The sequence below is a fragment of the Salvelinus alpinus genome, chromosome 17 (genome assembly GCF_045679555.1).
Source record: "Salvelinus alpinus chromosome 17, SLU_Salpinus.1, whole genome shotgun sequence".
NCBI lineage: Eukaryota > Metazoa > Chordata > Actinopteri > Salmoniformes > Salmonidae > Salvelinus > Salvelinus alpinus.
This window is the reverse complement of record NC_092102.1, coordinates 2022522-2302481: the sequence shown is the minus strand read 5'-3', so window position 1 is coordinate 2302481 and position 279960 is coordinate 2022522. Positions and strand designations below refer to the sequence as shown.

At 44.1% G+C, this 279960-nt stretch overlaps 1 protein-coding gene and 1 pseudogene across 7 annotated transcripts; both read right to left on the bottom strand.

Annotated features, from left to right (window-relative positions):
* Positions 1 to 5722: 5722 nt before the first annotated feature.
* Positions 5723 to 8216, bottom strand: LOC139543207 (speckle targeted PIP5K1A-regulated poly(A) polymerase-like; annotated as a pseudogene).
* A 41909-nt stretch (positions 8217 to 50125) lies between these two features.
* LOC139541950 (retinoic acid receptor alpha-like) lies at positions 50126 to 271388 on the bottom strand. Of its 7 annotated transcripts, none has more exons than XM_071346878.1 (11): positions 271209 to 271388; positions 204215 to 204325; positions 172468 to 173045; positions 70068 to 70216; positions 62201 to 62342; positions 59582 to 59698; positions 56795 to 56955; positions 53501 to 53677; positions 52895 to 53099; positions 51651 to 51809; positions 50126 to 51332 (listed from the first exon to the last, which is right to left on the bottom strand). In XM_071346878.1, the coding sequence occupies exons 3-11, from the start codon at positions 172610 to 172612 to the stop codon at positions 51130 to 51132; spliced, it is 1458 nt and encodes a 485-aa protein (XP_071202979.1). In that variant the 5' UTR covers positions 172613 to 173045; positions 204215 to 204325; positions 271209 to 271388; the 3' UTR covers positions 50126 to 51129. The 7 variants fall into 7 exon arrangements, with proteins under 7 accessions (XP_071202979.1, XP_071202981.1, XP_071202983.1 ...); XM_071346880.1 differs by lacking the exon at positions 271209 to 271388 and adding an exon at positions 226066 to 226082; XM_071346882.1 differs by lacking the exon at positions 59582 to 59698.
* Between the last annotated feature and the right edge of the window lie 8572 nt (positions 271389 to 279960).

The window sequence follows — 279960 nt, the reverse complement described above, 5'->3', positions numbered from 1 at the left end:
ATGCACCACGGAATGCCTGGACACAGTCCTTGGCCGTGGTATATTGGCCATATATCACAAATCCCCGAGGTGCCTTATTGCTATTATAAACTGGTTATCCAACGTAATTAGAGCAGTTTTGTCATACCTGTGGTATACGGTCTGATCAGCATTCAGGGATCGAACCACCCAGTTTATAATCTCAAATGATTCATGTATGCATGCACGTTATATTTGCCTGCTCCCCGGATCTGCCTTGTTAGCAGCGCATTCATTCACCACTCTGTCCTATGGGAAACTCTGCGTGTCAACAGACATCCCCCCCAAAATAAAATAAAAACCTGACTCTCGGAGAATGAGCGTACAACTGATAAATAGATGCTGAAATTAAGCTAGCTATAATCAAAAAGATGGGCTACTATAAGTTCTCATAACAAAAATACATTTTCTTTACAGAGAGTAGTGAGACAGACAGTGGTGAGACAGGCTGCAATGACTTTTTTTGGCCTGAATTTAAAATTGATTAAATTTAGATGTTGTGTCTACATACACACAATACCCCAAAATGTCAAAGTGGAATGAGGAAATCGGTCAATTGAAATAAATTCATTAGGCCCTAATCTATGGATTTCACATGACTGGGAATACAGATATGCATCTGTTGGTCACAAATACCTTTAAAAAATGGGCCTCACAATGGGCCTCAGGATCTCGACAGTGTTTTTGTGCATTCAAATTGCCATTGATAAAATGCACTTGTGTTCGTTGTCCATAGCTTATGCCTGCACATACAATAACCATGGGGCACTCTGTTCACAACGTTGACATCAGCAAACTGCTCACCCACACGACGCCGGACACGTGGTCTGCGGTTGTGAGGTCGGTTGGACGTTACTGACAAATTCTCTAAAACGATGTCGGAGGCGGCTTATGGTAGAGAAATTAACATTCTGGCAACAGCTCTGGTGGACATTCCTGCAGTCAGCATGCCAATTGCACGCTCACTCAAAACTTGAGACATCTGTGGAATTGTGTTGTGTGACAAAACTGCACATTTTAGAGTGGCCTTTTATTGTCCCCCGCACAAGGTGCACCTGTGTAATGATCATTCCGTTTAATCAGCTTCTTGATATGCCACACCTATGATATGCCACACCTGTCAGTGTATACTGTATACCTTGAAAACTTGATTGCTGTAATGCAAAAAAATTTCGGACTATTATGAACTAATGAAACAAAAGACAGTTTTTGGGTAGAATTATCCTTTAAATATTTGACACACTTTGCCTGATAAGCTGTTGACATTAACAAGCAATTAAACAGAGAAGTATATGAGAGCACCATAAAGCCTCCAAGTGGATTACACATTGATTACTTTGCTTTGGCCATTAACAATCAATAATTGTCTAATATTTTAAAACCTTCCACTTTCAAACAGTCTGCAGACATTGAGAAGCAATTTGTGTTTGTTTTACAAAAGGATCTGTTCCTTAAAAATCAAAGCACAGAAGAGTAAGAATGAGCAGTTAAAAGTCAAAATGCTAAATTATTCAATTTCTTACTCTCTCTCTCTCTCTTACCGTGATTGGCATGTATCTTTCTCTTGCACCCCTCACCTCTTGTCTATGGGATAACAGTAACAGCACATAAGCATATCCTGTTGTCTCTACCTCTCTCTGTTTACCCTGCTCGTAATAAAAGTCAATGACAAGAAACAACAGGTAGAAGACAAACTCATCTCAGGAGATAAACTGACCTCTGTCTCTATAGGTAAACATTCAGAAAGTAATGGCAGATAACAAAAAGGCAAACAGTTTAGGGGTTTTCATGGCTCATCGGGCCCAATAAACTCCCCCAGACAGGTCTCTGGCTAATGTACTCCAAGACAGCGGCAGATACAACTAATTTACAACTCAATTACAACACAGTCAGAACCACATTCTGGCTCAATGCCAACAGAATCTCACTGAGATGGCGCTAGATTTGTGATGTTTCACATCTGTATCAGGCCTTGCCATATTTTGTTACTAACGATGTTGTTGTGCCCATTACTCAATTACAGGTTTAATTGATACAGATGTATGTGCTGATGAACCTCTTTAGCAATAGGGAACATTTTACATTTTCTTTACATAGACACTGAGTGAACAAAACATTAAGGACATCTGCTCCTTCCATGACATAGACTGACCAGGTGAATCCAGGTGAAAGCTAGGATCCCTTATTGATATCACTTGTTAAATCCACTTGAATCAGTGTAAATGAAAGCTTAAAGAAGGATTTTAAGCCCTTTTTTAAATGTAACCTTTATTTAACTAGGTAAGTCAGAACAAATTCTAATTTACAATGACAGCCTACCGAGGAACAGTGGGTAAACTGCTTGTTCAGGGGCAGAACAGCATACTTTTACCTTGTCAGTTTGGGGATTCAATCCAGCAACCTTCCAGTTACTGGCCCAACGCTCTAACCACTAGGCTACCTGCCGCCCCAAAATTGAGACATGGATTGTGTATGTGTGCCATTCGGAGGGTGAATGGGCAAGACACAAGATTTAAGTGCCTTTGAATGGGGTATAGGTGCCAGGCGTACCAGTTTGTGTCAAGAATTGCAACGCTTCTGTGTGGTCCAACACCCAAAGGACATCTAGCCAACTTGACACAACTGTGCGATGCACTGGAGTCAACATGGGCAAGCATCCCTGTGGAACGCTTTCGACACCTTGTAGAGTCCATGCCCCAACAAATTGAGGCTGTTCTGAGGGCAAAAGGGGGGAATGCAACAATATTAGGAAGGTGTTCATAATGTTTGGTATACTCCGTGTATGTTCTCTGTATTTCAGGGAATACTAGTGTGCATGCTTATTATGTGAGAATGCTAGACCAAAATCCTCTATTGTTTGAAAAACCTCTCGCTTTGAAGACTAGACAATATGATTCTGCCCTATTTTGCACTCATTACGTTTACTGCTTCTACAAATAGAAGTGGAGGGAGGAGTAATAAGCACAGACAGAAAATTGGCTTCCTAACATGGATGTCTCCCCAGAGAAATCTATGACTCCTTCCGGTAGTATTGGGAGGTTGTAAAGGGGGAATGATTATGCGTTTTTATTTAGCCTTATCTTCCCGAGTGAGGCGTCCACTAATGTGAGCAGAGTGCTTTCCGGTGATCCAGTCAACCCCGTCTGTTTACGCTGCATACTTCATCGCTGGATAGAAAACGGAGGTTGACGATTGTCTGTTAGTGCAATCATTTATGAACACGTGAACTGCCCTGAAAAGACCCGCTGAGCATCACTCAGAAGCACTATCGAATGACAGTGACCAAACGATGAGATATTTCCCAGGAGGTTTTTCATTTAACGTGGGGGGAAATAACCTTTGAGTCACAACACGTTGGAGAGAATAGGTATAGTCAGAAATGCCCGGCTGTCATTTGTAGCTCATGTGTCCCAAAAGGGTTACTCCTTTTACACACTAAGCCCTCTGTGTGTATACATAATATCACTCCTCATAATGACACCCACGCAAAGTATTAACATCCGTGTTTCGCAGTACATATTGGCAGATATTACTCTTGCTAGCTATGGATGAGACGCGTAGCTTTGATTCCCTCACGAGAGATGTAATTCGTCACCCCCGCAGAGGAACAAAGCCAGTCTGCCTGTAGAAGCAATTAGACTGTTTTTTTTAAATTGAAAACAAATCTGACCAATTAAACCAATAGAAAGCCACCTGATATATCTCTTTATGACCGAACAGACAGCCACAGTCCTAATTTCCATGGTTACCTTTGATTGATTGACTCAAAATCCGTTGAGAGTTGAGACTAAATAGATGATGCCATTGGTCTGAATCCCTAGGTATGAGTGGTGTCTGGGAACAAATTGACACCATGGCTGTATCATGGACACCAATTTAACACAACATGAAATTAGGTTGTTTGCGAGGGGTTCAATATTTTTTAATCAGTCCAGAAGAAATGTCCAAATGAGAGATGGACGCTAGTGTCACAAAAACAACCACTAAATAAGAACGTTAACAAGCACACTCGATCCTGATGGTATTGATTTCTCTGGCTGCGTTTACACAATTTTGATCTTTTTCACTAATTGGTATTTTGACCAATCAGATCATCTGTTAAAAAATATCTGCTGTGATTGGCCAAAAGACCAATTAGTAGAAATATATCAGAATTGGGCTGCGGGTATAAATGCAGCACGTGTAACTGAGACTGATTGGCAATTAGCCTGCATGATGAAATCATTGTGGTAGTCAGAAAATAATATACAAGGATCTACAAAGGCTATTCAGAAAAAAAGGTGGATCTTCCCTGTTTGACTTTACTGGACTGATCATTGAGGTGGACAATAGCAGGTATCAAAGCCCCCATATGGCAAAACTCTTCATTTTTATATAATTTCTTCCAGCCTTGTTATTTTCAGAAATGACTGTGTTCTAGGAAATTTGAGAAACATTTCACAAACAAGCAACGCTTCTGTGAGTCTGATGTAGCTGCCAAGACAGGCTTCAAAGGCTGTCGAAGAATGATGGGGGCAAACTGAATGTCAGTGGCGATAGAACCTTTAACCTTCATTTCATGTACTGGCGGTACATGCTTTAGTACATCATGTTCTGTGGTCTCTTCGGTGATTGCAGGGTTCTAGTAGATGTGTAAAATATACAACTGTCCGTTATCAACTGCTTTTCTTCCACTGGTGAAATTGGGTTCCAAGCCAGCCAGCCATTCATAACAACGATGAAGATTTCATTTAAAAGAAGTTGGATCCAAGAAGCTACCCCGAAAACCTAGCAAGACACACACGACATCAAACACAGACAACGTGACCCCAAACGGAGACGCACACAACGGCTCAAGATTACAAGTCGACTACTATAAATCTTAATAGTCTCAGTGCTTTCGATTTGTCCCAAAGATGAAATGCACAATGTTCATCTGAGCACGGGGTTGTGAGCTATCTCTGTTTCCCTGAGCTATGGCTCCTGGTTCGCTAATAAAGCAGCGTGTCTGCCAGAGTAATTGCAGTCGTTTCCCTCAGTCCTACGAGCGGACTATCTGGACTAGACCAGTAAACACAGGTCCCCTGGCAGCAAGCATACAGACAGAGAGAGCGTGATTCAGACCGGTGTCTACCAGGCTGTTTCAATGGTGGACAGAGGGTCAAATGACACATGCACCATGTCATTCTGACCTGAGTAATATAAACAGGCAAGCCCTCCTGGAGACTTCATGTTGATAGCCTACCATTGTGACTTATGGACATGGGAGCTTCAACAATAGTAAAACATTGGGCATATTCCGTGGCACAAAGCTGCTAAGTCAAACTGCAAAAGTTGGCTTATGAACAAAAAATATCAAAGTTGTCCTATTGCTTGATAAATATTTTGTTTGTTTAATTCCAACTGTTGAGAACGGTTTACAATAGCTTCAGTTAATGGTGGTTGTGGGCAGAGGCAATATCCCCTACTTACATGAATTCCCGTTAAAAAAGAATCATAAGAGGGTCATACTTTAAAACAGAGGTCAAATCAAGCAACTCACTGAAACAATGCAAAGGAGTGCACTTCTGCAGGGCACTTCAAATAAAACGTGCCGGCCCTACTCCAAGATATAAAAATAACTAACTGAACAGCGTGACAGCATACAATCAATGTTTACAATCTTTTTAATTGCTCTATAAATACAAGCTCTTTCATTACAATTCAGAGCTTTCTTGGTCGGGTCGGTTTTCAAAAAGAGACATCAATTTCCTAACGTTTTACCCAACAAAAATCTCTCATATGAAAAAAAAAGTTAGTAATTGTCCAGATTCACCCACTATCTCTTCCACTTTTCGAAAAAGAAAAATGTGATTATCAGAACACACAACAAAACATCTGCCATCTTCTACCCAGTCTTCCCCATCAGTGTGTCAGCCATCTTGGGCAGGAACATTTCTAGGAAGTGAAAGAAGTCCTGGTACAGTCCGGCGCCATCCGCAGAGGGGCGAAACATGATCACGGCCTTGGTGCTCTCTGTGCCGCCCACCACCTGGGCCTGAAGCTGTAACTCCAGTGGCTCCTTGTCCACTATGTACTGGGTCTCCAGCTCCACACTGCTGGAGAGATGGGGCCTGGAGTCAGAAGGGGCCAGAGGGGGCTTGGAGTCCATGTTCATCGCCCCTTTAAACAGCTCCCACCTCACCTCCCGCCGGCCCGCTCACACCCTGTGCCTCTGGACATAGGTCCAGCGTGGAGACCTGGGCTGATTCCCGCTGTAACTGTCCAGCCCTGCAGGGACATGGAGGCATCGCTGCTCTCAGAGGACAGCAGCGCTCTCTTGGCTCCCGGTGTGGCCTTGCTCTGGGGGCTGCAGTCACTGCTTGAGGAGGCACAGCGGTTGGCGTCCTCACCGTGGTTGTTGTTGATTTACAGTATCCATTCCCTCAGTGCTTTCCTGCATGCCTGTGTTAATCAGGGTGCACTAGAGCACTCCCTGAAACAGCCCCTCCACTGCAGAGCACACCCTCTGGAACCAGAGCAGGCGGAAGCCGTCCCCGGGAGAGTGCAGATGGCTGCGGACCGCCTCGGGGAGCGAAGAAGCCTTGAAGGGGATGCTGATGGCTAGTGCCTGCTCCGCCACCCTTGTGGAGGTGAGGATCCTTGTCCCAGGGGGTGAAAAGGCGCACCAGGACCCACACCTTGCCTTTGGTGGACTTGGGCTCGTACTGCAGGCTGCAGCAGTACTTCTCTGCCTCCTGGCACACCCTCTGAAAGCTCCTCTGGCTGCGCTCCGTTAGGTTGCCCGCCACATTGTGGCTCAGCTCGAAGGGGTCCAGCACATTGAAGAGGCCAAGCTTAGGGTCTGAGGTCCTCTCCTGCTCCGTTGCCTCCCCTTCCCGCTTTACCTTGTCTCGGCTAAGAAAGCTGGTGACGGGGAGTGAACAACCCTCCCTGATGGAGCTGACAGAGCTGGCAAAGACAAACTGGGTATAGAAGGAGAAGTCCGACAGCAGGGAACCTACAGAGAAAAACAAAGGAAAGCCTCGAGCTATTGATCAGCCCAAAATGAATAAATGATGTGAAAACAACTGAGGGTGTTATACCGAAGATGTACTTAGAGCCAGTTGGGTAAGATGATAACCTGTAAATAATACATCCAACTTCACCATTACTCCGTAATTGGTATAAAAACAGATTTAATATTGTACCTGCCAATACAACTAAGGTATTTTCATTACTTTCATGAAGAGTGCCTTACTTTTCGTTCTATGTTTTTCTCTCACCCAAATAGCACCTTCAATTCTACTACTGATATCCTGAATTTCTCTCGTAACGCTGACCGTCCTTTTCTTCTGCGTGGTTGGATGTATTTTTCATGCAATTTTTGGTGTAATTTGCCCAGATCCTGGGTGTTCTTGCTGGAGGGCACAGCAATGGGCTCACTGGGGAAAGTGCAGTTCCAGCCTTCAATAACATACTCTTCCTCCTCACCTTAGAGGAATAGAGGAGCACAGTGGAAAAAAAAACATCAATACAAATAATAATTGAATTCACTAGGCACACAACTATACACATCCTCAGGTTAAACCTAGTTTCTGCCATATAGGGGACTGCATGGGTTAATATAGGGTACAACATGGACTACATAAATACAAGTCCTGCACATGCTAAATGGAAATGGCTTGAGAGGAGATGTGTGTTATCAGCATGCGTGTGATATCTGTGTTGAGCTTGGAAGCGGTGCAGACCGGAAGAAGTACATAACAGGCCATGTCCTTCAGCTGGTCCAATGTGGGGAGAACAGGAGGGTCACACTTCTGCAGATAGATCACCAGCAGGGTCAAAGCATAGTTATTCAGCAAGGGTCCCGCACCACTGAGATGACCTATGGGAGAAACACCATAGCGAGAGGACCGTCATTCCAAGCATGTGACACAAAGCAGCATAATACCGTATCGTCTGTTGACAAAAAGGTTCAAGATCGGCAGCAAGGTTCTGCTGCCCCCTACTGAATACAGTTCAAAATGGTATGACATCTAAGATGTTAGTCTACAGGATGCTGTGAAGATCACTCACCAGCCAGCTGCTTCTGTTTGGCCCAGTAGCGGGATGGTGTAGACCAGAGGGCGCAGCCTGGAGTCCAGCCCTGAGCACAGCTGCAGAAAATGGGTGCTCCTCACCGCCAGTCTGATGGGTGGAGGAATAGAGAGCAGGAGGGTCGGTTGGTGGTGACCCATGTTTGTGTTCATACCAGAAATACTAAGAGTTGTTGTTGTCTGACTTTTCTGATCATTATCAAGTTCCTAGGATGTAGGGATAAGGGTCCGTCTGGGCTATACACAGTACAGTAGGCATAGAAGTCGGAAGTTTACATACACTTAGGTTGGAGTCATTAAAACTAGTTTTACAACCACTCCACAAATTTCTTGTTAACAAACTATAGTTTTAGCAAGTCGGTTAGGACAACTACTTTGTGTATGACACAAGTAATTTTTCCAACAATTGTTTACAGACAGATTATTTCACCTATAATTCACTGTATCACAATTCCAGTGGGTCAGAAGTTTACATACACTGTGCCTTTAAACGGCTTGGAAGATTCCAGAAAATTATGTCATGGCTTTAGAAGCTTCTGATAGGCTAATTGACATCATTTGAGTCCATTGGAGGTGTACCTGTAGATGTATTCCAAGGCCTACCTTCAAACTCAGTGCCTCTTTGCTTGACATCATGGGAAAATCAGAATAAATCAGCCAAGACCTCAGAAAAAAACCACGAAGCCGTCATTCTGCTCAGGAAGGAGATGTGTTCTGTCTCCTAGAGATGAACATACTTTGGTGTGAAAATTGCAAATCAATCCCAGAACAACAGCAAAGGACAGGTACAGCTTCCTTTTTAGTCACCATGGATGTGGAGTGTCTATACACCACCATTGAACATCAACAAGGATTGGCAGCTATGCACCATTTCTTGAGTACCCAGCCTGAGACTGAGATGCCTCCTACAGAATTCATTGTCTCACTGACTGAATGGACTCTTAATCATAACATCTTTATCTTTCAGGACCGTATTTTTAAACAAGTCAAAGGATGTGCCATGGGAGCTTGCTACAGCCCTTCCTACGCTGGTTTGTACTTGGGTAAATGGGAAAATGACTTCATTTTGGATCCTTCTAATAACCATTTCTTTGACCGGATTATATGGTGGGGACGCTATATTGATGTTTGCCTGTTTTGGTCCGACTCAGAAGATGAACTTATTTCCTTCCACCAATACCTTAACAGCATTAACCCTAACATCAAACTAACTATGGAGTACAGCAAGGATAACATAATTTTTTGGGACCTCGACATCAGTAAAAATGACAAAGATGCCTTGTTGTTTGCACACATCAATCTTTAGGAAGCCTACAGATGGGAATACCATTCTGAGGGCAGACAGCTTTCACCTCAAAAGGCTAAAAGAGAACATTCCATACGGCCAATTCCAAAGAGTCCGCAGAATTTGTTATCAGGAAACAGACTACAGTGTCAAATCTGCTAAATTGGAGAATCGCTTCTTGAATCGGGGCTACAGCGTTCAGGTCGTGAAAGATGCAGGTATAAGGGCTGGATTACGTGATAGAGAGAACTTGTTGCGAAAGGGAGTGCCTCGTGATACATCAGAGAGTGTATTTTGTTACAAAATACAGCACTGAAGCAGAGAACATTAAAATAATAATGAAAAGTAATTGGGGAATTATCCAAAGTGATACGCTACTACGCCAAGTCTTCACTGAGCCACCAGTCATAAGCTTTAAGAGATGTCCTACCCTAAATGACAAATTAGTCCACAGCTATCTTCCTGGTGACTCTCAAAAAACTTGGCTTGACCACAAACCCAGGGGCTCTTTTAAATGTAACCAGTGAAACCATTGCAGAAATATTGCACAGAAAAAGTATTTTGTTAACACAGCTTCTAAAATGGAGTATTACGTCAAGCATTTCATTAACTGCAAAACCACTCATGTCATCTATAGATTGGAATTTCCACAGTGCAAGGTGTTCTACAAGGTGTTCCAGGCAATGAAGACCTGTCAGACTTTTTAAAACTTTGTTTCTATTGAACATGCCATACAAATAAAGGCATTTTAATTAATTATATGAAGAGTGCCTTGGTCCTCCTTTCTTTTTGACAACAGCCTTGTTTCCTCCAGCACCTTGTGAAGATGCTGGAGGAAACAGGTACAAAACTATCTATATCCACAGTAAAATGAGTCCTATATTGATATAACCTGAAAGGCTGCTCAGCAAGGAAGAAGCCACTGCTCCAAAACCACATAAAAAAGCCAGTCTACAGTTTGCAACTGCAAATTGGGACAAAGATTATACTTTTTGTAGAAATGTCCTCTGGTCTGATGAAACAAAAATAGAACTGTTTGGCCATAATGACCATCGTTATGTTTGGAGGAAAAAGGGGGAGGCTTGCATGCTGAAGAACACCATCCCAACCGTGAAGCACGGGGGTGGCAGCATCATTTTGTGGGGGTGCTTTGCTGCAGGAGGGACTGGTGCACTTCACAAAATAGATGGCAACATGAGGAAGGAACATTATGTGGATATATTGAAGCAACATCTCAAGACATCAGACAGGAAGTTAAAGCTTGGTCACAAATGGGTCTTCCAAATGGACAATGACCTCAAGCATACTTCCAAAGTTGTGGCAAAATGGCTTAAGGACAACAAAGTGAAGGTATTGGAGTGGCCATAACAAAGCCCTGACCTCTATCCTACAGAAAATTTGTGGGCAGAACTGAAAAAGTGTGTGCGAGCAAGGAGGCCTACAAACCTGACTCGGTTACACCAGCTCTGTCAGGAGGAATGGGCCAAAATTCACCCAATTTATTGTAGGAAGCTTGTGGAAGGCTACCTGGCATGTTTGACCCAAGTTAAACAATTTAAAACTTCTGACCCACTGCGAATGTGATGATAGAAATAAAAGCTGAAATAAATCATTATTATTCTGACATTTCACATTCTGAAAATAAAGTGGTGATCCTAACTGACCCAAGACAGGGAATTTTTACTAGGATTAAATGTCAGGAATTGTGAAAAACTGAGTTTAAATGTATTTGGCTAAGGTGTATGTAAACTGTATTTCATATGTCTTTGTTGTTGTAGGAAGACACCTCATAGCGGGTAACATCAGGGTTGCCCTTGTGTCTTATCATGAACGGGGTATGAAAAGGAGGTCCTCAGCCCTGGTGACGGAGGCTGCTGCAGCTACAGGACTACCTGTGTCTGTAGTTAAGGTATGAAATTGAGGGAAGGGGTGGGTGGGGGGTGGAATTAGGGACATGTGACTACAGGGTTGGTGGATTTTGTGGGGTTAGTGGCAAGAGGGATTGGGGGACAAATTGATTTTGTGGAAAGTGGGGAAAGAAATAGGCTGTGTTCTGATACCCTGCATCCAGAAGTGTTCACACTTTAATTTCACCTCATGCATTTAAAAGCATTGGATTGGTGCAAGCATAATGGGGAGACATTCCACCACAGCACAAGACCACTGAACTACCCCAGGCCAAGCGTTTTCTTTCCTAACCCCCTGTACTATTAGAATATTGTCAAATAAAGAAGAAACAATCCACCACCTAAAACAGGATCAAGTCATGTTTAATTACAGTACTGTAAACTGCATTTTATCAACACAGAAGTTATACAGTGTTATGCTCGAATGTTTTTAGTTGAGTTACATCTAACGACAATGCTTTCCTTTCAAATGACAGAAATGGATTGGTAACTATGGGCGTTCACTTAATACTTCCTGCAACGCCCGGCGCCGCAAAGCTGCTGGTTATTAGAACAGTGTGTCTGCCTGTAACTTGTTTTGCTCAGAGATGCTGAAGGGAAACGGTATGTATTCTCAGATAAATATTTATTCCAACATAAAAAAAAATTAATCCTACGTTCTGCTGTGAAATGTTGAGAGTTGCTCAATAATTTAATCTCTCCATTCCAAAATGTTTTTTGTTTTTTTCCCGATTCACTACTACTAGAAAAAAATTATACATTTTAATTTGGCGGACGCCTTTTACGACACTCAAGGACATTTTGCATTAAATTGTAGGTCTACATAAAATGAAGTGCGATACATAAAGTCATAAAATCAAGTGCATCAATCAACAGCAATGTACATTCTGAACAATCTAAAATCAAAGGACGATGCAAAATAGGACAGATAAAAAGAGGGAGGGGTTGGGAAGAGGATACAAACCTGGTTTAGGGTAAGGGTTTGGTTTAAGGTGGTAGGCTACCCGGTTTGGTTTAGTTGATCTCGTGTGGATTCTGGCAGCAGAGTTCAGAACCAGTTGGAGTCAATTGATGACGTTGGTGGGGATCTGGTGAGGAGAGTGTGACAGTAGTCTAGTCAGGCAAGTTACGAAGGCATCTGGTGAGGAGAGTGTTACACTAGTCTAATCAGGAAGTAACCAAGGCGTCTGGTGAGGAGAGTGTTACACTAGTCTAATCAGGAAGTAACCAAGGCGTCTGGTGAGGAGAGTGTGACAGTAGTCTAATCAGGAAGTAACAAAGGCATTTGGTGAGGAGAGTGTTACAGTAGTCTAGTCAGGAAGTAACCAAGGCATCTGGTGAGGAGAGTGTTACACTAGTCTAATCAGGAAGAAACCAAGGCATCTGGTGAGGAGAGTGTTACAGTAGTCTAATAAGGAAGTAACCAAGGCATCTGGTAAAGAGAGTGTTACACGAGTCTAGTCAGGAAGTAACCAAGACATCTGGTGAGGAGAGTGTTACAGTAGGTTAGTCAGGAAGTAACCAAGGCATCTGGTGGAGAGAATGTTACAGTAGTCTAGTCAGGAAGTAACCAAGGCATCTGGTAAAGAGAATGTTACAGTAGTTTAGTCAGGAAGTAACCAAGGCATCTGATGAGGAGAGTGTTACAGTAGTCTAGTCAGGAAGTAACCAAGGCATCTGGTAAAGAGAATGTTACAGTAGTTTAGTCAGGAAGTAACCAAGGCATCTGATGAGGAGAGTGTTACAGTAGTCTAATCAGGAAGTAACGAAGGCATCTGGTGAGGAGAGTGTGACAGTAGTCTAGTCAGGAAGTAAAAAAGGCATCTGGTGAGGAGAGTGTTACACTAGTCTAGTCAGGAAGTAACCAAGGCATCTAGTAAAGAGTGTTACAGTAGTCTAGTCAGGAAGTAACCAAGGCATCTGGTGACGAGAGTGTTACAGTAGTCTAGTCAGGAAGTAACCAAGGCATCTGGTAAAGAGAGTGTTACAGTAGTCTAGTCAAGAAGTAACCAAGTCATCTGGTGAGGAGAGTGTTACAGTAGTCTAGTCAAGAAGTAACCAAGTCATCTGGTGAGGAGAGTGTTACAGTAGTCTAATCAGGAAGTAACCAAGGCATCTGGTGAGGAGAGTGTTACACTCGTCGAGTCAGGAAGTAACCAAGGCATCTGGTGACGAGAGTGTTACACTAGTCTAGTCAGGAAGTAACCAAGGCACCTGGTGGGGAGAGTGTTACAGAGTCGAGTCAGGACGTAACCAAGGCATCTGGTGAGGAGAGTGTTTCACTAGTCTAATCAGGAAGTAACCAAGGCATCTGGTGAGGAGAGTGTGACAGTAGTCTAGTCAGGCAAGTAACGAAGGCATCTGGTGAGGAGAGTGTTACACTAGTCTAATCAGGAAGTAACCAAGGCGTCTGGTGAGGAGAGTGTCACACTAGTCTAATCAGGAAGTAACCAAGGCGTCTGGTGAGGAGAGTGTGACAGTAGTCTAATCAGGAAGTAACAAAGGCATTTGGTGAGGAGAGTGTTACAGTAGTCTAGTCAGGAAGTAACCAAGGCATCTGGTGAGGAGAGTGTTACACTTGTCGAGTCAGGAAGTAACCAAGGCACCTGGTGAGGAGAGTGTCACACTAGTCTAATCAGGAAGTAACCAAGGCGTCTGGTGAGGAGAGTGTCACACTAGTCTAATCAGGAAGTAACCAAGGCGTCTGGTGAGGAGAGTGTCACACTAGTCTAATCAGGAAGTAACCAAGGCGTCTGGTGAGGAGAGTGTCACACTAGTCTAATCAGGAAGTAACCAAGGCGTCTGGTGAGGAGAGTGTGACAGTAGTCTAATAAGGAAGTAACCAAGGCATCTGGTAAAGAGAGTGTTACATGAGTCTAATCAGGAAGAAACCAAGGCATCTGATGAGGAGAGTCTTACACTAGTCTAGTCAGGAAGTAACCAAGGCATCTGGTGAGGAGAGTGTTACACGAGTCTAATCAGGAAGAAACCAAGGCATCTGGTGAGGAGAGTCTTACACTAGTCTAGTCAGGAAGTAACCAAGGCATCTGGTGGAGAGAATGTTACAGTAGTCTCGTCAGGAAGTAACCAAGGCATCTGGTAAAGAGAATGTTACAGTAGTTTAGTCAGGAAGTAACCAAGGCATCTGATGAGGAGAGTGTTACAGTAGTTTAGTCAGGAAGTAACCAAGGCATCTGGTGATGAGACTGTTACAGTAGTCTAATCAGGAAGTAACCAAGGCATCTGGTGATGAGAGTGTTACACTAGTCTAATCAGGAAGTAACGAAGGCATCTGGTGAGGAGAGTGTGACAGTAGTCTAATCAGGAAGTAAAAAAGGCATCTGGTGAGGAGAGTGTTACGGTAGTCTAGTCAAGAAGTAACCAAGCCATCTGGTGAGGAGAGTGTTACACTAGTCTAATCAGGAAGTAACCAAGGCATCTGGTGAGGAGAGTGTTACACTAGTCTAATCAGGAAGTAACCAAGGCATCTGGTGAGGAGATTTTTACACTAGTCTAATCAGGAAGTAACCAAGGCATCCGGTGAGGAGAGTGTGACAGTAGTCTAATCAGGAAGTAACCAAGGCATATGGTGATGAGAGTGTTACACTAGTCTCGTCAGGAAGTAACCAAGGCATCTGGTGACGAGAGTGTTACACTAGTCTAGTCAGAAAGTAACCAAGGCATCTGGTGAGGAGAGTGTTACAGTAGTCTAATCAGGAAGTAACCAAGGCATCTGGTGAGGAGAGTGTTACACTAGTCTAGTCAGAAAGTAACCAAGGCATCTGGTGAGGAGAGTGTGACAGTAGTCTAGTCAGGAAGTAACCAAGGCATCTGGTGAGGAGAGTGTTACAGTAGTCTAGTCAGGAAGTAACCAAGGCATCTTGTGAGGAGAGTGTTACAGTAGTCTAATCAGGAAGTAACCAAGGCATCTGGTGAGGAGAGTGTTACACTGGTCTAATCAGGAAGTAACCAAGGCATCTGGTAAAGAGTGTTACAGTAGTTTTGTCAGGAAGTAACCAAGGCATCTGGTAAAGAGAGTGTTACAGTAGTCTAATCAGGAAGTAACCAAGGCATCTGGTGAGGAGAGTGTTACACTAGTCTAGTCAGAAAGTAACCAAGGCATCTTGTGAGGAGAGTGTTACACTAGTCTAGTCAGGAAGTAACCAAGGCATCTGGTGAGGAGAGTGTTACATTAGTCTAATCAGGAAGTAACCAAGGCATCTGGTGAGGAGAGTGTTAAACTAGTCTAATCAGGAAGTAACCAAGGCATCTGGTGAGGAGAGTGTTACAGTAGTCTAATCAGGAAGTAACCAAGGCATCTGGTGAGGAGAGTGTTACAGTAGTCTAATCACGAAGTAACCAAGGCATCTGGTGAGGGGAGTTACACTAGTCTAGTCAGGATGTAACCAAGGCATCTGGTAAAGAGTGTTACAGTAGTTTTGTCAGGAAGTAACCAAGGCATCTGGTGAGGAGAGTGTTTCTCTAGTCAAGAAGTAACCAAGGCATCTGGTGAGGAGAGTGTTTCTCTAGTCAAGAAGTAACCAAGGCATCTGATGAGGAGAGTCTTACACTAGTCTAGTCAGGAAGTAACCAAGGCATATGGTGGAGAGTGTTACACTAGTCTAGTCAGGAAGTAACAAAGGCATCAAGTGAGGAGAGTTATACACTAGTCTAATCAGGAAGAAACCAAGGCATCTGGTGAGGAGAGTGTGACAGTAGTCTAATCAGGAAGTAACCAAGGCATCTGGTGAGGGAAGTTACACTAGTCTAATCAGGAAGTAACCAAGGCATCTGGTGAGGAGAGTGTTACACTAGTCTAATCAGGAAGTAACCAAGGCATCTGGTGAGGAGAGATTGTTACACTAGTCTAATCAGGAAGTAACCAAGTCATCTGGTGAGGAGAGAGTGTTACACTAGTCTAATCAGAAAGTAACCAAGGCATCTGGTGAGGAGAGTGTTACACTAGTCTAGTCAGAAAGTAACCAAGGCATCTTGTGAGGAGAGTGTTACACTAGTCTAGTCAGAAAGTAACCAAGGCATCTGGTGAGGAGAGTGTTACACTAGTCTAATCAGAAAGTAACCAAGGCATCTGGTGAGGAGAGTTACACTAGTCTAGTCAGAAAGTGACCAAGGCATCTTGTGACGGCCCTGAATTTTCCTGAACCATCTCAGTGCTTCTCCTTCCAATAGGGCGCTTCCCCTTTCATTCCTAATTAAATAGCCAGCATCAGCTGCGCAAAAGTGGGGTTGTGATTGAGACGTGAATGAGGATGTGTTCAACCCTCAGTTCCTAAAGCTTCGCTATTCCGTTTGTTTTGTTGCCTTAATGTGTGTTTTGTAGCCTTATAGCGAGTTTACCCAGGATTTGATCCACTCTTTGCGTCTGTGGACTACACCTCTCCGTTGTTCTTCGTGGCCTTTTCTCCGCTGGAGATCTGTTTGGCGGATTGGATTGTCTGACTGACCACAACCTTTTTGTACACTGTATTTCATTTGTTTTGGGGTGATGTGTACTGTGATTTATGTAGTTAGTTGTGAGGACGTATTAGTCTTTGATACTCTTTATAGTTGTGTTGTAAAATAAGTGTTATTTTGAGTGTTTGATTAATACTGGGTTTACACTACGGACAACCATTGCGTGACTAAGGTCACTTGTATCCCTGAACTTCTTTACCGGGCTGGACTCTTTTTATGCCTGAGGTACAGGACATTTCTGGAGGAACAAGAGCTCATTATTTGTTATATTGTTATGTGTGTGTGATCATTTATGTTGTTAATACAACCACGCAAAATAATACACTTGTTTTTGATGTTCTTTCCAATGTTTTAAGGGTTTATGAAAAGTGTATTTCCATCCTGACTTTTACATAAGTCCTTTGTTCCTTTGAATTGGTGTGACTTGACGGACCAGATGGGACTCATTCCCTCCCAAAGCAAAAGGAGAAACCAATGTTTTCTCTGTTAGGCACAACCTACCTGGCACCCCTATAAATAACCTCAAGTCAAAACCGTTACAATCTGGTGAGGAGAGTGTTACACTAGTCTAGTCAGGAAGTAACCAAGGCACCTGGTGGGGAGAGTGTTACAGTAGTCGAGTCAGGAAGTAACCAAGGCATCTGGTGAGGAGAGTGTTACACTAGTCTAGTCAGGAAGTAACCAAGGCACCTGGTGGGGAGAGTGTTACACTAGTCTAATCAGGAAGTAACCAAGGCATCTGGTAAAGAGAGTGTTACAGTAGTCTAATAAGGAAGTAACCAAGGCATCTGGTGAGGAGAGTGTTACACTAGTCTAGTCAGGAAGTAACCAAGGCATCTGGTGAGGAGATTGTTACACTAGTCTAATCAGGAAGTAACCAAGGCATCTGGTGAGGAGAGTGTGACAGTAGTCTAATCAGGAAGTAACCAAGGCATCTGGTGAGGAGAGTGTGACAGTAGTCTAAGCAGGAAGTAACCAAGGCATCTGGTGAGGAGAGTGTGACAGTAGTCTAATCAGGAAGTAACCAAGGTATCTGGTGAGGAGAGTGTTTCACTAGTCTAGTCAAGAAGTAACCAAGGCATCTGGTGAGGAGAGTCTTACACTAGTCTAGTCAGGAAGTAACAAAGGCATCAAGTGAGGAGAGTGTTACACTAATCTAGCAAGGAAGTAACCAAGGCATCTGGTAAAGAGAGTGTTACAGTAGCCTAGTCAGGAAGTAACCAAGGCATCTGGTAAAGAGAGTGTTACAGTAGCCTAGTCAGGAAGTAACAAGGCATCTGGCGAGGAGAGTGTTGCACTAATCTAGTCAGGAAGTAACCAAGGCATCTGGCGAGGAGAGTGTTGCACTAATCTAGTCAGGAAGTAACCAAGGCATCTGGTGAGGAGAGTGTTACACTAGTCTAATCAGGAAGTAACCAAGGCATCTGGTGAGGAGAGTGTTACTGTAGTCTAGTCAGGAAGTAACCAAGGTATCTGGTGAGGAGAGTGTTTCTCTAGTCAAGAAGTAACCAAGGCATCTGATGAGGAGAGTCTTACACTAGTCTAGTCAGGAAGTAACCAAGGCATATGGTGGAGAGTGTTACACTAGTCTAGTCAGGAAGTAACAAAGGCATCAAGTGAGGAGAGTTATACACTAGTCTAATCAGGAAGAAACCAAGGCATCTGGTGAGGAGAGTGTTACAGTAGTTTTGTCAGGAAGTAACCAAGGCATCTGGTGAGGAGAGTGTTACAGTAGTCTAATCAGGAAGTAACCAAGGCATCTGGTGAGGAGAGTGTTACTGTAGTCTAGTCAGCAAGTAACCAAGGCATCTGGTGAGGAGAGTGTTACAGTAGTCTAATCAGGAAGTAACTAAGGCATCTGGTGAGGAGAGTGTTACAGTAGTTTTGTCAGGAAGTAACCAAGGTATCTGGTGAGGAGAGTGTTACACTAGTCTAATCAGGAAGTAACCAAGGCATCTGGTGAGGAGAGTGTTACAGTAGTTTTGTCAGGAAGTAACCAAGGCATCTGGTGAGGAGAGTGCTACAGTAGTTTTGTCAGGAAGTAACCAAGGCATCTGGTGAGGAGATTGTTACACTAGTCTAATCAGGAAGTAACCAAGGCGTCTGGTGAGGAGAGTGTTACACTAGTCTAATCAGGAAGTAACCAAGGCGTCTGGTGAGGAGAGTGTGACAGTAGTCTAATCAGGAAGTAACAAAGGCATTTGGTGAGGAGAGTGTTACAGTAGTCTAGTCAGGAAGTAACCAAGGCATCTGGTGAGGAGAGTGTTACAGTAGTCTAATAAGGAAGTAACCAAGGCATCTGGTAAAGAGAGTGTTACACGAGTCTAGTCAGGAAGTAACCAAGACATCTGGTGAGGAGAGTGTTACAGTAGGTTAGTCAGGAAGTAACCAAGGCATCTGGTGGAGAGAATGTTACAGTAGTCTAGTCAGGAAGTAACCAAGGCATCTGGTAAAGAGAATGTTACAGTAGTTTAGTCAGGAAGTAACCAAGGCATCTGATGAGGAGAGTGTTACAGTAGTCTAGTCAGGAAGTAACCAAGGCATCTGGTAAAGAGAATGTTACAGTAGTTAGGTCAGGAAGTAACCAAGGCATCTGGTGATGAGAGTGTTACAGTAGTCTAATCAGGAAGTAACGAAGGCATCTGGTGAGGAGAGTGTGACAGTAGTCTAGTCAGGAAGTAAAAAAGGCATCTGGTGAGGAGAGTGTTACACTAGTCTAGTCAGGAAGTAACCAAGGCATCTAGTAAAGAGTGTTACAGTAGTCTAGTCAGGAAGTAACCAAGGCATCTGGTGAGGAGAGTGTTACGGTAGTCTAATCAAGAAGTAACCAAGGCATCTGGTGAGGAGAGTGTTACAGTAGTCTAGTCAGGAAGTAACCAAGGCATCTGGTGAGGAGAGTGTTACACTAGTCTAGTCAGGAAGTAACCAAGGCATCTGGTAAAGAGAATGTTACAGTAGTTTAGTCAGGAAGTAACCAAGGCATCTGATGAGGAGAGTGTTACAGTAGTCTAGTCAGGAAGTAACCAAGGCATCTGGTAAAGAGAATGTTACAGTAGTTAGGTCAGGAAGTAACCAAGGCATCTGGTGATGAGAGTGTTACAGTAGTCTAATCAGGAAGTAACGAAGGCATCTGGTGAGGAGAGTGTGACAGTAGTCTAGTCAGGAAGTAAAAAAGGCATCTGGTGAGGAGAGTGTTACACTAGTCTAGTCAGGAAGTAACCAAGGCATCTAGTAAAGAGTGTTACAGTAGTCTAGTCAGGAAGTAACCAAGGCATCTGGTGAGGAGAGTGTTACGGTAGTCTAATCAAGAAGTAACCAAGGCATCTGGTGAGGAGAGTGTTACAGTAGTCTAGTCAGGAAGTAACCAAGGCATCTGGTGAGGAGAGTGTTACACTAGTCTAGTCAGGAAGTAACCAAGGCATCTGGTGAGGAGAGTGTTACACTAGTCTAATCAGGAAGTAACCAAGGCATCTGGTGACGAGGGTGTTACAGTAGTCTAGTCAGGAAGTAACCAAGGCATCTGGTAAAGAGAGTGTTACAGTAGTCTAGTCAAGAAGTAACCAAGTCATCTGGTGAGGAGAGTGTTACAGTAGTCTAATCAGGAAGTAACCAAGGCATCTGGTGAGGAGAGTGTTACACTCGTCGAGTCAGGAAGTAACCAAGGCATCTGGTGACGAGAGTGTTACACTAGTCTAGTCAGGAAGTAACCAAGGCACCTGGTGGGGAGAGTGTTACAGAGTCGAGTCAGGACGTAACCAAGGCATCTGGTGAGGAGAGTGTTTCACTAGTCTAATCAGGAAGTAACCAAGGCATCTGGTGAGGAGAGTGTGACAGTAGTCTAGTCAGGCAAGTAACGAAGGCATCTGGTGAGGAGAGTGTTACACTAGTCTAATCAGGAAGTAACCAAGGCGTCTGGTGAGGAGAGTGTCACACTAGTCTAATCAGGAAGTAACCAAGGCGTCTGGTGAGGAGAGTGTTACACTAGTCTAATCAGGAAGTAACCAAGGCGTCTGGTGAGGAGAGTGTCACACTAGTCTAATCAGGAAGTAACCAAGGCGTCTGGTGAGGAGAGTGTCACACTAGTCTAATCAGGAAGTAACCAAGGCGTCTGGTGAGGAGAGTGTCACACTAGTCTAATCAGGAAGTAACCAAGGCGTCTGGTGAGGAGAGTGTGACAGTAGTCTAATCAGGAAGTAACAAAGGCATTTGGTGAGGAGAGTGTTACAGTAGTCTAGTCAGGAAGTAACCAAGGCATCTGGTGAGGAGAGTGTTACACTTGTCGAGTCAGGAAGTAACCAAGGCACCTGGTGAGGAGAGTGTTACACTAGTCTAATCAGGAAGAAACCAAGGCATCTGGTGAGGAGAGTCTTACACTAGTCTAGTCAGGAAGTAACCAAGGCATCTGGTGGAGAGAATGTTACAGTAGTCTCGTCAGGAAGTAACCAAGGCATCTGGTAAAGAGAATGTTACAGTAGTTTAGTCAGGAAGTAACCAAGGCATCTGATGAGGAGAGTGTTACAGTAGTTTAGTCAGGAAGTAACCAAGGCATCTGGTGATGAGACTGTTACAGTAGTCTAATCAGGAAGTAACCAAGGCATCTGGTGATGAGAGTGTTACACTAGTCTAATCAGGAAGTAACGAAGGCATCTGGTGAGGAGAGTGTGACAGTAGTCTAGTCAGGAAGTAAAAAAGGCATCTGGTGAGGAGAGTGTTACGGTAGTCTAGTCAAGAAGTAACCAAGCCATCTGGTGAGGAGAGTGTTACACTAGTCTAATCAGGAAGTAACCAAGGCATCTGGTGAGGAGAGTGTTACACTAGTCTAATCAGGAAGTAACCAAGGCATCTGGTGAGGAGAGTGTTACACTAGTCTAGTCAGGAAGTAACCAAGGCATCTGGTGAGGAGAGTGTTACACTAGTCTAATCAGGAAGTAACCAAGGCGTCTGGTGAGGAGAGTGTCACACTAGTCTAATCAGGAAGTAACCAAGGCGTCTGGTGAGGAGAGTGTGACAGTAGTCTAATCAGGAAGTAACAAAGGCATTTGGTGAGGAGAGTGTTACAGTAGTCTAGTCAGGAAGTAACCAAGGCATCTGGTGAGGAGAGTGTTACACTTGTCGAGTCAGGAAGTAACCAAGGCACCTGGTGAGGAGAGTGTTACACTAGTCTAATCAGGAAGTAACCAAGGCGTCTGGTGAGGAGAGTGTCACACTAGTCTAATCAGGAAGTAACCAAGGCGTCTGGTGAGGAGAGTGTCACACTAGTCTAATCAGGAAGTAACCAAGGCGTCTGGTGAGGAGAGTGTCACACTAGTCTAATCAGGAAGTAACCAAGGCGTCTGGTGAGGAGAGTGTGACAGTAGTCTAATCAGGAAGTAACAAAGGCATTTGGTGAGGAGAGTGTTACAGTAGTCTAGTCAGGAAGTAACCAAGGCACCTGGTGAGGAGAGTGTTACACTAGTCTAATCAGGAAGAAACCAAGGCATCTGGTGAGGAGAGTCTTACACTAGTCTAGTCAGGAAGTAACCAAGGCATCTGGTGGAGAGAATGTTACAGTAGTCTCGTCAGGAAGTAACCAAGGCATCTGGTAAAGAGAATGTTACAGTAGTTTAGTCAGGAAGTAACCAAGGCATCTGATGAGGAGAGTGTTACAGTAGTCTAATCAGGAAGTAACCAAGGCGTCTGGTGAGGAGAGTGTCACACTAGTCTAATCAGGAAGTAACCAAGGCGTCTGGTGAGGAGAGTGTCACACTAGTCTAATCAGGAAGTAACCAAGGCGTCTGGTGAGGAGAGTGTCACACTAGTCTAATCAGGAAGTAACCAAGGCGTCTGGTGAGGAGAGTGTGACAGTAGTCTAATCAGGAAGTAACAAAGGCATTTGGTGAGGAGAGTGTTACAGTAGTCTAGTCAGGAAGTAACCAAGGCATCTGGTGAGGAGAGTGTTACACTTGTCGAGTCAGGAAGTAACCAAGGCACCTGGTGAGGAGAGTGTTACACTAGTCTAATCAGGAAGAAACCAAGGCATCTGGTGAGGAGAGTCTTACACTAGTCTAGTCAGGAAGTAACCAAGGCATCTGGTGGAGAGAATGTTACAGTAGTCTCGTCAGGAAGTAACCAAGGCATCTGGTAAAGAGAATGTTACAGTAGTTTAGTCAGGAAGTAACCAAGGCATCTGATGAGGAGAGTGTTACAGTAGTTTAGTCAGGAAGTAACCAAGGCATCTGGTGATGAGACTGTTACAGTAGTCTAATCAGGAAGTAACCAAGGCATCTGGTGATGAGAGTGTTACACTAGTCTAATCAGGAAGTAACGAAGGCATCTGGTGAGGAGAGTGTGACAGTAGTCTAGTCAGGAAGTAAAAAAGGCATCTGGTGAGGAGAGTGTTACGGTAGTCTAGTCAAGAAGTAACCAAGCCATCTGGTGAGGAGAGTGTTACACTAGTCTAATCAGGAAGTAACCAAGGCATCTGGTGAGGAGAGTGTTACACTAGTCTAATCAGGAAGTAACCAAGGCATCTGGTGAGGAGAGTGTTACACTAGTCTAGTCAGGAAGTATCCAAGGCATCTGGTGAGGAGAGTGTTACACTAGTCTAATCAGGAAGTAACCAAGGCATCCGGTGAGGAGAGTGTGACAGTAGTCTAATCAGGAAGTAACCAAGGCATATGGTGATGAGAGTGTTACACTAGTCTCGTCAGGAAGTAACCAAGGCATCTGGTGACGAGAGTGTTACACTAGTCTAGTCAGAAAGTAACCAAGGCATCTGGTGAGGAGAGTGTTACAGTAGTCTAATCAGGAAGTAACCAAGGCATCTGGTGAGGAGAGTGTTACACTAGTCTAGTCAGAAAGTAACCAAGGCATCTGGTGAGGAGAGTGTGACAGTAGTCTAGTCAGGAAGTAACCAAGGCATCTGGTGAGGAGAGTGTTACACTAGTCTAGTCAGGAAGTAACCAAGGCATCTGGTGAGGAGAGTGTTACAGTAGTCTAATCAGGAAGTAACCAAGGCATCTGGTGAGGAGAGTGTTACACTGGTCTAATCAGGAAGTAACCAAGGCATCTGGTAAAGAGTGTTACAGTAGTTTTGTCAGGAAGTAACCAAGGCATCTGGTAAAGAGAGTGTTACAGTAGTCTAATCAGGAAGTAACCAAGGCATCTGGTGAGGAGAGTGTTACACTAGTCTAGTCAGAAAGTAACCAAGGCATCTTGTGAGGAGAGTGTTACACTAGTCTAGTCAGGAAGTAACCAAGGCATCTGGTGAGGAGAGTGTTACAGTAGTCTAATCAGGAAGTAACCAAGGCATCTGGTGAGGAGAGTGTTAAACTAGTCTAATCAGGAAGTAACCAAGGCATCTGGTGAGGAGAGTGTTACAGTAGTCTAATCAGGAAGTAACCAAGGCATCTGGTGAGGAGAGTGTTACAGTAGTCTAATCAGGAAGTAACCAAGGCATCTGGTGAGGAGAGTGTTACAGTAGTCTAGTCAGGAAGTAACCAAGGCATCTGGTGAGGAGAGTGTGACAGTAGTCTAATCAGGAAGTAACCAAGGCATCTGGTGAGGGGAGTTACACTAGTCTAATCAGGAAGTAACCAAGGCATCTGGTGAGGAGAGTGTTAGGGTAGTCTAGTCAGGATGTAACCAAGGCATCTGGTAAAGAGTGTTACAGTAGTTTTGTCAGGAAGTAACCAAGGCATCTGGTGAGGAGAGTGTTTCTCTAGTCAAGAAGTAACCAAGGCATCTGATGAGGAGAGTCTTACACTAGTCTAGTCAGGAAGTAACCAAGGCATATGGTGGAGAGTGTTACACTAGTCTAGTCAGGAAGTAACAAAGGCATCAAGTGAGGAGAGTTATACACTAGTCTAATCAGGAAGAAACCAAGGCATCTGGTGAGGAGAGTGTGACAGTAGTCTAATCAGGAAGTAACCAAGGCATCTGGTGAGGGGAGTTACACTAGTCTAATCAGGAAGTAACCAAGGCATCTGGTGAGGAGAGTGTTACACTAGTCTAATCAGGAAGTAACCAAGGCATCTGGTGAGGAGAGATTGTTACACTAGTCTAATCAGGAAGTAACCAAGTCATCTGGTGAGGAGAGAGTGTTACACTAGTCTAATCAGAAAGTAACCAAGGCATCTGGTGAGGAGAGTGTTACACTAGTCTAGTCAGAAAGTAACCAAGGCATCTTGTGAGGAGAGTGTTACACTAGTCTAGTCAGAAAGTAACCAAGGCATCTTGTGAGGAGAGTGTTACACTAGTCTAGTCAGAAAGTAACCAAGGCATCTGGTGAGGAGAGTGTTACACTAGTCTAATCAGAAAGTAACCAAGGCATCTGGTGAGGAGAGTGTTACACTAGTCTAATCAGGAAGTAACCAAGGCATCTGGTGAGGAGAGTGTTACAGTAGTTTTGTCAGGAAGTAACCAAGGCATCTGGTGAGGAGAGTGTTACAGTAGTCTAATCAGGAAGTAACCAAGGCATCTGGTGAGGAGAGTGTTACAGTAGTTTTGTCAGGAAGTAACCAAGGTATCTGGTGAGGAGAGTGTTACACTAGTCTAATCAGGAAGTAACCAAGGCGTCTGGTGAGGAGAGTGTGACAGTAGTCTAATAAGGAAGTAACCAAGGCATCTGATGAGGAGAGTGTTACAGTAGTTTAGTCAGGAAGTAACCAAGGCATCTGGTGATGAGACTGTTACAGTAGTCTAATCAGGAAGTAACCAAGGCATCTGGTGATGAGAGTGTTACACTAGTCTAATCAGGAAGTAACGAAGGCATCTGGTGAGGAGAGTGTGACAGTAGTCTAATCAGGAAGTAAAAAAGGCATCTGGTGAGGAGAGTGTTACGGTAGTCTAGTCAAGAAGTAACCAAGCCATCTGGTGAGGAGAGTGTTACACTAGTCTAATCAGGAAGTAACCAAGGCATCTGGTGAGGAGAGTGTTACACTAGTCTAATCAGGAAGTAACCAAGGCATCTGGTGAGGAGATTTTTACACTAGTCTAATCAGGAAGTAACCAAGGCATCCGGTGAGGAGAGTGTGACAGTAGTCTAATCAGGAAGTAACCAAGGCATATGGTGATGAGAGTGTTACACTAGTCTCGTCAGGAAGTAACCAAGGCATCTGGTGACGAGAGTGTTACACTAGTCTAGTCAGAAAGTAACCAAGGCATCTGGTGAGGAGAGTGTTACAGTAGTCTAATCAGGAAGTAACCAAGGCATCTGGTGAGGAGAGTGTTACACTAGTCTAGTCAGAAAGTAACCAAGGCATCTGGTGAGGAGAGTGTGACAGTAGTCCAGTCAGGAAGTAACCAAGGCATCTGGTGAGGAGAGTGTTACAGTAGTCTAGTCAGGAAGTAACCAAGGCATCTTGTGAGGAGAGTGTTACAGTAGTCTAATCAGGAAGTAACCAAGGCATCTGGTGAGGAGAGTGTTACACTGGTCTAATCAGGAAGTAACCAAGGCATCTGGTAAAGAGTGTTACAGTAGTTTTGTCAGGAAGTAACCAAGGCATCTGGTAAAGAGAGTGTTACAGTAGTCTAATCAGGAAGTAACCAAGGCATCTGGTGAGGAGAGTGTTACACTAGTCTAGTCAGAAAGTAACCAAGGCATCTTGTGAGGAGAGTGTTACACTAGTCTAGTCAGGAAGTAACCAAGGCATCTGGTGAGGAGAGTGTTACATTAGTCTAATCAGGAAGTAACCAAGGCATCTGGTGAGGAGAGTGTTAAACTAGTCTAATCAGGAAGTAACCAAGGCATCTGGCGAGGAGAGTGTTACAGTAGTCTAATCAGGAAGTAACCAAGGCATCTGGTGAGGAGAGTGTTACAGTAGTCTAATCACGAAGTAACCAAGGCATCTGGTGAGGGGAGTTACACTAGTCTAGTCAGGATGTAACCAAGGCATCTGGTAAAGAGTGTTACAGTAGTTTTGTCAGGAAGTAACCAAGGCATCTGGTGAGGAGAGTGTTTCTCTAGTCAAGAAGTAACCAAGGCATCTGATGAGGAGAGTCTTACACTAGTCTAGTCAGGAAGTAACCAAGGCATATGGTGGAGAGTGTTACACTAGTCTAGTCAGGAAGTAACAAAGGCATCAAGTGAGGAGAGTTATACACTAGTCTAATCAGGAAGAAACCAAGGCATCTGGTGAGGAGAGTGTGACAGTAGTCTAATCAGGAAGTAACCAAGGCATCTGGTGAGGGGAGTTACACTAGTCTAATCAGGAAGTAACCAAGGCATCTGGTGAGGAGAGTGTTACACTAGTCTAATCAGGAAGTAACCAAGGCATCTGGTGAGGAGAGATTGTTACACTAGTCTAATCAGGAAGTAACCAAGTCATCTGGTGAGGAGAGAGTGTTACACTAGTCTAATCAGAAAGTAACCAAGGCATCTGGTGAGGAGAGTGTTACACTAGTCTAGTCAGAAAGTAACCAAGGCATCTTGTGAGGAGAGTGTTACACTAGTCTAGTCAGAAAGTAACCAAGGCATCTGGTGAGGAGAGTGTTACACTAGTCTAATCAGAAAGTAACCAAGGCATCTGGTGAGGAGAGTTACACTAGTCTAGTCAGAAAGTGACCAAGGCATCTTGTGACGGCCCTGAATTTTCCTGAACCATCTCAGTGCTTCTCCTTCCAATAGGGCGCTTCCCCTTTCATTCCTAATTAAATAGCCAGCATCAGCTGCGCAAAAGTGGGGTTGTGATTGAGACGTGAATGAGGATGTGTTCAACCCTCAGTTCCTAAAGCTTCGCTATTCCGTTTGTTTTGTTGCCTTAATGTGTGTTTTGTAGCCTTATAGCGAGTTTACCCAGGATTTGATCCACTCTTTGCGTCTGTGGACTACACCTCTCCGTTGTTCTTCGTGGCCTTTTCTCCGCTGGAGATCTGTTTGGCGGATTGGATTGTCTGACTGACCACAACCTTTTTGTACACTGTATTTCATTTGTTTTGGGGTGATGTGTACTGTGATTTATGTAGTTAGTTGTGAGGACGTATTAGTCTTTGATACTCTTTATAGTTGTGTTGTAAAATAAGTGTTATTTTGAGTGTTTGATTAATACTGGGTTTACACTACGGACAACCATTGCGTGACTAAGGTCACTTGTATCCCTGAACTTCTTTACCGGGCTGGACTCTTTTTATGCCTGAGGTACAGGACATTTCTGGAGGAACAAGAGCTCATTATTTGTTATATTGTTATGTGTGTGTGATCATTTATGTTGTTAATACAACCACGCAAAATAATACACTTGTTTTTGATGTTCTTTCCAATGTTTTAAGGGTTTATGAAAAGTGTATTTCCATCCTGACTTTTACATAAGTCCTTTGTTCCTTTGAATTGGTGTGACTTGACGGACCAGATGGGACTCATTCCCTCCCAAAGCAAAAGGAGAAACCAATGTTTTCTCTGTTAGGCACAACCTACCTGGCACCCCTATAAATAACCTCAAGTCAAAACCGTTACAATCTGGTGAGGAGAGTGTTACACTAGTCTAGTCAGGAAGTAACCAAGGCACCTGGTGGGGAGAGTGTTACAGTAGTCGAGTCAGGAAGTAACCAAGGCATCTGGTGAGGAGAGTGTTACACTAGTCTAGTCAGGAAGTAACCAAGGCACCTGGTGGGGAGAGTGTTACACTAGTCTAATCAGGAAGTAACCAAGGCATCTGGTAAAGAGAGTGTTACAGTAGTCTAATAAGGAAGTAACCAAGGCATCTGGTGAGGAGAGTGTTACACTAGTCTAGTCAGGAAGTAACCAAGGCATCTGGTGAGGAGATTGTTACACTAGTCTAATCAGGAAGTAACCAAGGCATCTGGTGAGGAGAGTGTGACAGTAGTCTAAGCAGGAAGTAACCAAGGCATCTGGTGAGGAGAGTGTGACAGTAGTCTAATCAGGAAGTAACCAAGGTATCTGGTGAGGAGAGTGTTTCACTAGTCTAGTCAAGAAGTAACCAAGGCATCTGGTGAGGAGAGTCTTACACTAGTCTAGTCAGGAAGTAACAAAGGCATCAAGTGAGGAGAGTGTTACACTAATCTAGCAAGGAAGTAACCAAGGCATCTGGTAAAGAGAGTGTTACAGTAGCCTAGTCAGGAAGTAACCAAGGCATCTGGTAAAGAGAGTGTTACAGTAGCCTAGTCAGGAAGTAACAAGGCATCTGGCGAGGAGAGTGTTGCACTAATCTAGTCAGGAAGTAACCAAGGCATCTGGTGAGGAGAGTGTTACACTAGTCTAATCAGGAAGTAACCAAGGTATCTGGTGAGGAGAGTGTTTCTCTAGTCAAGAAGTAACCAAGGCATCTGATGAGGAGAGTCTTACACTAGTCTAGTCAGACAGTAACCAAGGCATATGGTGGAGAGTGTTACACTAGTCTAGTCAGGAAGTAACCAAGGCATCTGGCGAGGAGAGTGTTGCACTAATCTAGTCAGGAAGTAACCAAGGCATCTGGTGAGGAGAGTGTGACAGTAGTCTAATCAGGAAGTAACCAAGGCATCTGGTGAGGGGAGTTACACTAGTCTAATCAGGAAGTAACCAAGGCATCTGGTGAGGAGAGTGTTAGGGTAGTCTAGTCAGGATGTAACCAAGGCATCTGGTAAAGAGTGTTACAGTAGTTTTGTCAGGAAGTAACCAAGGCATCTGGTGAGGAGAGTGTTTCTCTAGTCAAGAAGTAACCAAGGCATCTGATGAGGAGAGTCTTACACTAGTCTAGTCAGGAAGTAACCAAGGCATATGGTGGAGAGTGTTACACTAGTCTAGTCAGGAAGTAACAAAGGCATCAAGTGAGGAGAGTTATACACTAGTCTAATCAGGAAGAAACCAAGGCATCTGGTGAGGAGAGTGTGACAGTAGTCTAATCAGGAAGTAACCAAGGCATCTGGTGAGGGGAGTTACACTAGTCTAATCAGGAAGTAACCAAGGCATCTGGTGAGGAGAGTGTTACACTAGTCTAATCAGGAAGTAACCAAGGCATCTGGTGAGGAGAGATTGTTACACTAGTCTAATCAGGAAGTAACCAAGTCATCTGGTGAGGAGAGAGTGTTACACTAGTCTAATCAGAAAGTAACCAAGGCATCTGGTGAGGAGAGTGTTACACTAGTCTAGTCAGAAAGTAACCAAGGCATCTTGTGAGGAGAGTGTTACACTAGTCTAGTCAGAAAGTAACCAAGGCATCTTGTGAGGAGAGTGTTACACTAGTCTAGTCAGAAAGTAACCAAGGCATCTGGTGAGGAGAGTGTTACACTAGTCTAATCAGAAAGTAACCAAGGCATCTGGTGAGGAGAGTGTTACACTAGTCTAATCAGGAAGTAACCAAGGCATCTGGTGAGGAGAGTGTTACAGTAGTTTTGTCAGGAAGTAACCAAGGCATCTGGTGAGGAGAGTGTTACAGTAGTCTAATCAGGAAGTAACCAAGGCATCTGGTGAGGAGAGTGTTACAGTAGTTTTGTCAGGAAGTAACCAAGGTATCTGGTGAGGAGAGTGTTACACTAGTCTAATCAGGAAGTAACCAAGGCGTCTGGTGAGGAGAGTGTGACAGTAGTCTAATAAGGAAGTAACCAAGGCATCTGATGAGGAGAGTGTTACAGTAGTTTAGTCAGGAAGTAACCAAGGCATCTGGTGATGAGACTGTTACAGTAGTCTAATCAGGAAGTAACCAAGGCATCTGGTGATGAGAGTGTTACACTAGTCTAATCAGGAAGTAACGAAGGCATCTGGTGAGGAGAGTGTGACAGTAGTCTAATCAGGAAGTAAAAAAGGCATCTGGTGAGGAGAGTGTTACGGTAGTCTAGTCAAGAAGTAACCAAGCCATCTGGTGAGGAGAGTGTTACACTAGTCTAATCAGGAAGTAACCAAGGCATCTGGTGAGGAGAGTGTTACACTAGTCTAATCAGGAAGTAACCAAGGCATCTGGTGAGGAGATTTTTACACTAGTCTAATCAGGAAGTAACCAAGGCATCCGGTGAGGAGAGTGTGACAGTAGTCTAATCAGGAAGTAACCAAGGCATATGGTGATGAGAGTGTTACACTAGTCTCGTCAGGAAGTAACCAAGGCATCTGGTGACGAGAGTGTTACACTAGTCTAGTCAGAAAGTAACCAAGGCATCTGGTGAGGAGAGTGTTACAGTAGTCTAATCAGGAAGTAACCAAGGCATCTGGTGAGGAGAGTGTTACACTAGTCTAGTCAGAAAGTAACCAAGGCATCTGGTGAGGAGAGTGTGACAGTAGTCTAGTCAGGAAGTAACCAAGGCATCTGGTGAGGAGAGTGTTACAGTAGTCTAGTCAGGAAGTAACCAAGGCATCTTGTGAGGAGAGTGTTACAGTAGTCTAATCAGGAAGTAACCAAGGCATCTGGTGAGGAGAGTGTTACACTGGTCTAATCAGGAAGTAACCAAGGCATCTGGTAAAGAGTGTTACAGTAGTTTTGTCAGGAAGTAACCAAGGCATCTGGTAAAGAGAGTGTTACAGTAGTCTAATCAGGAAGTAACCAAGGCATCTGGTGAGGAGAGTGTTACACTAGTCTAGTCAGAAAGTAACCAAGGCATCTTGTGAGGAGAGTGTTACACTAGTCTAGTCAGGAAGTAACCAAGGCATCTGGTGAGGAGAGTGTTACATTAGTCTAATCAGGAAGTAACCAAGGCATCTGGTGAGGAGAGTGTTAAACTAGTCTAATCAGGAAGTAACCAAGGCATCTGGCGAGGAGAGTGTTACAGTAGTCTAATCAGGAAGTAACCAAGGCATCTGGTGAGGAGAGTGTTACAGTAGTCTAATCACGAAGTAACCAAGGCATCTGGTGAGGGGAGTTACACTAGTCTAGTCAGGATGTAACCAAGGCATCTGGTAAAGAGTGTTACAGTAGTTTTGTCAGGAAGTAACCAAGGCATCTGGTGAGGAGAGTGTTTCTCTAGTCAAGAAGTAACCAAGGCATCTGATGAGGAGAGTCTTACACTAGTCTAGTCAGGAAGTAACCAAGGCATATGGTGGAGAGTGTTACACTAGTCTAGTCAGGAAGTAACAAAGGCATCAAGTGAGGAGAGTTATACACTAGTCTAATCAGGAAGAAACCAAGGCATCTGGTGAGGAGAGTGTGACAGTAGTCTAATCAGGAAGTAACCAAGGCATCTGGTGAGGGGAGTTACACTAGTCTAATCAGGAAGTAACCAAGGCATCTGGTGAGGAGAGTGTTACACTAGTCTAATCAGGAAGTAACCAAGGCATCTGGTGAGGAGAGATTGTTACACTAGTCTAATCAGGAAGTAACCAAGTCATCTGGTGAGGAGAGAGTGTTACACTAGTCTAATCAGAAAGTAACCAAGGCATCTGGTGAGGAGAGTGTTACACTAGTCTAGTCAGAAAGTAACCAAGGCATCTTGTGAGGAGAGTGTTACACTAGTCTAGTCAGAAAGTAACCAAGGCATCTGGTGAGGAGAGTGTTACACTAGTCTAATCAGAAAGTAACCAAGGCATCTGGTGAGGAGAGTTACACTAGTCTAGTCAGAAAGTGACCAAGGCATCTTGTGACGGCCCTGAATTTTCCTGAACCATCTCAGTGCTTCTCCTTCCAATAGGGCGCTTCCCCTTTCATTCCTAATTAAATAGCCAGCATCAGCTGCGCAAAAGTGGGGTTGTGATTGAGACGTGAATGAGGATGTGTTCAACCCTCAGTTCCTAAAGCTTCGCTATTCCGTTTGTTTTGTTGCCTTAATGTGTGTTTTGTAGCCTTATAGCGAGTTTACCCAGGATTTGATCCACTCTTTGCGTCTGTGGACTACACCTCTCCGTTGTTCTTCGTGGCCTTTTCTCCGCTGGAGATCTGTTTGGCGGATTGGATTGTCTGACTGACCACAACCTTTTTGTACACTGTATTTCATTTGTTTTGGGGTGATGTGTACTGTGATTTATGTAGTTAGTTGTGAGGACGTATTAGTCTTTGATACTCTTTATAGTTGTGTTGTAAAATAAGTGTTATTTTGAGTGTTTGATTAATACTGGGTTTACACTACGGACAACCATTGCGTGACTAAGGTCACTTGTATCCCTGAACTTCTTTACCGGGCTGGACTCTTTTTATGCCTGAGGTACAGGACATTTCTGGAGGAACAAGAGCTCATTATTTGTTATATTGTTATGTGTGTGTGATCATTTATGTTGTTAATACAACCACGCAAAATAATACACTTGTTTTTGATGTTCTTTCCAATGTTTTAAGGGTTTATGAAAAGTGTATTTCCATCCTGACTTTTACATAAGTCCTTTGTTCCTTTGAATTGGTGTGACTTGACGGACCAGATGGGACTCATTCCCTCCCAAAGCAAAAGGAGAAACCAATGTTTTCTCTGTTAGGCACAACCTACCTGGCACCCCTATAAATAACCTCAAGTCAAAACCGTTACAATCTGGTGAGGAGAGTGTTACACTAGTCTAGTCAGGAAGTAACCAAGGCACCTGGTGGGGAGAGTGTTACAGTAGTCGAGTCAGGAAGTAACCAAGGCATCTGGTGAGGAGAGTGTTACACTAGTCTAGTCAGGAAGTAACCAAGGCACCTGGTGGGGAGAGTGTTACACTAGTCTAATCAGGAAGTAACCAAGGCATCTGGTAAAGAGAGTGTTACAGTAGTCTAATAAGGAAGTAACCAAGGCATCTGGTGAGGAGAGTGTTACACTAGTCTAGTCAGGAAGTAACCAAGGCATCTGGTGAGGAGATTGTTACACTAGTCTAATCAGGAAGTAACCAAGGCATCTGGTGAGGAGAGTGTGACAGTAGTCTAAGCAGGAAGTAACCAAGGCATCTGGTGAGGAGAGTGTGACAGTAGTCTAATCAGGAAGTAACCAAGGTATCTGGTGAGGAGAGTGTTTCACTAGTCTAGTCAAGAAGTAACCAAGGCATCTGGTGAGGAGAGTCTTACACTAGTCTAGTCAGGAAGTAACAAAGGCATCAAGTGAGGAGAGTGTTACACTAATCTAGCAAGGAAGTAACCAAGGCATCTGGTAAAGAGAGTGTTACAGTAGCCTAGTCAGGAAGTAACCAAGGCATCTGGTAAAGAGAGTGTTACAGTAGCCTAGTCAGGAAGTAACAAGGCATCTGGCGAGGAGAGTGTTGCACTAATCTAGTCAGGAAGTAACCAAGGCATCTGGTGAGGAGAGTGTTACACTAGTCTAATCAGGAAGTAACCAAGGTATCTGGTGAGGAGAGTGTTTCTCTAGTCAAGAAGTAACCAAGGCATCTGATGAGGAGAGTCTTACACTAGTCTAGTCAGACAGTAACCAAGGCATATGGTGGAGAGTGTTACACTAGTCTAGTCAGGAAGTAACCAAGGCATCTGGCGAGGAGAGTGTTGCACTAATCTAGTCAGGAAGAAACCAAGGCATCTGGTGAGGAGAGTGTTACAGTAGTTTTGTCAGGAAGTAACCAAGGCATCTGGTGAGGAGAGTGTTACAGTAGTCTAATCAGGAAGTAACCAAGGCATCTGGTGAGGAGAGTGTTACTGTAGTCTAGTCAGCAAGTAACCAAGGCATCTGGTGAGGAGAGTGTTACAGTAGTCTAATCAGGAAGTAACTAAGGCATCTGGTGAGGAGAGTGTTACAGTAGTTTTGTCAGGAAGTAACCAAGGTATCTGGTGAGGAGAGTGTTACACTAGTCTAATCAGGAAGTAACCAAGGCATCTGGTGAGGAGAGTGTTACAGTAGTTTTGTCAGGAAGTAACCAAGGCATCTGGTGAGGAGAGTGCTACAGTAGTTTTGTCAGGAAGTAACGAAGGCATCTGGTGAGGAGAGTGTTACACTAGTCTAATCAGGAAGTAACCAAGGCGTCTGGTGAGGAGAGTGTTACACTAGTCTAATCAGGAAGTAACCAAGGCGTCTGGTGAGGAGAGTGTGACAGTAGTCTAATCAGGAAGTAACAAAGGCATTTGGTGAGGAGAGTGTTACAGTAGTCTAGTCAGGAAGTAACCAAGGCATCTGGTGAGGAGAGTGTTACACTAGTCTAATCAGGAAGAAACCAAGGCATCTGGTGAGGAGAGTGTTACAGTAGTCTAATAAGGAAGTAACCAAGGCATCTGGTAAAGAGAGTGTTACACGAGTCTAGTCAGGAAGTAACCAAGACATCTGGTGAGGAGAGTGTTACAGTAGGTTAGTCAGGAAGTAACCAAGGCATCTGGTGGAGAGAATGTTACAGTAGTCTAGTCAGGAAGTAACCAAGGCATCTGATGAGGAGAGTGTTACAGTAGTCTAGTCAGGAAGTAACCAAGGCATCTGGTAAAGAGAATGTTACAGTAGTTTAGTCAGGAAGTAACCAAGGCATCTGGTGATGAGAGTGTTACAGTAGTCTAATCAGGAAGTAACGAAGGCATCTGGTGAGGAGAGTGTGACAGTAGTCTAGTCAGGAAGTAAAAAAGGCATCTGGTGAGGAGAGTGTTACACTAGTCTAGTCAGGAAGTAACCAAGGCATCTAGTAAAGAGTGTTACAGTAGTCTAGTCAGGAAGTAACCAAGGCATCTGGTGAGGAGAGTGTTACGGTAGTCTAATCAAGAAGTAACCAAGGCATCTGGTGAGGAGAGTGTTACAGTAGTCTAGTCAGGAAGTAACCAAGGCATCTGGTGAGGAGAGTTTTACAGTAGTCTAGTCAGGAAGTAACCAAGGCATCTGGTAAAGAGAGTGTTACAGTAGTCTAGTCAAGAAGTAACCAAGTCATCTGGTGAGGAGAGTGTTACAGTAGTCTAATCAGGAAGTAACCAAGGCATCTGGTGACGAGAGTGTTACACTAGTCTAGTCAGGAAGTAACCAAGGCACCTGGTGGGGAGAGTGTTACAGAGTCGAGTCAGGACGTAACCAAGGCATCTGGTGAGGAGAGTGTTTCACTAGTCTAATCAGGAAGTAACCAAGGCATCTGGTGAGGAGAGTGTGACAGTAGTCTAGTCAGGCAAGTAACGAAGGCATCTGGTGAGGAGAGTGTTACACTAGTCTAATCAGGAAGTAACCAAGGCGTCTGGTGAGGAGAGTGTCACACTAGTCTAATCAGGAAGTAACCAAGGCGTCTGGTGAGGAGAGTGTGACAGTAGTCTAATCAGGAAGTAACAAAGGCATTTGGTGAGGAGAGTGTTACAGTAGTCTAGTCAGGAAGTAACCAAGGCATCTGGTGAGGAGAGTGTTACACTTGTCGAGTCAGGAAGTAACCAAGGCACCTGGTGAGGAGAGTGTTACACTAGTCTAATCAGGAAGTAACCAAGGCGTCTGGTGAGGAGAGTGTCACACTAGTCTAATCAGGAAGTAACCAAGGCGTCTGGTGAGGAGAGTGTCACACTAGTCTAATCAGGAAGTAACCAAGGCGTCTGGTGAGGAGAGTGTGACAGTAGTCTAATCAGGAAGTAACAAAGGCATTTGGTGAGGAGAGTGTTACAGTAGTCTAGTCAGGAAGTAACCAAGGCATCTGGTGAGGAGAGTGTTACACTTGTCGAGTCAGGAAGTAACCAAGGCACCTGGTGAGGAGAGTGTTACACTAGTCTAATCAGGAAGAAACCAAGGCATCTGGTGAGGAGAGTCTTACACTAGTCTAGTCAGGAAGTAACCAAGGCATCTGGTGGAGAGAATGTTACAGTAGTCTCGTCAGGAAGTAACCAAGGCATCTGGTAAAGAGAATGTTACAGTAGTTTAGTCAGGAAGTAACCAAGGCATCTGATGAGGAGAGTGTTACAGTAGTTTAGTCAGGAAGTAACCAAGGCATCTGGTGATGAGACTGTTACAGTAGTCTAATCAGGAAGTAACCAAGGCATCTGGTGATGAGAGTGTTACACTAGTCTAATCAGGAAGTAACGAAGGCATCTGGTGAGGAGAGTGTGACAGTAGTCTAGTCAGGAAGTAAAAAAGGCATCTGGTGAGGAGAGTGTTACGGTAGTCTAGTCAAGAAGTAACCAAGCCATCTGGTGAGGAGAGTGTTACACTAGTCTAATCAGGAAGTAACCAAGGCATCTGGTGAGGAGAGTGTTACACTAGTCTAGTCAGGAAGTATCCAAGGCATCTGGTGAGGAGAGTGTTACACTAGTCTAGTCAGGACGTAACCAAGGCATCTGGTGAGGAGATTTTTACACTAGTCTAATCAGGAAGTAACCAAGGCATCCGGTGAGGAGAGTGTGACAGTAGTCTAATCAGGAAGTAACCAAGGCATATGGTGATGAGAGTGTTACACTAGTCTCGTCAGGAAGTAACCAAGGCATCTGGTGACGAGAGTGTTACACTAGTCTAGTCAGGAAGTAACCAAGGCATCTGGTGACGAGAGTGTTACACTAGTCTAGTCAGAAAGTAACCAAGGCATCTGGTGAGGAGAGTGTTACAGTAGTCTAGTCAGGAAGTAACCAAGGCATCTGGTGAGGAGAGTGTTACACTAGTCTAGTCAGGAAGTAACCAAGGCATCTGGTGAGGAGAGTGTTACAGTAGTCTAATCAGGAAGTAACCAAGGCATCTGGTGAGGAGAGTGTTACACTGGTCTAATCAGGAAGTAACCAAGGCATCTGGTAAAGAGTGTTACAGTAGTTTTGTCAGGAAGTAACCAAGGCATCTGGTAAAGAGAGTGTTACAGTAGTCTAATCAGGAAGTAACCAAGGCATCTGGTGAGGAGAGTGTTACACTAGTCTAGTCAGAAAGTAACCAAGGCATCTTGTGAGGAGAGTGTTACACTAGTCTAGTCAGGAAGTAACCAAGGCATCTGGTGAGGAGAGTGTTACAGTAGTTTTGTCAGGAAGTAACCAAGGCATCTGGTGAGGAGAGTGTTACAGTAGTCTAATCAGGAAGTAACCAAGGCATCTGGTGAGGAGAGTGTTACTGTAGTCTAGTCAGCAAGTAACCAAGGCATCTGGTGAGGAGAGTGTTACAGTAGTCTAATCAGGAAGTAACTAAGGCATCTGGTGAGGAGAGTGTTACAGTAGTTTTGTCAGGAAGTAACCAAGGTATCTGGTGAGGAGAGTGTTACACTAGTCTAATCAGGAAGTAACCAAGGCATCTGGTGAGGAGAGTGTTACAGTAGTTTTGTCAGGAAGTAACCAAGGCATCTGGTGAGGAGAGTGCTACAGTAGTTTTGTCAGGAAGTAACCAAGGCATCTGGTGAGGAGATTGTTACACTAGTCTAATCAGGAAGTATCCAAGGCATCTGGTGAGGAGAGTGTTACTGTAGTCTAGTCAGGAAGTAACCAAGGTATCTGGTGAGGAGAGTGTTACAGTAGTCTAATCAGGAAGTAACTAAGGCATCTGGTGAGGAGAGTGTTACAGTAGTCTAATCAAGAAGTAACCAAGGCATCTGGTAAAGAGTGTTACAGTAGTTTTGTCAGGAAGTAACCAAGGCATCTGGTGAGGAGAGTGTTTCTCTAGTCTAGTCAGGAAGTAACCAAGGCATATGGTGGAGAGTGTTACACTAGTCTAGTCAGGAAGTAACAAAGGCATCAAGTGAGGAGAGTTATACACTAGTCTAATCAGGAAGTAACCAAGGCATCTGGTGAGGGGAGTTACACTAGTCTAATCAGGAAGTAACCAAGGCATCTGGTGAGGAGAGTGTTACACTAGTCTAATCAGGAAGTAACCAAGGCATCTGGTGAGGAGAGTGTTACAGTAGTTTTGTCAGGAAGTAACCAAGGCATCTGGTGAGGAGAGTGCTACAGTAGTTTTGTCAGGAAGTAACCAAGGCATCTGGTGAGGAGATTGTTACACTAGTCTAATCAGGAAGCAACCAAGGCATCTGGTGAGGAGAGTGTTACTGTAGTCTAGTCAGGAAGTAACCAAGGTATCTGGTGAGGAGAGTGTTACAGTAGTCTAATCAGGAAGTAACTAAGGCATCTGGTGAGGAGAGTGTTACAGTAGTCTAATCAAGAAGTAACCAAGGCATCTGGTAAAGAGTGTTACAGTAGTTTTGTCAGGAAGTAACCAAGGCATCTGGTGAGGAGAGTGTTTCTCTAGTCTAGTCAGGAAGTAACCAAGGCATATGGTGGAGAGTGTTACACTAGTCTAGTCAGGAAGTAACAAAGGCATCAAGTGAGGAGAGTTATACACTAGTCTAATCAGGAAGTAACCAAGGCATCTGGTGAGGGGAGTTACACTAGTCTAATCAGGAAGTAACCAAGGCATCTGGTGAGGAGAGTGTTACACTAGTCTAATCAGGAAGTAACCAAGGCATCTGGTGAGGAGAGTGTTACAGTAGTTTTGTCAGGAAGTAACCAAGGCATCTGGTGAGGAGAGTGCTACAGTAGTTTTGTCAGGAAGTAACCAAGGCATCTGGTGAGGAGATTGTTACACTAGTCTAATCAGGAAGCAACCAAGGCATCTGGTGAGGAGAGTGTTACTGTAGTCTAGTCAGGAAGTAACCAAGGTATCTGGTGAGGAGAGTGTTACAGTAGTCTAATCAGGAAGTAACTAAGGCATCTGGTGAGGAGAGTGTTACAGTAGTCTAATCAAGAAGTAACCAAGGCATCTGGTGAGGAGAGTGTTACAGTAGTTTTGTCAGGAAGTAACCAAGGCATCTGGTGAGGAGAGTGTTTCTCTAGTCAAGAAGTAACCAAGGCATCTGATGAGGAGAGTCTTACACTAGTCTAGTCAGGAAGTAACCAAGGCATATGGTGGAGAGTGTTTCTCTAGTCAAGAAGTAACCAAGGCATCTGATGAGGAGAGTCTTACACTAGTCTAGTCAGGAAGTAACCAAGGCATATGGTGGAGAGTGTTACACTAGTCTAGTCAGGAAGTAACAAAGGCATCAAGTGAGGAGAGTTATACACTAGTCTAATCAGGAAGAAACCAAGGCATCTGGTGAGGAGAGTGTGACAGTAGTCTAATCAGGAAGTAACCAAGGCATCTGGTGAGGGGAGTTACACTAGTCTAATCAGGAAGTAACCAAGGCATCTGGTGAGGAGAGTGTTACGGTTAGATTGTGAAAAATATAGAAAATACAAAAGCGTTTAAATTATGTGTCCTCAAATAGTATGTAATCTAAAGAATCTCACATTAGCTGGTAGAACTGACTCAATGAAATTAACCATAGAGGTCTTATAACTTGTACAGGTATTTTTTGGGGGGCTCATGTCTTTTTAAATTCATATAGCCTAGGGGCTATGAAGCTTCTTATCTGTCATGTTTGGAGTTGTGTTGCTCTGTTATGCGGACACTTTTTCTTTACAGTTGAGTTGCCCTGGTCATGTCAGTGTTCAGTAACTTTAATAAAGAGCCACTGCCACTAAAAAACAACTTCTCATTTAGAAAACAGCCTATGTGGCATTGATATGAGTCAAACATTTATTATACTCTCAAATTGACTACAAAGTGTAAATAGGATCATTTTGGTCATAAAATCAGTCTCGTCCAAAACTGAGTTTTGTGAGACTTGTGGTCGCGACTGCATCACAACATAAATGAAGGTTGGTTTTTTTCAGTCTTGCCCACAGCTGGCAGCACACAAGTAATCATCAACTAACCCTATGGGGCTAGTTAGGGACCATCGGTAAATTACGCAATTAATATGGGACAATATGTTGAATTTCCAATAACTTAAAAACCTCAAACCAATTATAAATTGTAGAAATTCATATACAAATATTGACAGCATTTAATGAGACAACTAAAACATGTGCAACATGAAAATATTGTCCCATTTATATTGTGTAATTTGTTGACGGTCCCTAACTAGCCCAGGCTATCCAGGGTCAAAGTCAGGTCGCACATCAGCCAGCTGAAGCTAATTGGCAAAATTATTTGTCTAACCCTTCCCACCACACGTCAAACCACACCCCGAAATCAAACTCACGTTTCAATTCAGTCATGGGCCCTAGCATATCTTAATGAACCAAATCTAAAACGAGGCCAAATCAGGAAGTCACCCTTTAAAACATACTAATGACATGTTGTACCTCTACCTTGCTACCTGGCAGATGAGCCAAGCAGGAGAACAGATGAGAACAGCAGGCCAGTTGAGCACTTAGAACAGCAGCAACTAGTAGGGGAGAGGATGATTTAGGCAACACAGACACAGGCCCAAAACAAGTTAACAAATTCTTCGGGATCGGTGTCCCGTCCACGGGACGGTTGAGCTAATGTAGGATAATGCAATTAGCATGAGGTTGTAAGTGACAAGAACATTTCCCAGGACATAGACATATCTGATATTGTCAGGAAGCTTAAATTCTTGTTAATCTAACTGCACTGTCCAATTTACAGTAGCTAGTACAGTGAAAGAATACCATGCTATTGTTTGAGGAGAGTGCATCATTTTGAACATGAAAAGTTATTAATAAACATATTAGGCACATTTGGGCAGTCTTAATACAACATTTTTTACAGAAATGCAATGGTTCATTGAATCAGTCAAAAACGTTGCGCATACACTGCTGCAATCTAGTGGACAAAATCTAAATTGCACCTGGGCTGGAATAATACAATATGGCCTGTCTCTTGCATTTCAAAGATGATGGTACAAAAAAAATACAAAATAACTGTTGGTTTTGTCTTTGTATTATCTTTTACCAGATCTATTCTGTTATATTCTCCTACATTCCTTTCACATTTCCACTAAGTTCAAAGTTTTTCCTTTCAAATGGTACCAAGAATATGCATTTCCTTGCTTCAGGGCCTGAGCTACAGGCAGTTAGATTTGGGTATGTCATTTTAGGTGAAAATTGCAAAAAAAATCAAAAACGAAAGAGACACAAGACACATAGACAGCAACAGAAGAATAGGTGGAGAAAGACACACCAGACAAGACAGAAACAGCAACAGAAGAGGAGAGACACATCAGACAAGACAGAGATAGCAACAGAAGAGGAGAGACACATTGGACAAGACAGAGACAGCAACAGAAGAATAGGTGATGGAGAAAGACACACCAGACAAGACAGAAACAGCAACAGAAGAGGAGAGACACATCAGACAAGACAGAGATAGCAACAGAAGAGGAGAGACACATCAGACAAGACAGAGACAGCAACAGAAGAATAAGAACCAACACCATCATCCCAGAAACCCTAGACCCACTCCAATTTGCATACCGCACCAACAGATCCACAGATGATACAATCTCTATTGCACTCCACACTGCCCTTTCCCACCTGGACAAAAGGAACACCTATGTGAGAGTGCTATTCATTGACTACAGCTCAGAGTTCAACACCATAGTGCCCTCAAAGCTCATAACTAAGGACCCTGGGACTAAACACCTCCCTCTGCAACTGGATCCTGGACTTCTTGATGGGCCGCCCACAGGTGGTAAGGGTAGATAACAACACATCTGCCACGCTGATCCTCAACACGGGGGCCCCTCAGGGGTGCGTGCTCAGTCCCCTCCTGTACTCCCTGTTCACACATGACTGCACGACCAGGCACGACCAGGCACGACTCCAACACCATCATTAAGTTTGCTGATGACACAACACCGTAGGCCTGATCACGGACAACGATGAGACAGCCTATAGGGAGGAGGTCAGAGATCTGACCGTGTGGTGCAAGGACAACAACCTTTCCCTCAACGTGATCAAGACAAAGGAGATGATTGTGGACTACAGGAAAAGGAGGACCGAGCACACCCCATTCTTATCGACGGGGCTGTAGTGGAGCAGGTTGAGAGCTTCAAGTTCCTTGGCGTCCAAATCACCAACAAACTAACATGGTCCAAGCACACCAAGACAGTAGTGAAGAGGGCACGACAAAACCTACTCCCCCTCAGGAGACTAAAAAGATTTGGCAGGGGTCCTCAGATCCTCAAAAGGTTTTACAGCTGCACCATCGAGAGCATCCTGACGGGTTGCATCACTGCCTGGTATGGCAACTACTCGGCCTCCGACCGCAAGGTACTACAGAGGGTAGTGCGTACGGCCCAGTACATCACCGGGGCCAAGCTTCCTGCCATCCAGGACCTCTATAACAGGCGGTGTCAGAAAAGGGCCCAGAAAATTGTCAAGGACACCAGCCACCCTAGTCATAGACTGTTCTCTCTGCTACCGCACGACAAGCGGTACCGGAGCGCCAAGTATATCCCCCCCCCCCCGAGCTGCTGCTACTGTTATTATCTATGCATAGCCACTTTAATAACTCTACCTACATGTACGTAATTACCTCAATTACCTCGACACGGTGCCCCCGCACATTGACACATTGACTCTGTACTGGTACCCCCTGTATATTGCCCCGCTATTGTTATTTACTGCTGCTCATTCATTTTTTTTGTTATTCTTATCTCTTACTTTTTATTTTTGGGGTATTTTCTTAAAACTGCATTGTTGGTTAAGGGCTTGTAAGGAAGCTTTTCACTTGAAGGAAGAACAGAACAGGCCACCTACATAAGAGGAATACCTATGTGAGAATGTTGTCTATTGACTACTGCTCAGTGTTCAACAACATTGTCCCCTCCAAGCTTATCACAACTTAGGACCCTGGGACTGAACACCTGCCTCTGCAACTGGATCCTTGACTTCCTGACCGACCCCAGGTGGCGAGGGCAGGCTACATCACCTCCGCCACGCTGACCCTCAACACAGGGGCTCCACAGTGGAGTGTGCTTAGTCCCCTCTTGTACTCCCTGTTCACCCACGACTGGGTTGCCACGCACAACTCCAACACCATCATCAAGTTTGCTGACGACGCAGCGGTGGTAGGCCTGATCACTGGCGACAATGAGACAGCCGACAGGGAGTTAATGACCTGGCAGTGTTGGGCCGGGTCCACAACCTCTGGAGCGGGTCGAGAGCTTCAAGTTTCTTCGTGTCCAAATCACTAAGAACTTAAAATGGTCCGCGACAGTGCCTCTTCCCCCTCAGGAGGTTGAAAAGGTTCTACAGCTGCATCACTGCTTGGTATGGCAATAGCACCGCCCTCGATCGCATGGTGCTACAGAGGGTGGTGCGGACAGCCCAGTACATCACTGGGGGCCGTGCGCCCTGCCATCCAGGACCTCTATATCAGGCGGTGTGAAAGGAGGACTCCAGCCACCCAAGCCATAGACTGTTCTCTCTTCTTCCGCACGACGAGATGAACCGGTGCATCAAGTCTGACACCAACAGGCTCCTGAACAGCCTCTATCCCAATGCCATAAGACTGCTAAATAGCTAACTAAATGGCTACAGGGACTATCTGAGTTGACCCTTGTATTTTTGCACTGTCTCTATGCACATTCACAGGGCCCTACACACATACGCACACTCCAACAGACATACAAACACTCACTCTATCATTTGCTCACACACACATAACATGCACACACATTTATACTAACTCTACAGAAACACACTCACATACAATCACCATATACACTGCTGCTACCCTGTTTATCATATATCCTGATGCCTAGCCACCTTACCCCTATAAATACACTATATATACAAAAGTATGTGGACACCCCTTCAAATTAGTGGATTTGGCTATTTCAGCCACACCCGTTGCTGACAGGTGTATAAAATTGAGCACAATCACATTTATTTATAAAGCCCTTTTTTCATCAGCCGATGTCACAAAGTGCTATACAGAAACCCAGCCTAAAACCCCAAACAGCAAGCAATGCAGATGTAGAACCACAGTGGCTAGGAAAAACTCACTAGAAAGGCAGGAACCTAGGACGAAACCTAGAGGAACCAGGTTATAACAGTACATGGCCAAGATGTTCAAACGTTCATAGATGACCAGCAAGGTCAAATAATAATAATCACAGTGGTTGTAGAGGATGCAACAGGTCTGCACCTCAGGAGTAAATGTCAGTTGGCTTTTCATAGCCGAGCATTCAGAGACAGCAGGTGCGGTAGAGAGAGAGAGAGAGTCGAAAACAGCAGGTCCGGGACAAGGCACACAGCCATGCAATCTCCATAAACAAACATTGGCAGAAGAATGGCCTTACTGAAGAGCTCAGTGACTTTAGACGTGGCACCGTCATAGAATGCCACCTTTCCAACAAGTCAGTCTGTCAAATTTCTGCCTGCTAGAGCTGTTGCCCCGGTCAACAGTAAGTGCTGTTATTTTAATGTGGAAACGTTTAGGAGCAACAATGGCTCAGCCGCGAAGTGGTAGGCCACACAAGCTCACAGAACGGGACCGCCGTGTGCTGAAGCGCATAGTGCATAAAAATCGTCTGTCCTCGGCCTCAACACTCACAACCGAGTTCCAAACTGCCACGGGAAGCAACGTCAGCACAATAACTCTTCGTCGGGAGCTTCATGAAATGGGTTTCCATTCGCCGAGCAGCCACACACATGCCTAAGATCACCATGCGCAATGCCAAGCGTCAGCTGGAGTGGTGTAAAGCTCGCCGCCATTGGACTCTGGAGCAGTGGAAGCGCGTTCTCCGGAGTGATGAATCACGCTTCACCATCTGGCAGTCTGACGGACGAATCTGGGTTTGGTGGATGCTAGGAGAATGCTACCTGCCCCAATGTATAGTGCCAACGGTAAAGTTTGGTGGAGGAGGAATAATGGTCTGGGGCTGTTTTTCATGTTTTGGGCGAGGCCCCTTAGTTCCAGTGAAGGGAAATCTTAACACTACAGCATACAATGACATTCTAGACGTTTCTGTGCTTCCAACTTTGTGGGAACAGTTTGGGGAAGGCCCTTTCCTGTTTCAGCATGACAATGCCCCTGTGCACAATGCGAGGTTCATACAGAAATGGTTTGTCGTGATCTGTGTGGAAGAACTTGACTGGCCTGCACAGAGCCCTGACCTCAACCCCATCGAAAACCTTTTGGATATATTGGAACGCCCACTGCGAGCCAAGCCTAATCGCCCAACATCAGTGTCCGACCTCACTAATGCTTGTGGCTGAATGGAAGCAAGTCCCCGCAGCAATGTTCCAACATCTAGTGGAAAGCCTTTTATAGCAGCAAAGGGAGGACCAACTCCATATTAATGCCCATGATTTTTGAACGAGTGTCCACATACACTACATGACCAAAGGTATCTACCTCTATCGATACAGTATCCCTGCACATTGTAAATCTGATACTGGAACTAACCCTATATAGTATGCTTACTTACTTTATCGGGTTCTTCTTATTAGTTTTTTTTGTTCTACCTTGTTATTTTTAGTATTACATTGTTATTGATCACTGCATTGTTGGGGTTAGAGCTTGCAAGAAAGGCATTTCACTGTACTTGTGCATGTGACCTTAAAGCTTGAAACTTCAGCCAGATGACCACAGAACAATTATGTTTACTTCAATATCATGGTCATTCTATCAATATTTGCGCATTAAGGCATTTCCACCGCTATTTCTGGCATAATTCATTTTACAGACACAAAAAGATCTCACCATGTCGATCAGTGTCTGTTTCGACACTTCCTGTTTCCATCCCACCTATCGTGATTTTTTTAAATGACTTTACTCGCATAAAACTATGGATGAAAACATGGTTAGAGAGTCAGTTATATTATTAGCCTAACTAATACCTAGCCTACTATTCATTCCAACATTGGATATCTTACATTAGTCTGCAAATGCAATGATAAATGCATGCAATACTTTATCATTTGTTGCTTCCCTTAACTTGACACTCACGTGCAGCCTATGCTATGGGATAATGTTGACTGCCAAAGGGCCTGCTTGCTACTCTGTCAGAAGAACTCAGTAGCCTTCATTGGTGGTTGAGGGCTTAACGTTTGTATGGTCCTTGTAATGCCCCTTGCGTGCCCAGGTGCTGGGCACCTGGTCCCGTGTGGCTCAGTTGGTAGAGCATGGCGCTTGCAACGCCAGGGTTGTGGGTTCATTCCCCACGGGGGGACCAGGATGAATATATATGAACTTTCCAATTTGTAAGTCGCTCTGGATAAGAGCGTCTGCTAAATGACTTAAATGTAAATGTGCCCCAGTATTTGCTCGTTTAGGTTCTTAAACAGTTTCCATTGCAAGACGTAATGAATACACCCGCGATAACCACTGCTCCAATAAGGGTCAACCCTTTTGGAGGGGATGTTAACAGGCCTACTTACAGGCAAGGGGTGCTACACTATCCCCTCCATTCAGGAGAGCGTGCCCACACTTCACTATATCAAGTCCCTCACGGTGCGAGCCTCTCCGATGGCCCCAAGGCACCATCCCACCTCTGCCACCAGTGTAGCGATTATTGCGAACGACTAGTGAAACGCCCCTTGCTGGTCTCGAACCCAGGTATCCCAGCTCATAGGCAGACCATATAACCACTGAAATGATTGTCAATAAATGGTAGCAGTTGCCGCTATGACTACATGTCTGGTAAGTAATGCAGGTCAAGTACAATACTGTGGTGCAGAAGACTCCTCTAGATGGCAGTATAAGACTATTTGACTCATTTCTTTATGTCTGAAATCAAATGGATATTTAATCAAACACTGCTACAGACACAAAGAAACAAACACTGCAATTATTAAATGCCGATTTTATTTTGTTTTAAGTCGCCTGGATAAATCTTGACAAATTGCAACATATTCCAGACTTTTCAAATCGAGAGGAGTCTGTTGCTATTCCCGATTTGCTGCCGAGGGAGACGTGCGATGTTGTGGACAGGTGTGGTCCTCCTGATTGAGGAAGAGAAGTAGCTTTGACTGTACAAAAATAAAGAAAATACAAAATAAACACATTTATGATTCCTAGAGACTCCATATTGACATCCTCTTCATAGCTCTTGCTGTTCAGACCAGTCTCTCTGCAAAGTCCCGGTCTAGCGGGTTAAAGAGTGATTGTAGGGTTGTAGAACTCAGGGGCTCAGTAGCAGGGGTTTGTGTGTGTCAGTGTGTGCGACAGGAGGCGGGGTGCAGCACAGTGGAAATTCTTACAAAGAGACATCGGTGTGTGTTTGTGTACAGTGATGAATGTTTGAGCGAGCTGCATGTGAGAATCAAAAACTAGCCTCAGCGGGCATGGTTTGGCTTCTACGAAGAATCACAACAGGTTCGTATTCATGTGTGCACACCAGGGGGTGGGGGGGAATTAGTGTTTCTCACTGTACAAGTTCAGGTACTCTCCCTGAAATTGCTTCCTGAACACAACTGAAATTGTAACTAAGTAACATGTTCGCTGCAAACACTTTTTGAACTGTTTTAGTCCATTTTCTTTTGTATGATGCCTAATGAATACAATCCAGGTCCTGGCATATACAGTGCATTCGGAAAGTACAGACCCCTTCACATTGTTACGTTACAGCCATATTCTAAAATTGGTTAAATACAACATTTCCTCGTCAATCTACACACAATAGCCCATAATAACAAAGCGAAAACAGGTTTAATTTTTGTTGTAAATGTACTAAAAATTAAAAACTGATACATTATTCAAGTATTCAGATCCTTTGCTATGAGACTCAAAATTGAGCTCAGGTGCATCCTGTTTCCATTGATCATCCTTGAGATGTTTCTACAACTTGGTGTCCACCTGTGCTAAATTCAATTGATTGGACATGATTTTGAAAAGGGACACTCCTGTCTATATAAGGTCCCACAGTTGACAGTGCATGTCAGAGCAAAAACCAAGCCATGATGTTGAAGGAATTGTCCATAGAGCGCCGAGACAGGATTGTGTCGAGGCACAGATCTAGGGAAGGGTACCAAACAATGTCTGCAGCATTGAAGGTCCCCCAAGAACACAGTGGCCTCCATCATTCTTAAATGGAAGAAGTTGAGGCACCAAGACTTGTCCTAGAGCTGGCCGCCTGACCAAACTGAGCAATCGGGGGAGAATGGCCTTGGTCAGGGAGGTGACCAAGAAGCCGATGGTCACTCTGACAGAGCTCCAGAGTTCCTCTGTGGAGATGGGAGAACCAGAAGGACAACCATCTCTGCAGCATTCCAGCAATCAAGCCTTTATGGTAGAGTGGCCAGACAGAAGCCACTCCTCAGTAAAAGGCACATGACAGCCCGCTTGGAGTTTGCCAAAAGGCACCTAAAGGACTCTCAGACCATGAGAAACAAGATTCTGTGGTCTGATGAAACCAAGATTGAGCTATTTGGCCTGAATGCCAAGCAACACGTCTGGAGGAAACCTGGCACCATGGTGGTGGCAGCATCATGCTGTGGGGATGTTTTCAGCGGCAGGGACTGGGAGACTAGTCAGGATTGAGGGAAAGATGAACGGAGCAAAGTACAGAGAGATCCTTGACAAACCTGCTCCAGAGCACTCAGGACCTGACTGGGGTGAAGGTTTACATTCCAGCAGGACAACAACCCTAAGCACACAGACAAGACAACGCAGGAGTGGCTTCGGAACAAGTCTCTGAATATCCTTGAGTGGCCCAGCCAGAGCCCGGACTTGAACCCGATCGAACATCTCTGGAAAGACCTGAAAATAGCTGTACAGCGACACTCCCCATCCAACCTGACAGAGCTTGAGAGGATCTGCAGACAAGAATGGGAGAAACTCCACAAATACAGGTGTGCCAAGCTTGTAGACTCAAGGCTGTAATTGCTGCCAAAGGTGCTTCAACAAAGTACTGAGTACTTTGGGTCTGAATACTGAAGTATATACACTTTTTGTTGCAAAAATGTCTATAAACCTGTTTTTTCTTTATCATTATGGGGTATTGTCTGTAGATTGATTAAGGAAAACATTATTTAATCCATTTTAGAATAAGGCTGTAAAGTAACAAAATGTGGAAAAAGTGAAAGTGAATACTTACCGGTTGCACTATAGTTGCAAAAGCATAGCCAACAAGGGTAACTTTAGTCAACTTCTTTCACCATCAACAGGGAACACTAGATTACTCCCCAAACCACATATCATTTTGAAGCTTCTTATACTAATCACTTCTTGGAAATGCAGTGTACTGTACTCCTTCCTTCACATTGTAATCCATTTGTGCCTAGTCTCTGTGCCTTGCTGGACGAACCCAGCACCTGGATCTCAACCCTCCAACTCCAAACCTTGCCTGGTTACCCATCCACATCGTTCCAGCCAAATAACATTTCTTCTCCACAACGAGTCTGGATTCCCCCCCCCCCCCCCCCCGTGAACACATTGACTCTTTTGATTGGTCCCAGAAACAGATTGGTTGGGTCAGAGCCAGCCTACATGAAGACGTTGTCAACTTTGATTAGTTAGATTTGTTAGAGACCCTCCAATCGCGAATGAATTTGTTTTGTACAATGCCCCTCATTTTGAAGTCACACAAACAACTTCTAGGATGGTAGTTTAAGACTCAATGTATGTAGTGATTGATAAAGCAGCAGACATAAATTCTGGGTGAGTAACTAGGCAATCTCCAAACCCCCTTTGTTCAGCTACAAATCCTCATACAGCCTCAATATGAGTGCCATGGTTTTCTATTCTTTTCTATTCATGGAAATCTGTTGTAATTTAAGGAGTGAGAATGAACTAAATTGTGGCTGCTGTATGTCAGAATCATAGTGATAAATATGGACCTGTCCCTCATTTAAGGGGATGAATTTCCTTCAGTAAAAAGTGCTCAAAATGTTTTTTCTTTCTTTCTTGAAACAGAAATCTATGAACAAAACACGAAAGGTATTCATTTTTTTAGTTTAAAAAAAAATCAGGTTAAGGCTAAACTTTTCAGTTTAAAGAAATGAATACAGCTTATATACATGAACTCAAAGGCAACTTAAAATAAAGAATCTTCATTAATCTGATATCTTGAAGGACCTGTGACCATAACATACAACCAAGTTCATACAATCATTTTTTTTCTTCCATTCTCATTGCGGCAACAACAAAGAGGAAAAACAAACCCGACCCGGAATAGTGTGCGACATTTCTCGGAACTCTTTTCTGTGCATGTCTATGTCGTGTCTGTGAATTGAAAAAGCTATTTCAACTTCTTGACTTTTGTTAATTAGAACATTGGGTATGTGATAAAACAATGGAACAGTTCTCATTTGATACTCTCATGAGTATGAAACGATTAAAACAGTGGAGGAACATAAGAGCATTTAAATCAACAACAATTATAACCTTCTCTAACCTGTTATTCCATCATGTACAAGTCAATCACAATAGTTCCTTACTTTTCTATATATATTTATATATCTTTTGTACGAAATCTGTTTTTTCCAAGTTGGAAAAGTAGAAAGACCCAGTCTTTTTGTGTGGTCTTCTTTGACAAGTCCATGCCTGCTTTCCTCCTCTGAGAAACGCAAAAAAAAGTGTCTGGTGTTAGTCTCGCTGCTTGTCCTGTCCGTTTGTCTGTCCCCATTTCCCGCCAGCCTCCCTGAGTGGACCAGTGTTCACAACTCGGACGGCTCCTTCCTGTTCCTGCCCTCAGTCTTTCAGGTAGAGGTGGGGAGAGAGGGGCGTGGGGGAGATGTCAGCAGTGTTCCAGTATGGTCATTCGGAGAAATCCCGCCGCCACCTTTTCGCCATTTTCCAGACAGCGTCTTTGAGGGGGAGGAGCAGGAGAGGGTGTGTCACGCGGGGGGGAGGAACACTTAAGAGCACGCCGGTCTCTGTGTCCAGCGAGGACACCCCCAAACCCACAGGGAGATTGAAGTGAATGAGGAAAAGGGAGGGCTTGCTACGGCGACTGTGTGGTGGGGCTGGGGCTGCTTTGGGCGGAGCTGGGGGACAGGCTGGGGCTGCAGCTGCCCGGGGGGGCTCCGCTGGTCCGGGTGCCCGCGGCCCCGCTCTCCAGACCCTCAGAGTTCTCCAGCATCTCCTGGATGAGAGGGGGCATGGAGCCCGGGATCTCCATCTTCAGGGTGATGACACGCTCAGCTCCTGAGGAAGGGTGGGGGGGACAGAGGAAGGCATCGATTAGGTAGGCGGACCAATATACGGTGTTAGTCTGTTGTCGTCATTCAACCCCTTTATGAATTAGTCACATTTGACTTGGATCTACATTACATTTGCAATGACAGTATAGATCATGTAGACCTTCTACAATCCTTTACGGACAGTTTAAACGTTCACGGACGTTGCAAAGTAAGTACCTTAATTGCGATACATAGTATACAATATAACATAAGGCTAATTGACACAGAAGTATATGGCTGATCCACAGCTGTGTGTAGGTCGACGTCTCGGACTGCCTCTCACCTTTGGCGCTAATGCTCCTCAGGTCGGTGATCTTCATCAGCATCTTGGGGAACATGTGCGGTTTGTGAGGCCTCCTCTTCCTCACGTAGATCTTCAGCGCCTCCAGTAGGGGCTCCTGTAGTACGTCCACCTTGTCTGCCTGCTCCAGGTCCTGCCGATCTACACACAGCCAAACACAATTACCGGGGTGTGTTCAGTCAGGTGGAATGTGATAAAACAGAGCTCACACCAGGCTGTATTCTACAATGCGGTTCATCAGATTAGCTACACCTCCTGAACTATCTCCAGGTAGGTCAATACTGAGAATGTCTAAGTACACATTGTAAAATTTTTACTATCAACCCTTAGTCTACAAATTTCCACGGCCCTGTGGGAAATTGAATCATCCGCCGTATCTGCGTTGAAAGGTGGCAGAGATGGAGCGGTGTCTGTCAGACCACGGGGAAATCCCCCAAATCGGTATTCTCGTGAAAACGTCTGTAGCGTCCGAACGGTTTGGCCTACACACTAATATGACCCCTCTGTGGAAAGCTGAGACTCACACATTAGGACACCCACAGGCTCACAAGACTCGTCTGCAGGTCCCCCGGGACCAGTTTAAAAAAAAATGGAGATAGTTTAGTGCCTGAAATAAGGGGATGAATACATGTCATAGTTTCCTGATCTTTCTTATACCTCTCAGATATAGGACAGACACTTCAGAACAAACTTTCTTTAGATGTATTTTTTGGACCATCTATTGTTCCACGTAGTGAATCTGTTATTCAATGTGGTTCTATTGGATAATAGCAGTAATGCCAAATTCAATGTTTCATCAAATAATGATAATAATCCTATATTTCTTTGATACCTTAAGGGGTCTTAAAATTCTAAATCAAATAGATAAATGATCCTTGGTATGACCATCTTAAAACAATTCCATATGTTAGCTTGGAACCCCCTCGGCTTAGACTCTAGAGGTTTAACCACTAAATGGTTCTCAAGATACAGCACTAGTCTACATTCCTAGTTTTGGGCCTGTCCAATGTGTGAATGCTGGAATACGATAGTGTTAGTGGCCTATAATGAGAAGAGATGTGACCAGACCTATTTGTTTAAGACAGCGGCACCTTCACAGCCAATTGAAGATGAGGCAGATGAACCACTACCCTACCTGGACACAATGTCATTATCAGCTTCAATCACTGTGTATGGGTGCGTGTATATATGCAGTAGTATTGGGTCAGTCCAAACAGCCGCAGTACCTCCACACAGCAGACAGATGGCGCTGAGCAGTCCCGTCTCGGCGTCGTCCATCTCCAGGGGGAGGAGCTGGTTGGCGAAGGCGAACACCAGGTCGGTGAGAGGTCCGAAGCCGGCATTGTGCATCTGCGTCCGGTTTAGCGTCAGGCCATCCGAGAACGTCATGGTGTCCTGCTCCGGCGTGTAGCGCGTGCAGATCCGCAGAATCTGAAGGAGCGGGGCGTAGGATTTGTTGAGCATGTCAACAAATCCAATATGTGGGCCAATCATGCAATAGCACAGGGGATGAATGGATAAGTAGCTGACACGTCAGCAATCGTATGAACAGATGTTATATAATAATAGTGGTCACCACTCACCAATCCTGGGCCTGAACAACTAGATGGTGTGCAGGTTTTTACACCACCCCAGCACTAATACATTAGTTTCAACTAATTAAGGTGATATGGTGTTTTAATGCTGGAACAAACGCCTGTACTCCCCCCTCAGATGGACCAGGACCAGCGTTGGTGAGCGACTCAAACCTGATCCCGAAGAGCGATCTGAGATGGTGTGCAGGATTTTGTTCCAGACCACCATTAGTAGAGCGAACCAAAGGCGGTCCTTACCAGTATGTCCAGACAGGCGGCCTTGAGGAGGGTGATCTGGTCAGCGATGGTGAGCGTGGTGAAGCCAGGAAGCTGCTTGGCGAACTCCACCGTCTTGATGATACACTTGGTGGACAGCTCACTGAACTTGTCCCACAGGTCCACGTCCAGAGCCACACGCCGCTCCGAGCTGTTACTCTGAACGAGAGGGAGAGACGAGTTAGAGGTTGAGTGCTAATAAGTCTTTAGTGGACGAAGTCTTACATTCAAGGCTCCACACAGACATGAATTACAAAACAAATCAAATGCATGTACTCTGGAGATGAGAATGAAAGGTAGCGGCACCAATAAGGTTCTGAAGCAATTCTTAAACAACACTTAGAAGAATCATTCGGTAAACCTTTTACTGCAGTGGGCTAAATCAGGGTCACACAGTGTGTTTCTTTGTAGTCTTAAAATAATACGATGCCTTTGGAAAGTATTCAGACCATTTACCCTTTTCCACATTTTGTTACGTTACAGCCTTATCCTAAAATGGATTAAATAAAAAAATTCCTCATCAATCTACACACAATACCCCATAATGACAAAGTGAAAACAGCTTATCTATTTAAGTATTCAGACCCTTTGCTAAGAGACTCAAAATTGAGCTCAGGTGCATCCCGTTTCCATTGATCATCCTTGAGATGTTTCTACAACTTGATTGGAGTCAAGGCACACACCTGTCTATATAAGGTCCCACAGTTCACAGTGCATGTCAGAGCAAAAACAGATCTGGGGAAGGGTACCAAAAAATGTCTGCAGCATTGACGGTCCCCAAGAACACACGGGCCTCCATCATTCTTAAATGGAAGAAGTTTGGAACCACCAAGACTTGTCCTAGAGCTGGCTGCCCGGCCAAACTGAGCAATCGGGGGAGAAGGGCCTTGGTCAGGTTGGTGATCAAGAAACCGATGGTCACTCTAATGCACCAGTCCCTCCTGCAGCAAAGCATCCCCACATGATGCTGCCACCCCCATGCTTCGCGGTTGGGATGGTGTTCTTCAGCTTGCACGCTTACCCTTTTTTCCTCCAAACATAACGATGGTCATTATGGCCAAACAGTTCTATTTTTGTTTCATCAGACCAGAGGACATTTCTCCAAAAAGTACGATCTTTGTCCACATGTGCAGTTGCAAACCATAGTCTGGCTTTTTTATGGTGGTTTTGGAGCAGTGGCTTCTTCCTTTCTGAGGAGCCTTTCAGGTTATGTCGATATAGGACTCGTTTTACTGTGGATATACATACTTTTGTACCTGTTTACTCCAGCATCTTCACAAGGTCCTTTGCTGTTGTTCTGGGATTGATTTGCACTTTCCGCACCAAAGTACGTTCATCTCTAGGAGACAGAACGCGTCTCCTTCCTGAGCGGTATGACGGCTGAGTGGTCCCATGGTGTTTATACTTGCATACTATTGTTTGTACAGATCAACATGATACCTTCAGGCATTTGGAAATTGCTCCCAAGGATGAACCAGACTTGGAGGTCTACACATTTTTCTGAGGTCTTGGCTGATTTATTTTGATTTCCCAATGATGTCAAGCAAAGAGGCACTGAGTTTGAAGGTAGGCCTTGAAATACATCCACAGGTACACCTCCAATTGACTCAAATGATGTCAATTATCCTATCAGAAGCTTCTAAAGCCATGGCATCATTTTCTGGAATTATCCAAGCTGTTTAAAGGCACAGTCAACTTAGTGTATGTAAACTTCTGACCCACTGGAACTGTGACACAGTGAATTATAAGTGAAATAATCTGTCTGTAAACAATTGTTGGAAAAATGACTTAACAAGAAATTTGTGGAGTGGTTGAAAAACGAGTTTTAATGACTCCAACCTAAGTGTATGTAAACTTCCGACTTCAATTGTATGTAAATGTGATATTTCAGTTTATTTTTTAAAACTTTTGCAAAAAAAAAAAAAAGACACCTGTACCTTGTCAGATATAGAGTTGAAATGTATTCCATTTTGAGTTTGCATGCCAATATTACACTTTATATACACTGCTCAAAAAAAATAAAGGGAACACTTAAACAACACAATGTAACTCCAAGTCAATCACACTTCTGTGAAATCAAACTGTCCACTTAGGAAGCAACACTGATTGACAATACATTTCACATGCTGTTGTGCAAATGGAATAGACAAAAGGTGGAAATTATAGGCAATTAGCAAGACACCCCCAAAAAAGGAGTGATTCTGCAGGTGGTGACCACAGACAACTTCTCAGTTCCTATGCTTCCTGGCTGATGTTTTGGTCACTTTTGAATGCTGGCGGTGCTCTCACTCTAGTGGTAGCATGAAACGGAGTCTACAACCCACACAAGTGGCTCAGGTAGTGCAGTTCATCCAGGATGGCACATCAATGCGAGCTGTGGCAAAAATGTTTGCTGTGTCTGTCAGCGTAGTGTCCAGAGCATGGAGGCGCTACCAGGAGACAGGCCAGTACATCAGGAGACGTGGAGGAGGCCGTAGGAGGGCAACAACCCAGCAGCAGGACCGCTACCTCCGCCTTTGTGCAAGGAGGTGCACTGCCAGAGCCCTGCAAAATGACCTCCAGCAGGCCACAAATGTGCATATGTCAGCATATGGTCTCACACTGGCCTGTCTCCTGGTAGCGCCTCCATGCTCTGGACACTACGCTGACAGACACAGCAAACCTTTTTGCCACAGCTCGCATTGATGTGCCATCCTGGATGAGCTGCACTACCTGAGCCACTTGTGTGGGTTGTAGACTCCGTCTCATGCTACCACTAGAGTGAGAGCACCGCCAGCGTTCAAACGTGACCAAAACATCAGCCAGGAAGCATAGGAACTGAGAAGTGGTCTGTGGTCACCACCTGCAGAATCACTCCTTTTTTGGGGGTGTCTTGCTAATTGCCTATAATTTCCACCTTTTGTCTATTCCATTTGCACAACAGCATGTGAAATTTATTGTCAATCAGTGTTGCTTCCTAAGTGGACAGTTTGATTTCATAGAAGTGTGATTGACTTGGAGTTACATTGTGTTGTTTAAGTGTTCCCTTTATTTGTTTGAGCAGTGTATATCACAGAAGACTGAAATAACAAAACCATTTGACATAGAAAGACTGGATTTTTTTAATGAATCATGAAAAATATTCATAACATTCCACCCATGAGGCCACTAGGTCATTTGACTGCAGGAAAGGGCTACAATATCAAACGACAGATGAGTGAATCCACTGCACTGGTTTGTCTATAAGATTGCACATACACAAACACGCACTCGTTCTCTAAGTATTGTGGTGCTCACCGTGGTGTATTTGCCCAGCTGGCAGAGCGAAGGGAAGGTCTCCTTATGCGCCTTGCTGACCCTATTGATCATCTGCTCCGTCTCAATGCTCAGCACGTAGCTCTCCGGGCACTCCTGCTTCTTCTCATCCTTCTTCTTCTTGTTCCGGTCATTCCTCACCGCTGGAGGGAGAGAGAGAGAAGGAAGAGAAGCAGGGTTTAGATACAGGGCGGATATTTAGGAGTGGAATGTGTAAGTTAAATAAAAAAATTAAAGGTTTTGTTGAAAAGGGGTCTTTACAAACAGTCTAGGAAGGATACTGCATTTCCCGCCTTAACTAGAAAGCAATTCTGATATCAGTGACAGAAAGAATGGAAAGACCATTAGTGAAATTAAACCGTGGGTGAAGCACCCAGGACTTCACTTGCGTTGGGGGAACAAATCGTGGAACAGTACTCAAATTGCGTGGGTATCTAAACCGAAACCAAGAGGGGACTGAGATATAAACAAGAGGTAGCAAAAGGGCAAGAGCAGGAGGTAGTGTAGGTAGGCTAGCTAGCAGGACAGGTACACGACGGAAGAGGATGATTAAGTTGAGGTAGGAGAACGAAAAAGCTGCGAGGGCCACTGTAGCTAAGAAGCTACCACAACACATTCCAGCTCTGATCCCAGCTGGGAGACCATGAGAGGTCAGCGAAGGGGGGAGAGCGATATCACTGAGGAAAAGCCCTGGAATAATCCAAAAAGAAAGCTGGAGAAATGCCATTCCCTCTGCGAATGTAGCTACACTTACTCCCGAAATGACAAACACACCAGCCGTCGCTGTTTTAAGCATTGGAAAGCCATTAGGGTATATCCAGCCCTCTCCGGTCCTTCCCTCCCCCCTCCTCAGGGTGTATAGGTCTGACAGGGGGGTGAAGGGGGGCAGGTTAGGTGATAGATAGGGTTGGCGGATAAGGTTATACGTAATGCTGATAAATTGCTACTGCTTTCATTAGAGGCCCCGGCTAATCTAATAACATAATATGACAAATATCCAGGCAGTAATGGTTTAAAGGGCTTGGCTGAGCCCACACCCCCGCACGCTGCACAACCCCCTCCAGCATTCGCGCTCTCACTCATTCTTTCTTTCTCTTTCTTCCTTGCCGTCACACATTCCTCTCTTGCTCTCGTCTAATCCTCACGAGCTAGCTTGCTCCCCCAGTCTGTGTCGCGCTCTCTCTCTCCAAGCGTCACATGTTATCTGATAGCGCTTCCCTGTGTTTTTGTTTCCCCTCTTCTCTCCTCCCTCTTTCTCCAGTCACCAGCTGTAGCCCCAGTAAGTGGTGTCGTTTCTGTGCAGACCCAGCGGTCCCAGACCTCGACCCAGAGGTTACCCTTACAGATCTTGGATCAGCTTCCCCATGTCCAAATCCTAACCTTAACCATTAAGAGGGGTACACAAAACTGACCATAGATTAGTGTCTGTCTAAGGGGCAACATATGACAGGGGGGACTGGCCCAGGGCCAGCCAGACACGGATTCACCATACAGGGACAACGCTCATTAATCAGTTCGCAGACAGGCCTTCCTCCTTGGATAGCTTCGAGAGAGACAGGGGGGGCTTCAAGTCTAGGAGTCAAACATTACACAACAGCAGAACGTTTGCGTTGCTAAGTAAGCTCACCATCACATCACAAAGACCCAAGGGACTGCAGATGAAATTAGCCTTAAAAAAAGCACTTCTTTACATCTACACAGCTATGCATTGCCAACTGCTATTTGTCCTTACCACGAAGTCCATCCACCTTTAAAAGGAACTGCCAGGTGAGGAGAGCTGAGAATTCTAAGTGATGTGAGAATGTGTGTGCATGTGTGTTCGTGAGAGAGTGTCTCGGGCCCTCCCCTGCTCTCTGTGGCTGTCAAAGTGACTCAGCGGCCCCGTCGCCATTAGGGGTCCGCTGGAGACGTTAAATTAATTCCTAAATAAAAGTAGGGCATCCTTAACGCAGAGACATTACCCGTGCTGACAAATTGGCACCGCAATCATAAGCCGCACAACACAATTTAATGCAGTCATTAAAGAACCATTAGCCGGGACTCGCGATCAGTCATGGAGAATTGCCGCGTGCAATAACTGGCGGGAGATCCATAGCAGGGCTAGCGAGGAGGAGAAATACAACAGCCGTCCGCATTGTTTTGTGTGTGTGTGTGTGTGTGTGTGTTTGTGTGTACACCGTGAATAGTGTCTACGTGAATCCTTTGTTTGATCTACGAGGGATTACGTCTAGCATTCTCAAATGGTATGACCGTGTAGCATAGTCTTGCCCACTGATATGAACCACACACTAGCAGTATCTTCATTGTAGCGAACAGTATTGTATTGTGTGCGGTATGCTAGAAGCAATACACAGACACCCATCAATCGTGGATTTCATAATATAAAAGGCTACGTTTGACAATGTGTCTGCATGAATCTGTATGAATATGTGCACGTGTGTATATGCCTGTGTGTGCGAGAAAGAGAGAGGGGGCCGGCAGACAGACAGATAATTTGAGGGAGGAAAATGAAAACTGCGACAGGTCGTCCGTCACACAGATGAAATTCAATGGAAAGATAAATATGTCAATGTTCCCCTGCCTGCCTCTCCCTCGCCGCTCTGTAGCGGCGGAGCAACGATGAAACGTGTTCTCCCTCCCGCTCCTACCCTCCTCTTCCTCTCATACATGCTGGAGATGCTAGGGCACAGCACGGGAGATGAAAACAGGGGATGAGGGATGGAGGGAAGAGGGGACAGTGGAAGGGGGGTTGGGGGAGTGGCTGCTTACCCGGGGGAGCTGCCCTGTCCGCCCCTGGCCCCCCAGTCTGTCCCCTCCCGGTCTCCAATGGTGGGGGCGGCGGCTGGGGGCCCAACACCATCCCGCCTTTGGAGCTGGAGCGAGGAGCTGAGGCGACAAAGGAGGGGTACAGGTTTACCCCCTTGACAGGGCACAAACTAACTAACACAGGGCTCCCCCTAGCACAGTAAAGTCACCCCCACAACCACACACACCCTACCACAGTAACACGGGGGGAAAAGTTTATGCTGGTAGGATGGGGTCATGTATACTGAAATGGACTATCATATAACCTGAATGTTAATAACCAAATTCAAAACACGACTCAACAAATCCTACAACTTGAATGGGCACATTCTCTGTCGCACACAGACTATATTCTACACACAAATTCACCGGTAGACAATAGACATCATACAAACGGAAAAACATGTAGTACATCTGACTCACTTAGTTAGAAACCAAATACAACCCCCCCCCCTCCCCAACTTCATAACATAAATCAACTCAACATTCTACACGCATACAGTAATCACCAGCAGGTTTGTCAGTTTCAACGGAACGCCTAAGAAAAAAGAAAGGAAAAAAAGTCGACATTGACATTGAAAAAGAGCATTTACCAGCCCTGCCTTTCCTTGACACCACTCGGGCTCTCTCAGGCTTTCCGTGTTAACCCCCATCCCTCTTTCATCCTCTCCCTCTCTCTGCCTTGGCATGGCCACCTGGCACTGGCAGTGATGCCGGAGTTGTCGAGCGGACGCAAGGTCACCGAGATGTCCCCTAACAGAGTGGCCGCTCCTCCCAGCCTCCACGGTGGCTCCCCGCAGGCCCCCAGATGGCCAGATCCTCGCCCCCCCCCCCCCACCACCACCTCTTTCGAAGTAGCACCGCGACACGGCCAAAGTTATCAGCCAGGACACGGGGACACAAATCAACACTACACCCTCACTTACCAGACACTAACATAACCCTCTAGTACAAACACACACAGACACAACGACTAAATAGGAGGGAGTACGGGAGTAAGAGTGAACCTATATGGGCTCTTCTTTAACTTGACATAGAAGTTAGCCCTTAGGGAGATGGACAGAAGAAACATCTGAGTCTGTCTCGGTTGTTTTTTTATTTTTTATTTTTTATTTTTTTTTTTAAATTTTATCCCCTTTTCTCCCCAATTTTCGTGGTATCCAATCGCTAGTAATTACTATCTTGTCTCATCGCTACAACTCCCGTACGGGCTCGGGAGAGACGAAGGTCGAAAGTCATGCGTCCTCCGAAGCACAACCCAACCTAGCCGCACTGCTTCTTAACACAGCGCGCCTCCAACCCGGAAGCCAGCCGCACCAATGTGTCGGAGGAAACACCGTGCACCCGCCCCCTCGGTTAGCGCGCACTGCGCCCGGCCCGCCACAGGAGTCGCTGGAGCGCGATGAGACAAGGATATCCCTACCGGCCAAACCCTCCCTAACCCGGACGACGCTAAGCCAATTGTGCGTCGCCCCACGGACCTCCCGGTCGCGGCCGGCTGCGACAGAGCCTGGGCGCGAACCCAGACTCTGGTGGCGCAGCATAGCACTGCGATGCAGTGCTCTAGACCACTGCGCCACCCGGGAGGCCCCTCGGTTGTTTTTTAACATCAGCCGTGCAGTAGACTATCTCCCCCGTCTGTCCCTGTTGTGGGTGTTTCAGAGCTGCCTGCCGTGATCGTTATAACCATGATTAATGGGCCCGTTCAGAGGTAAGGAGCGCTGAGGATAACTTACTTTGCAGTAAGCCTCAGACAGCCCGCCGCGTGGGGAACTCGCAGAGCATTACAGTGTCATGAAGAGGGTAAATGCCATAGCAGAGAGACGACAGAGAGAGGGATGGAGGAGGGAAAGGGCTGAGAGGGTCTGTGTGTGCTTGCCTGCGTGAGTATATTTGCTATGTATACAGTTTGGACGTGTGTGTGTGTGTGTGTGTGTGTGTGTGTGTGTGTGTGTGTGTGTGTGTGTGGGTAAGCTGAGGTAAGGCCCCTCCGGCCATTGGTCTTCCCTCTCACCTCCACCAATTAGCTTATGTGGTCTGACAGTGTGTGTGTGTGTGTGTGTGTGTGTGTGTGTGTGTGTGTGTGTGTGTGTGTGTGTGTGTTCACACAGCCCCCGGGATGCCCTGATCAGAGGCGAAGCCTGCTCTTTCACTCTCCGCAGGTGCTAACATATTCATCACAGAGGCCCACCAAGCTACCACCATTACTGTGCAAAGCCAAACTGTGTATTGGGCCAGTGCCGCACGCACACGTACACAGTTATGAGGCTTTATGACAGAGAACGATGGGGATCGGAGTACGTGTTGCCTGTTGGCTCAGAGGTTACAGGCTGGAGTGGCTGGTGTAGTGTAGTTCAGTCATATACTATCAATCAGAACTCAATCAAATACATAGACATTTCATCCCAGATGGGACCCAGTCGAACTGTCCCGATCGTCTGTGAATAGTTTGGATGACGTCATGCCCTCTGACTGTAGTGTGGTTGATGGCATGACTGGAAGGGTGTAGTGTATAGTGTACCGAGGTTAGGGTTGGCACTGGCAGGTTGTTGTAGTGTAATATAGTAGTGCACTACTACTCACACTCCTTGGACATGCCCACTTCCAAGCACTTCTGCAGCCGGCAGTACTGGCAGCGGTTCCTGGTGACCTTGTTGATGATGCAGTTCTTCTCCCGGTGACACGTATACACCATGCTCTTCTGGATGCTCCTCCGAAAGAAGCCCTGGAGGACAGAGGGACGGAGAGAGAGAGAGATAGGAGAAGAAAACGAGGGAGCAAGAGAAAAGAGATGGGAAGGAAGGAGAGAGACATTGTCAGTGAGTGTGTGTGTGTGTGTAGATTCAAGAACCTACAGATAACAGTACTGGAGTGTGGCCATATGCTCCACAATTAAAGGCAACGAGCTACCAAACACTAAGCTCTTGAAAGTCCTAGCAATGAGTCATCGGTAGGAGAATAAAATATTAACTCATGTTGCCATCTCATGAGATCACCTTCCTACCTTGGCAATGGAGCATTAGGGACATTGAGAGATGCTTTAAGGATGTTAAGTAAGTCAAAACGGGTTGGGGATACAAAACGCAGAGTCTACTAGCCTCTAGCTACCTATCAATGCCCTACTTTAAATCTTGATATGGCCCGGCAAAAACAATTCTGGGTGGAGGCCAACATCATTACAGAGAGAACATTGGTTTAAAACGTACTCTGAATCTAAAAGGATGAGCGGACATCTGAAACAAAATGAAAGGACAGGAGGGGGGGGGGGGGGTACAAGAAAGCACATCCAAATGGACCCGTCTCTCATTGTGAAGAATAGACACTAGAGTGAAACCTTTGTCTTTTTAAAATTGAATCAAGAATGGATATCGCAATACACAACACTAAACCATGAGTCTCAAAGCTGCAAAACCTAAAAACCATAGCAATACAATGTCGACCATCCGAGGCATCTACCCACTTTGTGTATTCCCAAAGAACGCAATATGGCACAAAGGCAGATACTGTAGAAGATGCCAAGAGGAGATTAGCTCTCTGGTCGACAGATGGCCCATGCACTAAAGACCACAATTTGTCCTTCCTGGATCACCATCTATCCTTCGCTCTCCTGGTCCTCCCCTCCTGAGAAGAGAGATGGGAGGCTGGTGGGACGTGTTTCACGTTTTATTAGGTCGTATGTACAGGACACACATTGTACATACTGTCCAACGAAATGCTTACTTGGAGGTTCCTTCGACAATGCAACAACAATAAGAAATAAAATATAAGAATACAAAACAAAGTACACGACTCAGTAGAATAAACATTTAACCATAAGTATAATATAGGAAGGTATGAATTATAGTGCAATATTTACACATGTATCAGGGAAAGAGGGATTGGTGGGCAAGTGTTTAAATTGTGCAGTATTAGCAATAGTAAATAAGAGTTTGGTAGCAGCAGGTGTGATGTGTGTGTAGCATGACTGTGTGTGTACGTGTATATATGTGTCTATGTGGGTGTGTGCGTGCTAAGGTGCGGCGAGTCAGTTCAGGTGGTCTGTCCAGTTCACGTGTTTAGCAGTCTGATGGCTTGTAGACAGAAACGGTCTGTGAGCCTGACGGTATCAGACCTTATGCTCCGAACCAGTCTGCCCGACGATAAGGAAGTGAACAACTCGTGGCTGGGGTGTGTGGGGTCCTTGATGATGCGGCGGGACTTCCTCAAGCACCGTTTCAAGTAGATGTCCTGGATGGCTGTGAACACGGCCCCAGTGATGTACTGGAGGGCCTTGCGGTCGTAGATGGAGTGATTCCTGTACCAGGCCGTGATGCAACTGGTCAAGACGCTCTCGATGGTGCAGTGGTAGTATTGAGAGGACCCGGGGGTAGCATTTCTTTAGCAGCTTTAGGAAGAAGGGGAGCTGTTGCGCCCTCTTGACATGAGTGGTGGTGTTGTTGGTCCAACTCAAGTCCTCTGTGATTTGGACGCGGAGGGACTTAAAACGTCTGACTCTCTCTACTGCAGTCCCGTTGATGTGGATCCGATGTATACGGACACACCCGGCCTGCACAGCGGAGCAGGGGAAACAGCTCGAGTCGCACAAGATTGAATATAACGTTTCAGATTAAGTTTGGAATGACACATTTTCATATGTACAACATCTAAAGTTCCGCATCACTATACTGAGAACTTTCTGTTAATGGTTTTTTCAGGGCCCCCATACTGCACAACAAGAATGAGGAAGTTATTCACTGTCTGGGGTAAGTTTATCAAAAACAAGTGAAATCACAAAAAAGGTGTCTGGACTCTTCTATAACATACCATTTACATTTAAAAAAGCAAACAGATTTGGTTGTAAAAAAATAACTTCTCCTTTAATGGATTATCACCAAAGAACCGCATGTTATGCAGGTTTGTATGCCGTCCCAGAATAGATGGAAACTGGCTGAGACTCTGTTACCAAGCTCTAATTAGAGATTTTTGGCATGAAAGATATATTTGAACAATGGCTTGTTAGTATTGCATTAAAGCACTAACAAATACCTACAAAAACATGCGTAGCATTAAGACTTGGCCCTGACTACAGAAAATATGTCCATTTTATAGTGAGAGTGAGACTCCATTACTCACATCTAGGCCCTATCTCTAAAACAAATTAGGATCCACAGTCATAACATAAACAAAATACACGACAGGACAACAAGCTACGGCTTCAAAGCCAATCAATAGCCGATATCTAACGACCTGCCAGTGACCCTGGTGTGTCTCCCTGTGATCCGTTGGTGCCCTGACCCTGATGGCCACGGGAGGATTGACCCAGTCCCTTTGACATATAAAAAAGGGGACAACCAATCCCTCCAATACCACGCCTCAGGTGGCCCTGGGGATTGGACCTCTCCTCATGGTTAGCCATTGTCCCTCCCCCGCCCTCCCCATCCCCATTAGGAGTCATTGCTTCCTGGGCGCCTTAAGCCTCTTTTTGTATAAGCGCTAATCCGCCAGACGACAAGAGCCCTCAGCAGGCCTGTCAGCCACCCTGCAGCGTTCTGAGGAGAGGAGCGCGGAGAGATGAAGGGGGGAGGGAGGAATGGAGAGGAAAGGAGGAGATGGGGCAGGAGGGGGGTTAAATATGTATGTGTGTGTGTGTGTGTGGCTTGTACAATCCATTCTGTGTACTGTAGATATGCACCTGATGTATGGGCGGCAGGTAGCCTAGTGGTTAGAGCATTGGGCCAGTAACCGAAAGGTTGGTGAATCGAATCCCTGAGCTGACAAGGTAAAAATCTGTTGTTCCGCCCCCGAACAAGACAGTTAACCCACTGTTCCGTCATTGTAAATACGAATTTGATATTAACCGACTTGCCTAGTTAAACAAAGGTTAAATTAAAAATTAAAAAACTGAATTTCTTGGCTTGCAATGTCTCGGGAACTTCAGTAAAGCAGGCTTGGATATTCGACACGCAAAAGACTGAACACACTCCTATCATTAGCGAAGAGAAAGAGCAGGCGAACCATCTGCGCTGTGATTAACATTTTGTGGGGGGTTTTAAATGTGGGGGATGTGTGTGCGCGCGTTTCTACATTTGTATGCGTATGTGGGTGTGTGTTGTTTATTCTGCTTTTTACTGATCAGTCTATGAAAATACCCTTTTTGTTACTAATTTAACCAGAACCATGCATAATGCACATTCACTAATAATGACCAACTTCTTGTAGCAGCCATAAGAAGTGAACACAGATCTCAAACAAATCAAGCAAAAGCCCGTGTGCTAGTGAGTTGCCAGCTAATCTTTATATTTCAAGATTAGCAAACTTGGATATATTTGCTAGCTAAGAAGGTAGAACAGTTGAATTGTTATCAACACACCGTTCTGTCCGTCTCCAACTGTTTTAACAGCATGCTAGCCTGTCCACTTTGTTCCGATGTTGAAATCAAGTGCCCTACCTTACTTCTCAGAATGTGAAAGAGTTGCCAAATCCTTATATAATTGTGTTTCATGTTTATTGCACATGTATAAAACACAGACTATACAGCTAGTATAATGGTTTTTGTCTAAAATGCTGCTAGCGGTACCGACAAAACTGAACATACATTTCCCAGAATCAATGTTTATTGATAATCCCGTTTTAGTAGCGTCTGCGGTGCGCGCAATTTGAGGGGTTGACACTTAAAAAGGGTTCGCTAGAAATAATGTCTCAATGTGTTTCGGTGTCCATATGACCGATTCTGTTGGACCAATGCTCAAATACAAATAGCGAGTTGAAACCGCTCGTCACAGAGGAAGAAGTGAGCTCTCATCTTTGTTGTGAGTGGCGGGAAGAGGGGCTTGGTGTGTGTGTGTGTGTGTGTATGTAAATGGTGAGATGCACACAGCACAGAAGTAGCGAAAGAGACCAGACCAAAAAGACAACATGAGAACAAGCGGACATAATAACAAATGATTCTCGTGATACTGGCATTTGGAATATCGCGCTAAAACAAATTCAAATGAATTTGATCTAAAAATCGGCCAACCCTACGACAGGCACATTACTAAAGATGTGAATCTTTAACAAGGCCAGCTAAAAAAGACTGCAACATTAGAGAGAGGAGCGATGGCGGGGGCTTAAGATGTTAAGTGTCTTAGCGTCGAAAAAAAAAAGGCTTCATGCTGTGCATCGATGCCTCCGAGACAATAAATGAGGAGAGCGTACACATTTTATGTTAATGTGTTTATATCTGAGGGAACGAGAGAGAGAGAGAAAAAAAAACAGAGACTCCGCTTCAACAACAAACAAATGAGCCGTCTCTAAGTAGTTTGGTCTGACATTATTCCTCACCGCACCCTAGGGTTGGGTTTTGTAGATGGGCTAGTTAAGGAAATGCTAAATTGCTAACCCCTCAACTTACCCCGGTCTCCGATGAGTGGCCGTATATACAGTGCCTTCGGAAAGTATATAGACCCCTTGACTTTTTCCACATTTTGTTACGTTACAGCCTTATTCTAAAATTGATTAAATTGTATTTTTTCCTCATCAATCTACACACAATACCCCATAACGACAAAGAAAAACAGGCTGACATTTTTTCTAATTTATTAAAAATAAAAACTGAAATATCACATTTACATAACTATTCAGACCCTTTATTCAGTAGTTTGTTGAAGCACCTTTGGCACCGATTACAGCATCGAGTCTTCTTGGGTATGACGCTACAAGCTTGGCACACATGTATTTGGGGAGTTTCTCCCATTCTTCTCTGCAGATCCTCTCAAGCTCTGTCAGGTTGGATGGGGAGCGTCGCTGTACAGCTATTTTCACGTCTTTCCAGAGATGTTTGATCGGTTTCAAGTCCAGGCTCTGGCTGGGCCACTCAAGGACATTCAGAGACTTGTTCCGAAGCCACTCCTGCATTGTCTTGGCTGTGTGCTTAGGGTCGTTGTGCTGTTGGAAGGTGAACCTTCACCCCAGTCTGAAGTCCTGAGCGCTCTGGAGCAGGTTTCCATTAAGGATCTCTCTGTACTTTGCTCTGTTCATCTTTGCCTCAATCCTGACTAGTCTCCCAGTCCCTACCGCTGAAAAACATCCCCACAGCATTGATGTTTTCACCACCATGGTGCCAGGTTTCCTCCAGACGGAAGCTTGGCATTTAGACCAAAGAGTTCAATCTTGGTTTCATCAGACCAGAGAATCTTGTTTCTCATGGTCTGAGAGTCTTTAAGTGCCTTTTGGCAAACTGCAATCGGGCTGTCATGTGCCTTTTACTGAGGAGTGGCTTCCGCCTGGCCAACCTCCCATAAAGGCCTGATTGCTGGAGTGCTGCTGAGATGGTCCTTCTGGAAGGTTCTCCCATCTCCACAGAGGAATTCTGGAGCTCTGTCAGAGTGACCATTGGGTTCTTGGTCACCTCCATGACCAAGGCTCTTCTCCCCCTGATTGCTCAGTTTGGCTGGGAGGCCAGCTCTAGGTAAAGTCTTTGTGGTTCTAAACTTCTTCCATATCAGAATGATGGAGGCCACTGTGTTCTTGGGGACCTTCAATGCTGCAGACATTTTTGGTACCCTTCCCCAGATCTGTGCCTCGACACAGTCCTGTCTCGGAGCTCTACCGACAATTCCTTCGACTTCATGGCTTGGTTTTTGCTCTGACATGCACTGTCAACTGTGGGACCTTATATAGACAGGTGTGTGCCTTTCCAAATCATGTCCAATCAATTGAATTTACCACAGGTGGACTCTAATCAAGTTGTAGAAAGATCTGAAGGATGATCAATGGAAACAGGATGCACCTGAGCAAAAAGTCTGAATACTTACGTAAATAAGGTATGTTTTTTTATTTTAAAAAATCCCCCAAAAACTGTTTTCGCTTCGTTATTATGGGCTATTGTGTGTTTAAAAAAATCAATTTTAGAATAAGGCTGTAACATAACAAAATCTGGAAAAAGTCAATGGGTCTGAATACACCTGTTGTATTGAATGATTGAGGATACAAAGCTCACTCGTCTCCTGTTTAGAAGACTAGGAGAGGGGAGGCGAATGCTGAATTCTTCAAAGTTCTGCTCTCCCCAGGACGCCCGGCTGGGGGCGGAGACTAGCAGCTGGCGTTGGGGTAGCTACCACCCGGAAGGGATGTGCACACAAACATGTACGTGTGCACGCACAGCATCCTGAGTCAGTGAGCTTAAGCAGAGCAGGAAAGTGACACGAGCATGGGTGCCAGTTGGTTTCTGATACAGCCCGTGCTTACCCATGCTTTCACACACGCAACCGTAGCCTATTTAAATCAGGGCCTATTATTGGTGAAGTTAAGAGACACATTAAAAGCTATTGAGGACGTGCAACAGGCCCCCCCCCCCCCAAAAGGCAGGTTAAGGCTTTATTTACTTTGTATACATTTCTTTTAGAGGGTAGGTTAAGTTTCAATGAACGCACAGAGGCGAGACCTTGCCTCGCGCTACTGTGTTAAAACAGGACTGTGTGCTCAAGAAACTGTACTCTTTTTTTCCTCCCCTTTCCATCATCTCGACTCGCCTCCTCTCCGGTCCTGTCCTTTCCATCTTCTCCTCCTTTCCTTCTCACCATCTACCTAATCCCCTCATCTCCACCCTGGATGCAACCAGGTTCCCATCCTGCAGCGCCTCTCCCCGTCCCTCCCTCTCTCCAGCCATTCCCCCTACAAGCCAGGTGTTATCTTCCCTGGGCCCAGCCATGTGAGGCAGGCCTAATGGGCACCTGTCACCACCACAGCCAGTCATCCAGCCTCCCTCTCCCTCTGTCTGCCAGTCTCAGGCCATCGCCCTGCCCTCAACCTCCATGCATGGCAGATGAACAGCGAGTCCTCCAGAGCACCACTGCTGACGCAAGCTTTCGCAGGCTTACACAACTCCACGACCCCGTCTTATGAAACGCAGTACTGCAGACAAGGAAGCAGGAGCCAGATACCACTTCAGAGTGCAGAATGCCACCTGGCAGGAACACCCACTCAAGACAATGACTTCATTTGGAGTTGGACAGATACAGCAGCTAGACACTCAAACTGAAGCCACTTAAAGAAACAATTCCTCATATAGTTAATGAGAACTGTATAGTGCAATATTGAAGCATAGCCCAGATGATCTGACAGTCCCATCATGTATAGATATAGGAGGGGTGCCATAAGCGATGACATAAGCAAATGGCCCAGTTCACTCTTTATAGGGCGTCCCCAAATGCACCCCAACCAATCTATGTATATTCTGAACTTCAGATAATGCTGATGCTATGCATAGTATGTGCATGAATTATAGTAGGGCCTTAGGGTGATGGTCTCCTGGGACTGGGTACTACCATTCCAAACCAGGACAAGTGTTATAAATATCAACATGGGCACCCCAATATGCATTGGTCCAGCCCGTTCACAGGAAACCCCTCAGAAGCAACCGACGATTGAACCCTGGATCAAATAGTATAGAACAGAGTGGAATGGATGGCTATGTAAGGGTGCGTCTCACCTTGCAGCCTTCGCAGGCACTGACTCCATAGTGGTATCCTGAGGATTTGTCCTGGCACACGAAGCAGGGCTTGTAGACCCTCGGGGGAGGAGGGGGCGACGGCGGGCTTGGCACTATCTCCTCTGAGCTGGTACTCTGTGTCTCTATCGCTGCGGGAGAGAAAAGAGAGGGAGGCACACACACTCAGTGACAGAGGACAAGGACAATATCCTGGCAGGCTACTTCCGTATCCTGGACAAGAAAGGCTACTCTGGATATCGCCGAGAGTGTCCAAGAGCACTTGGCACAGTGAGTCCGGAGATGCAGAGAAGAGAAAAGCAGGCCATTCTTGTTTACCAGTAACCTTAGTGGTTCCACGTATCAATCAAGACAACGTTAGCAGTGGAGGACACAGATAAGGGTGTCCTGGAATGGTGTCGAGAGAAACTGGCTCACCCATCAGGGAAGGAACAAGACATAATAGTTCTCTCTCTAGGCTGTGTGTGAATGAATGGTGCTTCGAGCGGGGAAGAATGCTCTGCTGGACTGGCGTCCATTACGCTCTGTTGTGTAAGAGTTAAGTGTGGGTGGACGAGGGTGTGCGGGCGGAATGGAGTTCACCGTGTTGTTTTCTCAAGGAGAGAAACGGGAAGGTGACCTAAGCTAAGGTCAAGGTGGACATTGAGAACCAGACACCAAGGCTGTCCACGCGGAGCCGCCCTCCCGACCTTCACTCTCTTTCTCTCTTGCCCTCATCCTCTCTCTCTCCCGCACTTGTATTCTCTCTCCGTCTCTCTGGGGGGAAATAATAAACAAGACTAAAGACAGGAGTCACTCTCGCCCACTTTCTCTTTCTCTTTCCCTCTATCTTTCTCTTGCTCTCATTCCTGGCCCTGAAAACAAACAAGACTTAAGACGGGAGAATTAACTGAGATAATCAGTCGGAATTCCCTTGTTACTTATTCTTGAAATAGATATGAACGAACAGCTGACTGAAGACGGTGCGGCCAGGCATTCGAGTCAGTTTCTGCGGTAACATGGACTCTTAACGTGATCAAACTTTTTTTACTCCTGGCAGAAACAAGCAAGGTGTTTGCAAACGAGTCTTCGGTTACCTAGGCAACACCCGCAAAAATCCAGCAGCGGCACACATAGAATGAAATGAACAGGTTTGGAATCTCTAACCCTGGCAATTTGACTGGTAAACTCATGGATACACTCGCAATGGCTGCCTGGTATTGTGATCCAATAACTTCAATGGTAATGTAGAATGTTCATTCAAATGATGTTAACTGATGTAATGGAAAGTATTTTTTTGTAATGTAAGTTGAGTTGAATAAACAAATCACAACACATATTGATGGGTACACTTCCTGCTTTAATTTCCTTTGCTCCTATGGGTACATTGACCATGGCCACCAGTGGTTTCCAGATTTTCATATCGTCATACCGTCCTTCTCTCATTCTGGGATTTACGGCTTAGTACACAAGGGGATGCTAACGATGAAAAACAAAAATAACCAAATTGCAACGACAGGCGATGCAGCTCATAGTCATACATACAGTGCATTCGGAAAGTATTCAGACCCCTTCCCATTTTAAAAATGTTGTTACATTACAGCCTTATTCTAAAATGGATTAAATAGATTTTCTCATACAACACCATACATACATACATACAATATCCCCATAATGACAAAGCAAAAACAGGTTTTTATAAATGTTTGCAAATTAAAATAAAATAAAGAAATACTTTATTTACATAAGTATTCAGACCTTTTGCTATGAGACTCGAAATTGAGCTCAGGTGCATCCACTTTCCATTGATCATTCTGGAGATGTTTCTACAACTTGGAGTCCACATGTGGTATATTCAATTAATTGGAAATGATTTGGAAAGGCACACACCTGTCTATATATATGCACAGTTGACAGTGCATGTCAGAGCAAAAACCAAGCCATGAGGTCAAAGGAATTGTCCATAGAGCTCTGAGACAGGATTTTGTTGAGGCACAGATCTGGGGAAGGGTACCAAAAAATGTCTGCAGCATTGAAGGTCCCCAAGAACACAGTGGCCTCCATCATTCTTAAATGGAAGAAGTTTGGAACCACCAAGAACCTTCCTAGAGCTGGCCGCCCGGCCAAACTGAGCAATCGGGGGAAAAGGGCCTTCGCCAGGGAGGTGACCAAGAAGCCGATGGTCACTCTGACAGAGCTCCAGAGTTCCTCTGTGGAGATGGGAGAACCAGAAGGACAACCATCTCTGCAGCGACAACCATCTCTGCAGCACTCCAGCAATCAGGCCTTTATGGTAGAATGGCCAGACAGAAGCCACTCCTCAGTAAAAGGCACATGACAGCCCACTTGGAGTTTGCCAAAAGGCACCTAAAGGACTCTCAGACCATGAGAAACAAGATTCTGTGGTCTGATGAAACCAAGAGTGAACTCTTTTGCCTGAATGCCAAGCATCACGTCTGGAGGAAACCTGGCACCATCCCTACGGTGAAGCATGATGGTGACGGTGTACAGACAACTCATCCAAAGGGCTTTGACTTCTCAAACACGGCAGAACGCTTCCCTTACACAATACGATGCCCTGTCACCTTATTAAATGAGTGAATGACTTAGACAAGTAGCAAGTTAGGGGTCACGTCAACGCAGAACTGTTGTTCTGACAGAAATATAATACGGCTCAGAAATCTCATGCAGCGTTTTGTAAACGCAGATCTAACATGCTTCTGCTTGTAATTTCTGCCGGGCATCGGACACATGTTTGAGCACTAGGACTGATGTGTAGCATTTTTCTGGGTGTAGACAGACTACTTTTCTCTGGTAAAATAACTAAGCAAAATATTAGGAAGTGTCGCTGGCTAGTCATTCTATGATAAACATACAAAAATATGATGGTCATGCATCGTTTTTGCAACAACAAAAGAAGTTCACCTCTGTGGATGCCAGCCAATCAGCGTTCCACGTCTGTTCATGAAAACAAAGCTATTTTCTTCTGAATGTGTTGCACTAACGTAAAACTACAGTTGCACGTCCCTGATCACTATATTTAAGCAAATATTTCAATATAAAAGCGACCCATCAATACACAGCTGGGCCCGTCTTCTCCCGTTGTGCCATTTACAAACACGCGACTGTCTCAACTGTTCAGGGGAACTAAACATTATTTACATTATGAAGCTGTAAAGGGTGAAATGAAAAGCGTGCTTTACAGTGGAAAGAAAATGATGTGAACCCTTTGGAATTACCTGGATTCATGCAGAAATTGGTCATAACATTTGATCTGATATTCATTGAAGTCACAACAATAGACAAACAGTCTGATTAAACAGATAACACAACAAAAAAATGTACATTTTCATGTCTTTGTTGAACACACCGTGTAAACGTTCACAGGGGAAAAGGGAAAAGTATGTGAACCCTTGGATTTAATAACTGGTTGACCCTCCTATGGCAGCAATAACCTCAACCAAATGTTTTCTGTAGTTGCGGATCAGACCTGCACAACGGCCAGGAGGAATGTTGGACCATTCCGCTTTACAAAACTGTTTCAGTTCAGCAATATTCTTGGGATGTCTGGTGTGAACCGCTCAAGGTCATGCCACAGCATCTCAAAATCGGGTTGAGGTCAGGACTCTGACTGGGACACTCCAGAAGGCGTATTTTCTTCTGTTGAAGCCATTTGGTTGTTGATTTACTAATGTGTTTCGGGTTGATGTCCTGTTGCATCACCCAACTTCTGTTGAGCTTCAATTGGCGGACAGATAGCCTTACATTCTCCTGCAAAATGTCTTGATAAACTTGGGAATTCATTTTTCCGTCGATGATGGCAAGCTGTCCAGCAAAGCAGCCCCAAACCATGATGCCCCCTCCACCATACTTTGCAGCTGGGATGAGGTTTTGATGTTGGTGTGCTGTGCCTTTTTTCTCTACACATAGTCTTGTGTGTTCCTTCCAAACAACTCAACTTTCATCTGTCCACAGAATATTTTGCCAGTAGCGCTGTGGAACATCCAGGTGCTCTTTTGCGAACTTCAGACGTGCAGGAATGTTTTTTTTTGGACAGCAGTGACTTCTTCCGTGGTGTCCTCCCATGAACGCCATTCTTGTTTAGTATTTTACGTATCGTAGACTCGTCAACAGAGATGTTAGCATGTTCCAGAGATTTCTGTAAGTCTTTATGCTGACACTCTAGGATTCTTCTTAACCTCATTGAGCATTCTGCGCTGTGCTCTTGCAGTCATCTTTGCAGGGCGACCACTCCTAGGGAGAGGAGCAACAGTGCTGAACTTTCTCCATTTATAGACAATTTGTTTTACCGTGGACTGATGAACATCAAGGCTTTCAGAGATACTTTCGTAACCCTTTCCAGCTTTATGAAAGTCAACAATTCTTAATCTTAGGTCTTCTGAGATCTCTTTTGTTCGAGGCATGGTTCACATCAGGCAATGCTTCTAGTGAATAGCTAACAAAAGTGTGAGTGTTTTTTAAATTAGGGCAGCTCTAACAAACATCTCCAATCTCATCTCATTGATTGGACTCCAGGTTAGCTGACTCCAATTAGCTTTTGGAGAAGTCATTAGCCTAGGGGTTCACATACTTTCCCCAACCTACACTGTGAATGTTTAAATGATGTATTCAATATAGATACGAAAAATACAATGATTTGTATGTTAAGTAGTTTAAGCACAGTGTTTTTTTTATTGTTCCGACTTAGATCAAGATCAGATCAAATTTTATGACCAATTTATGCAGAAATCCAGGTAATACCAAAGGGTTCACATACTTTTTTTGGCGACTGTATATCCTAACGCATTGCACAAGTTGACAGCGGGTATTTACTTAAAGAAGCTACAAATATTAAGAATGTATAGAAATAGAAATAAATAGCTTCAACGGTATTGAAAAACCATCCTGTGGTTATTTCCAAATGCCCCGGTATACAGTATACCGCCCAAGCCTAGCCGCCAGTCCACCCACTTAGCCATCATCGACTTGAATGGGGACGACCGTTCTATTCTATGGCAGCACATGCATCAGGAGCGGAGGAGAGGAGAAAATGTGCATCCCACAAATGTTGCTGTTCAAACGGTTATTACGGAGACCGCGGTCATTTCGCCGGCCAATTACCATCACCCCAAATTCAATTGCCACCACAGCCCTAGACACACACAAGCAGACGTGTGTGCCTGCATGCACACACTCCTACGCAGAGACACATACACAATAATCAAGGTAGCGTAAGCACAATTATAACATGTGCTGTGTAATTATTATATTTTATTATGCATGCGTTTTTCTGTGTTAGTGTGTGTATGTGTGTGTGCTCTGCGTCATGATCTCTACCCTCTCCCCTCGTGCGTCAGCTCTGGGAGTAAGGATTGTGACGTCCCGGTGCTGCCCAAAGGCCCGGGCGGCACTCGTGTGTAAATAAGCGATCTATATTTAACACAAAGCTCACAGGTTCACCAGGCCTGCAGTTCAGCTGGCAATGGGACTCCACGTGACGCCGCAGACAGACGCTCTGGATGGAAACACAACCAGACGGCTGGACGCACACACACAGTCCAACACTCCCCTCTCACACTATTTGGCTGGCAGCCACACAAGTGTGTTTGTGTCTTACGCGCACAGGCACACGCTCTTATATCCATCGTCCACTTAAACGCCCTCTGTTGCTCTTTCTCTCACACACAGTCACAGCTTGGGCTCTCCTTTTAGTGCGTCTATGGATATCTCTGCTTGTCGATCCCAGTGGACATGCTCCTGAAAAACACTTGGGCAGAGCATATTCAGTCAACCAAAATAAACCAGGCTGATGCACACCAACATGCACATGCTCACTGCCTGGAGAAACATTTGAGAAATGTTACGCTGAAACCAACCCCAGATTCTCCCATATCAGGAGACAAGCACGCAGAATATCAAAATGCGTTTCAGATCCTGATAGCAATAACGCAGCTGACTGTAAAGACAACACCAATGAAGCGCACATTGCCGGGACCCACAGCAACACTAATCAGACCCAGGATATTAAGACAATCTCACTCCTGTCTCTCACTGAAAACTGGAAGAAAAATGGAGAGACCTCGGTCTTCAACAGACAAACACCATATTGTAACATGTGAGAATAGTTTTCCACTATTACTGATCTATTGATTGACAGTATACGTGGCCTCTTAGTTTAGCATTAGGGGACAAACTGAAGTTTATTTAGCTAGCTAGAGTACAGGGTGGTCTTATTCATTAGTCAACCCTGCTGTACCCATACCTCCCTCATCACACCAGCAATGTTCCACAGTTATTACGAGATCAGTTCTGTGGGCTTCTGCTAAATTCCACACGCACCCTTGCGACTCTCTACAGAATGCCATGCCGAGGTCTTACCCAGTCAAGACAAAACCACACACGGACTCAACGGGGCACTAACTGCACCACCGGAGTATGGAAAACGACCTTTAAAAACCTTCTCATCTCAGGAAAACTTTTTTTTCTCCCATCTCCGGGGGGGGGGGGTCTTGCCTGTGTGTAAAACCAAAACAGCCCGGGAAGCACTTCAAAGCCTATGATAGGCCTGCGCCTTTAAAATACTTTTATAGAGGAAATTAAAGGTGATCTCGCAAATAATCCCTGGGGGACTCCACTTCTGTACATCTATATGTGCCCCCATTGCACTCACTGGTTCTTTTAAAGGCATTTTTAGTGTCATCCGTCAGACATGGAAAACGACCTGTACAGTGACTAGGGTTCAAAGACTAGAGGATGCAGCCAAGATGGAATTACCTGTATGGCCAAAAGCGAGGCTGCACGATGAACGTTTAGCAAGGAGTCTGGTAGGTCGTTAACTATAACGTCTATAGCCCTCCTATAGTAACCAGGCCTGGTCAAGACTGGAGGCAAATTGACAGTTTACTGCAGCCTTACTCACATGGCCCTCCACCGTGGTCCGAGAGCGAGCAGGAAAAACGTGTTGTTACGTATGCCTAACTCTCTGATACACCTTTGTGCTTCATCCTGTAAGCTCATCCAAACGAAAACCAGAGCACCATTTATCATGACTTCCCTGTATTGCTGTGCATACATTCAGTAAACAGTATTAACCATGTTACGTGTTGGTTTACTTCACCCAGAGGACAAGCTTAGAGGAAAGTCGAAATACAGCAAACACGCAAATCTGCATGAATGAAACAGGGTGCGCTATTCGTTTCAACTGATGATGGGGGACAAGAAGAAGCGAGCGAGCTTAAAAGACCTTTCTTTCCGTCAGGACGTGGATCAGGGAACAGGTCACACGCTAGTGAACATAACTTCACCTTTTATCAGCTAGACGGTAATGAATAGCTCAGGGGCAGTTAAGGAGAGACGCACTCAGAGCACCCGCTTTTTCATTTGGGGTGGGATGAAGGGCTGAGGGAGGGAGGGGATGCAATCTTTTGCTTTCATTGCCTTTTGTTATTGTCATCAGTGCTGGCATTAGTCTTTGCTGATGCCATTGGCCCTGGCTGGCAGTCATTACGCTCATGTCAAACAAATTAAACTTAAATAGAGCAATCTTTACGTAACACACCACATTTTCTCTCATTAGCAAAAGCGCATTTGCCGTTTCCCTTCCTCTCGCTCTTCCCTCTACCCTCTCTGATGTGGAGCCATTACAACCCTGCATTATTACCGGGACATCCATCCATATTAAAGCTGTATTAAAGCCTTCATTAGACGTATGTATACAAACACACACAAATGTACAGTACACACGCGCACAAGGGCAACGGCCCTTCAGCCCACACACACTAACTGTCCTAATGGAAAGCACACAAATATTTTGTTGTAGACAAAAAAATCTGGGACAGAAGGACAAGTCTGCGAGGGGACTGGCTACTGTAATGAAACACAATGGCTCAGTTCTGGAGTGCAGAGTGGAACAATGGTGTTCTTGTGGGATGGAGAGGGCTGACTCAGGACGACAGAGCCTGCTGCTACTGCACAGGGCCACGCCAGCTCTACCAAAGCACGGACAATAGAGTACATCTGGGCAGTTGTTACCCAGCACTGATAAGGCTAACTAAGCCTCCGTAGGCACCATGAAAGAGAGGGTACCATTGCAAAACTGTATAAGGGTCTGCTAGACAGAGGATAGGCTTGATCCAATTCCAATCGTCTCGACCTCGTAGCATCTATAAGTGTGTTTACATGCAGGGTAATACTTTGATATTAAACGGATTATGGCAGTAGGCAGAGTATGCAATAGTCATGTAAACACCTCACTCTGCTCGTCTTAAATCGGCGTGAGGTCACAATCAAAGTAAGTGCACGCTGATTAAAACACATGCTTTTGTGTTGAGCAATCTTTAAAATTATTAGGACGCGTAAACAGCTTAAAAATCGACGTTGCAGTGGTGTATTCGACCTGCGCATGTGCTACAGTAGTAGCAGCTGAAGCGAGCCTGCCTCTTTAGCGCGAGTGAAGTGAGTTCGGGAACAACGGAATGTATTGCGTCTTATAAGTAGTTCACATACAAACTGTACATGTCCGAACTCAATCAGATATGCTTACCAAAAATAACATGTTCGCTGTGGTAGGACGTTTATCTTGATTGGCGTTTTTCTGCATTTATCAGAGTGCCATCAGGTAGCTTGATTTCAGTGTGCATGTAAACAGGATTATTAGGGACGTCGGAAAGCATTCAGACTTTATAATAGAACAATGATATTAAATCTGATTATCCACAATAAAATCACATTATTGTGTGCATGTAACCGTACTCTACGACCATGGTACGACAACTCTTTGATTTCTCAGAATTCCCTTTGATGTTCACATTCCCAGACAAACATTCAAAAACAAAGTGTGCGTTGTGTTTTGTCGGCAGCCAAAACATGTTAATGGTTTAACTTAATGTGCTTGCACGGCAGCAACACCCAAAGCACCAGTGATTTAATTAGCTGGAGTGTTAAGGGCCTCATAATGTCTCTCTTCAGATTCACTTTGCATATTTGATGAGTCAACCATTGTGCTCACATTAGACATCTCTTCAGTACTCCGTTACATTGAAGATGAGACATCTCTTCAGTACTCCGTTACATTGAAGATGAGACATCTCTTCAGTACTCCGTTACATTGAAGATGAAACATCTCTTCAGTACTCCGTTACATTGAAGATGAGACATCTCTTCAGTACTCCGTTACATTGAAGATGAGACATCTCTTCAGTACTCCGTTACATTGAAGATGAAACATCTCTTCAGTACTCCGTTACATTGAAGATGAGACATCTCTTCAGTACTCCGTTACATTGAAGATGAGACATCTCTTCAGTACTCCGTTACATTGAAGATGAGACATCTCTTCAGTACTCCGTTACATTGAAGATTAGACATCTCTTCAGTACTCCATTACATTGAAGATTAGACATTTCTTCAGTACTCCGTTACATTGAAGATTAGACCGAACAGCAGGACAAAGGGATGATTCAAAGAGGCATAATCACAAAAAGGTAGGCTATATCAAAAGTTCTGATAATAATCCGAAACTAGCCTGATTACCAGTCAATTAAACTCCTCTGTCATTGGCTAGTGCAGAAACAGAATGGCATCAAGACTATATCTAAAAACATACAGACAACACTACTGGCCCAGTCAAAACTGTTCGCTGCTCTGGCACCCCAATGGTGGAACAAACTCCCTCACGACGCCAGGTCAGCGGAGTCAATCACCACCTTCCGGAGACACCTGAAACCCCACCTCTTTAAGGAATACCTAGGATAGGATAAAGTAATCCTTCTAACCCCCCCCCTAAAAGAGTTAGATGCACTATTGTAAAGTGGTTGTTCCACTGGATATCATAAGGTGAATGCACCAATTTGTAAGTCGCTCTGGATAAGAGCGTCTGCTAAATGACTTAAATGTAATGTAAATGTAATAAAGCTAGGCATGTGTGGCTCAAACTAGGCATCGTTCTTTGGCCTATTCCTGGTCTGTGTAAGGTTCACCTCTGGGTTATAGGCCAGGGAGATTTTATTAACATTATCCCCATGGGTGACTGGGCCCAGCTGTGAAGCATATTAATGAGATTTCAGCGTCATTAGGGGGAACGGTAACTACATTAGCTAACGGGCTGGCGAGGCTAGCAGTCGTCGGGCAGGTTGAGGGGGCATTTGCGGGGTCTTCCAGTGTACTGTCCTTTACCACCAGTCATAGGATTGTGTGTTTTCACTGTGTTTTCTATTAGATTAGACCCCAGACACGCAGAGCAGACGACCGTCGCCAAGAACCATTTGTCTCTCCAGACACTATTCTAGTCCAGACCACCATGCCACACAGACAGTATTAGGGACTCGTTGATGTCCGACCAAGATAATGAACTGAGAACATGATTGAAAACGGATGGAAAGTGTCTCGTCTACAGCAAAGGGGTATCTGGTTCTAGTCAAAAGTACCATAGTTCTCAAGAGTCCAGACAGGCTTCACATTTAGAGACCTTTGATGTGTAGTCAAATATGGTATAGCCCAAGAGGAGAGAAACAGAGGATGATGGATGACAGAAGACACAGTTGTGTTTTTTCTGGTATCGGTGTCAGAAATGTGGGTAAGCAGGGAAGACACACACACACACACACACACACACACACACACACACACACACACACACACACACACACACACACACACACACACACACACACACACACACACACACACACACACACACAGGAGGATGCTTTGTCAGCATTCTAACTTCTGGGGAAAATGGGGCCTTTTCCTACCTCAGAGGGAAATCCTGCCATTCAACAGCACAACTTGAAGCCAGTTCCTGAACAACTACTAGATCAATATCATCAACACACACGGACAGGCAGATGAGACAGAGAAAGAGAGGGTTACCCAGGGGCAAGGGAGCAGAGACAGAGCCTTAAGCCTTTCACATATATTGTCTCTCTCCCCCCTCCTCTGCAGCCCTCTTGCTCACAGTGCATGAATGCATGTGTGCATGCCTGTGTGAGTGGTACACGAGTGTGTGTTAGCATAAATGCATGCTTGTGTGTGTGTCTGTATTACTGTAAGAAAGAGTGAGTGTGACGATTACCACTGCCCCCTGCCTGGTAGTGCAGGGTAAGCACCCCACAAAGCTGCTGCTTGTCTGCGGTGAGTCTGGCTCCCTGTCCATCTCAGCCACATGTGCTCTGGTGACGAGGAGGAGTGATCGGCGCAAAAGTCTCCACCCCCTTCCCAGACCCACAAAGCACAGCCCTACCAACTCCCAGATGCCCCGCCCCATGGCCAGATTGGAAGGAGATTCAAATAAAATAAAAATGGATGGGAGCGTGAGATTTATTATGTCCAGGTAGTGTTAGGAATCTGGGATTCAGAGAAATTAGGTCCTACCACTTGTTGGTCTGGGAGCTATTAGATTGCAATTGGGGGGGAGACTGAGTGGACAGCTTTCAAGTTCTCAGTAATGCAAAGACAATTATAGCAATAACTCTCCAATTTCTATTATAAAGACTAGGGATGTGACAAATGGAAAATGTTTCTTAGTGTTTAAACATTTTTAACAAAACAAAAAAGAAATGATAAAATGTCACGTCAATTCACAATGCAGAATAATGGTCCTATTACATATGTATGACCACTAGGGCCGGGTAATAAAGTTAGATCTACCGCGCTGTCATAAACCCTTGAAAGCGCCTCGGCTACGGCATGTTTGTTTGTATGTAAGGGCACACCACGGCTTTTTAAATGCCAACACAAATTTTTCTGTAGATAATTTCAAAGCGCCAGTGAACGGGTATTATACATGTCTGGAAAGAAATGCGGCTTCTGAAGCGGTACTTAACGTCCATCACTAGGAGTCCAGAACTGTCAATCAAATAATCTCAAGCTGCTTGCACGCAGACCACTCTCTCCTAAAAAAGTACTTTCAAGTTTGTTAAATACCATTGATTTACTAAGACATTTAGTAGAAAGAAAACATCTTCCGCTAGGAATCGACTCCTAAGATTCAGTATTTTTGTAACAGAGGTGACTGATTAGTTGCCGTACTTCCAAGAACACAAACATTTGCATCTTTCATGGCGAGGGACAGAGTGAGTCAGAACAGTGTGCCCATCTATCGGCAAGCAAAAGCTGAATCTCGCAATGATATATTGTATTTCGGGGTGGCAGGTAGCCTAGTGGTTAGAGCGTTGGGCCAGTAACCGAAAGGTTTCTGGATCGAATCCCCAAGCTGACAAGGTAAAAATCTGTCGTTCTGCCCCTGAACGAGTTCCCCGGAAGGCCGTCATTGTAAATAAGAATTTGTTCTTAAACTGACTTGCCTAGTTAAATAAAGGTTAAATAAAAATTCTGAATTTCTTGGCTTGCAATGTGTCGCAACTTCCGTAAAGCAGGCTTGGATATTCGACACACAAAAGACTGAACACACTCCTATCATTAGCGAAGAGAAAGAGCAGGCGAAGCATCTGCACTGTGATTAACATTTTGTGGGGGATAAAAAATAATAAAATAAAAAATTAGGTATTTTTCTTAACTTTAAGGATCTCAATTTCATTTAAACGTTCACACCACTACTCAAGAGCCACAAATTAAGTCAAACACACAGTCAAACCCGGTACGGACCCGTTAAGGGACGAGGGCCCCAGGAGAAGCAGAAGGGTACGGGTAAGAGAGGCCCCATTCTTGCGTGGAAATGGCCAATGGCCATGTTAGTGTAGGGCCCGAACTGGGGCAAACGCGGCAGGCTGCGAATTAGGAGGATCATGTATGCTGTCTTTACACATGGGTGAAGTGGGAGGGGGGGTGTGGCGTGAGCTCTTTTCTCATCTCCCAGGTCTGGTTTGAATCAGCCAATTGTCTAGGACACTCAGACCCAGCTTGTGTTTTCCTTTGTGTTCCCAGTGCCCTTCGCAGGGGCCAAAGATAATTTCTCGTCACTGGCAGGATTGTAATAATGCACAAGGTTTCAGTATCAGCCCATCACTCGGTGGTGCAAAGGCAAACAGAGGAGACTAAACATATGTGGCCAGGCTGGGCTAGGGGGAGAGGACAGAGGAGCAGATGGTAAAGGTGAGGTCGAGAGAGCGAGAGTCAGAGAGATCTTAGCCATACTGAGTTAAGCGTTCATCGGACCTGACGGTACGATAGCCTTGTCTAGTCTAACGCAGAAACCCTTTAGCTGCAATAACAGCTTTTGAATTATTACATAACCATATTTGGATCCGATTCTGAACACAAACAAAACAGTCTACTACAATACATTGACTCAGATTAGAAGGGTTCATGGCTTCGATGTTGCAATGGCCTTGTGTTTAGCACATCTGAGTAACACTTGAGCTGTAAGAACAGCTTTTGAGCTTCAGCGCTCAATTCATGCATGTAGCTAACAGTCTTCTGCAGTCCATTGGCCCAGATTAAAAGAGATCAACAGATAGCCTACTACCCAGTGTGGGCAAACAACTTTCTCTGGCAGATCAGCTGTCTAAAGCTGCTGATTGACACCGGGGTCATGTGTGCTGGCACCTGCCTGGGGTGACTCAAGACATTTGGCACGAGCTGATGGTGGGGGACAACATGACTGAGAGATGGGGCAAAGGGCAGCCGTACCAGGGGATGCCAGGGCGTGAGTGGAGAATTTTGCCCTTCACACATGATGTCGTCCAGTGTTGGTGCAACTTAGGCTCAGTCAGAAACATAGGAAAGCTGGTAGAAGAGCTGTGTGTGTGTGTGTGTGTGTACGTGTTTGTTACTTCCATAATGGCAGGAAAACTATGCGGTCATCTCTCAGATACTGCTATGCTACATCATACAGAACGCCAGTGCTTACTGTTAGCGTTTCGCAACACACTCATCTCATTGCTCTTCCCCCCCCCCCCCCGAGTCTCTATAAGAGCCGTTGAAAACACGCACGTCGCAGTGACACAGGGGTGCATCCCAAATGGCACCCTATTCCCTACATAGTACCCTACTTTTGACCAGAGCCATATGGGCCCTGGTCAAAAAAGTAGGGCAAAAACAAAAGGAATAGGGTGCCATTCACTTGGGATTCAGAAACAGCATCAAAACCTACAGCCGAGTTGACCCACATACCGCCTACCGCAAGGAGCGGAGAGACATGATGATCTGAGCTGGAAGACGGCTTAAGGACCGGGGAACTGTGACATGAAAGGAAAACATTTCAAAAGGTGCCGAATAAAGCCATGAATGCCGGCTTGTTTGTTCTAGAAGGACTGTGTGCGGTGTTGTTAGCACTAATACAGCCTAACTTTTGGCAAATCCCTGCCCTGTACCGCCCCATACCTTGTGACGCACTTCTGCTGTGGACAGCCTAGCCCTAGCCAGCCAGGGTCACGTGACAGTAATCCTACACTAACGACCGTTATGCGCAACCGTGAATTAGGCTGATGTCTTAACAAACCCAGCTTTTAAAAGGAGAACGGTGTCAAAGTGTGAAAGTGCTGCATCAAACATTGAGATGATCCCTCTTTGTAAAGGATGTGTTAACTGGGTGGAATTATGTAAGAGTGTGTGTCTCACGCTCTCTCTCTCTGATGTGCAGCTGCAGACACAAGGCCTGTGCCAGCGGACATGGGGCATGGTGGGGCATCGCATGGTAGTGCTGTCAAGGTCAGGTCTGGAGATGCCTTCAGTGTGTGGCTGGACTGACTCTGTATTCTGCAGTTTGTACTATACAGTACACTAGAAAACAGCAAAACACGTTCCCACTCCAAAGGTCTCAGTCTTCAAAAGCAAACAACAGGGTACAAATATCAGCTATCAACAACGATGAGCGACGCACTTGCTCAATAGTGGTTTTCAAAGACTTTTTAAATCAATAATAGAGAAGAATCTCGACGGATTTACCATGCCACGAAAGGCACGTTTGTGCGCCGACACCCTTCAGTTATTTTGTATATTAACTAGGGCTAATGAACTGCATTAGCCCAACACCACACACGGTGACGGGGTGCTCACGTCTGAGGGCCGACAGAAGTTCAAACATACCTGTGTGTTTGATCTCGCCAGAGGTTATCTGCACACCGATAGGGCCTAATCCATTGTGACAGGCATTTATTCAGCCCTCTGTTCTCAAACGCATATTCAACACTAGAGGAAGTGGACCGTAAATATATGCAGAGGGGGGGGGGGGGCAAGGGGCTATTTGCATTCGAGAGGTGAAGTGGACGTGGAGAGGTAGGGGAGGGTTATGAGGGGATGGGCGAACAAGGGATTGAGAGAAAACAGAGAGAGTCAGTAGCGAAGGAGTGGGTTGCTGAAATCAGGCATTGTAAACTAAAACTCCCCGCCTCGCTCAACCTCTTCTTATTTCTCTCCCTCTGCGTAGAAGACAATAGTATTTTACAGGGGAGAGGATTACCACCATTTGATCTCCGCAACGGTTAATCAACTTAGTAATAATTGATTGGATTTATATAGTGCTTCTCTACCAACTGAGGTAGACAAAGCGCTTTACATAGTGAGGGTGAAACTCACCTCCTCCAGCACCAAAGTGCGGGACTGACCTGGGTGATGCACGGCGACCATTTTTGTGTGCCAGAACGTTCACCACACATCAGCCATCAGGTGGAGAGGTGAGGAGTGATACATTCCAATTAGGAATGAGGGGGAGGATTAGGTGTGTGCGCATGACTGACTGAAGTGTGTATAGCATTGCGACCGGATCATCTCGTTTCCATCTCCGACTTCAGATCGCCGATAATGGCGATCACTTCAAAACACTTGTCAAAGTGATTTTAACCCTAATAACTCCAACTGCTGTCATTCATGTACGTTCTACCTTCATAGATGTCGCAGCTAGATGATGGTTCACATTCCTGTACTGGCCAGTGTTGGACAGCACAGGAAAAAAAATGTAAAGGACAAAAACAGTCCCTACATAAATTACCTCAAGTACAAAGTACAGGCAGTTAACCCACTGTTCCTAGGCCGTCATTGAAAATAAGAATTTGTTCTTAACTGACTTGCCTAGTTAAATAAAGGTAAAATAAAATAAATAAATAAAGGTGCATGTTCAGGCTAAAGGCATGCCCTAATTGCTGTGGTAAATCCAAAAACAACCTACGTGTCTTGAGGAGTGGGTGGTGGGTGTTTTTTTTAAAAAATCTAACCTTTATTTAACTAGGCAAGTCAGTTAAGAACAAATTCTCATTCACAATAATGGCCTACCCCGGCCAAACCGTAACCCGGACGACGCTGGGCCAATCGTGCGCTGCCCTATGGCACTCCCAATGACCGACGGTTGTGATACAGCCTGGAATTGAACCAGGGTCTGTAGTGATGCCTCTAGCACTGAGATGCAGTGCCTTAGACCGCTGCGCCACTCTGGAGCCCCCGTTAGCATGCAGCGGGCAGTCAGGCAGGCGCCAGTGTGTGATCGGGGGCTATAACAGGTTAGTAGGTCACCAGAAGTGGTTAATTAAGAGCCGAGCCTCCTTTAGCGATTAACATCCAATTCTCACTTAACACAGAAACACTACAACAGGGAACAGCTGTTGAGTCATGTTTGTGTGTCCATGGCTAACGACGGGGGTCGGACGGTTGGGACATAGCACTGGCATAGGCTGTCTCACTATACTAAATATGTCAACTGTCTCCCAGAGGACTTTATGGCAAGTTAAAAGCAGCAGCACACGCGGTCGTTTTTTTTAACCAAAACCGTACATGACCGCACAGAACACCAAAAGACGGACAGCACAGACCTAGCAACAGAGCTTTGTTTTGTATGTGAACCCTAGCCACCTAGCTATAGGCTATGTCATCGTGGAGGAGCACAGTAGAGCAGAGTACAGCTGCCCTCAGGTCAGCCTCCTCCTCATTCCCCCTAATGATGACCGGTGACACACATTTGATTCAGCCGTCTGCCTAGCCGAGTCAGGGGGCTCTTTAGCAGCGGATTTGGGCCGAGCTAGGGGAGGACAGACTCATTTGTCTTTAGCACAGGTCGCTAACGTGAAAAAAATGGATACAGTCCCAAACGGCATCCCATTCCCTTAGCCTGACGACTCACACCGAATTCTTCCGCAGCACGGTCGTTCGTGACATACTTTATTTAGTCCGAGACTGTCGTCACTTGAAGCCGTTTGTGGTGGGTGACGAGAAGCACGAGGGGCGTGGCACAAAACAAAGTGATGCGGGATTGTCTCTAACCAATCACAGTATGAAAGCCAGTGACAGATTTTCAAACCGCCACTTTACCCACGTGTGTTCTGGCCCAACCTACCGGCTTCTGGACCAGCCAGACGGACCCGAATGTGTTCGCTTTCAGTGAAGGGTCAGGGAGGTTACTCAGATCCAGACTCACTTCAGAGAGGAAACTAACGTCCGTGGGTGTGGCGTTTGCCCAGAGCAATGAGTCTGGGTAGCCAGACAACTATTCCTGTCTGGGGGGATATAACAGGGATGTTTCCAGAATTTAATGAAGGACGTTAAGCTCTGTCTGTCAGTGTTAATTTTGTTTTTTCCTAGTAGTGTGTGTGTCAGTATGCATGGAACAGACAAGCAATCCCCTCTCTCTGCAGACACTCATTTCCTGCATGGATCCCTGACCTTTCCACAAACAGCCTGAGGGGAGCCATGTAATCATGGCTGTAACACACACACACACACACACACACACACACACACACACACACACACACACACACACACACACACACACACACACACACACACACACACACACACACACACGATTTCCTCTGACATGGCTGGCCACCAGCATGTCCACTGGTACTAGTCAGTGCTACGAGACTATGATATTCCCCTGATCCTCTCTCCCCCTGGCAGCCTCATGTGGAGGCAGTTTGCATGTGTGCGTTTGTGTGTCTGCGTATGTGTGTGTGTGTGTTTAATGGACTGTGTATAGTGTGTGAAGAGTGAACTGGGTGGTAACCTGAGGCTGCAGCCGGCCGCGTAGCGGCTACACCTGAGCATCCAGGACCTTCCCAGTTAACTGTCAATCAAGCTAAGTGGCCCATCCATAACGCAAGCCTCCCCAATGCCTTATTCACAGAGTGGGAGCTTTCCAGAAATCATGGCACAGTAGGAGAGAATGGGATGCAGGCAGTGTAGTATAGGCTAGGTAGAGACACTCATTTCTATGCTAAGCTACAGGATAGGACAGACAACCATTCATACTACATAAATCCTGGTGTAATATAATGAGGATATGGGAGGGGGGGGGGGGGGGGACAATACGAACGTGAGTCTTATGAATACGATTTTCTTTTTTTTAAAGAGCCCTGCCGAGAGGGTTGAGAGACGGGAGCTGACAGGATAGGGCACGAGAGAGGCAGAGGAAGAGAGCAGTTGGCAACAGAGAGGATGGAGGAAAGTCAATGGAGAGAGAGAAACAGAGAGGAAGAGAGAGAGAGAGCGCGAGAGAACGAGAAAACCAGAAAGAAAGAGATAGAAGCGAACATTAAAAAAAGCGATGTAGCGGTGGCTGCGTGCCTTGCCGTCTAGGCGTCAGACCTGAGGGGATAGCGAATGCTAATGCAGCTATTATGCCTCTGCACAGAAGTGCACTGGTCCACCTCCAGCAGAGCGTAGTGGTATCAAGGAGCCTCCGCTGAGTCGACTGGCTGCTTCACAACGAGATCAAACTGACTGACTACAGCCAGGCTCAAAAGTAGGCCATGTCAGGGGAAGAAGCAGGTTGATCAGGCTCCTGAAGAGAGGGCTCTGTGTGGCTGTGCCTAGGGGAGTACAGGCAGGCTTTCCCAGGGGAATCCAGACCCTCTTCTCCATCTATCGGACACTCGGCTGACCATGATTCCATGTGCCTTGTTTTCTCTGTGTTGTACAAAAAGGAGAGGTTAGTTAATAGCGTTCCTCTTGACATGATGAGAGGTACTCCTAGTGGCCTTCAACACAGATAAGGCCTTGCCACCTACTGGACTTGTGGCATCTCTTTCTCTCTTTGGGATTTAGGAGAAAAGTGGAGCATGGACGGACTAGCCTATATTCCTTACCTCGGTCTACCTCTGCACGTGTTAGCCGTGGATGTAGGGCGAGGTGCGAATGACAGTTATGGGGGCTTTAGAGCTGGTCTTACCCTAACCTTTTATCTGTGGCCCAGGGAGTTCCTGTCTCTTGCATCCTGCTGCAGACACCTGGTTGGTCACCTTCGCACCGACAACAACGCAGCAGGATCAGGAAGTTTGCGGGGGGCTAATTGCTGCATTACACCCAATCCATAATTCACACAGAGGATTTCACCACAGAGAGAATTTAGGCAGCCATGCAGACGGCACGCATAGCAACACACCCTTCGGCGACAAGCGACGGCTCAATGACTTCACGTGGGCAGCCAGTCAGCGGCTCTCGCTTCACTCTGCACAGCTATTGTATGCCGGTATCGTCCTCCATTTTGGGGCAACATGTACACGGTTTCCAAATTGTGGAGCAGTTGTCGATGGAAACTGCCCTAATCGGAGGGCTCTTTGTGGGAAGGGTAGAATCAACAGAGTCGCTGCCGGGTCATTAGGATTGTGTGGGGCTTTGGCTCCATATGTCACAGGAGAGAACGTGAAGAGGGTGGGGGAGGGTGGGAAAGGCGGATGAATATAAACATTGGCAACAGTGTAATGCCGCTAAATAGGACGGGCATATAGGTCATTCTGTACCAGACTCAATTTGCCAACGGGCCTGTTTCACAGAAAACTGGTTCCAGGCCAAGTCTCCATCAGTCGAAACATAGAGCCCACAAATAATGAGTCCTTCTAGCAAAGCCTCAGCTCTCACTCTCGTCCTCCCTCGCTCCCTCGCTGTCTCTCAACCCAGTCTCTTGGTTTTGTTCAAAGAAGGAAAAGGGCAAAATACCAGGAGCCAAAAATGACATTAAACCGTGCGACTGCTCCAGAGGGATGAGGGTTTGAAAATGCCAGCTCCAGCAGCCCCTTTTCTCCAAGTGAAACCTCGCCGCTCAGGGTGCTGACAGAGTAATCCATCGCCGTTGGGCATCAGCCGCGTCTGTGCAAAAAGGTTTCACACGTACGGTATGAGGGAATAGAGAACTGCGTCTGTTACGCGGAGGCAGCAGGGACTACACTCCAGTACAGAGAGCAACTAGTCTACGCAGTGTGGTGGCTCGGTCACTACAGTTTCAAATGTGTCACCGACCTCCGTTTAGTCACATCCTCAGGTGGCGAGAAGAGGAAAAAGTAGACTCCTGTAGTAAGAGTGTTTCCTTAACCACTGATATGATCGGTGTTACGCTGTGCAGTACTGCACTCTCTCAGTTCTGGTCTTGATGTGCCCACAAGCATTACTCACTGTGTGAACACAGGTGTGTACGAGCAGAAAAGGACATATTTGTGGATGGGTACACTGTACTTTCCGCACTTTGAGAGGCGATCATTGGGCAACACTTCAGTAATATTGGAACATCGGAGATGGTGTTGCTTAACAGCGAGGTGTTTGTTTGCCTACAACGGAACAGCATAATAGCGAAATAAAAGTCCAAACAGAACCATATCAAAAGCTATTCTCTCCCGTGAGCAACAAATACCTAAATGCCATGTCTCTTTTCTCTGCCCTCCACCTTTTTTAGCCTACGATAAAAAGCTTCCGTCAGGTTCCTGAGAAATCCCCCCTGAAGTAACACAGCCGGACTCCCCACTGCGTAGACGGCACACACGCACATTTCCATTTTCTCCCAGATCTAAGACAACAGCCAGTCGATGAAATAAAAAAAGGTGGCCTAAATGAGGAAGGGACAGTCATAGCCATTTAGATATTTCATATGTCTGTCTGAAACGTCAAAACACTGGGAGCTGTAGGCTAGAAATCCCCGGGGGTGCCGTTTCTCCTCTTTCACTGAACATTGTCTGTCGGAAATGTCTCCAGAGGAGAAATAGCCATCGGTGACTGTATTCCTATCAAGGCCCATAGCCAGAAACTGGACTATGAAGCAGTGAGCTTTAGCCTGGATATTACGCTTCTTCAGGAGATGGGGTATCTCTATATAGCATTACTGCTAACCTACCATAATATCTCCACAACTACTATCACCACTACTAGTGTTGTCACGATACCAACATTTCACTAACGATACTGGTACCAGGCCTAGTATCGCGATACCACGGGGGGGGGGGCTTGGGCGTCCAGTTTGCTCCATCTCCCAGACGCTTGTTCCGGTTTTCTAAACGGTACGTGCTACACAAAAATACCTGTCACTCATATTCACACTTCTACTCAATACAACACATGTAGCATTTAACTTCACAATGTATAATAAAACACTGCATAGAACGGCTGAGATGATCATATTTGCAAAAGCCTACCTGTGATTTGGCTGGAGGAATGGGAGGGAGGTATCTACAATGCATTTGGAAAGTATTCAGACCCCTTGACTTTCCACATTTTGTTACCTTACAGCATTATCCTAAAATGGATTAAATAAAACATTCATCAAGCTACACACAAATATCCCATAATGACAAAGCGGAAAATGTATTAAAAATAAAAAACAGAAATACTTTTACATAAGTATTCAGACCCTTTGCTGGAAATTGAGCTCAGGTGCATCTTGTTTCCATTGATCATCCTTGAGATGTTTCCACAGCTTAATTGGAGTCCATCTGTGGTAAATTCAATTGATTTGGCATACTTTGGAAAGTATATAAGGTCCCACAGTTGACAGTGCATGGCAGAGCAAAAACAAAGCCATGAGGTTGAAGGAATAGCACGTAGAGCTCTAAGACAGGATTGTGTCGAAGCACATATCTGGGGAAGGGTACCAAAACATGTCTGCAGCATTGAAGGTCCCAAAGAACACAGTAGCCTCCATCATTCTTAAATGGAAGAAGTTGAGGCCCCAAGCATGGTGATGGCAGCATTATGCTGTGGGGATGTTTTTCAGCGGCAGGGACTGGGAGACTAGCGAGGATCGAGGGAAAGATGAACGGAGCAAAGTACAGAGAGATCCTTGATGAAAACCTACTCCAGAGCACTCAGGACCTCAGACTGGGGGCGAAGTTTCACCTTCCAACAGGACAATGACCCTAAGCACACAGCCAAGACAACGCAGGACTCTGAATGTCCTTGAGTGGCCCAGCCAGAGCCCAGACTTGAACTCGTTTTGAACATCTCTGGCGAGACCGGAAAATAGCTGCGCAGCGACGCTCCCCATCCAACCTGACAGAGCTTGAGAGGATCTGCAGAGAATAATTTGAGAAACTCCCCAAATACAGGCGTGTCAAGCTTGTACAGTAGCATCATACACAAGACAAGGCTGTAATCACTTCCAATTTATGTAAATGTGACACATTTGCATACATTTCTAAAAACCTCTTTTGATTTGTTATTATGAGATATTGTGTGTTGATTGATGAGGGGGAAAAAAACGTTCATCCATTTTAGAATAAGGCTGTAATGTAACAAATGAAGAACAAGTCAAGGGGTCTGAATATTTTCCGAATGCACTGTACATTCGTCTTCTGCTATCAGAATATGAAGATCGCATTGAAAAGAAGGGTCTAGATGAACAAAAGTCGCTTTGTGGACTGATTGTGTTCAGATCTGGCTGACCACTGCGTGCGGATTCTCCTCAGTCAGGACACAATCAGGCTACCGAAAGAGCATACAGTGGGTGACGTCATCAGCACTCGTCCCACAAGTCTCCAGAAAACGTATGTTTTGGGACAGAGAGACACCTTTTCAGTAGTGATGCACCAATATGACATTTTTGGGCCGATACCAATATCTGATATTTCCTTGCCAAAAAAAACGATACCGATACCCAATATATAAATATTTCAGCGACCTTTTAAGCATTCTAGTACAGTTAAATAGTTAACACACATGGACGCAGCAGTCTACGGCACTGCATCTCAGTGCAAGAGGCGTCACTACAGTCCCTGGTTCGAATCCAGGCTGTATCACATTCTGCCGTGATTGGGAGTCCCATAGGGTGGCACACAATTGGCTCAGCATCGTCCGGGGTAGGCTGTCATTTTAAATAAGAATTTGTACTTAACTGACTTGCCTAGTTAAATAAAGGTTACACACACCAAAAAGCTATTTTGTTGGCATTTACGTATGTCCCCATTACCAGTAAAACATAATCAGAACCTATTTATTTCACTTACTTGCTGTGCTGTTTCGTTGTTCAGTCGTTTCATTCCCAACCAGGATTTCTATGGAACGCGATTGTGTCTTTGCGTGTCAAAGATACTATTTAACATGTCAAATAAGCTTGTTGACCTATCAGGACCTGAATATGATTGCACGTCATATAATAATTTAAAGCATTCATACATTTTTACGTAGTTATTACACATTGATTATACTATCACTCGTATTACATATGTCACAACGATTCATCAATACGTATGCTATGATGCTGGTAAAGTTGTCTCGCGCAACTACAGTGCTGGTCATAAAAAAAAGCTAGCTAGCTCATGGATGCAAACAATGTTCTTCCCCAAAAACATAGCAAAACGACATCTGTTTCAGTAGCTATAGTTAGCTAGCTAACTATATAGCTTGGTGTCATCATCTAAAATAACTAATTTATAAGACAGTTCTTAGTTGATTAATGGTGGTCGGACCATCTTTGTGAAGCTAGCCACAAAAAGGATTAGCCACAATAGTGGACTTTGCGGTTAGCCTTCAAAATAAAAGTATGGCATAATTCTACTATTTGTATTCATTTGCATCACTGTCAATGACATACTTTGATTTTGAAGGCAAACCGCAAATTCCACTATTGTGCCTAATCCTTAATGTGGCTAGCTTCACAACACATAGGCCGAAAATAGCTAACTGCTTATAACGTTAGCTTTGGGCAACAGGGTTAAGTAGCTGACTAGCTATTTATTTTCATGAACTTAAGTTCAATTTCAATAGGCGAACAACTTGACAAGTGGCAACCTAGCTAATACTTACTCACAAGGATTCCTAAATCATTGCTAAGAATAATGAACATGACTGCAGTTTCCACTGGTCATTGTTTTCAGGCTGGTTGTACTGGTGATAGCTAGGTACCAAGCAAAGCTAGCTACCCCAGAAGTTGCGGTAGAAAAAATGCTTTATTACCAACGCGGTATTGTAAACACATCGTTCGTGGCCAGTGTTTGCTGACTTTTTTGTACAGCTTTGACAGTGCTACTGTATCTTTTTTGACACGTAAAGACCCAAACAGCGTTTCATAGTATATATGTCATGAAGTTAATAGCAGTGATGCTACTACTGTGTAACTCCGGTAGGGCAACATCGGAAAAATAGCGCACTTGGTAGTGTTAACCGGTGCTCGACCAGTCAGCGAAAGCCAACATCACCCATGACAGAGAACGATTGATTGTCAAGGGCAATGAATTCCATTATCTTGGCTTTAATGGATTTCGCCTTTGAGTTGTCTCGCTGAAATGTTGTTACTCTTTCAAATAACTGCTTGACTTGTTGACTGCTCGATCCTTGCAGCAGACACTGTGGGCTAGGTTAGGAATGCTGTGTTGCACGTATAGAGCACAATTTTACGTGGCGTCATTACATCATGTACCTTCGTTATATAGGTATACACGTCAGCTTTGACATCGGTTTTGCACATCGGGCGTTAAACTAGACGTCGGCCAATACTGATTCTGTCATTTTCTGTGAATATCGGCAATTCTGATATGTTCACCGATATATCGTGCATCCCTACTTTTCATTATAACGTTGGAGGAAATACATTCCCAGCGTGTGAGAAATGTGTTTGCTGGACTTATGCTAACCCGTTATGCTAACCCAATCCCTTTAGCGTTGCTTGCTAGCTGGCTAGTTAGCTACTGCCATCAGATGTTGTTTTGTTATTAGCATATTTAGCCAATTACACCATTTGTAGAATGCATACTGGCATTTGAATATACCGCGGGAAAAGGGAATCCGGACACGCTGTAGACACAGTAGACATTTAAATGTAGGTGTAGCGTTCGGAATTCCATGATCAGAACTCTATGATCAGAATACTAAAGCTGCGTGAACTGTCAAGTCTAGACACAGCCTTACAAACACAGACAACACTATTGTGACGGCAGAGCAAATAAGGAACCAGCTTCTGTAACCGCAATGAGATCATCTGGGCCACAGAGACTCAATGGCTCGTTTCTTTTTGTGCTCAGGCACGGGTAGGCCCCCTGTTATTAAAACTAGGTCCTGGTGCAGAAAATGAGACGGATACACTTTCATGAGAAGAAATAAAATAGATTGTGTTTATTTGATATGACCTTTATTTTATTTAATGTAAGAGCAGTATACGAACTCCATAATGTAGACTTATTATAAGTTCCTCCTGAGTGCCCATTTTGGCGAGAGATTAAAACTCACTTTGGTGGTAGCAACTCTCTCTGTCGCAGATGCAGGAATACTGCCATTATTTTTAGCGTGCTAACCTTTGCCCCATTTTCTGGGCTATTCGCGGCATTTGGTACGGATGTCCCGCTCTCTAAATAGGAGGGCATTCCATTGTGTGGAGACATACAACCTGAGAAGTACACAGTTGGCTGGCTCTCCGTGTGATGATGTAGCAACATGCAGACTCTCCAGAGGAGGACCAGAGGGCATGGCAATTGGCAGACGCCAGACGGCCATCTTGCTTTGCGTCAAAGGGATAGAGTTTGTGGGGGGGCTTTCACCCTGCTGCAAGTGGAGAGAATTATGCAGTTTCTGATGAAATAAGATTACTTTCCTTGTAATAACTCCATGTACAGGGAGCACATGAACAGGAAAGTAGTGTCAAATAAGAAGAAAAAAATGAGGACAGCCTAAAGACGAATAATTCCAGACCGAGAGGTTCTAGATTACCACCTAGGCAGCATGCTAAAGAATGCAACCATGGAACAGGCGGAAAAAGGGAACAACTTTGGGAATGAGAACACCTGCTAGATGAAATCTGGGGTGATAAATGTCCTCGGTTCGATACCTCAATTAATTTATGCACGTTCTATTATGAGGGGGTGTGGATGAGACACGAAGAGGGTGGCGGGGAGAGAGTTATTGAGAGAGACCGGGAGCTCTTCTCAATTTGCTGTGTAGCCAGCCAAGCGGAGCACATGGCGAACAAACCATCTGCAGAGATAAGTAAAGAAGTGATTACAACAAGCCGGCTCAATTTCTGACAGCCTGACGCTTGGCTGCCTTCATAAACCCAGAATTGATTTAAATAAAGAGGCTATGAATATTTTAAAGTAGAACCACCCTAACCTAAGCCGTTTCAAACCGTCTGTCTGTCTGTCCGTCTGTCTATAGCGGGGGACAGAGGGAGAACGTCATTATCGATAGTGAGATTACTGCCTATAGTCACAATGTCTGCAATTACCAGTCTCCCTTAAGCTCTAGTGAATCGATGACACTGGCTGAATCCTTTCTGTCCGCTTTGCTTTGTTCATCGGAGTGGGCTTTGCAGCGCAACCCACCCTTGTCTGGGGATTTAGCGTCAAACCCAGCTCGCGTACAGTACTCTGACCAATGCCCCTGGCTAATTCTCTCTGCAAACAAGCCGGAGTCTGTTGTTGTATCCAAGGGTGAGGTTGTGAGCATCAACACACAATCTCCGCACAAATATGCTGAATTTCCCTCACGATTGAGGTCGAAAGATTTTTGTATGTGCCGCCCACAGCAAATAAAACCCTTGAAGTCAGCGCTGTTTTTTTGTGTGTACGTGAAACATGTACAGTGCCAAGTGCCAATACTCAAGGTGACGAGCCACACACATTTAGCTCCTTTAAAAAAAATAAACAATAACGCGCGAGTGCGCCACGTGACCCGGATGCCACTGGTAACCTGGTTAAGAGAGGCGTCTGTGTTTGGTAAATTATGCATCGCATTAAAGCGATGACTGCTTTGAAGGTTGACAACAGGGTGCCATTTGAGAAGGCGAGTGATGGCAGGTTGTGAAATGCTGCCTCGCGGCCTTTCCCAGGCATGGCACTGAACTCCTTTCACCCCGCGCCATTACAAACATACCTTGATGACAAAGCAGGTTATTGATGTGCACCTGAAGGTGAAAGCGGGCGTCGTTCTGTGGAACACTGCGCTCTCGGCTTTCAGCCGTCCGGCGGGGCCACTAAATCACTGTCTGTAGGGCTGACGGGAGCAGGCAGACGCACGTGAGACTGTGTCTGCTGCTTACCCTGTTAAAACAGGGGACCTTGCCCAACGCAGGCCTGTCCATCCATCTAGCCTGTCCCATCCGGTTCAAGTCCACACAGTCTCAAGGGAAAAAGACCCTGTCCATAAAAGCACTAAAAGGTACTCGAGGAGTATGGACATGAAAGAGTATGCAGAAAATATATAGGGACATGGCATTGACACAAAGAGCAAATGCTGAGGTTCAAAATGGTAGGGTAGCAAAAGGCCTGCAGTGTTCTAGTGAAAGAACACAAACTCAAGCACATGACCAGTGATTTACAGTAAACTAATATATACTGAACGAAAATATAGACAACATTTTACTAACTTAGAGTTCATAGGAGGAAATCAGTCAATTGAAATAAATTCATTAGGCCCAAATTTAAGGATTTCAGATGACTGGGAATACAGATGTGCATCTGCCGGTCACAGTTACCTTTAAAAAAATAAAAAATAAAGTAGGGGCGTGGATCAGAAATCCAGTCAGTATCTGGTGTGACCACCATTTGCGTCTTGCAGCGCCACACATCTCCTTCGCATAGAGTTGATCAGGCTGTTGATTGTGGAATGTTGTCCCACTCCTTTCAATGGCTGTGCAAAGTTGCTGGATATTGGCGGGTACTGGAACACACTGTCATACATGTCGATCCAGAGTATCCCAAACATGCTCAATGGATGACATGTCTGGTGAGTATGCAAGCCATGGAAAAAACGGGACATTTTCAGCTTCCAGGAATTGTGTACAGATCCTTGCGACATGGGGCTGTGCATTACCATGCTGAAACATGAGGTGATGGTGGCGGATGAATGGGCCTCAGGATCTCGTCACTGTCTCTGTGTGCATTCAAATTGCCTTCGATAAAATGCATGTGTTTGTTGTCCGTAGCTTATGCCTGCCCATACCATAACCCCACTGCTACCATGGGGCACTCTGTTCACCACGTTGACATCAGAAAACCACTCTCCCACACCATGCCATACACATGGTCTGGGGCTGTGAGGCCTGTTGAATGTACGGCCTGATTCTCTAAAACGACATTGGAGGAGGCTTATAGTAGAGAAATTAACATTAAACTGGCAACAGCTCTGGTGGACATTCCTGCAGTCAGCATGCCAATTGCATGCTCCCTCAAAACTTGAGACATCTGTGGCATTGTGTAGTGTGACAAAACTGCACATTTTAGAGTGGCCTTTTGTCCCCAGCACAAGGTGCCCCTGTGTAATGATCATGCTATTTAATCAGCTTCTTGATATGCCACACCTGTCAGCTGGATGGATTATCTTGGCAGAGAAATGCTCACTAACAGGGATGTAAACAAATTAGTGCACAAAAGTTGAGAGAAATAAGCTTTCTGTGCGTATGGGAAATTTCTGGGATCTTTTATTTCAGCTCATGAAATATGGGACCAGCACTTTACATGTTGCGTTCAGAGTATATAGAACATCAGATTCAAAATGCGAATCCATTCTACCACAAGCTTGGTTGGATGACCATTTTTTCACAGTTGTTTTGCTCAGCATCTCTACATTGCAGTGTCACAAAACACCAGCTTTTTGGGGGTTTAGTGGAACTGAACTCTTTTTATGCAACGTTATTTATGAACTCTTTCAAGACCCTGGTGCATGCTGCCAGGTGCAGCTTGTATGTCAGGGGCGGAAACAATATCCATAGCTCATTTGCAAAGCCAACACTGCAATCGTTTGGCAATCGCAGCGTCCAAACAGACCAGCCACAGTTTCCATGCGCTGTAATAACAGCACAAACAATTACAGGGCAGTCTCGCTACGCTGTATGACGCTTTAAGACCTTAGCCCTGGGAGAAACCGCACGGGTTTACACTTCACAAGCAAACTGGAACTCTTCCCCTTAAACTAATTCCCTCTTCACTAGCCCTGCCCAAAATTGCTCCCGCTATTACAGTCCTTAGCGTTGGAAAACAAAAACACCATCTGTTTTTTCTTCTAAATTCCCCCCACTCGGAAAGGACTTAAATACCACGAGTCAGATTAGGCAAGCAGTTAACAACCCCCCTCCAATACAGGCGATTAGAGCCAATATGTCGATATTTGGCAGCTCTGCCTTGATAAAAAAGTCATTCAAGCTCTGCTCCGTGGGCTGGTGTCGGCGCCAAACCCAACAAGCCATATGACAGCCTTAGAGATGGAGTCCAGCCGGAGTACTCTCACAGCGACTGGAGCCTCCCCATGTGTCATCCTTACCCCACCACCAACCTCCCCTCCCCGTGCAGTGTGTGACAGTCACGTGAAAAAGGCCATGCGCATTCCTTCACGCATGAGCCAGTAACTGCTGTAAGGATCCCGACCGCAGCAGCCCTCTTGACAGGAATGGAATCACGTGCATTTTAATCGGCTTGAACCCGTCGATGAGACCTGGCATTGTTCTTCAAACACAATAACAGTTTACTACTGCGGTTGTCGTTCCTTATGATGAACACGACTCGCTGACATGGCTGGATAGAGAGAACACCGCTCACTTGGAGCATGTGAATATATAATACGGTGACTAGTGGCAGCTGATCATGTTTCTTAGGAGGCAGTTTTAGACTGATTTCACTGCAGTGGAAATGTCACTGAATGTACTCAGAGTTGATAGGACTTCTGAAGGGTCATCTGATGAATAATGGAGATAGGTGCACCAGACATTGGACTATCCTAGCCCTCTTCGGTTTAGATATATCCCCACGCAAATAGAAACAGAATCTTGTACTACTATGGCAGTTTTTTTGTTTTTACCTGTGATCCAATAAGCCTCCAAAGCCATGTGATGACACCAAAGTTATGTACACCCCCAGCGACTCCCTCCAACCCCCCTCAGTTTCCCCCATTGGGCACTAAACTTTTTATCGCGTCCAGGCAGTAAGGCAGACCTCTCCGCACTACTCCTATGAGCACAACAACGTGTACCAGAGCTTGGGATCAGAGGTCTTTTCCTGGTTTTCCCCTCAGCTAGCCTTTCGCATATTAGCTCACATGGTTCAAATCAATTCCACTACTAGAGCCGCTCACTGGACCGATACAATAATAGCGTACAGGGTGGAGTCCACAGCTCAGTAAGGGCTTTTGCTGCCTGTGTTGTGTTGTGTTCCCGAGGAGCTATATTGCCTTAACCCTAGTAGAGATGTAACCTCCCAAACAAGACCAGCAGCATGTGAGGAGTTTCTGTCTGTGATTGGTGTCGTTGTCAATATGTTTCTCAATGTCTAATCCCCATCTCTTTCCAAACCTTATGGCTTTTAGTAAACACAGAATCAGGTCAGGCTGGACGGATATTCATATGACAAACCCTGGGGCCCGGGTGCATTTGTCAATACCCTGATGAGAAATACACACGTTCTCATTTACATAGTCCAGATTTACTGAGGAAACGATCCGTTCTCGGGATATGAGAGGCTGTTACGGTCACTCGGCAGTAATCAACAAGCAGACCACTTCTACCATAAAGTCCCAGTGTGCTTTGTCACTAGTGGCACAGCAGGTTACCCCCAGCGGAGGTAGAGAATGGAATGACCCTTCAAATGATACTTTGTTGCCACAATAAAGTGATCTCCATTGCTCCAGATGAAATCTATAGCCAATTCTTTAACGAGGCAAGTCAGTGAAGAACAAACTCTTATTTACAATGACAGCCTAGGAACAGTGGGTTAACTGCCTTGTTCAGCGGCAGAACGACAGATGCTTACCTTGTCAGCTCAGGGATTCGATCTAGCAACGTTACTGGCCCAACGCTCTAACCACTAGGCTACCTGCCGCTCAATAACGCCAGCAGGAAAGTTTGATATGATTACCTTTGGTATGCCTAGATAAAACCTCGTGGTTATTAATCAAAACCCAATGGCTTGGATAACATTGTCTGCTTTATAGGCTACTGTAGGCTACATTGCGATAGCGATACCTTTACATTCTTGCAAAAAGCTGAACGTGGGTTTTAGAAGGCAGGGATCCAAACAAGGGTCAATTAAATGCAAGGTTATGATGTAAGTAATAGAGTAATTACCATTTAATAGGCTACATGAGATATAAACGAGTTATTATTAACCTGATTAAAACGAATGTAATAGGCCTAATAGTATGCTATATGTGGAATAAAATGTCAGCCGTTACAAATGAAAGCGCAATAATTCACTACACTTCAGAGAACAAATATCAGGAATATTTAGCTCAGAAAAACAGTGGCACAGTTGAACGTGAAGGGCTTCCGTGAACTTCGCCAATTAGTGAAATGAAATGAACGAGGCAGTGAAAATGCCACCTACAGTGATTCGAGCCGTTCCAGTGTTGGTTTCTGATGGACGTACTGTAGTGATGGGGCGCTCCGGGCACAAGTCCTTTCTCTGGGATCAAACATCCTCTGCTCTGGTTGTAGTAATCCATCATTAAAAACGGGTTCGGGCTGGGATTCAGTCCCACGACGTCCACACTCTCATACATCGTACGTAGAGCGAAAGCGGGATGATTATTGTCCGGAGAGTGAGAAAAAAAGAACGTCTGCTGTGCGCAACGATTTGGGCACACGAAAATAGGAGCAGCAGACGTGTGGTTTTCAGTTTGCCACCAGTAGACTGTGCAAAAGGGTAAAAACTGCAATAAATTCAAAATAAAGGTTACAAATCCGTTCATAGACACGACACTTGAGGTTTCGGGTCCACTAGTTGTTTAGAGTCAATCCGCTACAAAGCTAAAATAATTGTATGGAATACTCCCCCACACTTAATTTGAACACATCGTTCAAAAGAATAGTCAACGTCATGTCAAAAGTGAGGTTTGGAATGCGCCGAATGATTCGTTTAATCGAAAAGCCGACCGGAATAACTTCATCGGATCAGTTCAATGGCCTTGCTCAAATAGTAAACTAGATCGAAATCTAGATAACATACCCTACAAACTCCAATAATACCTGAAATCACGCCAAGGGGTCCAAGTCCATTTCAATAACACCTCACCCACATCAGAAAAGGCAATAGAGATCAGTTGCTGATCAATCAGAATGAAATTCCGTATTTAGTTCCAACTCGTCCTCTGGGATAAGTACGATTGTCCCATTTGCGCTCTTGATTTATGTGGACTATCAGCCTGCTGTCTGTCCGCCTATCCACTTATTAAGTCTACCGTGCAACACCAATGCACGACTACTTGATTTGCTACATATCTTGCCCTTCTTGTATTTAAAATGACCTGATTCGCACAACACATTCGGTTCTTCTTGTTTGTATTTAGAGAGGAGCCGAATTCGCTCCCACACAAATTGCGTAGCTATCATGTTCTGCAGAATGTGACAAGGCACAGCAGCTGGGATGTGGCTCCACCTACACTCGCTTCTTATTTAACCCTTCGCAGACATCACCAAACAGAGCGGAACATTTGTGAGAGAGGAACGAACACAAGCCCGCTGGCGCCTCGGCCTGCCTCTCTCTATTAGAAAAGTGCGTATTGAATGACATACGTTTATTAAACTCCTTAAATGGACCTTATGTATTTTTAGCGAGCTAATGAACATAATTGATTATTCCATTTGCCTATAACTATTTTCCTAAAAGTTGTCTACCCTCACTCGTCATTTGGGCTCGTCCTTCCAACTAATTTGACTCCTCCGTGTTCTCATCGTTCACTACCCTCCGTTTTTTCCCTCTCCTCTCAGTCGCTGTCTGCTAATTTGCCTAACGCTATTCGGCTGAACTTTTCTTGAACTCAAGGAAGCAGGCAGCCTCACCTCCAAATGACCCACATGCTGACTCGGATTTGCCTCTGCGTTTCTCACCTGACATCATTCAAGGTTTCCAACCTTGTACACCCGATATTACACAATCACACTCCCTAAAGTGCTGCTCAATGAACAAGCGCATATTACTTCTGCTTTCTGCTCAGAGGCTAAGAGTCACAGTCAACCAGACACTGTAACCAATAACGGGCACTTTTTACAACCACAATCAAATATTTAAAGTTGTTTCCAAGTTTCGAATAGTTGAATGACGTTTGCTACATCAAGTTGGTGTGGGTACAACATTGTTGCCAACTTCCTTAAAAGAATACACAACACTAGTTTGTATTCAATTGTTATAACCATGTTGAAACACTATCCATTTCCATCCAAACAATAGATACACTTTATAACTATGATATATATGATATATATATATGATATATGATATAACTATGACTAATAGGAAGAATTCAGAATAAGTTGGAAAAGCAAAAAATGCCCGTCTTCTGTAACCTCTTCAGACATCTATCCAACATATTAGCCCATCACACGATACATTTCTGAAATCCTCAGCATGTTTCCTAATCACACAAAAAAGCTGAAATGTTGATATCATATTCACAGGAGGCATGACACACCCATTTACGTACATCGAGTCAAAACCGTATTTTCAGTTCACATTTGCTAGACTGGGACACCAATATTATAATACTAATTGTACCCCAATGATTATTGACTTCAATTTTGTATGATTAGGAAACATCTGAGGATTTCAGGAATGTATCATGTGTTGGTTGGGCTAGAATGTTGGACAGATGTCTAAATAGGTTACAGAAGATGGAAATGCAACACATGTCCCATTTTGTCTGAATTCACTCAAATAACAGTCCGAATAAAAGCACGAGAAGAAACAAATGAACAAGATATAGTACTGCAAGAACCAGAGCCCTGACTAAAATGTACTGTACAAGGGGTCGCTAATGTAAACAGGATGTAATTTCCTCCATTGGAAAAGCCTATAAGACTGTCCCACTTTAGCTACTCCAAGTTGTCCTACTTTAGCTAGATATGGCTGGTAAAAGCAGGACAAAAGACAATTATAAAATTGAAACATAATATTGCCTTTATTTTGATATTTTGATGCACCAGTCCATAGTATGCACATTTACATCACAGTTTGGCACAGTGCATTATTTATGCAGTTTTATAACCCTAACATCAAAACAGAAAAAAAGCTATGTCACTGATCTTACTGTGTGCTTCGCTTCCTGTTTGAAGCTTGCTCTGTCCCCCCTCTATGATGTCACACCAATGAAGTGACATGATTTTGATCATGTGGTTTTTCTCTGCAAGGGTTTAGTAACAATAGTTTAGATTTTCTCGTCAAACAAAGAAATAAGCACGTCAGGATTAAGCTGTCCCAGGTTATATGATGTCCCGCTCTTTCCGAATTCCCACTACATGTTGTTTCAGGTCTGATACCTTTGTATATCACAGTACAGGGTTTAGCCAGTTCCCCATCCAGGGCTCATTACTGGTAATAATAATAATTATTGGTAATAACCCGCAGTCCCCACGGTTATATCTGCGGAGTGGACAGGTTTAGAGTCACAAAATGTGTGGATGAAGGGTGGTTGGGGTGGCGGGTGGGTTAAATAAAAAGAAAACAATGCATAAAAAAATCCATAAATGTATAATTCTTGTGCAATTCATATCTAAAAGGCAACATTGAGGTTTTTCTTTGATTATTATTAACTGTTAGGCCCTCAAACATAGGCTTATGCACTAACTGTACGCACGCCAAATACACGCCAAATGCAGATGGATTAAATGGAATAGTAACTGAAATCTGGAAACTGACTAGGTCTATAATCTCTCACATAGCCTAATATATCAACTCCTGCAGAATTAAGCATTTCTTGCAGTAATACGTTACACCAAATGTACATTTTGACTCGGGAACAGGAGTGGAGAAATAGGATCGATTTCTTTCAGCATCTTAAGAGAATGAATGAGTGGTTAGGGACCGTCTGTAAAGGTCCTATCTTTATTAGCATCATAAAAGCTGATAGTATTTAAGCCACATAAACTATGCATCCAAGCCGAAACTGAAATCTTATGAGAAACATGTTGGGTCGTTTTCACATTTCAATTCCCTTAAAACCAATCAAACCGATGTCATTTTGGAAATTTAGCATGGAAAATCTTTACATTTATTATTTTGTTATTCCATTAACTCCCCGGTCCATAAATGTCTTTGCTGCGAGAGAGAAACCGAGATGAAAGAGAAATCTTTACAGATGAAGCTAGATTACTAGATTGAAACATTCATTATATTGATGTATGACATTTTATGGTGAGCAACGGTTTATTTCGTTTTCAAGGGCAATAAGTAATGACAGAAGAGCAGCTGCATGTAGGCCTATCTAATTACAGACAAGTTGAATGACAAAGCCTACCAAAATGTTGGAAATGATAGGCAGAAACATAGCCCTATCTAACCAGGCTTTAAAAATAAATTATGCAAAAATCCTTATGCCATCTCTGACTGTACAGCGCATTTTCTATATTTGCAGGTTAGGGTCGGGTGCGGGCCTCAGATTTTTACTTTATCACATTCGGGCCGTTGCGGATGGGTTATTAGCAATTGTGGGCAGGTGAACAAACAGCTGACCCACGCAACACTAATTGGTACATCCCAGCGTCTGGCCTACAGCTGAACCCAATGACAGTATATATGAATGGACAATGCCATTGATCACGTGACACCACTCATTTCCATGTCAAATCAAATGTATTGCTCACGTACACAATTTATCAGATGTGAAGCCAAGGAAGTCTGTTAAGATGGCGTCACGTGGGAGATTTATGTAGACATAACATGCTCAGTTTGAGCTACTCCGGGAAGTGCTGTTGCAGGTTAGCTCAGTGCTGACCCCTCTTATTCAGTATCTCAAGTTGATGGCCGAACAGGGTACTGCAGGCTGCCATTATCATAATAACTTCTTCTGTGTGCAATTTTAAAATAATCAGTTCAAGGACATACATCTGGTCTAATAGAAGCCATTTGTCAGTTTTTTTCACAAAGATTGCCATCTTCCCATTCGCTATAATGGGGGATCCTGTTTTCTGCAAATAATGCCTGCAGTACCACGGTCAGCCTTGAACTTCGTGGCTTCAATGAGAGGGGCAGTCGTTCTCCCAGGCCTGAACCACAGGGCCATGACTGCGCCTGACTGGAAAGGTGTTAGAGGGATTATTGGCATTATCCACAGAGGGGGGTGGCCTGCTCCTCTGACTGTGACTCTTATCTAATGCAGACTGTTTACTTTGACTGATAATGAGTCCGCAGAGAGCCAGCTCTGGGCAGATACCACAGAAGAAATTCCTTCACAGGATTGGCCTCAACGAGTAATGGTGTCAGAAAATGCAAATATGCTCTGCCTGTTTATTTCTCAGATTGGGCCGTGTTTAATTGACCTCTACATCGTGATGGCACAGCCAGAGTGGGAGATAATGGTTGACCTCCAAAGACTTAAAATGGACCAAACACACGCGCACAGTCGTGAAGAAGGCGCGATAGCGTCTCTTCCCCTCTCAGGAGGTTGAAAAGGTTTGGCACGGGCCCTCAAATCCTCAAAAAGTTCTACAGCTGTCCCATTGAGACATTTTGACTGGCTGCATCACCGCTTGGTATGGCAATAGCACCGCCCTCAATCGCATGGCGCTACAGAGGGTGGTGCTCCCCGCCATCCAGGACCTCTATATCAGGCGGCGTGAAAGGAAGGCCCGGAAAATTGTTAAAGGCTCTAGCCACCCAAGCCATAGACTGTTCTCTGCTTCCGCACGGCAAACGGAACCGGTGCATCAAAGTCTGGCAACTGATAAATAGCTAACAAAATAGCTGCACGGATTGAGTTAACCTTGTATCCTCAACCTTTTTTCTCTCAATTGTTGTCTCTATGCACACTCACAGGGCCCTACACACTCACACACACTGCATCATCTGCTCACTCGCACATAACATGCACATACATGTATACTGACTCTACACACGTACACACCACTCACATACAAGCTGCTACTACTCTGTTAATCTTATATCCTGTTGCCTAGTCACCTTACCCCTATACATATCTACCTCCATGACTCCAGTATCCCTGCACAATGTAAATAGGGTATTGGGAACTGACCCTGTATAGTATGCTTGCTTATTGTGTTCTTTATACGTCTTATTTCTCATGTTTCTTTTTCTAGTATTACGTTGTTATTGATTATTGCATTGCTGGGTTTTGAGTTAGCAAGAAAGGCATTTCACTGTGTTTGTGCATGTGACATTAAAACTTGGATTGTTGATCATTTCTTATCATGGAGAGGCAGCATGGGAAAGCTTGAGTAACCAACCCTCTTTTTCAGGCCTTCTGAGGACATGTCACATTGCCGGGACTTGAAAAGAAACAGAAGTCAATGCCAAATAGAGTTCCGTCAAAACATAACTAATCATTCTGAATCTATGCAGGCGCCAGGAGACTTAATGAGTGCCGTTTTTCAGGCTGAGTGAGTGAGTGAGTGAGTGAGTGGAGAGAGAGAGAGAGAGTGAGAGAGAATGCACGCACGCATGACTAAGTCGCTTTGGATAAAAGCGTCTACTAAATGGCATATATTATTATATTGTGTTGCTTGTCAGCTATGTAGCAGATCGCTAATTGCTCTGATACATCCTCTGCTCCCATGGTGCATTGGGCTGTCCTACTCATTGTCTGACCCTATGATATCAAAAGAGGTGCTTATTCCCTTTCGGCATGGGGACATTACATCAGCGTTAGCTGGGAGAATGAGGGCGCTGGCACACTGCCATGTGGTGCCCAGTCATATGTGCCCACTGCCCCTGGCTTTGAAGGACAGGTCTCTGGAGCCAGTGGCTCGTTTGGACATTAGGAAGTGAGCGAGTCGGGATTGTCACACGCAACACTGAGCCAAAGGAGGCAAGCTCGGCTAGTTAGAGGTTAAGTGAATGTGGTCAGTGGCTTCTGGCACAAGTTAGCAGGCGTGTGTGAAGGCAAAGCCGAGGAGGAGGAGCCGGTGCCAGCCTACTCAAATATGCCGGAGACAGAGAATGGCTTCAAAAGCTCCACACTCCTGGCAACACAGAAAGCTACAGAGATTGGACCTGTGTGTGTGTGTGTGTGTATATATTACTCTATTGCATAGCTCAGGCTTCAAAGCGTGGCTACTTAAAGCCTCAACGGCCCACTGATGGAAAGGCCTTGATTAAAGCACCATTCAAGCATTATTGCCTGGCAGAAATGGCCGTTATGTAAGTGCAACATAATAAAGGAATATGAGGGTAACACACAATGCCCTTGATTAAGGAGCGAACTTGGAGGAGAGATTGGATGGGGGATGGAGAGAGGAGAGAAAGGGTTATTTGAGGGAATTCAGAGAGCTTTCAGAGTGAGGCCGGAGAGGAGACCTGCGGCCTGAACCTTGAGGGTGTCAAACTATTTTTACAGCCACTCTCTCCTTGCGCCATCAAGGGTGTTAAGAAGCAGTCAAATGTTGTCCCTCACCATTCCCCCCCATAGGACAGGAGATAGCTAGCTATAGGTCTACAGGTTAGAACAAACAATAGGTCATTGGGCTAACTGCTATAGTGCTGAGAGGGTAAAATAAAAAGGAGTTATTTGGCAAGCAAACCATCGCAAAATCTTGGCTTACAGGCATAGAACCATGCAAGATAAGGAGAACGTTTTTTTTTTGTTGCTAACGTTGGCCACGATTCAGCAACATCTAATCAGCTGTCCCTTGATGCTTGTGTTCTCACACTTTTCAGATTTGTATTACCCCACTTACTTCCTGTAACAATATGTTCTTTATCGGAGGGGACAGACAAAAAAAATAAATACATTCGTCAAAAAGTCATGGAAAAGTCAAGTGTTTTACGGCTAAGTTGGGTAAAAAAAAAAGTGGAGAAGTAGTGCTTTCTATCAGCTAGTCTGCTTCGACAACACTTAACAGGGAGTAGACCCATCTGCTGACAAGATAACGACGGATATGTTTGAGTCAGTCCAGCCCTGCTCGTCTAATTTTGGATTTCCCATCATCTGCTAGTATCCAGATCCCCGTTCTCCACACCCTCCTCCCCCACGCTAGCACATTTGCCAACAGATGGTTAATACCAGCACCCAGACTAGGAGATCAGAGATAGCCGAGGGAAGCCAGCTTTGCAAAGCTTTCCTTCTCTCTTATAATATCTTATGTGCCACCTAATAAGGCCGGCCAGCAGGAGAGACCAACTAGAGAAAGAACTTAAGAGGAAATGGAGGCAAGAAGGTCCAGTAGCTTTGCAACAAAAAACACAAAGGCATAGAGACACAGATAGTGCATACTCGTCTCTATACTCGTCTGTTTTGCAGCAGTTCGTGTGTCCTGCATTTCTCTGCCATTATCCCATGACTGTGCAGCTGGCATCGCTGCATAGCAAACTTCCTCATGTCAGTCTGCCAGTACGCCACTTCACAGTGAGCTGCATGTGTCTGTCTGGCCCAGAAGCCCAGGTGTTTTCACTATACCTGAGATAGCATGGGCGTGGCGACAGTGCTGTTATCACCCTGCTCCCCGACTGCCAGCCATGTGTGTGTTTGTGTGTGTGTTTACACAGCTGGTTTTCCGCAGGCCGTGTGCCCGCCGCGGCCGGCCAAAAACAGCAGCTGCGCCCGCTGACAGTGAGTTGAGGGTGTAAAGGACACGGCTCTCCATGTGAGAACAAGCTGCGGCATCGACGGACATCGCCGCAATTCCACCTCTTCCCCCTTTTTCCTATGGTTCCATCGGACCCAGGGCAGGAGCCTTCTATGGATCCAACATCAGAGAGGTGGCACTCCAAAATGTGTGTTCATGGTGGGTGGGTGGGTGGGTGGGGGTTTCTAAAAGCCTATTATGCGGCTTTTGCAGGGATCTTTATGAAAGCCCCATGTCCACTGTAATGCCCCTCAAATAGCAGATTCTGGCATTTATGGTACAGGCCTATCCCCCCATAAAGGCTTTTATTGTTTGGCCCAGTCTATGGCGGCCGTAACCTGGTTTCTTATTTTACGGGAACCTTCACTAGGACTTCTAGGACATTATTATCTAGGTAGCCATCAAGAAGAAAACCTATCATAGACAAGGCCATTGGGCATATGTGCGACAGTAAATAATTGGAAATAATCCCCCAAATCAAGAGGGATCACCTTGTGGGGTCAACCTAGAAATATAGCCAATAGAATGGGTCATGAATTGGGATTGAGATATTGTCTTATGTTTATACACACAAACGGACACTGTTTCTATCCAGCGCTTAGAGAGAGGAGGGCCAGTCTTAGCTACACTGGACTGGAGCCTTAGTGCTAATCGAGGAGAAGGATGATTAAATCATGACACAGGAAATAGCAGAGGCAGTCAGGGAGAGAGGGAGGAAGAGACGAACCAGGCTTGCTGGCTGGCAGAGAGCCCTGCTCTACCAAGGCCCTACTACCTCATTAGACTTTGATCAGTGAAGCAATTCCAGCTCTTTGTTCATTCCACCCATCCATCTATCTATTGTATTCACCCATCCCGGTCTGGCCTCTACTTCAGAGCATCAGGGAACCTAGAGAGAGAGAGAGCGAGCGAGCGAGACTGACAGACAGAATGAGAAAACAGAGACAGAGCCCTCATCAAAACAGACTTAGCTGGCTTTGATTCTCTCCTCTTCTCTCTAGTCTAGTGTTTCATCTCTAGCTCTCCCCAACAGAGATCTCAGGCCTGCATCACCGGGGCAAACTACCTGCCCTCCAAGACACCTACAGCACCCGATGTCACAGGAAGACCAAAGAGATCATCAAGGACATCAACCAGCCGAGCCACGGTCTGTTCACCCCGCTATCATCCAGAAGGCGAGGTCAGTACAGGTGCATCAAAGCTGGGACAGAGAGACTGAAAAACAGCATCTATCTCAAGGCCATCATCAGACTGTTAAATAGCCGGCTTCCACCCGGTTACTCAACCCTGCTGCCCTATATCCATAGACTTGGAATCACTGGCCACTTTAATAATGGAACACTAGTCACTTTAAAAATGTTTACATACTGCTTTACTCATCTCATATGTGTGTAATGTATTCTATTCTACTGTATTTAACTCAATGCCATTCCGACATTGCTCAATCTAACATTATATATTTCTTAATTCCATTCTTTTAGATGTGTGTATTGTTGTGAATTGTTAGATACTACTGTACTGTTGGCGCTAGGAACCCAAGCATTTCGCTACACCCGCAATTACATCTGCTATATACAGTATGTGTATGTGACCAATAAAATGTGATTTGATTTTGATTTGCCTTGCTACCTGGCAGGTTCTGCCTCAGTCTCAGCTTAGGGCTTCAGGCCCTGTATAAATGCCTTTATTCTCTCTCTCAGAGCCTGGAGTCTGAAGTGAAGTGAAGAGCTGAAGAGGGAGGATTTCCTATCGAGAAGTGCTGGCCGGCGGGGTTCACTTTAAGTGGATTGTCCCTTTCCCCTCGCCTAGGCCTGCGGCATTATGACACCCTCGCCAGTTGACCTCCACTTGAGACGTGCTCAGGGAGGTGGCAGCGGGCGCTTCGCTGGGCATGGCTGATTGTTGAACAGCACAAAGCCGAAGTGTGAGCCGACGGATGGTGGGTGGGCGTCTGGATGGATGCGCAGTGCAGTTAGCGCACAGCCCTGGGCTGTGCACTGCGGGTATCATTAGGAATAATGGTATGTCCCGTTTGTGGTGGTACTGTACAGTGCTTCCCTACCACCCCTTCCACCCACCTAGTCCAGGCCTGTTGTAGGCCTAACCTGGTGAGCCACCCCCAATTGTAAAAATGTGCAGAGCCATTTCAAATGTAAATGGCACATCTAAAATCCCCTGCTTAGCCAGCAGGTTGTGAGGAACAAAAGCCCGCAGCATGACAAACCCCGCAGCATGACAAATGCTGCTACCGCTGCTGCTGTGGTGCTGCTATCAGGGGTGGGGAGGATAGGGTTTAACCCATTGGAGGTGATGGGGTGTGGGGGGAGGTGGTAATGGAATGGATGACTCCATTGCCTCAAACCACATTAAAGAGAAGAGAGGCAACGATGGGGAGTGGTGGTGTAGGGAGGTCAGGCAGGGTGGGGTGGGGGGGGTGCAATCATCAACATTTCAAAAGAATGGGGGCCAGAGAATTCAGATGATAGCGGTGGCTGGGCTCCTCCCACACCCCTCCCTCCCCCTTCCCCTGCCTCAGCAGAAGCCCTGTGGCTGATGATGATACTAGCCCGTCACTGTGTGTGTGTGTAGGGGACAATGAGAGAACAATGTCTCCCCTTCCATCCCTCCTCCACTGGAAGAGAACAGTTAATTGGATGAGAGCTGGACATTTTATCCACAACTCGGTGTGGGTCAACGTCACTGGAGACAACCCTGACAGTGGAAGTGCACGATTAGGGGAGAAGACTTTCATCGAGGGACAGCAGGTAGCCTAGTGGTTAGAGCGTTGGGCTAGTAACCGAAAGGTTGCAAGATCAAATCCCAGAGATGACAAGGTAAAAATCTGTCGTTCTGCCCCTGAACAAGGCAGTTAACCCACTGTTCCTAGGCCGTCATTGTAAATAAGACTTTGTTCTTAACTGACTTGCATAGTTAAATAAAGGATCAAATTAAAATATCTACCATTCTGCTAGCTTCAACAATTGAAGGGCCTTCAGAAGTCCCTCGACTTATCGTTCTATGTGGAACATGCCTATCCTATGTAGCAACGGATTCGATGGAGAGATTCTGTAAAAATATTACAAGGCGTTCTGAATTCCACTCATTTCCTTGCCCTTGACAAATTAAATTACCTAGTTGGTCGCACATTCAAAATCCAAAACTGTCGTGTCGGGCCGAGCTATCAGAATTACATGGCCTTCCCTGGATTTATACAGATGAATATAAACGGATAGGCATGCACAAATAAAACTGTCACTCAAACAGCAATAAAGAGACCAACTCAATAAAGCAGACTAAGTTCCAAAGGGAATCTTTTCCTATGCCAATAGTGCTCGACTAAGTTTCTTTCTGAGAGGTTTCTCCATCTTCAAGACAAGTTCTGATCAATTTACTATTGTCTTGGGAGATGGTTAACGTCTTACCCTTTAAACCGAGACTCTGAATGCTTCCCCAGATTCGCTGACAGTGACAGAGATACATAATCACCATGGAAACCCGAACCATCTGTGTTGCGAAGCAGTAGAGAGAAAGAGAGCTCCAGTCTCTCAATAGTTGGTAAACAGTGCATTACAAAGTGAATGGCCCAGAAGGAGAGATCATTAGCCTTGCGGACCGTTCTATTCTCGGAGTGCGTAGGGGGGTTTGATACAAAAGAGCCTGATAATATTTAACCAGGGGAGATTGATGATCTATCTTCCCCTATCCCCCCTACTTTCACCCCTGGGTCTTCCCCATTGTCATGCCAGCCCCAGCCCCCATTCACTCCTTATTCAATATTTCAGGGCCATTGTTCCACCTTTACATACACCTCGAAACTACATTACTTTTCCCACTCACTCCTCAAAGGAGGGGTTAGCCGAAAAAAACATCATATGTTATAGCGGTGTCAGGGGGTAACAAAACCTGTCTCTACACTCACACACATAAGCATACACGGAGGTTTGCATGCACACACGGACGCCCATACACACTAGCCCCACCAATCCTGACCCGGTGGGTCTCTGCCTGGCTCTTTGGATGAAAGAAGTAGTAATTTATCCGACTCATCCTCGCAGCACCTTCTAAAAACACTCTTTATTCCCCAGCCGCACCTTGCTGACAGCATGATGAACAGTCATGCTCCTTTTCCCCCTGTCCTTTCTCCCTCTGGAGCTTCCCTCACTTCCCATCCCCAGGTCCACTCCTCACAGGAAAATACCAGCTTTTGTGCCCATGCGTGTGACATTGTGTGGAAATGCATTGAAGTATGAGTGTGTCTTGCATGTGTATATCTAAGTGAATGTGTGTTTATCTGTGATCGTAAATTGAAACAAAACGGTGCATGTGTTTGGGGTGTATGTAGCACATGCAAGGGTGTTTCACAGATGAATCTGTTAATGCGGTGGGTGAGAAGAGGAGTGGCAGGGGGAAGCTGAGAGGCCTGGCATGACAGAGCTCATTTGGAGCTAACAGGGCCATCCCTCTTCTCGCTCTCCCCTTTCTTTTTCCACTATCCTCTTTTCTCGCTCTCTCTCGCTCTTTCCTTTCTCTGTCACTTTACCTAATTTTCTACCTCTGTCTCCCTCTGTCTCCGTCTATCCATCCCTCCCTCTCAGCTGGCTGGCAGGGCAGTAGGCTGGCACAGTGCCGGCCTCTGTTCTCATTGAAGCACCCCCAGTTGTGTCTGCCAGCTGGAGGGCCAGGCGGCGTATTATCTGGGGTGTTCCTGAAATGCCCTGCTCGAGCCTCAGCCATTATATGAGCTGGAGAGGTGCCCCGATGGGCTGGTGGGGCGCTATGTGTGTATGTGTGTGTCTCTAGGGGTTTCTGTTAGCCGGTTTTGGGCTGATAAAAAAAAGAGAAAAAAGCAGACAAATAAAAAATTGTCTCTGGCCAATTGTCCGGAAGAAAAACCCTTTGCAAAATAATGCTTTTTTTAGCCTATTCAATTATGGAAATACCAGTCGATGGAAAAACATTTGACCGGTCATGCTTATTGTCGATTGGTTTAATTTGCATAATTTATTGGAATTATATTGGCGCGTGCGTATTTTCGTTGGTCATTATGCATTATGATATTTATTTATCACACGTGCACAGCATACAGATACTACAGCTTGATAGCTGTTGCTATAGTTCCTGTTGGAGTGAAACATTGCACAACAATTCTAAATGCAATCGTGTGTTAAAAACAGTTGATGGACACGATTAAAAAGAGCTACTATTCTCAACTGGCAATTGAAGCGCACTTCCCATTCGCCATTCAAGGTAGGCAGGCTTCAGCGCGTCACACTTTGCAACGTGAGTTGTAGCAGTATGAATATTGAAAATATATAGGCTACTTAATTGTGTGAAACCTCAACGTTTTTACTTCACATTATGAAGCATGTCTTACATTGCTTCAAAGTACCCTAGCCAAAATCCGGACCCAATCATTTTTTATAAAGACCAATACATGCCATTGAAACAAGTAGCTTATTTCTCATGTTCTATTGGATCTTTCTACATTTCTAACAGATATTTTAACAGACATTCGCGCGTAGCCTAGTACCATGTGCGCATTGCTGTGCTTATGTGAATAACATTCTAATCTGTTGCATCAGCCTTATTTCTTTAAAACTTTTTTTTTGATGGACTGGTTCTTTGAATTTGGGATCTATCGTCCCTCAACTGTCCCAGAGTCTTTTTGGAACAGTCTATTTATTTCTTGCACAGAACGACAAGTTGACCAATAGAATAGGTAAACCTTCCTACTATGGGGGATATTAGTGTAACGACCCTGGGTTTATAAGCGCGGAAATCGACTCTGCCGCACGAGCTTGCTTTTGCGGCACAGTCGATACCGCGCCGGACCTCGGGCTCGAAGGTCGAGGGTTCGAGATCTGCTCCCTGCTGTTTCATTACAGTAGATTGACACTACTGATTTTACTGTTTGTTACACGTCTTGTTGGCTGAGTATAAAGTAAAGGAGGACAGTTATTCTAACATCTTCAAAGTGTGCATTGGAATTAGGTCAAATGGGCGCACATTGCATCCTCGAGTTCAAATCAAAACGTATTCGTCACATACGCCAAATACAACAGGTGTAGACCCTACAGTGAAATGCTGAAAACAACAGGTGTAGTCCCTACAGTGAAATGCTTACTTACGAGCCCCTAACCAACAATGCAGTTAAAAAGAAATACAGATAAGAGATAAAAGTAACAAGTAATTAAAGAGCAGCAGTGAAATAACAATAGGGAGACTATATAGAGGGGGTACTGATACAGAGTCAATGTGCAGGGGCACCGGTTATTTGAGGTAGTATGTACCAAAGGTGGGACCAAGTCATTGTTTTACAAGTCGCAAGTCTTAGCACTCAAGTCAAGACAGGCAAGTCCGAGTCAAGTCCTAAACTTTGAGTTTCGAGTCTTAAACAAGTCATAATGTGCTCTTCACCAAATGTAATACCATTTCATATTTTCACGACTAACCGTCCTCTGTGCAGCTTCAAATGTCAAACAAAGTTGGAAATTGTTGCGCCTCCGTCGAATTTTCTTCCCGCATGTTTTGCAAGTTGCAATCCATTTTTGGTTGATACAGCGTCGTCTTTATATCCGAAACTAATCATTTTGGATATCATCTTTCCAAGGGCTCCATCTGAATTCACCCACCGACATTCCTCTGCACTGCCACGCACACCTTTTTCTCAGCTGGCACAATTTGATTGGCTGCTGTCCGATTCAAACTGTAATCCGTTAAGTGAAGAGTTGATGTGCTGCACACTTTTTAATAGCATCATTTTTACCTTTTGACCAAAGTTAAACAATTTAAAGGCAATGCTACCAAATACTAATTGAGTGTATGTAAACTTTTGACCCACTGGGAATGTGATGAAAGAAATAAAAGCTGAAATAAAAATCACTCCACCATTATTCTGACATTTCACCTTCTTAAAATAAAGTGGTGATCCTAACTGACCTAAGACAGGGAATTTTTCCTATGATTAAATGTCAGGAATTGTGAAAAACTGAGTTTAAATTTATTTGGCTAAGGTGTATGTAAACTTCTGACTTCAACTGTACACACAATACCCCATAATGACAACGTGAAAACAGGTTTTTGTCCGTTGAGCTCTTGAGACAGGATAGTATCAAGACACAGATCTGGGGAAGGGTACCAAAACCTTTCTGCAGCATTGAAGGTCCACAAGAACACAGTGGCCTCCATCATTCTTAAATGGAAGAAGTTTGGAACCACCAAGACTCTTCCTAGAGCTGGCCAAACTGAACAATCAGGGGAGAAGGGCCTTGGTCAGGTAGGTGACCAAGGACCCAATGGACTCTCTGACAGAGCTCCTCTGTGGAGATGGGAGAACCTAACAGAAGGACAACCATCTCTGTAGCACTCCACCAAACAGGCTTTTAATGGTAGAGGTGCCAGACAAAAGCCACTTCTCAGTAAAAGGCACATGACAGCCCGCTTGGAGTTTGCCAAAAGGCACTTAAAGGACCTTGAGAAACAAGATTCTCTGGTCTGGTGAAACCAATACTTAACTCTTTGGCCTGAATGCTAAGCGTCACATCCGGGGAAAACCTGGCACCATCTCTACGGTGACACATGGTGGTGGCAGCATAATGCTATGGGGATGTTTTCCGCGGCAGGGACTGGGAGACAAGTCAGGATTGTGGCAAAGATGAATGGAGCAAAGTACAGAGAAATCCATGATGAAAACCTGCTCCAGAATGCTCACAACCTCAGACTGGTGCAAAGGTTCACCTTCCAACAGGACAACGACCCTAAGCACACAGCCAAGAAGACGCAGGAGTGGCTTCAGGACAAGTCTCTCATTGTCCTTGAGTGGCCCAGCCAGAGCCTGGACTTGAACCCGATCGAACATCTCTGAAGAGACCTGAAAACAGCTGTGCAGTAACGCTCCCCATCCAATCTGACAGAGCTTGAGAGGATCTGCAGAGAAGAATGGGAGAAACTCCCCAAATACAGGTATGTCAAGCTTGTAGCGTCTTACCCAAGAAGACTCGAGGCTGTAATCACTGCCAAAGGTGCTTCAACAAAATACTGAGTAAAGGGTCTGAATACTTATGTAAATGTGTTATTTCAGTACATTTTTTTATACATTTGCACACAAAAAACAACTATTTTTGTCTGGTCATTATGGGGTATTGTGTATAGATTGATCGATTTAATACATTTTAGAATAAGGCTGTAATGTAACAAAGTGTGGAAAAAGTCAAGGGGTCTGAATAATTTTTGGAATGCACTGTAAATAAATATATGCTAAATCGATTGAATTATAGTATTCACGAATGCACGACAACTGGTTTAAACACTGACCCATAACCTACTTGGCTGAGGGCCTTGCATTTTCCATCTTCCTCTCTTTTCTTCATCTAGATCATTCATCACTCCCTCCCGCTCTTCATTCAGACTGCATCCTGATCAGCACTGTAATGATGGACATCACTGTAGGAGGAAATAGTGGTACGATTAGAACTATAGCGGTCGTGTTACTGATATGACGGCGGTTCGTGGTACTGTGTCGTGTAGTAGTACGGTGCAGTAGTAGCTGTCATAGAAGTAACAGTTGCTGTGGTAGTAGTAGTTGCCTGGTATTAGTAACCAATCAAGCAGTCATCATATTACTTGCAGTAGTACTCCACTGCGATAGACCACTCACCACACATCAGCGATCACAAAGTGACAGTGGTCGATGGCATGAGTGAACCCCGTACAGTGTACTGTAAAGTGCTTTGAAACCTCGTGGAAAAACCCTGTATAAAATGTCATCCATTATTAGTAGGCCAGTATCCTCAGTAATATTCCTATGTAGTATGCTGATGACAGTTCCGGGCAGCCGGTGGTGTCATGCTCCAGTTGATCCACCCACAGTGTGATGTGATTGGAGGAAGACGGGCTCTCACGGAGTACACGAGTCATCGGGCCAGCCATGCAAGGATAACAGGAGGCAGGCCCCGGCCTGGTGGCCCATATTACTGTTCTGCTGTCAACAGCCCTCACACCCCGCTAGACTACGGCAGGGGAGCACTCCACACTACAGGGACTGTGCTACGCGTTTGATGTTGGTGCTGTGGGGTTGATATATTGGGTGTGTGTGTTGGGGGATAGTGTGTGTGTGTGCGTCCATGAGCACTGCACCGGTGTGTGTGTGCATACGTGTCTTGCTAGTTTGTGTGTGTGTGTAGCGCTCGGTACTGGAGCAGGGATACTGAGTGTGTGACACAGGTGAGGAAATAGCGTGTGAATAATTCATCACGAAGAGAGAGAAAGAGCGGGATAGTAAACAGGGCTGTGCTAGTCACAGGACACCAGCGGCCCGTCCATCCATTCACTGTACACCCCTTTATCTATCGCTCTCTCTTTTTCCATCATTCTCGCCCTCTGCTCTGGGGAGCTCAGATAAAGGATAATGGATTGGCTGACCTTCAGCTGTCCCACATAAAGATTCTCATTAAATAACCTGGTTAGTAGGGAACGAAACACACACAAGTACTGGCACATACACACACAAGCCCTCCCGAACCTTTTTTCTACATTTGTATGTGTGTGTGTTTGCTTGCCCGTGTGTTTATGTACTTAGCCGTTTGTTTGCTCCACACCCAGTGTGATTAACACAGTGAGCCGGTTGGGCACTAGGCATCAGCCAGCCCTGCAGCCTTCCACCCGCCCCAGCCCAGAACCTGTGGGTGTTACTTGCAATCGGAAGTAGAGCCGCCACAGAAAAAATGGCTAATCACTGGCCATAGATACAAACATGCACACACACACAAACAGCAGATTGGGTATGTATGATGAGGCCTGGCAGATGCTACCTACCGCTGACTGAACGGCAGCTGTTTGCTATGTGTGGAGCGCTCGGCCAGCAAGCATTGTTTCAACGTAAATACGCACAGATGCTTACACACACACACACACACACACATACACAATTAAACAGAGAAAAATATGAAAGACACACACCCACTGATAAAAACACACACACAGACACGCAGGCAGACCCCACACAAACCAACAGCAGGATCACAGCATTAGCAGCGTGCACCAACACGACCATTCCAGCAACATGACAACAATGGCGGTCGGGCTGCTGCCAAAAGAGCAGTAGTCTGTCAAAACAGCTGAGTGGTACAACTATAAGCCTGGGGGACTTCAGACTGTTAACAGTCCACACAATATTCTGAGTTATCTGTCACACCCACTAGGCAATGTCGCTTCCATTGGAGGCTGATGAGATGATATTCAGACATTATAAGTGGTTTATAGGCCTTTGTGCTTATGACACGTCTTACATGACATGCTACATAACCCAATGTACCTGTCGGTCTATAAAACTGACCTTAGATGTCCTATTCTGTCAGTCATAGCTATGTCAAGGGTGGGGTGGAAGAGGAGACATCTGTATTCCCCCAGTGCCATCCCTCGTGTCCCTTACGCTAAATGGGAGCCGTCTAGTTCTGTGCACCATACACAGGAAGACACGTCCGATCTCCCGCTCTCACATTCTCTTTTTCTTCCACTCCCTCCAAGGATCCATTCCAGACCATATAATTAACTTAACTGCTTTGCTGTCTGCCGATTCCGTTTTTTGGGCCAGACCAGCTCTGTGTGCTGTCTGCCATGAGGCAGTTCCCATACAGCCTGACTGGGATACTTAGTGGGCTATAAACTCCATCCCCATTAGCTACCCACTGCCTGGAGACTACAGCCTATAGAGAGCTGGCTACTGTGGGACTGGGGATTAGTAACCAGTAGGTCCGGGGGCAAAGGTTACCCAGGAGAGAGAGAGCGCGCGAGATACTTACTACAGTCCACCACAGACCAGACCCACACCAGCCCTTGGCTTCAAGCAGTTACACCAGTTCTAACTCTACGTCAGTAAATTGTGAGAATGACTGCTCGCCCTTATCAGTCTATGCCCCCTGTTGGCTGCTTCCAGTCCAGCTGTTTTGAGGGGTGGAGAAAAGAGGTCCTCTGTACTACAGTACGACTCCTTTTTACACTGAACCAAAATAAAAAACACAACATGCAAAAATTTTACTGAGTTACAGTTCATATAAGGCAATCAGTCAATTGAAATAAATTAGGCTGCTAACTATGGATTTCACCAGACTGGAAATACAGATATGCATGTGTTGGTCACAGATACCTTAATGAAAAGGTAGGGGCGTGGATCAGAAAACCAGTCAGTATCTGGTGTGACCACCATTTGCCTCATTCGGGGCAACATCTCCTTCGCAAAGAGTTGATCAGGCTGTTGATTGTGGTCTGTAGAATGTTGTCCCACTCCTCTTCAATGGCTGTGCAAAGTTGCTGGATATTGGTGGGAACTGGAACACGCTGTCATACATGTCGATCCAGAGCATCCCAAACATGCTCAATGGGTGTCACGTCTGGTGAGTATGCAGGCCATGCCAGAACTGGGACATTTTCAGCTTCCAGGAATTGTGTTCAGATCCTTGCGACATGGGGCTGTGCATTTTCATGCTGAAACATGAAGTGATTGGCTGAGGATGAATGGCACGACAATGGGCCTTAAGATCTCATCATGGTATCACCGAGCATTCAGATTGCCATCGATAAAATGCTATGTGTTTGTTTATGCCTGCCCATATCATAACTCCACCGCCAACATGGGGCACTCCATTCACAACATTGACATCAGCAAACAACTCACCCACACGACGCCATGCACGCTGTCTGGCATCTCCCCGGTACAGTTGAAACCGGGATTCATCCGTGAATAGCACACTTCTCCAGAGTGCTATTGTCCATCAAACGTGAACATTTGCCCACTGAAGTCGGTTACGACGCTGAACTGCAGTCAGGTCAAGACCCTGGTGAGAACGACGAGCATGCAAAAGAGCTCCCTGGGATGGTTTATGACAGTTTGTGCAGAAATTCTTTGGTAGTGCAAACCCACAGTTTCATCGGCTGTCCAAGTGGCTGATCTCTAACGATCCGGCAGGTGAAGAAGCCAGATGTGGAGGTGGTGGGCTGGCGTGGTGGTATCACGTGGTCTGCGCTTGTGAGGCCGGTTGCACTTACTGCCAAATTCTCTAAAACAACAGAGGCCGCCTCCAATTATAGAGTGGCCTTCTTTTGTCCCCAACACAAGGTGCTCCTGTGTAATGATCATACTGTTTAATCAGCTTCTTGATATGCCACACCTGTCAGGTGGATTATCTTGGCAAAGAAGAAATGCTCACTAACAGCGACATAAAAACAGAATTTCTGCACCAAAATTGGAGATAAATAAGCTTCCATCACTAAATTCACTGGGAATACATTACATAGGATGAAGAAAATACTCAGCTGCAGCTCCATACTACAAACATAGAGAACTGATACTGTATACTCTTTGTTGGGGTGGTATTGGCGTGGGGGGGGGGGTCCGTGGGTGGCCTTTCACCATACAGTATCTGTCTAAATCATTGTTAGAAAAAAGATATTAGGTGATATATTATTTGAATATTAAATGAATCCTATAAATTAAAATAGCCAATTTGGGTGAAATCAACTAGCTTAATTTCTGAATTAAAATTATATTTGAACAAAATAATGTTGCAGGAATGCTAATCTTATCTGTTTCTAACAGCAACAATTTTTGAAAAATCTGAGATGGTGGGTGTCGAAATCCTCTTGTTCTTTTTGAGGTGGAACGACCAATGTGTAATTTACCCTCCCAACAGACCCTCCTCCCTCTTCGATAACTGCGTCCAGGCTCTCTCAAAGCAGCACTGCTTTATATTTCTCTCTCAGGGAGGAGAGAGGGAGGAAGGGATGACCATAGCAGTCACACTGAAACAGAGACAGACACAGAGACAGAGAGACAGACACAGAGACAGCTGACTGCCCTGGGATATGGGGAACAATGACCTCCAGTGGCAGACAGCGGCCTGAGTGTAGTAGTAGGTGAATGTGTGTGTGTGTAGACAAGTTACTGGGCCTCCGCTGGGCCCAGTAACTGGTCAACACATGTTATTGTTAGAGTGCCTTTGTCACAACTATGAAACACGGTAATGGCTTCTTTTTACTAAGATAAAAAAAAAAAAAAACATTTTCAAAATACCCCAACCACAAAAACGCACGGTCAGAAAAACGCACGGTCAAACGAAAATAGTAGCCTAAACATCATTATTAGCACAAAGTGTGCTTAATAAATAGTGAAAATCAGCACAAAAGTAATAATGGCATTATAATGAATATAAGTGTCGATAATGACAGCAGTCATAAATAATCAATTATTGTCTGCTCATGCTTACATGGTCTGCGTTTCACGCAACGGCATCAGTTGGATTTCATCGAGCGGTTCTCTCTCGTCCTGACAGTCGACACAAACCTTCGCCACTTTCACTTGCTTTACACACTTCCCGCAAATATGTCACTTAACTTCTCTAGGATAGGGGGCAGCAAATTCACTATTGGATAAATAGCGTGCCCAATTTCAACTTCCTTCTACTCATCCCCAGAATATAAGATATGCATATTATTAGTAGATTTGGATAGAAAACCCTCTAAAACGGTTTGAATCATGTCTGTAAGTATAACAGAACTTATGTGGCAGGCAAAACCAAGGACTAACCATAATTTTTTTATTTATTTTTAAAGTCACTGTCTGTTCAATGAGTTTTCATTGGAATACTGGATTTCTAATCACCCTGTTTTCAGTTCCTACCGCTTCCACTGGATGTCACCACTCTTTGGAAATAGGTTGAGGTTATTTCTTTGTGCAAAGAAGAAGTAAGGCCACCTGGAAACAGTGTAAGGTCATGTGTACTGTTTGAGAGTTGCGCAAGACTAGAAAAGTAGCGTTAGTTTGTTGATCTCCTGTATTGAAAACAGATAGACCCGTCTTCAATTTGATCGATTATTAACGTTTACAAATACCTTAAGTTGTATTACAAAAGTAGTTTGAAATGTTTTGGCAAAGTTTAGAGGTAATTTTTGAGATATTTTGTAGTGACTTTGCGCAAATTGGAAGCTGTTTTTTTCTGGATCAACCGCGCCAAATAAATGGACAATTTGGATATATATGGACGGAATTAATCAAACAAAAGGACCATTTGTGATGTTTATGGGACATATTGGAGTGCCAACAAAAGAATCTCGTCAAAGGTAAGGCATGATTTATATTTTATTTTTGCGTTTTTGTGTCGTGCCTGCAGTGTTGGAATATGCTACACTCTCTTTGTTTACTGCTGTGCTATCATCAGATAATAGCATCTTATGCTTTCGCCGAAAAGCCTTTTTGAAATCTGACATGGTGGCTGGATTCACAACGAGTGTAGCTTTAATTTGGTATCTTACATGTGTGATTTAATGAAAGTTTGATTTTATATACATTTTTTTGAATTTGGCGCTCTACATTTTCCCTGGCTATTGGCCAAGTGGGACGCTACCGTCCCACATATCCCAGAAAGTTAAGAAGTGACACCGGTGTCTTGGGTCAGTTCTTTGTGCATCTGGCACAGTTTCCTCCCCGGGAGCTGTGCGCAATTTGGCTCACGCTCACGTGCAATCATCGCTGCTGCCTTGGACTTCATAAGTCTCTCACGTAGCCTGTATGCTAGACTCGCGGTGAAGTCTCTCCTGGGCAGAACGTTGCTCATGCACTGCTTGAACAACACGAGTGCGTTGATAGTGTAACAGTATAACTTCAGACCGTCTGGCTAGCTAGTTAGCGGTGGTGCGCGCTAATAGCCTTTCAAACGGTGACGTCACTCGCTAACTAGCTAGCCATTTCACATCGGTTACAATAGCAGCCAAGTCAAGCATGTCATAGGACACAGCAACAGGCCGGCTGAGGGTGCCTCTTTTCACAGAGTACGGCTGTGCCATCTGATCCAAAACATCCACACCAACCTATGGAACAGAATAGAGTAGAAAACATTAGGATTATTTTCTCATAGGAAAAACAACACGTGTTATACAGAAGAGCATAATGCATTGCATACATCTTTCTATGGCGATGAATATTGTGTAATATTAACATACCTTTGTTTGGTTGTAGTGTGTAATAGTATCCGGGTTTCTATGTATCGTGTCCCCATTGATGGCAACTGTCGGATGCATGGTGCTCATGACAGAAGCGTTCTTTCTTGCCTTGGTATAGTTGGGGGAGTGTTGTCATGTCATTCTTCAGCGCCATTGTACAACGGCTGCCTTGTTTTGCACAGAGTGAAGTAGCGCCCGTCTCGCTTTGTCCATGGTGCCGACTAGGCTTGTTTTATTTGCAAGCAACTTGTTCGCCAATGACAGTTCAGTGAGGAAATTGTCCCATGGTGACATTTCATCCCCTTGCCAACGTAAGGTTCCACCAACCTCATCACCACATTCTCCAACACTCGCTCACCTGCTGCCCGTTTTCGGAAATGGTGCCGTCTCTTCCTCTCCCCGTTTCATTAGCTGGTGGCGCGGGCACCTGCTCAGATGCGTACCGTTCCCGCTTTTTTTGCGCTTAGACCTAGGTTCAGGCTGAGGCTCAGAATCAGAAGAATAATCAGAGATGTCATGATTCATTTCTTTCCCACAATCGGAGTATTTTCATTCATATCTTGTAGCAGCACTAACGCATGTGCATCCATTTGTCTTGGTCTTCTTGCCATTGCAAATTATGCATGCTCTCACTGTGTACTCCAAGTAGGCCAGAGTAGACTGATAAGACTACTAGGATTCGGTGGACTGATATAGGGCACATACCATTTTGAGATTATAATTAGAATATACTAATACAATAGAATGTCCCACGCTGTTCTTCATTCACAATTGGTGATGACACAATTATGCATTGTCCGCCTCCACTCACACATTCTACCCAATCATACTTAACTTCATTTGGTTATTATGTGTGAAGTTAGTTAAATTCCGTTTCAAGGCAATTATCGGGGTGATTATCAACAGGCCACTGCACCTTCCAATGTTGGGGAAATGAGTGGAGCAGGCCCTACTGTCGGAAGGAGGAGCAAGGGGGGGGGGAACCATCCAAATAATGATCCTCCTACAACTGGCTATAACTCCAGCTCTGTTTGTGATACTATGATTCTAATAGTGGCAGTGCTATATAGACTTATTTAGGAAAAGTCAAGGACCAGAAGTCCTCGCAAGAAGTCAAGAACAAAAATGTCCCACAAGCAAAAAGGCTATTTCTAAAGGGGTTTAGGGTTAGAATTTGTGTTAGAGATAGGGCTTAAAAGGTTTAGGGGTTAGGTTTTGGGGTAAAGGTTACGTTTAGGGAAAATAGGATTTTGAATTGGAATCAATTGTGTATCTCCACAAGGTTAGTAAAACAAGGCTGTGTGTATTTGTGCATGTCCGGTCTACTTTTCACAGACAGCTCTTAAAGTACAGTTGGAGTGGGAGATGGATGAGGAGAGAGAGAGAGAGGGAGTAAGAGATGAGAGAGAGCAAGACAGAGAGAGAAGAAGTAGAGAGATAGGGAGGGGTGACATTGGCATACAGCTGCTAGTGCAGAGAATCAAAGTTGACAGCCAGGCAGCACAGAGCTAAGACAAAATTAGCACAAGTGAACATGCATCATGTGTCAGCTGTGATCTTCATCTTCTCCTCTTTAACTCACACTCGGGGTGGAGACTGGTGCTGGGGCTGGGAACCTATTATGGTCTGTGTGCTCACTGGTGGGGGTTCGGGTTTTGCTGGGAACATTGTATGACTCAGTGGAGGCTCCTCAGGAGGAAGGGGAAGGACAGGACCATTCTCCTCAGTGAAATTCCATAAAAATAATAATTGTGAAACACAAAAAAAGTTCACCTTTTTCAATAACTATACTAAATATATTAATATGTCACAAAATAATTGATTAAAGCACACTGTTTTGCAATCAAGGTCTATAGTAACGTCAACAGCACTCTGGGGTAGCACCATGGTGTAACAGTTTCTGTCCTCCTCTAGGTACATTTACTTCAATTCAAAACCTAGGAGGCTCGTAGGCCTCAACCCCTTCCATAGAACTATATGGTAATTATGACCACTTCCGGAGGATGACCTCCAACCAATCAAAGCTTTTGCAGTATGATCTGACATGTTGTCCATCCAATCAGTTGGTGACATTATTGGATAGAGATTGAAAAAAAAGTGATAGTTGAGCATTTTTTGTTGTTGATATTATTCAATTCAAATTAGTTTCTTCAAATTACAGGAGACAGAGGAGGTAGATAAATAGTTTTCTTGGTTATAGAACTTTGTGTCCAGTTAGTGCAATTTATTTAAATTTGCCTGGCTAACTTCAGTAGCAAGTAGCAGTAGCTAGCTCGCTACCAGCTCGAGTGTTCCGTTTTCGCTGCCAACACTACCGCACATTTTGTTGACCTTTTGCTGAAGAACCCCTTTCATTCTCTGGGGTACATGGAAAATGTGCAAATTAAAAACGAGGGTCGACCTCTGCCTGAGATCACTTTCATGAAGGATGAAAAGGCGAGGGCGTAAAATAGCAATTGGTATCAAAAGTATACCTAAGCCACCTGTATTGCTGGCCTTGTCTGTTTTTTGGAAAGTCTGAGTCTTGGGCGAAAGGGGGGGGGGGGGGGGGCAACAGTGACCTGAAGAATATCGATCTTTTAGCTAAACGCCAAAACAAAAGCAGGGAGCATATAAATGCCCACATCAGATTCAAGCTTCAGGGAAAAAGCTGCATCGATTATGACGAAGGTCTGTGTGTTCAAACTGCGCAACACAGCGAGAAAGTAAGAAGAAACAGGGATGTTCTCAAGCGGCTTATCAACACCGCTGCGTTTTTGGGCAAGAATTTGCTGTTAAAGGACACAACGAGAGGGGAAGTTCCGCTAACAAGTGGAACTACAAGGAGCTTGTAGAGGTAATTGCACATTATGATGCTTCTTTACTTGCTGAACATATGGAACTTTCTACTGTCTTCTCTGGGATGTCGAAATCAATTCAGAATGATTTGATCGCTTCCATCGCATCATCCATTAAAAGTTAAAGAGAGGTTGACGCAGCGCATTTGTTTGGCGCTCAAGTAGGCTTTCCATCTTCCTCTGGTATTTATTTAGCAAAGATGATAACACATAATCACTCCGGACAGACACAAGCAAAAACTCATGACATGAATGTTGCAGCAGCCTAGGCTACACCTAAAACATTAGAAATCTGACATGCTGTATGGGATGAAAACGAGACAATTTTTCAGTCTGATCAACTGTAGTCTGCTAATAAGAGCAGCTGCATACAGCCTATGAGCCCTGTCCATCTGGTCAGGGTAACTAATTGGTAACGTTACGTATTCATAGTCAATTTCTGTGTCAGGAAAAAATGTGAATGTGATCAAATTTGGATTATATTCAAAATTGGGCTTGCTAGGTTGCCTATACGTTTTCAATCCAAAATGATTCCCTGGAATGAATTTATCAACTATAATAGTGACGACAGACGTGAGTACATTCTTTACCAGGCCAAGTTGCATAGGCCTGCATGATGCAAACATGCATAAAGCAAGCTCATCCCTGAGTTCTATTGTCTATCAGTTGTTGTCTGTGTCTGGGTAGAGGAAATCCCCCTCCTAATCTAAATATAATTCATATGAACAAGTATAAGATAGCTGCAGTTTGGCAGGGTTTTCATCTGACTAGGAAAAACTGGTCCTATCATAGACCTTATAAAACTTTTTACAACTAATTAATCACCGTCATACCTTATAGGGTCCAGAGTTTTCCTGGTTAGGTTAAAAGATAAGGAGAACCTCTGGGCCCCAGGGGGTAGAAATTGCCCCACCACTCTGCTTGCAGTTGTCAGTTATCATCAGGTATGTGGATGATCAAGGGTTTATTCAGGAAAGTTTATTGCGATCGTCTGTGTTTGACTGAGTGAATTTTGAGATGTCCGAGTTTAACTTCATGGAGAAACTTGTAATTCAAACCTACGATGGCTCAGCTGTAATGGAATGCATCTGCTATTTGTATTTACAGCTAAGTCACCTGTTCTCTCTCTCTTTCCTCTCCAAGGACTGTGCGTATCCCTATCAATTTTCTCTCATTAATGTATGTAGAGTCAATCACATACACAATCACATTATTACACAATGATTTTACTCCTTGCTTGGAATAACTCAATCTTAGCTGTTTTGTCTGTGTAGAGTGTTGTGTTAATGTTTGTCTTCCCAGTCAAATCCTGTCCTGCACTGGTCAAGCCTCTGAACACCTCAACTCATGCCTCATACCCTCATTCAATCACTGCTGTGATCCCTTCTCAGCACAGTGTAAGTCATCATTCCCATTCCCCATAATATTGTACTATAAATGTCTTTATTAAATGATTTAGGTTAAAATAATTTGTCTTTGATGATTTTTGAAACACACTTTGGTCTCTGTGCATTCGGCACCTTTACCGTGGATCTCCCATCCTCCTCAATTTTTCAAGTCACCAGCCTCCACTGTTATGGCAGTGTTACATGCATATGTGCATGCACACGCTTACACACAAACAGGCGTTAGGGGAGCATCACGTTTGAACACGTGTACCTGTAGTCTGCAACATCCCCTCTTACACTAACCCTATACTGGGGAAATACACAATACATTTAACCCACCATACAGTGCATGCCTTTTTCTACATTTTGTTACTTTACAGCCTTACTATTACATGTATTCATTTATTTTCTCAGCAATCTACACACCACACCCTACAATGACGAAGTGAACAAGTTTTTAGAAATGTTAACAAATTTATAAAAAATGAACTGAAATACCTTATTTACATAGGTATTCAGACCCTTTTCTATGATACTCAAAATTGAGCTCAGGTGCATCATGTTTCCATTGATCATCCTTGAGATGTTTCTACAACTTGATTGGAGTCCACCTGTGGTAAATTAAATTGATTGGACATGATTTGGAAAGGCACACACCTGTCTATATAAGGTCCCACAGTTGACAGTGCATGTCAGAGCAAAAACAAAGCCATGAGGTTGAAGAAATTGTCCATAGAGCTCTGAGACAGGATTGTGTCGAGGCACAGATCTGGGGAAGGGTACCAAAAAATGTCTGCAGCATTGAAGGTCCCCAAGAACACAGTGGCCTCCATCATTCTTAAATGGAACAAGTTTGGAACCACCAAGGCTCTTCCTAGAGTTGGCCTCCCGGCCAAACTGAGCAATCAGGGGAGAAGGGCCTTGGTCAGGGAGTTGACCAAGAACCCGATGGACACTCTGACAGCGCTCCAGAAGTCCTCTGTGGAGATGGGAGAACCTTCCAGAAGGACAACCATCTCTGCAGCACTACACCAATCAGGCCTTTATGGTAGAGTGGCAAGACGGAAGCCACTCCTCAGTAAAAGGCACATGACAGCCCGCTTGGAATTTGCCAAAAGCACTATAAAGGGGAATAGGGTGCCATTTGGAACATATCCATTAGTTCGTGCCTCTCCTCAATGGACTGGTGGTGGTTGTGGGATAAGCGTGCCATGTTTTTTTTTTAAATCAACTCAGCCATCCGCCAACCATTATTCAGTAGGTTGGTGGATTGCAGAACACAGGGAAAAGGAAAGAGGGGGGTCTGATTAAGGGCTTTAGAACAGGGGGATGAAAAGGGAGGTCGGAGAAGAAAGTGCAGGAAAGACTGAGATGTGAGAGATGCAGCACAAAGGAGAGGTAGGGAGGGCCAAAGACATAGGCCCTAGTCCTTACGATCCCGAGAATCACAAATGAAACAGGAGAAGTTAAAAGGAGAAGCAGGAGAAGGAGAAGCTCAAATCCAATACTCAGGGGCTCTATGTTCTGATTCCCGCTGGTTGAGGTCCCCTGTGGTGCCCAGTGTGACCCCCGAGGATGGGTGAAATATGATTGGCCAAGATGTGGGATAAATTATGTGGCGGCAGAGATAGGACCGAGTCCCCTAGTGATTGAAGCGTAATTGTCTGGTGGAGAGGAGAGATTGAAAGAAAGAAGGCCGGCCGCACCGTGATGTAGCACCATCCCGAGGCGAAGCCGGTGTGTGTGTGTGTGTGTGTGTGTGAGTGAGAGTGTAAGCGTCTTGGAGAACGATACTCACACAGTGGAGGCAGAGGTGGGGAACAAAGCACCCCTGCTGACACTCAGTGGGATGACACAGAGAGCTTATAGGCAGGCAGGCGCAGAGAGAGAGACAGAAGAGCGAGGATGAGAAAAAGGGAGGAAGATGAGAGAAAGAAACAGAAGGAACAGATCGAGAGAAAGGTAAGGAGGGAAATTGCAAATTCCCTCTCCCTCTTTCTCTCCTCCCCAATCCACAGAAGGATACCCAGATTTGCCAGGAAGGCCCTGCATGCAACTAAATCAAGCCGGTTAAATCATCAGGTTTTGTTAATGACTCCTTTTACCCTGCTCCCCCCTCCCTCTCTCTTCTCTAAAAGCACTTGCACCCAAGCTCTGTCATCCCTAATTCATCGTCTCAACTGAAAGGGGAGGAGAGAAGGAGGAGGATGAGGAGGAGAGGAGGTCCCCTGGGCCTACTGCTTACTGTGTAAATAATTTCCCAGAGTGCAATCTGACTGCGTTCTGAAATGATGTTGTTCTCCTGCGTCGCTCTGACTTAGGCCCGCTGTGCGCTGCTAGCTAGCATAGCAAGGCTAGGTAAGTGGATGACTGGTGCCATGTGTGCAGCTATGCTCGTTACAGTAGCGAAGGCTATAGGTGGGCAGGTGACCAAGACATTTAGGTGTTCAAAGTCTGCAACGGGCACATTCAACTCCAAACACGATACATCCCATCCTCAGTAAGCCAAACAACTGATCAATGCACGTTGAAAAGGACTGTTGGTTGAAAAACCGTACTGGCACTATGGAACGATATCGCCCTATCAAAGATATCAAGTCCAACCACAACAGCGTTTGGTTAAATCCAGTTTACGCAGCACTCATTCAAAATTACTCAACATATTGTACCGGGACCAACCAAGGTTGCATGTTTCTTATAGAAAGACCAACTTATGTAAAGAAAGCATTGGCTCGGTCCTGTAAATAAGAACTTCAGATATAAGTTTACAGGCTAACCCGCCATTCATACGAGGACAGACATTCTGAAAACAGCTGTAGAACTGTAATTGGGAAAAAGCTCATGCCACAGAATGAGAGACACGATTCCATGCTGTACCTAAAGGAAGGAGAAAAACAACAGGAACTTGCGCACACACGGGCAAATGAGAGGGAAACATTTTTGTACTGAAAATGTGGCAGGGGATATGAATTCCAAGAAAGTATTTTTGTATTACAGAGAGATTTAAAGCCTGACGTCCACATTTACCCAGAGGGAAACATTTAAGGTGATGAACTGTAACAACTGTTTTGGTAACGTAATGGCTTGCATTGCTTGAAACAGAACAGCCTATTTTTCTTTCGCAAAAAGAAAAACTAAATTTTTTCCATCACATTTCTCAGAATGTTTTCTTGCAAGAACAAGGAATAATCCAGCTCAGCTATAGTCACTGCGTGTCTCTCGGAAACCTAATTGGCGACTTAATAATAATAAGTAATAGTAATAATCTGAAAGAACGTGTTGTGTTTCCCTCAATCAGCTGAATGTGGCGCTTAGTTCATAGAAGTGGTTACGTGAGTAACCTTATTAGCGGTTGGGACAAATGGGAGTGGTGAAAGTGGTTTCTAGCAGACTGAGCCCATCCCTGAAAGCGAAAACTCCGGAACGTGTACATGTGTTATGTTTCCACCTACCTCACAAGCTGTGCAGGACTCGTTAGACGGGACAGCGATGAATCTGCACAGAACAGGTGAAGGAAATGAATTCATTCTCCACAAACGATCACACATAAGATTGTTTTGATGATCATTGACCTTTCACCTTTCTGGTGCATTTCAATCACTCCACAGCATACTTCCTTCTAGGGGCGTAACGGTTGACCAAACCCACGGTTGCGGTTTTGTGGCCACGGTTCAGTTTCAGTACAGTGGGAAAATGAAATGCCAACAGTTACTGTAGTTAAATCTGTATTTTATGTTTTATATAAAGAAAAAACTAAGTTTGTGTACTCCTGATTCCATATGTGATCATGAGTCATATAATGTTCGATGGAGAGCACAATCAGTAAAACCAACACTTTTGTATTTCCTTCAATGAAAAACACACGATTACTCAAAACTAAAATAAAACGCGTGCGAAATCAATATGTAAACATGGGTCAGACATTGTATGGCTAGAAAAATATGCACACTTGCGTGACTCTCATAAAGGGGGCGTGTCTGTAGCAAAGTACTTCTAATTTCCCACTCCGGGGTAATGTGATGGGCTGTCGCTGTTAAAAAGGGCAGCTATTTCTCAATGCCAGAAACACATACAATAGTAAATGTAGAGCACCCCAAGAAAACATTCCCAAATTACAAACTCTTAAATCCATTTTTATAATACTGTAATATTGCTCTAGAAGTTGGGTTTGAGGTTCTCCAAATCAGCTCCAACTTTGGAAACAATCCCAAACAGCCCCTCGGTCAACGTCACACAGTGAGGAAATAAAAATCCATGCTCACCCTTCATATCAGTGCTTCATGTACTCATGGGGGGGGGGGAACATGTGGGATAGTAGTATGGAGCTAGCTAGGAATTGCATTTTTATTCATCAAGATGGCCAAGCTTTGTGTGGTAGCAGGGTGTAGCTACATTTACTATGCAAATATAAGTATGCCTCAATGGCCATGCATAAGAAAAACGTAGAAAAAAAGTTTAATACATTTGTGCGAATGAGGCGGGGGAAAATTGGGCATCTACTCGTCAATCTGCAGGGCACATTTTATCCTTGAGAACTTTCATAGCTATTAACAAAGGAGGGCTTCAGCAAAACGTTGGTTTTCAAAGCGGATACTGTCCCTACCAACAAAGTGGCATATAAAGTATCAAACAGGCAGCAGCACCAGCAGAGACCGAATTAGCAGGGCTTCACCGAGTAAGTAAAAGAGCTAGCTTACTACCTCCTATGCTAACGTTAGCTAGCTATAGAGCTACTGAATTTAGCTAACGTTTTCCATCTAAATAATACTGATTAATGTTAAAGTAACTAAATTAACATGACTGCCAGCTGTTGGTAGCTAACTGCTGGTGCTGTCATACTATAGATAGTGCAAGCCTATGGGAAAAAAGTAGTTTTGGTCACGATGGAGGTCCAAGTTGCTGTATAGAGTCCTGTGGCTGGGGCCAAAACTGTGTGTGGATGGTGGGCTAAATCGCTTCGGCCATGTATTCGATCGTGGATCTGGTGGCATTTCAAAGGTTTTCTTTAGAGGGGTGGATTTTGGATTTTCTCAATGGGAACGTTTTTTTTCTGGAGCTTCATCCACACACAGACGTTTTTTTTCTGGAGCTTCATCCACACACAGACAGAAAGAGACCAAGTGCAGACAGCCAACGGCTCCCAAAACACCACTTGTGCTGTGGATGGCTTGTTGGATGGTGTCTGTGGTGCCAGGGGAGTTTTCTATAGAGCCTGCCTGTGGGCTAAATTGAAAAGTGACCCTTTGGCCATGGATCTGATCGTGGATCTGGTGTCATTTTGGAGAGGTCCCGGACACAGGCTTTCGTTGGAGTGGTGGATTGTGGATTTTATGTAATGGGGAAGTAACATTTTGATCTTAGGATCAATGTTGCCATAGTTGCTTTTTGTTGAAGCGGCATCAGCTAACGTTTGCTTGCTACAGCTAGCTATCCTCTTCCTCCGTTTCTGAATTAATTTGTTGCCGTTTCTTTCTAGCTGGCAAAGTAAGTGAGCTAGATTTTGTTTGTGTACTGCCATATGTCAATAACATAGCAGTGTGTCACTGGTATGGGCTAGTAAATATCCTAAAGCTAACTCGCTAGACAGTGATCGCCGCAAGCTAAAACCTGGGAGCGAGGGACGAGATAATTCACTTCGTTTCATCTGCTAATTAAATGTTTAATCTGGCTTGATAAATTCAAATATGTTTTTCCACATGTAATTGATCAAATTAGATTTTTATTCTATAAAGATTGTAATTGTGTAAATATGTTTTATATTTTATGAAAAATCCTCACAGCGGTTTTCCATACTTAAATGGGAAGTACAACTTTGAACAACGGCTTACCATGTACAGTAGGCTCACCGTGTTTGTAATCAAAATTACGATCTTGCGTTCGGGCCTTTCCGGCAATCTTCGTGGCTTTCATATACAGGGAACATAAATTGTACACTTGTAAACTTACAAAATAATTGGAAAAGTTAGAACCCCATGTATATTAGTTAATATACAGTACAGCACAAACTACATAAATATTTGACAGGGTCCATTATCTGCTACCTGGACTTTACGTAGCTTTCTGTAACCCTGGAGGTCCATCCATCTGTAGTGCGCACAAAACAACGTCGACTTTAGCTTGCTTATATATAGAGCAAATACTACCGGTTTACTGAAATGGGTGCATGAGGGCAAAATTCGTAACGTTGCTTGAGCACTTTTACGATGTGCTTAAACCCCCTATTCTTCTCAACCACCAAGAATGGGTGCATATCCGCAGCGATAAAACATACCTATCGCTATTGTAATTTCTTTGGCCTGGTCATTCAGCTGCGAAGGGCTGCTTGAATGCAGAGGGGAGACAAAGTTGTGTTTTTTGTTGTTGCGCGTTTCAGTCTTGCTCCGGTGGTAGGAATACTGGGGTGACATTGGTTTAAATGTGCCAACATGTTTGAGGTGACGGCAGCTGCGTAAACTATTCTAGTTGAGCAGTGGCGACATACTTTCTCTGTCCATCGCTGTTGTAATCTACTGGGAAGTGAAAATCTTCCCAAACTGGAGATTTAAGCGATGGAGAATCCTCCTGGTTTATCGACCCCACAAGCCGCGATTGTACAGAACTAGTTCATGGATGCGCCTCACAAAAGGACAGTTTGAATTTTGATTACAACGTGTGCAAACGCTCTAGTTGTTTTAACGGAATAGCCCAAAAATGTTTGGGTTTTTTTCATCTCAGATTTACTCAAGAGACATACAATGCAGCATAGGCATAGCCTATAGGCCTAGTGTTTATATGTATATTTGTTTTTATGTATTCATTCGGGTTCACAGTGTGGACCAAACTGAGGTCCCTGTACCGAACGGTTCGGTACGAATATGTGTACCGGTACACCCCTACTTCCTTCAGATTTGCCATTACCCGATTTGACATTTTCTGAAACGTTGGTAAATTAGCTTTTACTGTTTAAAGAAATGATGATCATGGCATTGGGCTGTTCAATGACAGATTCCAAACAAATACATGTCTATCACTGATGGTTTAATTTCAGAGAGACAATCTGTACTGTACAAATGATACATTTGACATCAATATTTAAGTGTTTTAAAAAATGAATCAATACAGTAATATGAGATACAGTGGGGCAAAAAAGTATTTAGTCAGCCACCAATTGTGCATGTTCTCCCACTTAAAAAGATGAGAGGCCTGTAATTTTCATCATAGGTACACTTCAACTATGACAGATAAAATGAGAAAAAGAATCCAGAAAATCACATTGTAGAATTTATTTGCAAATTATGGTGGAAAATAAGTATTTGGTCAATAACAAAAGTTTATCTCAATACTTTGTTATATACCCTTTGTTGGCAATGACAGAGGTCAAACATTTTCTGTAAGTCTCCACAAGGTTTTCACACACTGTTGCTGGTATTTTGGCCCATTCCTCCATGCAGATCTCCTCTAGAGCAGTGATGTTTTGGGGCTGTTGCTGGGCAACACGGACTTTCAACTCCCTCCCAAAGATTTTCTATGGGGTTGAGATCTGGAGACTGGCTAGACCACTCCAGGACCTTGAAATGCTTCTTACGAAGCCACTCCTTCGTTGCCCGGGCGGTGTGTTTGGGATCATTGTCATGCTGAAAGACCCAGCCACGTTTCATCTTCAATGCCCTTGCTGATGGAAGGAGGTTTTCACTCAAAATCTCATGATACATGGCCCCATTCATTATTCCTTTACACGGATCAGTCGTCCTGGTCCCTTTGCAGAAAAACAGCCCCAAAGCATGATGTTTCCGCCCCCATGCTTCACAGTAGGTATGGTGTTCTTTGGATGCAACTCAGCATTCTTTGTCCTCCAAACACGACGAGTTGAGTTTTTACTAAAAAGTTATTTTGGTTTCATCTGACCATATGACATTCTCCCAATCTTCTTCTGGATCATCCAAATGCTCTCTAGCAAACTTCAGACGGGCCTGGACATGTACTGGCTTTAGCAGGGGGACACGTCTGGCACTGCAGGATTTGAGTCCCTGGCGGCATAGTGTGCTACTGATGGTAGGCTTTGTTACTTTGGTCCCAGCTCTCTGCAGGTCATTCACTAGGTCCCCCCATGTGGTTCTGGGATTTTTGCTCACCGTTCTTGTGATCATTTTGACCCCACGGGGTGAGGTCTTGCGTGGAGCCCAAGATCGAGGGAGATTATCAGTGGTCTTGTATGTCTTCCATTTCCTAATAATTGCTCCCACAGTTGATTTCTTCAAACAAAGCTTCTTACCTATTGCAGATTCAGTCTTCCCAGCCTGGTGCAGGTCTACAATTTTGTTTCTGGTGTCCTTTGACAGCTCTTTGGTCTTGGCCATAGTGGAGTTTGGAGTGTGACTGTTTGAGGTTGTGGACAGGTGTCTTTTATACTGATAACAAGTTCAAACAGGTGCCATTAATACAGGTAACGAGTGGAGGACAGAGGAGCCTCTTAAAGAAGAAGTTACAGGTCTGTGAGAGCCAGAAATCTTGCTTGTTTGTAGGTGACCGAATACTTATTTTCCACCATAATTTGCAAATAAATTCATAAAAAATCCTACAATGTGATTTTCTGGATTTTTTTTTCTCATTTTGTCTGTCATAGTTGAAGTGTACCTATGATGAAAATTACAGGCCTCTCTCATCTTTTTAAGTGGGAGAACTTGCACAATTGGTGGCTGACTAAATACTTTTTTGCCCCACTGTATACCGTGCATTCATTCAAACCCCATCCCTTTTTCCACATTTTTACGTTACAGCTTTCCACATCAACACAATACCCCATAATGACAAAGTGAAAGCAGGTTTTTCGAAATTTTTGCAAATGTATAAAACAAAAAATAAATACCTTATTTACAGCTTCAAGCCAGAAGCTGTAAATCGCAGCCAAAAGGTGCTTCAACAAAGTACTGAGTAAAGGATCTGAATACTTATGTAAATGTGACATTGCCATTTTTATTTTATTTATTTTAAATGTGCTAAATTTCTAAAAACCTGTTTTTGCTTTGTCATTATGGGGATGTGTGTGTAGCTTAATGAGGAAACAAAACAATTAAATACATTTTTGAATAAGGCTGTAACGTAACAAAATGTGGATAAAGTCAAGGTATCTGAATACTTTGGTGGATTTATTCATATCCATAATTATGTATTTCTGTGTAGTACAGATAAGGGACCCATAATGAAATAATGTTACCAGGTGTAAATCATTGCTGACACCCCATTCTCTCTACAGACATCGTGGAATCTCGGAGCAGACACTTAACAGTGGTCATATAAAAAGCTGAGATTTTAAAGAAATTCTGTTACCAAACTTTGCATCGGCACAATTCTTCCAGTGAATGTATTTTTGTAAATTGTTACGTTTTCCTTGTGCACGGAGTTGTATGATTTGTTAAAACTTTGAAATCAATGGTTTTTCTTTGGTATACATTTTAAAGTGTTACTGTGGAATTGCCCAATGCAAGGCATATACAGTTGAAGTCGGAAGTTTACATACACCTTAGCCAAATACATCAACTCAGTTTTTCACAATTCCTGACATTTAATCCTAGTAAAAATTCCGTCTTAGGTCAGTTAGGACAACCACTTTATTTTAAGAAGGTGAAATGTCAGAATAATAGTGGAGAGAATGATTTATTTCAGCTTTTATTTCTTTCATCACAATCCCAGTGGTTCAGAAGTTTACATACACTCAATTAGTATTTGGTAGCATTGCCTTTAAATTGTTTAACTTGGGTCAAACATTTCAGGTAGCCTTCCACAAGTTGGGTGAATTTTGGCCCATTCCTCCTGACAGAGCTGGTGTAACTGAGTCAGGTTTGTAGGCCTCCTTACTCGTACACACACTTTTTCAGTTCTGTCCACATATTTGAGGTCAGGACTTTGTGATGGCTTTGGAAGTATGCTTGGGGTCATTGTCCATTTGGAAGACCCATTTGCGACCAAGCTTTAACTTCCTGACTGATGTCTTGAGATGTTGCTTCAATATATCCACATACTTTTCCTCCCTCATAACACCCCCGTGCTTCACGGTTGGGATGGTGTTCTTCAGCTTGCAAGCCTCCCCCTTTTTCCTCCAAACATAATGGTCATTATGGCCAAACGGTTCAATTTTTGTTTCATCAGACCAGAGGACATTTCTCTAAAAAGTACAATCTTTGTCCCCATGTGCAGTTGCAAACCGTAGTCTGGCTTTTTTATGGCGGTTTTGGAGCAGTGGCTTCTTCCTTGCTGAGCGGCCTTTCAGGTTATGTCGATATAGGACTCGTTTTACTGTGGATATATACTTATGTACCTGTTTCCTCCAGCATCTTCACAAGATCCTTTGCTGTTGTTCTGGGATTGATTTGCACTTTCCGCACCAAAGTACGTTCATCTCTAGGAGACAGAACACGTCTTCTTCCTGAGCGGTATGACGGCTGCGTGGTCCCATGGTGTTTATACTTGCGTACTATTGTTTGTACAGATAAACGTGGTACCTTCAGGCATTTGGAAATTGCTCCCAAGGATGAATCAGACTTGTGGAGGTCTACAATTGTTCTTCTGAGGTCTTGGCTGATTTCTTTTGATTTTCCCATGATGTCAAGCAAAGAGGCACTGAGTTAGAAGGTAGGCCTTGAAATACATCCACAGGTACACCTCCAATTGACTCAAATGATGTCAATTAGCCTATCAGAAGCTTCTAAGGCCATGACATTTTCTGGAATTTTCTAAGCTGTTTAAAACTGGAATTGTAATACAGTGAATTATAAGTGAAATAATCTGTCTGTAAACAATTGTTGGGATGCATGCACAACGTAGATGTCCTAGCCGACTTGCCAAAACTATAGTTTATTAACAAGAAATGTGTGGAGTGGTTGAAAAACGAGTTTTAATGACTCCAACCTAAGTGTATGTAAACTTCCGACTTCAACTGTAAATAAATGAACACATTTTTCTCTCCACGTTGTATTATTTGGATAGTAAACTGGACAGCATGTCCTGACAAGATATCTACTATTGGAGATAAAATTGTTGAGTGTTATCATACATAAAGTACTGAAATGGATTTGTATCACCTAAATGTTAGCTGGGGGATAGAGACAAAAATGGACAATTGAGTCGCTCTTCTTCTCTACCTCCCCCCTTCCCTCTCCCTTGCCTACCTCTCACCTTTCCTTCACTTCCCCCCCACCCCCCCCTCTCTCACTATCTCTACTGAGTGATAAAGACTGTCTGTTGACCCTAAATCCAGAGGGAGGTCTGACAGATGTCCCAATAAAGCAGCCCAGAGGAAGTGAGATAACGCTCCAGGAAAAGGAGACATCAAAATGCACGCACACATGTACGACCACAGACACACCCGGAGACAGACACAAGTCCACAAACAACCCCTAACTGATTCTCTCTCGCGCTCTTTCTCCGTCTCTCTGGCTCACACTCTCAGTCTCTTGCTCCAATTATTGCTCTCTCCCTCCCTCTTTGGTCGCTCCCTCTAGTCTAGTGAGTGACAGGGAAGAAGCTACATCCAGTGCAGTTATACAGTACAGGCGGGCTGTTAGATGTTAGACCAGACACAGATCTCCCTGAAAAAGACTGATCCCCACTAATCCAGCCTCATCCATCATACTCCACACACTAATACCACTGATTACATGCAGACACGTCACAAATAGCCCCCTAATCCCTATATAGTGCACAACTTTGGCAATTATCTTGAACATATAATAGGGAATAGGGATTCATTTGGGACACAGGCTCTGTCTCAAGTCTAGCAAAAAGAGAGAGGGTGTGTGTGTTCGTGTGCGCGTATGCATGACTTTAAATGAATCTATCCATCCCCGCCAATAATGAAGGAATTACATACTAAAGAGGGATAGAAAGTGCGGGATAGAGAGAGACGAAGAGCAGAGCGCTACAGGTCTTCTGAGTCATACTATGCTTGGGCCCTCTTAAGTAGAATCAAACCTGGTAGCAATTTGGGGTCTCCTGGTAAACCAGGCAAGGGAAGGAAATGTCTATTTGGTTTGTGGTTTCATTTTTCAATCAAATAAATCAGGACCTTACAGAAAATAAATTCCCTATTTTAATGGTCCCTCCAGCGTTTGAAGTCCTCAAGAAACTGAGCGCTTTGAAGTTAAAGGCTTCTCTGTGTGTGTCTCTCCGCGCATATATGCGCGTGTGTGTGTGTGTGTCTACATAATGTGTGTGTATAGAAGTGGGCATCTACTCCCTTAATATGCCCAGCTTGCCAGCTGAGCTGCAACCCTGTGTGAATGCATGTCTTACTGCTGTGCATTCATCCCCTAACATCTGGAACAGGGCCAGAAGGGTAGGATGACTAAGACAGCAGGTTAGACAAATCTAATTTCTCACATACGCCAAATATAACTGGTGTAGAGTAAAATTAAAATTTTTTTTTAAAAAAATTAACACAAGAGAAAAATAAAATCCACAAGAATGGAGATACAGTATAGACAGGGAGAACCAAATCACTATGCAGAGGTACGAGGTACTAAATGACACATTTATTCAAATGACAAAACTGCTATCTTACACACCTCTCACTCCTCCTAGTTACAGACAGACCACATTGAAACTGTGTCCAAACACCACTCTATTAAGTGCCCTCCTTTCGACCAGGGCCAACCCTGTTCCTGGAGAGCTACCCTCTTGTAGGTTTTTAGTCCAACCCCAGTTTTAACCCGGCCAGCTAATTGTTAGAATGAGGTGCGCTAGATTAGGGTTGGAGCGAAAACCTACCGGACGGTAGCTCACCAGGTACAGGATTGGAGAGCCCTGATATAGGGAATAGGGAGCCATATGGGACATATCTTGACTGTCAGGATGAATAAAAAAAAACACCACTGTACAATAATATCCCATTACACCATACAGGCCTGTTATTATAGAGTGAAAAAAATATATGACAATGTATTATAACAGTGATAAAGTCCTAATATATCTATAATATTACAATACAGTAGAGTAATGATAATCTCAAAACGAGAAGGTAGTAGACAGACTAGGTGGTGTATGATGGCCATTTAATCAAAACAAGGGCATATTGGGCCCGGTAAACACCGGTAGTATTTCTTTACCATATCTCAGTATCATTTCAATTCCCTCTACCCATCTTTTATGTATTATGAGCGAGAGCCCATTTACCAAGAACAGATGTGGTATGGGACAGATTGAGGGATGGGACGGTCAACTAGATCCAAGACGGAGGAGCCACATGGGTGAAACAAACCCTCTTCCCCCTCTCCAACGGCAAAAAGCTGCTATCAATTAGCGAGATAGATCGATAGATGGAGGGAGACAGTGTGAGGGAAAAGGGGAGAGCAAAAAAGACACTTGGCCCGAGTGGCGCAGAGGTCTAAGGCACTGCAAGAGGCGTCACTGCAGTCCCTGGTTCGAATCCAGGCTGCGATTGGGAGTCCCATAGGGCGGTGCACAATTGGCCCAGCATCGTTCGGGTTTGGCCGTCATTGTTAATAAGAAGTTGTTCTTAACTTCTTTGGGGTAGGGGGCAGTATTTTCACGTCCGGATGAAAAGCATGCCCAGAGTAAACGGCCTGCTACAAAGCCATAAAAGCTAGAATACGCATATTATTCGTATATCTGGATAGAAAACACTCTGAAGTTTCTAAAACTGTTTGAATGATGTCTGTGAGTATAACAGAACTCATACGGCATGCAAAAACCTGAGAAAAAATCCAACCAGGAAGTGGGAAATCTGAGGTTGGTCGATTTTCAACTCAGCTCCTATTGAAGATACAGTGGGATATTGGTAATGTTGCACTTCCTAAGGCTTCTACTAGATGTCAACAGTCTTTTGAACCGTGTCTGATGCGTCTACTGTGAAGTGGGGCCGAATGAGAGTGGATTGAGTAAGGTCTACCATGACCTGAACATGCGCTGACCATGCGCGTTCATGTGAGAGCGAGCTCTGTTCCATAGCACTTCTGAAGACAAAGGAATTCTCAGGTTGGAACATTATTAAAGAATTATGTTAAAAACATCCTAAAGATTGATTCAATACTTCGTTTGTCATGTTTTTACGGACTGTAATATCACTTTAACTTTTCGTCCGTACTTTCCGCTGGACTTGCCCGCGCGTCGTGAGTTTGGAAAGTGTACTGAACGCTAGAACAACAAGGAGGAATTTGGACATAAATGATGGACATTATCGAACAAAACAAACATTTATTGTGGAACTGGGATTCCTGGGAGTGCATTCTGATGAAGATCAAAGGTAAGTGAATGTTTATAATGTTATTTCTGACTTCTGTTGACTGCACAATATGGCGGATATATTTGTGTCTTGATTGGGCTCTGAGAACCGACTCAGATTATTGCATGGTTTGCTTTTTCCGTAAAGCTTTTTGGAAATCTGACACAGCGGTTGCATTAAGGAGAAGTGCATCTAAAATTCCATGCATAACAGTTGTATCTTTTAGCAATGTTTATTATGAGTATTCCTGTAAATTGATGTGGCTCTCTGCAAAATCAAAGGATGTTTTGGAACTTGTGAACGTAACGCGCCAATGTAAACTCAGATTTTTGGATATAAATATGAACTTTACCGAACAAAACATACATGTATTGTGTAACATGAAGTCATCTGATGAAGATCATCAAAGGTTAGTGATTAATTTTATCTATATTTCTGCTTTTTGTGAATCCTCTCTTTGGCTGGAAAAATGGCTGTGTTACTCTGTGAATAGGCACTCACCTAACATAATCGTTTGGTTTGCTTTCGTCGTAAAGCCTTTTTGAAATCGGACACTGTGGCTGGATTTACAACAAGTGTATCTTTAAAATGGTGTAAAATACATGTATGTTTGAGAAATTTTAATTATGGGATTTCTGTTGTTTTAAATTTGGCGCCCTACAGTTTCACTGGCTGTTGAAGAGGTGGGACTCTACCGTCTCACGTTCCCTAGAGAGGTTAACTTACTTGCCTGGTTAAATAAAGGTTAAATTAAAAAATGATTGACCTCGAGATGGAGGATAAAATACAGTTGATAGAGGGAAAAGATAAAGGATTAAATATTTTTGACGTCTCTTCAGATGTAGGCTATATTCACCCTGAGGGAGGGTTATGAATAGTTTGGGCTGTATATCCTATCCCCCAATCAATTAATGGCTTTACTGAACAGAGTCACAGACCTTTAAGGCTCAACCATAGAGCTTCATGTTCACGACCACAGACCCTACATAACGAACAATGTCCTTTGTGATTTCACCGTCTTCGTGACTACAGGAAGACAGGGAGAATGCTAGATTTCTGCGATAAAGACTTAAATTCTCTCCCTAAATGGTATGTTTTGATTCTTTAACTCACTTGCCTAGGCTATACAAGATGTCTGTTTGAGAAAAGCCAGTTGACGCAGAACAGCTGGAGTCTTGTTTCTGCTCTCGTCAAGAACTAATATTTGTCCCCCGACCAAAAGCACTTAATCCGACCCAGACGCAGGCAGACAACCAGCAAAGCCCCTATTTGTGGTGACATTCTCCCAAAACGTGCACACACACACACAGAAATACACACACGACCTCCACACACACACGACCTCCGTGAATGCACTAATTAAAGCAATATCAGCGTAGATCAAACCAGCTGGCCCGTCTAGCACACTGTGTAAACAGCTCAATTATCAAATCGGTTTGAAACAACACGGTTAGAGAAGCACTTCACATCTCCCCTCCCTGCCTGGCCTGGGCACTGCCTCATTACTGATACCCCTATAGGAGAGAGGGAGGAACCTTACAAAAATAGGTAATTAACAGGAGAGGAGAAGGTTAGGAGAGGAGAGGCTTAGGAGAGGAAAGGAGAGGGTTAGGAGAGGAGAGGGTTAGGAGAGGGTTCGGGGAGGCAAAGAGAGGTTTAGGGGAGGAAAGGAGAGGGTTAGGGGAGGAGAGTGTTAGGAGAGGAAAGAAGAGGGTTAATAGAGGAAAGAAGAGGGTTAGGAGAGGAGAGGCTTAAGCCAGGAGAGGCTTAGGATAGGAGAGAGTCGGGAGAGGAGATGAGAGAGTCAGGAGAGGAGATGAGAGAGTCAGGAGAGGAGATGAGAGAGTCAGGAGAGGAGATGAGAGAGTCAGGAGAGGAGATGAGAGAGTCAGGAGAGGAGATGAGAGAGTCAGGAGAGGAGATGAGAGAGTCAGGAGAGGAGATGAGAGAGTCAGGAGAGGAGATGAGTCAAGAGAGGAGAGGAGAGGAAAGGAGAGAAGACAGTTACACCATGCCCAGACCGGATTGCGCCATTGTGCCCAAATTGATTTTGTCCCCGACACCAAACACTATCATGACACACAGGTTGAAATATCAAAAACAAACTCTGAACCAAATATATTAAATTTGGGGACAGGTCGAAAAGCATTAAACATTTTTGGAAATTTTGCCTGGGATATAAATGTTATTTTACCTGAAATGCACAAGGTCCTCTACGCCGACAATTAATCCACACATAAAACAGTCAACCATATCATTTCTAGTCATCTCTCCTCCTTCCAGGCTTTTTCTTCTTTGGACTTTATATGGCATTTGGCATCTCCAGTTAAGACGTAAGTCTACATACACCTTAGCCAAATACATTTAAACTCAGTTTTTCATAATTCCTGACATTTAATCGTAGTAAAGGATTCCTTATCGTAGGTCAGTTAGGATCACCACTTTATTGTAAGTAGAGGTCGACCGATTATGATTTTTCAACGCCGATACCGATTATTGGAGTACCAAAAAAGGCCGATACCGATTAAATCGGCCGATTTTTAAAATGTATTTGTAATAATGACAATTACAACAATACTGAATGAACACATTTGAACTTAATATAATACCTCAATAAAATCAATTTAGCCTCAAATAAATAATGAAACATGTTCAATTTGGTTTAAATAATGCAAAAACAAAGTGTTGGAGAAGAAAGTAAAAGTGCAATATGTGCCATGTAAGAAAGCTAACGTTTAAGTTCCTTCCTCAGAACATGAGAACATATGAAAGCTGGGTGTTCCTTTTAACATGAGTCTTCAATATTCCCAGGTAAGAAGTTTTAGGTTGTAGTTATTATAGGAATTATAGGACTATTTCTCTCTATACCAATTGTATTTCATTAACCTTTGACTATTGGATGTTCTTATAGGCACTTTAGTATTGCCAGTGTAACAGTATAGCTTCCGTCCCTCTCCTCGCTCCTACCTGGGCTCGAACCAGGAACACAACGACAACAGCCACCCTCGAAGCAGCGTTACCCATCGCTCCACAAAAGCCGCGGCAAGGGGAACGACCACTCCAAGTCTCAGAGCGAGTGACGTTTGAAACGCTATTAGCGCGCACCCCGCTAACTAGCTAGCCATTTCACATTGGTTACACCAGCCTCATCTGAGGAGTTGATAGGCTTGAAGTCAAACAGCAGAGCTGCTGGCAAAATGCACGAAAGTGCTGTTTGAATGAATGCTTACGAGCCTGCTGGTGCCTACCATCGCACAGTCAGACTGCTCTATCAAATCAGACTTAATTATAACATAATAACACAGAAATACGAGCCTTAGGTCATTAATATGGTCGAATCCGGAAACTATCATCTCGAAAACAAGACATTTATTCTTTCAGTGAAATACAGAACCGGTCCGTATTTTATCTAACGGGTGGCATCCCTAAGTCTAAATATTCCTGTTACATTGCACAACCTACAATGTTGTCATAATTACGTAAAATTCTGGCAAATTAGGCGGCCCAAACTGTTGCATATACACTGACTCTGCGTGCAATGAACGCAAGAGAAGTGACAATTTCACCTGGTTAATATTGCCTGCTAACCTGGATTTCTTTTAGCTAAATATGCAGGTTTAAAAATATATACTTCTGTGTATTGATTTAAAGAAAGGCATTGATGTTTATGGTTAGGTACACATTGGAGCAACGATACGCACCGCATCGATTATATGCAACGCAGGAAACACTAGATAAACTAGTAATATCATCAACCATGTGTAGTTAATTAGTGATTATGATTGATTGATTTATTTGTTTTTATAAGATACGTTTAATGCTAGCTAGCAACTTACCTTGGCTTACTGCATTTGCGTAACAGGCAGGCTCCTCGTGGAGTGCAATGTAATCAGGTGGTTAGAGCGTTGGACTAGTTAACTGTAAGGTTGCAAGATTGAATCCTCGAGCTGACAAGGTAAAAATCTGTTGTTCTGCCCCTGAACGAGGCAGTTAACCCACCGTTCCTAGGCCGTCATTGAAAATAACAAATGTGTTCTTAACTGACTTGCCTAGTTAAATAAAGATTAAATAAAGATGTAAAAAAAAAAGTTTTTTTTTTTAAAGCATTGCCTTTAAAAATGTTTAACTTGGGTCAAACATTTTGGGTAGCCTTCCACAAGCTTCCCACAATAAGTTGGGTGAATTTTGGCCCATTCCTCCTGACAGAGCTGGTGTAACTGAGTCAGGTTTGTAGGCCTCATTGCTTGCACATGCTTTTTCAGGTCTGCCCACACATTTTATTTAATGTGTTTAACTTTCCTACCTCATAATGCCATCTATTTTGTGAAGTGCACCAGTCCCTATTGCAGCTAGCACCCCCACAACATGATGCCGTGCTTCACGGTTGGGATGGTGTTCTTCAGCTTGCAAGCCTCCCCTTTTTCCTCCAAACATAACGATGGTCATTATGGTCAAACAGTTCTATTTTTGTTTCATCAGACCAGAGGACATTTCTCCAAAAAGTACAATCTTTGTCCCCATGTGCAGCTGCAAACCGTAGTCTGGCTTTATTATGGCGGTTTTGGAGCAGTGACTTCTTCCTTGCTGAGCGGCCTTTCAGGTTATGTCGGTCTGGGATTGATTTGCATTTTTCGCACCAAAGTGCATTCATCTCTAGGAGACAGGATGCGTCTCCTTCCTGAGCAGTATGACGGCTGCGTGGTCCCATGGTGTTTATACTTGCGTACTATTGTTTGTACAGATGAACGTGGTACCTTCAGGCATTTGGAAATTGCTCCCAAGGATGGATCAGACTTGTGGACGTCTACAATTGTTTTTCTGAGGTCTTGGCTGATTTCTTTTGATTTCCCCATGATGTCAAGCAAAGAGACACTGAGTTTGAAGGTAGGCCTAGAAATACATCGACAGGTACACCTCCAATTGACTCAAATGATGTCAATTAGCCTATCAGAAGCTTCTAAAGCCATGACATCATTTCTGGAATTTTCCAAGCTGTTTAAAGGCACAGTCAACTTGGTGTATGTAAACTTCTGACCCACTGGAATTGTGATACAGTGAATTATAAGTTAAATAATCTGTCTGTAAACAATTGTTGGAAAAACTACTTGTGTCACGCACAGAGTAGATGTCCTAACCGACTTGCCAAAACTATAGTTCGTTAAGACATTTGTGTAGTGGTTGAAAAACAAGTTTTAATGACTCCAACCTAAGTGTATGTAAACTTCCGACTTCAACTGTAACTTTCATAGTATTACCACGACCGACCGCAGTTCATCTTTCAATCACCCATGTGGGTATAACCAATGAATATCTGCTTCTATAAACCAATGAGATGGCAGAGGCAGGACTTGCACCACGTTCAGCGTCATAAATAGAACTGACTTCTATTTTAGCGCATGGCAACGCAGACGCTTGTTGGCGCGCACAAGCAGTGTGTGTGCAATGATTGAATAACATGCATGTGTACATTTATTTTGCAAAGCTCGCGCACCCGACACGAGCGGTGTGGTCAGCATGTTAGGAGATTGTGGAACAAGAGGAAGAGGGAGAAAGAGGGAGAGCAAGAGAGATTTGCAGGTAACTGCAGGTAACTGCCCTGTTTCAGAAGCTAACGTTGAATCAGAAATATCCCACCTCCCACCTCATATATCTCTCTGTCGTTGTAATAAGAACTATGGGGCAATTAAGTTTCTGGTGGGTAAACACACCTCTCATATTCAGATGCAGTACAATCAAGATTTTGATAGCAACTAGCAAACACAGTTTTACCTTATGTAAATATCCAATGTGATGGCCCATTATCTGACATCAGAGTGAACGACTAACCTACTTTTGGGACATCCACACCCACTCTAATAGCATTTCACACTGCACGCAGTCCACGTGAGACACATGTCTCCTGATTTTTTGGTCTCGGCCTGGGCTGATTTAAGATGCCTGGAGGGTCTACTGCCACCCTCCTCCAGCTGTTCTGTTCTGTGGGGGTGAGATGGATGATGTGATTGATGAGGAGAAGGTTCCAGGTGAGAGGGGGAGTTCCTGGGTGTATCTCTGCAGGACTGCAGGTATGTGGCGCCTCTCCCTCTGGGTGATTAATCATATAGATCTCCCTATGTTGGAAAAGATAAGATCACCCGCTCTCCTCCGTCCATTTACTTACAGTACGAGGGTGTGTGTGTGTGTGTGTGTGTGTGTGTGTGTGTGTGTGTGTGTGTGTGTGTGTGTCTGTCAGAGCTGGTCCACCAAGGACATGGCCTATTGAGTCACTGGTGCCGGGTCGTGGAGGTGGAAACACAAGCTGGAGCTGAAGGACAACATGGCATTCAGCTAAATACATACAATCACATAGAAGCCTTGATCATTGCAGATCTGTTCTTACACAGCACTGTCAATGTCAACCATTATTTACTGCTGTAAACGTCTGCACAGCGTCTCAGGAAAGGAACTTTGGTGTATCTAATATGTTACCATGTAGGCTAATTGATAAGAACCGTAGCCATAGAATTCAGTAAAAGTGTGTGTGCTCTACTCTAGTGCTGGAGGGCAGTGTTAGCTGGGTTTCTTCTGCAATGGCACTTCATTTATCAATGTTGTTCATTTACCAGGTTCCAAATGACCAATCCCCCAGGTCTAAAACACAAGAGAAACTGCCACTGCTTTTTGTTAATGGGACTGGACTTGAATACCAACAATCAGAGCCTTAAAATCAGAGTCAATATAAGGCTGCCCCAGATAACAAATCACTTAACTTCATTCATCTCTTCAGGGGAACCAGGCTATGAGTGATGAGTTCCTCCAGGTCAAGTGGGATAACATACGAGGTGACAGGTCAAAGTTAACACAGCAAACCCAGTCACATCATCCAGACCCATAGGAATGTACAGTACAGAGGATCAGACAGCGCAGGTTGGGCAAGTCTCAAACGGGTTAAGTGACTCAGCGCTGACAACTGACAGTCCCGTCAGAGAGAGAGAGTGAGAGCGAGATAAGAACAGGCCTGATCAATGAAAAAGAACAGGCCTGATCAACGACGGCAAGGAGACAGCCTACAGGGAGCAGGTCAGAGACTTGGCAGTGTGGTGCCAGGACAACAACCTTTCCTTTAACATCAGTAAGACCAAGGAGCTGATCATGGACTATGGGAAAAAGAGGGAAGAGCACGCCCCCATCCACATCGACGGGGTTGTAGAGGGGCGGGTCGAGAGAACACTAAGGACTTAACCCCCCGAATCCACTCCAATTCGCATACTGCCCCAACAGATCCATGACACAATCTCAATTGCACTCCACACTGCCCTTTCCCACCTGGACAAGAGGAACACCTATGTGAGAAGGCTGTTCATTGACTACAGCGCAGCGTTCAACACCATAGTGCTCTACAAGCTCATCACTAAGCTAAGGACCCTGGGACTGAACACCTCCCTCTGCAACTGGACCCTGACATACTGACAGACCGCCCCCAGTTGGTGAGGGTAGGCAATAACACATCCGCCATGCTGACCCTCAACACAGGGGCCCCTCTGGGGTGTGTGCTTAGCCCCGTCCTGTAGTCTCAGTTCACCCATGACTGCGTGGCCGCACACAACTCCAAAACCATCATTAAGTTTTCCGATATCAAGGCGGTGTTAGGCCTGATCATCGACGATGAGACAGCCTTTAGGGAGGAGGTCAGTGCCAATAAAACAACCTCTCCCTCAACGTCAGCAAGCCTAAGGAGCTGATCGTGGACTACAGGAAATTAATGGCTGAGCACACCCCCCATTCACATCAACGGGGCTGTAGTGGAGCGGGTCGAGAGCTTTAAGTTCCTCGGTGTCCACATCGCTAAGGATGTATCATGGTCCACACACCAGCACAGTCGTGAAGAGGGCACAACGCCTACTCCACCTTAGGAGGCTGAAAAGATTTGGCACGGTCCCTCAGATCCTCAAGAAGTTACACAGCTGCGCCATTAAGAGCATCTTGACTGGCTACATCACCGCTTGGCATGGCAAATGCAAAGCAAAGCACTACAGGGTGGTATGGAGAGCCCAGTACATCACTGGGACAAGCTCCCTGCCATCCAGGACCTCTATATCAGGCGGTGTCAGAGGAAAAATTGCCAAAGACTCCAGCCACTCAAGCCATAGACTGTTAAACTCTGCTACTGTTCGGCAAACGGCATCGGCTCTTGGACCAACAAGCTCTGAAACAGATTCTACACTTAAATCTGCACTGATCATATCTTGCACTGACTCTGCGAACTCACAAGCAAGCATACACACACACACACACACACATATACCTTATATACAGTTGAAGTCGGAAGTTTACATAAATTTAGTTTAAATGTATTGTGAAGGGTTTTCACAATTCCTGACATTTAATCATCGTAAAAATTCCCTGTCTTAGGTCAGTTAGGATCACCACTTTATTTTCAGAATGTGAAATCTCAGAATAATACTGGAGAGAATTATTTATTTCAGCTTTTATTTATTTCATCACATTCCCAGTGGGTCAGAAGTTTACATACACTCAATTAGTATTTGGTAGCATTGCCTTTAAATTGTTTAACTTAGGTCAAACGTTTTGGGTAGTCTTCTCACAATAAGTTGGGTGAATTTTGGCCCATTCCTCCTGACAGAGCTGGTGTAACTGAGTCAGGTTTGTAGGCCTCCTGCTCACACATGCTTTTTCAGTTTTGCCACAAATTTTATATGGGCTTGAGGTCAGGGCTTTGTGATGGCCACTCCAATACCTTGACTTTGTTGTCCTTAAGCCATTTTGCCACAACATTGGATGTATGCTTGGGGTCAAAGTCCATTTGGAAGACCCATTTGCGACCAAGCTTTAACTTCCTGACTGATGTCTTGAGATGTTGCTTCAATATATAACACAATTTTCCTACCTCCTGATGCCATCTATTTTGTGAAGTGCACCAGTCCCCCCGCAGGAAAGCACCCCCACAACATGATGCTGCCACCCCTGTGCTTCACGGTTTGGATGGTGTTCTTCGAATTGCAAGCATCCCCCCTTTTCCTCCAAACATAACGATGGTCATTATGGCCAAACAGTTCTATTTTTGTTTCATCAGACCAGAGGACATTTCTCCCAAAAGTCCGATCTTTGTCCCCATGTGCAGCTGCAAACCGTAGTCTGGCTTCTTTATGGTGGTTTTGGAGCAGTGGCATCTTCCTTGCTGAGCGGCCTTTCAGGTTATGTAAATATAGGACTCGTTTTACTATGGATATAGATAGCTTTTTTTTTACCTGTTTCCTCCAGCATCTTCACAAGGTCCTTTGATCATGTTTTGAGATTGATTTGCACTTTTCGCACCAAAGTACGTTCATCTCTAGGAGACAAAACACGTCTCCTTCCTGAGCAGTATGACGGCTGCGTGGTCCCATGGTGTTTATACTTGCGTACTATTGTTTGTTTAGATGAACGTGGTAACTTCAGGCGTTTGGAAATTGCTCCCAAGGATGAACCAGACTTGTGGAGGTCTACAATTGTTTTTCTGAGGTCTTGGCTGATTTCTAATGATTTTCCCATTGTATCACAATTCCATTGGGTCAGAAGTTTACATACACTAAGTTGACTGTGCCTTTAAACAGCTTGAAAAATTCCAGAAAATTATGTCATGGCTTTAGAAGCTTCTGATAGGCTAATTGACATAATTAGAGTCAATTGGAGGTGTACCTGTGGATGTATTTCAATGCCTACCTTCAAACTCAGTGCCTCTTTGCTTGACATCATGGTAAAATCAAAAGAATTCAGCCAAGACCTCAGAAAAACAATTGTAGACCTCCACAAGTCTGGTTCATTCTTGGGAGCAATTTCCAAACGCCTGAAGGTACCACGTTCATCTAAACAAACAATAGTACGCAAGTATAAACACCATGGGACCACGCAGCCGTCATACTGCTCAGGAAGGAGACGCGTTCTTTCGCCTAGAGATGAACGTACTTTGGTGCGAAAAGTGCAAATCAATCCCAGAACATGATCAAAGGACCTTGTGAAGATGCTGGAGGAAACAGGTAAAGAAAATGACAATGCCACCAGCCATACTGCTCGTTCTGTGCATGATTTCCTGCAAGACAAGAATGTCACTGTTCTGCCATGGCCAGCGAAGAGCCTGGATCTCAATTCCATTGAGCACGTCTGGGACCTGTTGGATCGGAGGGTGAGGGCTAGGGCCATTCCCCCCCAGAAACGTCCGGGAACTTGCAGGTGCCTTGGTGGAAGAGTGGGGTAACGTCTCCCAGCAAGAACTGCAAATCTGGTGCATTCCATGAGGAGATGCACTGCAGTACTTAATACAGTTGGTGGCCACACCAGATACTGACTGTTACTTTTGATTTTGACCCCCTTTGTTCAGGGACACATTATTCAATTTCTGTTAGTCACATGTCTGTGGAACTTGTTCAGTTTATGTCTCAGTTGTTGAATCTTGTTATATTCATACAAATATTTACACATGTTAAGTTTGCTGAAAATAAACAGTTGACAGTGAGAGGACGTTTCTTTTTTTGCTGATAGAGATATATATATCTATATCTCTATGTGCACACACTACATAACACAAACATGCACACACTTTTACACATATGCTACTGTGTTCTTCAGTTACTCTTATTATCTATCCTGATGCTTCGTGACTTTACCCTGCTTTCTTGTACATCTCCAAGTCAAATACCTCAGACCCCTGCACATTGATCTGGTACTCCCTGTATATAGTTCCATTCTTGTGTATTTTATTCCCCGTGTTACTCTTTGAGTCTGCATCATTGAGAAGGGCTCGTAAGGAAGCACTTCACAGTAAAGTCTACACCCGCTGCATTCTGTGCACGTGACAAATCCAAATCAAATTGAGAGTGAGTGAGTGAGTGAGTGAGTGAGAGAGAATATCTGGTTTGTATCCCTCAAGAGGGAGATAGGGGCGTGTCTGGTAGACCTCAGGTCATTCCTGACATCAAATCACTCTACTGATCCCAGGGCGGAGCCTCATCTCTCTAACTAGGCTGCCTAATCAAACAGAGCAGTGGATGTCGTCTGTCAAGGTCTGAGTGCTACAAAGAGAAAGAAAAAAAAAAATGGGCAAATGTTCTGTCATGTATCTACACTGGTGTTTTATCGAGAGAAAGCTAAGAGGGAGGGGTGAGAGTGGGGGGGGGAGAGAAAGCTAAGAGGGAGGGGTGAGAGTGGGGGGGAGAGAAAGCTAAGAGGGAGGGGTGAGAGTGGGGGGGTGGGCGAGAGAGAAAGCAAAGAGGGAGGGGTGAGAGTGGGGGGGAGAAAGCGGGGGGGTGGGAGAGAGAAAGCTAAGAGGGAGGGGTGAGAGTGGGGGGGGAGAGAAAGCTAAGAGGGAGGGGTGAGAGTGGGGGGGAGAAAGCGGGGGGTGGGAGAGAGTGGGGGTGTGGAGAAAGCTAAGAGGGAGGGGTGAGAGTGGGGGGGGGTGGGAGAGAGAGAAAGCTAAGAGGGAGGGGGGGAGAAAGCGGGGGGTGGGAGAGAGAAAGCTAAGAGGGAGGGGTGGGAGAGAGTGGGGGGGTGGAGAAAGCTAAGAGGGAGGGGTGAGAGTGGGGGGGGGTGGGAGAGAGAAAGCTAAGAGGGAGGGGTGAGAGTGGGGGGGGGTGGGAGAGAGAGAAAGCTAAGAGGGAGGGGTGAGAGTGGGGGGTGGGAGAGAGAGAAAGCTAAGAGGGAGGGGTGAGAGTGGGGGGTGGGAGAGAGAGAAAGCTAAGAGGGAGGGGTGAGAGTGGGGGGGGGGAGAAAGCTAAGAGGGAGGCATGAGAGTGGGGGGGGAGAGAAAGCTAAGAGGGAGGCATGAGAGTGGGGGGGGGAGAGAAAGCTAAGAGGGAGGGGTGAGAGTGAGAGTGGGGGAGCGAGAAAGCTAAGAGGGAGGGGTGAGAGTGGGGGAGCGAGAAAGCTTAGAGGGAGGGGTGAAAGTGGGGGGGTGGGAGAGAGAGAAAAGGAAGAGGAAAGCAAGAGGGGAGAGCAAGAGAGTGAAAAGGGAGATCGAGAAGGACAACAGTAGAGGGGTAGGGTGGGAGAGTTTATGAAGGGCTACTCACACCTGTCAGTAATGAATACAGTAATTAATAGGGCTTGTTATCTCTATTGGCTTGTTTCCTTAGCAGCACTAGTGTATGCTGTGACTGTGTTAATGTAAGCTCTAGTGTTATTTTTTGGGAAGTGTGTTTCCATAGCTAGGGTGGATATTGAGGACTTGTGTAGAGCAGAATCAACAACCTCTGCATAATCAAGACAGTTGTTGCCTTATCCTGAGTAGGCTCTGTGTTAACAGTATGAGACTGTGTGTGTGTGTGTGTGTGTGTGTGTGTGTGTGTGTGTGTGTGTGTGTGTGTGTGTGTGTGTGTGTGTAGAGCCCCATTCTCCCTCTCCACTGGCCCCAAATAATCTCAGCACAACAGAGTTTCTTAACCCCGCGGCTCCTTTGTTGGGTTGTTAAAGCACATTACCTGCTAAAAAGGTGTTCCCAACCCATGACAACAAGCACAGGGCCCTCTGCTCGATAATTCAATGACTCTCATCCGACTTCTCCAACTCTCACGCCCCCCCCCCCCCCCCCCTTAGGTAACTGGCCCATATTTCTGTGACTGAATTCAAACAGACTCAATACACACAACGAAGACTCCGATACGGGACCGCACTTTATGCATATTATAACTGAACAAATAGAACATCAAAGGGGGGGGGGAGTGGAGAGTGAGTTGTTGTCTCTCTTTATCCTAGTATCGACTCTGAATAAGGAGAGTTTCTCCAACATCACACGGGGACATTTTGATTTCTGTTTACTCCTCTGCCGCAGAGCTGCCGGCGGCACGGTGGTGTTTTTGTAGCCGTTATGGTCCGACTAGATGTAAGCGCTGCTCTAAATTCACAGGAGAGCGAGTGTGTACTACTGCGTGTCAGTGAGCGTGTCTGTGTGAATGTGGGTAATCAGGGTGTGGGGGCCTCGGAAAATTGAGCCGTCCACCAGATTATCAGAAGACAGCTCTTTGGAATGTAGGGTCCTCATTTGCGTAAGCGGACACAAAAAGAGGCCTACAGAAAAAATAAAGAGAGAGGGAGAACAGGGAGAGAGAGGGAGAACAGGGAGAGAGAGGGAGAACAGGGAGAGAGAGAGAGAGAGAGGGAGAACAGGGAGAGAGAGGGAGAACAGGGAGAGAGAGGGAGAACAGGGAGAGAGAGGGAGAGAGAGGGAGAACAGGGAGAGAGAGGGAGAACAGGGAGAGAGAGGGAGAACAGGGAGAAAGAGGGAGAGAGAGGGAGAAAGAGGGAGAACAGGGAGAAAGAGGGAGAACAGGGAGAGAGAGGGAGAACAGGGAGAGAGAGGGAGAGAGGGAGAACAGGGAGAGAGAAAGAGCCGGTGACACTTGCCAAGCCAAGGGATGAGAGATAATGCTCTGGCTAGGATAAAGGGATTTGGCCCCTGGTTCCCTCAAAGCAAATGGAAATCATGTGAAATTAGTAAATAAGTGGAATAATGGAGTGTAATTACAGCACTGTGGAGGGGGAGAGATAGTCAGGAGGAAGAGGGAGGGAATGACACTGAGGCCTGCAGGTTCTCCTGTGGAAGCCCTGTTGACTGAGCGGCTGGTGGTTGGCAGCTCTCACCAAAAACACCATGCCCTGCCAAAGCCTGTGTGCACTACCCCGGGCGCCCTCTTCTGCCGCCTCTGCACAGGGGGCCCGTCTCCCTCGCTCACTCATTCACCGTCTCGCCCTCCCCTCTGTGTTGTATCAGCCTCCTGCTAAAGAACTGACGTCACACACATCCAGAGCAGAGTCGCCTTGGAGCTGTCAGTGGCAATAGTGCCAGCTAGGCTCCAGGGCTAACAGCTCAGAGGACATTACACTGGCCTGGGATCTGATGACCAGACAGAAACACATCAGACTGGTGGTGCTGTTGACATCACTGTGATAACTGGCCACCGGGAGCCATTTTGTTGCAACAGAATAAACAAACTTTACAAAGGAAAGGTTAAGGCTACAACATGATTCGTTGTTCAAGCATCTCTATATATTTTATTCAAACTCAACTGTCATTCAATGACAGATAGAGAACGCTGAACAAAAAGCTTCTGTGGGGAAAACGTGGCGTATCTAACTTAAAAATGAAAGTCATCACAACATACATCTTAGCCCTACTGCTCTTCGACTATTCACGCTACAGTTAATTACCAACTGTTAATTAGTCATTAGGGCTAAATGATGGAGAGCCAGCATGGGGAGACGTGTTTTACATGGCGTGTTTAATAAGCATGCGTCCTCGAAATCATAGTATTGGCAGTGCTTAAATGCGTTTCCAATAATGACCTGATCTCCTGAGAGGTTCTCTCTCTCGTACACGCACGCGTGTGTGTGTGTGTGTGTTAGAGAGGGCCTGAGTATTGAGAACAGTGAGTGCTGTAGGCAGTGTGTGTGTGTGTGTGTGTGTGTGTGTGTGTGTGTGTGTGTGTGTGTGTGTGTGTGTGTGTGTGTGTGTGTTAGAGAGGGCCTTAGTATTGAGAACATTGAGTGCTGTAGGCAGTGTGTGGCCGATGCTCGGGTTACAAACACAGTCTTTCATGTGTGTGTGTGTGTGTGTGTGTGTGTGTGTGTGTGTGTGTGTGTGTGTGTGTGTGTGTGTGTGTGTGTGTGTTAGAGAGGGCCAGAGTATTGAGAACAGCGAGTGCTCTAGGCAGTGTGGCGCTATGCTCAGGTTACCAACACACAAGACAGTCTTTCATGTGTGTGCGGTACAGGTACAAGGCCAATGTCTGGAGTCAACCTGTCCATTCCAGCCTGCTACTGTGGCTTGCCTTCAACGTATATATGGACAGACTAGTAAACTAACTCTGTTTGTCCACTTTCTGTTTACCTACAAATTCAAAGTTTGACAGGCTGCTTCAGCCCTCAGCAACGGAAGGACAGGAGGGAGGATGGAGTTTCTGCTTTGGCTTGTGAGGGGGCCCTCTTCCCACCTACATTGCGCCCCCCCAGAGTGCCGTGGACCACCAGGGAAGACACACGCCACCTGTTTGACCAGGCCACCGCACTCACCACACACATTGCCATATCCATATTTAGACAGACAAGAAATTCCACCTTGTACCGTTTAAAATATTGCCGAGGTCGCCGACATTGACACACATACACACTGAACAGGGGTCCTGATGTTTCCGGCCTCTGAAAAAATGGTTTCATATCACCCCCCACTCACTCACTCTGAAAAAGACATAATACAATGCCAATTTGCCGCTCGTAAAGTCAAAATCTGCAGCACACATTGGCCGGGCGAGGGTTGGAATTCCCCACCAAGCAAGGACTAAAGTATGACAGTGAGTTCTATGGAGGCTATAATAACAACATCAGTAGCCAATAATTATGTAATTAGTCTACCATAATACTAGAGCAAGCGTAACATTACATTTGCTAGGAATGATCAGTAGCCTAGCCGCTAGCCTAGTTTCCAATACCCTAGCAGCATAAATGCTAAAGGCTAAATGATCTCCCTACAGACAGAAGGGATGGATTAGGTAAGGGCTTAGTTCCAGGGTTGGTTTCCTTTACCTCATCAGAAAATAATTGGCAAAGACACACCTCTGGAAGTTAGGTAAGGTTGCGCTGGGCTGTGTTAGCCGAGCACGGATGGATTAACCCTTCTGCTCTGTTTGGCCCAAATAATTGGCCTGCGGGGGCTGAACTGGAGAACAGCTTTGTCTGAACCAGGTCACTGCTCTCTGGCCGGCCACTCAGCCCGAAAGCACCTGGAACACTGACTAGGCTGACCATTTGAAACCATTCAAATACTTCAAGCGTTTGCTCTAGCCTGCCTGAAGTGCCAGATGGGCTGACTTTGCAGTTTTGGGACTATTCTATTGGTCCATTAAACCAGGCAAGCTCAAATCAAGCACAGACAAAGTCTTTGAAATGATTACAAATAGTATTTTAACCCAGGTCTGCTAGGGGGTGCGAGTATGATTTATCTAAAAATAGTGAAATGACAGTTGAATGATCACACAGTATCATATTTCACTCAACTGAGTTGGTCATGGAATCAACTGATGTTGGAATCAATCTTGACAATGTAAAGAAGTAAACAAGAGTGACAGTTGAAATGGATGATAATAATATGTCATCCTATTATGAATTATTTTATAAGTGATTTAGTTTGTCCTGAATTGTCCAGCCAAACCCCAAAACAGCCTGGGGCCGGGGAGTCAGCGATACACGATGTTGCTAAGGGGAAAACGTTTGCTACACACAAACAAATAACTTGGCAGCCATGCGCCGTGCCGACACCAGTGCTATTGCTAGCAGTAACAGAATGTTCACTATATTTCTGGCCACAGATCTGCTAAAGAATTATCAAGGCTGAACGATACAAATCGTTTCCCTAAAACTTCTGCCAGTTGTGTGTTTAGCCTCCATTTGGAACTCTGCAGTGTTGTAATCCATAAACCCCCCCCCTAAAAAGGGTTGGATGCCCTCCAATGCTGAATTCTTATATTCTAAGCTCCAAACAAACGCTCTCCAGCATTTTTGTTGTTGAGTGAATTGAGTGGCTGGAGCTTAACTGTGTTTGGGTTTCATGAGACTGTGTGTGTGTGTGTGTGTGTGTGTGTGTGTGTGTTTGGGTTTCATGAGACTGCGTGTGTGTGTGTGTGTTTGGGTTTCATGAGACTGCGTGTGTGTGTGTGTGTGTGTGTGTGTGTGTGTGTGTGTGTGTGTGTGTGTGTGTGTGTGTGTGTCAGGGAGAGAGATGGGGTGATGGTCAGAGAGAGAAACTCTGAGAGCGTGCAAGACTTTATGGACAGCAAGATGGATTGGTGTTGGTAGTGAGTTCATGGAAAGAAAAGAGGAAGGCTCTGTGTGTGTGCGCTGTATACCCCGGTATGGCACAGGGACGGTATATAAGGTATGAACATCTGGATGACGCTGAACCCTAGTCCAAGCAACCATTTAAAACAACACTGTAGGCCTATTAGAACAAATCAAATGTATGACATATACAAATAAATCACTATGGAAAATCAAGGCTATTTTGAAAATGTGCAATGTCAGTGGTGGTGTGAGTGGTTATTTCAACTAGAATCATGGGTGATTGAGCCTTGGACAAGAGAAAAATATTGTAGAAAGCTGACTATAAATCTCATTCTATATGTTCTTTAGCTTTTTTCGTCCACATTTTGTTAGGTTTTCGCCTCATCAATCTATACACAACACCCCATAATGACAGAGCAAAAACTGTTTTAGACATTTTAGCTAATTTATTAAAAATAAAAAAACTGATATCACATTTACATACAGTACCAGTCAAAAGTGTGAACACCTACTCATTCCAGAGTTTCTTTATTATGAATAATTTCTACATTGTGGAATAATAGTGAATACATAACCAATGTAGTAACCAAAAAAAGTGTTAAACAAATCAAATATATTTTATATTTGAGATTCTTGGGGCGGCAGTGGTTAGAGCGTTGGGCCAGTAACTGAAAGGTTGGTGGATCGAATCCCCGAGCTGACAAGGTAAAAATCTGTCTTTACACCCCTGAACAAGACAGTTAACCCACTGATCCTAGGCCGTCATTGTAAATAAGCATTTGTTCTTAACTGACTTGCCTAGTTAAATAAAGGTTAAATAAAATACAAATCCTTCAAACTATCCACCCTTTGCCTTTATTACAGCTTTGCAAACTCTCGGCATTCTCTCAACCAGCTTCATGAGGTAGTCACCTGTAATCCATTTCAATTAACAGGTGTACCTTGTCAAAAGATAATTTGTGGAAGTTCTTTCCTTCTTAATGCATTTGAGCCAATCAGTTGTGACAAGGTAGGGTTGGTATACAGAAGATAGCCCTATTTGGTAAAAGACCAAATCCATATTATGGCAAGAACAGCTCAAACAAGCAAAGAGAAACGACAGTCCATCATTACTTTAAGACATGAAGGTCAGTCAATCCGGAACATTACAAGAACTTTTATCATTTCTTCAAGTGCAGTCGCAAAAACCATCAAGCCCTATGATGAAACTGGCTCTCATGACGACCACCACCGGAAAGGAAGACCCAGAGTTACCTCTGCTGCAGAGGATAAGTTCATTAGAGTTACCAGCCTCAGAAATTGCAGCCCAAATAAATGCGTCAGAGTTCAAGTAACAGACATCTCAACATCAGAAGAGACTGAATCAGGCCTTCATGGTCAAATTGCTGCAAAGAAACCACTACAAAAGGACACCAATAATAAGAAGAGACTTTCTTGGGCCAAGAAACACGTGCAATGGACATTAGACCGGTGGAAATCTGTCCTTTGGTCTGATGAGTCCAAATTTGAGATGTTTTGTTCCAACCTCAGTATCTTTTTGAGACGCAGAGTAGGTGAACGGATGATCTCCGCATGTGTGGTTCCGTGAAGCATTGAGGAGGTGAGATGGTCTAAGGGTGGTCTGGGGGTGGTTTGCTGGTGATTTAATTTTAATTCAAGGCACACTTAACCAGAATGGTTACCACAGCATTCTGCAGCAATACGCCATCCCATCTGGTTTGCGCTTAGTGGGACTATCATTTGTTTTTCCAATAGGACAATGACCCAACACACCTCCAGGCTGTGTAAGGGCTATTTGAACAAGAAGGAGAGTGATGGAGTGCTGCATTAGATGACTTGGCCTCCACAATCCCCCGACCTCAACCAAATTGAGATGATTTGGGATGAGTTGGACCGCAGAGAAGGAAAAGCAGGAAAAGGAAAAGCAGCCAACAAGTGCTCAGCATATGTGGGAACTCCTTCAAGACTTTTGGAAAAGCATTCCAGATGAACCTGGTTGAGAGAATGCCAAGAAGTCTCTGAATGTCCTTGAGTGGCTCTGGCTGGGCCACTCAAGGACAATCAGAGACTTGTCCCGAAGGCACTCCTGCGTTATCTTGGCTGTGTGCAAAGGGTCATTGTCCTTTTGGAAGGTAAACCTTCGTCCCAGTCTGGAGGTCCGGAGTGCTCTTGAGCAGGTTATCAAAAAAAATTATAATAATGTTACTGGTCACATACACATGTTTAGCAGATGTTATTGAGGGTGTAGCAAAATGCTTGTGCTACTACTGCACTGTTGGAGCTAGGATGTAAAACAATACACACAAATCTAAAAGTAAAATAATGGAATGAAGAAATATATAAATATTAGATTGAGCAATGTCTGAGTGGCATTGACTAAAATACAGTGGAATAGAATACAGCATATACATAAGAGATGAATAATGCAAAATATGTAAACATTACTAGTGACTAGTGTTCCATTATTACAGGGATTTCAAGTCTATGTATATAGGGCAGCAGCCTCTGATGTTCTAGTGATGGCTATTTAACTGTCTGATGGCCTTAAGATACATGTTTGACCTTACTGTGACATCGGGTGTTGTAGGTGTCCTGGAAGGCAGGTAGTTTGCGCCCGGTGATGCGTTGGGCAGACCGCACCACCCTCTGGAAAGTCCTGCGGTTGCGGCCGGTGCAGTTGCCATACCAGACGGCGATACAGCCCGACAGGATGCTCTCAATTGTGAAACGGTAAAAGTTTGAGGGTTTTTGGGGTAATGCCAAATTGCTGTTACACCTTCTCCACCACACTCTGTGGGTGGATCATTTCAGATCGTCAGTGATGTGTACGCCAAGGGATTTGAAGCTTTCAACCTTCTCCACTGCGGTCAAGGATCTCGCTGTACTTTGCTCCGTTCATCTTTCCCCTCGATCCTGAATCCTGATCCCAGTCTCTACCGCTGAAAAACATCCCCACAGCATGATGCTGCCATCACCATGCTCCGCCCTAGGGATGGTGCCAGGTTTCCTCCAGACGTGAGGCTTAGCATTCAGGCAAAATAGTTCAATCTTGGTTTCATCAGACCAGAGAATCTTGTTTCTCATGGTCTGAGAGTCCCTCAGGTGCCTTTTGGAAAACTCCAAGCGGGCTGTCATGTGCCGTTTTTCTGAGGAGTGGCTTCCGTCTGGCCACTACCATAAAAGCCTGATTCTTGGAGTGCTGCAGAGATGGTTGTCCTGCTGGAAGGTTCTCCCATCTCCACAGAGGAACTCTGGAGCTCTGTAAATGTGACCATCAGATTCTTGGTCACCTCCCAGACCAAGGCCCTTCTCCCCCGATTGCTCAGTTTGGCCGTGCGGCCAGCTCTAGAATGAGTGTTGGCGGTTCCAAACTTCTTCCATTTCAGAATGATGGAGGCCACTGTGTTCTTGGGGACCTTCAATACTGCAGACATTTTTTGGTATCCCTCCCCAGATCTGTGCTTCGATACAATCCTGTCTCTGAGGTCTACGGAAAATTCCTTCGACATCATTGCTTGGTTTTTGCGTTGACATGCACTGTCAACTGTGGGACCTTATATAGACAGGTGTGTGCCTTTCCAAATCATGTCCAATCAATTGAATTTACCACAGGTGGACTCCAATTAAGTTGTAGAAACATTTCAAGGATGATCAATGGAAACAGGATGCAACTGAGCTCAATTTCGAGTCTGATAGCAAAGGGTCTGAATACTTATGTAAATAAGGCATCTGTTTTTATTTAATACATTAGCAAACATTCTTAAAAAACTGTTTTCACTTAGTCATTATAGTGCATTGTGTGTAGATTGATGAGGAAACAAATTCATTTCATCCAATTTAGAATAAGGCTGTGACGTAACAAAATGTGGAAAAAGTCATGGGGTCTGAATACTTTCCAAATGCACGGTATCCTCCAAACACCGGCTTCGAGGGCATTATCACTTTTATACAACGAGTTAACAACATATTAAATAATGATTGTCAAATGTTCCATTGTCATACTGACTGGCTGGCAATGTTCTTCTCTTGCTTGCTAGCTAGGCAACTACGGCTAACTTACAGTCACGTCAAACAGTGCAGCCAGAATAACAGCAGTAGCTGCATTTGCCTCGTTTAAGCTGTTTTCTAGTGACATTTATTTGGATACATCCATAACAATGAGCTAATGATGAGCGATTTTGCCTGGCGTAGAAAATGAGCTCTCTCGTCCTGACACTGTTAACCAATAACCCAGCTAACAGTCACTTCAAACTGAAGCTGGAAAGACAGCAAACTAGCTACATGTCATTTCACATGTTTTCTATAGACATTTCTTTGTATATATCCATAACAATTATGCCAGCTGATTCATGATTTCAGACACCTTCATTACTATGGGACAGCTGGAGATCGAATATCAATATTGAAACAACGTTGCAAATGCCCGGAGAGACAGACCGCAACGTTTATACAAATCTCTGCTGTTGAAAACTAAATGTTAATCTAAAAGAAAAGTGAGACTTTTTTTATTACGGTTCTTACTGGATGATGTTAATAAATGTTTACTGTAATTTGAACTACTGTGGGGTTTCGGGACTCGTTATCAATAAACCACGTATATCACACATGACAACTTATCAGCCTAGTGATCGCAACATGTTTCATTTCCAAGGGCTTTCTGAATAAGCTCAACTGAAATGCACCACTTGTGCATGATGCGCATCATTACTCTGGTCTATCAATCCATTCCAAATCATTATACATGACACGGGGGCGGCATATGTTGAACTTGCCTAGGGCGGCAGCAGAACTGCTAGGACCGGGCCTGACGAACACAATTTGTCTAATTTACTGCGTTTCCCGGCGGCCCTTGGCCTGCTCAAAGGGAAGTCAAAACAGTCCAAGTCCTTGGAGCAGCTTGCGATGCGCATCAGCCTCGTTGCTTTGTCCTCAAGACTGTGCGATCTTGAGGCCATCTTTAATTGCACACTAGAAACGGGGATAATCAACACATTTTCCGCCAATTTTACCCAGTCGTGGATACACTTCGCTGAAGTCTTTTGCGTGAGTAAAAATACAAACACACCACTGACACTAATTTCCAAGTAGCTTGAGGATTTCTGAGCCTGTAAAGTATCTTTTCCTTTGAAGTTGGAGCACATGGACTGGTATTTCCATCATTGAATAAAAATGATTATTCTGCACTGGGAAACAGAAACCCTGGTATGTGATAGCTCTACCAATACCAACACTCATTATCAAGGCTAGAGTGAATTATTCTCTCGTGTGACGTTTTAGGACTTTACTTACATGTTTTAATAAGACGAGAATATTTCATGGGTACCGAGTGTACACCTTAAGCACATGTGTGTTCCAAATATGCCCATCTCGATTTTTTGGACATTTCTTATGCATAAATGAAAACATGAAAATAAAACTTCACTAAATAATGATGATTGTTAGTCCTGGAGGTCTTTCCTAATTCCCAGTTATATTAAAGCTATGGGGGTTTCTATGGCAGAGTTTACTCACAGGCCAAGACTCTGATACACAGGTGCACGCACATGCATTTGAACAGACACGCACTTCAAAGCCATAGAGCAGATTTGAACCACACACACACAAAATATTAACTTGAGTCCCTATACAACATGTAATTTAAGAAAGTATGTAAAAATGACCATTGTTTAACCAACATTAGCCTATTCCTCTTGCGTGTCTCTAGAGCCAGGTACACTGGAACATGTCTAGCTACAGCAGGCCTCTGTATAATTCATGGAGACAGTTTAAATCAAAGTTGTATGACTTCATATTTTGATGAGTCACACACAGAGCAATGGCGTGAGAAACCTTGACAATGCCTTCACGTAACCACCAATTGAAAATGTGTTTTTCATGCTAGCAGTCGTGCCTGCATGTCACAGTCTCACAGCAGCAACATAACTTGGTGAACGACAACACGATAATAGATCAGCTTACATTTTTAAATGCATTTTGTTTTATTTGACTGTTAAATGAACCTTGCATTGTTATACATAAGTGTCAAATTTACAAAAATGGCATCTATCTCAGGAGGGCTTAAATCAGGGGTGTCAAACATACGGCCCGCGGGCCGGAACCGGCCCCCAAGGAGGTTCGATCAGGCCCGCAGGATAATTTGAAAGTGGAAAAAATGCATAAAAGACATGGAATTAATATTTTTAATTCGCTGCAATTCATGGATTATCCGCTAAGGGGCGCACTCTTTCCATCAGAGTAGAAGACAAGCCGCATCACTGAGACAGACTGAAAACAGCAGACGGTATCAATGCGCCATCTGCTGCTTGTTACGACGTTGTTAATACCTTGGTCTCTACCTCTCCGCTACACCCTCATTAGCCAAAATGTCGTTATCCAAACGGAGAAAAGTAGATAAGGAGTGTAGAATCTTCAAAGAAAAATGGACCACGTCCTATTTATTTACAGAGATGCACGGAAAACCTTCGTGCTTGGTGTGTTTGCAACAAGTTTCGGTATTGAAGGAATATAATATTCGAAGCCACTACGAGACTCATCACAGCGAAAAATATGACGGCTTGCAAGGACAACTGAGAAGAGATAAGATTAACGAATTGCTGGCGGGTCTGAGGAAACAGCAGTCAACTTTCATCCAGAGCCGAGAAGTCAGTGAAGCAGCGGTAAAAGCCAGCTACCTAATTGCTAGCGAAATAGCATTAGCATCGAAGCCGTATTCCGACGGTGACTTTGTTAAACGATGCATGATGAAGGCGGCTGAACTTGTATGTCCCGAGAAGCGACAAGCTTTTGCCAATATTAGCCTGACGAGGAATACTATAGCAGAGAGGATTTCGGAACTATCGGCAGATTTAGACAGTCAATTGAAACAGAGAGTCAAGTCATTTATTGCATTTTCCGTGGCAATTGACGAGAGCACTGACATCACAGACGTGGCCCAACTGGCCATATTTATTCGAGGAGTTGATGAGACATTGACTGTTACTGAAGAGTTTCTTGAGTTGGTGCCAATGATGGACACCACAACAGCCGAGGACATTTTCGGCTCTGTCGTTGCTGCATTGGACAGAGTTGGAGTGGACTGGTCCCGCGCTGTCAGCCTGGCTACAGACGGCGCGCCATCCATGGTCGGAAAGAAAGCAGGTGTCGCGACAAAGTTCAAAGACAAAGTACAAGCCCTTAATGGAGGAGATCGTTTCTGGACATTTCACTGTATTTTGCACCAGGAGGCATTGTGTTGCAAGTCGCTGAAAATGGACCACGTCATGGAGGTGGTTGTTCGCACTGTAAATTTCATCCGGTCCAGAGGTCTGAACCATCGTCAGTTTGACAAACTTCTCAGCGACAGCAACATTACCCACAGCCTGCCATACCACACTGAAGTGAGATGGTTAAGCCGAGGCGCTGTGCTGAGGCATTTCTTTGATCTACGAGAGGAAATCGGACAGTTCATGGAGAAAAAAGGAAAACCGGTGTTGGAATTACAATCTCAGGAATGGCTACGGGACCTTGCATTCTTGGTTGATATTACTGAACACTTGAACAATCTGAACAAAATGTTGCAAGGCCGCAAAAAAGTTGTCACACAGTTTTCTGACAACATACATGCATTTAAGTTGAAGCTGACTTTGTGGGAGATGCAACTGGCAAATGGCAACCCTGCTCATTTCCCCTGTCTGAGAGATGTGTGTGTGACCAGACCTGATGCGGACATGAAACGGTACAAAGACAAAATTGCAGGACTACTGCGGGAGTTTGAGAAACGTTTTCAGGTATTTGGTGAACTTGAGACAGAATTTTCAGTTTTTCGCTCACCTTTCACAGTTAAAGCTTCTGATCTGCCGGTCGAAATTCAGCTAGAGATAATTGATTTGCAGTGTGATGCAGATTTGAAGGGCAAATTTGCCTCTGTAGGTCTGGACAGATTTTATCAGTATCTACTACCAGGGTACCCCAAATTAACAGCCCTGGCTGCTAAAATTTTGTGCATGTTTGGGACAACCTACCTTTGTGAACAAATTTTCTCAGTGATGAATATCAATAAAACAAAAATGCGTTCAAGGCTCACAAACAAGCACTTAAATGACATTCTGAAAGTGACAGCTAGTCAGGACATGACACCTGGTGTTGATGCACTTGTACAGGCCAAAAGATGCCAAGTTTCAGGAACAAATACAAGTCCAGACTAGACTAACACCTTTAAAATGCTGCCTTAGATACTGTTTGCATTGAAAGAATACAGCTCTGTGAAGATGAATCCTTACTGTGGTGATTTAAAAAATGTGCACTTTAATGTTAGTCAGCAGCTTCAAAACAAAAGTTGTGTGATGGAATTCTACTGTTCATACAACTCCATAAATTTTCAGTATGTATTGTATGTGTATGTATGTTTCATGTATGAAGTTTACAGATTTACAGGACAGGCGAACACTTTCTTCATTACACATTTAAAATCACTCTCCTTAGTTTGTAAGGTGTACGCAGGGATTACATTTAGATTTTATATGCGTATGTGTAAGTGGTTTAAAAATTCCTTTCTTTAAAAGTCTCATTTAATCTTAAAGTGCATTACTATATTTTTCAGTACCAATTAAAGTTTTGTGCCTTTGTACAATCAGTGGGATCAGTTGCAATGCATATTTGTGAATGATAAAAGTAAATTGCACATTTGTCTAAGGAAATATGAGGTGTTTCATGAAATGTTTTGTAAAAGGATAGTTCATTAAATTTCAATATTTTCCTAATGTTCTTGTGCTTCTTTACACCAAAACAAAGGAAAGACATGATATTTTGGTTATTTATAGCAGAGTATGGTATAATTTTAATGGTCCGGCCCACTTGACATCTCCCTAGGCCGTATGTGGCCCACGATGCGAAATGAGTTTGACACCCCTGGCTTAAATGGTACAGTACCACAAAAAGCACTCCCTCTATACAGAATGTAAATTACAACAAAGCAATATTGTTCAATGTTATCAATAATACCTTTGCATAATATTGTAGTCTATAGTGTATATTTTTCCACCAAACCATTGGATTCGAAATATTTTAATGGGTAGACTTGCTTTTATCTTCACTATAAATCATTGTTTTTCCAATTAAGCCCAATATTCTCCTATTATGCCCGCTTTTCATTGAAACCCATGGCGTTTGTGTGTCGATTTCCCTAATATTCACTGAACATGAGCATAACTGTTTTTAGTTCAGATTTAAGTTGATTAAAAACACACAAAAACTACAGTTATGCATATTTGGCATCTAGCCATGGTGCCTTTACCAAGATTAGAAACAATTAGAAACCTATGTACTCTCTCCAAGACGTTTGGAGTGGACAGGTAGTCGCTGATGCAGAGAAGAATAAGATCAGGGTTGAGGGATAGAAGACCTACAAGTGGTGGATAAAAATGCAAACAAAGGAGGGACAAGAAGATGATTATTGGGTGAAGACTCCATTGTCATATTGTCGTCTTACATTCATCCAAGTGATTATGTTTTTTGGTCCACCACCTATACCTTTTTAATACACAGTAGAGGGAGATTTGAGAATATCTTCAGACAGGATTTAGGACGAAAAGGAACTCATTTAAAAGAATAGCAGTACAGCAAATGTGAAATCAGCTTTCAGATAATTAATTGAAAGTTGTGTGTGTTATTTTCTTTGTTGCATGGCTTCTTATCCACAGAGGGCCAATGTGGGTTAAGGTTTGTGTTCTAACTAAGCAATAACACACCTGATTCAACTAATCATGTCTTGATTAAAGTGTATGACTGGTTGAAATCGGGAGTGTACTGTTCTCTGTGATCTCTGTGGATACGATTGGACACTCCCCTAATATGAGTTCTAATATGAGTTCTACTTTCATAATGAATAGTAATGATCCGTTTATTTTAATAACTTTAAGGGAGATTAATATAATTTTACATAAGAAATGTCCGCTTGTACATTTGAAAATGAATTAAACTAGATTATATAAGAGGTGGTCTTATTGGGAACACAATTTCCACCTGAATGACGTGCCCAAAGTAAACTGCCTGTTGCTCAGGCCCTGAAGCCAGGATATGCATATAATTGGTACCATTGGAAAGAAACACTTTGAATTTTGTAGAAAAAATAATGTAGGACAATATAAAAGTCTAGATATGGTAGGAGAAAATCCAAAGAAAAGCCACGAAGACAGGACGCATCTGCTAAAAATCGGTTTTCTATTGAACATACTTCTTTCCGTAAGAAATATTATAGTTTGATTACATTTTAGGGTATCTGAGGAGTCAATAGAAACGTATTTTGACTTGTTGAAACAAAGTTTAGGGGTAGATTTTCAGATTCCTTTTTCTGCAAGTTGAACGAGTGGATTACTCAAATCGATGGCACCAACTATACAGACTTTTTGGGATATAAAGAAGGATTTTATCTAACAAAACGACACTACATGGTATAGCTGGGACCCTTTGGATGACAAATCAGAGGAAGATTTTCAAAAAGTAAGTGAATATTTAATCACTATTTGTGAATTTATGAAACTTGTGCCAGGGGAAGAATATTTTGATGTGTGGCGCCGTCCTCAAACAATCGCATGGCATGTTTTCGCTGTAATAGCTACTGTAAAATTGGACAGTGCATTTAAGCTTTCAACCGATATAAGACCCTTATGGGTATCTAAATGTTTAGTATCCATAATTTATTATTATTTATTTGAATTGCGCCCCCTCCAGTTTCACCGGAAGTTGTTCCGCTAGTGGTATGTATTATCAGGATTTTAATCAAATATGTGTACGTCTTTTTAAAAACAGGTTATAAGTAAAGTCATAACTTCACATGAGAATCTTTCATTTTATATACACTTTTCTTGAAATTAGGGCAGCATACTTCGATTTTGGGCTTAATTTGTACACATACACTATACAATATCAGTTCTCTGTATGACAAGTAGTATGGAGCTGCGGCTCGGAGTATATTTTCTTCATACTATGTAATGCATTCAATGAATTTGGTGATGTTTTTTCCCCTGTTCAGAGAAATTAGTCATTGAAGTTTAGGTTTATGTCCCATCCAACATCCTGATATTACCAGGTTCTGACCACTAGACGGTGCTGTTCCTGCCATTAGGCTTAATTTCTCAGACATCAAATTATATTTCAACAAAATAATGTTGCAGGAATACTAAGCTTAACAGTTTCTAACTACAGAAACAATTTCAGAACAATCTGAGATGGTGGGTGTCATGGCTTGATGAAATGATCCAGAAACTATTGTGTCAATGAGAGAGTGTACGTGTTTGTGTGTGTGCATGAGTGAGAGTGAGTGAGTGAGTAGGAAGCGGTGGTCAGTGTCCCAGGAAGTGTTTGTGCGGCTTAAGTGAAGGAACCCCGCCACCCCTCTCGTTAAAACACTGGGAGAGAGTCCTGACAGACACATGCGCCACACACACACACACACACACACACACACAAAAGGCCACAAGAGATAGCGATGCAGTGTCCACACACACACACTGTACCACTACCATTCGAATGTTACTTATTCAAATTGAATACAGATACAACTCAAATGAGGAATAGGATGAGAAGCATGTCCCAGTCTTTCAGGGCTCAATGCGGAAGTGGACATGACTGACTGCTAATCACAGTTCCTCCTCTTGCTAATCCCATTGAACACCATGCTAATACGACCAGATGGAAAGTCAATACACTGACCCCGAGCAACCTGGCTGACTACGTCTCTCATAACAATATGTAGTCATTTTACATAGGCTAGATAAGGTTGGCTTTAGTGGCTTGTCCATTTCGAGATGTCAGGTTGATTACCCTGTCCTCTTGTCCTGTGTGATCTAAGACGTTTTCATGGTGTGTGTGTGTGTGTGTGTGTGTGTGTGTGTGTGTGTGTGTGTGTGTGTGTGTGTGTGTGTGTGTGTGTGTGTGTGTGTGTGTGTGTTAGAGAGGGCCTGAGTATTGAGGACGGTGAGTGCTGTAGGCAGTGCGGCGCTATGCTCGGGTTACAAACACAGTCTTTCATGTGGGACTGGTCTAAAACAGGCCAAGATGAAAGCTCACTCCCCCGCACAATAAAATCTCAGCATCTGTTGATTTCCTGTCTCTCCAACATCCGATCCTCAATAACCAAAAGATAGCCAAGCTAAATAGTTTGATGCAAAATATGCCAACAACTGCGGGACACAGGTAACATTGCAATTATATCATTCCATTCCCGCCATCAGCCTCTACGGATGATCAGACAGCATGGCACAGCAACATTTTCTCTGCTAATGAAGACAACTTTTTCTGAGGAGCAGACACCACTCGGAGCTCAGTGTTATTCCTCTTACCTCGAACATTCCAAAAAAGACAAAGCCGGAAGTGTGGTGTATCCAAGATGCCCGCACAACCAAAATCTCAAAGCCTTCAGTGCCAGATTGTTTCTGCAATGTTTGGCATGGCAATGACAAAGGAGTTGGCTATACCAAAAAAAACTGGCTAATATTCTGAGGCAAGCCAGACAACAGCACAGTCAAAACAAATGCACTTTAGCAAGCACCAACACCACACCACACAGTCAATTGAAACAGCAGAGAGAAGGTTAAGGAAGTACGGTAGGTGTACTTACTGGCTGACGAGGGCGTGCTGTAGCTACTCAGGGGCAGGCCGGGGGGAGAGAGCCCCCCCAGCATGTGGGGGAAGAAGTAGGAGTAGTGGGGCATGGGGAAGCCGTTGAGATGGGGGCCCGGGACCGGGTTGCCCTTCCCAGCCATTTTGGCTCAATCCACCGCCACCGATGACGACACCCAAAACACTATACTGTGGGCAATACAGGGCTCAGAATGGTGTCAGTGTGGGTTATGGAGTGGCTTTAGCCCCCATATGGGCGACAGACATGCGTGGTATTCCAGTGGCGTTGTGACTGGAGAAATGCCCTCTGAATCAGGCAACTGGAGTTATAGTATTCCCCAAAATGTCCGCCTGTTTGTTACCTCCTTTGACTGATGGCGAGGAGAGGTGCAGGATAGTGGTTATGAAGGAGGTTTTGACCCTTCACAGTCAGGGTATAGTAGGTCTTCCACTGTGGAGTCGGTTCCAGAGATGGGGAATACGTAGAGACATGGTGACTATGAAATAGTCCTCTCTGGTATAGCTCTAACTCGTTCAGTGTCTCGACTCTCTTTTTGATTGTCCTTCAATCTTCACCTAGAGAGAAAGATAATTAAAAATGTTGAATCCCCTCTGGGACAATATATACACCACAAACACACTTTGAAAAAAACATGACATGTCAGCCCTGGCATCTATACCCTCCTGCAAAAGAAGCTGTGGTTAAAAGGTCAACTGCAACACACACCATCCCAGCGAGAGAGAGAGAGGAGCGAGAGAGATAATTATATAAAGAAAACATATATTTTCCCTCTATTTAAAAGCTCGGGGAAAAACATGCATCTACGTGACTCTAATGACTGGAAATGTCTAGTCTGAAATGGTAAAAAACACCCATTTCAGGGGAATGATCTTAAGGAGCATTAAAATCCATGAACAGCATGCAATGGGTATGTGATAGCTCGACCAATACACACAGTCATTACCAAGGCTGGAGTGAAAACCCTGGGGGAATGTTACTGAGACATAAATGAAGCAAAAGAAAAAACTTTGCTAATTATGACTGTTGTTAGTCCCCGAGGTCTTTCACAAACAAACACAAACACACACACATTCAAAGCCATAGAGCAGGTGCGCACACACACTCTTCACTTGAGTCCGTATACATCACGTAATGTAAGAATGAATATCCAATGTTACCAACATTAGACAAACAGAATACAATACACTCAATTCTAGCCCATTTTTAGGCGTCTCTCTAGCTACAGCCTAGTACACTGGAACATTGTCTTGCTCCAGCAGGCCTCTGTATAATTCATGGAGACCGTTTGATCAAATTTTTATATACATGACTTCATTTTTTTGACCGTAATGATCTCGTTATGAGTCAGGGGTCTTAACACAAACAGGGCAACGGCGTAAGAAACCTTGACAACGGGGGGGACACAACCACCTAAGGAAGACGGATATGTGGCGTTTGGTAAAAAAGGATTGCTCAAGCGAGCATTACACATGAATCAAGCAAGGAGGAAAATTGTTTTTTTGTTGTTGAAAATGTTAGGAAATTAAATTGTATTTGTCACATGCTTCATAAACAACAGGTGTAGACTAACAGTGAAATGCTTACTTAAACTTCTTGTCAATAGGGGGGGCGCTGTTTTCACTTTGGAAAAAATCATGCCCAAATTAAACTGCCTCGTACTCTATTCTAGATCGTACAATATGCATATTATTATTACTATTGGATAGAAAACAGTCAAGTTTTTAAAACTGTTTGAATTATATCTGTGAGTAAAACAGAACTCATTTTGCAGCAAACTTCCATACAGGAAGTGAAAAATCTGAAAACGATGCTCTGTTCCAGGGCCTGCCTATTCAATTGCCTAATATTTATCGATATGCATGCACTTCATACGCCTTCCACTAGATGTCAACAGGCAGTGGAAGGTGGAATGGGGTGTCTAGCTTGATCTGAGGCCGAACAAGAGCTTTTGGAGTGACAGGTCTGGAAATTTCTTTGTCTTCTCTGGCGCGCGAAGTACATCGACATTGGCTTCTGAAAAGCGTTCGGTATACACGGCGGATATCTCCGGCTCCGTTTTTATTTGATACATATTAGAAAAACATCATAAAGTAGGTTTTTTCAACCGAGTTTCATCAGTTTATTCAACGTTTTATCCTCGACCTAGGACTCCTTGTACAAGATTCTGATGGAAGCTCAACAAAAGTAAGAACAATTTATGATGTTATTTCGTATTTCTGGGGAAAATGTTGATTCCTCTTCTCTGCCATTTTGGCGGGCGCAATAACGCATGCTGTTTGTTATGGTAAAGTTATTTTTTTAAATCTAACACGGCGGTTGCATTAAGAACCAGTGTATCTTTCATTTGCCATTAAACAAGTATTTTTATGTAAAGTTTATGATGAGTTCTTTGGTCAGATTAGGTGAGTGTCCAAAATAGCTCCGGACATTCTGGTGAATCGATGCTACATATTCACAACGTATAACCAAGGGTTGCAGCTCTCAATATGCACATTTTTTCGAACAAAACATAAGTATATTGTATAACCTGATGTTATAAGACTGTCATCTGATGAAGTTGGTCAAGGTTAGCGATTAATTTTATATATTTTGCTGGTTTTTGCGAATGCTATCTATGCGGTGAATAAATGCGGTTGTGTGTTTGATGTAAAATGTAAAACATTTTAAAAATCGGAAATGATGGCTGGATTCACAAGATGTTTATCTTTCATTTGCTGTATCGGACTTGTGATTTCATGATATTTATATGCTATTATTTACTTGTGGCGCTATGCTAGGCTATGCTAGTCAGCTTTGAGGAGGATGAGGATGAGGATGCTCCCGGATCCGGGATGGGTGTTAAGTAAAGGTTAAGGGCCCTTACCAACAACGTAGAGAGAAAGAGAATAGAGAAATAGAAAATTAAACATGTAATAATAAATACACAATGAGTAACGATAACATGGCTATATACACAGGGTACCAGTACCAAGTCGATGTGCAGGGGTGCAAGGTAATTGAGGTAGATATTAGAGGTCGACCGATTAATCGGAATGGCCGATTAATTAGGGCAATTTCAAGTTTATAACAATTGGTAATCGGCATTTTTGGACACCGATTATGGCCGATTACATTGCACTCCACGAGGAGACTGCGTGGCAGGCTGACTACCTGTTATGCGAGTGCAGCAAGGAGCCAAGGTAAGGTGCTAGCTAGCATTAAACGTATCTTATAAAAAACAATCAATCTTAACATAATCACTAGTTAACTACACATGGTTGATGACATTACTAGTTTATCTAGCTTGTCCTGCATTGCATATTCATTTATCATCGAATCACAGCCTACTTCGCCAAACGGGTGATGATTTAACAAGCGCATTCGCGAAAAAAGCACTGTTGTTGCACCAATGTGTACCTAATCATAAACATCAATGCCTTTCTTAAAATCAATACACAAGTATATATAAATAAACCTTTCACAACCAGAAGACCCACTTATAATTACATTTCATCAAAATAGTTTAACCTACTTTTTTTGCAATAGTCACTGACCTGGCGTTCAAGTCGGTCTATGAAAATGCCCTTTTTTGTTACTAATTTAACCAGAACCATGCACAATGCACATTCACTAATAATGACCAACTTCTTGTAGCAGCCATAAGAAGTGAACACAGATCTCAAACAAATCAAGCAAAAGCCTGTGTGCTAGTGAGTTGCCAGCTAATCTTATTTCAAGATATTTCAAGATTAGCAAACTTGGATATATTTGCTAGCTAAGAAGGTAGAACAGTTGAATTGTTATCAACACACCGTTCTGTCCGTCTCCAACTGTTTTAACAGCATGCTAGCCTGTCCACTTTGTTCCGATGTTGAAATCAAGTGCCCTACCTTATTTCTCAGAATGATTCCTTATATAATTGTGTTTTAGGCTTATTGCACATTTAGAAAACACAGACTAGACAGCTAGTATAACGTTCTTTGGCCAAAATGCTGCTAGCGGTACATGGTACTGCAATGGCGCATGCGACAAACTAAGAATTCATTTTACAGAATCAAATGTTTATTGATTCGAGATAGAGAGAGTGTGTGTGTACACAGGATTTTGGCAATGAGGCCCTTTATCCATTTCCCCAGAGTCAGATGAACTCTTGGATAACATTTGTATGTCTCGGTGTCCAGTATGAAGGAAGTTCATGGTAGTTTCGCAAACCAATGAGAACTAGCGTTAGCGCAACGGCTGGAAGTCTGTCTCGCAGACATGGTCTATATGGGGCCCTGGTGTGTCCGTCTCTCCATCAGGCTGAGAGCATGGCTTTATAGGCTCTGATCCGTCTATTAGCTGCCTTATCTTTTATTGATCGGGGCCAAAGTGCTCTCCAAATCACCCTGTAATATGGCTGGGCAGCCGGATATACAAGGATACCACAAACACAAGCGGATACATTTACATTTACATTTAAGTCATTTAGCAGACGCTCTTATCCAGAGCGACTTACAAATTGGTGCATTCACCTTATGATATCCAGTGGAACAACCACTTTACAATAGTGCATCTAACTCTTTTAAGGGGGGGGGGGGTTAGAAGGATTACTTTATCCTATCCTAGGTATTCCTTAAAGAGGTGGGGTTTCAGGTGTCTCCGGAAGGTGGTGATTGACTCCGCTGACCTGGCGTCGTGAGGGAGTTTGTTCCACCATTGGGGTGCCAGAGCAGCGAACAGTTTTGACTGGGCTGAGCGGGAACTGTACTTCCTCAGAGGTAGGGAGGCGAGCAGGCCAGAGGTGGATGAACGCAGTGCCCTTGTTTGGGTGTAGGGCCTGATCAGAGCCTGAAGGTACGGAGGTGCCGTTCCCCTCACAGCTCCGTAGGCAAGCACCATGGTCTTGTAGCGGATGCGAGCTTCAACTGGAAGCCAGTGGAGAGAGCGGAGGAGCGGGGTGACCTTAGTTCTTCCAGAAGCTCTGTGCTGGATAGACACACACAGGACACACTGATATAGTGACAAACAAAAAGGAGGACACTGCACAAGGGCTGTATTTGCATTAGCTAAAGAGCTTTAACGAGCATCTTTAAAAAGCCTAAGAGTGCTGGTCTCTTTTTTTATTTCACTTTTAAAAACCTCCCTACCACCCACCTGTAAAACTGTTGTTTTGAGCCATATTAAGAGGACGTAGGCTTCATAATAGCCAAGGTTCAGTTACGTATCGGTCTGTTTCACATGTAAAAGCAAATCATATAACCATGATATGTGTAGGCTCACACAAACAAACACACAATCATGAAAATGCATTAACATCCCCTATAATACATTGACTGAAAAACCATACAGGACTGCATATTTAGATGAAAATTGGCAAATTGCTATGTGGTCTATCACAAAGCCATCTGGCACGTATGTCACCTCAGCTGGCCATTTTGAAACATAAGTTACGTGACCTTACAACAGACCCCTTGTACGGAAATACAGATGGACTGGAAATCCATATTGCGCTGCATATTTAGATACAGTAGCTTAGGCTATTGGTTGTGTATCAACAATGTGCTAACTGAGGCCAGAATAAAAGATTGCAGGCTGAAAATTGGTCTATTGCCAATGTATTCAATTACCAAGCCATCTGGCATGTACATAATATAATTAAATACAAATTTAGCAGACTCTAATCGAAAACAACTTAGTCATGTGTGCATACAGTTTTTACATAACACCCACTATACTGGTGTTGTAAGAGCCATGTTCCACCAACTGAGCTACAGACGACCACGTCACCTAAGCCGGCCATTTTGAAACACAAGCTACTTGACCTTTAAAACAGTCTCATTGTACAGAGAACAGATCTCACATCTAGCTTATCTCACTGCATTCGAGAGATCTCCTTCTCTGTATGTTAAGTCATGGAAACCTGGGAGAGAGATTGGTCTACAATTCACTTAAAGGTGACTGAATGTATTGTAGGTCACACAAGGTAACATAAGGTATTAGTGTTGCACAGTATACAGAAACGTCGGTACTTTTTCCGATACAAAAAAAAAGTAACTGTTTGGTACTGAATTTGTTATATCTCCGATACTTTAATTTTAATTTGTTTAATTTCGTACTTTTTACCCCTTGGCTATCACAAAATTGGTTTGAAAAATTGGTAGTTAGTCTTGTCCCATCACTGCAACTCCCATATGGACTCAGGAGAGGCGAGGGTCGAGAGCCATGAGTCCTCCGAAACACAAGCCTGCCAAGCTGCACTGCTTCTTGACACAGTGCTCGCTTATCCCGGAAGCCAGCCGCACCAATGTGTCAGAGGGAACACCGTACAACTGGCGACTGAAGTCAGCGTGCATGTGCCCGGCCCGCCACAGGAGTCGCTAGAGCGCGATGGGACAAGGACATCCCGGTTGGCCAAACCCTCCCCTAACCCGGACGACGCTGGGCCAATTGTGCGCCGCCTCATGGTTCTCCAGGTCGCGGCCAGCTGCGACAGCCTGGGATCAAACCCAGGTCTGTAGTGACGCCTCAAGCCCTGCGATGCAGTGCCTTAGACCGCTGCGACACTCGGGAGATGTTTGGTACTTCTGTCAAATGTGTCTCACGTGATTGAGAGGACCAATTCTGTGTCAGCGCAGCACCTTTATAGCATGAAGAGCAATGTGCCTGCTCCACTTCATTGCTAGAGCTGTCTGGGCGGCATTGGCTCCCCACTCATGCTGCACAGAAGTTTACACACTTGAATAATGCAACACGGTATGTAGAAATGTTGAAACTGTTTATTACTGTTCGCAAAACAATGTCCATACAGGCCAGAACACTTTTGTGCAAGATGATACCGGTAGCTTCCAAGTTTGTAGGTTAACTTTCCTTGCTAGCTTGCAGTTGATTTCCCTACCCTAGTACATTGTTTGTGATAATATGCTAAACATAAAGCAAAATATGCCGATTTCAAAGCAGATTGTCACCGAAAACTTGATTAATTCACTTAGACTCCCTAGCCACCAAAAACTCCTTCGACTCCTGTCTGGTTTCCTCTAGATTCCATAGCCGAAGTCAGATTCCACAGCCACATTCTGAATCGTGAATGACATCATTCATTTCTTTGAGAAAGCACACACTTTTATAAAAAAAGAGATTGCTTCTAGTATGCAAACGCTGTTTATCAGTACAATAAAATATGTGTTCTAGCAGTTGCCAATAAAATAAGTGTTAAATGGAAGGGATTGTTTGTCATTTGTAGCCCCTTGAAATCAGCTAAAACAAGCTCAATAACAATGCATGCACACACTGCTTATGAATAATATGCATTCATCTACATTGTGAATAGACCTAGTCTACATCTTGATTTACCCAGTTTATCAATATGGATTTACAAATCAAATAAATTACCATTTTGTTGTTACCAAAGTTTTACTTATCTTCATCCAACAATAGACAAACAGTCTGCTTAAACTAATAACACAAACAATTCTACATGTCCATGTCTTTATTGAACAGACTGTGTAAACATTTACAGTGTAGGCTGCAAAACGTATGTGAACTCTTGGATTTAATAACTGGTTGACCATCTTTGGCAGCTAAAACCTCAAAGTTTTCTGTAGTTGCGGATCAGACATGCACAATGTTGGACCGTTCCTCTTTACATAACTGTTTCAGTTCAGCAATATTCTTGGGATGTCTGGTGTGAACCACTCTCGAGGTCATGCCACAGCATCTCAAATCGGGTTGAGGTCAGGACTCTGACTGAGCCCTCCAGAAAGGAGTATTTTCTTCTATTGAAGATATTTTGATGTTGATTTACTTCTGTGTTTTTGGTCGTTGTCCTGTTGCGTCACCAAACTTCTGTTGAGCTTCAAATTGGCAGACAGATAGCCTTACATTCTGCAAAATGTCTTGATAAACTTGGGAATTCATTTTTCCGTCGATGATAGCAAGCTGTCCAGGCCCTGTGGCAGCAAAGCAGCCCCAAAACAACTCAACTTTAGTTTAATCCGTCCACAGAATATTTTGCCAGGAGCGCTGTGGAACATCCAGATGCTCTTTTGCGAACTTAAGACGTTCAGTAATGATCTTTTTGGACATCAGTGGCTTTTTCCGTGGTGTCCTCCCATGAACACCATTCTTGTTTAGTGTTTTTTACATATCGTAGACTCATCAACAGAGATGTTAGCATGTTCCAGAGATTTCTGTAAGGCTTTAGTTGACACTCTAGGATTCTTCTTAACCTCATTGAGTATTCTGCGCTGTGCTCTTGCAGTCATCTTTGAAGGATGGCCACTCCTAGGGAGAGTAGCAACAGTGCTGAACTTTCTCCATTTATAGACAACTTGTCTTACTGTGGACTGATGAACATCAAGGCTTTCAGAGATACTTTTGTAACCATTTCCAGCTTTATGCAACTCAACAATTCTTAATCTTAGGTCTTCTGAGATCTCTTTTGTTTGAGGCATGGTTCACATCAGGCAATTCTTCTTGTGAATAGCAAACTAAAATGTTGCTATTCACAAGAAGCACGTGTTTTTATAGGGCAGGGCAGCTCTAACCAACATCTCCAATCTCGTCTCATTGATTGGACTCCAGGTTAGCTGACTCCTGACTCCAATTAGCTTTTGGAGAAATCATTAGCCCAGGGGTTCACATACTTTTTCCAACCTACAATGTGAATGGTTAAATGAACTATTCAATATAGACAAGAAAAACACAATCATGTGTGTGTCATTAGTTTAATCACACGGTGTTTGCCTATTGTTGTGACTTAGATGAAGATCAGATCAAATGTTATGACCAATTTATGCAGAAATCCAGGTAATTCCAAAGGGTTCAAATACTTTGCCACTGTAGGCCTACACACACACACACACACACACACACACACCTTCCCCCAACCCTTATCTCCCAGTTTACCATCTATAACCCAACCACAGCAAGCCCATTCTCCTCCCAGTCCCACATGTGATCTATGTGTTATATGATAGGGAAGACATAGAAAGTAAGTGCTATGGAGGATGGAGCCCTACAGTACTATTATACTGTACAGTGCTGAACATCCTTGTGCTTTCAGGCTGCAGAGCGATCAAACGGACAGCTAACCGTGGAATAAAAACATACACACATTTGTCTAAAGTTGAGGGAGCGTGCAATTGGCATGCTGACTAAAGGAATGTCCACCAGAGCTGTTGCCAGAGAATTTAATGTCAATTTTTCTACCATAAGCCGCATCCGTTGTTTTAGATAATTTTGCAGTACGTCCATCCGGCCTCACAACCGCAGACCACATGTAACCACGCAAGCTCAGGAACTCCACATCCATCTTCCTCACCTGAGGCATTGTCTGAGACCAGCCGCCCAGACAGCTGACGAAACAGAAGTATTTCTGTCTTTAATAAAGCCCTTCTGTGGGGAAAAACTTATTCTGATTGGATGGGTCTGGCTCCCCAGCGGGTGGGCCTATGCCCTCCGAGGCCCACCATGGCTGCGCCCCTGCCCAGTCATGTGAAATCCATAGATTAGGGCCTAATGAACTCATTTCAATTGAATGATTTTATTATAATGAACTGTAACTCAGTAACAACTTAACTTCTCTAGGATAGGGGGCAGCATTTTCACGTTTGGATGAAAAGCGTACCCAGAGTAAACTGCCTCCTACTCAGTCCCTAATATTATTATTGGATAGAAAACTCTGAAGTTTCTAAAACTGTTTGAATCATGTCTGTGACTATAACATAACTTATTTGGCAGGCAAAACCCTGAGGACAAACCATTCAGATTTCTTTTTTTTTAGGTCACTCTTTTCAATGGGGTTTCATTGGGAATCCAGATTTCTTAGGGACCTTCCTGCAGTTCCTATCGCTTCCACTGGATGTCAACAGTCTTTAGAAATTGGTTGAGGTTTTCTCTTTGAGAAATGAAATGAAGAAATAGAAATGTTCAGAATGAGGCTCCAGTGAAGTGTACTGTTTGTTAGAGGCGCGTGACCAGAAAGCATGCTACACATTGTTTTCCTCCGGTATTGAACACAGATCATCCCGTCTTCAATTTTATCGATTAATGACGTTAAAAAATACCTAAAGTTGTATTACAAAAGTAGTTTGAAATGTTTGGACAAAGCTTACAGGTAACTTTTGAGATATTTTGTAGTCAATGTTGTGCAAGTTGGAACCGGTGTTTTTCTGGATCAAACGCGCCAAATAAATTGACATTTTGGATATATATCGATGGAATTAATCGAACAAAAGGACCATTTGTGATGTTTATGGGACATATTGGAGTGCCAACAGAAGAAGCTCGTCAAAGGTAAGGCATGAATTATATCTTTATTTCTGTGTTTTGTGTCGCGCCGGGAGGGTTGAAATATGATGGTCTGTGTTTGTTTGCTTGGTTGCTATCCTCAGATAATAGCATTGTTTGCTTTCGCCGTAAAGCATTTTTGAAATCTGACACGTTGGCTGGATTCACAACAAGTGTAGCTTTAATTTGGTATATTGAATGTGTGATTTCATGAAAGTTAAATTTTTATAGTAATTTATTTGAATTTGGCGCTCTGCATTTTCACTGGATGTTGGCCAGGTGGGACGCTACCGTCCCACATATTCCAGAGAGGTTAAGGTCCATTTTCTCAAAAGTGGGGTGACAAATATCACCTTTCAAAGCAGAATAACTTTCCTATTGTTCCTCAACTGCAGTGTATGATATACAATTTTCTAGCTCAGAGTCTCTACTTTTATTAAATATAAAAAACACATGGTGAAATCCCTGAACAGTTTCCTTCCTCTCCGGCAAATGAGTTAGGAACAACGTCTGCATCTTTGTAGTGACGGCGTATTGATACACCATCCAAAATGTAATTAAATGTAATTAATTTCACCATGCTCAAAGGGATATTCAATGTCTGCTTTTACATTTTTTTAACCCAGCTACCAATAGTTGTCCTTCTTTGCGAGGCATTTGAATACCTCCCTGGTCTTTGTGGTTTAATCTGTGTTTGAAAATTCACTGCTCAACTGAGGGAACTTACAGTTAATTGTATATGTGGGGTACAGAGATGAGGTAGTCATAAAAAAAGATGTTGAACACTATTATTGCATACAGAGTGAGTCCATGCATCTTATTATGTGACTTAATATGGAGTTGGTCCCCCATTTGCTGCTATAACAGCCTCCACTCTTCTGGAAAGGCTTTCCACTAGATGTCAGAACGGGGACTTGCTTCCATTCAGCCACAAGAGCTTTATTGAGATCGGGCACTGATGTTGGGTGATTTAAGCCTGGCTCGCAGCAGGCGTTCCAATTCATCCCAAAGGTGTTCGATGGGGTTGAGGTCATGGCTCTGTTTAGGCCAGTCAAGTTCTTCCACACCGATCTCGACAAACCATTGCTGTATGGACCTCGCTTTGTGCACGGGGGCATTGCCATGCTGAAACAGGAAAGGGCCTTCCCCACCTAACAAACATTATGGGTCACTCCTTGTTCTTGTGCTCCACTGACATGGCTGAGCAGGGGAGTGCGTGTGTGTGTGTGCGTGTGTGTAGAGAACGCAGGTCGGAGGATATGGTATGTAGTAGCAGGAGCCAGTGACTAATAGGATCTGACAGCCGATGATGAATTAATAATCGAACTGATCTTTCCAACTGATCTGTCGATAGCACCTGCTAAATTCAGGGCGTGGCGTCAAAGTTGAGAAAACTAGCAAAACTTTTGTAGTTCAATGGCTAACATATCTTTCAAAAACGGCGCAGTAGAAAGGACTGTCAACACGTACTGATAGATACTGTCGTTATAGACCGAAGCATGCTACATGGCAGACCAATCCAAACTCATCTCCTGGCATGTCCAGCCCATCCATTATCTCAGCCAATCATGTCTAGCAGGAAGGTTCCTGACTTTTTCCATGGCTAAACCAACTAGGTTCGTAATTTAACAATTTTATTCGTATTTATGGATGGAATACAAGTTTGTTAAGGCATATGAAATGTTACGTTCCAGAAGGCATCTGCCCAAACACGCACTTTGATTTTTTTTAAATGGTTTACGTTCAAATGCCGCTCCTATGAAGTAGTGACGTGCGACATAAGCCTAGTTTCCTGAAACAGGTCGCATATTTTCAAGCATAGGGGTGGCTATATCATGTTATGAGTATGCTAGTCATCGACAAGGACTAGTGAGTTTTTTGGGATAAAAATAAATGGAATAGAGCTAAGCAATGGCGAAATCTTAGAAAACCTGGTTCCATCTGCTTTCCAACAGACACTGGGAAACAAATTCACCTGTCAGCAGGACAATAACCTAAAACACAAGGTCAAATATACACTGGAATTGACAACATTGAATGTTCCTGAGTGGCCTAGTTACAGTTTGACTTAAATTGGCTTGAAAATCTATGGCAAGACTTGAAAATGGCTATCTAGCAATGATCAACAACCAACTTGACAGAGTGTGAAGAAGTTTCAAAAGAGAAATGTGCAAATATTGTACAATATTGTGCAAAGCTCTTAGAAACTTAACCATAAAGACTCGCAGCTGTAATCGCGGCCAATGGTGATTCTAACATCGATTGACTCAGGGTTGTGAATACTTACAGGTCCAGTCAAAAGTTTGGACACACCTACTTTTTGACGAGCTCATGAAAAAATCCTCATAACAACAACAACGTTGAATGAGCAATAGATTAAAATAAAATTGTATTAAAGTTAACAATTACATTTTTTGTTGTAGAGTAATTTTTGGTCTAACAATTTGCAAGTTAAGGTTAACTTGGTTAAAATAAGGTTAAAATACAAATACGTTTTTAAACAACTTCAAAATGTATGTTGAAGTTTGTCCTCCAAGTTCTATGAATTTGTGAGCGATAACATTTTTCAAAACCCTTGCCTCATCAGGTGAGGCAGCCAAATGTGTTGTTTTTCAGATTAAACTATTTTGTTTTAGTTTATTGGGGAATGATCAGTAGTTCTAAGCGCATGAGGCATATACCGCATGGGTAATATTCTCCAAGAATCAATAGGTTTACATTATATCTGAAAAGCACATGTCCAGAAAATCTTTGCACCAATCACGGATTGTGACTTTAGAATACAAAACACAATGTACACTGAGTGCACACAACATGAACACCTTCCTAATATTGAGTTGCATGTCATGGAAAGGGCAGGTGTTCATTTTTGTACACTCAGTGTATAAGGTAGGGTGACCAAGCCTCTTTCAACCCTTCCGCCCTTTTCCTAAAATATTATGCCTGATGTCACAAGTCATTCAACTTGGTTTAGGGTTCAACAACAATCCCTAACTGTCTAGGGATGTCCATATGAAAGTGGCAGTGGTGGGATTTGATCCAGGGCCGCCATGTATTAGATTAGAAGGTAAAAATGTAGCTCTATGGAAGAGCATGCATGTAGAGTACCAGTCAAAAGTTTGGACACCATCATCATTCCAGGGTTTTTCTTTATTTTTACTATTTTCTACATTGTAGAATAGGTAAGACATCAAAACAATTAATTCATCCATATGAATTCATATAGCAACCAAAAATAGTATTAAACAAATCAAAATATATTTTATATTTGAGATTCTTCAAAGTAGCCACCCTTTACCTTGATGACAGCTTTGCACACTCTTGGCATTCTCTCAACCAGCTTCATGGGGTAGACACCTGGAATGCATTCCAATTAACCGGTGTGCCTTGTTAAAAGTTAACTTGTGGAATTTCTTTCCTTCTTAATGCGCTTGAGCCAATCAGTTGTGATGTGACAAGGTAGGGATGGTATATAAAAGAAAGGAATGGTTGTGGTATACAGAAGATGGCCCTATTTGGTAAAAGACCAAGTCCATATTATGGCAAGAACAGCTCAAATAAGCAACGACAGTCCATCATTACTTTAAGACATGAAGATCAGTCAATCCGTAAAATGTCAAGAACTTAACGTTTCTTCAAGTGCAGCCGCAAAAAATATCAAGCCCTATGATGAAAGTGCTCTCATGAGGACCGCCACAGGAAGACCCAGAGTTACCTCTGCTGCCGAGGATAAGTTTATTAGAGTTACGAGCCGAAATTGCAGCCCAAATAAATGCGTCAGAGTTCAAGTAACAGACACATCTCAACATCAATTGTTCAGAGGAGACTGCGTGACTCAGGCCTTCATGGTCAAATTGCTGCAAAGAAACCACTACAAAAGGACACCAATAAGAAGAGACTTGCTTGGGCCAAGAAACACGAGCAATGGACATTAGACCGGTGGAAATCTGTCCGTTGGTCTGATGAGTCCAAATTTGAGATTTTTTTTCCAACCTCCGTGTCTTTTTGAGATGCAGGGTAGGTGAACAGATGATCTCTGCATGCGTGGTTCCCACCGTGAAGCATTGAGGAGGTGAGATGGTCTGGGGGTGCTTTGCTGGTGACTTATTTAGAATTCAAGGCACACTTAACCAGCATGGTTACCACAGCATTCTGCAGCAATACGCCATCCCATCTGGTTTGCGCTTAGTGGGTATCATTTGTTTTTCCAACAGGACAATGACCCAACACACCTCCAGGCTGTGTAAGTGCTATTTGAACAAGGAGGAGAGTGATGGAGTGCTGCATCAGATGAACTGGCCTCCACAATCACCCGACCTCAACCCAATTGAGATGATTTGGGTGGAGTTGGACCGCAGAGAAGGAAAAGCAGCCAACAAGCGCTCAGCATGTGGGAACTCCTTCAAGACTGTTGGAAAAGCATTCCAGGTGAAGCTGGTTGAGAGAATGCCAAGAGTGTGCAAAGCTGTCATCAAGGCAAAGGGTGTCTACTTTGAAGAATCTAAAATATATTTGCTTTGTTTAACACTTATGTAATTTCATAGTTTTGATGTCTTCAGTATTATTCTACAATGTAGAAAATAGTAAAAAATAAAGAAAAACCCTTGAATGAGAAGGTGTCTAAACGTTTGACTGGTACTGTATGTAAATTAGATAGCAGTATTTGATTTTCAATACATTTGCAAAATTTCTAAAAACATGGTTTTTACTTGGTCATTATGGGGTATTGTGTTAGAGAAAAAAGAACATGAATCCATTTTGAATTCAGGCTGTAACGTAACAAATTATGGAATAAGTCAAGGGGTGTGAATACTTTCTGAAGGCACTGTGTACAACCTGGCTGTGTGTAACACACCTCAGTTACACACAGGTGTGTGGTCTAAAGAAAATAGAGTCATGATAACTGTCCTTCCCTGTCCTTCACGATGACTGTCAGCTCAGGCACAGTGGCAGGTGAGGGCAAATCTCAGCTCTGCACACTGACTGAATCAACTGCTCTATATAAAAGATACAGTGCAGTGAATATGGCTTGGCAGTTGGCACAAATAGTCCGGCGCGGCTCCGGCAGCAGCACGATGCACTGAAACATTTATGAGGAGAGGGCTGTGTGGGTGGACGCAGGAGAAGGCATATACGTAACGGGTGCTTGTGCGCGCATGCTCACAGACACAGTGCGTGTGCAGCAGCCAGTACACTATGCGTGGAAAGTCATGTCCACAATTACAGTGCACATTTGGCATGTCATGGCAGCATCCCCCAGGACAGCGTTACAGAACATTACCGTACATTATGGGGTCACATAACTTCACTGTACAGTAGCTGAAAGAGCTTGGCTAAGGAGGATGGAAAGCCACAGGAACAGGGGGGGCTAGGGCTGAATGGACTCCACTTGTTAGCAGATAAGGCAGACTGTGACATTTCTGCCTCCCATTAAAAAGGTCAAGCTTTAATTATCTCAAATGCCAACAAGCATGCACCTGCAAAAACAGGCCCAGGGATGATCTGTGTGTGTGCTTGTGGTGGTGGTCCTCCTATCCTAGCCCTGCCGTACCACACACACACACACACAGCTGCACCGACAGATCTACGGCCAACGCATGCACACACACCCAAGTGTGCCATCAGACTAAGCATCTTGCCACCAACCACTCAGCATCACTGACCTACAGTGATTCTTAGAATCACACCAGCATACTAAGAACCACAAAGCTGTATTAAAAGAATCACATGATTGACATCAGAGCAACGTCAGACTCCAATGGCCTCGAGTGAAGAGAACACACCAGCAGTAGACGGAGGCAGCCCAACAGGCTTATGAAATCAAATATGGGTCAGTTGTGCTCTACATACAGCGTTGTTTCTGCCCCATCATCATCGTTGTTTCATTTATCAACCTTCGCATCTTTCGAATTAACGGTCATCGAGTAACTGAAGTTCTGGCAACAGCAGACGAGCTGACAAAGGGCTATTTCCTGTGTAAAATGCACACAACATTACATGCAAATTTGACATTGTGTTAAAGTGTGGTGTTTAGAAAGAAACACATTGCATGAGACATTTGGAAACACGCACATCCAGTAAAAACATGCACAAAACGCACACACGGATACACAATCAAATCGTACACACACACAGCCGTAAACGCAGCACCATATCTACTCTGCGAGAGTCAAAAGGGCCATAGGTCATCAGTTTGCGCCTGTGCCATGGCGTCGGGCTCCTTGTGTCCAGGTTTTTCTCCGGCATCATTTCTGCCTTTCTCTGTGAGAAAACATGCACGGCTGGCCCCGCTGTTTACACAGCTGGTCGCATGGAAAGGATCGCTTCATTTGAAATATGAACAGAGCAGAGAGGTGAGAGGGAGCAAGAAGAAAAAAGGGGGGGGAGGAAATAGAGCCAAGTAGAGATAAAGTAGAGAGATGGAGAGAGAGAGTATGGAGACAGAGCTAAAGGCTAAATGTAGAGAGAGTTTATGAGGGGACAGCAGCATGTGAGAGAAGGAGAGAGAGAGAGTTATGATGGGACAGCAGCATGTGAGAGAAGGAGAGAGAGAGTTGAGGGGACAGCAGCGTGTGAGAGAAGGAGAGAGAGAGTTTATGATGGGACAGCAGCATGTGAGAGAAGGAGAGAGAGTTTATGAGGGGACAGCAGCGTGTAAGAGAAGGAGAGAGAGAGTTTATGATGGGACAGCAGCATGTGAGAGAAGGAGAGAGAGTTTATGAGGGGACAGCAGCGTGTAAGAGAAGGAGAGAGAGAGTTTATGAGGGGACAGCAGCATGTGAGAGAAGGAGAGAGAGTTTATGAGGGGACAGCAGCGTGTAAGAGAAGGAGAGAGAGAGTTTATGATGGGACAGCAGCATGTGAGAGAAGGAGAGAGAGTTTATGAGGGGACAGCAGCGTGTAAGAGAAGGAGAGAGAGAGTTTATGAGGGGACAGCAGCGTGTGAGAGAAGGAGAGAGAGAGTTTATGAGGGGACAGCAGCGTGTGAGAGAAGGAGAGAGAGAGAGTTATGATGGGACAGCAGCATGTGAGAGAAGGAGAGAGAGTTTATGAGGGGACAGCAGCGTGTAAGAGAAGGAGAGAGAGAGTTTATGAGGGGACAGCAGCGTGTGAGAGAAGGAGAGAGAGTTTATGAGGGGACAGCAGCGTGTGAGAGAAGGAGAGAGAGAGTTTATGAGGGGACAGCAGCGTGTGAGAGAAGGAGAGAGAGTTTATGAGGGGACAGCAGCGTGTGAGAGAAGGAGAGAGAGAGTTTATGAGGGGACAGCAGCGTGTGAGAGAAGGAGAGAGAGAGTTTATGAGGGGACAGCAGCGTGTGAGAGAAGGAGAGAGAGAGTTTATGAGGGGACAGCAGCGTGTAAGAGAAGGAGAGAGAGAGTTTATGAGGGGACAGCAGCGTGTGAGAGAAGGAGAGAGAGAGTTTATGAGGGGACAGCAGCGTGTGAGAGAAGGAGAGAGAGAGTTTATGAGGGGACAGCAGCGTGTGAGAGGAGAGAGAGCGTTTATGAGGGGACAGCAGCGTGTGAGAGGAGAGAGAGAGTTTATGAGGGGACAGCAGCGTGTGAGAGAAGGAGAGAGAGAAAAAAAAGAGAAACACACTGAGGTTTCCTCCTGGTGTGTGAGTCGTGCTCTTGTGGTCTGGTGTTGCCTTTATTATTCTTCCCCCACAATCAGTCAGTTCCATACAGACAGGTCTTCGAAAGCTTACTGACCTCGTGTCCTTTCCTTCACGACCACTAGCCTAACCTGACAAGAGATGACTGAACACAATCCGAGCTCACCTTTATCTATCAGTGTTTACACTGGCGGGCTCTGCATTTTCTTGGTCTGGTCACGTGGTTAGAGAAAACTCCAGGCTTGAATCATGAAGGAAAGGAGACAAGGCAACGTGAAAGGAAAGGAAAAAGAGGAAAGGCAGCTTTGTCCAGAGTTTTGGAACGGTGCCAGTCTCTGAACGTCCCTTTGTGATCTCCATGTTTTTTTGAGAGGAAACAGTCATTTCTCCCTGCTTGCCTTAAGAGTCGAGTCAGCTGTGAAGAACTCAACAGCACACCAGCAACTGCGCAGACAAGCCTAAACAGAAGGCCTAACTACACTTAAAAATGTCAACCGTCTCCAATTTCTGTATCACAAGGTTGTGCAATGGAGTGGAGTAACCCTTCTGGGAATTGCAGAGGCTAGTTGTAAGAGCAAGACCCTAACATACCATTCATTTGACCCTTCACAGTCTCTCTGGCATCGTTATTGTGGAGCTTTGGCTCTGATGGCTGGGAACAATAAGGACTGTTTATTAAAGAAGGGGAAGGGGAGCAGAGGGATCCGCATGTGTGTATGTGTGTGTGTGTGTTCTCGTTCATCTCCACACACAGAGACAGCAGTCTTCCAGCCATCTATCACTTCCAGGAAGAGAACAGCTCTCCACAGCAGGGCTTCCAGTCCTCGTCACTGAGCAGGAGGCCCACTCATAATAGGGTCCATATTGCAGAACACAACCCCAGCCCCTTCAGCTAGACACAACACTTCCCTCCCACCCCCACACACCTCAAAAGAGACGGCTGCTTCGGCTCTATGCCTTCACTGTGTGTGTGTGTGTGTGTGTGTGTGTGTGTGTCTACTTGTGCGTACTGACCCAAACCAGTGCCTCGCTAAACAGGGTGACAAGTGCTGCCACAGTGTTACCAGCCTGCTGTGTTTCAGCGTTGCCGTAGTTGTTTTTATTGCCGGGCAAAAAAAAGAAAAACACGTCCAGCTTGCCAAGCTAAATGTCACGAGGGCCTATTACGGAGGGCCTATTTTAGAAGCTTGTTTACTGGGCCACTAGCATCTTGGAGTGGATTCAGGTCCAGAGCAATTATAGTGAATTCAATTATAGGACGGATCAAGTGGACGAGGAGTGTGGTCTCGGCGTGTGTGCCTGTGTGTGTTTATGTCAAGGGGGCAAGCAGGCTGGCAGACAAGTCGAAAGGTTGCACAAGGTGTTCATTTGTCTGTGTGTGTCCCAACATCTTCCCCATTGCCTTGTTAGACTATGGCTTCATTTAGTGGGTGCCACAGGAACCTCCAGAAATGAAGGAATACATTCATATTACTAATCTCCAGTCTTTCTGCAGCTCCGACATCTCATGTCGCTCCCCACTGTCATTCTATTGTATCTAATGGCTAACTGCTGTATGTCCCTACTCCCTATCCAGGGGTATTGGATCTATGAACTTCCATGGCTTTTCGCCAGTGTGGCGGTAGGCTAGGCTACATGGCATTTGGGCCATGTCAGCACAGCCTGGAGCAGTATGTGTGTGGCCTGGTCTGACCCTGGTGTAGTATGGGGGAATGGAATGCCACAGGGCCAGGGGTTTGTGGGTCAGGGCTGAGGGAGGCTGCAGCTTGGCAATGACATACCATTACCTCACTCTGTCAGTCACATTGGACACACTTGCATGAGCTCATAGCCACACAAACAGACATACTGTCCAGTTGAAACTCTGACTGTACACTGGAAGTCACACACAAAATAATGAAAGCTGTATATTTACATGAGTCATTTAGCAGACGCTCCTATCCTGATTGACTTACAGTAGTGAGTAGATGCATTTTAATACCCCCCCCCCCACCGTTTCCCCGTGGGAATCGAACCCACAACCCTGGCATTTCAAGTGCCATGCTCTGCCACACACACACACACACTAGAGGGTGGAAGGGTAAACCTTCCATAGACCTTTACTGACAAGTTACCTCTAGAGTGACACTAGCTAAGCCACTGTAAAGCACCTCCATCCCTCATTCACATTTAAACACAGCTCCAAAGCCACACTCTTCTGTTACAGCATTTCACAGCCTCAAAAACAGCCTAAACCACCTACAGAGAATAAAACATAATATGCAATAAAAACTCATCATCTCAGTATCACATCCGGTATGGAGGGATTAAATATGAAGCAAATTCCTCCCCGAAGTCGTAAAAGTCAAGTAAAAAAAAAAAAGTAAAAAAAAATGAGGGCTATATACTGCCAGCCTATCCATTAGCGGTGTTAGACTGTAGCGGTGTTAGACTGTAGGCTCACAAAGCTGGGAGCTAGCTGAGAATCTCCCACTTATTAGGGGTTCAACAGTGGCACCGAATTGCACGAGACATGATACGCATCTATGGAGAAAGGTCTACCCCGAACATTTTCCAGACTAGTACCTAAAACAACATGGCCGTTATTGACTAGCGTTCACGTGAGCGTGGTCTGGCATTTACATGCATATCCAGTGCACTCGGGAAAGTAATCAGACCTGGACTTTTCCCACATTTTGTTACGTTAGAGTTTTTCTAAAATGTATTAAATTCATGTTTTTCCTCATCAATCTACACACAATACCCCATAATGACAAATACATTTATAGAAATGTTAGCACATTTATTAAAAATAAAAACAGAAATACCTTATTTACATAAGTATTCAGACCCTTTGCTAAGAGACTCGAAATTGAGCTCGGGTGCATCCTGTTTCCATTGATCATCCTTGAGATGTTTCTACAACTTGACTGGAGTCCACCTGTGGTAACTTCAATTGATTGAACATGAGCTGGAGGAACACATCTCTATCTAAGGTCCCACAGTTGACAGTGCATGTCAGAGCAAGAAACCAAGCCACGAGATCAAAGGAATTGTCCTTAGTGCTTTAAGACAGGATTGTGTCGAGCCATAGATCTGGGGAAGGATACCAAAACATTTCTGCAGCATTGAAGGTCCCCAAGAACACAGTGGCCTCCATCATTCCTATATGGAAGCAGTTTGGAACCACCAAGACTCTTCCTAGACCTGGCCGTCCGGCAAAACTGAGCAATCGGGGGAGAAGGGCCTTGGTCAGGGAGGTGACAAAAACCTGACGGTCAATCTGACAGAGCTCCTCTGTGGTGATGGGAGAACCTCCTAGAAGGACAACCATCTCTGCAGCACCACCAACGATTCCAGCCCCCGTCCTGGGTCCAGGCCTACCAAGGTGTGCACACCCTACACAACAGAGGTCATCATCCACTGCTTATTTCAGAAATACGTGAGAGAATGATTTTTTATGGAATATCTACAGAGGCCCATTATCAGCAACCATCACTCCTGTGTTCCAATGGCATGTTGTGTTAGCTATTCCAAGTTAATCATTTTTAAAAAGGCTAATTGATCATTAGAAAACCCTTTTGCAATTATGTCAGCACTGCTAAAAACTGTTGTTCGGATTAAAGAAGCAATAAAACTGGCCTTCTTTCGACTAGTTGAGTATCTGGAGCATCCGCATTTCTACAACACCGTGTACTACTCCCTTCACAGCACAGCGCAAACTGGCTCTAACCAGAATAGAAAGAGTGGGAGGCCCGGTGCACAACTGAGCATGAGGACAAGTACATCTTCAGTTTCTTGGCAATTTCTCACATGGAATAGTCTTCTTCACACCACTCTAGCTCTATCCCCTTTCACTGCAGATGTTTACGTGTGACATAGGCGGGTGTGGTGGTGCAAAAAAAAATGCTACAGATGCAACAAAAAGATATCACTAGTTAAAATTGACATTTTAAAATGGGGCTTTTTTTATTATGCTAATTAGATTTCCACCGGGTGCAGACATCAACCTTAGGGGGTTAAAATACTGACCTATAGTGTACGCTAAAAAAAAAGTGGGAAATAATTTATTATACTAATATAATTGATCAGAAAAAAGAAAGATTTTTTCTCCCTCGGAGGTAGGGGTCAAAAATGTTTGACACGCCTGTTTTCAATACCTTAACCATGCGAAGATAACAGCACTGAGCCTTTTTCTACAATGTTTTATGAGTTGGAGAACACATTGGGAGGGATCCTTGACCATTCCTCCATACAGAATCCTTCCAGATCCTTGATATCCTTCATCTGCGCTTATGGACTGCGCTCTTCAATTCAAATTACAGGAGACAGATTGCCATTGCAAAATGTTGATTTTGAGGCCAATTAACCATTTCTGGATTTTGATGAGTGCTTGGGGTTATTGTCTTGCTGGAAGATCCACTTGTGGCCAATTGTCAGCCTCCAGGCAGAGGCAACCAGGTTTTAGGTTAAAATGTCCTGGTACTGGGCAAAGTTCATGATGCCATTGACCTTAAGGGCCCCAGGACCAGTGGAAGCAAAATAGCCCCATAACGTCAAAGATCCACCACCATATTTTACAGTAGGTATGGGGTTATTTTCTGCTTATGTGTTTTTAGGGGTGTCAATAATTGAGCCCTACCTTAGAGATCTTTTTTTATTACTTGTTAAACAAAATCGCTTTCTCTGAACAATTGTATTAGTATGAAATAATACTTTGAGCATACAATATAGCGCAGTATTTTGTTTATTTTATAGTCATTTTTGCTCAGCTTTATCAAGGGTGTCAATCATTTTGGAACCCACTGTATGTATATAACGACATGTTTGATGTTTTATGTACAAGATGTATATTTGTATCGACTACACCTAAGATAGAATTTAATTCATTTAAAGTCCTCTTCTATTCCACCAAATTAAATTCCATTTCCATTCATTCAAAATTGCAATTCTGTATCCTGTTTACGTCTTAAATTCAAATTCAATAATTGAAATTAAATTAGGAATTCTTAATTCAATTCTGAATGAAGCCCAACCCAGATGTGTCCATGTGCGCTGTGTGTGTGTGTGTGTGTGTGCGCACGCTGTGGGGACCCTCCCTCTAGTTGGCCACATCTTTAGCCTGTGCACCTAAGAGGTGAAAAGTAACTGATTGGAGTGGTTCTACGAGCCTTTTCCTCTGTCCTCGGGGGTTTACTAGATGACTATTGATTGGTGAATTGATTGATTGATATATCTTGGAGACAGTGAGTCAACAACATCATCACTCTTTATATCGAAGAGGGGAGGCTTTTTTCTTTCTCCGTAGGGCTTGCAAGCAACATGATTGCTGATGGTTGTTAGACACATACAGGCCTACAGTGCGCGCATGCTCACACCCACACAATCAGTTTTAAAGCAGATTTCCTGCGATTCTACATATTCTGCCATGGAACCAAGAGAACATTTTGCCGTTTTAAAGCTAAGTCCCTCCAATTCTATGCATTTTGCCATGGCTAATGCTGTGCTTTTTGTTTCTCAAACATAATATTTTGCGCAAACATAACAAAATATATACTGCTATATTCATTATTTTGGGAATTCAATTCTCCCCAACTATCTATCTTTTATTTTGGTGAATATTAATTTTCAAATATTACATTAAACAAAAATATATCCATTATCTTTTCTACATTATCTTTCCAAGTCCATTATTTTTTCTACATAGTTGGTATCTGATTTTACTCGTTTAAGTTTACACTGAAAGCGGAATTCCATCCCGAAAATGATTTACTGAAAATGTATTAATTACTGTTTGGATATAGGCGACCCGCAAAAAAAAAAAAAAAAAAATGACTGCCCACTCAAGGATTTCAATGCAGAAATATCCCTGTATACGACATTAAAAGGCAAGCCTACATGATGGCATACAGTAAGACAATACCACAATGAGGAGCTTACTAGATAGAAGTGTTACATCAGTGGATGCTGCTGAGGGGAGGACGGCTCATAATAAATGGCTTGAACGGAACAAATGGATACCATTCCATTTATTCCGCTCCAGCCATTACCACGAGCCCGTCCTCCTCAATTAAGGTGCCACCAACCTCCTGTGTGTTACATACACAATTTTATGCACCCAGGCCAAAGGAATGTGGCTTCTACTGTACTGAATGAAGCAGTTGTGTAAAATATTGACGAAATGCAACTCCGTGCACTTTATATTGTTGTCCAATTCTTTCTGTTGTTTCTATCGAACTGTATGAGGTCTGACTTGTCTTGAAACCTCAGCGAATCAGAACAATGAAAGAAGTCACCATCTACAGTTGCACACACACACACGAAGAGGTCCCACGCCGGGGAGCCTTGTTAACAGTTTCCACTCTCCACTGCGCTCAGTCACACTGAGCCTCTCTCACACAGAGCGAGACAGAGCGACAGAGAGCGAGACAGAGAAAGAAGCAAAGGACTGAGGGAGGCAGAGATCGAAAAAGAGGAATTTGGAGAAAGATTTGGGAAGACTTTCTTCAAGCTTTCATGCACACATTGCTCAGAGTTATTCAGAAGCTAAGACAGCCCCCATCAGAGAGGAAAGGGGGAAGAATACAAAAGAGAGATAGGCTGACAGGTAGAGGGAAAGATGTCAGTCCCCGAGAAGCCAATCAAAAGGGAAAACAGCCAAACGTGTACCCAGTACCCACCGTAGCGGACAGGCATACAGACAGACACATGCTACTACACCGTTACAAAGTAAACCAGCTAAATGAAATCCCCAATATTAAGCTGCTACATGAACTGAAATTACTACTGATCTCCTAAACGAGGGCAAACAAGTCAAGCAGAATGAAGATATGCGGCACCTACAACTAAAAAAAGTTCAGGTCACAGATATCTCTCCATCTCAGGACCTCTAATAGCGGATATCGTAGCGGGTCTTTTCTAGCATAAACCTTCAACCGAGCCAGGAGATTGTATTAGCCTCGTGACTCCTCTCCTTTACCGTGTGTGTTAGCATGCATGTCGGTCTGCTCTGTGATTCTGCACGCGTGTCCCTCTTCCTCCACTCAGAGAGGAATGAAGTGATGGTGACACACCTATCCTCCTCCTTTCTCCACTCAGCACAGCCACCACCAACTGTACTAGGATTAGAGCACTCCATCAGAGAGCTTGCAACTTCTCAGATATCAGATGGCTCCAAACTGCAGCCTGGAGCTCTTCATCTCATCTGGGACTGGAATATCAGTTCCTCCCACAACTGGATGAAGGGAAGGGGCCATCTAGGAGTAAAGCATCACTCACCTGCTCTGATGACCATGTGTGTTATTGTAAGTGAGGCCATCTAGAAGACTAAAACTACTCAAGTTAGAAACATTCGGTGCAAAAATTGGTTAACAGCAGGGGTTGGAACAGGTTCAAGGAACAGAACCGTATTTAAATTTTTTAAGGAACAGAATCAAAACCGGGAACAAAAGTGAACTATACTGTTCCGGAACAGAACCATTACTTTAAAAGCATGGGAGCCAGTTTATAACGTTATTTTACATTCCGGGATTATAATGGTTTTGTCACACAAAAAAACACAATGTGCCTATTCAAAGCCCTTAGTCACTAAGAAACTTATTCCGGTGTCTGCCTGCCAGCCGAATATGTTTACCACTATGTGTGCATGTATAGACTACCTGCCCCTCCCCACCATAGTCTACTACGGACGTTACAAGCGTGATTCAGAATAGGGAGAGATATTTTTAATTTGAGAAGAATGGATTAACTTTTCAACGCTAGTTAAGGACAATATAGTTATCACATTTCACATTGAATGAATGGACTACAAAAAAGGTAAGACGTGTTTTTATTGTAATTCTGGTGCCATTCTGCAAACACATAAGCTTGTTAGCTAGCTAGTTTTGGTCCTACGTTAAGCCAACTCTCTGAAGTTCAAATACATTCAAAGTCAATTCGTAGGTATAATTCTGTGGGCCTAATTCAGATAATGAATGTCATCACAAGATGGCCAGCGCTTCAAGCCAAGCCTCCTCCACCCTCTCTCCCCATCCGCAAAATTTCAGTCACATCTCACACCCTACACTTGTCTGTCCAATGCATGTATGCATGTCCAATGCACGCTTCACAGCAAGCTGCTCCATCTGCACTGATTGGTGAAGTAATTTAAATTTCAAGCTAAATGTTTTAAAAAGTTTGATGTTTCAAAAGGAACGATATAAACAGCTGCTTTTTGAGGGGTTTGAACCAGTTTTGCTGGTCGGAACATTTGAACGAAACGAAGGAGAAAAAAAATATGGTTTTGTTCAGAATGAAATGATTGGAAAATAATTTTGGTTCCAAACCATGGTTAAAAGATAAATGATTTTGGGGATTTTCCTGATCACTTACTCTAGTTGAATGTTTTTCCTCTATGGGGTGCAAAGTTAAATGAACTAGCCTAAAAATTACACATGCTATTTCATCTGGTCTTCCTAAGACGACGTAGGCCTACTAAACATGGACGAAAGGCATTTACCAATATAGACAGAGGTGAAGAACACAACCTTAGTGGGTTGTTTTGCAGTGCTTGTGAGTAGATTACAACAGAGATCAAATGAATAGGCAAGCATGGGCACATATGTTTCCAGTCATTTCTCATGGCATATGGATGGGACGATGACAGAGTGAGAGAGAGCAAAGACAGAAAAGTGCGAGAGAGGAGAAACGAGCGAGAGAAGAGAGTGAAAGCAGGAGAAATGAGGCAGAGAGAACAGTAAAACAAAGAATCATTCCTAAAATTAAACAGTTTGGACAGCTCCCTGAGATGAAAAAAAAAAAAAAGGTACAAAGCGCGATGGTGATCAAATACAGTACTGACCTCATTTCTATCTGGCGGAGACAGGAAGGAAGCGGAAAAAAAGATCCAAATGTGACATTTGAGAGGAATCTGAAAAATCGGGGAAGACAATGTATTCTGCCATAACGAATAAGAATCGTGTCAGTGTGGGGGGTTAGGCAACGACAACAACATGGGCTTAGATTTCATGTCCTGAATAAAAGTGTGTGTGAGAGTGTCTCGCTCTCAGATCATGAGGCCTGCTACCTCACACGTCAACGCAGTGTCCTCACACACAACTATTATACTGCAAAGCTTTTTAAAAAAGGGCTCCTATTTGAGAATGAGTGACCAGAACATTGTTTGCAATCACTACTGCCGAGTTCTATTTCTTCCCCTTACTTTTGGGGGTTTGGGAGGGGTATTTTTTAGCAACCTACTGACAAAACTATTCTCATACATGCATTATGTTGGCGCAAAGATGTCAGAGGAAGACGGTAACGCACAACTTCAAGACGAGCGTTTTCGGGGAGGTAAACAGGTTGACCCCCCAATGTCATTTTGAACACTTTTGACACCAGCGAGCGACTCCCCATTAGCGCCTTGGCTGAGGCTCCCCCTTCCTCCGCCACCACCCGACCCCGGGGGAACATTCACCAATATAATAATGTATAGTATGGCTGAGGGAGAAAAAACCAACAACATCCAAAGCAAGTGAGGAATCCTTCATCTGTGTCCATTAGATGCACATCCCTCTAGTAATATATAGTCCAATGCATCTTTCACTCCATATTTTATGATGCATATCCTCAACAGAGCCAAAAAGGTAGGATAAAAGAAATTGAAGAAGGGGGGGGGGTTTATTTTCAATGCATGGTCAATAAAGTTCTTCAATTCTAAGCAACAACGCTCCCCGGGACATTGCTCCATTCCACCCGAGCCGGGCAGACTTGTTGGACCGCTAAGAACTTGGCGTCAAAGCCAGAACAGCTTTGCTCAGAGTGGGCCTTGGAGGAAGCTGAATTAGTGGTATGATCTTTGCCCAAAATGCATTTAACTGCCATTTCAGAATACTGAGCAAGCAGTGTGTGTGTGTGTGTGTGTGTGTGTGTGTGTGTGTGTGTGTGTGTGTGTGTGTGTGTGTGTGTGTGTGTGTGTGTGCACAGTGTGTCGGGAGCCAGCCACAGACTTGCCGGAGTAATCAACAGCTCTCCAGCGGCCAAGATCAACTTCACAGGCAGTCGCCACTCATTTACGAGGCCGTGTCGCCCGCTGTCCGGGCGAGCAATTATTAGTGTTTGTTATTGTCATACTATTTACACTGTTGCCTGAAAATATTTGTTCTTCTCGGCAACGCCAAACACTGTTCATTGATTGGGTGGTGCTTGGAAACTACTGTAGTGTGATATTAACTGTACTGTTGGTCATATTTGCTCAGGATATTGCAGAAGGATATGGCCGTTGTGCAATGTCTCGAGTTAGGAAATTGTCTTCTTAGGGGGCCCCGGTCTTGAGGGCAGGGTGCAGGAAGAGAGTGGGCAGATCCCTGGAGCATTTTGTGATGTGTGTGTGTGTGTGTGTGTGTGTGTGTGTGTGTGTGTGTGTGTGTGTGTGTGTGTGTGTGTGTGTGTGTGTGTGTGTGTGTATACTACCCATTTGTTCACTCTGTACTCCAGAGTTCTTTGTAGGAAAGACAACTACCCTTCTATACACTGAGCATACAAAACACGCTCTTTCCATGACATAGACTGACAAGGTGAAAGCTATGATCCCTTATTGATGTCACTTGTTAAATCCACTTCAATCAGTGTAGATGAAGGGGAGGAGACAGGTTAAAGAAGGATTTTTAAGCCTGGAGATAATTGAGACATGGATTGTGTGTGTGTATGTGCTCTGGCACCCCAATGGTGGAACAAACTCCCCCACGACGCCAGGTCAGCGGAGTCAATCACCACCTTCCGGAAACACCTGAAACACCACCTCTTTAAGGAATACCTAGGATAGGATAAAGTAATCCTTCTAACCCCCCCCCCCCCCCCCCTTAAAAGAGTTAGATGCACTATTGTAAAGTGGTTGTTCCACTGGATATCATAAGGTGAATGCACCAACTTGTAAGTCGCTCTGGATAAGAGCGTCTGCTAAATGACTTAAATGTAAATGTAAATGTACCATTCAGAGGATGCTGCTGGGTTTTCCACGCGCAACAGTTTCCCGTGTGTATCAAGAATGGTCCACCACCCAAAGAAAGCCAGTCAACTTGACACAACTGTGAGAAGCATTGGAGTCCTGGTTAAAATAAGGATATAAATGGAATCCTGCTTTTTCTTTTTTTCTTACTAGGACTGTGAGCCACACTACCACCTCAAGAGAAAATACTAATTCACTTATTAATCAGATCTGTGCATAGCTCAACGTGGCAGTGGTGAAGAGGGGTGAGGGGGACCCACAGTGCTGCTTAAAAACATTTGTATACATTGTATACATGTGTTCAGTTGTATTGAGAGGCAGTGAAGACGGCGCTATTTTCCCTGGGCCCCTCCCTCTCCCTCAAGCAGGACGGTCGGAGCTACAGCCAAGCTGAAAGTGATTCCAGAGAGGGAGGGGAGAGATGGTGGGAGTGAAAGAACGAGAGGGAGCCCAGCCATCAGCCCGTGGTTATGGATGAATCTGTCCTGAGGGCCCTGCCCCCACACCCCTCCCCTGTCCCCCTCATCCCCCAACCCATCTGCCCCAGCCCCCACACATCTCCACACAGAGACTGATATAGTACTAAAAAAGAGAGGGAAAGAGGGGGATATATAAAGAGAGAGGGAGAGATACTCTAGTCAGGAATGGAGTAGGTGAGGGAGAGCGGGGGGGTAGAGGGAGATTGATCTCAAACTAAATGGGGAAAAAAAGAGGGGAGAAAAAGGGAAGAAAGAGATCGACAGGCAGCGACTGGGAAAGGACGCCTTTTCCCACTCCATTTGCACAAAACTTTCATTACCACCAATTTAGGCAGGGAGCCATATCTGTGCTGCCATTATGGTTGGCCCACATAAATCAGTCTAATCTTCCTCGCAGGCCCTTAAATTACACCTCCGAGTTGGTTATTAAAATTTGTCACCCGTCTCACAACACCCGGCGCGGCTGGATATTGGACAGGGGCCCCAGACAAATCTGTTTCAGGGATGGAGAGAGAAAGAGGGAGGCCTAGTCTACCAGCCAGCCCATACCGCCACACCTAACAGGCAGGTAACGGGAAGAGAAAAATCTGCCGGCTCAGACTGAGCAAATCAAAGTAGCAGGAGGGAAGCCTATCATCTGGTTTGATTTATACACTCCTGTAGATCTGGTTCAGACTTGCTCACAACTCTCTCCCTCACGTACCTATATATAGAGCACTCCCCCCCCCCCCCCCAATTCCCAATTCCATTACCATCAACCCCTCCCCCCCCCAACACTCAATCAAACCCACGCCCAGATAAGATGCATGATGAATGGCCTAATTGAAGGGAGCGCTGGGTAATGTTGCGTCGCTCAGGTTTGGAGGCGAGAGCCGAGGGTGATTAGCCTGTAGGATTTATTGTTATTGCTGCATTATTAAATAATACAGACACGTCTGGGTGGGTTACCACTGGCAGACACAGAGCCCTGTAGGTGGAGGGACTGGCAAGCTCATACATCAGACGTTTTTCCTATGGATTTCATCGAAATCTTGTAGTCCCACACAGGCAACGGTAGGACACTTGCACTTTAAATGTGTCCGAAAAGAAATACAGTGATCTATAATTCATGCCCATGAGATTTCGGCTTTACCCGCTCCTACCCCCCCTCCCGGCTCAGAGAAATGTAGAATATTGTTTTTCCTCGCGTGGAGTCGGCCTCGACAAAATCAAACGGGGCCGAGGAAAATCCCTGTTGAACTGTGTTCGGAAGGAAATGGGATGATAACACAAAATACTCAAGTCAGAACAGTCTTTCACATGTCAAAGCTTTCGGGCCTCAACAGGAGGGGGGCGAGATCTAGGGGTTGGAACCAGGACTGATTTGCTCACGAGAAGAAAATAAAGACATTTCTCTGTAACCGCAATTACTATGTGATGTGAGTTTAATTAAAGAGGAGATATGTCAACCACGACTGAATTCTCAGTGGTAGATGCTTCTGATCATCTTCATTTTAGGCTGTAAATGCTTGTTCTAGTGGTCTAAGTTGATCCTAAATGGGCCACTACTTGTGGCACATGAGGAAGTGATTCCAATTACGCGGAAGCCGAAATGGGATGTACTGGTATTTTATAACGCAGATCTTCTAGCATAGATGGTGATACACACAGGTCCCGTTAAAGAGTTTACACTTTGACGAAACACCCAAAGGATGTCGAAAATGAAATCTACCTGCGTAGGGTTGTCACAATACAGTACTGCGATACTACAATAGCTGACTTTCCTTGGCAAAAAGGAAAAACAAAAGCAGACTATAACATACCGTCTGAAAAATGTGCTATAGCTTGGAAAATAAAAGTGACTCTGGGTGACAACACAAGGCTGTTTGTTTCCAACATAAGGACTGTTTTCCCTCAGGGTTTCCCTCAGGAAATGTAGTCCGCTTCATGTTTTGTTTCCTTGCCACGATACCTTTGAGTGTACTGGTATCGCGACAACCCCACTGCATACCATTTCCCAGTACAAGCTGCGACCATGTGCATCGCACGCAATCAGCAGGAGAGAGAAAAAAAAGCAAAAAAAAAGCCTCGCCACAGAGTTTACATTTCAAACAAAGAACAGACATTTACAGGGAAATGTACCTGTGCCATTCCACCTCAAACACTCCACAGCGATAGCGCAACTTCCTCCCCAAATGAACACACGGCTGTGCATTTACACACACTCCAATGAGCGTGTGACAGCCCACTACCACATAAATTATAGGGAAGGAGTAAGTAAGCATGTCCACACACACACACGCAGCAATCAAAAACTCACCACAAGTGAACATTACATAGGGTGTAACTCGGTCTACCGTTCGGACACAGTGCAGTGTACTGGAGAAGGAGTAATACAGTAGGCTGTAGATGTGAGTGAGCGAGAGTGCGTGTGCCTACCGGTGCTCTCCTCCTCTAATGGCAGTGCTCAGCCTGATGGAGTGGTCTGCTCGCCGGCCAACTATGCTTCCGGGTGGATGCTGGATGGCAGGCGGCATCGATATCCCTCCTCTGTCAGAGAGAAAGAGGGAAGAGCGAGAGAGAGAGACAGGAGAGAAGGGAAAATCAAGAGAGCGAGCAAAAAGAAGTAAAAAAAAAAATGAGGGATAGAGGAAGGGAAGTAAAGTAGGAAAGAGAAAGAGAAAGCAAGAGACCGAGAGAGGGACAGAAAGTGGGAGAAAAGGAAAATAACATTAGCTCTAATTAAGTTTATTAGCTGTATCAGTCTGGGAGCCTTTTTAACCCCACCTCTCCTACCCCTAGGCACCCAGACCTCTTTGCCACCCCCCCCACAAATGACAGCCAATTGGGACTGGCTCAGCTGGGAGGGTCAGTCATGACGGGAACACATTACAGCGTCCTCACTCACTATACTACATCTAATTGGGTTTCCTAATGGTCACTCACATTGACAAATGTGGCTACTGTAACGACGTTAGGAGGCGGTGCTTTAAATTCATAGATCGGAGTGGAACGCAGGTTGAGAGACCTACAATGCGTTACCAGTCAACGAATGAAGTTTTGTTGTGCAACTACATATGCGTTGTATTCATTAGGGAAACAAGTGTTTAATTTGTACAAGTTCAGGTTGTCACTCCCTGTTTTAGTCCATTTTCTTCCGTTTGGTACGAATGAATATGACCATGGAGTCATGGCTTCAGCCATGTTGTAAAAGCAGTCTTTAATACCGGGAGAGGAGATTCAGTCCCCCGTGTATTGTGTTGTGCCTCCGGGGACAAGCCGGTCCTCCAAAACAAGTGACAGATATGGGATGGAGTGAGAGAGAGAGGGGAAATGTTGATGGGTGGAAAACGGGATAAGTTAAATGTTTCATCCCTCCCCTGCAGTCCTTCCCTCCAGTCTGAAGGCAAACTGAGCTACTAATGTTCAATATGTCTGGCGAGGAGGGCCTGACTGAGTGTCTGGCACAAGAATGTATACGAGTGTGTGTGTGTGTGTGTGTGTGTATGAGTAAATGTATCTTACTACAGTTTGTCTATCTGTGTGTGTGTGTGTTTTGTTTGCTTGTGTATGACATGCAAACATATGGGTATATGAGTGTACAGAGTGATTGACCAGTGTGTCTGTGCGAGTGCGCTTGTGTGTGAGATCGACTGATGCGTCTGTACGTACGTGTGTGTGTGATAGCCATGATGGCCTACCCTTTCTCTATCATATCCAGCTATCATATCCCGCCAGACAGACAGGTCCCACTGACCGAGCTGGATAATGAGATTCATTATGATTAACATGCCAAAAAGAGCCTGATGCAGAACAAAGACACGCATAGAGCAGGAGGGATGTGCGTGTGTACACTGAGCACATATGGGTGAGGTAATTGAGAAAAATGGAGTGTGTTTGCCAATGTGTGCCTGTGAGAGCTTCCACTGTTTCAGATGTCAGTCTTTTTCCCCCTCCCTCCCTCCCGAGCTGGCTGCTTCTGCCTCTAGGGGTGCATGCTGTGAGTCATTTTTTTGTTTGCAACCAGAAGGCATTTTTTTGATTCTGCTTTTGTAAAAGCAACCGATTTGAAAGACTTAAAGTGCGATGCATGTGCTACAGCTAACGCCGATCAGCCCAACAGACAGAGCAAAAGGTGATGTTCCTACTGCATCTCAAATGAAGACGGACTGGTAGCCCAGTAGAACGTGTCAGAACTGGAGAGCGATTAGTTCAATGTCATCAGTTAGAGGGTTTTGTTTGTTTGTTAGCTGAGAACTGAGGCAGCTGTTAAAACACACTGTAGACACTGCTTTATTACAACCTTTTGCTCTGGGAATGAAGATTTCTTATTGACACGCTAGGCATTCTTATAGGCTAGCTATGCATTCACTGGTTGTTGACGCAAACACAACAACGCATAATGAATGAAGGCTCAGGCCAGATATGATTTATGTAACCTGGCAGTGCAGGATTTGGAGAGAGAAAGAACGTTAAAAAGTCATTGTTGTTTTACGATTTGTTTCTTTTATGAGGCTGCAGCGGCCTAATCATTCAACGGTCGAATCAGATAACTCCCTTTTCCTCACACGCGCGCACGCATACACACAGTCATTTGGTGGGAAACAATGGAGGGACTCTTGAAGCTGGGGTTTATGGACTATTCAAATGATGCCAGCTCAATTAGAGGCCCAAATGCCAAGGAGCAGAGCAAGGCCCTCTTCAGCTAGAGAGACTGACTGGGGAACAATGAGGACACTTGACTTCAGGGAGCACCGGGTGGACAAAAGGGATATCGAGAGAGGGATAGAGAAAGAAAAGATTAAGGGAAGAATGATAAATACGGCGGGAGATGAGGGGGGGGCTAGGCAGTGGGCACAGTGGGACACGAAAGCAAACACATTGGACATATGCCCGCCAGAAACAGACCCGGGTAGTGGACTGTGAAAGCCCCTCATGCGAGCCTGCCTCTGGTCAGATACAGATACACCCCCTCCTCAGACACACACACACGTATTTCTATCACTAAATGAGATTAGCGCTACTGCTATTCCAGCCAGCATGCAGTCATCCATCCTTGATACTCCCTGGGGAGGGAACGGACAGACACACAAAGGGCCATGTCCAACTCCCCAGTCCACAGTCTTCATATAGTGACCTTGATCCTTAAGGCCACTATTGACCACACAGAGAATACGACAAACACAGAAAAATACACACACTCAATTAACCCAACTAGTCCAATTCAGTCCAGATAACAAGCAACACTACACTGAACTGAAGTGTCAAAACAGGCCAAAGAGCCCAATGAAGATCAAATAGGTCAATTTTTTAAAATTTATTTTGAAGATGGTTAATTCCAGTTGATACTGCCCACACCACCAGGGGAACAATGACAACATCTCAGACAAAAGTACTAATGTCCTCTTACAGTAAATATTTATCCTCAGCCAAACCTCCAAATTGGGTTCAACAATACCTCAGTAAACTTTGATGAGTCGAACGCTCCTCTGCGCTGCCAAGGGCAATCACCGCGCAGCCCAGGTGGTTCTCGTTGACACGACAAACTCCTCGGCGGGGCGCCGTGCCAGAGGAAGTTGGCTCGTCCGCGGTACATTTATCGCACTAGCAAGCACCGCCAAGCTAGCTGAGGCCTTTCAATTCAACACCCGTTTTGGTCTCTTCGCTCTGGCTCGAGTAGCCTTTCAGCAGCCAGTTATCCAGCTGCCTCAGAGCAGCTGGGAGCCTTAGAAGCAGCATTGGGGGAGAGGATCACATCCAAAGGCACAATTAAAGACAACCTTTTCTATTAGCCTAGCCTACTAGAGCCCAAATTGTGCTGTGTTATGGGTCCTTTCCCTATATAATATCATCTGGGGATAATAGGGGGCTCAGCTTCCCTCCGCTGTAGAGGACTTCCTCTTTAATGTAGAGGATATTGGATAATAGGGGCTCTTCATGCTGCAAGAGCTGTGGAGATGGTCCTTCATGGGACCAGCATGGCCCGTCATCAAAAAGTGTCATGGCAGGAGTGCTGATCTAGGATAAGATTGCCTGTCTATATAATCTTATTCATTCTGACTTTTAAAAAAGGGAGAAAAAAAATACGGCCCCAGGTGTTTAGTGTCATTGTTCAATGGGGATGAGCGCCCCCTACTGCCCATCTCTTCAACAGCAACTCGTCTATTGAGGGAGGTTCATCTTCTTTGTTTTGAATACATCTTTCTTTGTACAACCGTGTTGCCGATCTTCCCAAGCCATCTTGTCACAAGAGGACCACAAATGGGAAATAAGTCCCTTGACTTTTCCTCACGTACATGTCTTTTTCAAGTTGTGGCTTGTTTTTAAAATTGTCAAATTAATAAACTAAAAAAGGGAAGCCCCCAATTGAAGAAGTACCTGTCGGGCTGTATATGAAGATGAATTATTCTCCATATAATTTGCACCCCAATTTATGCAAACCAGCCTGTGCACCTATCTCCCTCCTTAGCTAGGCTAACTAATCAGCGGAGGGATTCATCATAATCTTGGCTGTGTGTGAGGTAATTTGGGCTGTGTTATTGCCTCTCCTCTCACTGTGTGTCAGTGTTAATAGTGCAGACCCAGTGGGCCGCTGTGGAGCGGGAGAGGGAGAGCCCCAGGCTAGCCCATTAAAGGAAGGCCTTCTCATTTAGACAGGCACAGCACTGCTGAATGTGGGACAGGGACAAGGAGGAGCGCTCATCTTCCTCCTCACTGCTTTGTATTGTTCACGGTGAGCTCCGCAAACATGGAAACAAAAAGTATCTATCCGACCACAACCGAGACGTATCCCTGAATCTCTTCTTTAAGAATGTTCTTTCTTCTAAAATCCCCCACCTAGGCTTTCACCGCTACTACACTACTCCCCTTCTCTTCTTTCCGTCGCCTGACCACTCCTTTCTACTCTCCCGGTTTTTCTACTCTCATTCCTGGTCTCTCCTCCTTGTTCTACTCCCTTCCCTCTACTCTTTTACCCCCCCCCCCCTCCCTCTTGTTCACCTCATCTAATCTCCTCTTAATTTCTCCTCAGTCTCTCCTCCATCATGGGGCCCACCACTTACTGTAGTATCTCTGATTTAATGCTTGCTCCCGCTGACAATTTATGCATCGGCCGCCAGAGCAAGGCACCTTATGCCCCACTGTACAGCCAACGTTATGGATCGGCCTATAAATAGCCACGTGTCTTGTAAAAGCTTTTCATTACATAGAGACATCGCGCGATCGATATCCGCTCAAATCTAATAGCTAACTGTGCCGGCCCTAAAAACATGTATTTTTGGACGGATAGCAGAGTAGGGTGTCGTATTTGCCAAAGGACTTTGAGGGGTTTTCTGTTTGAGTGAAATATGAAATAATTATGGTTTGAAGTATAAGTGCAGTACGTAGGCTGTGTTTCCAGCCAATGCAAACACAAAAGAGTAGAAAGACAATTATGGTATATAGTGCTAAGATGGAAATGTGTGTACGGGGTTTGTACAGATCCTGTCATGATTTAACACAGTGACTCGACTAAATCACCAATGGTCGAGTCACGAGTCCCTATGGCTTAAGTCAGAGCTGCCTAGTTATAGAACGGCCCACGATATGGTTTGAATGTAAAACGCGTGCCTCAAACGTAAACATAGGTAATATGAGTCATAACGTTTGAACAGTTTGGGCCAGAAACAAGACGTTTTCTCTGTAGAAAAGAGGGAGGCTTGTCAGAACCTGGCTATGGGATACAGTGGGGAAAGTGGGAGGGTTGAGCGAGATGACAAATTCAAAGACTGCCTACTTTGCTATACTCAAGGGGGAGAGAGAAACATAGCTAGACTGTTTGACTATTAAACTAACTAATTGTTTTAAAATGTGGTAAAACAGCTCGTGTTTCTTAACCAGGATAAGAGTAACTAACAAGAAGGACGGTGACTGGTTAGCATCTAGTGCTGCTCATATTCTGCTTATCATTGCCTATCCAGTCCAAGTGAAGGCGAGAAGGAGAGTCCAATCTAATGGTAGAGTCTTAGTCAAATTACAAGTCATGAAATCCAAGACTTGACAGACTCGAGTCCTAGTCCTGGACTCGAGTACTACAACACCGGGAACTTTTGCCTATTAGTGTATGCTACAGCACCTATGCTTTGTTCTGCTGAAACTGGACAGCCCAAACTCCTTAGCACTCACTGGTAAAACTGGAATCACACAGCAACGCCACCCGCACCACTCCCATTCCCCAGGCACTATCATTTGTTGACTTCTGTAACCGTAAAAGCCTTGGTTTCATGCATGTTAACATTAGAAGCCTCCTCCCTAACTTTGTTTTATTCACTGTTTTAGCACACTGCCAACCCGCATGTTCTAGCCATGTCTGAATCCTGGCTTAGGAAGGCCACCATACATCCCATCCCAAAATACAACATCTTCCGACAAGATAGAACTGCCAAATGGGGCGGAGTTGCAATCGACTGCAGAGATAGCCTGCAGAGTTCTGTCATACTATCTAGGTCTGTGCCCAAACAATTCGAGCTTCTACTTTTAAAAATCCACCTTTCCAGAAACAAGTCTCTCACTGTTGCCGCTTGCTATAGACCCCCCTCAGCCCCCAGCTGTGCCCTGGACACCATATGTGAATTGATTGCCCCCCATCTATCTTCAGAGTTCGTACTGTTAGGTGACCTAAACTGGGATATGCTTAACACCCCGGCCGTCCTACAATCTAAGCTAGATGCCCTCAATCTCACCCAAATTATCATGGAACCTACCAGGTACAACCCCAAATCCGTAACCATGGGCACCCTTTTAGATATCATCCTGACCAACTTGCCCTCTAAATAAACTTCTGCTGTCTTCAACCAGGACCTCAGCGATCACTGCCTCATTGCCTGCTTGAGTAATGGGTCCGTGGTCAAACGACCACCACTCACATCACCTTTCTAATCCACCTGGCCCGGGTATCCTGGAAGGATATTGACCTCATCCCGTCAGTAGAGGATGCCTGGTTATTCTTTCAAAGTGCTTTCCTCACCATCTTAAATTAGCATGCTCTATTCAAAAAATTTAGAACTATGAACAGATATTGGTTATATTGGTTCACCCCAAACTTGACTGCCCTTGACCAGCACAAAAACATCCTGTGGGGTTCTGCATTAGCATCAAATAGCCCCCGCGATTCACAACTTTTCAGGGAAGTCAGGAACCAATATATACTCAGTGAGTTAGAAAAGCTAAGGCTAGCTTTTTCGAACCGAAATTTGCATCCTGCAGCAATAATTCCAAGTTTGGGGACACTGTAAAGTCCATGGAGAACAACAACCTCCTCCCAGCTGCCCTACTGCACTGAGGCTAGGAAACACTGTCATCACCAATAAATCTACGATAATCGATCATTTAAATAAGCATTATTCTACGGCAGGCCATGTTTTCCACTTAACTACCCCTACCAACAGCTCAGCACCCCCTGCAGTAAAATTCCGAAGCCCACCCCACTTCCCCTTCACCCAAATCCAGACAGCTGATGTTCTGAAAGAGCTGCAAAATCTGGATCCTTACAAATCAAGTGGACTAGACCATCTGGACCCTCTTTCTAAAATTATCCTCTGAAATTGTTTCAACCCCTATTACTAGCCTGTTCAACCTCGTATCGTCTGAGATCCCCAAAGATTAGAAACCTACCGCGGTCATCACCGTTTTCAAAAGGGGAGACACTCTAGACCCAAACTGTTATAGACCTATTTCCATCCTGCCCTGCCTTTCTAAAGTCTTCGAAAGCCTAGTTAAACAGATCACCGACCATTTCGAATCCCACTGTACCTTTCCACTATGCAATCTGGTTTCCCGAGCTGGTCATGGGTGCACCTCAGCCACACTTAAGGTCCTAAACAATATCATAACCGCCATGTGACTGCCTCGCCTGGTTCACCAACTACTTCTCAGATAGAGTTCAGTGTGTCAAATCGGTGGGCCTGTTGTCCGGACCTCTGGCCTGTTGTCCGGACCTCTGGCAGTCTCTATGGGGGTGCCACAGGGTTAAATTCTCGGGCTGACTCTTTTCTCTGTATATATTAATGATTTTGCTCTTGCTGCTGGTGATTCTCTTATCCACCTCTACGCAGACGACACCATTCTGCACTCATCTGGCCCTTCTTTGGACACTGTGTTAACAAACCTCCAAACGAGCTTCAACGCCATACAACACTCCTTCCGTGGCCTCTAACTGCTTTTAAATGCTAGTAAAACTAAATGCATGCTCTTCAACCGATTGTTGCCCACACCCGCCCACCTAGCATCACTACTCTGGACAGTTCTGACTTAGAATATGTACCTGGTTAAATAAAAGAAAAGAATAAAGGAGCCCAGAGGTTCATTTCTCTCGCTGTCGGCTTCCCCCACCCCTTCTCTTCCTGTGGAGATCTGGATGCGTCGCAGGGAATTTTCCGGGTGACACCTCATCCTGAGCCATGCGACAGGCGCTGACGGCTCTCGTCCAAACAAATGATGCCGGGGCCTGCCTCCCAGCTCCGAAGCTGTAGCGCCACAGCCAATAGGCTCCCTCCCATTGAAAAACGCAACATTAGAGCCCACCCCCCCCCTCAGTCAGACCAATACTCACTTACACCCTCCCCCCCACACCCTGAAAAAAAAAGAACAAAAAAGTTGTCAGAGTCACCCCAGGTAGACAGAGATCTTCATCCCTCTGCCGCCCCCCCCCCCCCACTACCCAAACCCCCCCAAAAGATAAATGGGTTAAACACTAGCTAGACAAAAGTTGAATCTGATGAGCCCACTGATGTTGGTGCATATTACTGTTATGGGACAGCAATATCATGGCCTTTTAAAAAAGTGAGGATAGGCTATTCAATGAGGAAAACGCATTGGACTTTCGGCCCCATTTTAACTATTTCCTTGCCTTGGTAGCGGTTAAAGAACAGCTAAGTATATAATTAAAGTAGGCCAAAGACCAAGACAATTTTTGGGGGGTTTAAGTAGAGCATTGTTTTTTTATTCTAAACCCCTGAAAATGAACCATTGAGAAACTATTGAGAACCCAAACTAGCCTGAACTACTCAACAAAGTACATTAAAAGTGTTTTCCATGAGCTCAGCTTGAGACATGGTCTGACAAAGAACCCCCCCAAAAATAATAAACGTATTCCTAAAATGTCTTTAAGAAAAGAACAATTAACCTCTGGTCCCGACACAATCATCTCTACATGGGTATAACAGGAGAAGAGGGAGAAACAATGATTCATTTCAAAAAGCAGATAAAAAAATGGAGCAGATAAAAACAATTTACATAAAAACAGACTGACAAATGCAGATCACATTGCATTTGTGCAGGGTTTCCGTTAGCCTGATCCTTTTTTGAAAAGTTGGTAAATAAAATTGGCGTCAGTCAATTGTCCGGGAGAAGAAAAAAATCCCATTGCAAAATAATGCTTTTTAGCTTATTCACCACTGTGCAATGAACTGGAGGCAGTATGCATTTTGAAAATATATACTTAATTGTTTGAAACCTGAACATTTTAATACTTATGGAGGCATGTCTTACCTTGCTTCAAAGTAGCCTATTAGATCTCCTCTCTTTAAAAAGTTACATTGAAAATGTTAATCTGACACATGAAAGTGTTTCCCACTAATTGCATTATGGAACAAACATTTACGCCTAGCCTACTGCCTTTTTGTGCATTGCTGCGCTTACAATGTGAAGAAATAATAGTTGATTAACATTTTAAGCTAAACGTTCTGATCTGTTGCTTCAGACTCATTGCTTTTAAAAAAAGGTACAGTATATATATTTTCTTTTTATGTGGCCTAGGCCTACTGGGTGTATGAATTTAGACTCCATCATCCAACAACAGTTCCAAAGTCTGTTTGGAATAGGCCATTTCTTTCGACAAGCTGACCAATAGAATAAGTAGCCTAAACTTTGATACTAGATGGACATAGGCTAGTGATTTTACTGTTCGTTACTCGTCTTGTTGGCTGAGGAAAAGTAAATATGGACAGTGAAATCTAACATGTTCAAAGTGCACGTCGGGATTCACTAAGGACCGCGAATCGTCGTTGCATCCTCGACTTGCATGCATCCTCTGCTAACAGGAATTACCATATTCTAAAATGTGATTTCTGTCTTTGAGCACCGTGGGTGGACGCCCTCATCAGGTTACGTACCCAAAGCATATGGGTCCGGTAAATTTCTCATATGTCCGGTAAATAAACAAATGTTGCCGGTCAAATGTCTGGTGCCACATTTTTCTAATGGAAACCATGCAGTATAGGCATACAGCAGAAATCAATTCAATTCTTAATACATTCTTAGTTGAACTACACATGGAAGTCATTAAGAGTACAGCTACAAATTCCCGAATTGACTGAAATGTATTCAAATGTACCCCTACCCAGCTAGACACCTACACAATGTCAATGACTTATCTAACCCACTCATTTCAAAAGAACGACCGTTGAAATGAAACATGAACTGCTCCATTTTAAACTAAGTACTCTAGCAAGCACTTCCCTCTCTGACTGTTGTGTGATAGTCTACTCAACTATTATCACACTCTTCATTCATATTACCCACACTCGATCGGCATCCCCCAGTGATGAATGTGTTCCTTTTTCCCCTTCCAGAAGCTTGTGTGGAAGTCGAAGATAAATAAAAGAGGGGAACGTAAAAACACAGGGCAGGAAAAGAAGCAGGGCAGGAAAAGAAACAGTGCTGGAGTGATGCTTCTTGTTGGAAAGGGCCTTGAGAGGCGCATTCAATCAATACATGGCATTGCCGGGTGTACACCATCATTAGAGAGGACGCTTCTCTGTTCATTTATCAATGAGACGTGCACCTGACCACTTCCTGTAAAACAACCACTCAGTATAGTATTCAGACCCCTTGACTTTTTCCACCTTGTTACGTTACAGCAATCTACACACAATACCCCATAATGACAAAGCAAAAAAAAACAAAAAAAACAGGGGGCCTCCCAAGTGGAGCAGCAGTCTAAGGCACTGCATTGCAATGCTAGGAGGTGTTACAGACCCAGGTTCAATCCCGGGCTGTGCCACAACCGGCCATGGCCGGGAGTCCCAAAGGACGGCGCACAATAGGCCCAGCGTCGTCCGGGTTAGGGGAATGTGGCCAGGGGGTCTTTACTTGGCTCATCGCGCTCTAGCAACCCCTTGTGGCGGGGAGGGTTCCCGCAGGCTGACCCCGGTAGCCAGTTGAACAGTGTCGTTTCCTCCGGCACACTCGTGCGGCAGGTTTCCGGTTTATGCTGGCGGGTGTTAACTTCTTATGGCTGAAGTCCCGTTAACGGGATCAATATGACAACAGCCAGTCAAAGTGCAGGGCGCCAAATTCAAAAAACAGAAATCTCATAATTAAAATTCCTCAGACATTCATGTGTCTTATATCATTTTAAAGGTAATCTTGTTGTTAATCCCACCAAAGTGTCCGATTTCAAATAGGCTTTTCAGCGAAAGCACTACAAACGATTATGTTAGGTCACCACAAAACCACAATAATCACAGCCATTTTTTCCAGCTAAAGATAGCTTCACAAAAACCAGAATAGAGATAAAATTAATCACTAACCTTATTTTCATCAGATGACACTCATAGGACTTCATGTTACACAATACATGCATGTTTTGTTTGATTCATATTTATATAAAAAAATCTGAGTTTACATTGAGGCGACTAGATTCACTAGTTGCAAAAACATCAAGACTTTGCATAGCCACATCGTTTCAACAGAAATACTCATAAATATAGATAATACAAGTTATACACATGGAATTATAGATATACCTCTCCTTAATGCAACCGCTGTGTCAGATTACACAAAAACTTTACGGAAAAAGAAACCCACGCAATAATCTGAGACGGCGCTCAAAAGTAAAACACCACAGCCGCAAAGATGGCGTCAACATAAACAAGAAAATATATGATAAATATTCCCTTACCTTTGATGATCTACATCAGAAAGCACACCAGGAATACCAGGTCCACAATAAATGTTTGTTTTGTTCGAAAAAATCCGTTATTTATGTCCAAATACCTTCTTTTGTTAGCGCGTCTGGTTTACATATCCAAACGCTAATTCTGGTCAGCGTTATATCGGACAAAAACTTCATAAAGTGATATTACCGGTCGAAGAAACATTTCAAACTAAGTACATAATCAATCATTAGGATGATTTTAACATACATCTTGAATAACGTTCCAACCGGAGAACTACATCGACTTCAATTGAGAGATGGAACAGAGCTGCCTCTCACGTGAACGCACCTGTTGAATGCATGGTCACCTCATAATAAATTCTGTCTCCTTCGACCCCCCCTTCACATTAGAGTCATCAGACTTAGTTCTATTGACTGCTGACATCTAGTGGAAGCCGTAGGAAGTGAAAACTCATCCATATGTCTCTGTATTTTGAATAAGAGCTTGGTTGGAAATATGGCACCCCCAGAAAAAATACAAACAGGAAGTGGAACTTCTCAGGTTTTTGCCTGCCATATGAGTTCTGTTAATCTCACAGACTTAATTCAAACAGTTTTAGAAACTTTAGAGTGTTTTCTATCCAATACTAATAATAATATGCATATATTAGCAACTGAGACTGAGGAGCTGGCCGTTTACAATGGGCACCTTTCATCCAAGCTACTCAATACTGCCCCTTCAGCCATAAGAAGTTAAAGAGTGCGGTTAGGCGGGTCATGTTTCGGAGGACGCATGACTCCACCGTCGCCTCTCCCGAGCCCGTTGGGGAGTTGCAGCAATGAGACATGATCGAAATTGGGGAGAAAAAGGGTGGTAAAATACCAAAATATAAAACTATTTAAAAAAACAGAAATACCTCATCTACATAAGCATTCAGACCCTTTACTAAGAGACTCGAAATTGAGCTCAGGTGCATCCTGTTTCCATTGATCATCCTTGAGATGTTTATACAACTTGATTGGAGTCCACCTGTGGTAAATTCAATTGATTGGACATGATTTGGAAAGGAACACACACACCTGTCTATATAAGGTCCCACAGTTGACAGTGCATGTCAGAGCAAAAAACCAAGCCACGAGGTCGAAGGAACTGTCAGTAGAGCTCCGGGACAGGATTGTTACGAGGAACAGATCTAGAGAAGGGTACCAAAAGAATTCTGCAGCATTGAAGGTCCCCAAGAACACAGTGGCCTCCATCATTCTTAAATGGAAGAAGTTTGGAACCACCAAGACTCTTCCTAGAGCTAGCTGCCCGGCCAAACTGAGCAATTGGGGGAGAAGGGCCTTGGTCAGGGAGGTGACCAAGAAGCCGATGTTCACTCTGGCAGAGCTCCAGAGTTCCTCTGTGGAGATGGAAGAACCTTCCAGAAGGACAATCATCTCCGTAGCACTCAAACAATCAGGCCATTATGGTAGAGTGGCCAGACGGCAACCACTGCTCAGTAAAAGGCACACGACAGCATGCTTGGAGATTGCCAAAAGGCACGTAAAAAGGACTCTGACCATGAGAAACAAGATTCTCTGGTCTGATGAAACCAAGATTGAACTTTTCGGCCTGAATGCCAAGCGTCACGTCTGGAGGAAACCTTGCACCATCCCTACGGTGGTTACAGCATCACGCTGTGGGGATGTTTTTCAGCGGCAGGGACTGGGAGACTAGTCAGGATCAAGGGAAAGATGAATGGCGCAAAGTAAAAAGAGATCCTTGATGAAAACCTGCTCCAGAGCGCTCAGGCAAAGGTTCACCTTCCAACAGAACAACAACCCTAAGCACACAGCAAAGACAATGCAGAGGTGGCGTCGGGACAATGTCCTTGAGTGGCCCAGCCAGAGCCCAGACTTGAACCCGATCGAACGTCTCTGGGGAGACCTGAAAATAGCTGTGCAGCAACGCTCCCCATCCAACCTGACAGAGCTTGAGAGGATCAGCAGAGAGGAATGGGAGAAACTCCAAATACAGGTGTGTCAAGCTTGTAGCGTCACACCCAAGAAGACTCGAGGCTGTAATCACTGCCAAAAGTGCTTCAACAAAGTACTGAGTAGAGGGTCTGAATACTTATGTAAATGTGATATTTTATTTTTTTATAAATTTGCAAACATTTCTATAAACCTGTTTTGTCGTTATGGGGTATTGTGTGTAGATTGATGAGGGGGAAAAAAACAATGTAATCAATTTTAGAGTAAGGCTGTAACGTAACAAAATGTGGAAGAAAGCAAAGGAGTCTGAATACTTTTCTAATGCACTGTAGCGTAATGGTTTAACCAACTATTTTGTACTCGAATAAAGGCTATTGAATGTAGAAGGAGGGATGTTACCTGGTATGTTTATTAAAACAGCCTCATGGATTTTTTTTATTGTGCTCGATGTGTTTGTGGTGAGACTAGGCTAGCAACTACTACCAATGAGTCGGCTGCTACTACTAGATGCGAGTGCAGCTGCATCTCTGTTGCCCACATGAATCAAGTTAAGGTCAGAGAGTCAAAGGTTAACTGACCTCATTGATCATTTGGACAATCATTCACTATAGTAATGACTTTGGGGATGCGTCAAAAGACACTGACAATAAAATAAAAATGCCTGTAGAGTGTAGAATCAGGGTTTGATATAGAGCAATGGGAGTAGATAAGATCTCGCCACTCTACAGTTTTTATTCCTGAGGGATAAGGAGGGATGGTGGAATGAGCTCCCCTGCTCCGCGGATGCTGTTTGAAGTGGAGCGGTTGAGTTTATCTGTGCGTGCGGTTGCGCTCGTGCATGTGGGTCGTTATATATGTCATTTCAGCGAGCAGTGACACCCAACATCTCAGATTATTTCGGAACAATCTATGTAGTCAGAAACAGATAAGCATTCCAGAAACAGTTTGTTGAAATATCATTTGATCACGTGAGAAATGAAGCCAATTGATTTCACCCTAATTGGCCATTTTAATTGATAAAATATTCAATAAATATAGTAGCTAACATCCGATTTGGACAAAAACATTTTGAGTAAGACCGAGGAATCTTAGTGGTCAAAAGCCATCCACGGACCCCCCACGACAATCCCACCCCAACAACGAGTATATAGTATCCATTCTCTATGTTTGACAAGTAGTACGGCGCTGCAGCTCAAAGTATTGTTTCTTCACCAATGTAATGTATTCTCAGTGAATTGTGACAATGTTTTTGTCCCCCGTTCAGAGAAATTAGTCATTGAAGTTGTTTGGTTTAAATCACCTAATAGCAGGAACAGCAACATCTAGTAGGCAGAACCTGGCAAAATATCAGGATGTAGGATGGGACAAACTCAACCAATTTATCTGAACAGAAAAAACATAAACATCAAATTCACTGAGAATACATTACATAGGATGAAGAAACAAATGGGGTGGCAGGTAGCCTAGAGGTTAGAGCGAAAGGTTGCTGGATCGAATCCCCGAGCTGACGAGGTAAAAATCTGTCATTCTGCACCTGAGCAAGGCAGTTAACCCACTGTTCCCCGGGCGCCGAAGACATGGATATCGAATAAGGCAGCCCCCCGCATCTCTCGGATTCAGAGGGGTTGGGTTAAAGGCGGAAGACACATTTCAGTTGAAGGAATTCAGTTGTACAACTGAATAGGTATCCCCCTTTCTCTTTTCTCCAATACTCTGAGCCGCAGCTCCATACTACTTGTCAAACATAGAACAATGATAATATAAACACGTGTTGGTTGGGGTGGGTTTGGCATGGGGTATGGGGGAAATCACTGGGTGGCTTTTGGCCATTTATTAGGATTCCTCAAGTCGAACTCATTGTCAGAAAAAAAGAAAGAAAAAGTTTGGTCCAAATCAGATATTAGGTATTTTATGAATCCTATAAGTAAAAATACAAAAATTACCAATTTGGGTGTAATGAATTAGCTTCATTTCTCAGAGATCAAATTATATTTCAACAAAATGATCTTATGTTTCTAACAGATATGATTTCAGAACAATCTGAGTCGTCGGAATCCTCTTTCTTTTGCTTTTTGAGGTGGAAAGACTGTGTGTGTGTGTGTGTGTGTGTGTGTGTGTGTGTGTGTGTGTGTGTGTGTGTGTGTGTGTGTGTGTGTGTGTGTGTGTGTGTGTGTGTGTGTGTGTGTGTGTGTGTGTGTCAGCCTGAAGCAGGTGGGGATTTGGGATGTGGACAAATTACCCAGGAGAAGACAAATAGCTTTAGCAGGAGGGCAAGTGACATTCATGTTTCATGTGGTTATGGACGATGACCCCTGGGGGTCAGGGTGCAAATGAGGCAGAGGCCCATTCCAGCACATGTGCTAACCCTGAAACCTGAGCCAATCCAAATAGGCCTCTGACTGTCACAAACACAGTGAGGAAGACCGAACATCCGCCACAGTGCATTCCTCCCCTCGGACCGCAAAGGTTGAGTGCCCAAAATACCCAGGAAGAGAGTGGTTGAGTGGTGTGGGTGTTGTTAAGAGGCTTCCTGCCCTGTGTTCACTCCAGGCTCCTGAGGAAAGAGGCTCGTTTATACTGTTTGCAACAGCTTTGTGGTAATAATATACCGAGCCCCTGCTACTGCAAGTAGCAAGCTCAGTCAAGTGAAACTTTGCCTGGAAGAACACACAGACTCTTCGGCAGCTAATGACACAGAGAGACAACGCAACTAAGCAGACTCAAGGTTTCGGGAACAGGGGAGGAGGGAGTGAGGAAGGAAGGGAGCGAGCGAGCGATGATCTGGATTGCTGCCGAGGAACAGAAGAGGCAGGAGAGGAGAGGGTACCTAGCCATGGAAGCAGCAGGTGGTTATGCAATGTACACAAAACAGAGCACTGCAATCAGGCACAAGGTGCATGCATAAAATCGGACACTAACGCAAAACAACGGACACGGGTGTGAAATGGAGAAGGAAAAAAAAGGACAAAAAAAGGATTTAAAAAAAGTCACAGAACAGACACCCCCCCGGGGAAAAGAGGGAGAGAGCGCAGTGCCGAGGCCACATCAGTGGAGATTTGGACAGGGGGATGAAATAGAAGGGATAAAAATAGCGGTCGTACCTTCACCCTTGGCTGTATAGAGTCATCTGTTCAGCCAAGCAGAGGCACATGGGAGGGTAAAGCGGTGACGGCGAGTAAATACTCTGTCCGACACGGTAAAAACATCATCACGCCGGACGGAGGGATACGAGTATAGCCGATAAAAGTTGAAGGATAACGAGTGGTGGCGACTACTATTATAGTACTGCACACATTTCACTGTATATCACACCCTCTCGTAGCATTGTTCCCCATTTTCCTTTTCTTCGTGTGGTACATTACACACACTCATTTGAAAGCTGTAAGAGCAGAGCACATGCTTGTTATTAGTTGGATATTTCCTGGAAAAGCATGTTGTCCTTGGAAAGGCAGGCAATTAATCAGTTGCGTCAATGCTTCCCCCCCCCCCCCCCGCCTAAAAGAGAACAGAATCATTCAGGTGTTTAAATGTATTTTCATTGTACAGAGATTTTTTTTTACCTATAGACATAGGCTTAGATAAAGACGAAAGCGAATAATGGTGGGTATTATTAGTGCCTATACCTACAATGTATGTGCACAGACTAACACAACTCTTCACATGACACAGCAACTGTTGAGCTCTCCACACGCACAGCAAATGGCATAAATAAAATGTTGACTTGACTCACTCATTCTCCACACAAGTAAGGGCTATATAAAATGTTCATGGGCCTAATACAGCAGAGGAAGCCCTGTCATCAATTTCCCCTCTCTTGTGGCTATCCGAAGAACTTGCGTTTTTATTTACCTTAGCTCTGCTCTATCGGGGTCTTTGTCATCATTAATCAAGTGTCCTCTAACAAAAACACAGAACCAGATGAGAGACAAAGGGAAGAGAAGACGGGAAGAGACAGAGGGGTGGACTCGCTCTGAGCTGGGTGAGGAGGAACGGAGGTGGGAGCAATGTACCCTTTATACTGCGCCCGTGCGCGGATGCATAGTATCCCCAAGACTGCAGGCTAGAGCACCAACCGGTTGATCTCCAAGACATTCCTAGTCGATCGCAAAACATTTTTGTAATAAACAACAACGATGAAGCCTTGTTCCTATTTTTTTTTTTATTAGTCTCAGGCTCTTGGCGGTAGGTGCAGCAGATTCAGCTGCCCTGCACGCCGGGTAGGTGAACTGTTGCCATTTTGAACCATTTCATGTGTCTAAAAGCACAAACTCTGCCTTCCCGGCGGGCACGGAGAGCAAATCTGGCTTACTGCTGGCCAATCGAATGGCTCAGATTACCTCTCTTGTATCGTCTGAGATTCCCAAAGATTGGAAAGCTGCCACGGTCATCCCCCTCTTCAAAAGGGGGTGACACTCTAGACCCAAACTGCTACAGACCTATATCTATCCTACCCTGCCTTTAAGGTCTTCGAACGCCAAGTTAACAAACAAATTACCAACCATTTTGAACCCACCGTACCTTCTCCACTGTGCAACCTGGTTTCAGAGCTGGTCATGGGTGCACCACCATCGATAAGAGAATACTGTGCAGCCGTATTCATCGACCTGGCCAAGGCTTTCGACTCTGTCAATCACCACATTCTTATCGGCAGACTAAACAGCCTTGGTTTCTCAAACGACTGCCTTGCCTGGTTCACCAACTACTTCTCAGATAAGAGTTCAGTGTGTCAAAACGGAGGGCCTGTTGTCCGGATCTCTGGCAGTCTCTATGGGGGTGCCACAGGGTTCAATTCTCGGGCCGACTCTCTTCTCTGTATACATCAATGATGTCAGTCTAGCTGCTGGTGATTCTCTGATCCACTTCTACGCAGACGACACCATTCTGTATACTTCTGGCCCTTCTTTGGACACTGTTAACAAACCTCCAGACAAGCTTCAATGCCAGACAACTTTCCTTCCATGGCCTCCAACTGCTCTTAAATGCATGCTCTTCAACCGATCGCTGCCCGCACCTGCCCGCCCATCCAGCATCACTACTCTGGACGGTTCTGACCTAGAATATGTGGACAACTACAAATACCTAGGTGTCTGGTTAGTCCTTCCAGACTCACATTAACCCCTCTGGGATATGTGGGACGCTAGCGTCCCAACTGGCCAACATCCAGTGAAAATGCAGAGCGCCAAATACAAATAAATACCTTTAAAAATTAAACTTTGATCAAAATCACACATTCAATATACCAAATGAAAGCTACACGTGTTGTGAATCCAGCCAACCTGTCAGATTTCAAAAATGCATTACGGCGAAAGCAAACAATGCTATTATCTGAGGATAGCACTCCAGCTAACAATCACAGACCTTCATATTTCAACACTCCCGGCGCGACACAAAACGCAGAAATAAAGATAATTCATGCCTTACCTTTGACGAGCTTCTTCTGTTGGCACTCCAATATGTCCCATAAACATCACAAATGGTCCTTTTGTTCGATTAATTCCATCGATATATCCAAAATGTCCATTTATTTGGCACGTTTGATCCAGAAAAACACCGGTTCCAACTTGCGCAGCGTGATTACAAAATATCTCAAAAGTTACCTGTAAGCTTTGTCCAAACAACTTTTGTAATACAACTTTAGATATTTTTTACGTAAATAATTGATCAAATTGAAGACGGGATATACTGTGTTCAATACTGGAGGAAAACAAAGTGTAGCTAGCTTTCAGGTCACGCGCCTCTAACAAAGAGTACACTTCCCTCTACCCGCATTCTGAACAGTGTTACTTCTTCATTTCTCAAAGAAAAAACCTCAACCAATTTCTAAAGACTTTTGACATCCAGTGGAAGCGATAGGAACTGCAAGAAGGTCCCTTAAACTGGATTCCCAATGAAAGCCCATTGAAAAGAGTGAAAAATAAAAAAAATCTGAATGGTTTGTCCTCGGGGTTTCGCCTGCCAAATAAGTTATGTTATACTCACAGACATGATTCAAACAGTTTTAGAAACTTCAGAGTGTTTTCTATCCAAATCTACTAATAATATGTATATCTTAAGTTCTGGGCCTGAGTAGCAGGCAGTTTACTTTGGACACGCTTTTCATCCGGACCTGAAAATACTGCCACCTATCCCAGAGAAGTTAAGCATCTCCAATCCAAAATTAAATCTAGAATCAAAAAGCATCCTTCACTCATGCAAACAAACATACCCTCTTAAAAACTGACCATCCTACCAATCCTCGACTTCGGCGATGTCATTTGTCACCAAAGCCCTATATACTACCCACTGCGACCTGTACGCTCTCATTGGCTGGCCCTCGCTTCATACTCGTCGCCAAACTCACTGGCTCCAGGTCACCTACAAGTCTTTGCTAAGTAAAGCCCCGCCTTATCTCAGCTCACTGGTCACGATAGCAGCACCCACCCGTAGCACACGCTCCAGCAGGTATATTTCACTGGTCATCCTCAAAGCCAACACTTCTTTTGGCCGCCTTTCCTTCCAGTTTTCTGCTGCCAATGACTGGAACGAACTGCAAAAGTCACTGAAGCTGGAGACTCATATCTCCTCAGAAACTTTAAGCACCAGCTGTCAGAGCAGCTCACATATCACTGCACCTGTACATAGCCCATCCAACTCCCTCATCCCCATACTGTATTTATTTATCTTGCTCCTTTGCACCCCAGTATCTCTACTTGCACATTCATCTTCTGCACATCAATCACCCCAGTGTTTAATTGCTATATTGTAATTACTTCGCCACCATGGCCTATTTACTGCCTTACCTCCCTTATCTTACCTCATTTGCACACAATGTATAGACTTTTTTCTACTGTATGTTTGTTTATTCCATGTGTAACTCTGTTGTTGTATGTGTCGAACTGCTTTGCTTTATCTTGTCCAGGTCACAGTTGTAAATAAGAACTTGTTCTCAACTAGCCTACCTGGTTAAATAAAGGTGAAATAAAATAAAAAAAGAAAGTGTCTGCAGTAACGTAGCAGGCATAAAAGAAAGCTACAGCAAAGTTGATACTGTGAGACTTCAAAACGTTTAAAACCATGACTAGAGAGACTGTCAATGAATACAGCAAAGAGCTGCTGTTTTTATGACTGAGTTCATGTTTAAGTTTACTCAGCAGTGTCACACTTTGTATTCAACCCTTTTATAAGCCATAAAATGCACGTCCTTCCGATTTCCACTCAGCGCTACAACAAGCCCTGCAGCAGTAATGAATGAGTAGGAAAGTGGATCTACAAGCTTGTGTTATTAGCGGCTTGGATATTTTATTATATCAAGGAATATTTCACCTTCTCTGTTCATAGGTTTAACATGAATTTGTGTCCGAGGCAGAAATAATGCGGTGCGACTCGCCATCAGTTGGAAGACGGTGTCCCTTTTTGGTCAGTTTAAGTGGAGGAAAGAGAAAGCGGAGGGATGTTGAGTTGAGAGGCGGACCCTCAGTCTGCTGCCCTCTCCCTCGCTGAGACTGACCATCAGATGCATGCACCATCAGCCCGGTAAAAAAATTAAAAGCTAATTATTTAAAAATGTTTGCTTACTCAGCTGTGCCTCACAAGTAATACAACAATGGATCTATTACCGGTGACCATATAGCCTACCTCACATTTTTTTATTTAATTTTACAAAATGGCATGAACAATGCATTTGCAGGGCAATTCAAGCAAAGCCAATATGTGACAAACCGGCTCGATTCGGTCTTATGTAGCAAAATTTGAAAATGTTTTTTAACCTTGGATAAAAGTAGAGACTCAGAACTAGAAAATGTATATCATACAGTACAGTAGAGGAACAATGGGAAAGTAATTCTGCTTTGAAAGTTCATAAACTTGTAACCTCACTTTTGAGAAATTGGCCCTTGAATGTTTTGGTACCTACTGGAGAGCTCTGCTTTGTCTACACCCACTCAGGATCGTTCACACGCTTTAAAGCTTTAGCCCCACCCATCTCTTTAAGGATGCACAAGTGAGGTTTGTACCAAACAACCAAAGATCAAAACTATGGTTTATACTACGGTGTGTTGTTCAATTTAATCTGGAGTGCCAGAGTGTGTTCTCTGCATTTGTAAACTCAAAGCATTGTCAGCTTGCCCGTTCCTAAATTCAGAGCGTTTTGCTCTCGGAGCGCACACTGGACGCTCTGGCCGTTGATCCGAGCGTTCTGACCTAACAGCAGCAGTCAAGCACCCAAGCTATCTGGCTAGCTTCTTCCAGACAAATGAGAGAACAGCTCACTGACCATTTTACTCACCCTAGCAGAGCTGGTTAGGCTATTGTTATTGTATCCAGAGTGTTGGTGACTGCAACTTTGCTGCTGGCAACAATTGAATAAAAAAGATTTATTAATATCTGTAATATCTGAAAATGTAGCTAGCTAGACTCTTACCGTATACATGGATGGATGCTTCGCCCTCGGTCATGGATGCCATTGTTGCCCTTAGTTTGAAGATGTAATCCGGAGCCTTCTGTGTGGTCTCTTTTCAACTCGATCTGCATATTTGCAATCAAACGTCAGAATTTTCTCCATCTCCTAAGTGATCATACTCTAACTCCACTGATTTCAAAACTCGGTCCTCCAGAAAGTGGAGAGCAACACTGATGCAGTTCTACTACGTGATATCCTTCAAAAAAAGCAGCGTTAGAAAGGATTACCTACTGTTATGGACAGACCAATCCAAACTCATCTCAGCATGTCCAGCCCACGCATTTGAGAGAAGAAAAAAAAAAATATATATATATATATATATGTGTATATATATGTATTAGTTTTTAATTAAAAGAGTTTACGTTCAAATGGCACTCCTGTGAAGTACTGACACGCAACATACCCCTAGTTTCCTGAAACTAGTCACATATGCAGTGATAATGTATTGGGCTTATAGCTTAGTGCACAAACCTCATTGTAACATTATTAAAAAATTAAAAACAGTACTGTAGCATAGAAAAATGTAAGCCATGTTAAACAAAAACTGAGCGGTAGATCTCAGCTTGCATTTTGACTCAGAAAAAGGTTGGTGAACACTATTCTAGAGTTCTCTCTGTTAACACTATCACTGTTTCCCTTTACTGTGGCAATTGTGATCGAATCAATGCAATATTAGCCACTTTCAATGCAACATACCGAAACTATGCAAAATAACTATGCAAGAGATTAGGCTGGTTGTGACACAGCCTGGGATCAAACCGGGGTCTGACGCATCAGAGTAGGATTCTATTGCATTGACACGCACAACTCAGCACATACTACACAGACCGGTGCAGCATAAACAAACAGAGCTGCAATAGGTCTATATGCAAATAGATCATTGCAATATGGATCTGTGCCATTTACTTTGGACTGTGTTTACAGCATGAGTGGTCGTGAGTAGATGCGCTTGTTTTGAGATTAAATCAAGAGCTGCATGTAGCCACGTGTGCACATTTTGTTCATATCCTTTGCTAGTGAGTGATTAGCCCAGTTATACATCATTTGTAGTCAGCAATAGGGGAGTGATTGCTTCCTACAAGAGCAGAAAACATGTAAATTTCTAGACATCTTTGAAACGCGAGTCAGGTAAACTTTTTTTGTTTACCTCCTTATTCGTGATATCCAATTGCGATCTTGTCTCATTGCTGCAACTCCGCAACGGGCTCGGCGAAGGTCGAGTCATGTATCCTCCGAAACATGACTTGCCAAACTGCACTTTAACACCCGCCTGCCAGTCGCACCAATGTGTCGGAGGAAACACCGTTCAACTGACCACCGGAGGTCAGCCTGCAGGTGCACGGCCTGCCACAAGGAGTCGCTAGAGCGCGATGAGAAAAGTAAAGCGCCCCCGGCCAAACCATCCCCTAACCCGGACGACGCTGACTTCCAGTCACGGCTGGTTGTGACACAGCCCGGGATCGAACCCGGGTCTGTAGTGACGCCTTAGACCGCTACGCCCATCGGGAGGCACGTAAACAGCTTTTTTGTCTTAAAGGGGTAGCGTTCTATTTTGAGACACGCTTGAATAAGCTAGGTAGCCAATAGGCAGAAGGTAGCATAATTTGTCTGATTCTCTGTAATAATGGTATGAGAATAATAAAGCATTTAATTTTGTAAAGTGGTTTCCTGCAGCAAACAAAACATCCAGTCACTTCCTTGTCTGAAGGACAAGTGGATAAACAGGTTAATGTCAAGCCCTGCATGTGGAATGTACAGTATGCCTACATTGAACACCACACACTAGCTGGTACTGTAGGCTGAGTGATAGAACAGCTATTTCCATGTTAAAATGTTATGGGATGCATTTTCTCCACTGTTTTTGATGGTAGGCCTACTCGGGTAGGCCTACATTATGATCAAATAGCCACAGTAGACTACTTGACCACTGTCTGAAACTGCAACTTAAAGCGGGAACAGTCTCAGTGTTCTTAGTAAACGCTCGCTCGAAGTTGCACAGAATTTTCACAACTTTCGTGTTTGCGCTCTGCAGACCTGAAATTTGCTCAGTGACGAAACAAATTAGAGTAAACATTGCATCAAATACCTTCAATAAATCAACTGTTAACAATAAGAAGCACCGTTTCATGTGGCTCCTCGATTGATTCATCCATTTAAGAGTTGTTGTTTTCTCTGTTTTTTGAATGGATGTGAAATAATGTGGACTGTGAAATGGTTTCGGTGTGTCTTATTTGCTCTAGTAATGTCCTCATGTGATAAAGTTTGTGGTAATTGTGACGGCACCTTTTTTTGTGTTAAGCTTTATTTGCTCTGCCACTATTGACTGTTGCATGCCTTTCCAATACAGCCACAGTCTGTTAACGTGATTGGACAATATGTTCAATACATGCAATCACGCATGCCTGCACACAAACATCACAGTGAGCACACATTGAACAGCAGACACACAGCAGGATGTGAAGTACCCTCCAGAGACTCTTTGCAAGGTGTGCATCGATCGGAATTGAGTGTGGAGGAGGGGGGCCGGAGAGCTATGGGCAGCCATTACGGGAGATGTGCGCAGTAGGCCTGAGTACAACTGTGGCCCTCCACGCTGTCACTACCTCCCTCGTCTACTGGAGCTTTTCCGCCACTGAAGCAGGCGACACCACCACACCGGGGGCTTGTCACTCCTCTCTTGCTTACACCCTTGCCTTTTCCCCTCTTTCTCTGGCAGTCTATCGCCTTTTCAACTCTTGCTTCCTCCACTTCCAGTCTTCTCTACAACAGGGGACCTCAGAGCTGAGTTCTCCCCCTCCCTGCTGTGTTGAGACATCTTCCTCCTGTGCTCAGTCACCACTGTCTGGGCCCTGCTCGGTCAGTGGAACAGCTTGATCCTAAGGCTCTGTTAGACACTCCCGCTGCACACAGTCAGGGAACGGTGAATGTTCTAATCCTCTGTCTTGTCACATTCGGAGTGCAGAGGAAGACGTATTACAAAATGTGTGGCTTGTTGCTTGTTTTAAAGATGACCTAAACAGAAATCACTGACATTTCCTGGTTCCTGTGTAGAGAATCATTGTACCATCTTAACCGCTGTGAAATATAATTTCCATAGCCAAAAATAACTTATATTCAGCTGTTTGAAGCTGGTGTATAAAACCGAAAAGACTCAAAAACTAAACTTCAGAACGGCAAGCATAGAAATAGCACACATAGAACAGATCTACCGGTTCTTAGACTTGCTTTCGACGATAATTGAAAAATCTATAAAGATTTCTATGTGAATTTGGTCAGGTCGCCCAAAAAGTTAGATATTGTAGCTTTAAAAACAAGTTTAGTGTCTGTGCCAATTCACAATACTATGTAGCCTTTGTCATTTGATCGGAGATAAAAAATTGAGATAAGGTTAACGTATGATCAAACCCTTTTAGTTTATTACTTGACATTTAAAAACCTGTCATCACCATCAGGAATCTATGATTGAAAACATAGCATTTCGCTTACACCCCCGATAACATCTTCAAAATGTGTACATGACCAATAACATTTGATATCTATCAGGTTATTTGAGATCTGCAGGCCCTCTCAATAGGCCAGCAAATTTAACTAATGTAGGCAGGATGTGTAGCTGGCTGTTCAGCCCAGCCCTGCTCCAGCAGCATAGGACAGAGAGCAGCAACTCACCAAGATTCACTAAAATATAATACCTCACTATTCCCCCCCCCCCCTCTTCTCCACTGCATATCTTGCCACAATCGTTAGTAGCTGGATGAAAATTGTGCGTTTGGATGATGTTGTGGAGACGCAGTGACTATTAAAAAGCAAGGCAAATTACTTTACCAGTTTTTGCGCTGGGCTGCCAAGGCAGGGCCCCGGCGCTGTATCCCCATCTAACCCCCCCCTCCCTCTGCTGAAGTGCTGCTGGGCTCCCATGGCTATAGCGATCGATTCCTTTTGGCTTGGCCGTCCACAGCACTATATAACAACTTCTGTCTCCCCGCCTCGCCGCCCTTTAGTAGTGTGGTTGTGGGCCCTCTGTTGCAGCCATCTGGGTTCTTGGGTTTGGCCAATGACCGGGGCACTAGCGCTCACACACAAAACAGTGCTAAGTGGAGAGAGAGAGAGAGCAGATCGGGTGTGGAACTAAGGGCTCTTTCTTTCATACTGGATTACAGGGCCTGGACTTCCTCGCTCCACATCCCCAGACTGCAACATTGCAAATTTCCCCCCCCCTATTTCACTTCTTTGCTGGCTCTGCAAACATGTTTTTATTTTTAAATAAATAATAATTCAATTTTTGGGGCCCTTATACTGTAGTTTCCCTCATCCGGGCTGAGTTTTGCCTTGTTGTTCGGAATCTCAGCAGACGTCTACGGGCCGGACAGCAACACGCATCAGACTGAAACAAGGCTGCAGTACAGCGCTTCTGTAATCTGTGGTTGTACTGTAGTCTATGACACGGTGGTCCGTGGAAGTGGTATAGCCACCCTTTAAGGCCTTGAGGGGGGCACATGGCTCTTTAAGAGCTTGTTATTCTTCACAGCTGGCCCACGCTGAGCTGTGCATGTATGGTAACAGGGAGAGCCTCGGCAAGCCGCCACTCTAGAACGGCACAGAGAATTTGTTTATGTTTCCTGCTGCCAAGATCCTGTCAGGAGGCGCCCCAAAGCTCCAGTAGAGGAAGTCCAGACTGTTCAGTCTCTAGCTAGCGAGGCCTTCTCGCCTGTATGCTCTCGGGATTTTTACTATTTCGGCATTCATTGTAAGGGGCTCCATGAGTCAGGAGAAGACCCTTCCTCACACTCTTGCTCCTAACAGACTGCAATGGAGGAAGGATGCAAAACAGCAAAACAAAACCAACGTTTTAAAGTATCTTTAATCAAAGCACTACAGTGATCACAAAGGGCTAAAAGTGTTTACATTCAAAACACCTCCAGTTCAGTGTCAGAGCCCAGACATGTCAAACATTACAGTACTTCACATGAGCATCACCCATGTCATATCTGAAAGGGTTAGGTTTGTCCCACCTAAACCTCTCCTCAGCCTGGCCAGACTCTACAGTAGACAAAAAGGCGGCTGGGAAATGGCCTCAACTCCTCAAAGCCTTATGCTGACAAGCACTGGGTGTCAAGCACTGGGACTGTTAGTCTTCATTGAGAGAGTGTAGAGATAGGTGTGTAAAGGAGGGGGGGGTGAAGGAGGGTCAGACAAAGGCACAGGAAGGGGCATGCGACCTAGGATGCCGAAGCGGAGGAAGAAGGAGGAAAACCAAAGATGGAAGATGGTGGGGGACGAGATATGGAGACTGGTGTGAAACAAAAACAGGAAGCAATCTCTTTTCAGTGATGAGATTTGGGTGGGCCACTGTCACACGGCACCCAGAGGGGAGTAAGGAGTCCCAGCATTCCACAGCTTTAGGGGAAGTTAACCGCCAACAAACTATGGAGCAGAGAGCCACTCAACTATCAGTGTGTTAGCTAGGGGTGTGCAGACATGGCCATACTCGTATTCGTAAATTGACAGTCGTGATCAAATGATTAACGTGCCTAAGTAGAGGTTTGCAAAACCGCTATCACCGCACGTTTACAGACCAAACAAGCTGCAGCAAATGAGCCGCGGCGTGGTGAGTGCGTCTGACTTGTCTCCTCAACTTGCAGCGGGCAGACAAGTTCGCCATCAGTCAGAACGCGCATCGGCATTTCAGATTTTTCCTCTTACCCTGGCCCCGCTTGTTAGATGTTATGCACATTGATAGTAAACGTCCTTGCCATTTGATTTAACAGAAGGCAGCAGCAGTCTGAATGATCGGACTGAAACAGAGAAGTGAAAGTGATCGGGTGAAATTCTTAAGCGAGTGGACAGAGAAATACAGCTTCACTCTATCCAATCAGAGCGGCAGGATCAACATACAGCCCGCCCTTTTCTTTACGGAGGCAAAATAGCCAGTTGACTTGTTTAGACCATGTAGTAACCTCGATTGACATGAGAAAGATGCATGCTGGCACCCGAAAACCTATTTTTTTCCCTCCTTTTCGATCACAGATAATTACAACAACAAAAAATTACTCTGATCATAATCTTATCCAGAGAATGATCCGTTACGATACTCGTTTTGTCCGGACTACACGGCACACCTCCAGTGTTAGCATTCATAAGAAACCACAGAATACCTTTGTAGTGTTCTTTGTTAGGCTGCACAAGAAATCAAAAACATTCCCTTACTACGTTTCATGGAATCGCTCAATAATAAAATCAGAACATTCAAGGGCACAGGCTTTTGCAAGAACACAAATATCTGTACTATTAACAACCACACCGTAGAAACGTATAAGAAATCACAATAGCTGAACTTGAGTGAGCGTCAAATGAAATGCCACAATTCAATAGCCGTTCTTAGTTCCACACAATGGGCCTGATCCACTTCGCGTTTCATAAGATACAAATTCCACAATACTTTCTGTAAACAGGACCGACGTAACTTAACACACAGGAGTCCAATAGAAAATAGAGCACGACCGATATGTTCCTATTTATGGGGGGGCCAAAACTTCAATACATCTGCCGATATACTGTTTTACAGCAGGGAAATTAAAAAGAGTCTTATTTCCACACTGAATTCTCAAATTTCCATCCAAGAGCAATTGTCCAATAACTACGTTTCAATGTTCATTCCATACATAGTGACATCATGAGAATGGCCGCGAGTGTTCCAATACGCACGAGATTCCTTTTTTCATCCCATTTAGTGAATGTCGGTTGAATTAAATTGACAACCCACACAGTGAGAGTCATTAAAGGCATTTGTTACACATCAGCTGCAGGAGCTACTCACGACCTAAACACTTTGTGACTCTTCTCAGACCCAAATTAAATGTTGCTTTGAATGTAGACTTAAACCCTGAACCAAACTAAGAGGAAGTGATATATCCTAGGGATAAATATCATATGACATAGGAAGGTATTAGCCAAGAGCACTGGTTCTTAAATCCTGGTCCTGGGGACCCAAAGGGGTGAACATTTTGGTTTTTGCCCTAGCACGACACACCTGACTGCACTAACCAACTCATCACTAAACCTTTGTGGAATCAGGTGTGTAGTGCTAGGGGGAAAAAATTAAATAAAAATGTGCAATCCTTTGGGTCCCCAGGACCAGGGCTTAGAAATACTGGGCAAGAGTAAAAAAAACAATGCCCCCAGCGTATTACATAGCTTCCGTGAAATCAGTAACATTTCACATAAATACCACGAATGAAAGTCACTCAGAGAAAACAATGACGAAAGGACATAGAGAGGAGACCCCAGCCAACCATATGCCAGACCCGTGAGAATGTGGTTAGCTACCCTAATGGGCGACTTGTCAGCCATAGTTTAGACACATGGACATTCTCTGTGGATGCAGTCTGTCTAGACGGGCTGGCATTCGTCTGGCTGCAGGCTGGAGCATGGGGGCAGGGCTTGAGCAGGTTAGAAAGAGGAAAAACTAGCCGACACAGTTCTCCCAAACAGAATAACCACAAAACCCCTTAATATAAACAGTGGCACACAACGCAAGACTTCAAAACGCACAAAAACAAATAGGCGCTCGCTGCCTCTTAGATACGAGGAAAGATTGATCACGCCAAGTTTGACAGGGCCGACAAATTCGGGCTTACCACAAAAATGTCAATCTGCCCTTCTTTGGGATGAGGAAATTGATTGCAGCTCCTCAGTTCTGTGAGAGAGAGCCCCTTAAACTGGGAGCTTTGGTCCTTATCCACATGCCGCAGCCTCACTCAGTCTCTCCCTCGCTTTCTGTACCGTGGCAGTGCTAGTAGCAGTCGCCTCACTCACAATCTCCCACTCCCTCCCAATCTCTCTGGGAGTTGGCGATGTGTTAGATAGTGGTTGGATGGGACGCTTTGTACAGATGCATGCTGTTTTTTTTACGCTAAAGAAGCCGTTACTAAATCATAGCGAGTGTTTAAACACGTATAGCCATAAATGAAAATTGTAACAGTCAAATGACAATTATGACCTTGAAAAATGCCACATTTTCAGCAGAAGACTGGCATGTGCCAGGACGTACTTCACCAAAAGCAACATGACATTAATTGCAGCCCGGGATATCTGAAAAGACATCCTATAATTGATATCTTAGTTGAATCTTTAAGAATAACAAAGCGGTTTTGGACTGCAGTTAAGAATTGTGGCCAGGGCCAACCACTTAAAATGGAAAATGGGTCCTTGTCAAATAAGCACTGTAAGCTAGTTTCCCTGTCCTTGCTCTTTTAAAACAGAAAGCAGTAGCTAGTTACTACTAAAGCTCTGCTACTCGACCTGAGTCCGACATTATACATCCGGTTAGGGCCTGTTTTCTCATCAATAACTAGGGTACGGGAAGGGCTCGGGTATTCCTAAATTGATCACTAACATTTTGCTATTTGTTCGTGCTCGGCAGTCCAGTAATATCTGACCAAGATCATAACATGTCAGAAATGCTTCAACCTCATCAAATATAAGACCGGAGAGATTATTTCACAGAAAATAATGTTCTTTGAGTTGTGTGACGAAAAGTAGCTAACAGTTCTTAACAAAAATTCATGCTAATGTTCGGTTTTTGATATTGTGCCCAATTGACTCCCATTCACTCCTTGAAGGAGAGCTCTCCTTGTCCCAGAATTGCCCAGAATGCACCGCGTGTCCCATTGACAACGCAGGGGCGCTAATACGATTCCAATGGAGTTTCTCAATGTCCTCAAAACTATCTCTGGCAGAGCAAGCTGCCTGCATGCAGGGAGTGAGCTACAGAGAGGAGCAGCTAATGGATTTACAAATGTTGTTTCGGGCAGGGCATTACATTTGGAAGAAGCAAATCGGGCCTGGGTAGGGCCTGAAAGTTGTGGGCATGGGTAGGGCTCTTGCTTAAAATTCACGCCCGTGCAGGGCTCTAATTACTACTTGCTAGCTGACATCACACTGTGAGTGGAGTGAGTTAGTGTGTAAGAGCTGTTCTCCACTCCCTCTGTTATCCTATGTCTCCAATCTGACAATCAGCTGCCACTCACCTGCTAGCTTCACTGCAGCGCCCTCTTCCTGTTTGCAGGTGTGTCCTATATCGGAGTGGAGTTCCTCTCAGCTGCTGCTGGTGCAGCATGTCAGCTTTGCGTGTAACGGCTGGCATTTTGCTGACCCACTAGGCCCTTCATGGCTTCATTTACAGGCTGCATGTGGCTGGGAATGTGGTTGGGTAATAGGCTCCGCACCAACACTGATAAGAATAGACATGAGTAGCCGGGGGTAAATCACATCTTCATCTTTGCTGATGGAGACCACGGCCTTGCAGACGCTAATCTCTTAACACACACACAAGGGCATGTTGGACGGCTGCCAAACACATACATCTGCTTTCATTTGCTTTCAGAATGAAACCCAATAGCCGTGACCCATACCATTTCGGTTCAATCAGGATGTAGCCGTCGCAAGGGTTTGAAATGATAACACAGCAGGGCGATTGGGAGCACAGCGCTGGCTCCACCTGCAAGGGACTGGTTCCTCAACAGGAAGCCGGAGTCACAGCTTTCAAAAGATACATTCATCCACTCCGGATGTTTTCTAACTCATTCTGACAGTGGCACCCTGCAATGTTGGGCTGTGAAATATGAAAGTGTAAATAAACGAATGTGGCGGGGGGCGAAGTGTGGTTACGACAGCAGTCTCCTCACCGAGAGTGATTTGGAAACGGTAGCCCTGTGACGAGAGCCATGAGACTGCATTAGACAGACAGACAGACATGTTGTTTTAACCAGACCCGCTCTATAAATACACGCCCGCCCTCAGACCATTGGCTCTCGGTGGTTAGCCCCCACACCCACGTCCCAGAGGACAGTGCTGCAATCTAAAGATGCACATTCACGCCAAATCAAGGGCAAGGCCCCAGACCACCATTGTCCTTCAGACCCTTCAAAACAAACAGGGAGGGTCACACAACATGCCCCTATTGAACCTCAAACCACAAAGACCATGGTTGTTAGAGACACAGCCCACTCCAACAGGACCCCTAATACTCTGTGATAATGAGATGTGACAGAATGTGACCAGGTGGAGATAAAGGTGTTTCTCAGATTTCAAAATCATATGATGGATAGAGGGATTTCAACTTTGCCACAATACATCTCACCATTTGGCATTTTGTCCTGTCATTCTTGTTCGCTTTTAGGAATTAAAGCCAACAGTATCAATCATGAAATTAAGCTACACAATAAGGATGACATTGGTCCAGCCACTAGAAGTAGACACTATTCCTGCACCAATATTACATTACGTATTGTTTGCCCACAGGGCAGGTAAAAACAATTATTAACAAGATGCTAAATCATATGTTTATAATTTAATAATGGTCAGTATGATGATTAGAATGTTCCATGTGCCACTAAAATAATGAGAGGTTGGTCAGTTTTTAAACTGCATTCACAAAAAAGGTAGGCTACAAAGGCCTGGATGGAATGGTACTCCTTCCTCTCTCTGTTGGAGTTTTTACTGGTCTGTTGGAGTTTTTACTGGTCTGATTGTAAATGATTTCAGGGTGATTCTGCTTTTTGTTTGGTTCTGTTTTTAAAAGATGTGGGGGAAGAATAATGGGGGATGGATCATACATCACCATGATCATTAATCAATTAGTCTCTTCGCCACCTGTCACACAACCCAAACATTCCTGCCCTAGACGACCACCCACCTTAAGACCCTTGCGCTACTAACCCAATCTGCCTTCAATCAATCAATATCCTGATTAGTAATCCCCAAACACTCGTCTGATTACAAGTTTTCAACGGAGGCAATCACAGAGAAAACAGCCTTGGTGATTTTTTATGGGGGGGGGGGAACATTGAGTGAATGAGCAGCACTGGGTTTGAACCAAACATTTGCCCTTTGTCTCGTCACAGACAAAAGTGCGAAGAGGAATTGATGCAGACCTATAAGGAACAGCGAATCAAGAGCCTGACGGCTATTCAAAAGTGCTGAATGCACAGCAAACGGAACACAGTGGGAGCCTGGGCGTATATTGACACCGGTTTGTATTGATGGTGCATCAGTGGTAAAACACATTGTAGCTGGAGAGGCCCCAACTGTCATCATCTACATGACCTACCTTCAAATAAAGAAAAAGCTCACCAGAAGCAGGCAGGCGAAGCAAGCAGAGGGAGGCGGATGGAAAGGACAGGACAAGCAGAGCTGTATGCTGTAGCAGGTGAGTGATACCTCCAATTATCTTTGCTCATAGTGAGTGTGTTTCCATAAGTGGATGAATTGGTCCAAATTAGCATGTATGGTGAAGCCTGAACCCAAAGCCTACCTCTTCTAATTCAAATGACCCAAAAAAAATGTAAAAAGTGATTAATTACGTTCATTATTTTGTGTGATTACAAGCGGCAGCGATAAAACGCAAACATTTAGAAATGTTCGAATTGAGTGAGGCATCAAAGCAGACTACCCGCCCGCCCAGGTTCGGTTGGGTCATTATAATTCAAAACAATATATTTTGAAATCAAACACAACACGCTGGCCTTTGGTGAGTTTAGGCCATAAGTCAGCCCCTCAAGAAAAGTTGGGTTGTCTCATCTAGACAAACTTCCTGCTGTGCGGACTTGCAGTAAGTCAGTCGAACTAGACGACTGCAAACAAGCACTGTGCTGTGCATTCCATCACTTCAGATCAGAGCTGCTCACAATCTAGGTCGAGGAGGAAAGCTGAGGCAAACTCCCTAGGGAAAAAGAAAAAAAGTCCTACATTTTTCATGATTCATGCCATTTCAAAAATGTCAACCTTTGTAACCTCAAATTGCTTAGGCCACATGAGGCGGTGAGAGGGGGAGTTTGAGAAACGCCGAAAAGACTTCCACTTAACTACCTAGTGCCGAAACGTTACAAAGAAAGTTTCTGGATATTTTGAAATCTATTTATTTTTGATTCACCACTAGACAAACTCCTTTTACAGAAATGGCTCGCCTAACAATGCTCTCCCACCGTCACAGTTTTGAAACTTTTTGCTATTTGAAACTAATTCTTAAAAACAGATGAAGACAGTGGCACTAAAATTTGAGTCTAATCCACCCAATCCTCAATGTGAGGACATTTAGAAAGTAGATTAATTTAACACCATTCTTTCATTATAAAGTGGGACTCTTAAAACCTCTTGACGCTAGGGGTCAGAATTATTTTCTTTATTAAAATATCGTTCAAGGTAAACGGACATTTTCTCTGGCCCAGATCGTAGAATATGCATATACTTTACAGATTAGGATAGAAAACACTCCAAAGTTTCCAAAACTGTCACAATATTGTCTGTGAGTATAACAAAAAGTATTCTGCAGACGAAAACCTGAGAAAATATAACCCGGAAGTGAAATCTCTTTTTTTTTTACTGTGTTTCCTGGACCGTCTTTCTTCCATTTAAAGGGGTATCAACCAGATTCCCTTTCCAATGGCTTCCTCAGGCTGTGACCAGGCTTTAGACATAGTTTCAGGCATTTATTTTGAAAAATGAACGAGATTTTTCATAACTAGTCAGGTGTCCTCCGAATAGTTCCTGCACGCGCGAGAGGAGCTCTCCATTTTCCATTTGTCTCTTAATGAATAGGTTATGGTCCGGTTGAAATATTATCGATTATGTTTGTTAAAAACAACCTGAGGATTGATTATAAAAAAACATTTGACATGTTTCTACGACCATTACGGATACTTTTTGGAATTTGTCGAACGGAACACGGCTTTGGTTCTCAACATAATGCGCAACCCAAATGGCGTTTTTGTGATAAAAGTAATATTTATCGAACAAAAAGAACATTTGTTGTGTAACGGAGTCTCGTGAGTGGAAACACCCGAAGATTATCAAAGGTAAGCGATTAATTTTATTGCTTTTCCGACTTTCGTGACCAAGCTAACCAAGCTAATATAAGGCTAGCTGTTGTAGCATTGAAAGCAACACTCACAAAAGCTTGGATTTCTTTCGCTGTAAAATATATTTTCAGAATCTGACACGATAGGTGGATTAACAACAAGCTACGCTGTGTTTTGGTATATTTCACTTGTGATTGCATGATTATTCATATTTTTTGTAATATTTTTTAATCTGATACGTTTGGAAATTTTCATCTTCCTTTCAGGACCGGAACGAGGCTGTAGTTCTCTCAACCCAAATGGCATTTTTTTATTATAAAAATAATGAGCAAAACGGGCTGTGAAAAAAAAAAAAAAAGTGAAATGAAAAATATTTCTCTGAAACATGTGCCACAATTATTGGCACACCTAGAAACCTAACTGAAGTATATTCCCATTCATATTTTACATTTAAGTTCACCTGAGTAATTAGGAACACTTAAGTGGTAAGCCATGACTTGCTGTTTCACTGGGGTATAAATATGTGGTGGCACAGGCCAAATTCCCATAGTAAGCCATAGACCCGAGAATACAGTAATGATGTGCAGCTCAACAACCTTTTGTCGCACAAGTCAGGAAATGGCTATAAGAAAATAGCTCAACCGTTGAAAATGCCAATTTCCACTATCAGTGCAATAATAAATTAGTTTAAAGCAACTGGAGATGTACTCCTCCGGGCCGATTTGTTAACATGTGTCTATATTGACCCCACACACAGTGAGGAGGATGGTTAGAGTGGCCCAAAAATCTCCAAGGATCACAGCTGGAGAATTGCAGACGTTAGTTGGGTCTTGGGGTCAGAAAGTTTCAAAAAGTCTCAAAAACTACGATCAGACACCACCTACATAACCACAAGCTGTTTGGTAGGGTTGCCATAAAAAAGCCTTTGCTGTCATCAAACAACAAACTCAAGCGCCTACAGTTTGCAAAACATTACTGGAACTTTCAAATGGGACCAGGTTCTATGGTCAGAGACCAAAATGTGGTTTTTGGGAAACAAATACTAGCGGTGGGTTTGGCGCAGACAGAAAGCTAGCCATGCAGAAAAGTACCTCATCCCCACTTAAGTATGGTGGAGGATCTTTGTTGTTGTGGAGCTGTTTTTCTTCCAAAGGCCTTGGACAACTTGATAGGATACATGCGATCACGGACTCCAAGTACCAGCAGATATTAAATCACAACCTGACTGCCTCTGCATTGAAGCTTAAACTGGGCCGTGGTTGGATCTTCCAGCAGGACAATGATCCAAAGCACACCTCAAAATCAACACAAAAATGGTTCACCGACCATAGCATCAATCAAGGTTTTGCCATGGCATCTCAGTCCCCTGACCTAAACCCCATAGAAAACCTGTGGGAAGAGCTGAAGAGGAGAAACTACGAGTATGGACCTCAGGATCTGGAGAGATTCTGTATGGAGGAATGTCTCAGATCCCTTGCCAAGTGTTCTCCAACCGTATTACGCATTATAGGAGAAGACTCAGCGCTGTTATCTTGGCAAAGGGAGGTTGCACAAAGTATTTAATGAAGGGGTCCCAATAATTGTGGCACACATGAGAAAAATATTTGTTTTAAGAATACATTTTCTTTCAGTTGTTTTACTTTAATTAAAAAGGTTAGATTTTTGTGAATATTTTGAATGAAAGACCAAGAAAAAAATATTTCAAATTAAACAGCCCGTTTTGCCAATATTAGTGGAGGGCACTGTATAGTGCATTTTCAACCAACAAATACCATACACTTCCAGAAGACTTGACAGTGGAGAGCAGTTTGGCTTGGGTTTAGCAGAATCTAGGGCAGGGTAGTGGTGTATTGTGTAGCAAGGGCTGGGCACTGGAGGCTGGTTTTCTATCAGACTAGCTCAGGCATGGAGCCAGCTGTAGACATTACCAGGTGGATTTTCAAAAACAACAGAAGTTGCCATGCAATTCTTTACACTACTGATAGAAAAGGGGGGGGGGCAGAATCCAACTATGCTGTTTCTCTGCGCCGCACCCCTTCCTCACCCAAATTTGCTCAATATTATTTTCCAGATAACCTACCACGGTTCCCCCATTTCCTTATCTCCTTGGTCAGATCGAAAAAATCTGGAGGAAAGGTCAGACCAAAGCTGAGGGACAAGAGGATATCTGGCCAAACCTTCTGTTTCGAATCACGAGCCAAAGTTACAAGGCCAAGTAAGATATTTTTGCACAAAGGAATTGGGAAAGAATCTAACAGTGAACTGTAAAACAAGGCAGTACACATTTAGCTGGTATTTATAAGTTGGAGCAAAGTAGAAGACGGGTGTCAAAAAAGTAAAAATGGATAAACAAATTCAGCCTGTTGCAGGGTATCCACGGCCTGACAGATCGAGGTGGTTGGGGTTAAGGGCACCTAGTTTACATTCATGCGGCAATAGGTGAGAACTAAATGAGAACCAAGAAGACTTCTTTAAAACGTCTTCGGGATCAGTGTCCCATCCATGGGGCGGTTGAGCTAACGTAGGCTAATGCGATTAGCATGAGGTTGTAAGTAACAAGAACATTTCCCAGGACATGGACATCTGATATTGGCAAAATGATTAACAAGAATTTATGCTAACTGCACTGTCCAAATTACAGTAGCTATTACAGTGAAAGAATACCATGCTATTATTTGAGGAGAGTGCACAATTTTGAACATGAAAAGTTATTAATAAACAAATTAGGCACATTTGGGCAGTGTTGAGAGCGCATTTTGAACAGAAACGCAATGGTTCATTGGATCAGTCTAAAACCGTGCATATACACTGCTGCCGTCTAGTGGCCAATGTCTAAATTGCACCTGGGCTGGAATAATACATTACGGCCTCTCTAGCATTTCAAAGATCGTACAAAAAAAAATACAAATGAAGGGTTGGTTTTTCTTTCTATTATCTTTTACCAGCTCTATTGTGTTATATTCTCCTTTCACGTTTCCAAACTTCAAAGTGTTTCCTTTGAAATGGTACCAAGAATATACATATCCTTGCTTCAGGGACTGAGCTACAGGCAGTTAGATTTGGGCATGTCATTTTAGGCAAAATAATTTCAATCTCACATCTACGTCAACCTCAACGCTAATGAAGACTTACTACAGGCAACCCAGATGACCAGTGTTTATGAGAGAGACAAATATTGGAATCCCTGAATGGAAAAACATGCCATGCTGGCATCGGGCAGCAATGAAACATTGCGTCATTTTGACGATTTAATGACGGTGGTCTGGATCATATCAGAAGTTTAAATACCTGCCAGAGCCAAAACAAAGCTCAATATTTCTTGCTTCATGAGGGCAGTTAAATTCTATTTGGCTTGATAGGACAATGCCGGGGGGTGTGTGTGTTGTGGTGAGTGCAAGTAACAACACAATGCATAGCTGTCCAGATAAACAAATGTGAGCTATATGAATATAGGCAATACAGAGGTGGCACACAACAACACTGAAATTCATCAGGGGGATGACAAAGGGCTGAGTGAGAAATAGATTTGGCAAATGCTTATCAGAGAACACCCCACCCCCGGGGGTCCTTCCCACTAAGCATCTCAGAACAGTGTGCAGCCCAACTTGGTTGCTGCGCTGCAGACGAGTAGAGCAGAGCGAGTGGGTACTGAAGGCTAGGGGCCAACTGAGGATGAACGGACGCTGTTGTGCAACATGGGACCCATAAACACTAGGACAATGGAGGGGGACACGCTCACACAAGCGAAATCATCCTTAAAAAAAGAGAAAAGATCAGTTTACAGAGAGGCAATTCACTCACATGCACTTCCATTAGTTCCCATCCATTTTAGTTATTGCCTCTTTTTTTTTATTGAGGCCAAATATAACTGTACAAAATAAGAGCACCGCAACACGACATACAGTACTAGAGCACTCCAAAACAGAACACTACAACAGGCTGCCAAGGTCATTCTCACAGAGTATTATTTTTTTATAAAAAAAAATAAAAAACAGAAATTGCATTTAGGCCTACATTACGAGTGTATGGACAACCAAGAAAAGTAGGTTACACGAAATCTTGACACCCTTATGAAACAAGACGATCTTAACAATCCTGCTCAGCTCAGACTGCCTTATCGACACTTGTTGGCATAAGAACGGAGTGTTTGCTGAACACAGTTGTGTAAGCTACTGAAAACATGTCACTAGTTAAACAGAGCGAGCCTCTCAAGATAAGTATGAGTGTAGTAGAGAACGTACACATGCTAAATTGTGTTAAACCTTTTTTTCTAGTAACTTGTATAGTTTCATCTTGACTGACTGTATCCGTTTCCACAGCACCCATTTACAGGCCAAGCTCCATGCACTGGTGTAGCATACACCCCGGCAAGGCGGGATTCGAGTTGGTGACCCCCTGGAAGTCTGACCCCCAGATAGCATATGGACATGTTATAAGCCTAGAGGTTTTTTTTATTACAAGAAATGAGCTTCCCAACAGCAACATGCTCTCTAAAATAGCATGAGGCTCGCTATGCAACCACATAGTTAGGACTTTAAATATTAGAATGGACATTAACCTTGTTATGAAGACCTAAAGGGCAGCCATTTTGGTCAGGGAGTTGGTGAACCAGTTTTATAAATATTAATCTTTTTTATTAACTGCCAATATTCCATTCAAACAATGCAGTCAATCCACAGCCATATACTGGCTGAAATCAGTTGATAGAGAAGCTGTAAATACAACAAGTGCTGATATTGTATTATATATTAGCACTCACAACTTTTCAGGAAAACAAAACATTTCGACATGTGTGCTTACATTTTTTTTTGGGGGGGGGCTATTTCTACAGAAACTGTATACAATCCATATAAACGATTTATAATTATATTACAATATTTTAGGTTGACAATAGTTACAAAATGTCTGATTACATGCCTTTTATTTTCCTGCATAAGAAGGATTAAACTTGATTATGCGCCTCTATTGCCATTCATTGCAACGGAACCTTCCATTACAACCTCGTACAACATTTTCCCGTGGTGCCCAATTCCCCCTTCTAACCACTGGCAAAATCCCCTAACAACGATCTCAAACTGTGTTTTTAATACACAATGAAATGAAACAGACTACCCCTTGCTAATCAGGAGACTCTCGGGTATGTTGTGGTGGACTCATTACAATTGCTTCACGGGAACCTGGTCAAATTAAGGTTGTAGTGTGGCTAGCCACTGGAAGGCTCAGAATGCACTGTCAGCATGCAGCCAAAGTCTCTAACCTCTTTTGGAGCTAACTAGTATGCCACAGCCCTATTTGAGAGGTCATGACATTTTGTCAGCTGGTGATTGTTAAGAAAATAACTGCCGGTCTCACGGTAATTGACCATTAATTAACATAAACCCATTTATAATCTCCTGGCTTCCACACAGTCTACAAGCCACTGATGCTGACCTTTGGAACATCTACATTTTAAAAAGTCTAAGAAATCCATGCAATATAACCTACACCGTCACAATCAATACATTATTTATTTTAGACAGGTCTAGAGAAACATGATATGAAGAAAATGTAGTCCATTTCAGAAGTCCTTATCTGGCTATGCCATATGGCTGTGGGCTACACTAGTTCATTTAGCAGACAAGGTTTGCTTAAAATTCTGTGGCATTATTTTATAGTATAAAGAATACAAAATGTACATAGCTGAATAAAATATATTTTCTCCAAACAATTTGAGGGAGATATTTATGCAACTTTAGTTGTGATAGAAACCTTTGGCTAGTTTATATATTTTATATATTCTAAAGCTGCATGATGCGACTAATGATGGCATGAGCTATGCTTTGTTTTTTTGCGCAGACTGCACACACATTATCAGTCTCTCATTCACAATTTGACAAACAGTTGATAATACCTTGAATTTCCTTGCGCTTTGTGTTGCAGTAATGCCCCCTAAAAAAATCCATGCCTTCTGCGGTCAGTGGCTGTTGTGCCCTTGGGCTGAATATAATAATTATAATTCCCTTCTCCTGGCTCCGAAGCACCCCTCACTCTCACATGGCTCTCTCAGATATCTCAATTCTTAAGAGCCAATGCCCGTCACGTGATCGGGTCCTTCTCACTGGCTACGAGTAAAGACAGACATCGGGGCACATGTTGAAGAACTGTCCACATTTACTTTAAGTCAGCCAACAAGATGAGTAGGCCTAACGAACAGCAAACGCACTAGCCTGTCATCTACTATCCCCCATAGTGAAAAAGTTGACCTATTCTACTAGTCAACTTGTCCTTCTGTGCGAGAAAGAAATATTCCAAACATAGTCTGGGACAGTTGTGGGATGCAATAGATCCCAAATGAATACAACCGCTAGCATGAAAAAAATAAATGTTTAAAAGCAATGAGGCTAATGCAACAGATCATTTACATTTAAGTCATTTAGCAGACGCTCTTATCCAGAGCGACTTACAAATTGGTGCATTCACCTTATGATATCCAGTGGAACAACCACTTTACAATAGTGCATCTAACTCTTTTAAGGGGGGGGGGGGGGGGTTAGAAGGATTACTTTATCCTATCCTAGGTATTCCTTAAAGAGGTGGGGTTTCAGGTGTCTCCGGAAGGTGGAGATTGACTCCGCTGACCTGGCGTCGTGAGGGAGTTTGTTCCACCATTGGGGTGCCAGAGCAGCGAACAGTTTTGACTGGGCTGAGCGGGAACTGTACTTCCTCAGAGGTAGGGAGGCGAGCAGGCCAGAGGTGGATGAACGCAGTGCCCTTGTTTGGGTGTAGGGCCTGATCAGAGCCTGAAGGTACGGAGGTGCCGTTCCCCTCACAGCTCCGTAGGCAAGCACCATGGTCTTGTAGCGGATGCGAGCTTCAACTGGAAGCCAGTGGAGAGAGCGGAGGAGCGGGGTGACGTGAGAGAACTTGGGAAAGTTGAACACCAGACGGGCTGCGGCGTTCTGGATGAGTTGTAGGGGTTTAATGGCACAGGCAGGGAGCCCAGCCAACAGCGAGTTGCAGTAATCCAGACGGGAGATGACAAGTGCCTGGATTAGGACCTGCGCCGCTTCCTGCGTGAGGCAGGGTCGTACTCTGCGAATGTTGTAGAGCATGAACCTACAGGAACGGGTCACCGCCTTGATGTTAGTTGAGAACGACAGGGTGTTGTCCAGGATCACGCCAAGGTTCTTAGCACTCTGGGAGGAGGACACAATGGAGTTGTCAACCGTGATGGCGAGATCATGGAACGGGCAGTCCTTCCCCGGGAGGAAGAGCAGCTCCGTCTTGCCGAGGTTCAGCTTGAGGTGGTGATCCGTCATCCACACTGATATGTCTGCCAGACATGCAGAGATGCGATTCACCACCTGGTTATCAGAGGGGGGAAAGGAGAAGATTAATTGTGTGTCGTCTGCATAGCAATGATAGGAGAGACCATGTGAGGATATGACAGAGCCAAGTGACTTGGTGTATAGCGAGAATAGGAGAGGGCCTAGAACAGAGCCCTGGGGGACACCAGTGGTGAGAGCACGTGGTGCGGAGACAGATTCTCGCCACGCCACCTGGTAGGAGCGACCTGTCAGGTAGGACGCAATCCAAGCGTGGGCCGCGCCGGAGATACCCAGCTCGGAGAGGGTGGAGAGGAGGATCTGATGGTTCACAGTATCAAAGGCAGCCGATAGGTCTAGAAGGATGAGAACAGAGGAGAGAGAGTTAGCTTTAGCAGTGCGGAGCGCCTCCGTGACACAGAGAAGAGCAGTCTCAGTTGAATGACTAGTCTTGAAACCTGACTGATTTGGATCAAGAAGGTAATTCTGAGAGAGATAGCAGGAGAGCTGGCCAAGGATGGCACGTTCAAGAGTTTTGGAGAGAAAAGAAAGAAGGGATACTGGTCTGTAGTTGTTGACATCGGAGGGATCGAGTGTAGGTTTTCAGAAGGGGTGCAACTCTCGCTCTCTTGAAGACGGAAGGGACGTAGCCAGCGGTCAAGGATGAGTTGATGAGCGAGGTGAGGTAAGGGAGAAGGTCTCCGGAAATGGTCTGGAGAAGAGAGGAGGGGATAGGGTCAAGCGGGCAGGTTGTTGGGCGGCCGGCCGTCACAAGACGCGAGATTTCATCTGGAGAGAGAGGGGAGAAAGAGGTCAAAGCACAGGGTAGGGCAGTGTGAGCAGAACCAGCGGTGTCGTTTGACTTAGCAAACGAGGATCGGATGTCGTCGACCTTCTTTTCAAAATGGTTGACGAAGTCATCAGCAGAGAGGGAGGAGGGGGGAGGAGGGGGAGGAGGATTCAGGAGGGAGGAGAAGGTGGCAAAGAGCTTCCTAGGGTTAGAGGCAGATGCTTGGAATTTAGAGTGGTAGAAATTGGCTTTAGCAGCAGAGACAGAAGAGGAGAATGTAGAGAGGAGGGAGTGAAAGGATGCCAGGTCCGCAGGGAGGCGAGTTTTCCTCCATTTCCGCTCGGCTGCCCGGAGCCCTGTTCTGTGAGCTCGCAATGAGTCGTCGAGCCACGGAGCAGGAGGGGAGGACCGAGCCGGCCTGGAGGATAGGGGACATAGAGAGTCAAAGGATGCAGAAAGGGAGGAGAGGAGGGTTGAGGAGGCAGAATCAGGAGATAGGTTGGAGAAGGTTTGAGCAGAGGGAAGAGATGATAGGATGGAAGAGGAGAGAGTAGCGGGGGAGAGAGAGCGAGGGTTGGGACGGCGCGATACCATCCGAGTAGGGGCAGTGTGGGAAGTGTTGGATGAGAGCGAGAGGGAAAAGGATACAAGGTAGTGGTCGGAGACTTGGAGGGGAGTTGCAATGAGATTAGTGGAAGAACAGCATCTAGTAAAGATGAGGTCAAGCGTATTGCCTGCCTTGTGAGTAGGGGGGGGGGAGGTGAGAGGGTGAGGTCAAAAGAGGAGAGGAGTGGAAAGAAGGAGGCAGAGAGGAATGAGTCAAAGGTAGACGTGGGGAGGTTAAAGTCACCCAGAACTGTGAGAGGTGAGCCATCCTCAGGAAAGGAACTTATCAGGGCGTCAAGCTCATTGATGAACTCTCCAAGGGAACCTGGAGGGCGATAAATGATAAGGATGTTAAGCTTGAAAGGGCTGGTAACTGTGACAGCATGGAATTCAAAGGAGGCGATAGACAGATGGGTCAGGGGAGAAAGAGAGAATGTCCACTTGGGAGAGATGAGGATCCCAGTGCCACCACCCCGCTGACCAGAAGCTCTCGGGGTGTGCGAGAACACGTGGGCAGACGAGGAGAGAGCAGTAGGAGTAGCAGTGTTATCAGTGGTAATCCATGTTTCCGTCAGTGCCAAGAAGTCGAGGGACTGGAGGGAAGCATAGGCTGAGATGAACTCTGCCTTGTTGGCCGCAGATCGGCAGTTCCAGAGGCTGCCTGAGACCTGGAACTCCACGTGGTGATCAGAACGTTTCGCTTAAAAATGTTATCTAACCTTTATTTAACTAGGTAAGTCAGTTCAGAACAAATTGTTCTTTACAATGATGGCCTACCCCAGACAACGCTGGGCCAATTGTGCGCCGCCATATGGGACTCCCAATCACGGCCGGTTGTGATACAGCCTGGATTAGGACATTTCTTTGCATTATAAGTGCAGCAATGCGCACATGGCAGTAGGGTATAAGTGCGAATATTCCAAAATTAAACCAATTAGCGGGAAAACATTTCTGCAAATGCTTTATGCATGTAATACTTTATTATAAAAAGGTGCATTTTTAAAATGGTTAAAATTATCTTCCACAAACTTGAAACTCAAGCGGCTATGTACACCAGTTAGGCTCTACACCAAGTGTAAAGCAGATTAATGTGCTTCATTTTCAGAAGTTATTTGAACATTTTAGTTGTGATACAAACCTTATCAAAACATATACGTAGGCCTATGGGCTAGGCTACATAAGGTGTGCGACTATGATTTGAAAAAGTCACACAAAAAAATCTAACAAATAAATCAAATTACAAGCTGGGCATCATTCACAAGTGATCGACTATTATTGTCACCCACCAGACAATTCTTGATTTAATCTGGTCTTTACAAATACAAAATAATGTGTGAACATTTGTTCTGATTTAGAATGGACCATTATCATGCACCTGTCAACAGAAGAAAAAAAAAATGCACTTCAAAAGCGAATGGATACCGCTTTTCACGTGGTTCGTTTTCATGCCAGCCAGGTAGGCTATACTCCTGTTGTAAAGAGAAGCAATGTGCTTAATATTAGGAAAGTTGAGAAATAAATATAGTAGACCTAGCCTATAGATAGCTGATTGGATGTTTCTCTTTAATAAAATGCCATCAAAACTATTTTCACACAATTGCATAGCCTACAAAAATGTTGCGCAACATGAGCTCATCGACTCATGAAGTTTTGATGAGATTTTTAAATTCCATTTGCATTGATGTCAGAGTGATTAGACAAGAGGGCTGAGCACCAGCAAGTTTGGTAGGCTACTAATGACCAGCAGCATCATAGCTTGGAGAAGTCTAGTTACCGTGACTACGCGGTCACGTGGAATTTGACTGTGGTCATGACTAGGGACCGCTGGTGTGGCAGTAATATGGTCACAGCCCTACTCTCAAATCGTATCCTGATTTCGACAGCAGATGAGTTCAGTCATAACATCGCTAACTTAGCTAGCTAACATACATTTTGGAGAAGAAAAACAAACTTCTATACAAGGTAGGGTTGGTATACAGAAGATAGCCCTATTTGGTAAAAGACCAAGTCTGTATTATGGCAAGAACAGCTCAAATAAGCTAAGAGAAATGACAATCCACCATTACTTTAAGACATGAAGGTCAGTCAAGAACTTTAAAAAGTTTCTTCAAGTGCAGTCGCCAAAAACATCAAGCGCTATGATGAAACTGGCTCTCATGAGGTCCACCACAGGAAAGGAAGACCCAGAGTTACCTCTCAAAATTGCTGCAAAGAAACCACTACTAAAGGACACCAATAAGAAGAGACTTGCTTGGGCCAAGAAACACAAGCAATGGACATTAGACCGGTGGAAATCTGTCACAGAGTAGGTGAACGGATGATCTCCGCATGTGTGGTTCACACGTGAAGCAGGTGGTGTTATGGTGCTTTGCTGGTGACACCGTCAGGGATTTATTTAGAATTCAAGGCACACTTAGCCAGCATGGCTACCACAGCATGCTGCAGCAATACGCCATCCCATCTGGTTTGGGCTTAGTGGGACTATCATTTGTTCTTCAACAGGACAATGTCTCAAAACATTCCAGGCTATGTAAGGGCTATTTGACCAAGAAGGAGAGTGATGGAGTGCTGCATCAAATGACCTGGCCTCCACAAAAATCACACGACCTCAACACAATTGAGATGGTTTGGGATGAGTTGAACCACAGAGTGAAGGAAAAGCAGCCAACAAGTGCTCAGCGTATGTGGGAACTCCTTCAAGACTGCAGGTTGCGAAGAGGGTGCCAAGAGTGCGCAACGCTGTCAAGGCAAAGGGTGGCTACTTTGAAGAATCTCAAAATATATTTCTGATTTGTTTAACACTTTTTTGGTTACTACATGATTCCATGTGTCTTATTTCATAGTTTTGACATCTTCACTATTATTCTACAATGTAGAAAATAGTACAAATAAAAACCCTTGAATGAGTAAGTGGGTCCTAACTCTTGACTGGTACTGTATATATTAGGTCATGTTTTATGTGGACCCCAGGAAGAGTAGCTGATGCTTTTGCAGCGGCTAATGTGGAGCCTAATAAATACCAAATGTACATTTTAGTCATTTAGCAGATGCTCTAATCCAAAGCGACTTACAGTAGTGAGTGCATACGTTTTCATACTGGTCCCCCGTGGGAATCGAACTCACAACCCTGGCGTTGCAAGAGCCATGCTCTACCAACTGAACCACACGGGCCCTGTAATGAAGCAGCCAATAAAACATACATTTTCAAACATGTGCCAAAAAGCAATTCGCGGGAAAACATTCTAAACAGCGCACCTGATAACAGTTCCATGTGACAGATGAAAATCTGTTAGAAATTTAGAAAGAGGGAGAATATAAAAATGCAACAACTAGGATGGGCTGCTAATATGACTAGGATTGTGCCTTTGGCTTCTGGATAACAAAAGAAAGTTGATATGAAAACCAATAGAACAGGAGAGAAATGGCATAGCGGTCGGTCCAATAGGGAAGTAAATGAAATGGAAAAATGATATACAGTCCCTTCAGAAAGTATTCACACACCACTTTCTCCACATTTTGTTGTGTTACAGCTAGACTTAAAATTGATTACATTTAGATTTTTGGTTACTGGCCTGCACACATTTTTACAAATGTTTACAAAAAATATATAAAGTTGAAATTGTCTTGTGTTAATTACGTATTCAACCCCTTTGTTATGACAGGCCTAAATAAGTTCAGGCATAAAAAAATAAAAATTGCTCAACAAGTCATAATTAGTTGCATGGACTCACTGTGTGCAATAATAGTAATTCAAAAAGCATGTTAAACTCTCATCTCCGTACCCCACATACACACAGATAATTGTAAAGGTCCCTCAGTCGAGCAGTGAATTTCAAACAAACAGATTAAACCACAACGACCAAGGAGGTTTTCCAATGTCTCGCAAAGGGAACCTATTGGTAGTTGGGTAAAAAAAATATATTGACTATCCCTTTGAGCATGGTGAAGTTATTAATTACACTTTGGATGGTGTATCAATACTCCCAGTCACTACAAAATGTACAGGCGTCCTTCCAAACTCACTTGCCAGAAAAGGAAACTGTTGAGGGATTTCACCATGAGGCCAATTGTGACTTTAAAACAGTTAGAGTTTAACGGCTGTGATTGGACAAAACTGAGGATGGCTCAACATCATTGTAGTTACTTCACAATACTAACCTAATTGACAGAGTGAAAATAAATAAGCTTGTAGAAAAATAAGTCTATATACAATGTGAGCAAATGAGGTGAGATAAGGGAGGTAAAGGCAATAAAAAGGCCACGTTGGCAAGGTAAATATAATATAGCAAGTAAAACACTGGAATGGTAGATTTGCAGTGGAAGAATGTGCAAAGTAGAAATAATGGGGTGCAAAGGAGCTAAATAAATAAATAAATACAGTAGGGGAAGAGGTAGTTGTTTGGGCTAAATTATAGATGGGCTATGTACAGGTGCAGTATTCTGTGAGCTGCTCTGACAGCTGGTGCTTAAAGCTAGTGAGGGAGGTAAGTGTTTCCAGCTTCAGAGATTTTTGCAGTTCGTTCCAGTCATTGGCAGCAGAGAACTGGAAAGAAAGATGACCAAAGGAGGAATTGGCTTTGGGGGTAACCAGTGAGATATACCTGCTGGAGAGCGTGCTATGAGTGGGTGCTGCTATGGTGACCAGTGAGCTGAGATAAGGTGGGGCTTTACCTAGCAGAGACTTGTAGACAACCTGCAGCCAGTGGGTTTGGCGACGAGTATGAAGCGAGGGCCAACTAACGAGAGCGTACAGGTCGCAATGGTGGGTAGTATATGGGGCTTTGGGGAAACAACAGATGGCACTGTTTGTTGAGTAGAGTGTTGGAGGCTATTTTATAGATGACATCACCGAAGTCAAGGATCGGTAGGATGGTCAGTTTTACAAGGGTATGGTTGGCAGCATGAGTGAAGGATGCTTTGTTGCGATATAGGAAGCCGAATCTAGATTTAATTTTTGATTGGAGATGCTTAATGTGAGTCTGGAAGGAGAGTTTAGTCTAACCAGACACCTAGGTATTTGTAGTTGTCCACGTATTCTAAGTCAGAGCCGTCCAGAGTAGTGATGCTGGACGGGCGAGCAGGTGAGGCAGTGATCGGTTGAATAGCATGCATTTAGTTTTACTTGCGTTTAAGAGCAATTGGAGGCCACGGAAGGAGAGTTGTATGGCATTGAAGCTCGTCTGGAGGTTAGTTAACACAGTGTCCAAAATTGGGGCCAGAAGTATACAGAATGGTGTCGCCTGCGTAGAGGTGTATCAGAGAATCACCAGCAGCAAGAGCAACATCATTGATGTATACAGAGAAGAGAGTCAGTTTAACACGATTGCATTTAGAATTGTTGTGCAATGAATGGGCTTATAAAAAGCACGTTTTACTCCAGCAGCAACCACCTGAAGAGATGCAGGAGAAATCCCACTCGGTATGCGTGTGATAAATTTAATTCCACAAAATTATCCAACACAACTATGCAAATTAACTTTTAGACCGATAAGCATGATGGTCAAATGTATTTACAGCGACTGATATTTCCATCAATGAAAAAAAGCAATATTTTGCAATGGGATTATTATTTCTCTCTATTGGTCATTTTGCCCGCCAACAGTTTTATTTAAAAATCGGCTTTCATATTATTTTTGGGCCAAAAGCCGGCAAGAAATCTTGAGGTACAGGTAAGCGTTTCCAAAATTGACGTTTGTACAAGAATCGACTGGTGACTCAATGTTGTAGCTAGCAAATCCAGCGACCAGGCGCCAAAACGCAACTCTGCCTCCAATATGAGAGAAGGAACTGAGGGTTCCTCAGCTACAATCAAATGTAGCCTATCATGTCAGTCAGCAGCAATCGTGATTAAACACTTACAATGTTGAAAAGGGGATCATGTTAGCCAACTGCGCTAGGTAGGCCTACGTTGGTTGGAGAAAAAAGTACATTAGGTCTACTTACCACTATGCTAAGCCAACTGTACAAAGTTTCTCCTGGTAGCGGCAAAGTAAACATTATAAGCTAACAGTACATTGACAGGCGGAGCCCACGAAGGATGGGAATTAACCTAAACCCTTCATACTGGTCAGGTATAGTTCACTTATGTTGTTCTCACTCAAATAACAAAATTAAAATGGTGGCCAATTTTGAGAGATATTGTGAGACATCTGAAATGATGATCAATAGATATTTTTGAAAAACATGCAGTATAACTGATGGTCGAGCTAAATGTACGCAATTGTTCTGCATGGAATAATCTGAAATGTGTAGTTCTGACTATGTACTTCAGGAGGTGATATTACAACCAAATAGTTAACATTTATTTAACAATCACTTGAAAAAAAACGCACGCAGTTGTCAATGGTTTTAGCAAAGCTGGGTATCTCCTTGCCACACAGCAGGCAAATTGAACACTCTGCACCTTGTGACATTTTATTGATAACATGTATCAATGTTATCAATTTTTGGTCTTTATGTATGAAACCGCAACATTTTCTCTGCCCCATGGCAAAAGGCTTTGACCTTTGTGGGGCCCATGCAAAACTACGCCACTGGCTGCATGTTGACATTTCAAAAAAATAAATAAATCGAGGCGCGAAACTTGACAAAAGTACCGATTCACTAGCCAACCATTATCCTACACCTTGAGGTGTGATAAGCATAACTAAAAGACCAGACTAAGATAGCCTTATGTCCAGGGAGAGAGCAGCACATTTAAGAGAGAGGGCTTTGAGAAACAAGGAGTGGCTGATGTGTGCACAAAACGAAACCCTGGAACAATGCAGCGAGCCTTTCCAGGAACACTGTCAACACATTTTACATACGCAGGACGCCAAACTACATGCTCGGGGTTCCACGTTCATTTTGATGAATATGGGACTCCGAGAAGAAATAAAGCCATTTTTAACTCCCTCCAGTTTGCTCAGTCTCCGTTAATGTGCCCAGTCAATGGCCTGCGGATCTATTCAACTGCAGGCAGCCCACAGCACATGAATAATGAAGGGCAACTCGCACGAAAGCCTAAATCACCATTGTGCCATCACCCAACAGAGATGATTGCGTGTTTAATTTACTGCGCTGCATCCGTCTCAGTTCTGCTCAACTTAGATTCGCAATTTCAATGACTGAGTACTCCAGGTATTTATTAATCAATATGCTTTTCTCCCAATACCATGAATCATTAAGGCTGTAAAATGCTCATGTACCTGCTGCAGTGTGTGCGCGCGAATGTCACAGGTCTCAGACAAACCAGAGCTTGAGAAAACAAGGCAGGGTGAAAAGAACCCATCAACATTTTAGCTACAATACATGAAGCTCATTATTGGGCCACATACAATGTAGTTCAATAACAGTGATGTATTCAACTTCATTTTTTATCGATAGTTATATTGGGATAGTATTATTTGACGATATACCGCATTGACAATGTCTAAATATTATTTGAGCTAGTTGGCTTTACCTGCACCAAAACTCCAGTATTTTTTCTTCATAGCTTGTTCCCCATCTCTTTTTCTTTTTTTTTTTAAATAGGAACCCAATTTGTTTTCAGCACTTTTAATTTCCAGAACTGAACACTCGTTGTTTTCTCATGGCTCACTTGTCCCTCTGCAGCAGAAGTATGATGTGCATTATGTTTGGAACATCGAATTGCAATACATATCGTATCGGCACCTAAGGGTTGCGATATATCGGGAGGTCACTGGCAATTCCCAGCCCTATTCAATAGACCTACATTACATTTACATTAGCAAACACACATTTGCAAAGTCAAGACCAAACTGTCGATCATAGAATGGCAAGCATATATAGTTGACATAACAGTATATTACAAGGTCAAAACTAAAGAAAAACATCTTGATGTGAAATAACAGTCAGTGGACACAAGGCAATTGAAGCACCGTCTCAATGCCTGAGTGGGGCTTTCTTTAGGTCTACTTCCACAACCTAGGCCAGTCAGTCATTGCGTGGCTCTTGGCGACTTAACTGGCGGCTCGCAGCCAGAAACTGAAAGAATTGTGTTGCGTTTTCCTCAGTCAGCTGAATGCGCTGCTTACTTCATAGAACCGCGGTTACGTGAATAACCTCATTAGCGGCTGGGACAAACAGAATGGTAAAAGCGTTTCTGGCGCATCTTGAAATTGCTTTCTTCCTAAAAAGTTTGCTCTAGATTTTGAACAGTTGGCGCTATTATCAACTATGACCCCTTCCCTGAAACCCCACACATATAAAAGTCTTTGTTCCCACCTACAAAGCAGGGCTTGTTAGAATGGAGAGTGAAGAATTTGCACAGAATAACTGAGGGAAATGAATTGATTCTCCACAAAACGATCATATAGGATTGTTTGATGATCATCCATGATGTTTTCCTGAACTTTCCAATACCTTTAACGCATTTCAACATTCATTTTAAACATTTGTTTATGATACCTCAAGTGTCCTAAAATAGGGAATCAAATAGCTTTATGGTTCTGGTTAATAGCATCTTAAATATCATGTATAAATCCATTTAATATCATGTATAAATCCATTTAATATCATGCACAATTTCACTTTGTGAACCACCCCAACCCCCCTTCTCCAACGGATATGGTGGCTCGCACAGTGATTTTGTTTTACAAAAAAGTGTCTCCCTCTGAAATATCAGTGACTACCACGGACCTGGGCTGATGGCAGAACCCACAGTTAGGACACTGTGTGTAGTCGGTGTCCTATGTACTACTCTCTAACGTCACTTACAAAGTTTCTCAGCTTGTTAAATCATCAATCAATGTCAGCTGACATGGTCCGACATCACCACAGGCACAGTGCAGGCCTCTACCCAATAAAGACTGATGTGGTTCGAGTCTTGTCCCTTGGCAAGGCGGGCCAGCCAGGGTAATTTGTGGCTCATCTTGGCTCCACTCTCAATGCTTGCACTGGAATCTCATCAGCTAGAGAACAACAGCCTCTCTGTAGCACGATTGAGATTGAGAGATGGGATTTTTTTATATTTATTAACTAGGCAAGTCAGTTACGAACAAATTCTTATTTACAATGATGGCCTCGGAACACTGGGTTAACTGCCTCGTTCAGGGGCAGAACAACTTGTCCCTGGCTCTGCTGTGTTAACAGACCATAGAGACAATGGCAGCAGCAGCAGGCAGCAGTTTACAAAAAAGAGTCTTGGCTGGAGAGCAGAGCAGAGAGCACAGTATGACAATGACGCTATGAGCTGAGCTCTTGAATTTGCAGAGGCAGCAGCAGCCCGCCAAAGCATTACCAGCTCTGTTATGGCCCATTATCCTCCCGTTCACACAGATCTGGCACTGGCCTCAACTAATGTGCAGGCGGACAGCAGGGTGATGCCGCCATCTATGCCCGCCTGGCACACGCTCACACGGCAGAACCACAGAGACCACAGTTCTAAAAAGGCGCCATGGCATGCAGGACAACAACCAAACAATCTATCAATGCCTCGGCTTTGACAGATGCCCAACAGGTTGACTGACCAACAGGTAAAAAAAGGTTTCCAGATATACAAGCACAAAGAAACAGAGACATGCATGCACACAAGCTACATTTGTGAGCTAGTTGGTGTAGTACTCTTTGCTGACGTGACCCCAGGCTAGCTGTTGTCAGCAGGGGTTAACTCCTCAGCAGGGTAAAGCTGCTCTAACAATAATAGCATTTTTTCTGGTAGGGTGGGAAAATAAACTTTTTGGTCCACCAGCCACTGTGTCAGGTAGAGAAATCTGCCATCCACTCAGATTGTTTTACCAGCCAAAATATATTTTGTGCCATAATTACACACAAGAAAAAGAAAAAAAAAGATGAGCATGCTTTCTGTTTTCTGAAACAAGAAATGTACTACTAGTAATAAATAATGGGGTAGACAAACAGCTTAATATTTTGGACCAGTGTCTTTTAACCAATGTATGTTAAAAGAAAAGTACTTAAATACAATTGTAAAAACAGAAATAGTTCTACAACTGAACATCAAGAACCAACAAAGTGCCCTACCCTGCCACAAAAGGCTGAGTGACATGGCTAATTTATTATTTTAGTTCAGGGCTCTACGCTGACATGATGTACTCCTAAGTAGAAATGTAGACGCACAAAAATCTAGGAGAACAATTAAAGTAGGAGTGTTTTTTAAATGGTAAGAAATGACTAAAAGATGAGTGATCCATGCTCAATCATTAGGTGAGACACAAATGTTCAGCTGCCCCTTTAAGGGACGGGCTGTTACCGTGGTAACTCAGGCACTCCGCTTGTCTGTGATGAAAAACATTCCTGTTGCAGCAAACTCAAACCGCCCTAGAGTGTGAACAAAATGATATAACAGGCCAAGAAAACACGAGGACAAAGTCACACTTCAGTATCCTTTCTTGTCAATTCGACAAACTTCTACATGTGGCCTTGGATGAAATAGCTACTGGGTGTGCAGGCTTTTTCTCCAGCTCTGCTCGAACACGCCACATTGTAAAAAAAAAAACATCTGCTCAACAGGACCTTGATAAACTGTGTTTGAGCAGGGTTGGATAAAAAGCCTGCACACCCAGCAGCTCTCCAGATGGAGGAATGACAGACCACAAGTTTCTTTATACAGTAGCCTATCAGTGCAGTTTTTTTACTTTGTGGGGGGGTTAAGTGCCTTACCCAAGGCCACAATGGCAGGAGATAAAATACATGGGATCAAAGACCAGCAGCTTTCCATTGTCAATACCTGCGATGATAATGAAGGTTATTTTGTGAAGTGGTTCCTTACATCATACAACTCCAATTTTCAGTTACCCTTTTTGGCCCATGGTGCAACAGACCATTTTTTAGTTTTTGGACAAGTGACTTGAGCTTTTGTAGTAAAAAAAGGTAATATCTGTCCTAAAAAAAGCAAATGCCAAGCCCTGGAGAGCACCGAGACCGGGAGAGGAGAGGGCGAGATAGGAGGGAAAGCGATTGAGAGCATGGGGTGATGGTGGGTGCGTGAATCCGATTTCCAATGACACTGTGCTTAAGAATATTTTTTCAAAAAGACAAAACATATGATCGGTCAACATTAAAATGACAGGGTCCCAAGGAAAATTAAGGGGAATGGAAAGGGGTAGGAGACTAGAGCGGCCTGGCTAGCCCCGCTGATAGCCGCTCCGAGGAAAATAAATTTATACACAGACCATTATTTATTTGCGCATTACCGAAGTAGCAAGCCAGCCACGACTATCAGTAAGACGGTGCCGACAGACATGTCAGCTCTGCTTCTAGCTCCTAAGCCAGTTATTTTACTTTTTTCTTACACTATTAGCACAGAAACTTTTTTGTTTTATTACATACAGCACATTGGACTGTAGTACTCGCGCTAGGAAAACACACAACTGCTATTCTCTCTTCCTGAATGCCTACAAGGCCCTCCCCCGCCCTCTCTTCGGCAATTCAGATCACAACAGGAAGTACCCGTGCTAAGGTCTATCCAACGCTGGTCTGACCAATCAGAATCCATGCTTCAAGATTGCGTGATCACGCAGACTGGGATATGTTCTGCATAGACTCTGAAAATAACATTGATGTATACACAGACACAGTGACTGAGTTCATCAGGAAGTGTATAGGGGATGTTGTTCCCACTGACTATTAAAACCTACCCAAACCAGAAACCGTGGCTAGATGGTAGTATTCGTGCTAAACTGAAAGCACGAATCACCGCATTTAACCATGGTAAGGTGTCTGGGAATATGGTTGAATGCAAACAGTGTAGTTATTCCCGTCGTAAGGCAATCAAACAGGCAAAACGTCAGTACAGAGACAAGTGAAGTCGCAATTCAACGGCTCAGACACGAGACGTAAGTGGCAGGGTCTACACTGATAAAGGGAGAACAAGCCAGGTCGTGAACACTGATGTCTTGCTCACAGACAAGGTAAACACCTTCGTCCGCATTGAGGATAACGCTGTGCCATCAACGCGGCCCGCTCCTAAGTACAGTGGGCTCTCATTATCTGTGGCCGACGTGAGTAAGATATTTAAGCGTGCTAACCATCGCAAGGCTGCCGGCCCAGACGGCATCCCTAGCCGCATCCTCAGAGCATGCGCAGACCAGCTGGCTGGAGTGTTTAGGACATATTCAATCTCTCCTTAACCCAGTCTGCTTTCCCCACTTGCTTCAAGATGTCCACCATTGTTCCCGTACCCAAGAAAGCAAAGGTAACTGAACTAAATGACTATCGCCCCGTAGTGCTCACTTCTGTCATCATGAAGTTCTTTGAGAGGCTAGTTAAGGATCATACCTGACACCCTAGACCCACTTCAACTTGCTTACCACCCCAATATATCCACAGACAGTCGCCATTACACTGGCCTATCCCATCTGGACAAGAGGAATACCTATGTAAAAATGCTGTGCATTGACTATAGCTCAGCCTTCAACACCATAGTACCCTCCAAGCTCATCATCAAGCTAAGGGCCCTGGGTCTGAACCCCGCCCTGTGCAACTGGGTCCTGGACTTCATGATGGGTCGCTCCCAGGTGGTGAATGTAGGAAACAACACCACTTCACTGATCCTCAACACAAGGGCCCCACAAGGGTGCGTACTCAGCCCCCTCCTGTACTCCCTGTTCACCCATGACTGTGTGGCCACACACACACACCTCCAACTCAATCATCAAGTTTACAGACGACAACCATAGTAGGCCTGATAACCAACAATGACGAGACAGCCTACAGGGGAGGTGGTGAGGGCCCTGGCAGAGTGGTGCCAGGAAAATAACCTCACCCTCAACATCAACAAAATGAAGGAGCTGATCATGGACTCCAGGAAAAAGGAGAGGGAGCACGCCCCTATCCACATTGACAGGACCGCAGTGGAGAACGTGGAAAGCTTCAAGTTTCTCGGCTTACACATCCCTGATGTTCTGAAATGGTCCACCCACACAGCCAGTGTGGTGAAGAAGGCAACAGTGCCTCTTCAACCTCAGGAAGCTGAAGGAAAGAGGCTTGGCCCCTAAGACCCTGACAAACTTTTTGCATAATTGAGAGCATCCTGTCGGGCTGTATCACAGCCTGGTACGGCAACTGCACCGCCCGCAACCGCAGGGCTCTCCAGAGGGTGGTGCGGTCTGCCAAACGCATCACCGGGGCACACTGCCTGCCCTCCAGGACACCTACAGAACCCGATGTCACAGGAAGGCCAAAAAGATCATCAAGGACATCAACCACCCGAGCCACAGCCTGTTCACCCTGCTATCATCCAGAAGGCGAGGTCAGTACAGGTGCATCAAAGCTGGGACTAGCAGGCTACCACCCGGTTACGCAACTCCGCACCTTAGAAGCTGCTGCCCTATACATAGAATCACTGGTCACTTTAATAATGTTTAAAGTACTGCTTTACTCATATGTACATAATGTATTCAATGCCACCAACATTTCTCATCCTAATATTCATACATTTCTTAATTCCATTATTATGCCTTTAGATGTGTGTATTGTTGGATATTACTGCACTGTTGGAGCTAGGAACACAAGTATTTTGCTACACCCGCAATATCATCTGCATATGACCAATAACATTTGATTAAAATGTTGTTTTTTCACGCTACAGAGATAATATTCGGCCAGCTGCATGGGCTGGAAAGGGATAGGTTAGAGCAGGGGTACCTAAAATACTATTCGAGAAGGTTCGGTCACACAAATTGCCTAGGTCGCAAAGGTCCAGATGGGGCGAGAGAAAAAAATGAAAAATAAAATAAAAATCGGCATTTATCGGCGTTGCGACAAACCCCCACCTCGCGACCCAAAACTGTTCAAACCCCGCTTGTTGGCGGAGACAACATTACGGGTCTGAACCCATAATGGCTCATTTCTTGCAATTCTACATATTTTGCCATGTCTTATGTTGTGTGTTCATAGATGTCAGCGTGAGTGACTCAAATGTTGTTGTTTTTTTACCTGTGCATGATAACTACAAGGTTTAGATAGCTGATCAACTGGATATTACTGACAGGTTTTAAATGGCTCGCTAAGGTCTGTCAGTAAGCACGTTTCGCTCCACAGTTTTTATTTGAGTCAGGTCATACCGTATAAAAAATATATATATATATATTTTTTAAGTTAATCCAATTTTATTAAAATGCCGACAGATCATTTGTTAGTTCGACATGGTGGGATCTTTGTGTCGGTAAAATTAATTATGCGAGAAATGGTGGTGGATGTGCCTTTAAGTGAAAATATTGATTTAATAACTATCCTATCAAAACAAACTTGAAGTCACGCAATGATATGGTGTGTGTGTTCCCTCCCACTACGACTCGTGAAACCATGCAGTTTATTAGGCTACAGATTAACAAGTTATGAAAGTCACAAGATAGTGAAAGTGCACGGTGAGCATGATGCTCCTTCCCAATAAATAAGGGGTTTTATTTAGGGCCGACCCCATTTAGTCGACTGGTCGATTGTTCGGTCAACAGGCTGTTGGTCGACTCAGATTTCTTTAGTCAAGCAGAAAAAATAAATAAAAAGGTCATGGTGTAAAAAAAAGGAGGAGATGAGAAAACAGACGTTGCCTTAATTGTCTAAGAAAAGTGAGGAGCGGTATCTTAATTAGGTCAATCAATAGCCTAACTTTAAAATATATAAAGCCAGGCACATTATTTCACCAGGTAGGCCAGTTGAGAACAAGTTTACAACTGCGACCTGGCCAAGATAAATCACAGCAGTGCGACAAAAACAGACGTACAGTCAATAACACAATAGAAAAATATATGTACCGTGTGTGCAAATGTAGAAGAGTAGGGAGGAAAGGCAGACGAAATAATACTGGAGTGATATGTGCAGATGATGATGTGCAAGTAGAGATACTGGGGTGCAAAAGAGCAAGAGGGTAAGTATAAATATGGGAATGAGGTAGTTGGGTGTGCTATTTACAGATTGGCTGTGTACAGGTACAGTGCTCTGACAGCTGATGCTTAAAGTTAGAGAGGGAGATATGAGTCTCCAGCTTCAGTGATTTTTGCAATTCGTTCCAGTCATTGGCAGCAGAGAACTGGAAGGAAAGGAGGCCAAAAGCAGTATTGGCTTTGGGGATTTTCAGTGCAATATACCTGCTGGAGCGCAAACTACGGGTGGGTGCTGCTATGGTGACTAGTGAGCTGAGGCGGGGCTTTACCTAGCAAAGACTTCGATGACCTGGAGCCAGTGGGTTTGGCGACAGATATGTAATGAGGGTCAGCCAACAAGAGCATACAGGTCGCACTAGTGATTATGTTAAGATTGATTGTTTTTTTATAAGATAAGTTTAATGCTAGCTAGCATCTTATCTTGGCTTCTTGCTGCCCTCACGTGACAGGTAGTCAGCCTGCCACGCAGGCTCCTCATGGAGTACAATGTAAGGCAGGTGGTTAGAGTGTTGGACTAGAAACCGGAAGGTTGCAAAAATAAATCCCCGAGCTGACAGGGTAAAAATCTGTCGTTCTACCCATGAACAAGGCAGTCATTGAAAATAAAAATGTGTACTTAACTTCTTGACGGCAGGGGGCAGCATTTTCACTTTCGTAAAAATAGCATGCCAAAATTCAACTGCTTGCTACTCATCCCCAGAATATAAGATATGCATATTATTAGTAGATTTGGATAGAAAACACTCTGAAGTTTCGAAAACTGTTTGAATCATGTCTGTGAGAATAACAGAACTTATGTAGCAGGCAAAACCCTGAGGACAAACCATTCAGAATTTGTATTTTTTTGATGTCACTGTCTTTTCAATTAGTTTTCTTAGACACCAGATTTCTAATGGACTTGCTTGCAGTTCCTACCGCTTCCACTGGATGTCACCAGTCCTTGGAAATCGGTTGAGGTGTTTTTCTGGATGAAACGGTCCAAATAAATTGACATTTTGGATATATATCGATGGAAATAATCGAACAAAAGGACCATGTGATGTTCATGGGACATATTGGAGTGCCAACAAAAGAATTACGTCAAAGGCATGATTTATATTTTATTTCTGCGTTATGTGTCGTGCTTGCAGTGTTGAATTATGCTACTCTTTGTTTATTGTTGTGCTATCATCAGATAATAGCATCTTATGCTTTCGCCGAAAAACCTTTTTGAAATCTGACATGTTGGCTGGATTCACAACGAGTGTAGCTTTAATTTGGTATCTTACATGTGTGATTTAATGAAAGTTTGATTTTTATATCATGTTATTTCAATATGGCGCGCTGTATTTTCCCTGGCTATTGGCCGGTGGGACGTTTGCGTCCCACCTGCCCCAGAGAGGTTAACTGACTTGCCTAGTTAAATAAAGTAGTGTAAAAAAATTATAATAATAATTTAAAAACTAAATTAATTAAAAAAACGGCCAAATCGGTGTCCAAAAATACCGATTGTTATGAATTAAAATCGGCCATTCCGATTGATCGGTCGACCTCTAGTGTGTGTTACGGTGTTCAGTTTATTTTAACCTATTTATTGATGCGATTTTGATATTCTATTGGTCACGTTCATGCGATGCATACATGTGTCACATAAAGAGAGCAAGGGCTGAGGCAATGTTTTTCCTAAACAAATCCGGGATTTCAGTAACAGAACTCTTCAGTCTGAAATGGCTGTAATCATGTTACAGCTTCAGCAACACGGACATCGCGATAAACTCCGTTGGTGTTCTGTGATGGTTGCTGCAGCAAGGAGGAGTGACAGACAACGGGTGCTAGTCAGTCACGCCCTGTAATTTTTTTTTAAACAGAGCAGCAAGTTTAAGCTAGACCTAATCAAATCAATTGCTGGTCAGACAAACTCAATGCATATAGTTGTTTTGATTAAAACACATAGGATGTGTCTATATAGGAAAAAATACATTTTATATTTTTGACCAATCAATTGGAACAAACGACTCTGTCTACCAATATTTTTGGGGTTGGTCAGGGACAACACTAGTCTTATTCTGGTGACATTATGATCGATGCTTGACTGACGTTTGACAAATAAAAATATTCTTGCTCTTATCCATAGACTAGCCTAACCGCCCTGTATTTGCAACATTTTTGGCTAGAGTGCAATCGTTTGTGACAAAGTATGGGTAGAGTTCAAAATGCAATGGAAAGTTTATGTACCAAATAAAAATCCAACGCTAATGTACCAAAGTTAAGCGAAGAAGTACATGGTGTGCACTACGTCGCTACGCAATGATTTATCTGCAACAAGTCTGTCTGGTGGAAACACAAATGGTGTGACAATTTGCATATTTGACTTCATGCGGATTCTAGACTATTCGTGTGAAAATCTGTCGACCAATTGAATGGAAACCGAGCGAGTGACTGACATGAGATGAAAACTACCAAAGCGCTACCACATTTCACAATTGCACCTTGTGGATTCTACTTTTACACATCAACAGTTAGCTGAAAGTCTGACAGAGTTCCCGCAGTGTGCCTATTGAGTATGGCTGGGCTGTCACTGGTAATGAAGTGGTTTCACTGCCTGTCTGGACTGACTGGGAGGAGAATGAGCCTGGCTTTTTACAGCAGTGTGGATGTACTCAGAAGAAGCAATTGATACCATTGTTTTATGGAGAGGGCGGTGATTAACTAACGACAAAAGAGCTCTTTCACTGGAAATGTCAGCCGTCAAGCTGAGAGACTGTCCGACTGGGCAAAAAGAGTCTGTGGAAATCTTTTATGGAATTGTATGACACTGCCACAATATCCCCACACAAATTGTGAAACACAATAAGTCTCATGTGGTAAAAAAAAGATTTGGCCGACAGTGTGTACATGTAAGACAATGCCAGACCAATGTGAAATGTACCATAATGGACAGTATGAACGCCGTAACACAATTCTTAGTAGCCTAAGTATTCAACCACCTTCTATAAAAACAGTCTTCAAAATTGATTGATAGACAAAGTTAATGTTAAACTATGGCTTTGTCTTTCTCACAGAGATCAGAGAAACAATGCTATGTAGGCTAAATCTGATCATAATCTCAATGTCTAAATCAATAGTTTTTTCAATCACATCCAGTACAATAATAGCTCAGTGATCAGTCTTAAACTTAGCCTCATTTAAAAAGAAATGACCTAATCTTCAGGAATATTATACTGGTGAGGGACCTCAAATACAACCGATTATCCATTCTAGGCTGTTTCTTCCTGATTAGATTATACAATAGCCGATAATATTAAGGTCTCACAGCAGCCTCCTTGCATTTCTCAGAAAACACAATGGCCTTGGTCTCTAAGTTCCAAATCTGAGATTTAGGTACAGTTGAAGTCGGAAGTTTATATACACCTTAGCCAAATACATTTAAACTCAGTTTCTCACAATTCCTGACATTTAATCACAGTAAAAATTCCCTGTTTTAGGTCAGTTAGGATCACCACTTTATTTTAAGAATGTGAAATGTCAGAATAATAGTAGAGAGAATTATTTCTTTCAGCTTTTATTTCTTTCATCACATTCCCAGTGGGTCAGAAGTTTACATACCAAATACTAATTGAGTGTAGCATTGCCTATAAAATGTATAACTTGGGTCAAACATTTCAGGTAGCCTTCCACAATAAATTGGGTGAATTTTGGCACATTCCTCCTGACAGATCTGGTGTAACTGAGTCAGGTTTGTAGGCCTCCTTGCTCGCACACGCTTTTTCAGGTTTGCCCACAATAATTCTATAGGATTGAGGTCAGGGCTTTGTGATGGCCACTCCAATACCTTGACTTCGTTGTCCTTAAGCCATTTTGCCACAACTTTGGAAGTATGCTTGGGGTCAATGTCCATTTGGAAGACCCATTTGTGACCAAGCTTTAACTTCTTGACTGATGTCTTGAGATGTTGCTTCAATATAACCACACAATTTCCCTTCCTCATGATGCCATCTATTTTGTGAAGTGCACCAGTCCTTCCTGCAGCAAAGCACCCCCACAACATGCTGCCACCCCCGTGCTTCATGTTTGGGATGGTGTTCTTCGGCTTGCAAGCCTCCCCCTTTTTCCTCCAAACATAACGATGGTCATTATGGCCAAACAGTTCTATTTTTGTATCAGACCAGACGACATTTCTCTAAAAGTACAATCTTTGCAGTTGCAAACCGTAGTCTGGCTTTTTATGGCGGTTTTGGAGCAGTGGCTTCTTCCTCGCTGAGAAGCCTTTCAGGTTGTCGATATAGGACTCGTTTTATTGTGGATATAGATACTTTTGTACCCGTTTCCTCCAGCATCTTCACAAGGTCCTTTGCTGTTGTTCTGGGATTGATTTGCACTTTTCACACCAAAGTACGTTCATCTCTAGGAGACAGAACACGTCTCCTTCCCGAGTGGTATGACAGCTGCGTTGTCCCATGGTGTTTATACTTGCGTACCATTGCTTGTACAGATGAACGTGGTACCTTCAGGCATTTGGAAATTGCTCCCAAGGATGAACCAGACTTGTGGAGGTCTACAATTGTCTACAATTGTTTTTCTGAGGTCTTAGCTGATTTCTTTTGATTTCCCCGTGATGTCAAGCAAAGAGGCACTGAGTTTGAAGGTAGGCCTTGAAATACAGCCACAGGTACACCTCCAATTCACTCAAATGATGTCAATTAGCCTATCAGAAGCTTCTAAAGCAATGACATCATTTTCTGGAATTATCCAAGCTGTTTAAAAGGCACAGTCAACTTAGTGTATGTCAACTTCTGACCCACCGAATTGTGATCGTGAATTAAGCTAAATAATCTGTCTGTAAACATTTGTCGGAAAAATTACTTGTGCCATGCACAAAGTAATGTCCTAACCGACTTGCCAAAACTATAGTGTGTTAAGAAGAAATGTGTGGAGTGGTTCCGACTTCAACTGTATATTAGAACTTCAACGAGGTGAGGTGCCCTGCCACTAATACTTAAATGAAGTGGAGTTATTCTACTACTCTGACCTAATTGCGCTCTCTCCCTCATGAACACGGGAGAGCTGTGCACGCTGACATGTAATGATTATTTAATACCATCAAAGCCATAAAGGGAGAAATAAAAGGAGTCAATATAAAGGGGGGGGGGTGACTTAACCCTTTCATCGTGCACAGGGAGACGTAGGAGAGCAGGGAAACAAACAGTGGACTGTATTGAGACAGAATCAGTATGTGTGAGCTGGCCTGTCAAACCCCCATCAGCCTGGCTGACTGGAGCTCCCATATCCCTACATCACAGGGGCTTTACTTCCCCAATCCACTCTTCACCCCTGTTAGCGGCTCCCACCCTCCTCCTCTCAGTCTTTTCCCACACTCACCCCACTCCCAAAAGCAGCGGCTATGTCAGCAAGCACCACGGCCAAAACGACTATAACCTTGCAATTTATTTCTACTCATTCAGCAAGAGTGGCAATAGCAAAGAAACAACTTTCTCCCAACATGTCTTTATGAAAAACAACTAAAGAGAGCCGGAAGACTGACACCACACTACTGCTCATTATAACCCCAAATGTCTGATGTCTTTTTTTTCATAACAGGCATCTGAAGCCTCAGCTCTCGAAACTGTGGTTTCACTCAGATCTGAGCTCCTCGCTCCTGAAATAAAACCCACACAACTCTGGCGTCTCGGCGAGTGAGTGGGTCGACTCGGGTTGAGGCATTTACCGTTTAGCGAGGGCCTCGTGACATCTCTGGGGTAACCTGCCATTGTGGGGGACCCGTCTCATCTGTCACAACCCGATGAGTTTCTCCTGCACAGTCTCAGCCTTGTGAGGCAGGCAAACACCGGTTAAACTGAACACAAGGGACAGACAGGGCTGTGGTAAGGCTACTCACCACTATGGACCTCTGCTAACCGAACTTCAAATGTGTTGAGATTTCCTTTTTGGTATAATCTATATACCAAATTTAAATGGACGCTCTTACACTACAATCAGTTGTGCAAACATCTCTGCCTACCCCCTGAACCACACCACATTGCTAGGAGTCTTGCTCCCCACATCTTGTTAGACATGGGTGTGTTTGGCAGACAGGCCAACTATTTAGCTACAGTATCATTTGAACTCCTTTAAACCCCATCTCTTTACCTTCAACAAGAATCTACAGATAGTAAAAAGGCCAGTTTTAGGAATAACACTGGGCATTTCCAAATACAAATCAGCAGCTCTGCGGGATACACATCTCATGTCCTGCAGTAAAGGTCTCCAAATGGGAACGCTCTCCCACCATCCTCCAATAACCCATCTCAGGTCATACGGCAAAAACGATTTGTTCCAAAGGTTACAAGAAGACAGAAAATGTCAGCCCATGTGAAAAATAAATTGCCAGGAGCTTTTGAGTCACTATCATGTTTTTCAGTGTGAAGTCAAAGAATATTTTCCTTTCCAGTGTCACACTTGACTTTATCATTTTGAAGAGGAAGGAGAAGAGGGGGAGCCAAGAGCCATCGCATCCATTGTGATGACACATTTACCGCCATGTGAAACCAAGTCGTGTGAGGCTTCTAAGTCTAACTGGCATCGCTCACACAAGAAGGAAACCAACTTTACGTAGAACACAAGTCACTCAAAAACACTCTGGACTTGTGAAAAAGCAGTTCACTCTTCTGCCTCTAATTATATCTGCATGCAAAATACTGTACTTGGCTATACAATAGACTTTTCTGCTATTCTAAAAACACATTGTACGGTCTAACCCTCAAACTTAGAATAGACAACCAACCAAAAAGAACATGTCTGCACTAGCATAGACAGAGTATCTGCCACAAGAGAAGCTGATGAACACATTGGATGTGCCTGCAAGGCTGAAGTTGGGCTGGCTGGCTCTGCTCTGATGTGTGTCCATATGGCATACTGTAGCCTATTAGTTAAACAAACTCATAACACAGTGACCACATCTCAGATCCTGTTGCCCTTGAGGGGAGAAAGGCGAACCCAAGTATGATTGGATCGTTGACGTACACAGGGTACCAGACCAGTGTGTAGGTTAAATCCCTCACCTGGGGCCCATCATGAGTTGATGACACAGCAGATAAAACTTCTATGATTGTATCATTTTCAACAGACCTGAAGAAACTAAAGCCAAGGGCAGTTAATATTACATAACAGTACCTTTCAGGATTAGCCCACTATAGTGGGGCTCCCGGGTGGCGCAGCGGTCTAAGGAACTGCATCTCAGTGCTAGAGGCATCACTACAGACCCTGGTTCAATTACAGACTGCATCACACCTGGCTGTGATTGGGAGTCCCATAGGGTGGCGCACAATTAGCCCAGTGTAGTCCGGGTTAGGCCAGGGTAGGCAGTCATTGTAAATAAGAATGTGCTTAACTGACTTGCCTAGTTAAATAAAATAAAAGTGAAATAGTGATAGTCGTAACAGTTGTGAACGTACTGCTTGGTTAGGTTAGAACTGACTAGGGCATATCCAGCTATGGCTACGGCACAACATGCATCTGTGATTCACACCATGAGGAGAGGTGACAGGGTGGGAAAATCCTCAGACACACCAAATTTCCCACTCAGCAACTAAGCCTCCAATGCATCTTGCTCTGAATGTCACAGGTTTTCTGTAGAAAAGGGCACATACCTTTTTCACAACAAAAAAAACACAGTAGTTTGTTGTGCACATCACACAGCCAGTCTTGGACAGAGCAATGGAATAATCCATATAAATGCATTATTTTATAAATCAATCATGCACCATAAATTATCTTAACACAGTGATTAGGCTACCTAATCATACAGAAACACAAAACGAAGTATTATTACAGATCTAAATAATAAACGTTTTTTTTAATGACTTAACAATATATTTGCAAGAAATTGGTAATAATAAAAATTGACCAAATCCTAAATCGGCAAAATTTTGAGATTGTGGCAACATGCACTGTAATGTTAATAATCATGTCATAGGTATTATGACATTTCATTTGTCAGCTGCTCCTCTGAAGGCATATTATCTTGGGAAAAGACTGCAACAAATTGGGGGTTACTGTCAGTGTGGCTTACATTGCAGTCATTTGCAGAAATAAAAACACTTCAGCACACGGTTTTTGGGATTGATTAACATCAATATTCCATTGTCTTGGCGTTCCATGGATGGCTCGCAATGAAGCAATAATTGTGTGCAAAAGAAACTATAGGGGTTTAGCAATCTGTGAGCTACACTCATATCATGGTAAATACAGTGAAAAGTTTGCAAACTGGTTGACCTTGCTACAAGGATTGGCGATGTAAATATCGAGTCAACTGTCAGCCTGTCAAAATGCGGTTAGCTGCTAGCCAAATCGCTAATTATCGCTTGATGATGCTTACGTTGAGATTTTATTGCGTGGTCCATTTCATTCATGCGAAAATAATACGGCAAATTGATAAAATAACTGTTTTGCTATCTAATTAGAGAAGCCACCCTACGTGTTGATAGTGTAGCAAGTGTCAATCACGAGATTCATAACGAAATCTCACATCCCGCCGAACTGACATGCATGAAATCGTATAACGTTCGTGCACAAAATAAACGCAACTGAAAATACGGTTGTCGTCGGGCTGAATGAGTTCAATTGTTCGTGACATTTGCCTGTTGGCTTATGTTAATTTTGACCTGGACCGCACACTGTCCAAATGTTGACAAGGTAAGCCACCTCAAATAATAAGTGTCACATCAAATACCTTGGACCTGTTGCCTTCTCCTCCTGGTTCCGTGGTTGGTGGAAGTTGCGCCTAGTATAATTGTTTTGATACTCTCTCCAAAGTTTTTGAGTGTAAAACATTTAGCAGTGGATAACTACCGGTGTCGAGCCAAACTACCCTCCGGCAATTTGTCGATGAGAGGCGGTGAACGGAGAAGTTGAGAAGAGCTTTTGCAGCGGAGCCATTGAAGTCACGTGCTCCGGCAGTGAAATTCTACACCACCCTCTCGCTCCGCCCCTTCTCCATTTATGGGGTGGTCCGCTGTCCTGTAAAAGGGATACTTCAGGATTTTGGCCAGTTTGTATTCTTAAAACCAGGGGGAAAAGTTACACTATATATACAAAAGTATGTGGACACCCCTTCAAATTAGTGGATTCGGCTATTCCAGCCATACCCGTTGCTGACAGGTGTATAAAACAGCCATGCAATCTCCATAGACAAACATTGGCAGTAGAATGGCCTTACTGAAGAGCTCAGTGACTTTCAACGTGGCGCTGTCATAAGATACCACCTTTCCAACAAGTCAGTTCATCAAATTACTGCCCTGCTAGAGCTGCCCTGATCAACTGTAAATGCTGTTATGGTGAAGTGGAAACAGCTAGGAGCGACAACGGCTCAGCCGTGGAGTGGTAGGCCACACAAGTTTACAGTAGCTCGTAAAAATAATCTGTCCTTGGTTGCAACACTCACTACTGAGTTCCGAACTGCCTCTGGAAGCAACATCAAGACAAGAACTGTTCGTAGGGAGCTTCATGAAATGGGTTTCCATGGCCAAGCAGCCGCACACAAACCTAGATCACTATGCGTAATGTCGGCGGGAGTGGTGTAAAGCTCGCCATCATTAGATCACGCTTCATCATCTGGCAGTCCGACGCTACCTGCCCCAATGCATAGTGCCAACTGTAAAGTTTGGTGGAGGAATAATGATCTTGGGCTGTTTTTCATGGTTTGGGCTAGGCCCCTTAGTTCCAGTGAAGGGAAATCTTAATGCTACAGCATACAATGACATTCTAGACGATTCTATGCTTCCAACTTTGTGGTAACGGTTTGGGGAAGGAAGGCCCTTTCCTATTTCACCATGACAATACCCCCATGACAATACCTGCACAAAGCGAGGTCCGTACAGAAATGTTTTGTCGAGATCGGTGTGGAAGAACTTGACTGGCCTGCACAGAGCCCTGACCTCAACCCCATCGAACACCTTTTGGATGAATTGGAACACAGACTGCAAGCCAGGCCTAATCACCCGACCTCACTAATGCTGTTGTGGTTGAATGGAAGCAAGTCCCAGCAGCAATGTTCCAACATCTAGTGGAAAGCCTTCCCAGAAAAGTGGAGGCTATTATAGCAGCAAAGGTGGGACCAACTCCATATTAATGCCCATGATTTTGGAATGAGATGTTCAGCAAGCAGGTGTCCACATACTTTTGGTAATGTAGTGTATCTCAGTTTTTTATTTTTTTTATTTAACTAGGCACGTCAGTTAAGAACAAATTCTTATTTACAATGACAGCCTAGGAACAGTAGGTTAACTGCCTTGTTCAGGGGCAGAACAACATATTTTTACCTTGTCAGCTCAGGTATTCGAACTAGCAACCTTTTGGTTACTGGCCCAACGCTCTAACCACTAGGCTACCTGTTCAGCCATTCCTGTGTTTGAAAATCAATGGGGAATAGGGTTTTGGGATAAACAAAGAAAAATAAGGTCTGAGGTTCTATGAGATAATACCAGTCAGTTAACCTTGATGAATATGAATATGTGGACAACTACAAATACCTAGGTGTCTGGTTAGACTGTAAACTCGACTTCCAGACTTACATTAAGCATCTCCAATCCAAAATTAAATCTAGAATCAGCTTCCTATTTCGCAACAAAGCTTACTTCACTCATGCTGCCAAACATACCCTCGAAAACTGACTATCCTACCGATCCTTGACTTCGGCGATGTCATTTACAAAATAGCCTCCAACACTCTACTCAGCAAATTGGATGCAGTCTATCACAGTGCCATCTGTTTTGTCACCAAAGCCCCATATACTACCCACCATTGCGACCTGTATGCTCTCGTTGGCTGGCCCTCGCTTCATATTCGTCGCCAAACCCACTGGCTCCAGGTCATCTATAAGTCTTTGCTAGGTAAAGCCTCGCCTTATCTCAGCTCACTGGTCACCATAGCAGCACTCACGCGTAGCACGCGCTCCAGCAGGTATATTTCACTGGTCACCCCCAAAGCCAATTCCTCCTTCGGCCGCCTTTCCTTCCAGTTCTCTGCTGCCAATGACTGGAACGAACTGCAAACATCACTGAAGCTGGAGACTCATATCTCCCTCACTAGCTTTAAGCACCAGCTGTCAGAGCAGCTCATAGATCACTGTACCTGTACATAGCCCATCCAACTACCTCATCCCCATACTGTTATCTATTTTATTTATTTTGCTCCTTTGCACCCCAGTATCTCTACTTGTACACTCATCTTCTGCACATCTATCACTCCAGTGTTTAATTGCTATATTGTAATATTTTCGCCACTATGGCCTATGTATTGCCTTACCTCCGTTATCCTACGTCATTTGCACACACTGTATATAGACCTTTTCTATTGTATTATTGACTATGTTTGTTTATTCCATGTGTAACTCTGTGTTGTTGTTTGTTTTGCACTGCTTTGCTTAATCTTGGCCAGGTCGCAGTAAATGAGAACTTGTTCTCAACTAGCCTACCTGGTTAAATAAAGGTGAAATAAAAAAATAAAAAAATAATAATTATAATGCCTTCATGTGCTTTATGTGTTTTTTCTTATTACATGAATGCTTCAAAATTCACAAAAAGTGACTTCAGCTGATGAAGATTATCTCATACAACAAAACTCCTACGATTTCCTAAGCCTGTGTTTACCACATACCTTTTTTCCCAAAAACCCTATAAAAACGCCATTCATTTCTACATAGACGTTTGTCCTACGAGCCATGGCGGAGTTAGTGCCTACAAAAAGACGCCATTACTATCTCTCTCTATTTGGCCCTTTATCCACTTCCCCAGAGTCAGATGACCTCGTGGATAGCATTTGTATGTCCCTGTGTACAGTATGAAGGAAGTTAGAGGTACTGTACTTTCATGAGCCAATGCTAACTAGCACTAACGCAATGACTAGAAATGGTATCCACGAGTTCATCTGACTCTGGGGAAGTAGAAAAAGGGGCCTCATTGCCAAAATCACAAAGTGTCCCTCAGATGTGCAGACAGTTTTTCTTTCATGGTATTATCACAAATTGTATAGATATTTTGTATTTATAAAAATCTGTAATATTATCTTATGATTTTGTACTGAAATTGGATTATAAGGAGGGTGCCTTGTTAAAGCAAACATTTATGATTATATTACTATTTCATACTTGCGAGTTGTCAGATAATGACATATCATGAAAACATTTTGCTTTGATATAGCACATTTACAAAATAAAGAAAAACAACTTTGATTATATTATCAATTGAATAACATGTTATTGCATTTATCGTCTTGGTAGATAAAGATGTGTATTATATCGACAGTCAGATTTAAATTAGAGATGGACAAGCCATTTTTCTGTGTTTAACCTCTACAATATATCTTGGCACAGCATCCCTTTATAGTACAAAGACTGTAATTGAATTGAATTAGGTATGGTGTATTGGGAGTCAGCTGAGCATTATTTGTTGTGTGAACAGTGGAGGGAAAGGACACATTTGTTTCTGCCCTTCAGGTTTGTTTGTTTATTTGTTGCTTTCCATGTCAAAACCTACTGCCAGAATTTAGAACATTATGTGAGAGGTCGCATTTTTGGACACACTGGGACACACCACAGTCATTGAGATACTATACTTATCCCCCATTGCAACCCACCGCAAAGTTGACTGTTTGTCTCCTTCCCTGCAAGCTTTGTATTGCGGGCGGCTATTCCCTGTCTTTCCTGGATGTTTTTCCAATGCCCACGAGGCTGCTGCAACAATGCTGTGAGTGGCACTGAGCTGTGTCAACTGTCACACATCAGCACAGAAGTGAGGAATGCTGTGCTGGGGGTGACATGGGGGGACACAGTCGTATGCGAGGACTGAGGACTCAGAGCAGAGTAAAAGGCCTTCAAATGCTCAAAGTGTGTTTTGGTGCAATTGGTTACTGTCAAAATAGAGAGTATGAGTGTGAGCAGATTTAGGCCTATTTCACAGGATTTTTTAAAATTATTATTATTTTTGGCAGGTGAAATTAGGCCCTGGCTTGATATCCTTATGTTCACAGATCTATGAAGAGTATACTTCCCTTTGCCTGCAGACAGACTGTGGGACTTTACTTTATTGGCAGCCATAGCTGCTGTGTTCCCTCAAGGCGGGTGTCCTCGGTACAGCTGCATCCTGGATGTGCAGTCAAGTTTATCATCTAATGTTAGGAGGAGCGCAGTACTGTATCTTAATAATGGACTTATTGTATGGTACTGAACAGCTCCTATTTCGGTATGAGTTCAGTGCATGGCCATAAGGAAGATATGTCACGCCGTGCATGTTTTATGCATGCTTTGCATAATCAACTTTACACAAAAAAAGAGGCTCAGGGATATCAAGCATAGTACAGTGAGTTATGTAGTGCATATTTCATGTAGTGCTTTATATAACCTACTATACACAAGGGAGAAATCATGGGTTTGACATAGTTGAGAGCTCAAAGGCTGCAAATTTACATCACATCTTTTAAAGCATCACACCTGATGTCACAAGGAGTGACACAGCTGTCTGTAAATGTTGACTCTGTGATTTATGTATACCAAGGTATGCATGTATTTGGCCTGTATAGCATGACATTTTTGCTGACTATCACTGAGGCTGCGTTTTTTTAAAGCGGCAGGCTGAAATTATTTCAGGCTGGCTACGATTCGTCATTCACTCTACACATTGTAAACGCTCATCCTTTTAGCATCAAGAATACGACCCTTTAAGAGGCATGACATGCATGGCGCTGAAAGAGTCTTCACAGTGCTATCCTGATCCTGGAAAGCCTCCTGTGAAATGGATGGGTCAACATAAACATTTGCTCCTCAGCTCTCCCAGTTCCCCCGGCTTGCCATATTCTTATTTAGGGGAAGTGCCAGCTAGAGCACAAATAGTGCCAAATACTCCCTGACAACCCAACGTTAGGAGCAGCTCTCAAGATTACCCTCCAGGAGCACGCGCAATGCCGTTGGGGGTACGCCAATTTAAAATATGATTCACTTTTTTTTTAAAGATAATAATAATAATAAAAAACTATTCTTCACATTTTCAAACGGTCCATTTAGTAAGTCCCGCGTCCATAGAGACACATACCAGCTCTACTGGTAGTACTGCTACTACCAGCAGTACTACACCTGCACCTGTCGACGATACAAGTTGTTCTGCTTCCACTAGCACATTCAATGCTAGCATCAGTAATTCTACATTTGTTGTTAGCCCAGCTAGCATGGACACTGACAGTTGTGAATCTGATGCAGCCGAAGAGCTACTTACCCGGGAAAGCCACAGACAGGGACGTTGGACCATCGAAGATGCGCGAATATGGTGAGAACTACATTGTTCACTTATATTGGGAGTAGTGCCTTTCCTCAGCCACAGTGTGTGCAAAAGTACTATCTCACAACTCGATGAAACCTTCACTTTTTTTTTTTAATTTCTCTCCCCAATTGGTAGTAGTTACAGTCTTGTCTCATCGCTGCAACTCCTGTACAGACTCGGGAGAGGCGAAGGTTGAGAGCCATGTGTCCTCCGAAACACAACCCAACCAAGCAGCACTGCTTCTTGACACAATGCCCATCCAACCCAGAAGCCAGCCGCACCAATGTGTCAGAGGAAACACTGTACCTGGTCAACGTGCACTGTGCCCGGCCCGCCACAGGAGTCGCTAGTGCTTGACGATATCCCTGCCAGCCAAACCCTCCCTAACTCAGACGACACTGGACCAATTGTGCACCGCCCCATGGACCTCCCGGTCGCAGCCAGCTGCAGCCAGCTGCGACAGAGCCTGGACTCGAACCCAGAATCTCTGGTGGCACAGCTAGCACTGCGTTGCAGTGCCTTAAACCACTGCGCCACCCGGGAGGCCCGAAACCTTGCACAGACATTTATTTTTGAGCAACAGATACCATTAATAAGAAGGGGCTAGAAGTGTCTTATATGGTGAGCTACCGAGTGGTAGGACAGGCAAGCCCCATACTATAGTGGAGGACTTAATTCTTCCTGCTGCCGCGGATATGTAGCTGGGACAATGCTGGGGGAAAAGGCCAACACAAATTATACAGACAATGCCACTCTGTACCTCCTGTACTCTAACCTTGTTTATGAGCTTTTGCCTGTCCACGACCATTACCGGGCATCAATGACATTACGATCAAAAAGCGGTACCCTCTACCACTCCTCTCCTTTCGAACCTCTCCAGGGGGCTACCATCTTTTCCAAACTGGACCTTCGGAATGCCTACAACCTTGTACGGATACTCGAAGGAGACGAGTGGAAGACGGCTTTCAACACTGCCAGTGGACACTGAGTACCTGGTCAAGCCGTTTGGACTCTGTCTTCCAGGCCCTGGTCAACGATGTTCTCCGGGACATGTTGAACCGTTTTGTTTTTGTCTACCTCAACGATATCCTGGTTTTATCTCGTTCTGCCCAGGAACACATTCTCCATGTTTGACAAGTCCTTCAGCGCCTCCTGGAAATCAGTTGTTTGTAAAAGCTGAGAAGTGCGAGTTCCATCGCTCCACTATCTCCTTTCTGGGATACATCATCGCTGAAGAGAATGTTCAGATGGATCCGGAAAAGGTGAGAGCGGTGGTGGAATGGCCACAGCCCACGTCCAGGTTGCAGCTACAACGGTTTCTGGGGTTCACTAATTTCTACCGCCGTTTCATTCGGGGCTACAGCAACCTGGCGGCCCCCCTCTCTGCACTCACCTCTCCTAAGGAACTGTTCACATGGTCTCCAGCAGCGGACAAGACTTTTGGGGATCTAAAGCAGCGATTCACTACTGCCTCCATCCTCATCCACCCGGACCTGACTCATCAGTTTGTGGTTGAGGTTGACGCTTCCGAATGTGGGAGAAGGGGCCGTCCTATCCCAGTGATCCGGCTAACCGAATGTTCATTCCTGATTCGGTCCAGCCTCAGGTCCTGGAATGGGCTCACTCTTCAAGGCTTACTTGTCATCCTGGGGCTCATCGTACCCTGGCTTTCCTACGACAATGCTTCTGGTGGCCCACCATGGCTCCTGATGTCTCGGTCTTCGTCGCCGCATGCATGGTGTGCGCTCAAAGCAAGACTCCATGGCAAGCTCCGCCTGGCCTCCTTCAGCCACTCCCCGGCCCTCATCACGGACTTTCACCGCCGGCACCCCGGTCAGCCAGGTATGCACCCAGGTAGGACACCAGGTGGCGCCCCGAGAGAGGGGGGAGGAGTACTGTCACGCCCTGATCTGTTTCACCTGTCTTTGATTGTCTCCACCCACCTCCAGGTATCACCCATTTTTCCCATTAGTCCCTGGGTATTTATTCCGGTGTTCTCTGTTTGTCTGTTGCCAGTTTGTCTTGTCAAGTCAACCAGCGTGTTTTTCTGTGCTCCTGCTTTTTCTTATCTCTTTTGCTAGTTCTTCCAGTTTTGACCCTTGCCTGCCTTGACTCTGAACCCACCTGCCTGACCATACTGCCTCTCCTGACCTCGAGCCTGCCTGCCACTCTGTACCTCCTGGACTCTGACCTTGTTTACAAGCTTTTGCCTGTCCATGACCATTCTCTTGCCTGCCCCTTGGATTATAATACATATCAGAGACTCAAACCATCTGCCTCCAGTGTCTGCATCTGGGTCTCGCCCTTATACCATTACGTTTATTGGGTGTGGCAAACCAGGGTGTTTGGCCAAAACGTTTACACAGATCAGACATGGACAGAGTAGGATTAGCTCAGTTTCAAGGGTGTTTATTTGAATAACAAACCAAAAGAAAAGAATAGGTCTCCCCCATGAGACCCTCTCCGGGATACCGTCTTCTGGGCTCCGGGTCTTGCTGTAGCCTGTGGGGAACAAAAAAGTAACTCCCTCCTTTTACCTCTGGTACCGTCCCCAACTATAAGGGAGTAACCTTTCTTCCCCCAGTCCCTTCTCCCATGTGCTGCCCTTCTGGCAGCTTTATGGTACCCATCCAGCTGGTGAGCAATCAGCCTTTGATTACTCACCAACCACAATCAGCCCCAATTAGTCCTGACCGAAGAGCCCGTCGAGACCTGGCACGTCCAGCAGAGGGAGCCATCGCCTCGTGATGTATACTTCGTCTGTCACCAGGCCTCGACGAGTCTCCCCCTGGTGGCTGACCTGCTGTACGCCACAGGGTGGTCAATTAAGGAAGACATCCTCTTCTCCAAACCACTGGAAACCAGTACAAGAGTTGAGTATATTTTTAAAGTACTGGACAGCTTTGTGACATCAAATGGACTTTGGTGGTCAAGATGTGTTGGTATCTGTACTGATCGTGCAAAAGCCATGACAGGTTGACATAGTGGAGTGGTAACATGGATGCAAGCAGTTGCTCCCGACGCCACTTGGGTACACTGCAGCATCCACCAAGAGGCTCTTACTGCCAAGGGAATGCCTGACAGCTTGAAAGACGTGTTGGACACTAACTTTGTTAAGCAAGGCCCCTGAACTCTCATGTATTTTCTGCACAAGAGTTTTTACAACATACAAAA

Coding starts and splice junctions, on each gene's coding strand:
- LOC139541950 (XM_071346876.1), bottom strand. CDS start 101,816: ATGAACGGATTTGTAACCTTTATTTTGAATTTATTGCAGTTTTTACCC. Junction 62,343..70,067: donor GTGCCTGCGAAGGCTGCAAG/GTGAGACGCACC, acceptor TCTGTCCTCCAG/GGCTTCTTTCGGAGGAGCAT. Junction 59,699..62,200: donor AGTGGGCATGTCCAAGGAGT/GTGAGTAGTAGT, acceptor TTGTCGCCTCAG/CTCCTCGCTCCAGCTCCAAA.